Source organism: Electrona antarctica, assembly GCF_951216825.1.
Source record: "Electrona antarctica genome assembly, chromosome: 13".
NCBI lineage: Eukaryota > Metazoa > Chordata > Actinopteri > Myctophiformes > Myctophidae > Electrona > Electrona antarctica.
Window position 1 is genome coordinate 22,174,578 of NC_136794.1, and position 275,101 is coordinate 22,449,678.

Here is a 275,101-nt window from a genome sequence, read left to right on the forward strand (position 1 = left end):
CATATGCAAGTTAGCATCCGGCAGTTTCTACATGCTGGGGACCCATACTCAACATGTCCGGGTTCACAATGGTGCTCATGCCCCCCCACCACCCGCCCTGGTATGTAGTCTACTTGCCAGCCCATAGACTCTATGGGCTGGCAAGTAGACTGTATACCAGGGCGGTGGGGGGGGTCAAATGACCGTAAACCCCCAAAATGCATATCAGTTTATCTACCGTATCTACCTTCTCCTTCTTTGACCAACAGTAACCCAATTTCCATCAGTATACCCTTTCGGTTAACAGCACTGATGGCAAATTGTGTTCAGGTAGGTCTAAATTTCTCTAAAAATGCTGCCCCACCCAATCAGATCAGAAATGATAAAAGGTACAGACTACAGATATGTTGTGGTATTGGCTAAAAATAAATATTCCCCATAAGCTTTGAATTGGGTGGGCAAGACGCACCACCCAATAATATATTTTCACCTCCACCTCTATGTGGCCATTGTCACTCTATTAATTGTAGGCTACCATAATAGGGTGACATGGTCTCCTTTTAGCATGGAAGAGGACATTTACCAGGTAAGTTATGCTGCCCCATGTGCAATGACACATAACACATTGACTTTGCTACAATTATCAAATCATAAAGTACTTTATTAAAGAAAACACTACTGTATACTTGTTCATATACAAAGCTACATCAAAGGATTTCCTCCCAGATTTCTGGGCATAACCTATTATTTGTGCAAACACTCATAGTATTTAGGACCACCTAGTGGCCAAACACCTACATTACAAGATACTTCATTTTAAACCGCCCCTTCGTCAATTATTCTTGGGTGAATTAGGTTTGGCAGATCAGATCAGTGACTCTTTACAAAAGAAAAAAAATCCATACATAATAGCCCACTTTAAAAAAAAAACACACACATCCTAGGATGTTACGACGCTCAGCTGAAACAGGCTTTAGTTCTGAGCCTAGATTTCATACAGGCTTATCAATCAATAGATTTTTAGCGAGTGAAACAACTGTTAAATAATGATAAACAACAGGGGTTAATTCAGGTTGGCATTAGGAAGGAACGACATGTTTCATTCCTTGAGATGACAATGATTTAGATATCGTTTGAGAACTAATTAGACTGTCCTCAATTTGGTGTCCTCCTAACTCATCTTTTTTCTATTAAATTATGCATTGACATATATTTAGCTGTAATGTACTACAGTAAGGACCACACAAAATGAAATGAAGAATTTCTTTTTTCCTGGCCTCATATCATTAGGGTATATACACCCTTGAGATTCATAGCTGTTCAGTTGAGTCCTTGACTCAACACCCTCTTTGATAAAGGGGATTGGCACAAGCAAAGATATTGTCAAATATTGCACAGTGAAGGTCAAATGTGTTTTCATGCGGTTGTAAATATGTTACAGAAAAATAATATTTGAATCCTGTTATTTCCAGCTATAAAGGATTTGTGGCTTAGTTGGCAACACAGAACATGAATGACAAGCAAACATACACCCCCAAACAAAAGACCAGCATATTAAAGAGGTGATATTACACATGTAGAAATGTTAGGACATTTTCATCAGCATCACAATTTTAAGAAACTGTGGATGTAACTTTGTTAAAATCACAGCAGTTTATATCATTTTTCATCATGATTGTTAGAATTAATGCCATTAAAAAGCACACTGACCTACAGTAACCTCGGAAGACTATTCAGACCGAGTGCAAGGGCACAGACCTCTGACTACAGTAAACAGGGCTGTTAGTCACGGACAATGATATTCGATACCAACAGTCTATTTTACCTGTTCAATCTGCCCTCAACTCCACCTACAGCTTTGCAATATATCAAAATGATATCGTAATATTGTGATATAGTAAGTGTTATCTACTAAAAGAAATTCAAAAATAGATCACAATGAATTGCAATGTGACGGCTATTTTCGCCATTTTTGTCACAATATCGATAGAGATATTTTGTCAAAAAAAAGATATTTGACCGTGTCCATATCGCCCAGCTGTAATCACCTGTCTGCCCTCCATGACAGTGTAACTCCACCATAATGAGAAATTCCTGACACGCACATTGGCGGGACCGAGAGGAGCACCTCTTCTATGGCAAATCAGTTTCCTCAGATTCCACCAAACAGGACTGGTCAGTGCCAGGGGCCCGGAATGGTGGGTGGTACTCAAATCCGGTGAAGACAAAGGAGCCAAGGTTGTGCTTCTGGTGCAGAAACCAAATGACAGCTGAGATCCCCATTATGCCTACCACACACAGTATGACCAGGGCGGAAAGCAGCGGACTAGTGTCTTAAAAGGACAAAAAACAAAACAATGCATGGAAGGTTACTACAATAAACACAAACTCACTGAGGAATAAGTCATGCAAAGGCAAACAAACCAAGTTCACTCACTTTGATTTCCTTCCTCCACTGCCTCTGAAAAACAAACATAATTCAAGTATTAAAAGAAGTTTAAAAGAAACTAAAAACATTCATGATTGTATTGTGTGAGCGTGCATGCATTCAACATCCATTAAAATGCTCGTAAAGTAATAGCGTATTATCATCCACATACTGAGGATTATTTTCACAATGAATAATTAACTTACTCTCTGGAGCCTCACAGACAACTCCATTCTCCAAATCATCCTCACAGCTGACCTTCTCCCACTTCCTGGTTTTGGTGTGTAGTGTCCCACACGTATCCATGGGTGCCAGGTCGGACAGGCTGGAGCCGTCCTCCCAGTTTCTGTAGGTCAAAACTTGCTCACCAAGCCACCTCACTTCTTCACCTAATAAGGACACACAATCAATACTACAGACGGGCAAAACCCTACCTTAGGGAGGAGTTGTTGTGGCTCTTTGCCTTGCCTTATTTTTCCTCCTGCCTTTTGTGTTACCAAAGATTTTTCTGAATTCTGGTGTGAGACAGTTTGTAAACAACATAAGCCGGTTTAAAAAAAGTGTTACACAATGCGTGATCCCATTTCTTTTGAGCTTTTCACAGATTTCTGTGTACTATAATAAGCTTCATGAAAGCAGGATTTCCTGAACTCCGAAGAGGAACTGAGAGCAAGTCTACACTGAGGCACAGTCATTGTACTCTCTGTAACTGTCATCACATGAACAATGTGGAACAATTTCAGGAAATGTTGGAACTTGTTAGATGAGAAATGTCCTCATGTTTAGAAACAAATGCTAAACTCACTTCAATGACAATGTTATTAACAAAGTAACTACACACACGTATATCTGCATCATGTAACAAGTCGCAATTTGACTTTCATCTCAGAACATTTCTACAATCCTCAAGTCACACAGCACTTACTATTTGTGTCATAATACACGCCAAGCCATATACTGATGTTGCCTTTCCACACCTCTGGACTATAATTTACGATGAAGTCATTCTCTTCAGCACTTTGGATGGTCACAAGTTCTACAAAGAACAAAGGAAATATTGTCCCAGAAATGAAAACATGTATTACTATTAACCACTTAAATCAGTCAAAAATAGCCAATCTACAAGCTCAAAACGTTGTGAACTATTATTAATATTTTTGCTGAACGTCCCAGAATAAGGACAGGGTTCAAAGTGGATATAGCTGATTACAATTTTAAAAAATGGGTTACAAAAATCATGGGATAAAAAAAGAACAGGAAAAAATGGCTTTGATGTCATACTAAACTAATTCACATACCAAAGCCTTGGCAGAGAGACTTTGCTCTCTCAAATGTATAGCTTTTGATTTTGTCTTCTTCTCCATGGACAAAATGATAGCATCTTTGTCCAAAGGGTACCCAGGTTCGTCCATCTGCAGGGCAATCTGAAGATATAGGGATAAAATATAGTTTATCCTTTTATCCTCTTGGGGAAATTTGTCATATGCAGTTGACCCATTTCTAAAGTTAGGAGCTTTGGCCACATAGGCCTAGTGTAGCCGTAGGACGATCGAGGGACCAACTCCACTTGCCACTGCCAGTAGCTTGCCAAGGGCAAATGCAGAGTATGTAGCCATGCATGTCTTTTGGTGTACTAACTACGAATGTTTGTATTAAAAAGTTACAGATCTCCAAGTCAGATGAGCAAAGCAGCCAAGCAGGGATTGTTTACTTTGATTGAAGCATTGCTTATTCAAGGCAGGCAAACATGCAATCACCCATTAACAGGCTTACGCAACGCTTTGATTTGTAACTTCCACAAAACAATTTCAATGTAAACATTCACATGGGTACAATCAATGTTAAGAGAAGAATGAATATGACCTTATTGATAGTTACAGGCCCACAACATATAAACGTAAACAAGCTCAAATCTGCGATGTCAAACGACTTACCACCAGCTAAAGATGAATGCAGATTAACACAAAACATAACTATACACCATAAGGATAAAAAATGGTGGTATTTCCGAAGCGACTCCATGTTTACGACTCAAAACAATATAGTCGCACGAAAGTTTTCTGAGGAACTCTGTCTGACTGTTACTCTGCTACGTCAGCGTCACACCGTGAACGTGCGCGAAATGGGATAAGTCCCTCCCAGACTCCCACAGGTCAATAACACCACTACACTAGTAACACACTGGGTGTAAGCACACCTAGGATTCCATGCGCGGCCAAAAGCCGCTGTCTGACGGTGTCTCTTCCGGGTTTTTAGCAAGGAAGCTTTGAGAAGGAATGGTCACGTGACTGGGCTGCGCCATGACGCTTTCATTGGGCGCGTTCGGAAATACCGCACCGGATCGCACTCGTGACTCGCCTATTAGTTTGCATTGCACAGTATGCTCAGTGTGCTATTTCCGAATGCGCCCGCCATGGACACTTTCATGGGAGCCAACTCACACCGGAAGTTCAATGAATACATGGCAGTGAATGTAGCTGGCTGGACCAGCTCATTACAAACATTATGAGCAATTAGGACCTTTGTCATATAGGTTCAGGAATATAAAAGAAGACATATCACAGGTTGTTTTCTAATCACTTGCTTTTCGATGTGCACAGCACAGTATATAATTTTATTTGAGGATGCAGCAGGTATCGTTTCTGGCTCGGAAGTATCGCGAGATTTGACTGACAGACGGTGGGAAGTATCGCGATACTTGGTACGTTCAGAAAGGTGCTTTGTGCTCTTTAGATACCATACCTCTATAAAATTACACATTGAGTGTACACATCGAAAAGCAACACAGCAGACAATAATGTGTTGTATGTCTTCTGTTATTTTCCAGAAACGATTACTTTACAAAAGGTCTCAGTTCTTCAGAAATAGTATTTGTTCATGAGCTGGTCACTGAGCTCTCATTGACTCCAGTGCATTCTGTCGAACTTCCGGGTGCCGCGTGGGTGGAGCTTCATTTCCATCCACCAGCTGTCTAAAAACCAGGAAGAGACGCCGGCAGACAGCGGCTTTTGGCCGAGCATGGAAGCTCAGGTGTGCCTGCGCTGATAGGGTGTAAACAGTAAACACACCTAGGATTCCATGCGTGGACACTGTGCAGCTGCAGTAGCCTACCAAACTTAACTTAGACCTGCTTAAAGCTCTGTAGGCTACAGAAAACCACAAAACTATACCGTACTACAGTAAAAAATATATATGATTGAGGAAGGTTGTGGGTTCGAACACTGTCTAAAAACAAATCCATATCACAACTACAAAAAGTCTTTATATATTATGGCCTCCTGTTCTGGAATAAGCTATAGGCATATCCCAGACAAACCTCTAGATGGTGCCATACGCGTAGGCTACTAATATTGTTGTTAAACCACACCATGCCATGTGCGTTTCATCCATGTAGCGATCTGGCGTGCCATGCCAACCGAACCGATATATAGCCTACTGCCACTCCTCCAATAAAATGGACATGTATTTGTAAGAGAGCAACATTTCATGAGAATTATTTATTATATAGCCTAGCCTCTAGGCAATCACAACACTATGAAACTGTTAACCGCCAGAAATTCCAAATGAGATTTTAGGCTAATAATAATAATAATAATAATAATAATAATAATAATAATAATAATAATAATAATAATAATAATAATAATAATAATAATAATTAAAATCCACCAAGTTATTGGAACTATAACACTAGAGATGATGATCAGTTGATAAACTGGAGTGGACAATATAGCCTACTGCCTTCTTGTAGAGTTGTAACTACAGTACAGACGCAGGTGGTACAGCCATACTGCCACAGACAGCTGGAGCACGAGTCTTGCTTCTCGTCTGGAACTGGTGGCAGTGATGGCTTCCCGTAGCGTAGAGTGGCACAACACCCTGCAGGATACCGGGGGACGGTGGACCCATCTGCCATTTGCAAAGCCTATAGTTGCCGCCGGTATAGACCTGCTAACCCAACCTATGCTTCCAGATACCCTTACTGAAAGTAACCTGGTTACAAAGTTCTACGGGACAAGGTGATATAGTTTTCACTTGGTCGGACCAAGTTGGTCCTCCTCACCCTCTATAGGTTCGGAGACTTCGCAGTCGGACCTTACAGTGACCTTCAGTAATATATTCGGTGCCATATTTGTGTCCTCCTCAGGCCATCTTGTGTAAAATAAGCAAAAACACTAATTCCAAAAAGCTTATTTTATAGGCTACTATTAAAGCTTTTCTACCACAGAAAAACAACATTTGTACCTCGGAATGAAATAAATATAAAATAATCCCATCATGTTTATTCAGCTTCAGTTACAAATCCATAACCAATCAAATTCAAACAAAATCAAAAATTTGAATTCCTTCTTATTATAATATATAGACCCGAAACCCCGTTGACCTCAGGATACATCACTGAGGATACGTCCCAGGTGCATCCATATTATAGTTATTCTATTTATAGTGACTCATAGGAATAGACTATGTGACAACCGGGTATAGTCTGGTGACCACCGGAGAGACGGGTGACAGTGTAATTGGAATAATGCATTAAGCTGGACAAATGTGTTTTTCTGACAGCTGAACATGCCCTCTTTCAGAAGAATTCAAGAATAGAGGGTATGTGCATGCTTAAAGTGAATGGCACATCGAGTGGCAAATCGAGTGGTAAAGGAACATGCAAAGTGAGTTTAACATTGTTTAATGCAATCAGATAGGACTTTTCTGTTTGGATGCATGGGTTGTCAAGGCTAGAAAGTAGTTTTTATCCACTCAGTAGGCGTTCCTGCATAACTTCCTGGTTTGATGATGATGTCACGCGCATACTCTCTATATATTTTTTAAAAAGTTACTAGGCTGAAATGGCACCGAATAGTAGGAATGACCCAGGCCTACGTGTGAGTCCAACTCAACTTTCTTTCTTTAGCCATGTAGCTCATGCACTGCCAGCTGAGAACAGAACATGACCAGTCTATTCTGCAACCAACCTCTGGTTGTAGAGGATTCATGCTCTATTTGTTTTGCTAGTAGGTGGAAAATGTAATTAGAACAATTAAAGCTATAATGCATTTGTTCTCAGACAATCAAACGTTTCCTTTGCATTGGGTTTGGTGGAAGTGGAAAATCTTTGTAACCACTTAAGTCATGGTTTATACTTCACTGTGTCACGTGACGTTTCTATGCACTTGCCAGGAAACATGTTAATAGACTTACACAGACCTCTATTTAGATCTAATTATTATTGTCAATTGGCTCAAAACAAACTGGTAGGAACATTACCTACCTTTTGACCTTTGCCATCTGGTGGAGATAGAGCTCTTTGGAAGAGATAGCCTATATTCTTTTCTCACTCTTCTACATTTCCATTGTGCGAGACCAAAGCTTGTAGATTTGTAGACGATAGCAGCAGCAGCATCTTCTGATAAGGTAAAATATCGCTCACTGGAAATTTGTCATATAACTTTAAGCTTAGTTATAACTAGAAAAAGTGCTCCTCGTAGCACAGGTCTCCGCCAGGTCAGGTATAGGTTATTGTGGGCCAGCAATGTTCGGAATTCACCAATCAGGTTGGAATATGAAAAATCAGATTGATCCGTCTTGATCACTTGACTATAGATAATGTGTACCGATTTGATGTTTGGACAACATTTGTAGGAGTAATATAAAAATCACACCCGTGTGAACTGAGTGGTGTAAGGTCTTATATAGACTAATCAGCTGTGGTCTGACGTAATGTCTGACGTAATGAAATCACACCTGTGTGAACTGGGTGACCATAGCAACCATGCTCATTTTTTGGTACGAACAGACAGACAGACAAACAGACAGACACGTAAACTAACAAAGCCAGTTGTAGGAGTGGTTTACACCACTCAAAAACATATGTTCTGCAAAAATCACGCAATTCGGTACACAGTATCTCTGTAGCCATTAAACGAAAAGTGTCTTTCAGATTTTTGAGCGGTGCCTAATCGCTCCAATGAACAAGCTATGTGTGTCCCTATGTATGTATGTATCTATTTCACTGGTGACAGACAGCGACCGAGCAAAATAGACAGCGGGCGAGCGATCGCTAAATTATTAGATAGATAACTGGTTTGAAAACAATTACCAGTGCCTGTTTACCGTAATGCATTTGAAGAAAGACAAAATGACGGATCCAACATATTCCAATCAGGAATATATCAAATCGGCCTGGGCCGGCCTAGCGGCATGGGCACCTAGGCTGCTAATCCAGCCTGACAGCATGTCGCGGGTTCGACTCCTGATCTCGACGACCTTTGCTGCGTTTCACTCCCCATCTCTCTCCCCCATTTCCTGTCAGCTTACTGTACACTATCAAATAAAGAAAAGAAAAAAAAAGAATAGACTATATATGTCTATCAAATCACTTGAGGTCCATGTTCGTACAAATAAAGACCTAAAAACAGGTTTACGTGGAGGGTTTTTTTGGAAGTTTTTATTCAAAAAATGTCAAAGAAATTAACAGAAGGAAAACTTGGGTAACAATCTACCGAAAAAGGTTTTTGGCTTTTAACAAACACTACAAAACAAAAGTACAGAGGAAGGATTCCTTAAACTGGACATACAAGTTACCACTGGCAAATGTGTGGCACATGTAAAACAAAATAAAAAAATTAACTCTCATATAGATATCTCTATGAAAATCTTTTTATTTCCTCAAACGGTCTGTACAAAACTCTTCATAAATTATTACTTTTTCATATAACTTAATGACTGTTCAACATGATGGTTACTTAAATGACCTTTTTTTTTCCTTTTTTTTCTTTGATGCACCTTTTCAACTCTTGACCCAGATAGTATGGCACTTGGTTCAGACACCACTAGCAGCATAATCCTCACAAGACAACAGTATTACGTCTCCGTCTCAGGCATTACAAATTCTCAAGTATAGTCACAATGGCCCTTTACTCTGGTAACATAATATCAGCCAACTACAGAGGAAATGCTGCTGCTGCAAGTCTGTCTGGACTCTGGACAAAGCAACAAAGATGTTTGTTTTAGGAGCATAGATCCAGTGAATACCACAACTCCGCTTTATTGTCCATCTTCAAAAACTACACACAATCAGCCTCTGGAATCTTTTACCATGAAAGCAGCAGTTCGTCTTTTGAAACTATGAAAACTGAATCTCTGAACAACTAAATACATGCTCGTCTACGCACAATTGTCCTCATAATGATTACGATAATACAAAAAAGAAAACGATTTGAAAAAAGAAAGAAAAAAAGTGTTAAAAACAACCTGAAAGGAAACAGCTGTATGTGGCCAGCTCCTGAGCGTGGCATTTGGTCTGGAAGGGCGGGCTGGACCTGCTAACCCGGCCTAATACAGAGGAGAAAGGAAATTCTGAGGTAGATAACTCGTCAGTCCGACCACCAGGTCTTACACAGGCTTACTGGAACACACCTTAATCAAAAAGCCTGTTTCAATCTGCTGTGATCCAAAAAATAATTAAACTTTTAGCGATAATTCTGCACCATGTCAGAACAGACTGCTATTGTATAGCTGTGATTTCATAGTTTCAAACTTCTTTCCTACTTTAAATTGCATTTTTCCATGAATTCTGTAGTGATGAAATCCACATGTGGCACTTGTTGGATCCAAGCCTTCCTTCATGCTTGTTTGTGTCCATACTTTACTAATACCTATGATAACTGAATGTAAATGTACAAAAAAGGCACATTCTCCAAACTGCAAACTAGTGCAGAAACTGCAGAAAAAGTCAATTACATCCTGGTTAAAGAGACAAATGAACCAGCTCACAGTCTTTGGTGAAGTAAACTACAATTGAAAGTGCCAAGCTTGTTTGTTTCCTATCAAAGAGTGAGGTGCACTAAAATCCACATTACCCCCCCCCCCCCCCCCCCCCCCCCCCAACTCACTGAACCTTTGCCTAAGTTGTAATAGAAGGCTTTGATTATATATTCACAATCACAAGTCCAAGTTTTCCTGTTTCAAATAAGTGAAAAAGACACACCCTGTCAACCTGACAGAGAATATCACCCAAGAAGACAAAGCATAAAATAAACAACCAACTAACAAAAACAAGTCCACTGTCCCATGACCCCCCCGCCCCACCCTAGTACATTTATTTTCAGGTAATCTAGATTCTACAACACCAAATAATGAAGAAAAGGCAATATTCAAAATGTGATCATTCAGCAGAATTTCTACCTCTTCTGCTTACTGTATATCAACATTACATCCTATTAAAATCATAGAATTCAGAGTTCATTTGTTTCAAAACATTTTTCTTCCTAAACTTTCTATTTAGATTAGTTTTTGGAGGGGAAATTCAATAGAAACACCTAACACAGCAGATTTAATTAGCTATATCCAAAGGAAAGCCCTATATAGCTGATTTACAAGGCAATAGCTCTCACATTGTTTTTGCTCATTGCCAGCCTCCAGAGTGGCCCGTACAGCTATTGTATGGAAACTATTAAGGCAAATTGTATCAGACAGCAAGATCAATCTAGACCACTAAGAGAAATCACTTTACAAGAAAAAACACTGAACACTTCACCATAGCAACACTCACACAGCAAGCACGAAACATCATTTTCAAGATGTTTGGCTAATAAATCTTCAGAAAAGAACTATTTCAAAACAAATGAGAAAAGGAAAAGAAATCATGAAAATATTAACAAAAGACATTTTTACTGTCATGCACTTTAAACATCTAGTCACACAATTCTTGTATCCTGTGGCAACCCTTGGTAAAAAATAAACGTTTAGTATTTCCTTATCAAAATAAAACTTTTTTTCTTCTTTTTTTTTATATAATTAGCATCATTTGATGAAATCAATCATTTATTTGCACCTTCTGGAACTTATACCAAAAATAGTTTCACTTATTTTTATTACAAACATAAGGAAATAATTGCAGAACCTGTGCAAAATGGTGGAAAACCCTTAGGTCCATTGCATCTGAGGAAGCCATGATTGTTTTAGCTGTTGTCCCAATGTTACCTCAGTCTTACTTGGGTTGTTGGTAAGTGTACGGGGAATGATCACCAGATGATTCCACTTGTGACTGCCCACCATTTTCCTGGAAGAGAAGGTCAGATAACTAATAACTTTGAAAATAAGATGCCAATTGCCAATATTGAGCTCTTCTTTTAAATGAAGACACATTTATAAAAGACCCAATTAGATCCATCTACTAACCTCTACAGGAACAGTTGTTGTCTGCATATGTGTATACTGGGGGATATAAGCTCCTTGCATAGCTGAGTTGGCCATGAACTGTACAAGGAAGGAAAGTATGACACATTCAAATCAATTCTATAAGTTATAACTTATAACGTAGAAATGGAAAAGTATTTTGTGCATTATTGCTCTCAAATTTAAAGAAGTTGTTTTCTGACCCTGTGCAGTTCTCTCACCGTTCCTGCGCTGCCCAGGGAGAGGTGACTCATCTGCTGTTGAAGGGGGCTCATCATGGAAGTAGGCTGCAGTGACATAGAATGGTCCATAGAGGGTGATATCACCGCTCCCTGGGACAAGAGTGTGAGAGGATGAGAGATATGCTTTGGGTGGAGACTGGTGGAGACTGAAAAGCATTCAAGGACTATTATATTGTAAAACCAAAATGTAACTCAGACATCAGCAGCATAGGATATTGAGCAGAACGAACACAGTTGATACTAAAGACATAAGAGTTATGTTGAATAAATAGCTAAACTAATCCATAGGCTAAGCAATTCTGACACTTTCTTGACGTCGTTTATTATCAAAGTTTTCAAAGAATGGCTTAGAGAACAGCACATTTCACCCCTCAGAAGATATGAAACATTGTAAAAGAAAAAATCTTTAAAGGTTTCATGACATTCATTTTAATGATAATTAAAATTAATTAAAATTATTAAATTATTATGACCTCAATTACACCCACACAATCTAAACTTTCAGTGGATTATATGTGGTCTAGGGTTTTCTCTGTGTGTACTGAAGCCTTTTGAGCTGCAATGGAGAAAGAAAAGTCATATATGGGATGTGTGGACTCGTCTCTTACCTCACAGTCCACAGGCAAACCAGAGCACTTGTTTGAGACAGAAATCCCCAGACCACAGAAAATCTACTGAATGTTAAAAGTTCCGATTTTTTGGGTGCAATTATGTCACGATCCTTTTAAGTTTTGAGCTTTTTAAGTCTGTACTCTGCCTGTTTGCCCTCAGGCTCAAATGAGCATTTTATATTCTAATGGCTCATTTATGGCCGTTGACTCAGAGGAAGACGCTTGTTGAAATGTCGGTCAACCCCTGTAACCAGTAAGATGCCCTGAGGACGAGAAGCGACCACGCCCTAAAGGGTGAGGTCGTTTGCACGCATCCGCCTGGGTGACGGCAGACTGCTGGGCAAGCACTGGCGCTTTGGCTGGCATGGGGGGTCAGATCAACATATGGCATGAATTCTGTACTGGCCAGATATGGAGCGTGTCTTGAGTGTACATGGTTTGATGAGATCAGATCAACATATGGAATGTCAGAACAGGTCAGCTCCATATATGGAGATCTAAGGGTGGCAGTGCGGGCAGTGACTTGAGTGTACAGGGTTTGATGAGGGCCGGGCCTTAATTTTCGGGCCTGTTGAGAACTGTTTTCGCCGGCTGCCGGGCGCGGCTGCACTAATAACTTTGGTGCGGGCCCGTCTAGAGTTTTAATGGACAGGTATCAGCCAAAAGGGATCATCAGGGATCTTTATCCCTGATGATGTCACATGATGTCATGACCTGGTACAGTACAGGATGGTACAGTACAGGATGGTACAGTATGGTATAGTACAGTACGGTACAGTACAGTATGGTACAGTACGGGGGTTGCGCACACTTATCCGACACACCAACGATCGGATAAAAGAACATGCGCTGCTCCATGCTTGTGGTTATGGTTAGGTTAGGGTTTGAGGTAGGTTGTCGTTCTAATGACAGTCGGACCAATAGTATGTTGAAACTAAAGCCTGTAACCCCAGTACGGTACCGTATGGTACAGTGCTGTACAGTAAGGCACAGTACAGAATGGTACAGTACAGTACAGTAACCAATCATGTCAGTACACAACAAATGCTATCTTATTTCCAACTACTTCCTGTCTGCATTTACATCCTATTCTCCATGTGCATCAATCACACTCATACTCACACCAACACCTTCCTTGCTTACTACATGTAAACAGTTAGCAGTGCAACATCGCAAGGGTGTTATCGGAGCCAACAACGCGTGGCGACTGTTCGAAAATATTAATACGATCTGCTATTAAAAGAAGAGCTTTTCTGTGTCTCTCTAAAGCCGGCCTCCTAGTATAGCATTCTTTAGCAAAAATTGTGCACCCAAAATCCTCAATGACCCGGTTGCACCTTACTCTATACTCTGTGACCGCTCCTTTTATTTCAATTCCTTTTACTGCCATTGCAGGTGCAATGAAACCTTTCACATTTCCTTTCATATACTGTATCCTGTCTGCCGGTTCACAGAACAATGCCACAATTCAGACTTTTGCAATACAAAGAAGTGAATCAAAGGAATGAAGAGAAAAGGGGCGTGTGGATGAACAGATAGAAGAGGAGAGTATGCTCTTACTGGGTGCTGCATGATGTAGGGCTGGTGAGCCACCCAGGAGGGATTCTGGACCTGGAACATCACACATAGACACAGTAAATACGCTGGCACAGCGAGGGCACACAGGCTATTTCAGGAGCTCACATGAGAGTGTGACTGGCCCGGCAACAAGCATGAAAGGCCACGGTGTCCTTTACCAGGCAGATACACAACCAAACACCTATGAAACCCCACAGGACAGCTCTCTGATAGGTGATGACACAGGATTAACAAACACGTAGGGGCTGCTTGAGCGCTGTACACATAAATTATAAATGGGTGTTTCCGCTGAGCACTGAAGCGATGAAGAACTGAAATTGATGTATAGGTATTTCAACTGGACCACTGCATATGAAACTGGTGAATCAGCAAGCAGCACCTATTTATCCCTCATACTGAACATGCAACATTGCTCTCCTCTTTTAAGAAAAAGGTATACATCAGGACTGAAAAGCAATAAATCAAACCTGGTACGTTGAAACTGGCGAGATATAAGGAGACATGGCTGTTTGAGCTATCATCCTGTTGGCGATACTGTATGGAGATGGGTAGAATCTGTAGAGAGAGGACCAATCACTTCAAATCACAAACTGAAGTGTGAATGTATTCAAGTAAATGAGATCAAGTAACACCAACTAACCCCTACACAGCTTACCCATTTTGCATAGCAGCTGTAGTGGGGTCGTACGTGAGTGTCATTCCAGCCTGCCAGGAAGAGAAGAAAACCTATTAAAACATTCCCTGGGGTTCACGCTATTCCCGACTTTTTTCCCATTTTCTCTCCCTGCGGAACACGCCTTTTGTTTTATATGATTTATTCACCGTTTTTTGATAACATTTTAGACGTACATGGTTTCCGTCGGACAACCCGGTGACGTCACGCGTTTGGATCACGTGACCGGAAAAAAAACACTGACGCTTGATTTTCAGGGCTTCTGGGAAATCGAGGCACAATGTTTCCATTGGTTCCATTGGTCTATGGTGCGTAATGGCAGCATTACGCACATTGAGCTCTGTTCCCGTTGTTGTTTCGGATCGCGGCGGTGGAATATATTTAGACTCAAACACAAACGATGGAACTATTTTCAGGCGGATTTTCATGAAATGGAGGTACAATTGCGAGGGGGTGATTCTTCAAAGGTTAGTGAAAAACTGCAGCAGGGAAGCGATGTTTATTATCGACTCCCGTGGGAGTCAATGTCAATATGCCTTGTGTCCTCAATGTGTTAAGCAATCAACAGAATGAGGCAACTTGTAACACATGCTGCATCATTCACGAATGAACGCAGCCATCAGACCAACGCAGCCATCACATATCAACACGAGTTCGTCTCTCATTACCGTCTCTCACCTGGAGAGCCATTTGAGTTTTTAAGGGGACATCGGGCAGGAAAAAAACACCCAGACCTTCTGCGTCACTAGCTTGTGCCAATTACAGGTCTGTGAATTACACACCTTCAATGTGTTTTCAAGGCCTATTCATTGATTACATGCATCTATACTGTACATGGTAACTTATTGCCAATGAGACTGTGAGACATATGAACGCATTTTAACGTCCTCTACTGCGGACCTCTATTGCACATAATTGCTTATGGATTATCTCTCTTTACCCAGTCACAGTGGAGCAGAAGGCAGCACTCACCAGTCTAGCATCTCCTTCTCGTGGCCAGCCGCGGCCGTTCTGCACAAATTTACTCTGGCTTTGCCTCTTTTTCTGCCCACCGTCAGCAAACTTGCACAGCAAAGGCTCAGGGGGCACTGATGACCGAGCAGGGAAATGAAACAAGAGATGGAGAGAAAGAAGGAAGGGAGAGAAAGAGAAAGAATTTGATATGTCTTATGCATGATAATGTCTGTCTTGGTTACGGCACTGCAAATCTGTACATGAGCTGAAATGAGGGTGGGGAGTGGGCATTTTACTAGCCAGCCCTGGAACACAGACATCTAATTTGGCAGCTGTGGAGCGGTAATCCCCTCCCTTTCCTAAAGGCGGCAAGGGCAGCAGAGACTATTTCAGTCTAATAATCCAATTAAAAAGCTTAGAGTGGGAGAGGAGGCCACACAAGGCAGCTCTAGCACTCTCTTCCTCCCACTAACTCGCTCTTTCTCTGTGCTCTGCCACTTTAGCGCTGAGTGCATAGGAGCCCTTCACCAGCAAGACTCCTGCTGGGATATCAGCTGGCTGGCTACATTATTCAGCCATTATTCAGCACCCAATTACAATGTATGCCCTATAATGACCAATACAACCATAGAATGGATGCATTTGCAAGCCAAATGATGTAATTTCCTATTCTAAATGGCTTTTGCAGCTGCCTGATTTGCTAAATTGATAAACATAGACATGTCACTGACTGAACCACATGATTTCAGCTCTGGTATTAAAATGAAAACTTTCATACCGCTGCATACAGTAAGCTAGGAATTGATAAACGTTGGTGTATGTTACCTGGAACGCCTGGAGGCGTCTTGATAAACTTCCCATTGAACTGAGAGATCACTGCATCACATTTCTCTGTTGATTCCATCCTGGAATTATAGAAGACACAAGCAGTGTAATTAAATCAATGTATTGTTGACGTTTAGTTGTACTGTACAGAGGATTCAAGAAAGAATTTTCTTCCTATTCAGATGGATTAGTATCTTTTTATCTGAGTTTGCTGGCAGGCCCCACAGCACAGCTGAGGTCAATATGGTTTCACTCTTGTGGAACCAACATGCAATAGCTCAACCACACAGCCAAAACAGATAAGGATACAGGAGGTGGGTCAAAAGAATACAGTCAGTTAACAGCCAACTAGTTTGATAGAATATTGTTCTATTTCTTTTCTTTTTTACAGAAGATTCTTTCTGGGGTTTTTTTGAGGGGCGCTACCGCTATTCCCTCCAATTTTGAAATTACATCATATGGCCTCCAAGTCTATGGACTTTTTAATTTGTTTGTTTAGAGCACCTTAAGGCATCATACATGTACAGTACAGTTTAAGGACTTTTAAGTACTTTATTGCATCATAAGGTACAGCCATGTTTATGGACTTTTAATGTTTGTTTAGAGCACTTTAAACAAACATTACCAGGTGCCCTTCACGTCTGATTTATTTTTTTACTTAACCCTTTAGAGTAGGGTAACTACATAGATCATCAACAGTATTTTTCAAAAAAAAAAATATATTATGTCCACATATGTGACATTTCGTATGAGAGGAAACTATTTGTCACTATACAAGTACAAACATGTACGCTTAACCTGATCAGTACCTTATCAGGTGGACACTGGCCATAAGCATATCCATATCTATACAGTCTATACATATAGATTCCTTGAAATGGCTAATCGTTCAGACAACCTCTTTTCTGGCCAAAAAGTGCATTTTAGATATGCGGTGGGCGGCTATACGAGTATTCCCACTATGGAAAGTAGGCTTCTCTAAACCGTCTTTGTTTTGGTGAGTAGTGAAAGTGTATTTTTGAGGGGCGCTAGGCGCTAGCCCCTCCTATGTCCAGCTGTGAAGGTTTGTGTAAACACAAACATTGTCCTAACACAAACATTGAATGCCATTGACAATGAAAGGCCAGCTTTGAGTATTTGTGTAAACACAAACATTGCGTGAACACAACATTGAAGACGAAGATGAGGATGCAAATTGTTATTGGCCGGAACGAGATGATGTATGATATCGCATGATGATAAGAGCACCCCTTACTTCACACAGATGTGAACAGACGAGAAGCTGCTCTACCGGGAGGTGTACGCAATGGCTAGAAAGTAACATAACATTAAGGAGAACTCCTTCTAAAGCTATGAACCAGAGCTAGGTAATAATGTATATTCACAGAAATTAATTAAATGCAAAAACACTTTAAGTTAGCTATACTAATCGAGTTGTAATAAATTAAAATTAAAGTTCATGCCGAAGTATTAGTGCTTGTCAATGAATCAAGGGCATGGCCTTGCCCTTTTCCTTGTGGTTTTTTTTTCAGTCAAATGTCAGGTTATGCAAGCATGAGTCATGACTGGAGAGAACCCACGTTAGCACTATCATTTCAAAATACCAATCATTCACTGTGTAAGTAGCTTCCTCAAAAGAGTTTCAAATTATGCACACATGAATCCTTGTTGTTATCATCAAGACAAAATCTTCATGGCCTCATGGATTACGGGGCAGCAGTGGCTCAGGGGTAGAGTGACCGGATGGGAACCACAAGCTTCCCGGTTCAAACCCGGGCTCCCCCAGAGTTAGTGTCGAAGTGTCCTTGAGCAAGACTCTGAACCCCTAATTGCTTCCGATGTGCAGGTTGGTGCCTTGCATGGTTTCCTCTGGCATCGGTGTGTGTGTGTGTGTGTGTGTGTGTGTGTGTGTGTGTGTGTGTGTGTGTGTGAATGGGTGAATGTAATGCACAATCTCTGTAAAGCGCCTTGGATAAAGGCGCAATATAAATGCACCATTTACCATTAGAACGCCCTACATGTCCTGTTATAACACGTCGAAACATGTTGCCAGTCCATGGCTTTTTAATTGATTTTAATTCCTTTAATCTTAATCAGAGGTGCCTTGGAACCAGGCTGTTTGCTCTTATTTCTCCACGTTTCTCCACTTTTTGACTCATTTATTAGAGTGGACACCATAGTGTTTTTCTTCTACTTTTAGCAACGTGTACTTGAGTAGTGAGTAGAGAATAGGCATGGGTCTGCGCATTACCGTTTAGACTGGGGTTATTTCTCCACGGTGCCTCCAGCTTGGCTGGGCACTCCGACAAACACAATTAGCTGTGTTCATGGTTCATGGCAGGGGAGGGAGAGTGATCTCTGATACAGCACTAATGACTCCTACATCTTGGTCGGGGCACCTGTTGAGCAGGGAGCAGAGCTGTGAGGGATAGCGTGTTCATATGCATGTGTTATACACCCTGCAAGTGAAACTCCTCACTGTCAGGTGAAAAGAAGTATAGGTGGTGGTTGTCGACATCCTCCCCAGACAAAGAAGTTGGTGCTAGCAGTGACAGGGAATATGTACATGGAGAGAATTGGCAGTGACAAAATTGTGGGGGGAAAAAGAAGAAGAAGAAGAAAATAAACAAAAAAGAAAAAAATTTATCTATAAAAAAGAATTCAAAAGTCACTTACTGAAATGTGCGTGATTTGATATATTTAAAAAACCTGTCAATTGTTTTGTTGTTTTATTTTTCTGTCCATTGTTTCCGCACAATAAATCGTGGTAAATCAACAATGCCAAACACAGCTGACCTGGCGAAACCCACTCCTCTGCTGGCTCCGTTGGAGTCCCTCAGGACGCGGGTGGAGATGACCTGGCCGAAGGGCTTCAGCATGTTCTCCAGCTCCTGCTCGTCCATGGACAGGGGCAGGTTGGAGATGTACAGGTTGGTTGGGTCCTGCTCTTGTTGCTACGGAGGGGTGACAGAGAGGAAGACAGAGGTGTTGACAGCAATGACACAGTGTTCACTGCTCAGAACACACACGGAAACATACCAACATTCCAATGCAGTTTCACGTTCGCGTCAGCCTCTCTCTGTATAACGCAGAGTCTGAACCTATAGGAGGAACATGGTGGAGATATCACGGTGTTTCAACAACATAGTTTGGGCCCTTTTCCAATGCCAACAGGCTTTTGCCTTTTTAACTTGGTGACGCCCCCATCTGTGACGCACGCGGCTCTCTCACATGAGCGGACCGCGTTAAATAACTCCCAAAACCCCAGCAATAGCAGATGGCCTCATGCCGTGCAACATTAAGCAAAATCCCACTCCCGGTGTCTTATTTATTGTCTCCACCAGGACAAAGGCATGGGGAAGACCCACCTGTCCGTTACAGATGAGCCACAATCAGGCAGATTTTTGCAAAACACAATTTTTTACATTGCTCTTTCAAATTTTATCCATACATCACGCAAATCGGTATACAGTATCTCTATAGTCATGTGATCAACACAGATCTGTCCGATTTTCCATATTCCATCCCAATTGGCTTCCAAAGTTTACATGATTGGTTCATTTTGAACAAAATGCCTCAAATCATGAACGCAGCGTGCACTTTACATGGGAATTTGCACACACATTCCCACTAGGCCGAGGACAAAATGCCACTTGACATTATTCACATCAGCCTCATGGTAACAGGCCGATTAGCATTTTTACCTATAACTTTGCAGCACTCAAGACTCTAGAGAGGCCAAAGAAAAAACTCAATTGTTCACATCTGCCTTTTAAAGCAACACCAGGAGGTTAACTTTTGTAAAAGCCATGTTTTATGTCACTCCTACAGATTATGTCCAAAAATCATATGCTCTGTGATATTTCACATTCCTAATAGGCTAAAATTGGCTTCCAAACTTTGCAGGATTGGTCAGTTTTTAACAAAATGCCTCAAATCATGAATGCAGTGTGCGATTTTCGTAAAATGTTGCACATTGGCCTGTTATAGCTCCACCAGTAGGTCGATTTTTCCAAAACACTTTTTTTTAACAAAATGCCTTAAATCATGAATGCAGTGTCCAATTTCCGTGAAAGGTTAAAGAAGAAATGGCACCTTTTCCAGATTGGCCTATTATAGCGGCACCGGGAGGTCACAATAAACTACCGGTACCTGACCTAGCTGGCGGAGACCTGTGCTCTGTCTGAGTAGCACTTTTCTAGTCTTATGTAAAATGCATCCTCTCAAATAATTTTATTGGGATTAAGGTTAGGTTTAGGCATAGTTTTGTCGCATCCGGCAAGGCGGCCCACTTGATGAGAACAGACTACAGCCCCTACTGTTAGGAAGTACGATGGCGGAAGAGCGCCGTCTCTAGTGGCCTTGAGCAACGAGAGGCACCGCCGAGTGGGTCACCGTGCCAAGCGCTGTGAAGTCCACTAGAGACGACTCAGCGCCATTCGAGTTATAGGGACAGAATCATAAATTATAGATCAATCACAATTTTAACCATTACAGACCATCAAAATAGGAATCAGGAATAGGAATCAAATAGGAATAGGTTATCGAAATAGGCCATGAAATTGCTCAACATTGATTTCTCATTTACAACATCTAGCATTATATAAAGAGAAATAAATGCAAGAAAATGTTCGATTTATTGCTACACACAGTGAAATTATTGGCAGAAATGTGTTCAGTAGAGACGGGTAAAGGTGAGGCGAGCTGACACTACACATGGAATAAGAAATTATTTGAATAAATCATATGCCACAGGCTTCTCTGCCTTTTCTAGTATACAGTATAATTGTGACCACATGTAGAGGAAAATCTGCTAAATGGAACAAATCAGCCTGTAGCCTATTCCAGGCTCGGCATGTACGAATTGAAGACAACCAGTTGATGCCACATTACTTGATTAGAAAAATAGAGTAAAATGTATCTAAGACCAGTAAACGTTCATCTTATATCTTTTTACCAAGTATAGTGTATTCTGATTCAAATAAATATCCGCCATGTTCCTCCATGGAGTGCTCTGAGGCTGGAGTAGAGTATTTACAAGACACCATTGTACAACTGAGGAAAGGGAAAGAAGGCTGAACAAACTGTTGGAGAGACAGAAACTATTGGCAGAAAATTACTATTTAGTAAAAAATCGCCACTTTTCAATGAGATGAACACAGACCTCATTCTCCCCACTTTTACCAGTGACACTGTTTGAGTGCGGTTCAGGTTCTTGATCCGACCGGAGCTCTTTAGAGGACTTTAGGTGTGTAGGGCACCCAAGTGTTGCACAGAATGTGCTGACCTATGTTCCAGCGGACGAGGTTTCCAGCAGACAAGGTCATGTGCTGTCAATCGACCAATGATCAAAAGGTCACGCAAACGTCTGTGGCAAAAAAACAAAAACACCAAAGGAACAATTCCACCCTAGCAGTGGCTACGCTTTCATTAAGGACATCGATGAAGGGGCCTAAAGCATAAAGTATACTTCCTTGTAAGGTAGTATACATTTGACTTGCTTGCAGTAAAAAACAGATTTTCATGCAATAAGTTCTATATGATTGCTCCGTTTCCCTTTTTTCTTCCCAACCGTCTCTGCTATGTGGGGGTCACTAATACAGGGTCATCATGAATAGAGATGAGGGGAGATTTGCATGCAGCCCACGGCTCCTTGAGGCCCCACATCAGCTGATTTCTTCCTGTATTTCAATAGCATCAGCAGAAACACAAGACACGGCTACAGGTCCCCGGGGAGCGGTCGCTCGCCATTAATATTCATCAGCGTCCTGCCGCATTCTGTGCCGGCTACGGGGATGGATTGGATTACTAAAGTAATACGCTGATAGAAAAATCAACATCTCACTATTAGGGGAGAGGGGAGGGTGCCGGGGGTTGGGGACAGGGAACGAGCTCCCCAGCCCCTCGGCACGGCACCAACACAAGGTGTTCAATCAGAGGGATTGGTGCGGAGGTGACAGAGACGGAAGGAGGGATAAGGTACGGAGAGAAGGAGGGAGAAGCCTATGTGCTGCTCTGCTCGGTGGTCCTGTGCTGCTCTAATAACTCTAAAGAGCTCTGAGAGGAGGGAGGGGGAACGTCACAAGCATCACTCATTGCTTTCCGCCTATTATACAAATGTGTAGACATGCTTTTGCGTGCATAGAGGCTCACGCACAAACACACGCACAAACACACAAACACACGCACAAACACATGCACGCACGCACGCACGCACGCACGCACGCACGCACGCACGCACGCACGCACGCACGCACGCACGCACGCACGCACGCACGCACGCACGCACGCACGCACGCACGCACGCACGCACGCACGCACGCACGCACGCACGCACGCACGCACGCACGCACGCACGCACGCACGCACGCACGCACGCACGCACGCACGCACGCACACACACACACACACACACACACACACACACACACACACACACACACACACACACACACACACACACACACACACACACACACACACACACACTCACACACACAATTTATATTCCAAGGGCAAAAACGCTGCCTCCCCACTTTGGCCTTTATAGTTTTCCTCTCAGATGCTCAGGGTAACGTATTCATCCTGTTAACTGCCACTAAAATGTCGCCCCAAAGAGGCCACTGATAAATTGTTAATGACAAGGGGCTTTTCCTTCCTAGAATATTGTTATTCAATAATACAAACTTCTATAAAAAGGTAATACGAACATAGTTTATTTGTCACATGGACACTATTCCAATTTCCATGTAATCTCAATTGTCTTTTATGTTTTACTGATGAGTCAACCGGAATAGACTTTCTCCTGCTACACAACAGATTTCTTCATCTGAGAGGAATTAGACAGAGAAAAGAAATCCATTCCTGTGTGTGTGTGTGTGTGTGTGTGTGTGTGTGTGTGTGTGTGTGTGTGTGTGTGTGTGTGTGTGTGTGTGTGTGTGTGTGTGTGTGTGTGTGTGTGTGTGTGTGTGTGTGTGTGTGTGTGTGTGGAGCAGCTCTTAAAAACATAGGGACAGAAATTTGGCAGCAAGATAAGACATCTGTTTGTGCTGCTGAATGGGGTCACCAGCCAACCAGTCAGTCATTAACTGTCATGTGACTAAGGCGTGCTCTAAGATGGAGGGGGAGGTAACGCGTGTCTATCCTCAGAGAGGGGTGGATGAGATGGGCTTGTATGATCTAAAAACCCTGGCCTGTAGTGAAAAGCTGCCTTCCACAGATTACGGATGATGCTATATGCTATTGTTTACTTACTTACTTACATATTCATAAACGCAATCTGGGAAAACAATCTGAGATAAATCCCTTTAAAAAAATCTGAATACATATGGAGGCTGGTGGAGGCAGACTTTTTCACTTCCGGTTTCACTATTCATACGGTGGTGAAGAGCGCGATGAAACGTAATCAATCAAAACATCCACGTCCTTGGCACTGAATGAGGTTTAAAGGGAATACCACTTTGGCAGAGGTTTTGGTTACGGTGTAGTTACTTGATGTACTCCTAAGGTGGGAAAGAAATCAAAACAATATTTCTCAATTGACTAGAAATCAATAATTTAAAATCTGCTCCTCAATGACTTACATTGTACAGTGAAGAGGCTCAGGAGGAGCTCTTTTAACCTGTAACTGAACTCAAACAAAGCTGGTTCTGACAGTATATAGAACATCACCAAACCCAGTACTGTTTTTGGTTTTCTGAGTGGTGCAACCACTCCAAGGAACAGCAATGTCCGTGTTAACCTATGTGTTGGTTAACCTATGTGACTATGTGACTATGAGTACCAGTAGGGGCAAAAGTGGCACTGTTGTGCCAGAAACAGAGAGAGAGAGAGAGATAGTGCTGCACTGTTGCCTGCTAATGACAGAGAGAGGGGGGGAGAGGGGAGTTGCACCACTCAGTTCACACGGGTGTGATTTTTTTAAATAAGAAGTTGACGTTTGTATTAAGAAACAAATAGTACTGGGTTTGGTGATGTTCTATATACTGTCAGAATCCACTTTATTTAGGTTCATTTGCAGGCACAAACGAGCGTGTGGTCTTGCCGTACAATGTAAGTCAACAAGGAGAATATATTAAATGATTCATTCTTGCCCGCTTTTGTAGTTACATCATGGCAGCAAGGTAACTACACAACCCAAACCTCTACCAAAGTGGTCTTGCCTCTTAAATAAGAAAGGAGCAGCAGTCATCCAGGCGCAGAGAAGCCATCTTAGAATTGGAAGGTTCCGGCTTGGATCAACTGCTCCTCCTGGCTGCACGTCAAAGTGTTCTTGAGCAAGACATGTAAGTTGTAACCCTAATTGCTCCCAATAGGCAATAAATCCTCCACTGTTGGTGTGTGAATATGTGAAAGTTAACTTGTAATGCACATTGAAAAACTATGAAATACAAACTCCCCATATAAAACAATCCATCTATTCTTTAAGTATCCTTATAAGAGTTTGCCTGCGGAATATAAATGTGAATAAATGTGGATGTATATTCAAGGAAGGAAAAGACATCAAGTAGCCTACCCTACCTAAGAGGCTTGGTAGGGTTTTTTATCAAAAATAACAGTAGGTGAAAAGACAGGAAACTCTTATCTGCTTCTTTCCCGCCCACCTGCCTTTGAAATAATAACGAGTGAATGCCCATTAAATGGTGCCAAGGCACAGAGAAAACACTTCAAGGAAAAGGGACCTTTGTCAGTGGAGTCCATCAAGACCAAACAAGTCACTGCATTAATGAGAAGAAAAGGACTGCAAGACTCCCAGTCCAACTCCATAAAGGCATTTACCTCACACAATGCAAAGCTTAACCTAACCTTAGGCCTACCCCTCAAAGAAGCAGCTCCATTTTAATTAAAAAAGGTGAACAGAGGCATGTTAAGAAGTTCCAGAGATTCCCAGACAGGGAGCTGAAGCCAGAGTGTTCTTGTGTAGTGCAGTATGGGAACCAATATAATGTTACTGGTACAATTAATTCCAGTTACCCAAATACCCTTAGTTAAGTTGTATTCATTTGAGATTTTAGCCTATGGTTTTTGGAGTATGAAATTCAAAAAACTTTCACTTTACGTTATATCTGTATTGTGCATTTTAATGTAAAAGTAATAATAACTGTCAGCTATGTTGGACAGTTGCACAAGACAAACTACTCACTGTACTCTGAAAACTGTTCTAAACCAACAAAAGGTAGTTGCACTTTGTTACTGTGTTGTAATTGTATCAGACAGAATCCTCCACTTTTGTTTTTGACAGGTTTGCATGTCATGGCATTGTCTGTACTAAATCCAGATAGCAAATACTAAAGTGAAAAGCAAAATAATAATAATAATAATAATAATAATAATAATAATAATAATAATAATAATAATAATAATAATAATAATAATAATAATAATAATAATAATAATAATAATTATTATTATTATAATAATAATAATAATAATAATAATAATAATAATAATAATAATATTATGAGAGGTCCTAAATAAATGTGTTAAAGGTGCTTTGGATATGGGACGGATAGACTGGTTTCTGTTCCTGGAGATCGAGGCTTAGACACACATCCCCAGGGTGGATTCCTTCTCTAGGACGTCATCACCCTGTTGTCAGCACAGTGCATCACCGGCCTCTCTCCACCCCATAGTCTGCTAGTCGGCGCCACTCACTCCTGGAACCCGTCCAAAGCCCGCCTGGGAGCTCTCAGCTGACAGGGTGCGTTTAGGGACCATGACATATGCATATGCATTGCACGCGCACACATTACACAATGCACACTATGCATATAGGAACACAAGCAAATAGCTGCAAATGCTGTAGCTCCACACGTAAGAATATAGGCTACTAGTACAAGCCTCCAACCCACCCTAGTCTGCAACTCTGCGCCCATGGCAACACACACACACACACACACACACACACACACACACACACACACACACACACACACACACACACACACACACACACACACACACACACACACACACACACACACACACACACACACACACACACACACACACACACACACAGATTGCTTCAGCACATGCCTCAGACTTGTTTCAAGCGGTGACCTCAGAGTAACTGGGGGTGCAGTCAGTGGCACATGTGCACCACACTCAGGCGGATTCCTGTCCTGCTATGTAATACCATGAGGATCAGGTTTTAGTTGCCTGGCCAACCAGATTAGAAGAAGAAACAGCGCAACAGGGCCGTATGGGTGGGTGTTATATCAGGATTAGGCTGAAAGCGTATCCTCACCTTTGCCATCTGAGCTTGGACACCACTGGTCTTCAGGGCAGCTACGGCCTTCTGAGCTGCGGCGGGGCTATCGAAGTCCACAAAGCCATAACCTGTGGTGAAGCACAGATGTTACAGCACACTGCGAGGCAATGCTATTGACATGCTAATGTGTTGACATGACAGCTAAAAATACTTCCAGGTTCAAGGTTCATGGTGGTCTGGTCTATATTGTTGTAAAAACATATTTTTGTTCTGCACAGCAGACACTGTAGCAACATACCTAATAATAATTCAATAAAAGACGTCAATAATAACACATTCTCAAAACTAGTTATTTTGTTTTAATAAAATGTTTTGTCTTTGACTTCTTCAAAAGCGCTAAATAAATCCCATATATTATAAATATTAATACAAAAAAATATAATCAATGTATACACAACAACATATACACAACATCTATCTATTATTACATTTGAGAGAATTCCACACCCACAATGCAAATGTATTTGTGCCTATGGAGCGCACAACTTTGTGCGCGGGTTCAGGTGGCCAAGTCAGCACTGAATAGCACTTCCGCATACTCTGCATACGTCACGTATACCTACCTCTCTCTATCCTTGCTCTACTTCACACGTGTGAATCTATTCTACGTCCGAACATAGACATGGTAAGGCCCCGCCTGCCTCTGATTGGCCTACCGACACTGCCCGTCTTGCCCCCATGGTCTCGCCGAGAATGACCACTTGGCACGCACGACAGGCTGCAGCCTTGTAACTAACTTTGTAACACTAATATTGTTTATGCCGTTTGCTTTGATTGAATAATTGATTGAACACGTACGTTGTACTATGATTTGATTTGGGTGTGTTCTAAATAAAGTGTTAGTGTTGATTATTGTGTATTAATCTAATTATAGTAAACTAATACTATTATACTAAAAAAGATAAAGAATCAAGGGAAAGGAGACCTTACAGTACAATAATGTTTCAAGTTTACACATACAAATAAATTACACAATAATCAACACACTTAATTTACAACACACAATCAATTATTCCATCAAAGCAAACGGCATAAACAATATTAGTTTGCCTCTAAAATAAAAGTTACTGTCGCACGTGCCAAGCTGTCATTCTCTTGTATTATATCGTACTTGTATTATTTCCAACCACGGCACGGAGTAACCTCGCAGCAGACTATCCAGCATGTATCCTCCACCTCGGCAGTAAGCCTGGGACCGAGGCTACCACCCCGGAAAGTCTGGTGCGGCCGGCAGTGTCGGTAGGCCAATCAGAGGCAGGCGGGGCATTACCATGTCTATGCTCGGACGTAGAAAAGATTCACGCACTTCACGCACCCCTCTCTCTCTCTCACACAACCTGCCAAGCACGGAAACCACAGCTGTCTGCCTTCCTTCAGAATGTACGGTTTGTGTGTGTGTGTCTCACTCGGACATACGATATTCACAGAGAAACAACAACCCGGATGATGTGTGGCATTAGACGTAAGCACGCCGCGGCCGCGCAAGCTTCTAGTAATACGCAAAACACAACTGGACAAAACATTATATTTAATGTCTTGCAAAAAAGCTAAAATTTACATTGAGTTTTTTTGTACAGTGAATGTTGATGTCTTGATTTGCATGTCTGCTAGGAAAAGATTAGCTGCTGGACTTTTTCTGTCTCAGCTTGACTATGGTGATATACTGTTAATAGGTTTGCATGTGCCTCTACTTAGCTAATATTGGTAGATTTGTAAGCTGCCTGTGTACATAAATAAATGCTATAATTTTATTTTTGCACAGTAGCATTATTAAGGCTCTCTCAAAAGTGGTTGCATTGAACAGTACCTGCTGTCGGAACTGAGGCAGGCAAGATGAGCTTGTTCTATCAAGGTCCAGGGGTCATAGAATTGGAACGCTTTCATTACCAAATTTTAAAGGCAGATAAGTAGGCCTACAGATACTAAGTACCTGTAGTACTAATGCTCTACTGTACTGTTAGATGTTTCATTGTATTTGTAAACTTTAGTTTGTGTAATTGTTGAACACTTCTGTTGTTGTTTTGTTTTTTTCACCTGTTGACTTTTTTATACTGCGTAGCCAGGTCTCGCTTGTAAAAAGGTTTTAACCTCAGTGTGACTTCCTGGTTAAATGAAGGTTAGACAGGGTTTCACCCTCATGCTGCTACGAGATGATCCAAAATCCTTAGACACATCCGGTCGGTTGCTGGTTGGTTAATATTATTTATTATCTTTACACACACACACACACACACACACACACACACACACACACACACACACACACACAAGCACACACACACACACACACACATACACACACACACACACACACACACACACACACACACACACACGCACACACACACATAATATGTGTACGTACAGTATAAGATAGTCTGCACGCTTATTTGTGAATTACTGTGTTTGGACGTTGTCATGCATATATGCACAAATCTGAGTCTAAGGTGTGTGTGCATATACATGCCATGATATAATCATAATATCATTTTTGTATCTGTGCATGTGCGTGTGTGTGTGTGTGTGTGTGTGTGTGTGTGTGTGTGTGTGTGTGTGTGTGTGTGTGTGTGCGCGTGCGTGCGTGTGTGCGTGCATGTTTGTGTGTCGCACACACACGTGCGTGCATACGTGCGAACGTGCGTGGAGAGGCAGGAAAGTGCTGAGACTGCAGATAGCAACAGTAACGTTCAGGGCTCCGGTCAGCTCTTTGTCCTCAGGGGGGTACAAACAGGGAGGACCAGAGGTCCCATGCAGGGCCTCTACTATGGCTGCTATATTTAACCTCCCTGAGCTCATTGACGGTGAATGCACCAGCACTCCTACACAGTACATCAACAGTGAAAAGGGCCACACAATGGAATCTTAACTCTTATTAAACTTCATTCGTTTTTTTTTTATGTTTTTTTTTTTTCGCCTTTATTTTATATTTTTTATAGAGGGACAGACAGTAAGTAGGCTGACAGGAAATGGGGAGAGAGATGGGGGGGGTGACATGAAGTAAAGGCCGCCGGGATCGGGAGTCGAACCCGCGGCACACTGCCAGACTTGCCTGGTGCCTGGACCGCTGAGCCACGGCCCAGGCCTAAACTTCATTCTTAAACTAGTCTATTACTAGTATTTATTCGATCTGAGGTTTAGAAGTAAAGTAAATATCACTTAAACCTTGTGAAAAGTGGGAAAAAAAGAGGGAGCCTTCACTTAACTGGTATCTGCATAATACAGAGGGGAGGGAGTGTCAAAGCGCTCACCTATAACGTCATCATGCACTGGACAGAATCAGTAAGGCCCTCTTTGCTAAAACATGGACCAGTTGAAAGGGGCTGGATCGGAGCCAAGGACCTGTCACTCAACAGAGAGGATGGGGGGAGGGGGGCTGAGAATGTTGTCTCTTTGTGGGATACGCCCACAGCAGTGACAGGCCAAGAGTCAAGGGTTGAGGCTTAAAATAACATGAGCTGGGTGGCAGAGTTTTACCAGCATGTCTGTCTATTTCCTGATTTGACCGTCCCTTCTGAGACAACCGCATTGCTGGTGAATGACTTAAACAAGGCAAGAGTTCCATTCTTTTACAGTGCTGCCAAACCCACTGAATGAATAAGGGGCCTACAGCAAAGCGTTATTAGTCATTTCTCAACCTAGTCCATTGTCTGAAATCTAGAATTACAATTTAGAGAATTCCATGCCCACATTTATTTGTTTGTGCGCATACACAAATGAGCACAAGGCAAATGATTTTGTGCGCATTCCTGCTTTGTGCGCGGTTCGGTTGGAAAAGTCAAAGACCGTGACGTATGCGGAGTATGCGCAAGTGCCGTTTACGACAGTGCTTTGGGCCATTGCCCGTGACACGTCACTGACTTTACCTCTGCGTTTTCAACCCAGATTTGTGGGTCTTCGACTACTGGCCAATCACAGCGGGGCTTTCCGAGAACTGCGCAGAGCACGTAGTTTCCCTATCTCTCGCTATCCTTGCTCTACTTCCCCTCTCTCTCTCTCTGTGCGACAGACTGATTACACAGCGCCCACACAACCTGCCCAGCACGGAAAAAACACGGTCAGTGGTCAAAGACATCGCTGTCTGCCTTCATTCAAAATGTACATGTGTGTGTGTGTGTGTCTCACTCGGACACACGATATTCACGGAGAAACACAGATGCATGCCGTTAGATGTGAGCGGCGCATGAGCTCCTAGTATAATATAATGGCATTAGGGGCATTGTGTGTCATATCACACAGTGAAGGTTTAGAGATTTCAGCCATACAGTCTAAATAAAGGTGCCTCCAGACCAAACTTGTTCAGACTAGTCAAAGTACTACTTAAAACTGTCAGATTGCAACATACTAGCATTTTTTAATCAGCACAAACCAGTCGTGCAACAAAACATTATTATTCCCCATGCAAATTGCAAAAAGCAGCCTGCAGCGCTTGTTTGCAGTTGCACGACTGGTTCTGCTGATTATAAGCTACTTTGGGCTAGTTTTCCCTGTAACATAGCTTAATATTCATACTTTCATAGTTGCCCGTTTCTTTAGTTTGGGCTTATTTCTGAAGTGTACTGTAGTTGCTTATTTGGGCTTGCTTTCAACATTCGTTTGAAAAAGCTGTAATATGGCTCAAGTGGTGAAACTGGCTGCTTCTTTTGGGTTTGTTTTCATAGACCTGGTCGCTTGTTTCACTCACAGAATCTGACAACACGGAACTTCTCATCAAAACAAAACAGATAGCATTTTTTTCCCTAGCTTTGCTTTGGAGTTGATCTGGAGTTGATTGATTGGACTTGGTATAATTGAGAGTTGAGATTGAGAATATGGTATCTAGTTCACATAGTTCCCCGTAGTCAGCCCTGGAATATGATGAGCAGACGAGAGATTCTCTCTATATTGTAATTAACCCCCCTCATCACTACAACATGGATAGCGTCGGCTACCGAGGGTCTCCAGCCGACCGAACATGCTCGGTTCTTCATTAACGGGTTCCGACGTGTCGGTAAGACGATATGGGAGCAACGGGAGCTTGTTGTCGGGAGTCTCCTGCCGACAAACTTACAACGCTTTCAAACTGGCCAACAGACTAGACTGTCTGTGCTATCTGGAGTTACCTTAACACCCATGTTCCAGTTCAGACAGATGTTGGCAGAATCTCTTTTATGGCTGTTCATGAGAAGGGCTTTTTATGGATAGTTCGGTATTGAGGGGACATTTACTATGCATCCAGAGTCAAACAAACACATCTTTTTGGTGTGCCTGTGAAGGTTTATTTTACAGTTAATGTAGCGTACTAAGCGTAGTTTAGCTCAATTTGAAATCCAGTCTATGGAATCAAGTAGCAGCTCCTCCCAAACATAGGGAGACCTGAGGTTTAATACTCCTCCTTAGCCTAGCATTAACAACCTTTTAACAGACATGTTCAAAACAAGTACAACATATAACATTAAAGTTTGGAACTAACAAAATTTCCCAAAATAAGCATAATCATTATTTCGTAAACATTCATTGTGGCTGTTTGATATAATCTGTGAAAGTAACATAATAAATGACATAAGACATAAGTGACATAATAAATCTGAACATTACAACGTGCAGTTTTGTTATACCAGCCAGGCTTAAGTGCTTATGCCTGGAGGTATGGAAATGGCTATGACTTCTTGATTTGCGAGCATATTTAAGAGAAGATACAGAAAATGCAATGGTTGAAATGTAATTCATGTTAGAAAATGAAAGACACCCTCACACACCTTTGCATTTGTTCGTAGCCTTGTCCAGAATAGCCTTTGTTGACACAATTTTGCCATACCTAGAAAAGGAACAGAAAGGAATCTATTGTTAGCTGGATTATGCACTAGAAGGACGAAGCCAGCTAGAAACGACAAAGAGCAGAGCTTGTGCAAGAATTTATGACATCATTGAAAAAGTATGAGAAACAGGAAGTGGTTTCCATGTGGAGTTTAAACTCTCCACCACGTCAGTGCACTGCAAAGTTAGACAGACCTAGCCCTTTAGCCAAACAAAACCAATGACAGGCCTATAGAATGTAAAACTACAAAAACAACCAAGTACAACAACTAAATATTGACATTTAAACCAGTTGAAGTACACAAGGATCCAGAGCTGTATTGTATGGTCGTAAAAAAACTAAATGAAACCCGCATTCCCCAGCTACATCCTGTGTTCTCACAGCTCTGTGGTATCCTGTCTGACAAATGAATCCCATACTGACCTCCAAACACACTCCACTTTTGTTCAGTACAAAGCTCCCTATACCGAACGCAAAACACTAACTGAACACAACACAGCATATTTATGGAGTGCAAAGCAAGGCAGCCACATACACACAATTTCTCTTCCCAATACCCACACTGACACATTTAGAAACAGGCAGTCCTCAATAACGGTAAACGAGCACCCTAGTACTAGAGAGATATGCCCTGGGGAGAGATGATTAATGAGTGAATTGACTGAGGGTGGACAGCAGAGTTGTGGCCTGGCAGGGAAGTTAGCTATAGTGGGCACTGGATGACAATGAAACCTCCATCTTGAGACCCATAGGCCCAGATAGGTTACCCAGGATCCTGATTCCTGACACATTTGATGTGCGTCTGATGATAGTCCCAGGGACAGGATCACATGTTTATCTGTTCAACAACTTATAAGGATGTGGCTTGATATTTAATGAAATTGCATCATGTATGGTCAATGATAAAGAAGATACTAAACTATGAGATCCCAAAACATGAAATCCCCAAAAAGTGTTGTACTGTACTTGACAGAGGATAATACACAAAGAGAAGATATGTAGCTATAGTCGAAGTATTATTCGCAGCTAGCAATAAAAAAGATTGTGAGCAGTGGCTGAGCATTGTGGAGGAGATATTTGTAATGGAGAAAATGGGAGAAATGGACTGAATAGAACAAGATGACACCACTAACAATGATGGACATTCATGAATGGAATGCACTGTGACTGTAACTGTATGAAAATCTGTAAAAAGAAAAAATCTAATTGTAAAAAAGAAGATTGCATGTCTATGTCTATGTGAGTCATACAAATTGTGCGTAAGGCGTTTTTGTCCCTTATACTGTGTGTGTGTGTGTGTGTGTGTGTGTGTGTGTGTGTGTGTGTGTGTGTGTGTGTGTGTGTGTGTGTGTGTGTGTGTGTGTGTGTGTGTGTGTGTGTGTGTGTGTGTGCACGTGCGTGCGTGCGTGTGTGTGTTTGACTCTCTAGGCTGGTGTGACCTTACGCTGTGCTCCACTGCGTTAAGAGCTGGGTGGATGAAGGGTTTCCACTAATTGACTCCAAATTAATCAATCACTGAAATCACCTCGAGCCGACCAGGCAACCCCCAGCACCACATGCACGACCAGCACTGGCCCCACCCCACACCAATCAGTGCATTATCTGGGGTGTGTGAAACGGCAACGTTGAAAGCAGGGGGCAGGGGAATTGAAGGCAGGGGATTACAACACCCCATCTTTAAGCTGGGATAGGGAGAGTGCAAGGACACAGCTCAACTCCCAGTGCTTTGTGATTCTTTTGGCATTGCAATTCTCATACTGTCTGCAACTACTACTGCCCCGTTATGCACAGTCAGAGAGCAGCTGCAAAAACACACTTCACACTCACTGCTTTCTTCCCTTGGGAAAATATAGCTATAAAGGCCAGTCACACCAAGCATGACAACGATGACGATAACTATAAATATGTTGTTTTAAAAAGCGCTCTAACTCAAATGGATGGCAGCGTCCACGGGAGCGCATATATTGGTCCGACGTACTAACAGTCCGACAGGCATTATTCCGACAACATGCATGGCTGGTTAACACTTAGGCCGCTATCATTTATTGAAAAATTAGGATCTAATTCACGCCAGCATTTTTTTTATTTTAGCTCTTATTTTGAAAAGCCGCCATTTCCGGTCCATGAGCAGTATGTCTTAACCTAGGAAACTACATGGAGCGGACAGGCCTTGTTTACCATCTGAAGCCAGACCGGAGCTCTGCAGAGCTCCAGATCATCATATCTGTGCCGTCAAAGAAACGCTGTTTTGACCAAAATGCCATCTGGGACAAGGAATAGGAGATACAGGCGATTGAAAGAAATGGATAGAATGGATTATTATGGCGACGACAATTTAAGATGGGCGATCCAGTGCTGTGCTAACAACACAGCTAGCTAACCGGCTAACGTGAGTAGCATTATGGCTCGAGCAATCGAACGCGCCATAAAAGCGCAATTGTCGTAGGCCGTCGCCAATGGCGTTAAGCGTCAGTATCAAAATTAGGCTTCAATTGACTTTAATCGTCGGCAATGGCGCGGAAACGGTTAAGACTCACCTGTGGCTCCAGACATACATTGCCGGTTAAAACTCACCCATGGCTTGCCTGTGAGGTTAGGTAGGGTGTCGGTCGGACTAATGCCTGTCGGACTGTGTTAGTACATCGGACGATATCATTTGGATCACTTTCAGCACCATTTTATGAGCGATAGAAGCATTGACAGCCATTCAAAATCCATCAGACATCTGGGATGCAATCTGTCACTCACCCTCTGAAAGTTTTGTTAGTAATGTAGAAGAGACTATGAAGCTAATGCTAATGCTAGCTGCTAGGCTAACTGTCAGTACCTCTGGTAGGGTAAAACTATCTGACCTCCTTATAAATAATAATCAGAGTCAGATTATCCATATATCATATTGCATGCGTCTTTCAACTCCCCCTGTGTCGGCTCTGATAGAGCTGGACTGTGCAGAGCGTTTGATGTCAATGTTTACAGAACGTATCATATGTGAGCATCAGTGTGGAGGATGCTCACATAATTATTGTCAAAAACGATGTACATCCAACAAACAAACAAACCAAACAAACAAACAACTAGTTGCCATATTCCTGAGAGGATAGGTCAAGGTTATCGTAAGTTATTGTGCTCAGTGTGAATGGCGCTATACAATGGTCTGTATATGTTATATTTAAAACATGTTGGTATAATGTTATGAACTTATGATCCATCCTCTAGAAGGTTTTCTGGTCTATTAACTTCTCCTCGCAGTCTGTAACCTTGCAACTGAGCTGCTTGGTGCTGTCAGCCTAGCATCAGCAACTTGAATCGTCTAGAATGTCGTCCCTGCCGGAGTGGCAGGCTGGCAGCGAAGAGAACAATACACTCCCCATTTCACCTGCTGTCTCCTCTCAGCCTTTATCCTGTTACAGTTCCTCTGGGGGATCCTGTTACTATTCCCTTCATGTTTATTGATTCCCGGTGAAACCACTGATGATCAGTGTTTTTGGCTCAGTCTAGCAAGTCAGGCTTTGTGTCTGTCTTCTTCAGAGTCAAACACCAGTGAGGCAAAGACATTTTCATCCCAAGGCCTTAACATAACAATGCATACAGCTTCTTAGAAAGCAAATGTTGTTGGGTAGTACTGGATAGTGCCGTGTGTCCTTTCACAAAATTATAAATATAGGAAATTGGCTTTATGAAATTTTGTTCCAATCCGTTCCAGTCCAATTCAATACTTTGTTATGAAACAAAAGTGCACAACTGCACATATAATGCACTTGAGAGAATTGTTTTCCCTTTAAATATTATCTTGTAGGCTACTTAAATGAAAGCTTTAAGGAAAATATACATTTCATAACATTTTTATGGGAAATTTACAACAATTCTTGAGTGTACAAAATGGCATTTGGATCAGCCTGGATCACAGCCCAAGAAGGTTGACATGAAGGCGCAATATAATTCAAGCTATTATAAATAATTATGTGACCATCCACACTAATGTATGATACGTTCTGTAATCATTGGCATTACTCCAAGAAGCTAAATGTGGAATAAAATCATCTTAACCACTTTATTCCTGGCGTCCCTCCCTATTTCGGCCATGTCATTATAGGCAAAATTAGTCAAAGAACTTCACACAACAGGTCGTATGGTGACTTGTTATGAGCTTGTATATCAGCTATTTTTGCTATTCTATATGGCCAACAAAGTATAAGTGATTAAACATCCCCAAAGGTAAACAAAAGAAGAAGAAGAAAGAAAATACAGGGCATTTGGAAGTCATCCAGGATTCCAGGGCTTTTGGAAGTCATACGGCGGTTAGTTGTACAAGTGGGTAAAACATAACAACAGAGCATTTCTTTTCTCTTGCTAAAACATGTCCAGGAGAAGAAGAAGAATGGTTGCAGCTTTCCGGAGGATTTGTATTATTAAACACTCCGATAATCTTAGACAGATTTTGACAATACTGATTCACATTTGTTACTGTGAGGATATGAAACTAGCAGATGAAAGAAAAGCTCAGAAGACTCTGAATTTAGTTTCTATAGAAGGTGCATTATTGACTCATGTATGCTCTAATGAATGTCTGATAGACATAAAGCAGTATCACATAGACAGTTTCCGTAGAAGGTGAATTTTATGTTGCCCCTGCTTCACATTGAATGTAAGATTGTTGCAAAAAATAGTACCCATTTATAATTTATAAAAAGGGACAATTTCTAGTCCACACGTTTCACCCCAGGAAATAAAGTCAGTGAGAGCAATATGATGCAAAGGTCAAGCAGGTCAAGGACCGGAGGTCATCTCAAGCCCCTTAGGACCAGGAAGGCACGCAGGAGATATCAGCCTTCAAGGCAGCCTGTCAGACATACAGAGCCCAACCCCTTGCATCCAGCAGCCCAACCCAGTAGTCAATTGAGGTGGCAGTCGGCGCTCTTACAACATGATTTACGATTCTGTGCCTATCGCTGAGTAGGCTCAAGCAAACTTCGCAACGTTCGGCGACTCGCTCACTTAAGCTCCGTCGCAGTCTAAAACTATACTTTATCGGTAAATAAAATTGTCCGCAGTTGGGCGGAAAATAGTGTTAAGGGAGGAAAGCCACTGAGGCCGGTCCTGAGATGGGGTATTCGGTCTGTATTAGAATGTGACAACGCACAAGTCCTGTAAAACAAAAGATGTATGTGTGTGTGTGTGTGTGTGTGTGTGTGTGTGTGTGTGTGTGTGTGTGTGTGTGTGTGTGTGTGTGTGTGTGTGTGTGTGTGTGTGTGTGTGTGTGTGTGTGTGTGTGTGTGTGTGTGTGTGTGTGTGTGTGTGCGTGCGTGCGTGCGTGCGTGCGTGCGTGCGTGCGTGCGTGCGTGCGTGCGTGCGTGCGTGCGTGCGTGCGTGCGTGCGTGCGTGCGTGCGTGCGTGCGTGCGTGCGTGCGTGCGTGCGTGCGTGCGTGCGTGCGTGCGTCCGTGCGTGCGTGCGTGCGTGCGTGCGTGCGTGCGTGCGTTAGCTCTAGTACGATTAACTTATCATTATGGAAGTGTCTTGAATTGTGACAGAGCAAGTTAATAACATTAAGTCATTAGCTAACATTGTCATGTATGTTTTGCTAGATGTAAAGATGTAAATTAGGCTATTCAAATTATGACCATCTTGATTGGTATAAGCAACAATATACTATGACCTCTCATGCATTATTGATTACTTAAGGGCTAACAAGCATAGACAAATCAAAAAGCCCAATACACTTCTAAACAGTGAGGGCTATTTAACAGGATGTACATGAACCAATCAATCGTTTGGACAGAACAAATTCTTAAAGGGACACTTCACCATTTTTGCAAAAACAGTTAATGACTTTTAGAAGATTTAGAACACTTTCCTGGGGGTCTTTATGTGTGTTATATGTGGTTTTAGATATTTTAGATCGTAGCAGTGAGCACAGTGTATCTGATGTCATGGACACTGGGTTCACTTACTTCCCCCTATCCACAAGGAGGAGCAGTGCACCAAAGCTTTATGGGAATTGTAGTCCAGGAAGTAAGTGAGCCCAGTGTCCATGACATCAGAGACACTGGGCTCACTGCTAAGATCTAAAATATCTAAAACCACATATTACACACATAAAGACCCCCAGGAAAGTGTTCTAAATCTTCTAAACGTCATTAACATATATATTTTTTGCAAAAAGTGTCCCTTTAAGAAAACAAACCAGACACCTCAAGGGTAGCTCCAGTAATAGATACACAAAAAGGACATCTGTGAACAAACAAATATATTTGTTTTTACCAGCTGCTGTGTAAACACAGCTGGTCAATGTTCTCTCTGCGGTGCTTTCACGCCCACTTGCTGTAGTTAAGACCTATGTTTCTCATTGGCTGTACTGACAACCTATCGTCCTGATTGGCTGCGTCGTCTCTAGGCAACCACACACTTTTTGCCTCTAGCCGACCTCTCAGCCATGGGATATAAGGCAGTAGCTGGTAATTAATTGATGTCATCAATTCTTGTTTTTTTTTTACCACAATTCTATCAATTGACATACATACATAAAACAAATGAGTCTAACTCTAAGGTCATGAATATGGGTTCCATTTAATAACTATGTGATATTTTGTACTGCATGTCAGTCCCTATCCTTGATAAACAGTGTCCACCTACAGTATATCACCTCAAATGGTTTGTCATACCTTAGCAGGCCATATTCTTAAGCAATTTAGACCAGATGCATTATTTGTGTGGAGGGTGGAAATGCAATAGACCACAGTGTACCATACAGCAAATGAGGGGGGGGGGGGTATTTCAGGAAAGGATTATGCTAAATGCAACACAGGGTAAAAAGCATGACCTTATGACCTGCTCTTCATCTTAGCCCTAATTCCAAATCTTATATGGCATCAACGGATTTGCTCGGCCTATGGCACTAACCCTTCACAGAATACAATTCCCTTGCAAACACTAGTGTAGACCTAATATTGCTATAGCCTACAACAAATCTCTGTGTGTGATTTTAAAATGCACGCACGCACGCACGCACACCTGCACGCACGCACGCACACACGCACGCACGCACGCACGCACGCACGCACGCACGCACGCACGCACGCACGCATTCACCTGATGCACTTAAAAACAAGGAAATGTTCGCGGTGTGTAGATGTTGTACCAAGTAACAATAATTATGGGGTGATTCACAAAGGGTGAATCAAAATTAATATGCTGGGTTACACATGCTTGCTCACATACAGATTATTTTTATTTGATGATTTAGTGAATACATTTTAAAGTGTTTCCTCTTAGGCTTTACCCTGTAAGAACAGAGAAAACAAAAGGAATGGCACTTTAAGTAAGTGAAAAGTTACTTGAGTTCAACTGAGCAGATGATCACATTTGACACAATTTCTGAATTTACCCTAAGGAATCACAGACAGTGAACAGTGGCATATGTGCTGTAGTTTGACCCTTATGTTTTATCCATCTACATACATGCTTACAATAATGTCATGACTGCTATACAGATCTCTCTGAACATTGGGGGGGGGGGGGGGGGTTACTGAACGGATGGGAGCAGGGCTTTTGGGAACATATATACTGTATCATCATGTAAGGTATAAACACACATAATGTATTCGATGGCAGAAAACAATGAGAACAGTGTTGTTCGCATTGGATACAAAGCTCCACTGATGTGCCTCATCACCTTCATGTACTCTGTTTTTGGCCAGTCTTCTTGAAGGTCATAATTTCATTTTATATTCCTCCTCTTGCCAAATTTGCCGTGGCTGGTTCACTTCTGTCATAACCTCAAATGTGTAATTCCTCCCCCAGGACCAAAAACTCCACCTACCAGGCTACCATTAACGGTGTATTATTTCTAAGCAATCGTCTTGGTTTACAGAAAGAGAGGGCTTTAAGACTCAACTCGTCATTCAATCTCAGAGTATTAAAACAGAGCCCATTTTCAATAGTAATAAACTGTTACTCACATCATGTCCACAGAGCTTTTCCCATCATAAAGACATGAATTTCTGTATCTACAGTGGTAGCCAATACTAGCCATCCTGGAAACCACCCATTCTACATATTTTGCATTACTACAGGACTATCAGCTACTGCTAACTATTCATTTTGAGTTGTATAGGCTTACAAGAGGCAAGGGATGAATTGTATAAAAACACACAAATTCAATAAAAATGCTAATAAATTGCTGCACAGTAAGCCTTGCCGAGCCATGAGGCCCATAGGGATTTCTGTAGGCAGCTTGATGTACAAGAAAGTACAACACCAGGACATGATGTACAAGTACACCCCCTGGACATGATGTACACACAGCCCCTGGACATGACGCTAGTATGTCGCAGGGACTTGCCCCAATACAACCCTTGATGCTGAGTGCCAAGCAGAGAGGCACTGGGTCTCATTTTTCAGAGTCTTTGTTATGACTCGGCCGGGGATCGAACCCCAACATCCCAAGCCCCCAGTAAGGCTATCCAACGTTGAAGCTGCCACTACCTACTGGCAAAAAGAGGAACTGCAGCACTTTCATGGAGGTGGACAGACTTCCGCTCACTCGAGCCATTGAGTTATAATTGTACTTCCGGCAGTCTTCCGGGTGCTTCAAAACGCCACTGAGCAACTTCCATCGAAATGAATATCGGGGGGGGGCGGAGCTAACGCTCCGGTTCGGTCTCTATCCTTTTATTACTCTATGCAACATCCCAGTCTCAGGGCTCACTCTAACCACAAGGCCACTGAGCTGCTACAACAGTGCTACATTAAGAAAGGTGGGTCTGTTATGATGCGTAGCCCAAAGGCCTTTACACACACGTGATCAACGGATCAAATAAAAAATACTCACCATCAGTGAATATTTTGCATCAAACTATTAATAGTTGATGTCTCATTCATACATGGTGATGCCTTTAATCACTGTAAAAAACATTCCATTCGTACCAAATAAAAATTGCTTTATTGCAGCGTAATATTCATGTTCGATGTGGATGTACTCATGACACAAAACAACAATTAAAACATGTACTGTATAAAAAATAAAACTAATGGAAGGGCCTTGAATCTTATTTCTTACAACTTTTACACCAATACAGTCATGGCCAACTGCTAGTTTGAGTTCTTTAGCTTATTGGTCAAAGGACTCATCCAGAGAAACTACTATTATAGAAGTAATGTAGTACGCTGTTCTGTAGCTGAAGATATTCCAACACCAGTCCCTTGATGGGCATAGTTCAAGCAACCATTAAAATTACATTACAGTTTAAAATCTCAAAGTGTTGTAACTGATATCGTTTTGTTAAAATAAGTGTTATACAGCTCTATATTCCCCCATAACAACCATATATTGTTATATCCAATCAGGACAGTGAAAGTGAAATTGAAAGTAATGAAACAAAACAATTAGCAGATAAAATGGAAGTGGAACACTATAAAATTGAAGCTGACATCTTTGTGGGGTTCTCTCTCCTGAATGAATACAGCTGATAACCTGACAGTAAAATAATCAAAATATATGTTCTGTTTACTAAACTGCTGGAGAGATGGTGAGATCCCTGTTAATGAACAAACACCCTTGCCTTTAGTCTATAGAGTCTATAGCAATGATTACTATCAGCATTAATAGCTTTAAGTTAACAAAACAAACAAACAAAAAACAAATTCACTGAAATATCACTTACACCACCAAATGAGTGTATTACCGTAGTCAAAAACAAGAACAACCACAACAACAACAATAACCCTACAAACAGTACAAACAACTATGCATGCAACTAAACTCAAAGGGCCCCACAGATCAATAATAGCTGATCGATGGCCGATGATGACAAGAGGAAGCGTTGTACTCACGGCTGACAGAGCTTGACCAGGTCATGGTCTGTGGTCGCCGGCGGCAGGCCTCGGATGTAGAGGTTGGTTTTGCTGAGCTGCTCCCAGCCTGCAGTGCTACTGCTGCTGCTGCTGTTGTTGGTACTACTGTTGGGACTGGGGCTGGGCGGAGCCATGGGGTGTTGTGAGGAGGGGGCAACAGGTGGCTGGAGGAGAAGGGAGGGAAACGTACAAAATGGTGTTACGCGTGCGACTGTGCATAGTTCAAAGTCAAAACAACATGCTCACCGTGAACCGTCCATAATCGTGCAAACAGGCATATAGACAAAACGGTGCCAGATGAATGAATCCCACTCACACATTATAGGCTATATGCTGCTGTTCTTTTTAGACATGACCTTTATTTTATTTTGTTAAGCAAATATCAGCAAATTTAAGACAGCTAACCGTTCTACTCTTGAATTTCTTATAAAAGTTTAAATCCAATGCAGCACAAACCATCAGCCTAAGAAGATTGTTGTGTGGTTATACTGGCTAGCATATATCTCCCAGTCACTCTGACTCATGTCAAAAAAAGAAGGGGAAAAAAGGACTGTCCAGATACTCAATCATTTGTGTCAAGTTGGTGTCTGTTCAGCCCAAGGATTAATGTTTCACAGTGTAGTGACACATATCTGCAGAGCAATCTCCTTCACACCATAGCAGTCAGCACAATCACGGTCCACGGGGGCCTGTAGCTCTGACACCACTGTGACACCGAAAGCCAGCGTGTGTGAAAGGAACCGTTCCCAGCAGCCCCTGGGTGACTCTGAGCCAGATAGGTCAACATAAACAATCATATCCCCTAGCATGCCATTACGCTGCTTGACCTAAGCAGTAAGCACCTATTTTAGAATATAGCTTTGCAGAGATGCAAAGCAAAACACATATGCTGCCAAAACGGGTATCACATGATGCAACTTTGTTTCAGTTCATCATCTTCATATGGACATTGCTGACAATACTGTTCTGATCCCGTCCCTCTAAGAAAAGACCGTCAGAGGTTGCGCAATGTTGCCATGTCCTGGTCAGCTTTCCCCCTTGCAGAGCTCTTCCTCTTCTCCAATGACACTGATTAACCCCCCCCCCCCCCCCCCCCCCCCTCCCGCATGCACGCACGCACGCCACACACACACACACACACACACACACACACACACACACACACACACACACACACACACACACACACACACACACACACACACACACACACAGTGGAATCTCGAGTAAGGAAGCTGATGGAATCCCAAGCATGAGGTGGTGACAGGATTGAGCAATCCCAGTCTGGACTCGAGCCGAAGCAGATCTTCTTTGACCGACCAACTGCCTCACATGCCTTCACCAAGGAAACTGACTTGACCTGCAGTGTCCCTGGGATCAGCCTCTCTTCCTTCCGCCTTGTGTGTACATTTTAAATGCAAAACTACCACTGTGTTTCCAGTGTGCTTATGGTTGTCTACAATAAAGCAACTTGCCTCAATTGCAGTTTACGTGTAGAAGTCTTGGACTTCCAGGCTAGTGCTGGAAATTTTTGAATAGCCGATCTGCTAAGCTCACAATGCGTCGCATCCTACTATAAAACAGGATTTTTTTGTATTATTATTATTTGTAAGTAAGTAAGTAAGTAAGTAAGTAAGTAAGTAAGTAAGTAAGTACTAATAACTAAATAAGTAACTATCTGGAAGAGAAACTTATGAGGATGCAGGTAAGTAAGTAACTTACCATCCTCATAAGTTTCTCTTCCAGATAGTTACTTATTTAGTTTTTAGGAAACGGAAGGAACAGACCCTGAAGATAACACAGAACCCAGCACCAAGTATCCTATAATGGCAATTAATCCCACCCTTCTTGAATGTTGGGTTTAAGTTTCGATGAAGAAGAAGAACTGTTCCAAAACTAGTTAGAATCTTTAACACCAATGTTTAAAACAAAGCTTGTATCCAAGTTCTGACATGTTTTATACTTGAACATTCAAATTAACAAATGAAACATAATATCCATAACAATCCAGGTGAAATATTGCAAACAAACAATCATACAATAAAATGTTGAACCGGACAGTTTTATTGTATGATTGTCTGTGTCTTGTATCTCAATACAAGACACAGACATAAGCAACCTTTATGAATGGGTGAACATGCGGAAATTCCTGTCCTGTAATCAAGATAAGGAAGGCTGTCTGCCCTCTCATCTTGATTACAGGACAGGAATTCCTGAACTGTCTACCTTTCTACTAGGAATTGGGAAAAGCTTCTGTGTTTTCTGTCAACTTTGAAAAGCCATGTTCATGTCGAGCTCAGCAATGTGACGCATTTGAATGTAATCGAGGTATAGTCGTCAAAAACTAAGCCATAAATAACCAAATCATTTTTTCATTCAGCACCAGGTATGAGTTATTATTGTACGTTTTTGTTTAGTAACCAAGAGAGGTATCAGGTATGCACTTGGCTGGGCCTATTAGGCCCTATATGGTATATTTTACTAGTATAATTACTACTAATTACAAAGGATACACACACACACACACACACACACACACACACACACACACACACACACACACACACACACACACACACACTGGGTGATCATCCCATTGGAGGGCAACAGGATGTGTGCCACTACGACCTCCAGCTATAGGTTGACAAAGACAATCTTTGGAGAAGAATGCCAGCAGCATGCCATGCAAAGTCTTCGCTAAATGTCAGCGTAAACTCCCCGTTCTGATGGCCTCTGCAGTGCATCGGTTTTCATACATCTGCCTGACTACGTGAGACACTGGGATGGGGACAAGAAGGCATCTTATCAGCTAGGCCCAGACCAGCGGTTTCTGTCATATCCGAGCTGGAAATACACAAGGCTTCCAGTAACTGGCCTCGCCCATGGAGAGCTTACCACGAGCTAAAAGTGTGTGCTGTTAGTATGACAGCGCAAGCATGACTCCAACATGGTCATTAAACACTTTATGCTGAAGGGAATTAAAAAATATATATCAATATGTAACTAGGGCAAAATGAATGCATGAACGAACCATTTTAAACTGTTTATTTGTGCACAGGCAAACAGAATACAGTAGTTATACATACCACCAGGCATATGCTCTGGTCCATAGCTTTAAATCTATGGCCCATAGTGGACCAGAGCTATCTTTCTCCCAAGAAAGAACATTATGAAATCACTATCTTACATAGGCCTACATACACAGACAATACATTACATTACACACACAGACATTACACTTTTATATAGTTTTATGTTGAATAGAAGTTTATAGAAATCTACAGTGGTGCAGGCAAGAGTAGCTAATAAACAAAAAAGCATTAATATTGTTAAGAAAGTTCTCTGAAGCTGCTGTTTGAAATTATATTTTCTGGGCAAATGAATTTGATATGTAACCCATAATAGTTACAGATCAAATATAACTAGTTAACTACTATATAGTTATAGCAAAAATACTAGCCTTGGGTCAAGACTGTTATATATGATGATTTATATTAACATATCATAGATGTACGCCTATATTTGATCGATTTTGACATAATGACATTTGCATATCAAGTAAAAGTCAAACTCGATAAAATGCATAGATATCATAGATACGTGGATACCATCCAAGGTTATCAGAACGCAATAGGCTAGGTTTTGTTTTTCTAACATCAATCAACATTGATGGGTTTACATTAGCAACTCACCAAAAACACCAAAGTAAATCTCACTCATATAAGGTAGTCATAGACTACAACTCTGCCTATATTTATCCGAACATAGACGTGTAATTTAATCGACATTCAGGTTATCTCTCGCATAGGATATAGCCTACAAATATCTTACATTTGATGAAGTCCTACGACATTGTCAAAACATTTAATAACACGTAAAGAAAGCGATATAACCTGTTCGGGAGGTTATATTCATGGGTAAGTTTTTACAGATGAAGGTGACAGGCAGCAAGCTCTCTCAGACCTGTTTTGCGACTTCCCCAAGTCAGCTTTAGTGGGTATGTTGGACTTTGTAAATACAAGGTTATTTACCTGTTTGCGATACGGAGTCCTCAGGGGGTTGCCAGTATTAGCAAAAATCATCCTCGGTCCGATAGTAAAGATCGTTTTTTCTTGTTACCTTGTTTCCCCCTATAGTTAATTATTTCTAACTATTAACATATACAATTGACCACATAAATATCCGCCTTATTCGACTAAAACACACGCAAACAGAATTATATGCATAACTGTAGCATATTCAACTGGTAACTTACTACACGGTAATGTAAATCTCCGTGAATAGTCCCAACTTCAATTGCCCAACCCCGTTTGTTTGACTAGGTTCATTGATTTGCAGTCAGTCCTACGCAGAACAGCCCCTGCTACGGTGGGAGAAACCATTTTGCCATCCGGTACAGGGATTCTCTTTTTTGTCAGTCGGAATAAAATACATTCAATTGCTTATATTTTTCTATTCTAACAATATGTAATGGGGTGAACTTCACGTTATAAATAAATACCGATACTTGCGACTGCTTGCATTAAGCACGCTATCTAAATGATACAATCTTGTTACTAATGTTTCACCTTTCCTTAGCGTTAGTACAGTCGAGAATGCATACTTAACATTCCACAGTGCGGCCGGCCATCAGTGTGATATTTTGACCAGTTTAGTGTCAATCTACTTTCCTGTTTTAAGTTCTTTACAAAAATGAAAGATTACACAAATGTAACTCCATAAAGATGGAGCACCTAGTTGTTTATATTGTTCACCGTATTCAACAAGAGTAGCACCTCTATGATTCCGTTAAATGCCATGAGGATACCTGTTTATTACACAGGTTTTCAGCTTTTTAAATACTGTCCAGTAGCCCTTTGTCGCCTGCCCTTTGATCAAGCAAATTGATCGTGTAACAAAAATGTTGCTTGTTCAAAATTATTCATTCATCATTAAACAAACTCAACATAGCCTAGCCTATATGTACATTTTACATCAATATTTACAAAATAGTAAATACAAATGTAAAACTTAATAAAATGTCAGATATCCTTGTACCAATTCATACAAAAATAATCTCCAAACAGCCAATTTGGGATTTTATTAAGGGTACGCCTTTGTTTCAATATATAGGCTTAATGTAGGCATTATTTTTCTAAGCTTGATTGAAAGAGGTGGCTTCCATGATAGCAGGAACACCATAATAAGTCTACAACAGTATCTCTAAATGTGAGTGATATGGGGGAGCTCTTTATTGAAGCTGGTATAGTGACTAGAGAATATACAGGGGTCAGGCTAAGCTATAAATCAAAAGCAATTCACCCACTGCTGTCAACTGCTGATTGGAAAACCAACACTGGTGGTGGAGAATGTGAATTAATGGTGACCTTCAGAAAGGCATGAACACCATACAACCTCTTTCATTCTGCCTTTATAGTCTTTCGAACCAGATCAACCCACACAGAACTCCACCTTCTCCTGATTTAAGTTTGGACAGAGGTTATCTTTGTCTTGTATTAATGCCAGCTGTATGACAAAAAATGAATGCCCACTTGCTGCCAGGGTAAATAGGTTTGTTTCTTCAATTATCAATCCGTCACAACGTGAATCAAACATTGCCTTGTGTAAGACCAGTGTGCTCTGTCGGCGGGGAATTATTCAAGCTATGTCTGAAAGTGTCATCATCTGCATCGCAGTCTCAGACGACCATAGACATCTTGTTTGCCGGGAGTTAGGTCTTGGCGCAGCTTCTGCTGTAGCTGAGAAGACCAATAATGTGAGAGGCAGACTCGGCCGCAGATGACATGACACACATGTAGGCCGGTCCTGGGATTGTTGATGGTGTGGCGGTGTCCAGTTGTTTTTGCTTCATCTTTGTCCTCTTTGCTTCATGGTGTGTTGAGCCAGGGTGGTTCCATATGTGAACAGCCCGCTGTGGAGTGCCTGCTGCCACTGAAGGCGGTCCTGTGCTGCATCTTCCCACGTCACATGGCTGATGTTAAATGTCTTGAGGTCTTGTTTACAGACATCCTTGTAGAGTAGCTGCATGGGGACGGCCAATCTGTCAATTGCCAGATGATAGTTCCGCATATAGAGGATGTCCTTGGGATGCAACCATCGCCCATCCGTCGGACATGGCCCAGCCAGCAAAGACGTCGCTGCCTCAGGAGAGAGTATTGGTGATCATATCCCTCCAGGTGATGTATTATACGCCTAGGCAGGAAAGGTACTGTAGAAGTGTGCTGATGACAGTGTGCTGATGACACAAGCTCTGTACACCTGTACCTTTGTGTGGACAGTGAAGCTTGCTATTGTCCCACACTCTCTCTGTGAGCTTCCCAAAAGTAGAGGCAGCTTTTCCGATGCGGCCACTGAGTTCAGCATAGAATAGAGTATGGAAGTCTTAATGTCAAACTCACGCCCCCCGGTCAGACAAGTGTTTTTCCCATTCCAAATCCCATAGAGACCGTCTGTGTTGGGAGAAAATGTAACAAATTCTGAAGTAACATTGAAAATTACAGTAGGAAATCACATGCTTCACTTCACCAACCTGCACATCGGGAGAAATTAGGAGTTCAGTGTCTTGCTCAAGGACACTGAATTGACAACCTTACCAGGTTGGTTACCAGTCTCAGTCAGTGGATCACTCGGACAGTGGATCTGACTGAAACCATGATTTATACTTCATCGTATGGGAGTGTCACTCACAACAGTGAGCTTGTAGATTGGCTCTTTCCAGCGAGTGATACTGTCGTACGACACACCATTGCTCATTGCTCACCCATCCCTATGTCGTGACATTGTCACCACAGCACCCAATGCAGATAGGTAGACAGTGTCTGATTCTGAATACACAAATATAATCTGAGTACTTGCAAATTGCAATGTAGACAGTCAGTCCTAAAAAACAAAAATAAATATATCAGATTTGCCTGCAGCCTGAACAAAGACGTAGAGAGCAGCGTAGACCAGCGACCAGTTAATTCTCTCTTTGTCCTTGAGGTATAATGGAACAGCTAATAATGGGTATGGGTATCTACCTTACCAAGCCCACGGTGCAATATGTTCTAAACATGCTGAACAGTTTGTGAAAAAGAACATCTAACCTTTCTACAATTGCAAACAGGGAAATGTTGACATCAGCCAGAAACCAATACTTTACCACAAAAATGCTAAGTAATCATAGTGAAATTCCCATTGTGTGCCCACTACAAAATCAACAACCTAGTGTCCTTATTTTGAACTTCCCCTACAGCCTACACTTCTGTTTTGCAGCATTTTAAAGATTGGCACAATGAAAATCCATAGGGGTGATATGTGATATGCTAATTGGTGTCATCCTAAATGACTCCAAAGGTCACCACAAGAGCATGTAGAGAGGTACAAGTTAGGCCACCACGAGAAGTCAATAGGTCACCAGAGGGAAGAGAGGTCTGATTCAGCACTCTACTCAGGTCACTGTGTGCTAAAAGGGACCAGGGCAGACAGAGAACCAAACCCTTTTAAACAATAAAACCAAACCCTTTTAAAGGGTCATCACTCATCACTGCAGTCTTGATATTAATAAGCCATAATCTTCTTTGATTTGATAAACACCATGTAATCAAAGTGTTTCTCTGGATACAATCATATCTGGAGAAACACAGGATCTGTGTTTTGAACATACACATGACCCATAATGTATCACTTACTGCAACTGCAAGTGAACATCACGGGAATGGTATGTTTTATGCACTGATAAAGCATTAATGTATTGCATCGCTATATGTGTTGACATGACAGAGTCTGCTGAACTAACAAAAAGGCTAGTGAACACCCGTCCTCTGCAGGGAATCTCTTTCAATTTAGATTACAAACACAATCAGAAACACAAGTATACAGGTAAATGTGCATAGACATACTGTGAGAGCCACATACACACAAATTACGCATGTGTGCAGTCTGTGCACAACCAAACATAGAATCTGTATGATAATTAATTACTAAATTACACTAAGAGATGAGAGCCACATACACAACACATGCACATAAACACATGTGTGCAGTCTGTGTGTGCACACACCCAAACATAGCCTATAGGGCATTTCCAAAGGAAATAAATCTTGTTTCCGATCAAGGTGTGCTGTCAGTTCCAATATCTCTTACAAATTAAATCAGTCCATCACTCAATCCCTACCAGCGTCTCCAAGATAAAGCTGTATCAAAGCAAATAAAATCTCAGAATGACTTCAGAATCTGGAGAATCGGAGTAATTATAAACAAAGACTTCTGTAATGCACAGAGCGAGACAGATATTCCCTGCTCAACACAACAATCCTCTCCAGCGTGGGACAGAGGATCTTCAGCAGCTCCAGGAAGCTTTTAGAAGCACGCAGCTCAGTGTTTACCTTCCTGCCTTGATGGAAGGTGTGTGTCGGGGGTGGTGATGGTGTGGGGGTGGGGGTTCAAAATACCTCTGTGACACACTGGTAGAGCATTTTCGTCAACAACTCTCAAGCATTAGAACAGCCTAACCACAAAAGAAGAGCCCCGGGTGCCTATGTGTATGTGTCACACAGGAAGGAAGGCCTCAAATGTACCGTTCTGCCTTTAATCGAGGTGTGTACAGTACAACCGCTCAGCTCAGCTATGCATGACTAGTGGTCCAAACATGACTGTAGTAGCATGAGTCATATAGCTTGCTCTGATCAACAGTATTTTTCTGAATGAATGATTTCTGAATGGATGAATGAATGAATGAATGGATGGATGGATGGATGGATGGATGGATGGTCAGAATTTATTGAAAGGATAGCCCCTTGAGATGTGGCATCTCATTTTAGAGGGGGTCCCGTACACAGGTAAAAAACATTACATACAGTACAGTGCAGTTACACAAATAGACAGTGCACAATAGACAATACAGACATGTACAGATACAGTTAGCTGAATGAATGAATGAATGAATGAAGACAAAACTTGGCTTACATCTTTGAAGTGACTGTGGCAGAGTGGCTTAAAGTGTAACAGGAGACATTTATTTATTGTATTTATGTGATAGAAGACCGCATTCTACCCATCTGTCCCATGCTCTCACTTCTATCATGAAATACAAACAAGACTCTGCTCTTGTGATAGGTAATCTATAACTTCACTAGTATTAGGGGATTTTGGGTATCAAACAAACACTGTGGATTTGCTGTCAGTTGCATGTTGCATGTCAGAATACACAAGCCTTATTGCCAGCGAGTTGGTGAAGGTTATACAGATCATACAGGCATTTCTTTAGGTTGTGTTTGATTAATTTCATGATGCCTGTTTTTATAGTATATTCATCATATAAAATAAAATAATTGTTAATGACATGCATATACACTCAACTGCCCTGAAATTCTGTTGCATTCATATTTCAGATCTACATCCCTGGAAAATAATTTTAAAATACATGGTTATTGTACAGTCAGTCATGGCATATTCTCTCAACGTAACAAAAATAAGTGGTGAGGGCTTTCATGAAACATTTACGAAGGAGGAAATCGATCATCATTGGAGCCGCCTGATGTTAGAGATGTTTATCTGTAGATCTCATAAATAAGTTATTTCCTCATGACAAAATGAGCCAAGTGCGTTGGTGAGAACTGAAAATGTAATTTCATTCAACCGCAACAACATTCATATCCCCCAATAAAAGTAATTTAAGAAATAATATAGCCTTCTTTAAGAAATGATATTAAAAAGCATCATAGATCATCCTGACACATTTAAATGAATTATTTATGCGTATCTTTTTGGGAACTGATTTGATTTCACATACAGAAGACTGCAGACTAGTACCATGAATGCATTCAAATTGCTCAGACACCTTCACACAAATTAAGGCTGTTTGATCGCTTCCTCTATTGTGAAAGGAAACACTTGACATTGACTATTAGTGGCATTGAAGGTATTATTGTGAAGCTGTACCCTCATTTTGCCCGCATCAAAAGTCCTAAGAATGAGAATCATATGAGCACAAAGGGAGTTCTTTTAAGCCTGCCATGGACATAGAGAGCAGCACCACGGTGCTGTTTCATTGTGTACATTCCGCTGCCAGGCAACTCTCCAAACTTTATTGTAAACATTGTATAGGGCTTTTCAGCCTCAGCATAATGCCATTGTCCACACGCTCGCTCGCCATGTAAGTCCCATGGCAGTTAATACATTCACCTTGTCAATGATTAAAGGCTAATGTTGACAGGGAATCAAGCCAAGCAAAATATAACCATCACACATATCTCGAAATTGCACAGTTAGAGCTCAACAATCACTTCTGTTTTTGATATGGAATTGTGACCAAAGTAATTATCCTTAAAATGTAAGGCCTTTATAGGCAGTCTTTAAATGTTAACTACTTTAAATTCCCTAAAATCCAAAATGTACGTTACTGTACGCTATTTTACATTCACATGTCATGTGAAGGTAAAATAAGAACAACACTGTGTTCCAGAAAAAAAGCATATAGCAGTTTATACTCAAAATAGGATTGATTTGTATGAGAGAATCACTTCATCAAGAATGACCACTTGGCATAATGGGGCTAATCATGAGCATTGAGTGATCCCAGTATGAGATGAGCGCCACACAATGTGCCATCACATCACGTTTCCCAGTCTCTTTAAGAAGTGTTCTCTTCAGGTTTGAAAGCTACTTTTGTGTCAAAGCTATGCCACACACATCTAAGTCAAATGAATGACCTTGTCCCCGTATATTACATCCTCTTTAGCGTCCATGAATGAATAGGTCCATTCTGCACATTAATTGACTACTGTTCAACTATTTTTGTGGCTCCACATCCACTATGCTCTGTTCTTGTAGACTATAATTTCTAATCATTTGATCAAATATATCAAGAAATAGCGTCTATTTATTATACACTACTTAGAATATGATCTGCATTTACTGCTGGTTGTTAGTACCAACCTAGGAACTTAATAGGCAGCCATGTTGCTAAAACTTTCATGAGCTTTAGTAATGCAGACTGTTCTCGACTGCAGAGCATAGGATCTGCTTTATGTTAGCTGATATGCCTGTAGGTCAGGGACTTTCCTCCAAACCTCATATTCCCATATCTGTTTCATTTTCTCACACTGGTGCTTTGTATTATAATATAGTGTAGCTATAAAAGCCTTTGGTAAACCCCAAACTGAAGTGCATCAGCACACCATTACTCTGAAAATGTGCGCATGACTAGGCTATACTAAAATATAAGGACAAGCGAGAGTACTTTTATTTACAATGTGAACTGTCTGAGTGCAATTCTGCAAGAATTCGTCAAAAGGTAAATCACAATTCGCTCTTGTACGTCAGCTCTCACAAACCGTAAACGCCAATCGCACGATGAGGGAATTAAAAACATCGAGTTTAATAGTTTAGCTTTAGTTTGAAATAGGAGACGAGACACTCAGACAAGGCATAGCATTGTTCCTAGTAGACAACACGATTAGCTTCATTATTATCTGGCAGTGGCATGGCATCCAGGCATATTGTTCCAGTTCCAAACTCGAGACAGCGAATGCTACAGTACCGTAGCCGAATACACACACGCACACACACACACACACACACACACACACACACACACACACACACACACACACACACACACACACACACACACACACACAGTCACACACACACACACACACACACACACACACACACACACACACACACAGTCACACACAATCTAGCGGAGTAACCAGCCTACCTTCGTCTGCAGGTATTGAGGATAGTAGTAAGAGCACTGGGGGTACATCTGTTGATTCCACACTTTTCCCATGAAGATAGAAATGTGTTAACCTCTGGTGGGTATTAGTAGCTACTTAAATATTTCCAGCGATTACGTTTTTCAGTGTTGATTTCTGTCTCTTGGTGGAGTGTGGAGGTGGACCTCACCCTCTTACTGCGGAGCTGCCTCTTTGAGTCTTTTCCAAGGGGATTCTTAATTTCTGCGTGGAGTGCCAGTGGACACAGGACTTGTTTGAATTGTTGTATTTGGTTTGATGCTTACAAGTTTGAAATCATCTGCGTTAGAGGCAGAACTGAAATAACATTTTTCGATACGACCGTTTATAATAGCCTATATACAATCTCCAATTAGTATCATCATATAGGATTATAGGCTACCTGTTGCTTTGTGTCAGTTCAATATTTTTAATCATGTTTGATGTTTCAACATATAACCCAAGACAGCAGTTTATCGAGTCTCCAAACAAAGATTTCTAATAATAGGCCTACTCCCCGTTTGTTGTGAGCCTGTGACATGAATTAAAGGAACATGGAGAACTTCCTCTCTCAGAAACAGGAAACTCATACACCCAGCCAGGAAGGTCATTTTTGTCCATTTATTTTCTGCATTTATTTCAAAAACATCTGTAGTTAGTTATGCCCATGCAGTTCCCTAACCTAGTTGCAATGTGTAGGCTAAATATGCTATTACTATGTAAGCATAACTTATTACATGATAAATAACATTTCCCATTAAAATGCATCATAAATGAGGACTTTGATATCATTCACCTACCCTATTACAGCCTATATTTCGACCCTACTATAATGTATGCATAATACAAATGTGAAGAGTACGCTACATTAATACGTTTTACTTTTCCAGACACAACAGTATAGGCTGCACTAACAGTCAGGGCACACATGTGGAAAATTGGAAATCTCAATTAATTGAATATCACAATAATGGAAAGAAGCTGTCTGTTAACTGGCTGTTAAGTATTTAATCAATCAAAAAACAAAACTACAATACCCCGTAGCAATGGTCACATACCATACATTGAATTCTTGAGTGGAGAAATATTCTGGACTGCAAATGTGTTTCTAGTTCTACATTATTCCTCTCTTGACCACATCTTCCTCAAAGCCTACCTCTAAATGTCTGGGACCCCCCTGCGGCCAGAGCCTCAAACTAAAACAACAGTATTAAGTGCAGCTCTCCCCTCCATTACTGATTGAAACCAAACCACTAGCAATCTAGCATAGTACACTGTGGTGGAGGTTGATTTCCTGATGGCAGGCAGCCATATTTCATGCCTTGTTCATAAACAATGAAGTCCAAGTGTTTCATTTAACTCTGAAAGTGTAAAAATATAAATGACACCTCTGACTTGTACAGTGCTTCTCCTCAAATGCACCCCTAGAACAACAAGGATCGAGAGAGAGAGATGAAGAACACAACCTATACGTTGTCGAATGAATGTTGTCGAGAATGATGTATAAGAGACCAGGAAATTGCATTATCAAACTTATAACTCATTTCAAACTTGGTTTCATTTAATTTACCCCAGGGTTTCTTGCTCTCATTCTCCTCAGCCACTCTTTCTTTGGGTTCCTGGAATCTGATCTGTGAGGTCCCCCCCTCCCCCCTCCCTGCATTCCTCTTCTTCTCCTCCTCCGGGCATGCCAGAATCCTTAGCTCTGCCTTCTGTCTGATCTCACATTTCTGCAGACCTACAGCAGATTGTTTATTTTGCTGGACATGAGAGAAACATGGGAGGTGGGGGGCATTCAATGGACCAAGATTTACGGCTGAGCTCAAGCCAGGCTCCACTATGATATGCTTCCAGCCAGGACAGGAAGTTGACTGGCCTGTCACCAGACCACTGACAAACCGTAAGGAAGCACAATGATAAGCTGGTGTGTGCAGTAAATGCTAAAAGCCATTGCAATAGTTCAGCTGGCGTTGGAATGAATGAATGCATGAATGAATGAATGAATGAATGAATGAATGAATGAATGAATTAACAAACGAACGAACGAACGAACGAACGAATAAAATGTTACATGCAAAATTACCGTGGACTCCAGGAGTGAGATTGGAGCACTGGCAAAAATAGCTGTTTGCTAAAGGGGTTTGATTACCCCACATTCAAGAGGAATGCCATCCTAGCAATACCCTGATATATGTCTTGATATACAAAGGGCAAAAATCAACCCCATCTGACCTCCTGGCCTCAGATGTCCTCTCCAAGCTGAGCTGACAGATGCTGGTAAAGAGTTGAACTGCTCCCCAGAGAACCTTTCCTGCTGAGATTTATGGGGTCTCTCTAGTCTACATCATTCTATCCCTTTGTAAGTGTTGAGACTTGAGATCAGGAAAGAAAGAAAAGGCTCACCTTTTTAAAGACCCTTATACGTATATATATGAAAGCATATATGGTCTGATCACTTTTATGATCCATATCATGTTTAGATCCAGGCTATTGTAAGTGGCAACATATAACAAAATTACTGATAATAATAGATGTTAATGTAACAAAGTCCTTTTTTACTTTTCATTTATTTAAAATGTTTGTTATCAATATAACAAATTAAATGTCATTTTAATGTAGTGGTCTTGTATGTTTAAGTGCTGTTATTCTCACACTGCAAGAGACGGAAATTATGTTAACAGCAATGTCGAAATGTAAGCTTTTATTACAGGTATTTCTCTAGTTGTGGAATCAATTACAGTATTATTGTGAGTCACACACGTGACTCAAGTGAGTATACTTCATTGATATGTTGCTACTTGCCACACATTCTGTGTGTGTGTGTGTGTGTGTGTGTGTGCGTGCGTGCGTGCGTGCGTGCGTGCGTGCGTGCGTGCGTGCGTGCGTGCGTGCAGGGAAAGCGAGTCTGAAAAGGTGGGTTTTGAGTGTGGTTTTAAACGTGGCGACGGTGAGGGCAGCTTTGATGTGAGCTGGAAGTGAGTTCCAGGGTGGGGGCAGTAACTGAGAAAGCCCTGTCACCACAGGTTTGTTTCTTTGCCTTGGGGATATTAAGTTGGCATAAGCATTTGAGTGGACAATCAATTTCCTGTAGTATTACAGACGGTTGTAGACACAACATACAACTTCATCAGCATGCTCTTTGTTTACTACAGCTTAATGGCTTAACCATCATACATCAAGCTGGTCAACAAATTCCATGACTAGTCCAAGACTCCTCATCTTGGACTATAGTATTAGTGACTAGTCCTCATCAACCGCCCCCAAACTGTCAAACTGGGCAAGCACACATCCTTCACCCTCACCCTGAGCACCGAGCACAGCAGTCTTCTGTGCAGTCTTCCTTTACGCAGTCTTCACACATGACTCAAACACTATTGTTAAGTTTGCAGATGAAACAACGGCCAATGGTCTTAAATCAGACAAGGATGAAGCCGCATACAGGGAGGAGGCTCAGAACCTGACAACGTGGTGCACCAACAAAAACCCGGTCTTAAAACATCTAAAAGGCTATAGAAAGACTAGATTATCATGGATTTTAGGACTACCAAGAAGATCACAGACAGTTGGAGAGAGTCTCCAGCTTCAGGTTCCTGAGTTTCAATCACAGAGAAGCCCACCTGGGCTTGACGACCCAGGTTTGAATCCTATAGGCATCACACATCCTGCTCAGAATCGGTGCATATTCCACAGTCCCGGGACAGAAACAGACATTCATGACAGAATCAGAATCAGCTTTATTGTTTACAGAAGTGAAAAATCAGACAGACAGACGGACGGACGGACGGACGGACGGACGGACAGACAGAGATTCTGTTGAATAAATAGATAGATAGAGATTCTGTTGAATGAATAGATAGAGATAGTTGCTTATCAGTTACCTTTTTGAGGTATATACAGGTCCTATATACATGTTTAATGTTTGTCTTTAGTTCAATGTTTGTTTTAAAAACGCCATTGACAATGAAGGGAAAATGTATGTCATCTTGTCCCTAACACAAACATTAAATGCCATTAACAATAAAGATAATTGAATGTTGTTTTGTCACAGTTTGTTTTACATCACCATTACATCACCTAATCAACATGAGTTAGACTTTAATATATTAGCGCCCCTCACTTCACACAGGTGTGATTTTTTTACATGGGAAGAACTACAAGACAAAGTTGACCTCAGCCTGTCATAAATCATAAGGTCAAAGTGAACCAGACGTCCTTAGAACTTAAGATCTTAAGGCCTCTTGTCCCCTTCCTTTGAGAAACTTCCACAGCTTTTATCTGAATTGGGGATGTTTGAGACAATCTGGATGTTTAGGTCACCCTCAGCAGGGGAAGAGGTGGACGCTGGAATGTCTGTGAGGGTCATGGATGACAACCTCTGTGGGCACTGGGCACGACTCTCAGAAGAAGACTCCCTACTCCCTAGGGTCTGAGGAGCCAGACCACGGGAGCCCCACTGTTCCAGACCAGCAACACAATGACCTGCAGACCACTAACAAAAGACTAACTGGAGACAGAAAATCAGCAATGGCTTATCTAGTTATCTTGCTTTGAGCTCTCTCTTTGTTTAGTGTGCTAGAGACAACTACAGATTTAGGTTTGAGACAGCAGCTTCTAGGTCTTGTATCAGAGTTAAATTATAAACCTCATCCCAGTGCAATTTATTTGATCTTATCTTACCCTATAACTCAGCTCAGCTTAAGAAAAAACATGGTAAAAAGAGAAAAGAAAGCAAAGGCAGTGTATACATGAAATAAATACATATAGTATATGGGCCATGCATTACGTTGCATATGAATATAGGTGCTAAGCTTTGCCAAGCACAAAAGTGGGATGGGATGGGATCCAGTACCATCATCTGTTTGACTGAAAGGAAATGAATGTGTCAGTCAGGAGTTCCACCATCTCCCCCTTCTGGCCATGCAAAGGCAGCAAGAACAAATTTAAGGTTCAGAACAGGGCAGGCAGACAAGAATGCAAGGTATTTAGGGAGGACGGTGTAGAGATGTAGGGCAAGAACTGTTAACAAATAATGCCACATTTATTTGTTTAACACAATATATGATACCTTATGCTAAAATGGCATGCATTATACAGTATAATGCACATAACTTCATTTTGTAGTATAACCCCTACGATTTCAAGCTTCGTTCAGAATATCCTCCAAAAATAAATATAATTAAATTAATTGAATTGACTTGCAGAAGAATGTACTCACTGAGGAAGTTGCTTAGCTGCCATCTATTGGTCATCCATGTAGCCTAAGTACCTAATGCATTTATAATTGATTTTTATTAGAATAATTATTCTTCAGCAATACGTTCATAAAATGGCACAGTTCTACTCTATAGTTGAACACCATGATGTCATGCATTCACACATATTCATTCAACATAAGTACCTATATTTCTGAAAGCAGGTTGTACAATTTGGCACAAAGCATCATGTACTTTCCTGCCCTGATATTGTTCCCTAACAGATTGAAGAACAAGAGAGGAAAAATATTACTGCATTGTGCAATGGTATACCTTACACATACTACTACCTAAAGCTGCAATGCAGTAGCCTGGTTAATAAACCAGACCGAATCAGCCGCGACAGTGTTGTGTGATATTAGTCTGGCTTATTAGCCAGGCTAGCAATGCAGTGCAGTAGAATAGATGAATGCTGGTGCAATATGCATGTATAACAGGCAGGCTACTTTATCCTTTTGAAAGAATAGTAGGCTAAGTATAGCAAAACATACAGTAGTAGCCTATTTAATAAAGTAGGCTAAAACGACAAATATGCATAAAGATTAGGCTATAATATAAACTAATTATATTTGCCTTATTGATTCTTTTTTGCATGGGTCTGTCTGTCTGATCTATATGTTGTTTTTTATGATAACAGCAATAACAAGCCAGCCTACAAAATAAATATCAGCACATGACTTGTGACATTCTAAAAAGGCCTGATGCAGATCATGATGGCCCTTCATAGTTCTTTCTTAGATTATCATTATGTGAGATTGCAAGAGGAAATAGCATTTTTTTTAATGAAAAATATGAATTTTATAAGTAAAGATGTTTTGCAGATTAAATATAGATTAGGCCTAGTATTCATCTGTCACGTCAACTGCATAAGGGAGGCATATAATAAGGCCCATATAGTATCTAGCAAGACTATCAAAACCGTGGATTGCTGATCTCCCAGTGCCAGACTGCCAGTCCTGAAGAAGAGGAAATGTAATTATTGAATACAGGGGGAAATGTCAATCTATATTAATAGAATATTCAATATTGCACAAGCAGCAGTGCAGCACAACCTCTAAGATATTGGAATTTGGAACTTGTTTTAATAAAGTACAGACGTGTAGGCAGAAAGAAGAACCCTCAGCCACCCAATGCGAACTCTCAATCTAAAAGCTGATTGGTCAGATCGCATAAGGCGGAAGTCTACAGAACGGGGGGATTCCCCGAGGGAAGTTCCCAAACTCAACAGGACTGTAAAATGTACATTTGTACGAAACACACCATATCCTCCCCTGTGTTTCGTAACTTTGTTGGCAGTTTGAAGAATGAGAAGATGTCGTGCTATCAAGCAATATGTTGACGTTATTCGAATGAAGGTAAGGAGATACTCGCTTTGTTATAGAAGTATTCCGATATGCTCTTGAATGGGCTACCATAACCTTTTTTAGTGTTCACACTTAAAAAAATATCACGGAACTGTATCGAGTCGTTTTGGGTAAGTACTAGAAATGTGGGCATATACAATACGTGGTTCGGTACATTGTTGAAAATTAACTTTTGCAGCCCATGTATAGCCTAGTAGTAAGTAGACTAGTCTACTGTCCAGCTACGGTTGTTGCAACATGGTGGCGCTGGCGCTGGGGTGTCTGAATAGCCTACCTGTGACAGCAATCCAACTGTACAGTAGTGAGTTGGGATGAAGGCATGAAGCAATTATTCACGAACAACAGCAATGTATGTTTGTCATGTTTTGCCAACGTAGCATCTGAATATTCACATCAGTGTCCTGTCCTCCACAGCCGCCCCAAAGCACCTTTGAGAATACAGTGTGACAAGTTTCTCTATTCTCTCAGCCCCAACCTCTCCCTCTGCTCGGAACTATACAGAGGAGGGAGAGGTTCCGATTGGAGCTACCATTCTCAAAGCTTAAAAAGATATAGGCTAGACCACTTGAAATGAAATATATAAAATCACCTAGGCCTACATTGTTGTTACTTCTAAATGGACACACACTGTCAAACTTTTTTGTTTGTTGCTCCAGTCCACCTGTACATTAATTGTTACACCAGAGTGCAATAAGTTGTCTGTACTGTACAATAAGCCCCCCAAGAAAACGTGTATGGAACTTCACTTGCATCTAAAAACTCAGAATTACACAGTCAAATATATCACAATTTTGAACAAATACTGTATATAGGCTACAGTATTTAATTCTGCAAATACAATAATGCACAAGTAAAAATAACAGTTCTTCAGCAGGCAGTAGAGAAGGTTAATTGAAGCCCTACAGTAACAAGTCAACTAAATATTTGAATGTCTATAAATGGTAGGCCTATATAAATGAAACAAAATAACAAAAACCTTTTGAAGTATAAAATAAGGAAAAAAGGAAAAACAACACTTATGTCATATAGCACAACATCATAATATTAATATATATTTATTGCCAAGCCCTCCTTGAGGTAGTAACACTGGTAATAACACTGTTTTTGTCATGTCACACGTACAGGGCTCATGTCTGCTGCATCAGTAATGACTGTGGAACACAAGGCATGGAGAGGAACATGGGTGATCAGCTCAATAAAGCTTTTGAAGCTTATCGCCAGGCCTCCATTGAGAAAGACAATGCCAAAAAGGAACTACAGCAAGTGGTACAACAAATACATGTTTTTATATATGTGTAGGCCTTTATTAATTACATTAACACTGTGTTCCTCCACAATGCATGTGTGTGAGCTTGTAGATTGATTGATTGATTGATTGAACATTTTATTCACAGTTTGTAGAATGGGTACAGTTCAACGAAAGTACAGGTCAATACAAAGGATAAAATCAGAAAAAGCACTAAGACTTGTTTACATCAGGGTCCTCCATTTTCAATTCATCCGAACATTTAAAGATGTACAAATGTAGGCTACACTTCTATGCAAAAAAAGAAATCATCATATATAATTTTCAAAGCAACCAGACTCCAACCAGTAGAAATAGAGCCCCAGTTGCTCATTTCCCAACAATTGCTGTTGTCATCATCAGTCATATTTTCAGGAAACGTGTTTTTTTTATAAACAGCAAAAACATAATCATTACCTGCCAGTGCCAGGGAATTATTATGTAATAAATATGACATTTGTACTTCCTGTTCCTAGACCTGGTAGCTATGGCCATGCTTAGATCCTGTAGTGTACACTGTGCATGAAATGTAACTGAAGTATAATCTTTACAGACTGAATATTATGAGCGACACACTCAATTGCTTCAGAGGCAGATAGAGGAACAACAGGAGATGATTTCAAATCTTGAAACTCGTTTGATGTCGGCAACAAAGCAGCATTCAGGTTAGTGATACAGATGAACTGTTTCACAAAGTGAAATTGTCTGAATATGAATTTAGCTCTGAGGGTATAAACTGTGGGTGTACTGTACATATTGATCCATAATAGTGAGTGCATCATGTCCTGACATAATATTCTTAAATGCAGTACATTGTGGGTTCTGGGTGATAAATGTTTATGGCATGTGTTGTCTTGGGACCGTATGTGATTGTTGGTTAATTTACACTTTCCTTGAATTCAAAGGAGAAATGAAATGTGAACCAGCTTCAAGAAAACGGGAAGAAGAGACTTTGTTTCCTTCCAACCATCTGCTTGATTGCCCTGGCCCTTTTAGGAAAATACTGTATCTGGTATGTTTAACTTTGTAGTATAATTAGTGATGCACAAATATAATCTGTAGTTTAGTAGCATATCGAAATCGGCCATATTGGCCATAAAAATGCCATATCGGTATCGGATCGGTCTAAAAATAATCCAGATTATTTTCACAGATATTGATGACGCAATAATAATGTGACCGTCAATGGCTCTGTCGCTTTTGTTTTGTGTATTTCTAATGTTTGAAGGCAGCACAATCCGTGTAATATCGGAATCGGTCAGTATCGGTATCGGCAGATATGACCCTGCAAATAATCCGATATTGGTCATAATTTCATAGTCGTGCACCCCTAAATATAATCTCATGTGAAATCTCAAAATTCTGATACCTTCTGCAACTGCTTGCATAGTGCATACATACATGCTTGTTCATGCTTGATGATAAGAGCGCCCCTCACTTCACACAGGTGTGATATTTGTAGATCACAGCATACATTTTTAAACATCGTTCAATAGTCATCTATGTTGAAACATTGTAGACAAACACTCAAGACTTTAAAGTTGCTAGGTATGGGTAATTCACCCATTTATAAGTCACTATCTGTTTATTTTATCTAAAATTACTGTATTACTCTAATACAAGTCATTGATGTATCAATCCGCCTGAAAGAAATGTTCCCTGCATTTTGATCTTGACATGTAGCTTGAAGAGGATTTTAATGATACAGTGAGTTACAGATAACATTGGCAAACATTTTCTGGTGCATTCTGTAACATTAGACCAAAATGCAACAACAAAAAAAGTAGTTTTTTTGTAAACTATGTTGCAGATGTTGACAATGGACAATGACATTTATTGACATTGGTATGGTTCTTTAACTTAAAAATCTCTCAGATGCTTCAAAGTCAAACCGGCTCCTCCTCGTGTCTCTGTGATCTTAAACCTTATTCACACTTGTCAAAGATTCAGTGCTGCATGTCACAAGGATCAATGTGTTTTTTTTCCTTATTATCTTCTCACCTTTGGCAGCAAAACTCGACCACTATTAGATGATTATTTTATCATAAATATAATATATAATTATTTTAATGTATTACAACTATGGAAGAAAATGTTATATGGGTGTCCAGCAGCAATTATGAAATGTTATAATGCTTGTAAGTAATTACAATATGCTTTATAATGTGTTATGAGTTCTTATAACTACAATTATACTGTTGATTATAATGCCTTATAATTATGTTTTAGACATGGGATGCATTGCAAGTGTTACCAAAATGTTCCCAGTGTACACCTTCACTTGTCTGAAGTGAAGTGAACACATGATAACAGAAGGAATATGCTTCTTCTCACTAGAATTATTCAGTTGCCAAGAGTAAGTTCTGTGTTACATCAACAGATGGTGCTAGAGGATAATGTCACTGTAGGCGTCATGTTTCAACAGCTGAGCGTCAGCTTTATTGTATTGTAAAAATATTATTTTATGGAAATCAGTCGTTTTGAATGAGTGTGCACTGCAGCCAACACTTTATTGCACTTGTGAGTAATCTGAATTTGAATGTAGTTTTAAGTCAGTCCTCTTTGAGTCTCTGAATGTAATATGTCTGTTTTTTCAGACGGAGAATACAGAAACTGCTGTGGTTGCTCCAAATAAATTACCAGTAAACAGCAGTATTGACAAGTATGTCACATTTAAGTGCAGCCTCCAGTCATGCTTATATATATTACAGCTTATTTTTTCCCCTCATTCTTCTTTCTTTGTTTCTCAGTAAAGATATGCTTGAGGTATTTGAAGCAATTCAAGGGAAATTCCAGCAGATACGGTCTTTAACAAGAAGACAAAAAGACCACTTGAAAAGAATTCATGGGGGAAACGATACATCACATGGTAATGTTAAAGTTTATTTTTCTGGCAGTTGCACAAGACCTGAGTCCGAGTCCAGTTCTGTTTTTAAATGTAATTATTGAAGAGAAAATATGTTGAGTTAAGCTTCAGATGTGTCATAACAGTTGAAAAAAAAAAATAATGGCACGGTGGCACAGTTGGTAGTGCTGTCGCCTCACAGCTAGAAGGTCCTGGGTTTGATTCCCGCTGGGGATGCTGTGGGCGTGTTCCCTCCTCTGCGTCATCAATGCCCATACCCTAGGTGGGGTTGATGAAAGGGCCTTTCTGTGTGGAGTAACAGTTTGCATGCCATGTTCTCCCCTAGGGTAGGTACCCTCACAAAAAACATGCAGTAATCCTGGTCTCTAAACTACCTCCCCCTGGCCAGCTGGGGCGCCTGATGGAGGGGAAAGGATCTGGTCGGAATAACGTGTTCCTTCCACGCGCTACGTCCGGCCAGGGAAATCCCCCCCCTGTCAGGTGAAAAGAAGCAGCTTGGACTCCTCATGCATAGAAGGAAGCATGAGGTCAGTCAGTCCGAGGAAGTGTAGCGCCCAGGATTACATTAGATAATTGACACTGGGTGAAAAAAATGGGTTGCAAAATCGTGGGATAAAAATTATAGGTAAAAAAAAAATATATATATATATATATATATATATATATATATATATATATATATACATACATACATACATACATACACACACACACACACACACACACACACACACACACACACACACACACACACACACACACACACACTACCGATCTAAAGAACACTTTTTTTTAAATTGTTGAAATTTACACAGTATAATGTCTCACTATAGCCTACTCATAGACAAAATACACAGTTGGAGATGAACAATGAATCCAGACATTGTTTTCTTTAAACTAAATGCAATTAAATGTTTTGACTCATCTACTCAGCTACTTTAGCCATCTTTTGCGCATACAATATAACAGTATATGCAGATAGTTTTTCAGAAAGTTCTTCCCAGCACTGTAGCAGAAGTTCACACAAATTTGTTGCACTTCTAGGTTGCTTTGCTTTCACCAAACCAGCTTCATGGGGTTTCGCCTGGAGACTGCTATAGCCATTCCATGATTTGAGGCCTACTGACTTGTTCTTTTCTACCATGGACATTTTGACATAGCCTGGAGGTCTTTTTGGGGTCATTGTGTTGCTGTAGGTTGAACCACTGACCAACTAGACCAGGGGTTTTCAACTGATTTTGACCCAGGGACCACCATCCTGACTAAGAGCAACCTGGGGACCACCACTATTGTGTTGGGTGCGCCCATCATATTCATAGACCCACCTGACACAATGGTGGTGGGGGTTCATGCACCATTCCATGGGTTAATGTTCTTCCTTGTTACTCACTAATCACGCTATCACAGGCTACATTCATGAGCTGGACAAAATCAAATCTAGTTATTACCAGTAAAGAGCAGGGATATCATTTGGCAAGAAGCACAACATTTCTGTTGGATACAGCCACATTTGAATGCATCAAAAGTATTTTTTCCATGGATAAAACAGGACAGCCCAAATGCTCTCTCAAAATATTATAATTTTCATGCAAACAAGAAACAAAAGAAAAATATATTTTCCGAATGCATGGCCAGGGACCACCTGCAATACCTCTGCAGACCACTAGGGGTCGGTGGACCACCGGTTGAAAACCTATAGACGTGGACCAGGGGGTATTGCTGCAAAACACTGTAGTTAAAAGCCACTTTGATTCAGGATGCCAGAGAGTCACTCTGTGCAAGTCGCCAACTATGGCTTCCAGACCATCATGCTTCCTCCTCCAAGTTTGAATGTTTATATTACACACTGAGAAACCATATTTTCACCTCCGCAATTGTATACAAAAAGCCCTCCCCCACTCTCATGAACTGAAGATGTCTAATACATTTTGATTAATGGGTTCCTAAGACCTTCTAGTCTTCAGTAGTCTACTGGCAGGGCTTCCTGGACCAGGCAAGGCTCTTTTTCTTATTTTTCCATCATAGCAATGATGAAATGATGAAAAACAAAACAACAACATTATTAGGATTTTTGGTTTACAGGCATTTCAAGAATGTATATCCAGTAATTAACAGATTGAAAAAATTGCAAAAACATACAAACAAACAAACAAAACAAGAGACTTACAAAAAAGGAGACAAAACATAACCATAAAAGAAAAAGAAAAAATAACATGGCTGATGACCATACTATGAAGACGACATAAAAAAACATCACAATCAATTCTAACAAACATTTCTGATATGGAATACAATATATACATTTGTACATACATAAACACCTACATACATACACATAAACATACATATACATACGTATACATAGCAATGGCGTTCTTACTGCCACTTGACCTGTTAAACATGCAATGAATATTTTACCAGTGAGATTTACCAGTGTTACACTGCTTGAATTTATCATACAAGCTGTGGAATCCAGAATCTTGTCTTTTAAATGTTTTGTGGCTTTGGGTCTGCCAGACCTCTTCTTGTCCAAATTACCTCCAGTGATAACTCAGTGACACTTGGTTTTCTTTGCAAATTCCTATACACCTTTCTTTCTTTTTTTTAAACTCTTTCTTTTTTGAATTTTTTGAATATGCAAGACGAGACACAAAACACAAACAAACAAAAGAGGTCATGGAATGTACAGCAACAAGCAACAACAATACATATTACAGACGTTTGGATTCCTTACATTCATTGACAACCGGAAAGACACAGCCCATATTCACTCCATATCCGCCACCCCAGCTAAATACTACCACTAATCTGGTTTTTCCAACAAAAGTCTCTCCAAGTCAAGGAATTAGTGGTCGTTGATTGCGTTTTCCATGTATTCATCCATACTTCATCACTTATATCAATGCCCATCTCTTTTTCCCATCGCTCTTTCACATATATTGTAGAGTCCTTTTTCAACGACATAAGTCCATTATATAGTTTACTTACAAGACCCCTATTACTTCCTGGGCCATAAGCATTTGTAAATATAGTGATTAGGCTTGTTGTAATACCTGGAGTAGACCCTTTTACCTTTTTACCAAAATAATCCCTTACCTGCAAGTATCTATAAAAGTCCTGGTTAGCCAACCCATATCAATATCTCCATTTCTAATCATAGTACATATACCTCTATATGTACTATGATTAGAAATGGAGATATTGCCATTGTGGTGCCATTGTTTGTACCTATTGTCTAATACTGCTGGTATGAAGTCAGAGTCATATGCTGGCCAACTTAAAAGTTTTGCCTCCCTCTGAAGCTGGAAGCGTTTAACAACTTCCAGCCATATTTTGAACGATAAATTTACCCACTGACTCCTTGTCTGAAACATTCCTTTCTCTCTGTCAGTGCAACCTAATAGTGACTGTATTGGTATATCCATCAGGGATAACTCTATGCTTTTCCATTTTTCCTATACACCTTTTAAAGGAGTAGTTCAACCCCAAAAGTCGTCTCCACTCTCCAGTACGAGACTTGCGGATCTTTCCGCCGGTAATCAAATTATTATTGGCTTAGAAATGCGACAACTACTCCTTTAAGGGTTTTGCTGGACTGTCTTAATGTATTAATTGCCTCCTTCTTGCCATTATGATAGCAACATATATTAAAGCAAACAAAGAAGGTAGGAGTGCACACCAATAGTAGGGAGGTGCTGACCACGAGAGACAAACTTGAAATGGGAAGGAGAGGTCGCACAGCTCGTAGTCACGATGCAAAAAAAACTTTTTATTAGGTTACCAACGTTTCGGCAAACAAAATGCCTTCTTCAGGGTATACCCATACCCTGAAGAAGCCATTTTGTTTGCTGAAACGTTGGTAACCTAATAAAAGGTTTTGCATTGTTTTGCATTGTGACTACGAGCTGTGCGACTTCTCCTTCCTATTTCAAGCAACATATATATTGCCATATTTTGTTTCAGAGATTGTAATAACACACTGTGCAACACACTATAAAGAATTGTTTGCATCAGTTTCCAAGGCTTAATTTACTTTAATTGCTGCTGAATATTTTTTAGTTTTTAATGTTAATTACTTGTTACCTGATTTTATTTTTACAATTTCAGGTTACTCACTGCACTTGAACTGCTTACATTTAAATAAAAACTTGAAACTTTCAACCAGAACCATACATTTATGACTGATTACGCTCTTGAACCATTGGCAAAGCTACCTGTATGAAAATAGAATGAGCAGATAAACACCATTTAATTATTCCACTGATTAATGCAGGATATTCGCTCTGGTTACCAGTTGTATAATTAAGTGAAAATATATTCAAGTATTATGAGATCAACATTAAAGTCCTCAATAAGTTGTGAAAAATACATTTAAAAGTGTGAATGCCCTCATGACAATTTTCCAAAGATCATGGAATGTCAGTGTCAGTGTTTTTTATCTAATCACAAACACACCATGTTTTTTCCTCCCCCTGCCATTTGATAGACCAGCGGTTTTCCATGCCTATCCAGTGCACGGACGGTACAGTGGAGCAAGCGGAGAGGCCCTTTCCTTCGGCCCTGAGGTCAGCAGTGGACATCCCACACCCGCCCACATCCCTGGCGTCCCGGGGCGCCAGTCCTGAAGACAGGGACTTGGTTGACTCTCTTACAAAACTCAGTGTCAGGTTTCCCCCCTCCGCGGACAGTGAGTACGAGTTTCTAAATAGTGCTCCAGAGAAACACGTTGGTCTTTCCGTGCTCATGAAACGGCCTCTTGACGGGGTGCCTGCTGCCGCCACGGTGACCGAGGAAATGCCTGCAGACCTGGTTATGCCTTTCGCATACCCTGTGTCGCCCTCCTCCCGCTCCACTTCATCCCCCACCTCGCTTTCCCCAGAGAGTGTACGGGGACCCCAACAGGTGAGAATCGCAGGAGACGGTCTGAGAAATGTAGTAGCAAATTGTCCGTTTCTGAATGGTCTTCCCTAATGGATGAGAATGAGAGTGTGATAAAAATGGAAAGAAAAAGAAGGAAAAAATCCCTAGGCTTCATTCAAAATGCTAAATCTGTTAAATTATGCTGATGATTTTGCTAATGCATTATGAGAACTCTGGTTATATTATGGTGTATCTGCTGCAGAGTAAGGAACCAGAAGGAAGTTCACTACAGTGTTGAAATAATTGCGTGTGCGCGCGTGGGTGTGTGCGTGTTTTAGGGCTAATGTGTTTAAACATTTTTCTTACAAAAGTTGTTGTCTTCTACTTTTTTCTATGTTTATTTAAAACATTTTTTTTTGTATAATAATATAATTGGTATTTTAAAAAACCCAAATGTACAGTACCTTTCTTGGGTTATATAAACTTGCAATTATAGTTGCAATTATATTATATAGTGTGTTAGAAGTTTCATAGGTTGGATGAACTCATTAGCCAGTCTCTAGAAAGTGATAAATGGTAAGATAATTAATCACTTGAGAATGAGTCTCTGTGCCTTCACTGTTGAATATTTTTGTGCATGAAGTGGGTTCACAGAGGACACATCTTGTATGTATTCCTTAAAGCAACAGATACTTCAATTTAAAGGCCAAGTGGTCCGGCATACTCTTCAGTAGGTGAGTGTAAGTATTGTCAAATGTATAAATGATAAAGCACATTGTGTGTTTTGCGTCCCATTCTACAGCCTCTCTGGAGCCCTGAGCTGTGTGAGGCTGGGGCGCAGCCAGCTGACATGGGGACGGAGCTGGAGATAGCGCAGAGCAGCAGCCGTGACAAATGTGCTTTCTGCCACGCGGTGGTTCCTCAGGAGTCCATGAACAGCCATCTCTATTCCCATTTTTCTCAAAAGAGTGAAGCCAGCAATTGACACTGAAGGAGACACTCACTGGCTGGCCGATGCAACGGTGCCTCCTAATATTTACTGTATATTCATGGTTTATTCATGCCTTTGTTGTCCGCCATGAAGTACATGCGCTGTACTGGTTTTCAAACGACACTGCCTTTTTACAATAAGACTTGAAACCACTGTCAATCAATTTATTTAATTTCTAACTGTTGAATGGTACACTTTTCCGACCTTTATTTTTTTATTTTGTTTTTACATATTTCTCTGAGATTGTACTCTAAAGTGATTATCCGCAGTATGTTAAATATGTAATAGTGTAAGTGTAATAAAAAAATCATTTATTCTTGTCATGAATGTACTTTTTTGTTATATTCACCCATGAATGTACTTTTTTGTTATATTCACCCATGTCATATACAACAACAACAACAAAAAACAGTTTGTATGATCATTTTGTTTTAATCGAAGATTTTAGAATTCTAATTCTTAAGGACTCAAAATATATTAATGCATATGTTCCAGGGAGATCTTCAATCTGAGTTCTACAGGAGAATGAGCTCACTTTGGAAATGTAAGTTTTGTGATTTATATAATTTATATATTATTGTTGAGATGGGATATATACAGTATATTATATTACCTTCTCTTTTTGTTGATCTCAACATAATTCAGTAGATATATTTTACACACAGTGAAGTTGTACAAATAATCTTTTAATTTTTTAGAATAGAAGTTAGAATTTTGGTGGTATTCTAACATGTTTTACACGTGCTGATTAGTAACAAATCACAGGAATTTGCACCGGTAGAATACCAAGCTGTAGACTATTTTTGTATTCTAATTTGGATCATCTGTATGGCATTCTTAGCACAGATGAAAATAATCCCATTTAATTAAATCAATTTAAAAGTTATTATGCCATATGTTCACATGTTTCTGCACGTTTGTCCAGAAATTCTTTAAAAGCTGACTATAGTCTATGCGCTCAGTGTGTGATAGTGATACTCTGTAGCATCCGTCGCTTTTATTTGTCCAAGCCTTAGTTTTCTGAATATTAGCAACAGCTTTTGACTTCTGCAATATTTATTCACAGCTTTGCAAACAATTGCAATGATTTTCACTATCTTGTGTGATGATGTGTTAAGGACATAGGGACAATATGTGTATCGAAACACATTGCTGTGCAGAGAGGACCTTGCAGCCCCTTAGCTATGGGCTGGTAACACTTGTGCTGAGTAGATGAGCTGGTGTGAAGACTGCAAACAGGCTATGCTTTTTTTTCTCCTCTCTTCTGTTTTGCACGCGTTGGGCATTATTGGGTATTTCCGATAGAACTACAATTTATCAAATTTAAATTACATTGATCTGTTCAACTGAGCAGTTAAATTTCATCGGTTTTCTGTATTCCAAAAATAACTTTAAACTTAAAATCTGAAATGTATCCATATAAAGTTCATAAGGGTCGAGTTTTAGAGTTCAAAAGAAGAGGAATAATTAGCAAGTGTCTTTAGTATTGCACCGAATCGTATCACAACATATGAGGATGGAAAAAGATTGGAAAAATAAAATGAAAAGAAACATCTTGTTCTCTGTGCCGGCAAAGCTGAATATTAGTCTGTCCATTTCAATGTTAAGCATAATGCATTGTTTATTTTGGATAAACAAATACCAGAATTCCACATCTCACATGACATTGTGTACATTAAGGGGGAGAATTTATTCTGAATCTTGATAACACAAAACAAAAACTATCCCTAATGATTAATATGTGAAGTTGAACATTGTGCAGCCTGCATGCTTTTCTCTCTGGGATCATGAACAGCTGCTTGCACATAATTATGTTGTCATTCCTTGTTATTTGGAAAAGGAAAGTCGCACTGACAGCTAGGCCTGTGTTTTTTTTCTTTTTTTTTCCTCATCCATTTTTAAGATAATTCTTTGCTCACTTGTTAGTAAAGAAATGCAAGCAGGCCAGGAAAAGGCCACTTTAACAACTTATACCTATTTTATAGTTCACCATATATGATGGTGTCACATAAAAATAGCTGATCTACAAGCTTGCCTTATGAACTTGAAAAATAGCGATGCCAGGTTGAATGTGGTTAGAGCTGAGGAGTTGTTGCCATCTTTTAGCTTGAAGCTGGGGACATCTTATTTCAGAGTTTTGTTGGAAGTGGTAGGAATGTTACGAAATGGCTTGAGCAAAATAAAAAAATGAAAGATGGGGGGGGGGGGGGGGGGGGGGGGGGGGGGATATGGATTGAAATGGAGCAGCAGCAGGCTGATTACAAGGTGTCAAAATTGCCAGGAGCAAAAAGGTGAAAGCAATCAGGGGTGAGAAGAGTGCAGTATTCGTGTGGGGCAACTAATTATCCATCTCATTTGTGGAGAGCAGCATTTGAGGCAGCTCTAGTCCGCTGAATGGTGACAGATTGCGGAGGAGAGGAGAGGGGAGGTGTTGGAACAATGGAGCCCGGCTCACCATCATTATTGCATGCTAATCAGCAGTAGTACTGCACCACCAGTCGGTGCTGCAGAGAGTTCAGGGGCAGTATGGGAAGTCGTTGGTTTCTGGAGACCACAGTCTTCTCTAACAAGGGAAGGAAACTGACATATTTGAGCTCTTATGCCTAATTTATATGCAGTCGTATGACAGAGTATACATCAGGCTTTACAGTGCTTATTTGTCCCTCCTAGACAAGAAGCTGATCTATGTGATGGCCAACATTATTGATTATGTCTTGTAAACAAAAGATAGATGGTGTGGTGATTGAGGCTTTTATTTTCCTTTAATTTACTTATTCAACTTTTTTGATTGCTATTGCAATAATGAAATGATAATACACTATGAAACAGCTGAAAAACAAAATTTGAGTAATGGATGTGATAAGGTTGCTAACAAATTTGCCAAAAAGTTGAATATGAAAATTGGAACTCGGTCATTTGCCCAAAAGAAGAAGGAAAAGAGCACACAAATTAGTGTCAACATGCAAAGACAAATTCTATTTGCTTCAGAGAAATAGTGCCTTTGTGAACTTTCTCCTTTGTAAAGCTGGTCTCTAATCCGTCATAAACTATACTACTTGACACCGATTGGTATTCATCAAGCTGTTGCCTTCATTGTGACATCTACTGGAAGAGCATTCAATTGAAAGTGACAAACACGTGTGGTCATAATAGTCCACCAGTAATGTTCTATATTACATGGCAGGTCTGTCAGACAATAATAATGTCTCAGGAAAGAAAATGCAGATGCAGTTTATTTTGCTGATCAATACATAATATGCCATATATAACCTTGATATTTATCATTAGCAGAGCTTATACATTTTGTGCAATAGGACTAGGAGATTGTATTTACACTGATCTGAATTAATTTGTCAACAGGATGTACCATTGCATCTTTTCAAAATACACCAACATTTGAAAAGTTTACTAAATGGCTGCTCTCAAGGAACAGAACATCGTTGTATTTTTTCTTTTTGATTTCACTTTGGGAGCAGACTCAACACCTTGTGTTGGCATTCTCAGTCAAATGCAACGTTTCTAATACTTATGATGCGATAAATGCAGAGGACAAATTTAACGTATCTGCAAATCTACAGTAACGGATACCCCAATAACAAGAAACCATTCCATTGCTTAAGTTGTGATGATTACATTATAGTTAATCTTAAAACAAGATATTGTCTTTTACGGCATTATTATTTGATTATAATGCTACTTTAGACAATAGAAATGGAGGGAGACTCCACATAATTCTAAACAGCTTTTTCTTTAATCACACTGTTTCCACGGAAAAGTAAACCCAAGATAAATGTGTGTGTCAAATCGAAGTGAGAATGATTGATATCTACAGTAACTACTTACGTATAGAAATTGCATTAAGGTCACCTGGCTATAATGTCCTCTTGACATCATGTCATGTACATAATTAACAACTTAGGGGCGAAACATATTCATCCATCTCAGCTGGTCACCGTGGCATAAGGGACTGCCAGCTCTCGCAGCACAGTGAGCTGAGAGTATCACCTCACAGTTGTCATGCCATGCGTTGGGATCCGCGTGCTCTCTGTGCAGAAGTGGCAGGAGCGACTTTGTGTTCGATTAAATGTGTTGAAACCGTTGCTGCCTGTGCAAAGTCTCACAACAACCTCTTTCCATAGCATGTTTGTTTCAGTGCTGGTTTGAGAGCCCTGATTCCTGGATCAGAGATTTGGCAGTCACAGCAAGTGATGACAGAGGCAGTAGTGAGATCGCACCCAGAACCCCAGAGGAGGCTCACATTTCAGGCAGACGAGAGGTGCTCGGTCGATAGCCTACGCAGAGCACAAGAGCTCTGCAGGCGATCACTGTAATTTAAATAATGTTTTGGAACTCACTCACATTGTTCAGTTGCAATAATGTTGATTGATTGCAATATTTCCATTGGGAGATGAGAAACTTAGAAACTTCTGATGGTTTGTAAACTCCAGAACTTTCGGAAGACATTTAAGCACCAATGGCAAGAAATTGATGGCTGACAGTCCTGTCTGATAAAATGCCCTCTGTATGAAGTCAGTGTTTCTCTGATGGATCAGTGTAGGTTGTTTTTTCGATCGTGATACATGTGGGGGTGGGGCAGAGCTTGGGGATGTTTGCGGGGGAAAAAATAAGATATCTTGTGCTTCAAGGGTTAAGGCGGCATGAGAGAATCCATTCTCGGTTTAATGACCTAGCCTCGCTAGGCGAGGACGACAGGGAACATGCTCTTGACTTGTACTGAATTTGCCAATTAACACCTCCAATAACAGGCTGCCTCTGAACATCACCGATGCAGGGAGAGGAGGAGCAACTTTCATGCACTTTGTTTTTCAGCCTCTAGTCCTATAATGATGAGGTCTAGGAATGCAGCACGTATTGAAATTTGTTTTTGTTATATATGCCGCTCAGTTAATTTTGTTTCATGTAGAGATTGTAGTTGTTGTGTTATGTCCTCTGTTGATAGGATATTTCAGCCATTGACTGATCAGATTGGCAGTGATGTTAGAAATTGTTGGATTTTTTTCATGCGCTACAAGAATCCTTATATACTTCTTGGATATTCTATTTTTGCACTTGCCCATATGGCCATGTGTAGCTTCAATTAGACACAAGACTGGTATCTATCTGTAAGATGCACACAATGCTAGATTATGTGTGTCCCCCGCACCGTTTTATTCGTATTGTTTTACACAAATAACAACACTGTCCTTTCCTTGATGCTTATGTCAAGATCTACTCCTTCCAATAAGGCTCTCACTCCAGTCTACCCCTCTAGTTTCACACATGATTATCAGACTTCCAAACAACACCTTGTACGGGTGTGAATATCTTTGTCCCCGGTGAAAATCACAGTGGGTCCAATGTTCTTGTCCTCCGAGTCCTCACGTATTGCTGGTCTTGCGTTGGGGCTGGGATGCTAGAGGCTATAACGGCAAATGCACGAACACCTTTGTCTATGTGCAAGGTGGACATCCTCACACCAGCCATGCTTAATGAATGAATGAAAAAAGAAAGGTCTCCTCAATCTAATTGAAAGGGATGCCTGCATGCTGCCATAAATGTACAGTAGCTGGTTATAGCCAGTCACAATCACACCATAACACATTGGTTTCACAATTCATTAGCAGGTGCTTTAACAATATATAATAATTGAAAGACTGCTAAATAATTGATAGCAGTTCACACCATCGGAAAGGTGGAGTGATCTGTCTAATGATGTTAATAAATTGTACTGGAGGAGGACATGGGAGATAACACTTTAGGTGTGAGCTATGTACAGTTATAACGACAAAGGCCTCATCCTAACACTTTGTCAACATAACAGCTATAGGAAATGTGAGCATGTTAGTCAACTTCACGTTAGCAACAAATCTCATTTGAGATTGAGGAAACACATGTCATGGTCGCTCAAGGTTACCCACACTTATCCTTCTGCTGACCACCCTGTTTGTCCTGCATAGAGGAACATGAACCATGCTAGAAGTGCCATGTGCAAGTCCATTCATTTATTCAGTGTTAAGAAACCATCTGGTTCGGGTGGAACTGAAAGTCATCCTGGCAGGCCAGTTCCCTGACTGACACCTCATAGAATTAGTGGGAGGATGGCTTCATTATCACTCAGTCTTTTTGCTCAGCTTCAATCTTAATTTATACTTTGTAACACAGGTTTTTCAAGCTAATCCGTGCCACGCATCACTATTACTAACACTGTGATTCATTTATTTTAATTTAAGTGACACGTTTTAACAAATCTTAAATTTGTTTTTTATCTATTATGTTCAGATATGAATTGAAAACATGATCTTGCCTTACCTGGAGTCTTTGTCGCAACATAAATCTCCAACACATTTGGCTCATTGTTTATTAGTCTTAGATGGTGAGATATAACACTTTTTTGCGTTCTCTTTGTGGAAGCTGTGAAAATGGCACACCATATGTAATGCTCTTGCTTGCTGTTAGCCTCGCCAATTCCCCAAAGATCAGTCATTCCTGTGCCAATGTTCACACTCTCTCTTTGTCCTTTGATTGAGCTTGTTGGATTGGATAGATTTCTTTTTTATGCCTCGTCTAGTGTTCAGTTGTCGATTTCAGTGGTGGTGGTCCAGTGAAGATTAAAGATTTTTATCTCATATATATAAGTATGTGAGCTAAAATTAATAGGTTTTGTTTCCTCAACATAGCAATAGTAACAATAACCATGCAATAACTAGAATTAGTAAAAAGAAAAATCTCTAATTTTTGGGGGATATATGGAACGATATAACACTTATATACACTTATATAACACACAAAAACTAAATGTCAAACCTGAATCCACCTTGGAAGTAAAGTAACTTAAAAAGCAGATATGACACACAAATACTGGTATGTCGATTAATTAAAAGCATATTCAGGTTGTTTTGTTCTCGTCATCTCATTGTACATGAGACATATTTTGTTCACACCTCATTCAACCTGGGGGATAGCAAGCGCAATTCTCTCTCGTCATACCTGTGACAACAACCTGCAAAGTGCTCCCAGTGCCCTAATCTACAAGCTGGAGACCTGCTGCCACTGCATAAAGATGTTGTTTTCTTTTCCCTGTGGTTTTTACATGTAGGCACCCCCAGGACAATCACCACAAGATAAATGAAGACCACACAAGTTTAGTCACAAGTTAGCTTTTCAGTACGAATATACAGCAGCATGCAGTAGGCTACAGATTGGTGGCATTTTCATTTAGAAATGGCAGTCGGACTGATTTTTTTTTAAATTCATCAACAGATGGCCAATAGATTGGTCTAAATATGAGTAACATAACTGTCTGGTTTAGAGTTGGCTCAAATAGTGTTGTAGTGTACTACTGTCTCATCATATCTTCTGTTGTGAATGATGTCATCCTGATAGATGCTACTCAAGTGGGATCAAAGCTACTCAGTGATGTCTGTAGAGAGTGAGACTCATTGCTGCATGGGAGATCCCTGTCTGGCTGCATTATTCAATGATACGCCTTACCTCTCCCAGGAAAAAGGGACCATTGAATATTTGAGAGAGATTTTATTTTTTATTGAAAGGGCTTATATTTTCAGTGGCAGAGGGGAAAAAAACGGACACGGTGACAGTATGTCAGTATAGTGAAACAGGATTGTTTTCACTGCTTGGAGCTGTTTTGTCCCGGGATGCTATATTCTTGAAACTCCAGCCATACTCTAGCTTGTGATCATACTATTAAATTGTAGCTAATCCAATATTAACATTTGAATGCAGCATTGTAATGCTCAGATGCTCTCTGTTGTAATTTTGATGAATTGAGCAAATATTTCAGGTGAAACATGAACACACATATATGACTGTTTGATTAGTTAGCTAATTGTCTAGTCTAATTTGTTGACTGAGCAACATGGCCTTTAACTTAGCTTTAGTCAAACAGCACTGCCAGCTCTCACCAAGAGACACAAACTAAAGTGGCCCAAAGACTCAAACAAGCAGAGTGCATCTCATTATCACCTCTAACTCTATTCTGAGCATGTGATGATAATAAGTGAATTCACATTTGGAACATATCATTTATTCATTTTTTGTCTTGATATCTTATTGTGGACTTGGTTATTGTGATATTATTGTAAGCCTATATCGTGAGTTTTTGGAATTGTTACATCTCTGTTTAACAATAAACATTGTCCAAAATGACATGAGTAAACGTCACTGGCGATTTAGTCAAAATAATAATAATTATTCAACAAGATTCAATACGTTTTTATTTGTCACTGACTTACACAGGTACAAGCAGCGAAATGATGTTGGGACTTGTCTTGCAGATTGTGTTACACATATAACACGTATATCGGTCGCAATAAAGAATATATTTTAAAGCAAGAAAAATAGAATGGGACAATAACAAATGACATAGCACACAAATATACAGTGATAGGGCTATATGCTAATACTTGACAGGCACGGTAACTTTCCATAATTAGCAGCGTTTCCGTTACAGTCAATCTAATCTAAAAAACAGCAATGTTCAACCAAATGTGCAAAGTGACCATGTGCAGTCAACCCAGGGTGAACTGGGGATCGAACCGGGAACCTTCTGATTTCCAAGCAGCTGCTCTACCACTGCTGCGCCAAGAATGGCCTCTCCAAATGGCAGAAAACACGGGGTGGAGTCGTACTGCTCAGATCCTGACTATCCGAGCGGAGTATCGATCCACCTGCCTCTCAAAACACTGTCATGTCACCTCTGCATTTAAGTGTTATCTTGTCAGGCTCAAATGATCTAGCTGTCGGATCAAAAAGAAAAACGTGTCTGTGACGTTCCATTGTGCCTCCACAGCTCTCTTAGCATGTCACATCTTAATTACTTTCAACCTGGTGTCCCTATTTTGGGTAGCAAAACATTTCCCAAGATTTCCTACAAATTCTAAGAATTTCCAAAGATTTTCATAATATTTCAAAAATCCCCCCAAAAGCAGCAGATCAACAAGCTCACAGTGTGTCACCATGCAACACGTATTGAGCTTGTAGACAAGCTATTTCCGGAATTTGTTGTACATCAAAGTAGAGCTTAAGCCTGTATTTCTTCCCCTATGTACTGTATATCGTTAGAAATACTTCAACTTTTTATGATTTTTCATATATTGATTGATTGATTGAATATTGTATTAGTCAACATATAAATGCAAACAGCCCAATGTGCAGTCAGGCATTTTGTCCAAAAAGGATTTCACCGAAGAAAGACCTTGCAGTCTTGTTTCCATTCGGGTCCCATACACTCACACATGACATGAATAATAATTTAACAATGTAACAACAATTGATATAACAATAATAATTTAAAACAACATATGAATTTCCTCTAAACATGAAATATACAGTATGTACAGGTTGGGGCCGAAGTTAATCGGAAGGGGATTATCAGGATAAAGAGGTGGGGGCGATCACCTCCTCTCCCTTTGACCTACTGACAGGTGAATTTTTAGGCCTTTCTTGAAGGAAGCCAGTGATTTGTTTGTTTTGAGGGATGGGGGGAGAGCATTCCACGCCTGAGTAGCAGTGCTTTGGAAGGTAAATTTGCCCTTCATTTTTTTATAAGTGGGTGGCACCAGATCGTTGTTCTCGCTCCCTCTAGTATTATGGCTGTGGGTGTTGCTCACTTTTTTTAAGTAATTAGTCAAAGTAAGTGGGTACTGAGGGCATGAAGGGTAAAGTTGCATTTACAATTTTGAATGTCAGGCCCATCTTCAATTGCTTGCCTGAGCCAGCCTATGCTGTCAAAATGCTCTGCATATAGGTGGGTCATGGGCCCTAGGTGAAGAAGTAGGATTTGTTTGTTTTGGGAAGTTTGGAGCTTAGTTTTCTGTGCCATTGAGATGTTAGAGAACCAGGACGTACAAGCATAGTAAAAAATGGGCAGTATGAGGGCTCCAGCTAACGGCCTGAGGGCCCTTTTGTTAACAAAGGAGGAGATTCTGCCCAAAAATCTTGTCACATCCTAGATATGTGACCTCTTCTTTGCTAGTGATTAATATGTCATCGACTCGGACCTTAAAATCATTTGCATTTGTCCTACTCAGGATATTAATGCCATACTTTATCATACAAGAGTGTAGCACAAAAGTAGTGAGAATTGCCGACCTACAAGCTCACGATTAATACACAAATAATACTACTTGCAAAAGGAATGGTTTCCATCCAACAGCGACAATATTCATTTTACAGAATTTACACCATTTCCATGCATAGTGTGCATGTGAGAGTACATATAAGAGACACATAAGATATGAATGCGTATATGTACACATCTGTATATGCATGTTGCTGTCCACAAACAGCGCTTTAAGTGAATTCACATGATGTATTATGCTAGATTATGCATGAGACATTATGTATGACCAGAGATATTGCAGTCTCTGGCCATGACTTCATTTCTACAGTTCTTATCAACTTCTTAGGATTTCTTTTTGAGTGGTACAACCACTCCTATAGACAGCTATGTGTGTCCCTGGCTGGCTGGCTGTGTCGCTGGCTGGCTGTGTCCAAGCACAAAAATAGCGTTTGGTTGGTTTTCACCACCAAGTGTCACTGTTGCGCTGCCTAACACACACACACACATATTCACTGTTTTTTTTTGTGGCTTTCGCCTTTATTTTTTTTATAGAGGGACAGACAGTAGGCTGACAGGAAATGGGGGAGAGAGACGGGGGAGTGACATGCAGCAAAGGCCGTCGGGATCGGGAGTCGTACCCCGCGGCACACTGCCAGACTCGGACCACCGGCCAAGGCGCTTGGACTGCTGAGCCACAGCCCAGGCCACACATATGCACTGTTTATATGATGATTTCGGGTGTGACAGTACAGTACAGTAGAGGGACCCCCTGGGGACCCCCACACGGTAACTCTGTCATTTCTCAACCATTTCGGACACAGGGCAGCTCGCCGGAACCGGGCTGCCCCCCTGGGCGCGTTCCTGGGGGTCTGGATGTTCCAGGGACCCCCTGCGGACCCCCACATGGTAATTTTGTTATTTATGGACCGTTTCAGACGTGGGGTGGCTCGCCGGAACCGGGGCCAACACCCTGGGTGTGTTCCTGTGGGTCTGGAACTTCCGGGGACCCCCACATGGAGTTGCACCACTCACTTTACACGGGTGTGATTTTTGTGGTGAAGTGGTGCAACCACTTCCTTAAGTAGCTTTGTGTGTGCCTGCCTCGCTGGCTGCCTGGCTGGCTGGCTGGTTGGCTGGCTCCCTGTGTCTGAACACGGAAATTGCATTTGGTTGGTTTTCAAAACCAAGTGTCACTGTTGTGCAGCCTAACGCACACATACATATTAACTGTATATGATTTCAGGTGTATCAGTACAGTACAGTAGAGGGACCCCCTGAGGACCCCCACATGGACCCCCACATGGTAACTGGCTTGCCGGAACCGGGCCGGCGCCCTGGGCACGTTCCTGTGGGTCTGGAAGTTCCGAGGACCCCCCGGGGACCCCCACACGGAGTTGCACCACTTACTTCATATGGGTGTGATTTTTTTCCTATGACTGCTTTTTTAATGGAAGTGAATAAAATCCAAGCAGCAGAGTAAGCCCTGCATAAATTGCTTCATGATTGATTCTTTAGTCTCACCACAGATTTAATTGATACTTACAGGATGGGAATCCAGCTTCGTGTGCTGAAAGGGTACAAACTACCTCAGCTAAGGTGTGGTACTCGTAACAGGGTGAAAATTTTAAAGCAAGTTCTCTCACTGCTAATGCACATCGCACCTGATGTAACGCACCTACCACATTACACTTACAGCACTAATTTTCATATTTTCACATGTATATGTTGTAGATGAACTTTTCCCGAGTTTTTTTCTTTTTATTGCATTCATGAGTAGTAGTACTGCCTCCCTCTCTTAGTAAGTCATTTAAAAACAAACACCCTATATTACTTGCTGACCTCTACATCATATCTATTCACTGAAAATAGCCATTGTGAGCTATTTTCACCTATGCCAAGTATATACATTATGTATATACATATAAGAGAAACAGTGACCTAGTCGTAGACTGTAAGGTGCAAGACATTGTGTGAGAGGAATATGTCTGTCTATGTCCTCTCCTTTTGTGTACATTTCTGTACTCATTGTTGGGGAAGTTACTTAAAAATCGAATATATTACTACATTCAATTGAAATTAATCTATTATATTACTTTTGTGTTTAATATTGGTATTATTATGATATTTTAGCAGTCTACATTTCAATGAGATGATGACGAAACACACAAGTCAGAAGCTGCAGCACCCTCCATCTGTGCAGGGTATATATTTAGAAAAATCTAACAAGTCTAAACAGTGGATGCAGACAAACTGCATTGATATTTGTGTGCATGAATTTGATAGAAGTAAAAAATACTAGAATTAACTGAAATAATGTCGGCCAATAGTTAATTGACATAGTACAAGTAATGCATTGTAATTTGTAATACTTACATGATGCTCTGATGAAGGCTCATACTGAAACGTGTAAGCGTTCATTTATTGGTGTGTGCCAATAAAAAAGTGGAAATGTGATACTGTATACTTTGTTCTCCTTTTATTTGAATTTTTGGGTGTGCTGCTTTTTTTTGTATTCCTATTTTTTATGAATACTTTATGACAATTTAATAGGCTATAGTTGCATTACCCCGTACTCCACACAGTATTGTGTATATGTTAGCATCCCACTCCGTACGCCACACAGTATTCATATGTGTTACTACATATTCAGGTTGTCAATAGACTTTTACTTTGGGGCACATTTCTCATGACATAGGATCAGTTTCTCTTCATCAGCCTTTCATATTTATATAGTTTGCCAGGAAGTCTTAAGAAGGCACTGTCTGTTTCCATCTGTGTTTGTTTGTGACAGAGCGAGATGTACGTTTTGGAGACATAGATCACGTCACATTTATTTTTCCTCTCAACTTGGAACACGGTTTCCCTTCCCAGTAGAGTACTGAACTCATCATTAACCTTTCCTTTGGTTCCTTCCCTTGCCTGGTCGCATCTCCTCTATTTGGTTCCTGGCCCCATATGCCACTTTCCTATTTCCTGCCTGAAGACAGCAGGGAGTAGCTCTATTATCACCTTCCTAGAGCTGTCTTTGAATGTGAGAGGCAATTCCATTTCACTCTGCCATGGGGAGGAAGAAAGAGGCACACAGAAATTGGTTCAGGGCTACCTCTCAAACCTGAAATGAAGGCTCACTTTATTCTTCTTATGCCTTAGAATGTGGCCTTATCTGGTGTATTAGATATTGAGCGGTTGGAGATATTCATGATGTTCCAAATATGGACAAAGGTTAAGTACTGAGTATTGTGTGGTTTTTGCACTCAATTGTTAAGTTCACTTAGAGATGCCCCCCTTAAATATTGATGAATCCAAAGCAGTGATATTATGCTACTGTGAAGTTGTGCTAAACATATTGAAGATGTCTGTAATGCTTTCACTCTCGCATGTTCAGTCAGCCATTTTGTGCAGTGACTTTACTCTTAGGGTTGTGCTATTTTGGGCTTGCCATTCTGAGTCTTATTTCAGCTTTTATCAGCCACTAGTGTTTTGGAACAGTAGGGCTCTTGACAGTATTGCTCCTGGATAAATTAAACATGAGTTACGCAGAGTGATAATCTGTGGGCCTCTCTTTTCACACTGCATTCCCAATGAGCTGCGTGTTGGCCTGGTGTTGTTGCCTGCGATTCTAATGAAGATTATTCTTGTAACACGGCAATCGCCTGTTTGCTCCCATTCTCTTCCAATAGCTTCTCTCTTTCAAATGGAGAAAAACCTTTTTTTTTCAAGACCATTTCTCACACAGCTCTATCACTTATTTCTCCTAGATTCATAAAAATGTTAAGTACAAATGAGGCAGACTGTTGTTTTTGGACTGCAATGTGAAAAGGTTTCATCCTCATTCAAAAGGTCAATTAAACAATATAATGCAACTTATACAATATGCTAATTGGTACGGCAAGGCTTAGGTCACATGGCTAGGCAATATCGAATCGATGTTGTGATATGAGAATAGATATCGTATGGGATTTTGGATATTATAATACTGGTCTTTTCCTGATTTTAAAATCTGCATTGAGGTTTAGAGAGATTACAGTAAAGTGATGTCATTCTGAACTGTTGTAGTTCTATTATTAGCCAGTTATTATATATACATACATTACATACATTATATATATACTGTTCGGAAAAAGATATAGTAAAATATCCCAGTCATCCCCACAAATCTCATCACAATATTTAGTAGGCCTATTTAGTCAGAAATATTGTGATATATATGATTTTGTCCATATCATTCCTGAAGAGAGTAGCCTTTACTTTCATGAGTTTCGTCTGATTTATACTTAGTTGCTCACCAGTGTCTTCCACAAACATCACACTGCGACGCGTTGTTAGTTCATAGATCTGCTGGCTTCTGTTTAAATCAAAGTACTGTAGTAAAGTATAAATCAGGCTTTATTTATGACTGCGGTTTAGGCCTATAGTGCATGGGGAATGCCAGAGGAATCTCCAAGGAGTATCATATGCACACACATGGTATGGCTATACTCTTAAGATGGAATTGATGTTTATAAATTATTTCAAAGTCACAAACATCAAGCTCACAATCAGAGCGATTCAAAGATATCCAGTTGGCATAAGTCAGTTTCATTCGTGTGTGCTTACTGCTTTTTCATCAGAAATGGCTCAAAAAGTAGAGTTAGCCTGAATTTTTCATGCCTTGGGCTTACTGGGGACAGTGGCCAATGTTCTTCACTTGCAGACATCTGACAGTTGGATTGCAGCAGAAATAACAAAATGGTCATGAACCCCAACTGCACTCCCTATGGGTCACACAGCACTTTTAATATTTAAAGAGACGATGGCAACAAACAGTTGATAAGAGGTCAGCAGCAGGTGATAAAATAAGTTTTGGTTGGGACATTAGCCCCTCTGTACACTTTCTGATTTTTCTGACATTATATCATGATTTGTGAAACCAAATGATCCACATCACTGACTTAGCTTAGCAAAGCAGTTGTAGCGTCGCTCTCTGGGGTTTTGCTAGTCAGGGGATTGCAATTCTGCACGTGTTACTTCCCTATGAAACTGGGATGTGTAAAAAATCACACATTTCACGTTTCACATTTTAATCCATGTAATCATCTGTTCACATTTTGTTGTTTGTTAGTGTTAGTGGTAGAGCTCAAATTACAATGTGTGTGACAGTTCATTTAACCTGGTTCATTCTAAAATTCTTCTTTCTATTTTACAATGATGTAAAACGAGTCACTTAATTACCATGCTGTCATGGTCCTGTGAAGGTAGCATATTCAATGTGTGTCCATTTAATCTCCATCTAACTTCTGGGCTACATGAATGTTATACGTATACGTTAATACTTGTGTTTAATGTAATGGTATGATTGCATATACCGTTAATTGCAATATCCTTGAACCATAGCAGTACAGTGATGCGGGGGACCTTTTTGTGCCTTGTTTCTTCTGTACACCTTAATGTCTGATGAATTTGGGCATTATGTGATCAACATAATCCAAATGTTTTAAAAGTGTATTTTACCACAACACAATTAGTGCAGCAATGTCAATTAACACAACCCAAAATTAATGAAATTATAAGTGAAGGTACAATTAACATGAACACAATGTGTCGATCAACAACTACCTTTGTGTATAGTACAATGTGCAGGTTGCAAATGGACATGGCAAAAAAAAACATCCAACCTCATTTTAATTTTCCTCAGCTGTTTCTTGTGAGGTGCCATATAGATAGATAAAAATATATGTTTGTTTGTTTATATAATTATGAGGGTAGATGGTCATTAGCGGTTTCATTCAATTGTTAATAGGTGGAAAGTGATGAAATTAACCAAGGGTCAATGGTGGTTGGTGATGCTGCAAGCCTGGACAGATTTACAGCTTGTTTTTCTCCTTTCTCTTTATGAGAGTATAAAGAGAATATGAGGATTTACATGTCGAGGGTCAACTCTTACTACCCCATATCTATAGTGGTTATTATTAAGTATTGAGATGTGAATGCCCTCTGACTTGTCTGTCTAGTACTGTTCCTCATGATCACCTGTCCTGAGGTTAATTTGCTGTGAGCTTTGTGGTCAGGAATCACAGTGAGCTCTGGCTAGGCGACCTAAAAGGACATCAATAATGAGCGGGTGCAGGAGTGCACTTCTGGGTAGACACGGATGCGTGTCTCGGTGTGTCCAGGGAGGATGGCTAATAAGGGTTTAAAAGCCACAACTGTCCACGTGGCCCCTTAGCAGACCTCCAGCTGTCTTCTCTTTCAGAGAACACCCTGATTCCTTCTGACAGAGCAGAAGAGACCACAGGGGGTAATAGTTATGTTAGCATCTCACAAACAAAGCAGCACCACACGATAACAAATTAGCCCTGCTTGCTAATTAAAGTCTTATGATAATATTGGCTTCATCTTTTTTCTACCAAAAAGCCATGATTAAAATAGGGACAGAAATGTTTCAACTTGATTTATTGATGGAAATTGCAATGTGACGTCTAGCAAACAACATATAAATAACTTAAGGGCCATCTTAAATGCATTCCCATGAAATTTTTATTGCCACTGTAATATAAGCCACTACCTGTCATGAATCCCAAATAACCTTGGCTCTCTCCTCTTAGTTCAGCCCACTGTGCCTCATCCCTTATTACTGGCCTGACAGGGAAATGTTTACCCATCCGACAAGAGACAAGCCATTTCATAGTCAGAAAAAGCAATTTCATCTGACTGGGGCAGCACACATGTCCCCATATCCTTGCTGGTTATAATTTTGTTGTCATTTTGTGTGCTGTGATCACATCATTGAAGTGACAGTGCTGGGCATTAGGTAAAGTCCCTAAGCTTGTGCTCACTTTCAGGCGCTCTCTCTCCTTGTCATTCACATTGATTAGATTAGACCCAGGTGGCAAACAGATTTATTTGGCACAACAATGAAAGTGGTGTATACCTCTCCTAGAAATAATAATATTAATAACAATAACAATAACAATAACAATAACAATAACAATAACAATAACAATAACAATAACAATAACAATAATAATAATAATAATAATAATAATAATAATAATAAAAAGGGGACTTTGATTTCTGCTTGATTGAACATAAGATATAACACTTTCAGAGTTAACACTGCCATTTTTCATGTGTATGAGTTAAAGTAACATTTCTCTAGCCTGGCTAATAAGCCAGACTCAAATTCGGTCTGGCTTATTAGCACGTTTCCAACATGCCTAAAATACTGAAGGGACAAATTAATAACAGATGCTTCTTGTCTGCGTAGTTCTTGTCTTGGTTCAAAATTTGTCAGAGTTAACTTGCTGTCCACAAGGCACCCCTTGTTGGTGATTATTGGATGGCTCATGCTGCAGTTGTGGAGTCAAAGCAGCCACTGCACTGGCCAATGCAGATTTAGCATCAAGTAACAAATATCAGGTTTATGCATAACAAGATATTGTTGGAATCATCATAAATGGGGAGCTGGTTACCAGTGGTGGAAAGTAACTAAGTAAATTTACTTAAGTACTGTACTTAAGTACAATTTTGAGGTATTTGTACTTTATTTGAGTATTTCCAATTTCCAATACTTTTACTTCTACTCCAGTATACATCTCGGATCCAATTATTGTACTTTTACTCCACTACATGTATTCGAAAACTTTAGTTAGGCCTACTAGTTACTTCGTAGATTTTGATTATTACAAAACATAACATAACATTAAAGGTTTCATGACATTATTTTTCATTTTTCGTTTTTCTTTTAGGTTTTATGACCTCAATTACACCCAAAAAAATGGAACTTTGAACATTCAGTGGATTTTCTGTGGTCTGGAGTTTTCTCTGGGGTTTGGAAGCCTTTTGAGCTGCAATGAAAACAGGCAAAAAAGTGAAAACAGTGACATCTGCTGGCAAATCCCATTGACATATATGGGATGTGCAGGCTGTGACATCACAAACAAAAATCAGAGCACTTGTTTGAGCCAGAAAACCCCAGTCCACAGAAAATCTTTACTGAATGTTAAAAGTTCAGGTTTTTCGGGTGCAATTGAGCTCATAAAACCTAAAAAGAAAAATACAAAAACGTTTTTTATGTCACAATCCCTTTAACAACTTCAACCCTACATTTCGGCCATTTGAAAATAGCCGATCTACAAGCTCACAATGCAACGTATTGTGAGCTTGTAGGTCTGATTTTGATTTTGATTTTTATACATTTGAAAACTTGAAATGAGACATTCTGCATAATGAATACTTTTACTTTTGGTATTTAAGTACATTTTGATGCCAATACCTTTGTACTTTTATTCAAGTACATTTTGAATTCTGGACTTTTACTTGTAACAAAGTAGTTCTATATGGCAGTGTATTGATACATTTACTTATATTAAGTACAACATTTGAGTACTTTTTCCACATGCTGGTTACGTTGAGCTCAGCTGGTCAGTGAGGGTTTTGTGCCAGGCAGATGAAGGCAGTATGTTCTTAACCTGCACAAGATCTCCCAAGGGACAGGCTGGTCGCAGGCATACCCAATTGGTTATGGCATAACCGCTGGGCCAATAAGAGCAAAGTACTTAGGCTAATAAACAACATGCACTAGGGGGAAACAAACTAGGATAGTGCACGGTTGATTCAACAATTGGTTTGTTCAGGGAAAAAGCAAGCCCAGTTTGCTTATTAAAGATCAGTGATGGAAGTGAACCATAATCCTGTAATGAGGAGTGGAGGGTGGCCTCTCCAGCTTGGGCATAGGCAAGCCTGTGCTTGCATGTTTCACAGGAATAGATTGCTGGACCCTGTAGCCCTGCTGTAATGACCTCTCTTGTTAGCCTCACAGATGCATGGCTCTTCATTAGAGAGACAAACCCCATGAAGTAGGCTATGGTTTGACTCCTTTAAATATACCAGTTTGTTGTTTTTGAGATTTATGGGGTGGGAAAAATCCCCCAAAGCTAACAAAAGAAAAACCAACAATAAGATTATACATGTGGACTGATGATATTTTAGCAACATTGTTTTATACAGGGTATCCTCTCAGTAATTTACCCAAGCACATTTAAACTCTTAATTAACAATATACTGAGTTAAGCATAAATATGTTTTGCGTGTATATTCCAGTCCATAGCTGCGCCCAGTGTGGGGACTGATACTCACACAGCTAATTTTCCAGCTGTAACTCTACAAATATAACACAATGGACCCTTATACTTGTACACTTTGAATTAAAACACTTGATTATGTGCAACCTGCACATGACTTCTACTATAGTTTCCAATAAATTCCAAATTGATCAACTCTTGATAGTTTTTACAAATCATTCTGAAGACATTGGACATCATGTCACAATTCTTAATTTGAATTTGCTCATCTCCATCTTTGGTTCTCTTATATGAATTAAATTGCCATGCCAAAGGGAGGAATCATTGAATGAATGAGACATGAATTGAATGTTTTGGATTAATTTAAGAGTTATATCTCAGTGAGACCCACATTTATAATGATGCCAAATAAACTCAAAATAGACGTAATAGTTGTATGGGGGAAATATCAAATACTATAGTACAAATAGTCTTTTTTAGAACCATACAGTAAGTAGCTATAATTTTCACTTATTTAGCACATTTCCCCACATGATTGACATGACATGATTCATGTTGATATGGTGTGGAAAAACACGTTGATATGGTGTGGAAAAACACCTATAAAGTTGCTATAGGTATCCTGTAGGTAATTTATCTTAAACTCCCTACACAATACATTTATTTTATACAGCATGCACTAATTCAACCAGTCAAAGTTGTGCATGCAGCTTTAGGGACAGCTTGAAGGGACATTTGAAGATAGGGACAGCTTGAAGGGACATTTAAAGATACAGTGAGGTTTATATGTTACATTCTGTAAATAAGTGTAAGGGAGTGATGAAAGCATGAAAACGCAAATAAACACGGTATCTTACAAATTAAGCAATTTGGGGAAAATTGAGGATTATAGGCCTAAACAATGGCCGATGTTGACAATGGAGTGGACAATTATGACAACAACACTGCGTGGTCCTTTAATGATTCACTGTATTAATGTAAGACACTTTGAATGCTTATTCAATAGGCGAAAAGTGTGAATCCTGAATGATCCTATACAAAATGAGGATTAACATTCATTTTGTCCAAACTATAAAAACGTGGGTAGCTTTACTTGTCTGCACTGAGATAGAGCATTTTCTATTGACAATGTGCACAGGGTCATAACTTTAGGGCATGGTAATCAAATATTTACCAGGCCTGGGACTCAATAAACACATCTTCAGAGGAACGCCATGATTTCACGCTATATCACAAACATTTTAAAGCATCAAATTCACTGCCTGTCACTAGGCTGTCATTTTTAGCGTGTTAATAATATATTTTCGTTGGTAGACATACTTTGGCACTCATAGCGCATAAATAGGTAAATAACGCAGGAAACTAGGTAAATAACCAGCAGTCAGACGATGCCGTGACAATCGACTGACTGAAAATATATCTTTACAGTTAAATGTATATAGCCTGTATGTTGTTGTAGTAGGCCTCTATGTATAGATAGATATACATAACATATATATAAAATGGCTATAAAGCAATTTTATATCACACTAGCTCTGAAGATAAATCCGTTTTGCGCGTACCGTAGTCCTTCAGATTGCCCTAATTAAGAAGTGTCTAATTAAATTACCGTCGTGCGCTAACCAATGGCAGTACTTGTTTCATTAGCAATGCAGGAAGAGTGGTGTCGAGAAAATCCTTCCTGATTGCATGACGGTGTCAATTGGTTAATTTACTGCCTTCCACAAAGTAGGCTACCTCGAACGAACCATATAGGAAGGCGTTTTCGTCGCCTTTAGTCAGGCGTGTGCAAAAGCTCGTGATATATAGGTTGAGCTAATAACGGAACGGTACTTCGCCAGAACTATGCAGGTCGAGAATTGCATCTCGCCGGCAGCGAGTGATCTCTCCAAGAAATTTATGAATGTGGGCAGTGGCTACCCAAGCTCCGATGGATCATCTGAGCTCTCGTTGCAGGACCATCCTATTATATCTGCGAGCGACAACCTGGAGAGAAGTTCACCTCTGAAAAAAAACTCTAGGGAGATGACGAATCAGTCGGAGGCAGACCATTTCCCCGACTCCAAGGACGCGCCGGGGGACGTCCAGAGGGGAAAACTCTCTCCTGATCTTCACGGCGTCTCTGACATTCGTCATCATAATTTTGATGGATCTGCTGGAGAAAGGTATATCTTTTCTCAATCCAGCCAGCCGCAGTCAGTCTCCGCAGCTCCCAGTGCCATGTTCCCTTATCCGAGTCAACATGGACCAGCGCACCCGGCCTTTTCTATTGGAAGTCCCAGTCGTTACATGGCCCACCACCCGGTCATAACCAATGGAGCGTACAACAGCCTTCTGACCAACAGTTCTCCGCAGGGCTACCCGACGACAGGATACCCTTACGCGCAACAGTATGGGCACACTTATCAGGGAGCGGCATTCTACCAGTTCTCATCGGCGCAAGCTGGACTGGTCCCTGGGAAGGCGCAGGTGTATCTGTGCAACAGGGCATTGTGGCTGAAGTTTCACAGACACCAAACAGAGATGATTATCACAAAACAAGGGCGGTAAGTAATGCACAACTATGTTTCCTTTGACAAACGCGTGTGATTATAGGCCTATTTATATATTTGTCAACGGCAATGTCAAGTATAGGCCTATTACATACAAATGTAAGGAAATATCATTTTACGAATTCTAACTTTTCCAAACGGAAAGAAAAAGAAAAAAAAATTGGAAGAAATAAACGCCAGTTGTCTTCTTTCGGGTAGGCCTATGCTATAAACCGAGGTGAAATATCATCTGAGATTCGTGCGCGGCTTAAACGCGTAAAAGTTTATTATAAGTTGTTGCGAATGCGATACAGATATACATCTGTTTTCTTGTGCTCTCATTTATTCCCCCACAGACGAATGTAAACGCGTAAAAGTTTATTATAAGTTGTTGCGATACAGATATACATCTGTTTTCTTGTGCTCTCATTTATTCCCCCACAGACGAATGTTTCCCTTTTTAAGTTTCAACATTTCTGGCCTTGATCCGACTGCTCACTACAATATATTTGTGGATGTAATCCTCGCTGATCCCAACCACTGGCGATTTCAAGGAGGCAAGTGGGTGCCATGTGGAAAAGCTGACACAAATGTAACAGGTATAGAACATCACGCATTTCAAAATCGTATCAATTAATCTATTTTTTCTGTGGTGGTTATATTCGTTAACCACAAATACGGGCGCGAAACATAGTTGTGCATTACTTACCGCCCTTGTTTTGTGATAATCATCTCTGTTTGGTGTCTGTGAAACTTCAGCCCCATTTTCTTTACTTTAATTTCAAGTTCCCCTTAATTGGTGTGTGTGTGTGTGTGTGTGTGTGTGTGGGGGGGGGGGGGGGGGTGTATTGAAATATCCAGGGACAGTATATCCCTTTAAATGTAAACAATATTTTTATTTTTATTAAATTATTATGTAGGCCGTCCTAATTACATATTTTATTTATTATGTGTCCTCAGGAAATAGGGTGTACATGCACCCGGACTCGCCAAATACGGGCGCGCACTGGATGCGTCAAGAAATATCATTTGGGAAACTGAAGCTAACGAACAACAAGGGTGGTACTAACAATACGGGCCAGGTACATACACCTTTCATATATTGTCTATTTTAGAGATGGCCTATACTTTATGTTATTGGTACATGTGCAACAGTGCAATCTAAATTGGAAAATGCAGATCCGCATCATTTGCCACAATGACCTCTACATATAATAATTTGTAATAATTTCCCCCCATGAATCATGATGGCTTTCGACTTCAAATGTGATTGTGCTTGCTTGTTTTACACGTGTCCAAAACGAAAATACTTTTGATAACGGAAAAATTGACCGGTGATCAAATTAATTCAGTAATAGTCTACTTGAATTCAGCATCGCTGTGAGAACAGTGAGATTATTGAAGTATTTATTTTGTTCATGTCCCAGATGGTGGTTCTACAGTCCCTCCACAAGTACCAGCCCAGGCTGCATGTGGTGGAGGTGAACGAGGATGGAACAGAAGATAGCAGCCAGTCAGGAAGAGTGCAGACTTTCACCTTCACAGAAACACAGTTCATCGCTGTTACAGCTTATCAGAATACCGACGTAAGACAACGATTATTAAACACGAGCTCCAAGACCAATTTATTCGTTTCTAAACAAAGCACAGATAATTTTTGTTTTTTATTTTAATTTCACAGATTACGCAATTGAAAATCGACCATAATCCATTTGCCAAGGGATTTCGGGACAACTATGACACGTAAGTATATATAATGTATTGTATGCCCTATACTCGTTGCTTTTGTACAGGCCTACTCGGTATGTGCGTATTGGATCGGGATGATGTAGTCAAATTACTATTATTATTATTTTGATTAACATTTTCGATTAAAAAAAACAAAATTTCAAAATTGGAATAGCTATTTAATTAGTATTTTCTATTAGGTCAAATCAAAAAAGTTATATATCCTCATTTAACAGGAGCATATAGGCTAATATAAACCTATATAAAAATAAAAAGTAATAATCATACCTAAGTGCTCTTATAATCAAAGTAACAGAAAGAAAAACGTTGATTACACTTTATAATGGAACTACTTTCAATAGGCCTATATGATTTGGGTTTCGTTCCCATATTTGTTCTCAGTCGCTTCGTTTCGAGGTCAGTGAAATATAACACACTGCGGGTGGCCTATAGGCCTACGTTTGTAAATAGTTTTTGGCTTTCCATCTTTTCAGTGTCTACACAGGCTGCGACATCGACCGCCTAACTCCATCACCAGGTGATTCTCCGCGCTCACAGATCGGGCCTGGTGCGAGATATGCCATGACTAGCTCGTTCCTGCAGGACCAATTTGTCAGCTCGTATGCCAAGTCCCGCTTTCACCCTGGCGTGGGGAGCGCTGCTGGCACGGAGCGCTGCAGCGTCCCACTCAGCAACAGCTTGCTCTCTCAGCAACAAACCGAGGATCCCGCCGTCGCCTCCCCGCAGCGATGGTTTGTCACCCCTGCCAACAACCGACTGGACTTCGCAGCCTCGGCATACGACGCCGCTGATTTCGCCGGTAACGCGGCCACCTTGCTGTCGTACGCCGCGGCCGGAGTGAAGGCTCTCCCCCTGCCGACCGCAGCTTGCTCCAACAGACCTCTGGGTTATTACGCGGACCCGTCGGGCTGGGGCGCGCGCACGCCTCCCCAGTACTGCAGCAAGTCGGCCTCGGTCCTTTCTTGCTGGCCCACGAATTCTGTCGGGAGCAGAACGGGCACAAACTACCTAGTGGAGGACGGATCGGACGCCATTCCAACGGAGAGGTCCCCGATTAATGGCTCGGAGGAGGCGAAAGCCAAAGACTTGTCCGAGTCTAGCTGGATAGAGACGCCATCTTCGATCAAATCAATTGACTCAAGTGATTCTGGCATCTTTGAGCAAGCAAAGCGGAGACGAATTTCACCGTCTGCCACACCAGTTACAGAAACGGTGTCTCCGTTGAAATCTGAAATGTTAGCGCCAAGAGAGTGTGAGAAAAATTGCACCAAGGACATTAGCTACTACAGTTTTTATCCTCATAGCTAAATATTCCGTCCGACGCATCTATCTATCTATCTATCTATCTATCTATCTATCTATCTATCTATCTATCTATCTATCTATCTATCTATCTATCTATCTATCTATCTATCTATCTATCTATCTATCTATCTATCTATCTATCTATCTATCTATCTATCTATCTATCTATATTTCTACATCATGGAACATTGAACAAATCAAGGTGGCCAAATCACTACCGAAATGTAAACCTTTCCATCACTGACCACCACCACCAGCTCTTTTATTGGGTGGGGGTGTTTTGTTGATTAAATAATTTTTAGTCAGAGGATCACTGTAATATATGAATATAATGTACATAATATTTATCATATTGGTCATATAGTAAATTGATGTATAGCCTACTGGATTAAAACTTGATCCCTGCAGGCCTTATGCCCTCTTAGTAGGCTAGTCGAAAATGTTAAAATATATTACATTTATACATGATGTCCTTGTGTAGCATATAGCCTACTACTGGCATAATTTATTCTGCCAGTGGGGGAAAATATGTAGGCTATTTTGTATTCTATAGGCTACCGAATGTTATTGATCTAACCATAATCAGATCAAATGTAACTTCATAATAGATGTGTAGATAATGTATCAATGTTGATGACGTAATCTTAGACGTAATTTTCATTTGAAGGGTTTCTGGGACTTCATATTTTTCATAGTGTACGAGTACGATCCATGTTGTTTGTGATAAGCTTCCGTATCTGTTATGTGATTGAAACGCAATTCAATTGGAAAGATGCAACTGGGCAGTGTGGGCAGCTTGCCCTTAAGCGTCCTGTTAAGATTAGGCTACATTTGAATTGTCTGAATAAAGAAATTGGCTAATGTTTACTTTGGCGATTCCTTTACGGTCCTTTAGGATGTCTTTTCCCTAAAACAGTGATTGTGATTTAGGAGAGAGGTCACCCACATTTTGCGCACCTGACCCATTATTATACCGTTTAGGCCTAATGTGAGAATTCCAGGCATATGTTTTTTACTGATAGGCCACTACACCACTTACTATAATTAATTGTAGGCTATAGATTTATCTTTATTTATTTTCTTTATTTTCTTTTTCCCTTTTTCTTTTTTTTAATCACAACAGAGTTAATTGGACCCTGGCCCGATCCTGTCTCCATGGGGTGAATAATTCATTTTTGGGGTGAACTATCTCTTTAAGATGTCAAAATGTCGAAGTCTCAGTGTGATAATATTTATATTGTTAGATATGGCACCTGCATATTTTTGGTATCAATATTCAAGTGGATTGAATTAAATTCCCCCCTCCCCCCCCCTACCCCCCTCAATCCTCCAAGAATTCCGGACCCACTTCGAAAACCAACCATAGACAAAATATAGGCTAATCAAAATAGAATATTGTAGCTATTTATTTGTGCACGTTTGAAGTTGAATATGTATAGGCACAATGGAATAAGTGAATGATTTTAAACACAATCAATTTCACCCGGCCAGTGCGGCCACATTCTGCCATAAAATAGCCTATTGTGGATTATATGCGAGTTATCTACTCTGAATGGTTACGTGGTCACGGCTATAATAATTACAGCAACCCGGCCTATGTCGGAAAGGGCTGTTTTGTTGTGTTGTAGGCTATTGTGCTGATGCTGCCGACTGCTCAATGTTTCCCTTGGACATACTAACTACACCAGATGGCGCTAAATACTTAAGTTTTCTCTATACAAGGATTGATGTCGAGTAGGAGATACAACCAGAAAAACACATGTATTATGTTCTCCGGAAGATAAACATTTGATTTACATAGCCATATAAAAGACAGCACGTGCGCACACACACACACACACACACACACACACACACACACACACACACACACACACACACACACAAGAAGCCACCATGCACCATCATTCAACACTATTGAAGACCATTTCAGTTGCTGTCCTCTATTAATTTGAGGACAAGTTTTAGGTTTAAGTTTTAGCCTCATGTTTTTTTTTTCAGACAGCTGCATGAGCATGCAAGTCAAGTCACACTAAACATCAACATGCGCCCTCTTTGCGCGCTAACAATACTGACAGAGTAGCCTAGGTATAGGATACACTATTACGTTACATAAACGTGTGTCACGTGTTGATGTGTGTGACGCCGTGTTCGCTCAATCTCTCGTCAGTGTCGCGCGTGCTGTAGACCCGATAAACTCATCGTAGCCTTGCGCACTTTTGCACAGGCGTCAACTTGTGAAAGTGAAGATGGATAGGAATGACCAAAGTGCTCAAATGGAACCACTGCGGACGACGGTAAATATAGCTATAATTGCTTGATGCATGTCCTTCAGCTTTACTTATTTATTACTTACTATTTAACAATATTCCCTGCAAAATATTTTTGTAGTGTGGTTTTGTATTGTTTAGCACTGTTTTTGTCACACAAATTGTGTGTGTGAAAATAACAGTGATGGACAAGTATAGTCTACTCAACCTGCAGTCAAAGCTCAAAGTATCTTGGTCAAATATTATCCTAATAGTGAAAGTTGCTTTGTCAAATGTGTAGGCCTATATACTCCAGTCAGACAGTACAGGCTACAGGAGAGACTTGCTTTAAACATACTCAAGTAGGCCTATTCAAAAGTACAATAATAGTGAATAGCAGATACACCGCCCACATTGTGATCTTGTATAGATATACATTATATTTGAAACAGGACTTAAGTGGTTCATTCATATAAATATCAGAAAATACAATACTCAGATTATATACTAAAGGATTTTACTTCATTACTCGAGTAATGTACTTTGTTACTGTCCATCACTGGCAAAATAATAATACAAAAGTTTTCTAATACAAAAGTTTTCTTTTTGTTTTCGGTGACAGAGGGACGGTATATAGCTTTTCAATCCTCAATGCTCCAACTGTCATAGTTCAATTAAGTTAATTGAGTGTTAAAGCTATATGTAACTTATTGTAAAATGGTAGGCCCTATAGGACTTTTTTGTATCATTTTTTTTGTATTCTTACTACCCCTGCTCTTCTATTGAGGCATTTACAGATGTGTCTCATTTTGACACTAATTTTGGCCTAAAGTTCAAAATTACATTTCTCCCATAAAGCAAGCAGGAAGGCTAAGTTCAGTGGAAAAAATGTCCATATAGGTTAAAATTTGGGGTAGAACATGAATGTTATATGCAGCTTCATTTGAATTAACACTGATTTACTGCATATAAAGCTGCAGGTAGGCCTACTGAATGTTAATATTGTATACATATTTGCCATGGCCTGGCCAGAATTCACCTTAAATTTCTGATCGGATTATTTATTCATTTTATTGTATACTTATTCTGGAATTGGCGAAATTCTGCTGCTCACCAGTTTTATTAAAGTAATAAACTATTTCAGGTCATATTTGCCATGGCCTGGCCAGAATTCACCTTTCTGATCGGATTATCTATTGTATACTTATTCTGGAATTGGCAAAATTCTGCTGCGCACCAGTTTTATTAAAGTAATAAACTAATATATTTTTAGGTCAACCTTCCGTTCTCCTCTGCTGAATGTCAAAGTTTGGTGAGTTGCATATTATTAACAAAACAAACAAAGAGGTATAGGAGCACACACCAATAGTGGGGAGGTGCTGACCACGGGAGATAAACTTGAAAAAAGGAAGGAGAGGTCGCACAGCTCGTAGTCACGATGCAACAAACTTTTTTGACCAACGTTTCAGCAACAAAATTCCTTCTTCAGGGTATCAAATCAATACCCTGAAGTACCAGGTACCATACCCTGAAGAATGCATTTTGTTGCCGAAAAGTTTGTCATTTTTTAAATAAAATGTTTTTTTGCATCATGACTACAAGCTGAGCGACCTCTCCTTCCTTTTTTCGAGTTGCATATTATTACCTGTATTTCTAATAAAATAATTTAAACATTTGATGGATTTGATAGGATGACCAGTGCAGGATGACTTATGGCAGAGCAATCAAACCCTCACCCTCTCTGTGCTTTTATTACCCCATCAACTAGAGCAAATAATGGCTGGGATGTGATTGTATTACGGTATTACGGTTGTGTGAACAGGCTCAACAGTTTATTTCAACTCTACCTAGCAGTGTTGATGCAAGCCAATGCTCTACTATAATGATACGTATGTGCACATCCCTATAGCTGTAGTGCAGCCATTCAATATAAGTCCGTCTTTTATAAGAATCTGGTCAGCAGCGGTGATGTCACTGTCATAATCTTATGGGATTGGCGGGTGACAAAATGCTCAAACCGAGCTTTGTTCAGCCAGCAGCTCTAGTGCATATATGTCTAGGGGGTTACAGTAAAAGAGGGAAAAGGCGTCTGCTTAATATCTATCCTGAGGACAGAGGCACCTACAGCTTAACATTCACCCTCCACCAGCAGCACTAATAAACATACTATATAAACAGAGGACACCCTGTGGAGCGGTTATGGCTTCTGGACACTTGGAGGTTCCACGTCTTTATCACCCACAGGAGATTCCATGTCTCTTTAACACTAAGGTAGGACTGAACTTTGGACATCATTATGATGTTGGGTTAATTGGTTCTGCTACTGTGAATTGTCTGCTATATTAATAACCTCTTCAAAACGATGTGTGATTGAGGACAGATAGGCGTGGGACGTGGGTATGTAGGCTAGAATATGTGCACATCGTAAAAGTACGATTGCCACAATTTGAAGAGTCAATTATCTTTGTATTTGACGGAATTGACGCTAACCTGTTAACAAACCATAAAAGATGTCTAAGAAGGAAGCAGAGGTATACGCTTGCCTTTGAGGATAAACATTTCACACTGCAAAAGACAGATTGCTAATTTAATGCATTTTAGCCATAGCCTACAAAGCCTACAGTACTTTACTAATGTTTTTTTTCATCAGCACAGTTTGGATATAACTTCTATATTTCTTTGGACAGTGTTGAAAATCCAGCAGTTGTTCTGACTATACATGTCTGGCCAGTCCTTTTATGATTGCCTGAAATGACCTGGGGTGTGTCATTGTTGTCATTGCCAATAATTATGGCGTCAACTATACAGAGTGGCAATGTACAGTGTTTCATCAGTGTAACATCTCTACACTTTCTTAACACAATATTATGTAAGCTTTCAAGAGTACTACAGACGACACACACTAATTCTCCATAATGTATAAATGATGGATAAGGGGTCAAGACAACGAGGCCTTTTCGTGGAGGGGTCAGAATAAAAGTTGGACTTCAACTGTTTTTCGTCTGTAGTACTCAGTGTGGTGCTTGTTGGCTGTGAGCGTTACTTACTTTGTGCGTTCAGTCAGCTTTTAATCAATTTCCCGTTGGTTTCTGTTATTTTTGTGGCCCAGAGTGAGCATTGATGTTTGAATTGGCCTTGAGTGAGCAGTCATCAGATGTAGATCGCAAGCTGCCTTCATAGCTGCTAGACCAAACCATAATGTTTATGTTTGTAAACAAACACATAGGGAGGTATTTCCGGTTGGAATGTCTATGGATATTTACACTATATAGATATAAAGTGTCCAGTAGTTCAGTATAGCCTACTACTTTATCTCTTGCTAAAAATAAATCCAGACTCCTTTGGTAGAACTGGCAGACTCTAGCCAACAATGTCTCTAACCCTCCTAATCTAAAAACAGGAATCTGATTTAATCTGCCCTTTTCTTACAGGAAGTTTATCCTGGAAACATTTGAGGATTACTGTCCATTTCATGCAATAGTACATGAAAGCCTTAGCCTGTGCAGATAATGATATTTCTACCACTGATCCTGCCAAAATGACCATAGCCATCTGTAGGGATCAGACCCAAGTGTCTGTCACGTCAAGTTATATCACTTGGCCTGCTGTTAGTCCTTTGCTTAATTGTGATTCGATGTTGAGCAATGAGCATTTGATTTCTACTAGAATCAATTCGTATTACACGGATGCTTGACCTGGATATATAGATCTGTCCAGGGTTAAATGATGTCTTATCCCGGAGTGGCTTCTCTTTTTGTTTCACTATTCTCATGTTGTGTGATCTTCATATATCTTAGACATCACACTGATTATGTTGTGGATAATATGTTCACAACATCTCTTTGAGCTTTGATTAATCCACTTCATTAAGCACTCATGTCTTCATAACAGTTGTGTAGTATCCATGTTCATAAAGTTTACTAACTCTTAACATAGTTAACACAAATTAGGATGGCAGTAGTTCTTTCATCCTTTGAGGAAAGGGCCCTATAATGAATAATGATGCTGGTACATATTTGTATTTCATTTGCAATCCAGAGTAGGTACAGTAATAGCCACTGCCTTATGATGATAGGTGGTCAAAGTAAGGGCAGAAGCCATACACATATCACTTTTATATTGAGCTCAGAAGGCATTGCCGTTCATATTTTTAGTTTTCAGAAACAAGCACACGCAACATGAACACAGAACACATTTCATATTGGCTAATGTGGTTTATTTTAGTAACAAACAAACACATGGACAATTTAATCCGAGCAGGGACTGTGATACTTGCCCTATGTAGTACCCAGATTATAAACATCAGTGCCACAGTCTTACCACCCTGATCTAGCCCATGTGGTGTGACAGCTGTGCATCATTATGCTGGTTCAGCTTTGTATTTACTGTAACTAGCCAAAACCTGAACTCAATTGTTCAAATAGTGACCCAGAGAGTATCATGGTGATTTTACTTTACTTTCTTATACTATTATATATTCTACTCATCACTCTTCCCATCTTCATTTTTGATGGATATTACATAACATACTCACTGCAGAATAGTGTCTATTTCTCCATTTCATTGTATTTAACACTTCTAATGAATCAATCACTTCAGTTTAAACACACTTAAGCATACTACACACTCATATTTTACCTCTGTGTTGAGCTGCCAAATAGATACAATAACATTTGGTAAATGCATTGTGAATTCATTTGGACAGGAATCAGGAAGTACTTCAAAATAAATGCATGTTGCAGGTCTGTCACGGTGAGCCAAGGGGGGGTAGGACCCAAATGCAGGACAGAGAGGCCGAAGAATTCAAATGCAAACAAATTAATAACAGAGACTGGAACTGAACACTTACTATGACATTTCAATAAAGATCTCACAACGAACTGAAAAGACAGGGGAGTATAAATACACACAGGGATAACAGGGCACAGGTGAACATAACTTAAAATCAAGACAGGGATTGGCTAAGAGACTAACAGAACACAGGTGGAGCAAACTAATAATCACAGGTGGTGAGACAAGGCAGGAAAACAGTAACAAGGCATACAGGAAACAATACTACACAATAAAAGCACACAAGAACAGAAAACATTAACCAAAACTAGGAACAAGGACCACTAGGGACCACGGATTGTGACAAGGTCAGGAATAGCTATATGTTAGATTTAGACCAGAGGTTCCCAACCACTGGTACTTGTACCTACCACTAGTGGTACTTGAGCCCCCCTCCACAGGTACTGGTACCTACCACTAGTGGTACTTGAGCCCCCCTCCACAGGTACTGGTACCTACCACTAGTGGTACTTGAGCCCCCCTCCACTGGTACTGGTACCTACCACTAGTGGTACTTGAGCCCCCCTCCACTGGTACCTACCACTAGTGGTACTTGAGCCCCCCTCCACTGGTACCTACCACTAGTGGTACTTGAGCCCCCCTCCACTGGTAACTACCACTAGTGGTACTTGAGCCCCCCTCCACTGGTACATACCACTAGTGGTACTTGAGCCCCCCTCCACTGGTACATACCACTAGTGGTACTTGAGCCCCCCTCCACTGGTACCTACCACTAGTGGTACTTGAGCCCCCCTCCACTGGTACCTACCACTAGTGGTACTTGAGCCCCCCTCCACTGGTACCTACCACTAGTGGTACTTGAGCCCCCCTCCACTGGTACATACCACTAGTGGTACTTGAGCCCCCCTCCACTGGTACCTACCACTAGTGGTACTTGAGCCCCCCTCCACTGGTACTGGTACCTACCACTAGTGGTACTTGAGCCCCCCTCCACTGGTACCTACCACTAGTGGTACTTGAGCCCCCCTCCACTGGTACATACCACTAGTGGTACTTGAGCCCCCCTCCACTGGTACATACCACTAGTGGTACTTGAGCCCCCCTCCACTGGTACCTACCACTAGTGGTACTTGAGCCCCCCTCCACTGGTACCTACCACTAGTGGTACTTGAGCCCCCCTCCACTGGTACCTACCACTAGTGGTACTTGAGCCCCCCTCCACTGGTACCTACCACTAGTGGTACTTGAGCCCCCCTCCACTGGTACTGGTACCTACCACTAGTGGTACTTGAGCCCCCCTCCACTGGTACTGGTACCTACCACTAGTGGTACTTGAGCCCCCCTCCACTGGTACCTACCACTAGTGGTACTTGAGCCCCCCTCCACTGGTACCTACCACTAGTGGTACTTGAGCCCCCCTCCACTGGTACCTACCACTAGTGGTACTTGAGCCCCCCTCCACTGGTACCTACCACTAGTGGTACTTGAGCCCCCCTCCACTGGTACTGGTACCTACCACTAGTTGTACTTGAGCCCCCCTCCACTGGTACCTACCACTAGTTGTACTTGAGCCCCCCTCCACTGGTACTGGTACCTACCACTAGTGGTACTTGAGCCCCCCTCCACTGGTACTGGTACCTACCACTAGTGGTACTTGAGCCCCCCTCCCCCTCCACTGGTACACAGAGGAGTCACCCAAAAAAGGAGAAAAACGATGAAATAATTATATTACTACAGGTATAGTTCTTCTGACCGCAAGTAATTGGTTGAAATAGGCTATCCAGTCGTGCTGAAATGGGCATGATAGCACACCTATAGCCGAATGGATTAATTACATTAGAAATATCATCAGTTGTGCTGATTAGTGATTAGACTGAGTTTTGTCAGAGCAGCATCATTATTGGCTTAGGAATGGAACAAAAAGGGCAGGTATACGCTCCTGTATTTGAACTAAATGGAGAGCCAAATATTTTCTTAGGTGCACTTCAGTAAAAAGGTTGGGAACCAATGATCTAGAATAGATTCTAGACAGTACTGCTCTGATAGCCATAGTAACGTTATCTGAGGTCATGCACTACATTATAAGAGGGAACTCTTATAATCTCACAAAAGCCTTCTGCTAAGGATTATGTCTTTTTCATGTTTGCGGTCATGTCCTTGCTTGACCGAATTGGCCTGTTACAGCGACATTATGAGGCGGATTTGAGGTGTAATTTCTTCCTCGACCTAGTGGGAATGTGCTCGCAAAGTTTTCACGGAAATTGCACGCTGTGTTCATGATTTCAGGCATTTCGTTCAAATTGGACCAATCCTGCCCATTTTGGAAAGCAATGTTAGCCAATTAGGATGGAATATGAAACATTGGACAGATCCGTCTTGAACACATGACTATAGAGATACTGTGTACCAATTTGTGTCATGTTTGTTTGGACAAAAGTAAAATAAAAGTAAAATAAAAAAAATGTGTTTTGCAAAAATGGGCCTCCTGGTGGCACTATAAGAGGCCCATCTGAAAAATTAGAGGGTCTCCGCCAGGCCGAATATGACTACTGGTCGCTTTGTTGTTGTCTCCACCAGGCCGAAGGCATAGGGAGAGAGTATGTTTTGCACTCCGTCCGTGTGTGTGTGTGCGTCCGTCCGTCCTTCCTTCCTTCCTTCCGTCCGTCTGTTACCAGCTAATCTCCGGCACCGTTGGCCCGATCCATGCCAAACTTTGCACACACACTCTCTGGATGCCAACGACGAACCTCTGCCCCAAATATTCCTCAACGGCCTGTTATAGCGCCACCATGAGGCCGATTTAGGCAAAACACATTTCTGTAGATTACTCATACACATTTTATCCATACATCACACAATTCGGTATACACTATCTCCATAGTCATGAGATCAACACGGATCTGCACCATTTCCCATCTTCCTTCCTGATTGGCTAAGATTGCCTTCCAAAGTCTTCAGGAGTGGCCCGTTTTGTACAAAATGCTGCACATGTCCTGCTCATCCAGAATTCTATCCTCAGAGATGCTATGAGTGATCTGGCTCTGCATTTCCTCAACAATGTTTATATTACTCCTAAACATTTTGCCAAACATCACACACACTCCTATCCTCCTGGTGGAGACCTGTGCCCAGAAGGGCACTTTTTCTAGTTTGTTATTGCTTCTGGTGTCATGGCAGGGTGAATGGCTGAGCCACTAAGCCACCCCAATGATTCCATAATCGTTTTTTGCGTGGCTATAGTATGTAGGACAGGAATGTTCAATCTTTATAGTGGTTTCATTAGGTAAACATTTTCGTCTGGGGAAGATGATGTTTCCTTCAGATTCCTGAAGATGCATGGCCTTTCAATTAGTTTCCATGGAAATGGTGTCGTTTAGTTAGGTAATGTGTTAGACTACTGTGACTGTAATAACTGACTGATAATTGCACTAGATACAGTATATGTTTATCCTATTCCTTCCTTTTCCTTTTCTTGTCCCTTTCTGGAAAACAACAAAAGATGGAGTGGTGGTCAGAGCTTCCAAGCGGTGGGCTTTGTATCCATCTTTGAAGGGTGTGTAGCAGCTAGTGGTCGAGATTATTGTCACCGCGTTTGATGCAGGTGACGTGATGGTGGAATTTAGGAAAGACCTTTTTTAGATAATTCCGTTTGCCCAAACATACAGAGATTTGCTGTGTGTGTGTGTCCTCCACAGACCGCAGACAGACAGATACAGTTATTCATGGTTTTCCGTTCTTTGAAAGCTTCCAATAGACTACCGCATGCATGTGACTGGTGGCCGAATGAGTCAAACTTTATCAATCACAGTCCCAACAACTCTTGAGAACACAATATATAATTAAAGTGCACCGTTTAAAAGTGTGAGGTGCACATTTTTACATAGTACACAACAACATAGTACAACAACAACATAGTACAAAGACAAACTTCACAACAATCACATAGAAACACAGAAATCAAAACAAAGTAAAATATAAAATAAAACAAACGAATCATATAAATAAAATTACAAAATAAAGAAAACTCAAATAGAACCTTTGCTTGGGGGTACCTTTAACTTTTCCATTCCATTATTTTATGTTTCACCTCTTTTCCATTCCATTAATGAAAAAAGATGGGAAAAATGGTCGCTATATACATTTTATATAGCGACCATTTTTCCTTTTTTTTCATGTGAGGTGCATATTTACTGTGAAACCCAATAAAGTTGTTTGTAAGTAAGTACTGCGACTATGCCACTTTTTTCATGATTTCAGGCATTTCGTTCAAATTGGACCAATCCTGCCCATTTTGGAAAGCAATGTTAGCCAATTAGGATGGAATATGAAACATTGGACAGATCCGTCTTGAACACATGACTATAGAGATACTGTGTACCAATTTGTGTCATGTTTGTTTGGACAAAAGTAAAATAAAAGTAAAATAAAAAAAATGTGTTTTGCAAAAATGGGCCTCCTGGTGGCACTATAAGAGGCCCATCTGAAAAATTAGAGGGTCTCCGCCAGGCCGAATATGACTACTGGTCGCTTTGTTGTTGTCTCCACCAGGCCGAAGGCATAGGGAGAGAGTATGTTTTGCACTCCGTCCGTGTGTGTGTGTGCGTCCGTCCGTCCTTCCTTCCTTCCTTCCGTCCGTCTGTTACCAGCTAATCTCCGGCACCGTTGGCCCGATCCATGCCAAACTTTGCACACACACTCTCTGGATGCCAACGACGAACCTCTGCCCCAAATATTCCTCAACGGCCTGTTATAGCGCCACCATGAGGCCGATTTAGGCAAAACACATTTCTGTAGATTACTCATACACATTTTATCCATACATCACACAATTCGGTATACACTATCTCCATAGTCATGAGATCAACACGGATCTGCACCATTTCCCATCTTCCTTCCTGATTGGCTAAGATTGCCTTCCAAAGTCTTCAGGAGTGGCCCGTTTTGTACAAAATGCTGCACATGTCCTGCTCATCCAGAATTCTATCCTCAGAGATGCTATGAGTGATCTGGCTCTGCATTTCCTCAACAAACATGTTTATATTACTCCTAAACATTTTGCCAAACATCACACACACTCCTATCCTCCTGGTGGAGACCTGTGCCCAGAAGGGCACTTTTTCTAGTTTGTTATTGCTTCTGGTGTCATGGCAGGGTGAATGGCTGAGCCACTAAGCCACCCCAATGATTCCATAATCGTTTTTTGCGTGGCTATAGTATGTAGGACAGGAATGTTCAATCTTTATAGTGGTTTCATTAGGTAAACATTTTCGTCTGGGGAAGATGATGTTTCCTTCAGATTCCTGAAGATGCATGGCCTTTCAATTAGTTTCCATGGAAATGGTGTCGTTTAGTTAGGTAATGTGTTAGACTACTGTGACTGTAATAACTGACTGATAATTGCACTAGATACAGTATATGTTTATCCTATTCCTTCCTTTTCCTTTTCTTGTCCCTTTCTGGAAAACAACAAAAGATGGAGTGGTGGTCAGAGCTTCCAAGCGGTGGGCTTTGTATCCATCTTTGAAGGGTGTGTAGCAGCTAGTGGTCGAGATTATTGTCACCGCGTTTGATGCAGGTGACGTGATGGTGGAATTTAGGAAAGACCTTTTTTAGATAATTCCGTTTGCCCAAACATACAGAGATTTGCTGTGTGTGTGTGTCCTCCACAGACCGCAGACAGACAGATACAGTTATTCATGGTTTTCCGTTCTTTGAAAGCTTCCAATAGACTACCGCATGCATGTGACTGGTGGCCGAATGAGTCAAACTTTATCAATCACAGTCCCAACAACTCTTGAGAACACAATATATAATTAAAGTGCACCGTTTAAAAGTGTGAGGTGCACATTTTTACATAGTACACAACAACATAGTACAACAACAACATAGTACAAAGACAAACTTCACAACAATCACATAGAAACACAGAAATCAAAACAAAGTAAAATATAAAATAAAACAAACGAATCATATAAATAAAATTACAAAATAAAGAAAACTCAAATAGAACCTTTGCTTGGGGGTACCTTTAACTTTTCCATTCCATTATTTTATGTTTCACCTCTTTTCCATTCCATTAATGAAAAAAGATGGGAAAAATGGTCGCTATATACATTTTATATAGCGACCATTTTTCCTTTTTTTTCATGTGAGGTGCATATTTACTGTGAAACCCAATAAAGTTGTTTGTAAGTAAGTACTGCGACTATGCCACTTTTTTCATGATTTCAGGCATTTCGTTCAAATTGGACCAATCCTGCCCATTTTGGAAAGCAATGTTAGCCAATTAGGATGGAATATGAAACATTGGACAGATCCGTCTTGAACACATGACTATAGAGATACTGTGTACCAATTTGTGTCATGTTTGTTTGGACAAAAGTAAAATAAAAGTAAAATAAAAAAAATGTGTTTTGCAAAAATGGGCCTCCTGGTGGCACTATAAGAGGCCCATCTGAAAAATTAGAGGGTCTCCGCCAGGCCGAATATGACTACTGGTCGCTTTGTTGTTGTCTCCACCAGGCCGAAGGCATAGGGAGAGAGTATGTTTTGCACTCCGTCCGTGTGTGTGTGTGCGTCCGTCCGTCCTTCCTTCCTTCCTTCCGTCCGTCTGTTACCAGCTAATCTCCGGCACCGTTGGCCCGATCCATGCCAAACTTTGCACACACACTCTCTGGATGCCAACGACGAACCTCTGCCCCAAATATTCCTCAACGGCCTGTTATAGCGCCACCATGAGGCCGATTTAGGCAAAACACATTTCTGTAGATTACTCATACACATTTTATCCATACATCACACAATTCGGTATACACTATCTCCATAGTCATGAGATCAACACGGATCTGCACCATTTCCCATCTTCCTTCCTGATTGGCTAAGATTGCCTTCCAAAGTCTTCAGGAGTGGCCCGTTTTGTACAAAATGCTGCACATGTCCTGCTCATCCAGAATTCTATCCTCAGAGATGCTATGAGTGATCTGGCTCTGCATTTCCTCAACAAACATGTTTATATTACTCCTAAACATTTTGCCAAACATCACACACACTCCTATCCTCCTGGTGGAGACCTGTGCCCAGAAGGGCACTTTTTCTAGTTTGTTATTGCTTCTGGTGTCATGGCAGGGTGAATGGCTGAGCCACTAAGCCACCCCAATGATTCCATAATCGTTTTTTGCGTGGCTATAGTATGTAGGACAGGAATGTTCAATCTTTATAGTGGTTTCATTAGGTAAACATTTTCGTCTGGGGAAGATGATGTTTCCTTCAGATTCCTGAAGATGCATGGCCTTTCAATTAGTTTCCATGGAAATGGTGTCGTTTAGTTAGGTAATGTGTTAGACTACTGTGACTGTAATAACTGACTGATAATTGCACTAGATACAGTATATGTTTATCCTATTCCTTCCTTTTCCTTTTCTTGTCCCTTTCTGGAAAACAACAAAAGATGGAGTGGTGGTCAGAGCTTCCAAGCGGTGGGCTTTGTATCCATCTTTGAAGGGTGTGTAGCAGCTAGTGGTCGAGATTATTGTCACCGCGTTTGATGCAGGTGACGTGATGGTGGAATTTAGGAAAGACCTTTTTTAGATAATTCCGTTTGCCCAAACATACAGAGATTTGCTGTGTGTGTGTGTCCTCCACAGACCGCAGACAGACAGATACAGTTATTCATGGTTTTCCGTTCTTTGAAAGCTTCCAATAGACTACCGCATGCATGTGACTGGTGGACGAATGAGTCAAACTTTATCAATCACAGTCCCAACAACTCTTGAGAACACAATATATAATTAAAGTGCACCGTTTAAAAGTGTGAGGTGCACATTTTTACATAGTACACAACAACATAGTACAACAACAACATAGTACAAAGACAAACTTCACAACAATCACATAGAAACACAGAAATCAAAACAAAGTAAAATATAAAATAAAACAAACGAATCATATAAATAAAATTACAAAATAAAGAAAACTCAAATAGAACCTTTGCTTGGGGGTACCTTTAACTTTTCCATTCCATTATTTTATGTTTCACCTCTTTTCCATTCCATTAATGAAAAAAGATGGGAAAAATGGTCGCTATATACATTTTATATAGCGACAATTTTTCCTTTTTTTTCATGTGAGGTGCATATTTACTGTGAAACCCAATAAAGTTGTTTGTAAGTAAGTACTGCGACTATGCCACTTTTTTAACGAGGGAAAGTCCTCGACCAAGTAAAAGAGCAATGCAATATAAAATACCACGAGAAAGACGGAAGTGGAAGCCGATAGGTACAAAGTCACAATTTTTATTTTAATACAAGGGCGCTCTAAAATGGCCATAGAAAATTCAATGTTTATTTGAAAAATACTAAAAGCCCTAAACCTACTAAACTAAACTAAATCCTAAAAATAAACGAATTAACGAAAATTACAACAAAATTAATAACTCAATCAATAACTCAATAAAGGTACTGTGGTTTAAAGTGCTGAGACGTTCAGGGGGAAAAGCAGCCTGGGGCTTCCGGGTGCTCACATCTGCAATCACAAAGAATGGAAACCACGAAAATCTATGGCTAATGATAGATAGGTCGGCAAAGTACTGCTTAGATCAATTACTTACAGACGAAGGCAGGTATAACCCTGCCTCCAATTCTGAACACGCCGCGCAGTACTCGCTCCTCTCTCCAGCTCTCCGTCCGGGTTCATCTCCCTCCGCATTCCGGGTTCATTTGGTTCCATTCTCACTCTCAGAGTCATCTTTTCACCATGATCATGTAAGATGACCATGTGATTGGTTAGCCGATTTGCTCGTCTACATATGACGTAATTTTCCTTTCATTGTCAATGGCATTTAATGTTTGAGTTGCCACAAATGTTCGTCATATTTCAGGCACATATGACGTAAATTCGCCTTTCATTGTCAATGGCAAATGTGAGACGTGAAAGGACGAAAAGATGTATCCCCTCAAGAATCAGACTCATGTGAAGTGAGGTGACTGTGGATTGTCACAAGCGGTGCTGTGCTTTTTAGAGGGGCGCTCTATGCCCAGCTTTGTGTGTCTGTGTGTACCACGGAAATGATTTGATTGGCTGAGCATGGAATGTGATGTATGATGATGTAGAGCGCCCTTCACTTCACACAAGTGTGATCTTTTTTTCCCCAAACAACTTTTTGAGTGGTGCAACCACTCCAAGGAACAGCAATGTCCCTATGTCCCTCCCTATGCCCTAACCTATGTCCCTATGTCACTATGTCACAATGTTTAGAGTACCAGTAGGGGCAAAAGTGGCACTGTTGTGCTAGAAACAGAGAGAGAGAGAGAGAGAGAGAGATAGTGTTGCACTGTTGCCTGCTAATTACAGAGAGAGAGAGAGAGAGAGAGAGAGGTGTCTGCTAAATGTTAATTCCCCCACACAGTAACTCTGTCATTTCTCGACTGTTTCGGATGCGGAGCGGCTCGCCAGAACCGGGCTGGCAACCTGGGCGCGTTCATGTGGGTCTGGAAGTTCCGGGGACCCACCGGGGACCCCCACACGGAGTTGCACCACTCAGTTCACACGGTGTGATTTTTTCCATAGACTCGGCTGCCACATCGGCTTCCCTCAACAATCACACTTGTGTAATGTGAGGGACACCCTTTGGGGGGCACCTACTATGTCATAGCATATAGTCCATAGACTTGGTTGCCACATGACGTCACGAGGGGCACACACAAAGCCATGGCGTTGGAGAACCACTATACACTAAATTTAACAGAGCCTGAATTTGTATCATCGGTAACACAGTAAAGAAGTAGGGAAGGGGCCCGGTAGTAGGAAGAGTTATTCTGTGTGCATATAGAGCCTATTTGTTCAATGGTACACGCTTGAAGATCAGCCAATCAGTGAAGCCGATGGGTTGAATGTTAAAGTAATTGTCTGACTTTATATTTAAATCTCAAATTTCAATAAACAAAGAACATTATTTAGGAATAAAGGTCACTGCACCAGGAACGCGAACAAGCAATACACCATTGTTTATTTGTCACACTACCAGTGTGTATGAACCTTAAAGATTTTTCCAGTTTTTCATGTGTCTATGAGGTGACAGTACTTCATTAGACACCCTGGAGTCGTTTGCAATTATGTATTCCCTTTGTATTTAGGGTTTCTTCCTGGAGGCTGAACCCTTGACAGTCAAACGTGCCAATGAAAAGAACAGTAATATAGTGACATCACATTATCAGCCCCTCCCCTAACCCCTCCCCCTTTATCATACAACTACAGCTGTGGGTGCGGCTTAAGTTCAGGTGGATCACCACCCACCAGGCAAACCAGGCATACTTAATGAGCTGGTGGGGGTGCCCACATAAAAACGACATTTTAACAAATACTGTATACAACTTTTTGAAAAAATTCTTCCTCCTTATATAACAACCTGATGATCATGTTTTAGGGTGGAAAAAAATCATGACACTCCATCTTTAAGCCTGAAGGGGGGATTGAAGTGAGGACCTTCCAGTTACCAGATAGCGAGTTCTATATAAGTAACATGCTACCTACTCTGTTTGTGTGAATGTGTGTGTGTGCGTGTGCGTGTGCGTGTGCGTGTGCGTGTGCGTGTGCGTGTGTGTGTGTGTGTGTGTGTGTGTGTGTGCGCGCGCGCGTGCATGTGTGTTCAACAGAGGAACGATGATGAAGCTGTTGTGGACAGGCGTTATCAGCCAAAAACCAACTTTGAGCAGGAAGAACTTGAAGGTAAAAATATAAAAGAAGACATTGATAATTAGAATACTACAAGGGCATCTTTTTCAAATGTTCATTAATAGGGTTTTACTAAATGGAAAAAGAAGTCCACTCACTTCTTGCTTTTACAAAATATACTGTATTTAAATATAATGAAACACAAAAGTACAAAACATTCTACAGAACATAACAAGAGAAAAGAAACACAAACCCCCATTGAAACCCCACAACTCCTCCCCCATGTTTCCTTGAGGGACCTCCATGTGTCCTTGAGGGAGAGGGAGAGGGAAACAGTTTATCAACATTAACAACATATCAACTTTATTTTCAGATGTGGGTCTGTGGCCAAATTCAATTTGGGGGTCCTACTGTATGTATTCCACAGCTTTGCAACTTATTGTATGACCAACTGATTTGACAATCTTCTTACTGTATATTGCTGGTTGGCGGAGGCATACAACCGCAATATTTTGTATGGAACTGTATGTCTTTGAATCTTCAAGCCATACTACTCAATGAGTCAAGACTGAGTCACTGAATCTGTGGAACGGGAGTTGAGTTTATGTCAATGCATCAGATCTGGTCAGCCACCATATTCAGTTTGGATTAATAATATATAACATTGTGTATATTAAAATAAATCTTTATCATTTCATCACAGTTAAAAATGGCATGGGTATAGTAGCAGAAATCCATCAAATATAATGCAAAGCTTAATGGAATACATTAAGTGAATGCAGCCAGTGTTTGATTTAAAAGAAAATAATTTCCGATTGAATCCCAATAAACAGCTTACTGTACATACTGTAGATGTAAAGCTCAACTATCATAATTATGATTGTAATGCTCCTGAAACACGAAAAACGCACGCACGCACGCGCGCACACGCGCACACGCACACACACACACACACACACACACACACACACACAGTCACACACACACACACACACACACACACACACACACACACACACACACACACACACACACACACACACACACACACACACAGTTGTTGATCCTCTTTGCTCCAACAAGGCCAAATCCTCAGTGTTAATTTATCCATTTGTAACTTTGAGAGTGTATAAATGGAACCAATTGGACAATTACGTTACGGGTCCATTTGGTTCCATTTATACTCTCTCAGAGTTAGATTAACAGTCAGGATGTGACTGTCTCTGTGTGATGTCTCCCCAGGCCACCGGACCCTGTACATTGGTGTAAATGTCCCGCTAGGTAGCACCAGACGCCGTATCCATCGCAGACATCGCCAAACCCATGCACACAGGAAGAGGAACAGAGAGAGGGACCCCTTGGTGGAAGGGAGAGAGTCTCCTGTTTACGGTACTTACGGACTTCAAAGATTGTCTGATTTTCAACCGGGCGTCTATGTTTTGGCCATGTCATTATAAGAGAGCATTTTCAAAAAATGTAAAATGAAAAACAAAAAAGAATATTCATCATATACGGCTGTTCTTTATGAATATTGATCATTGCTTTTTATCCTCTCATTGTCATAAAGCTGCATTGTGCAATATTGTATCTACAATATCGTGCGCGCGCGCGTGTGTGACGTGTGTGTGTGACGTGTGTGTGTGTGACATGCGTGTGTGACGTGCGTGTGTGCGTGTGTGCGTGCGTGCGTGCGTGATGTGTGTGTGTGTGTGTGTGTGTGTGTGTGTGTGTTAGACCTAAACTTTTTTTTTTTCTCCCTGAAAAGAAAAACGTCTGGGTTTCCGAGGCTAGACCTAAACCTCCGCTTCCCTATGCCCACAGACACACCCTCTCACAGAGTGCAGTTGTTGCTCGGAACAGATGATGATGATGAGGAGCACCTTCCTCATGACCTCTTCACTGAGCTGGACGAGATCTGCCTGAGGGAGGGAGAGGACTCTGAGTGGAGGGAAAGTGCCAGGTATGCCAGTCAATTTAAACAGCCGTGGAATAAGTCCAACTTTTCCCATTTGCTGAAAGCTTTTAGTTGGTGAATGGGCCTGTGTCACGCTGTAATCCCTCTCATTGTGATGAAAGATGTCAATTAAGCTAAGTGGTGTCATCATTACAACTGATGGAATGTTAACTACACTGCCTGTACAAGGTACCTACTACCTACCTCTACCTCTCTGTGACAACTGGGAATATTTATGCACAGCCACTGTTTCGGTGTGTCCTAAACAAATTGTTTTTTTTCCAAAAATGTTACATAGAAATGGTACATAGTTACCCATCTTTACTTGACACCTGGTAAGAAGTACTTTTTATAATGAGAGATAACCAAAAGTGTAAAAGGAGAGTAATGTGTAAGAGATAGAAAGAGAGAATTCAAAGAGAAACACAGAAAGGCAATGAGAGAAAGAGTATGGAAGATCATACACTGTTACAATGTAACCAAATGGACCCTTGCTGTTGCAGGTCCATTTGGGTACATTTGCACACTCTCAGATTCAATGTAACACTCAGGACTTTAAAGCTTAGTACAGATGGCAGCTCACAGGAAGATTAGCTGCTGCTATGCACCAGCTAATGGGGATCCTAATAAAACTCTAAACTTGCCTGTCACTGAGACCCACTAACCAATGTGACATGAATGCCGGCTGCAGATGGTTGAAGTTTGAAGAGGATGTGGAGGATGGAGGAGAGAGGTGGAGTAAGCCATACGTGGCCACGTTGTCTCTACACAGCCTGTTTGAGCTGCGCAGCTGCATTATCCATGGCACCGTGGTGCTGGACATGAGGGCCAACACCCTAGAGGAGGTCGTAGGTATGCAGCTATTTTACACTGAAAAATCCCCAGTGTTAATACTAGCTCTTGCATCAGGATTAATATTATACAGAGCAATTTTGCGTTGCAATTACTAAGTGATGAAATGAGGTGTAATTTTGTAATTTTGTAACTGAGACTGTCCTTCAGGCAAGCGGCCGGCTCGCCTGAATTTCACCCACTCTTTTTGCATCTGTAATTGAGTGATATGAAAATAAAGTTAAGTCTGTATACTGTATATGGTGGATGATCTGATGCTTGGATTTCTTGCTATTCTTTTGTATTGTTGGTGATATATTAATTATGCAATGTTCTTCCCTCTCTGGATAAGAGGAGTCTAAACTCCATATAAATCTGTGCATTCCATAGATATGGTTCTAGACCACCAGGAGCTGTACTCTCCACTAGGGGTTGCGATCAGGAAGAAGGTGCGTGAGACACTGCTGAAGCAGCACCATCACCAGAATCAGAAGAAGCTGGCTAACCGCCTACCCATCGTGCGTACCTTCGCTGACATGAGCCGGCGGGCATCCGAACAGCACCTGGACAAGCACAGTGAGGCCTCTCATACAGCACTGCCTTAACATTCTTTCACAGAATTGAAAGCAATCGGTTGAAGCGGAGACATGAGTGCAGCTAGTACACAACATCTGAGCACTGTTGCAACATCAGTGGATTTTACTGTTAATAATGTAACCCATTTTATAGCACTTTTTCAGAAACACCTTGCACACTTACAGTAAAGCCTGATTCATACTTAAATGTGTGTTGGTGTTGCACACAGAAAATTGATGATCTACTGTACAAGCTCACGACGTGTCACACTGCAGACTGTTTTGAGCTTGTAGAGCTATTTCTGATTTGTTACACAAACACAATGCGGAACATTATAGTATCTTATAGTATGTTTGATAATGATAAATGAGATGGCTGTATAGTAGCAGCATTTCTGAAAGACATAAATACATATTTACACGTTGGATTCCCCTTTGTCATTGATGCCAGGTGTGTTCAGTGATAAGCTCCATGAAATTAGAAAAATCCCTTCAATCCTGTCAGGCAGCTTGATTTTATTATCGTGTTTGCATCTGTCTGGGTTTTTAGAGGTAGAAACATGGTGGTTATCCAAATGGGAAATCCTCATTCACTTTCACAATGTTCCTGTTTGCCAACTGCATGCAAAACATTCAGAAATGTATTCAACAATTTCTTGTCTGAATTTATCCTATAGGTCCACTAGCCTCATCCCAGTCTCATTTAGCAGGACATGATGGGAAAAATGGTGTCAGTCGAGAGAATAGTGCTGTGGACTTCAGCAAGGTACAGCAAAGTCAAAATATTATATTTTAAAATATACCCCAAATTTCATGAAATAGAGATTTTGACAATCTGATAAAGGAGATCATATAATTTGGGTGTCAAATATAATATCTTCAAAAAACAAAAATAATTTCTGCACAATTCAGGTCTTTGGTTGCTCTTTTTGCAAAATCATAATAAAGGGAAGGGCTCGCAACTCAGATTCAATGCTTTCAATGCTGTTACAACGCATTTACTATATGAAAACATGCATTTCCCATCAGCCCGTCCGTCCGTTCGTCCACCCGTCACCCCACGCCTCCATATATGGTCATGTGTGCGTGCATCCATATGTGTCCATCCTTCCTCTTCGATGTCTCCCTTTTGACTGATGCCTGTCCATTCAGAATCTAGATGAATTAGTTATTAGTGCAGCCGTGCCCGGGTTAGGGTTGGGTGAGAGTTCTCAAAATTAAGGCCCGGCCCTACCTGGGCCCTGATCAAACCCTGTACACTCAAGACACTGCCCCCGGAAGTGTCTTGAATGCTGTCGCCTCACAGCTAGAAGGTCCTGGGTTCGATTCCCGGTTGGGACACTGTGGGCGTGTTCTCTCTTTGGCGAAAGGGCCTTTCTGTGTGGAGTTCGCATGTTCTCCCCGTGTCCCCTAGGGTAGGTACCTTCACAAAAAACATGCAGTAATCCTGGTCTCTAAACTACCTCCCCTTGGCCAGCCGGGGCGCCTGATGGAGGGGAAAGGAACTGGTCCTTACACCACCTATGTCCGGCCGGGGAAACTCCCCCGTCAGGTGAAAAGAAGCAGCTTAGACTCCTCATGCATAGAAGGAAGCATGAGGTCAGTCCACTGCCCCCCCCCCCCCCCCCCCCCCCCCCAGGTTGGCAGAGGTAGTGTAGTGTAGCGCCCAGGATTACATTTGATAATTGACACTGGGTGAAAAAATGGGTTGCAAAATCATGGGACCTGTTCTGACATTCCATATGTTGATCTGACCTCATCAAACCCTGTACACTCAAGACACGCTCCATATATGGCCAGTACAGAATTAATTACAGATGTTGCTCTGGCCCCCCATGCCAAAGCGCCAGCACTCGCCCAGCAGTCTGTCGTCACCCAGGCGGATGCGTGCACGCGACCTTCCTTTCTCGCCCTGGGCGTCTTACTGGTAAACAGAAAAAAACCCTGAAGACCGCAAGGTTGAAACGATGTTTTGCTGCCGTTTACACTTTTGAAGCATTTCAAGCGAGTTGCAATCCCTTCCTTTTACTAAATATAATATATCTAACATATATTTTTGAAATGTTTTCTATAATTTGAAATATGAAGATATATATTTTTGTATGTGTTAAATGTTGAAGCTTATTTTACATATTCCCAAATAGTGATTCCATAATAGCAAATAGGAAAAAAGTATTAATCATTGTTTTGGGGAACAAAATAAACTCTGGTATTAGGTTTGATATAAATCAGTTTTATTGGTGTTACTGCAAGCAAAAAAATAATTCCTTGTATTCTTTGTTACAGTCATCTATCTATTAATGAGTTAGGATTAGACCCATGCTAAGTATAAAGAGCTGTAGAGTGGCCGGTAGAGCAGCCGGATGGGAACCGCAAGGTTCCCAATTCGATCCCAGGCTCCCCCAGAGTTAGTGTTAAAGTGTCCTGAACTGAACCCCTAATTGCCAATGTGCAGGTTGGTGCCTTGCATGGTTGGTTTCCTCCGCCATCGGGTGTGTGTGTGTGTGTGTGTGTGTGTGTGTGTGTGTGTGTGTGTGTGTGTGTGTGTGTGTGTTGTGGCAACCCATGGGAGAATAGGCAAGATTCACAATAACATTTCAGAGTCAACATGTAACTTAAATTGTCTTTTATTAACTAGTTATGGCAAGGGGAAAACAGGGCAAAACTTCAACTTAGGGTTCCTCCTGTCTGGGGCCTGGGCTTCTATGCACAGTCCTGTGGGCAGAGCAGAGAGAGAGCTAGTGACTAATGTATTCAGGTGGGGGAGAGTGCTGCATGCTCTCCCTTGTGGAGTTCAGTCGGCCTAGGAGGGAGGGAGAGAGAACAAGACCAGGTGAGCCACAATACACGCACAGCACATCCAAGTGGGTCCAAGGTTAATATTGTACTCACTTGTGAGATATCCATCATACCAGCCTCCTCATGAACAAAGTGATTCCTGCTTCCTCACTCATCCATTAGTCCAAACTGACTCACCAGGCAGCTTGGGCGTCGGCTATTTAAAAGCTTCTGTTGAATACCTTACTGGCTGCAGGTGCGTCCATGTCCAGGGCAGGCTCCCATTGGCTGCAATACCTGTACAGGGTAATATACTCTCTATATCACCTCCCCCAGCCTCCTTCTGTGGGGAATAGGATGGCTGTTTCCCCTGGTTTGCCACAGTGTGTGTGTGTGTGTGTGTGTGTGTGTGTGTGTGTGTGTTTGTGTGTGTGTGTGTGTGTGTGTGTGTGTGTGTGTGTGTGTGTGTGTGTGTGTGTGTGTGTGTGTGTGTGTGTGTGTGTGTGTGTGTGTGTGTGTGTGTGTGTGTGTGTGTGTGTGTGAGTGATGCACAATCTATGTAAAGCACTTGGATAAAAGCGCTATATAAATGTATTCAACTTCATTCACCATTAACTCTGAAGAACATGGCTACATTTAAATCTAAAATCCTAGCAGGAAATCATATTTAAAAATAATTCCCAGTCCTATATGTGTATACTATGCATTGAATGTGTTTTGTTCAGTTCACTGATGCATTTATGAAATGTACACTGCACTGTACAATGCACTCAGCCCTTAAACAGAATGAAACCATCTAGGAAAGAGGATTAATTCAGATTATTAAATTAAACTCAGATGGATCATATCAACCTGTGTACACATCCCAAATCTGTACACATTTGAAGATGTGTCAAGAAGACATGTCAACATTTTCATTTAGCCGAAAAATTAAATAGGGCTTTAGTGTTTGATGTAGTTGGACCCCACTTTGAGAACCATGTATTATCTTTGTAAATATTCTATATTATGCCCTTTTTCTAGATAGACCTCCATTTCATGAAGAAGATCCCCCCTGGGGCAGAGGCATGTAACGTGTTGGTGGGGGAACTGGAGTTTCTAAATACGCCGGTGGTGGCATTTGTTCGTCTCTTACCTGCGATCCAGCTCAACGGTTTGACTGAGGTCCCCATTGCCACAAGGTTTATGCAGATCACATTTGGTTCAAGGACTATACCACTGGTCTAGCATGCATGTTCTGCCCACCGACAACAACTCACACTGTATACTTGACATTACTGATGATCATTTTCTAAAGTATAGGTTTGTTTGATTTTTGAGGAAGCAATTGGATTCTATGCATTTCAGTATGGTATGAAAGTCAACTCGCAGAGACTTTAAACGTGCTACGGATTGGTATTCCAACACGCACGCACACAGGCACACACACACACACACACACACACACACACACGCACACAGGCACGCGCACACACACAAACATTGTCTCGTCATTATGTTTCGTCAAAGTTATCTTTGACAAAATACTTTATTTCAGGTTAAAACAACTGGTTGTATGCTTTGGAATGGTTTGCAGTATATCCAAACTCATTATATTAACTCAGCCACATTTCCCTGTAATTTAATATAATTCAACATTGAATGTGCCCTTCTCACATTCTTCTACAATATATCATATGAAAGGAGACTGCCTTTTTTATATAACATTAACACTTCACTTTTATGGGGCATGTCAAGCCGGATAGTGTGTTGACCACATAAGTTCCAGGCTATAAACTGAAGTATATCTCGGAGACACTTACAACAATTACATATTCAATATTTCTGTTTACTCTTCTAGGTTTTTATTTATACTCTTGGGGCCTCTGGGAACAGCGCCTCAGTATCATGAGATTGGCAGATCCATCGCAACGCTTATGACAGATGAGGTAAGAATCCTCTCACTAATAAGCACTCTTAGCCAAAAATGTATTTATTAGCTAATCTTGGAATTGAGAAAAAATGTTAAGGGGAGTACTTTGCTTTGACAATCCAAAACAACTTGTCATATTTGGTTTCTTCAAATATGGAACATCTTGGAGCCGAGACAGTAGAGCTCATCAAATTGAAGTGATGAAACACTTCCTACATTATAGTCATCAGCATGATTTGTCAGCCCTCGCAACCCCACTTTTTCCCTCAGGCACTCAGACTTCACTGTGATAAAAACTTACTACTGGACTTTACAAATCCAAAATTGTTAACACTGCAAAAGCCAGTCAATGGTGTATGTTCATTCACTGTTCTATTCAAAGATATTTTTGGGCCTTTATTGATAGGTTGAAAGTAATCTGACAGGAAATGGGGAGAGAGATGGGGAGGAAGACACGCGGCAAAGGCCGTTGGGATCGGGAGTCGAACCCACGGCACGCCGTCAGGCTGGATCAGCAGCCTAGGTGCCCAGACGGTTGAACTAACCGTCCGGGCCTTCATTCACTGTTCTGATTAATCACATGAACCCTAGCATCCCTATTCTGAGGGGAACAAGATTAACCTACAAGCCTGCAAAGCACCCTGACGTGTTGCAAGCTTGTATATCAGCTATTACATGTGAAGAAATAAGTGTAGAGCATGAATATCAAATATCTAAATACTAAATCGAGCAACTTAAAAACGGTCTGGGGTGTTCACAAAAGCCTGAGTGGACAATAAAAGAGAGGGTTTCATGTAATTTCCAGATTTTCCACGATGTCGCTTACAAAGCTAAAGACAGGAATGACCTAGTAGCTGGGATTGATGAGTTCCTTGACCAGGTGACAGTCCTTCCTCCAGGTGAATGGGACCCATCCATACGGATAGAGCCACCAAAAAGCGTACCTTCTCAGGTACGTTTGGATGCTACGACATTTTGGCAGTTTTTCAGATCACATGAATCACAGTTTTAACCATGAACTTTAGCTCTATTCTGGTAGCCTGGCTAATAAGCCAGACTCAAATCAATTTTTGTTTTGCCAACGGCTGATTCGGTCTGGCTTATTAGCCAGGCTACTATTCTGGGGCAACATTCGGCTATTGTTGGCGAAGACATTTAGTGAAGAAGGAAAACAGGAAGGGGCCTAATATAGAGCTCTTGGGTATCCGGTCATCTAAGTATAGGGTTCAAGTGGTTAAACATACTTTATCTTGTCTGATGTGCATTTGTTTGTTTGTTTTGGACAGGACAAGAGGAAGAAATCAAGCTGTTTACAAAACGGTTTAGCACATGGCATTGAGGAAGAGGGCAATGAAGGACACGGGGGGCCAGAGCTGCAGCGCACCGGAAGGTGGGCATTCATTCAGGGAGAGAAGAACAGTGTATTGATTTCTGACTGCAGCAGTGGTCTGCTGTAACGGAACTATGGTGCCTTTTAAGCAGCTGTGGGATGTGGATGTATATTTTAGAGTTGTTTGTTGCACTACATGAAATGGTGTCATTGTTTGGTTTGGTCTTACAACATGTTCTCCTTTTAAATTCTGCTCTACCTTGCGATATTTGACAATAAAACTACAGCGGATAGATACCCTGTAAATCTGCCGCGGGAAGAGGAAATGACAGGCTGGCTGTAGTTGTAATGATAAAGTAGTTTCCATAGCAACCCTCTGCCATGAGGTGTCTATTTGCAGCTAGATTCATTTTTTCATCAGAGCAACATATCATGCCAAGTCATAGAGAGTGAATGCAAAGTAAGTCAGCAAAATGAAAAGCAGAAAATGTTAGATTTCCAATGCTGAATCCACACACACACACACACACACACACACACACACACACACACACACACACACACACACACACACACACACACACACACACACACACACACACACACACACACACACACACACACACACACACACACACACACACACACACACAGAATTTTGCTACTTATGCATATAAATATTAAAGTCTTATTCTCTATTCCCAGGCTGTTCGGTGGTCTCATCCAAGATATCAAACGCAAGGTGCCTCACTACCTGTCCGACTACATTGATGCTATTAACTTGCAGTGTCTCGCCTCTATCCTGTTCCTGTACTGTGCCTGCATGTCCCCGGTCATCACCTTTGGGGGACTGCTGGGTGAAGCAACAGAAGGACGCATAGTAAGACACCAGCCTCATTTGGCTTCTGAGCTTTTCTTTTTCTTTTTTTAGCTAACCCTCCCTTAATCATTCTTTCCTCTGTCATCCTCCAGAGTGCAATTGAGTCACTGTTTGGAGCCTCAATGACAGGAGTAGCCTACTCTCTGTTTTCTGGACAGCCACTTACGATCCTGGGCAGCACAGGGCCAGTGCTCGTGTTTGAAAAGATATTGTACAAATTCTGCAAGTATGTTTCCCTTGAACTGTATTCTCACTGTATGCAATTCATAGCTTCACAAACACACATGCCATTTGAAAACAGTAATGTGATGATGATCTCAATGTAATACAGTTTGGTATAGCCGAGACTGCTGTGGTCATATGGTAAATTCAATTTGTATATTGCATACGTGTCTGATAATCTGTGATTAGATTGTCTGATACTGTATGCCTGACATTGTGGAAGTTCGGTGGAAATGTGTGGATCATCTTTACAACATCCAACGTCATATAATTGAATGCAGTACTCGCAAAAAAGGCTGTTGCATATCCATTGTGATGACATGTCTTTCTTACAGATGTGCAGCAGAAATTACACAATCCACAGAAACAGATGTTGTTTTTTCACTTTCAAACAGGGAGTATGGATTGTCCTATCTGTCGCTGAGAACCTGCATTGGATTGTGGACAGCGTTTCTTTGCATCTTGCTTGTGGCCACTGAAGCCAGCTCACTCGTTTGCTATATCACACGTTTTACAGAGGAGGCCTTCGCCTCACTCATCTGCGTCATCTTCATCTACGAAGCCTTGGAGAAGCTTAGCAAACTGGGGGTGCAATATCCCTTCAACAAGAACAACAACCTGGACAAACTCTCCCTGTACTCGTATGTAGTTGATTCATATAATCCAATAAATGTCATACAAAAGAAAATGGCTAATTTTCAACTGATTAAAGGTTAGGCACCTCAACTTGTCGTTCAGCACTTTTGTCAGCTGATAATCCATCATTTCTAAGCAATTGATTTAATGTAAAAATTCAAAGAATAGGGAAACTTTCTGGTTGCGATAAGTAGGCTTTCTGTGTGGACTAATGAAAAGATGAATAATTGCTAAGTACAAGTTCTTGGAAGTTGATCCTGACAGATTTGACTTTGACCCAGATATTGTCTTCCACAGATGTTCGTGTGTTGAGCCACCTGACCCCAGCAATGCCACCCGGAGATTCTGGGAAATCAATAACATCACTGCCTCTGAGATCTACTGGGAGGCGCTGGGGGTCAAGGTACCACAAGCATTCGATTGTATTGTTCAATCGGTCATACTCTTAGTGGTGAAAATCATCTATGCGAAGGCCGGCAGACAGAAAAGAGCAAATTTATGTTGGGCCCCTTGAAATGGCACATTAAATTATTCCAGATGGAGTAGGCCCAATGGAGGAGATTAAGGATATGCGGACTGGATTACATTGGATTACAAATGCCAAATCACGATAAAAGCGAAGGGGGGAAAAAAAGTTTTTTGTGTACACTACAGGGATGATCTTAAATCCTGTCTGTGATAACTTAATCTCTAAAAAGATGCTGCTAACACCAGAATCTGTTCACACCATGCACTGCCCTAAATCTGCAATGTTGTTATTAGTAGGAATACACACAAGCACCTGAGAGGAAGTGGACGAAGAAAGAGGAGGAGTCAAACCTAGAAATTACTAAACTTTAAAAACGGGGGTTGGGGCCCCCATTTCTACCGAATGGGTTCCCAGATTGGTGATAACTTAACGTCTGTTGGCCTGTTGCACTGCTTAACTCATAGGTTGTCAAAGTGGGGGCTGTGGCCCCCATGGGGACCACCAGGGAGTCGAAATCAATTCATAAGATTATTATTCTGCCAGTTTAACCACATTCAAACTCTCTTACCATCTATTTTTAGCATTCTAAATATAAGCTATCAATGGAATACAGATCACAACACGTTGCCATTGTGATCATATAGATCAGCTATGTTCTATATTTTCATTAAAAAATGTACAAAAAAAAGAAAAACATCTGCTGCAGCCAGTCCTTGGCATGGGGAACTCCTGTTGGTTAGGGTCACTTTTCTTAATCCAGCCATTCTGCCGTATGTTTCAGGACTGCATTGGGAAGCGAGGGCAGTTTGAGGGCAACGCCTGCAGCCCTCGTGGACCATACGTACCAGACGTTCTGTTCTGGTGCGTTATTCTCTTCTTCTCCACTGTCCTCATGGCTGCATTCCTCAAGGACTTCAAGTTTAGCAATTACTTTCCCACAAAGGTAAATACTGTATCGTGCAATGGTTTTTCAATATTTTTAAGATTTGTTTTTGGCTTTTGTGCCTTTATTGATAGTTACAGTGAAGACAGACAGGAAAGAGGGAGAGAGAGAGAGAGAGAGAGAGAGAGAAGGGGAGAGACACGCAGCAAAGGTCGTCATGAATGGGACTCGAACATGCAACGCGCTGTCAGGCCAGAGCCTATATGTGGCATGCTTTTTCAATATTACAATGGTGTGCTAGCTCTGGTCCATAGCCTTAAGGACTTCTCCTTATATTAATTATTATTTAGGCTATGGGATCCTCCATTTTCTGCAGAAAAAATACTTTTTGTTACTCCACTGCGCCCTCTACAGATATTGCCAAGAGAAAATCAAGATACAAGAACAAAGAAAATATTTTTCTGGCCAAAAAGTGCATTTTACATGTGTGATGGGGGGGGGGGGGGGGGGGAGAGTGTGTCCACGCTGTCCACTAGGGAAAGTAGGCATTCTTCATCACAAAACAGTCTTTGTAGTGGTGAGTAGCGAAATAATTTGTTTATTTTGGCAGGTCCAGGTGACCTAAGGAGAAGTCGTTAAGGCTATGGACCAGAGCTAACGGTGGGTGTGTTATGATGATGGCCACCTGCATACAAAGTTACTGTTGTTCTGGGGTTGTATAAGACAGTGCTGTGGTGCTCTCTAGTGGCCATAGGTAGGTACTGAGGGGCATTATGGGGGGAAAAGATGAAGAACCCCTATTAATTTCTTCTCCCAATACCTTACATGTTTGTGTATGTTTATTAGGGCATATTTATGACAAATCTTTATATTTCAGAGATTAGTTTTTCATGCTTTTCTCTTTATCAGGTGAGATCTATCATCAGCGACTTTGCTGTTTTCATCACCATCTTCACCATGGTCGGTGTGGACTATGCTTTAGGCGTGCCCTCTCCAAAACTAAAGGTCCCCAACGTGTTTAAGGTGAGAAGTCATCAAAAAAAACTCACAAAAGGTTTTGAAACAAATTATTGAACCGTTTTGAGCAAACTTCTACAAAATGATCAATAATTCCCCTGAACAGCCAACCAGGGATGACCGTGGTTGGTTCATTAGCCCCCTGGGCCCCAACCCCTGGTGGACAGCGGTGGTATCTGTGGTCCCCGCTCTGCTGTGCACCATCCTGATCTTCATGGACCAACAGATCACTGCTGTCATCATCAACAGGAAGGAACATAAACTCAAGGTACTTTCCGGGCTCATGTTGGGACTGGTTGAGCATGCTTTGTGTTTCTCACATGAACCCTTTCGTCACTCTCATCCCTTCACAAAATCGTGCATTTCGCATCAGAGTACAGTTTACAGTTTGACATGATACGATTGTATTGTTTTAACGTTAATTTAATTTGTGTACATTTTATTTCACAGATCAAATCTGTTCTTAAAATGCTCAATGATAAATTATCTGCTTGTAACTATTGAGAGTGTACAAATGTAACCAAACCTGTAATTACCACCGACGCGTATAAGGTTTCCAATTAACGTATCCTAATGATTATTGAATGATGGAGTGGCGTGATTTTTGTACTTTTTCGGATCTATGGAGTTAACATTACTCTAATTATTAGAGTAGAGTAATGTTAACTCCATAGATCTGACATATATTATTATTATATATACACATATTTCAATATTCCAACCACACACGAGTCTAGAGCGTCGCAGTCCCGCCCCCTTTCATGACGACGCCAGGCCCAGGAAATGAATCACAATGCATTTTTCCCATAGACATTTCAAAAAGTATTTCTTTAAAGACCTTTTAAGTGTTGTACGAAGCCAACTCGAGTCGTGACAAATCATGACAACACACACAATATTTTGGACCAAACAAATAATTACATAGAAGAAAAACTACAAAAAAAGTGTTGTAACCTGCCGTTGTTTTCTACTTTCTAATTCTTTGTTTGGCCCGAAAAATTGTGTTTGTTGTCATGATTTGTCACGACAAGAGTTGGCTTTGTCAGCGGCGTAAACGTCTTTAAATAAATACTTTCTGAAATGTCTATGAGGAAAATGAACGAGAATCATTTCCTGGGCCCTGGTAGGGGGCGGGACTGCGACGCTCTATTAGAGTCGAATAGACCCATGTGTGGTTGGAATATTGAAATATGTCTTCCCTGTATATTTTTCTTCCTGAAAGCTGAAAGCCTTTGAGTCAAAAGGCTTAATCGAAATACACCAGATATAGTGACATCACAATATCATCACCCCCTAACCCCTCCCCCTTTATCATACAACAGCTTGGGTGCGGCTTCAGTTCAGGTGGATCATCACCCACCTGAAAACCAGGCATATTTAATGAACTGGTGGGGTGTGGCCACATAAAACATAATTTTAACACTTTCTGTGCACATTTAAAAAAAAAACTTTCTCCTAGTATAATTTGTATACCTGATGATCATGTTTTAGGGGGGACAAAAAAATCATGGCATTCCATCTTTAAACTTACCGCTGGGGTGTCTTCCTTTTAGAAAGGCTGCGGATATCACCTGGATCTGTTCATAGTGGGCGTGATGCTTGGCGTGTGCTCCCTGATGGGCCTGCCGTGGTTCGTGGCGGCCACCGTGCTCTCCATCTCGCACGTCAACAGCCTGAAGCTGGAGTCGGAGTGCTCGGCTCCGGGAGTGCAGCCCGAGTTCCTCGGCATCAGGGAGCAGCGTTTTACCGGCCTCATGATCTTCACCATGATGGGCTCCTCTGTCTTCATGACCTCTGCACTCAAGGTCTGGGGCTGTTTAATCACTTTAATACCTTGAGAACCTGATTCTACAAATGTCTTCTAAATCCTAACGTTTTCGGAAAAACCCTTGTTTCTGTCAGTGGTTCTCAAACGTTGTCATCAAGGACCCCAGAATGATATGTATTTGGCCACCGACCCCATATGAAAATATGTTGTTCCAACTTCCAGGGACGCCCCAGAAGCAAATATTTGAGTTAAAAATGTTCACTGTGAAAGAATATGGTTTATCAGCAATTAGAAGAAAGATTCACCCACACTTTTAATCATACTTATGTTGCTGATTATTACAACAGAGAATATAATGCATTCAAATGGGAAGTTCCAATTCTACCGTTACACATTTCTTCCTCACACTTCTTCCTCCCTACTGGGAATGTGCGTGCAGTTTCATGACGATCGGTGCAGCGATGCTGAAGATGAGCTGTTCACAGACGGACACACACGAATGGGCAGGGTCGAAAACATAATCTCCGGCCTTCGGCTGGCGGAGATAATACTAAATTCATTACAAGAACAATTATGACAACAAAGTAGTCTTTGACTGAAACAAAGCTGTTGCTATGCACGTATCTATGTTTAGAATCAGTCTGTCAGTCTCCATTTTTGTTGGACAGTGTAGGTGAAATAGAATAGTTTCCAGACAAGCCAAGACTGTATGCTGCAACCTGGCGCCTGCCGTCTCATGCCTGCTGTGGCATGACATCAAATTGTACAAAGGCAGATGTCATGGCCATGATATGGTTCTTATTCCACACCTATCAACCAATCAGCGTGATTGGACTAACCTGTTTCATAAACAATGTTATGGTACAGTATGTGAGAGTGTATCCCAGTTACATACAGTTCTTTCTGTGCTAGCATATTATACATTCCCCTTGTTTGTTTGTTTGTTTGTTTGTTTGTTTGTTTGTTTCTTTTTTGTTTGTTTTTTACACAGAGAAGGTTACTCATCTTGCATTGCAACCTGTTCTACTGGTCTTCTTTGATTTCCCGAAATATATATTGTGTTATTGAATAACATCTGTTGTCATTTTTAGTTAATTCCCATGCCTGTTTTGTATGGAGTGTTCCTGTACATGGGAGCATCTTCTCTCAGAGGAATACAGGTAAATTGATTCAGTAAGATTTTTTATGAAGCCACAACTTTGGTTTTATATATCCTAGGATATGATGTCTATGTCCTCATATTCCATCCTACAAGTCTCGTGCTGAAAATTGTCGATCTGATGCAACGAGTGAGCTTGTAGGTCAACTATTTTTGGTGCACAACAGTGTTGTAGTGTCGTATGTGGATGGAGCTCCTTAATTGTTATTGATAACGAGCACCTTATCGATCAGGCTTATCGATCCGGGTTCTTATCGAGCCCACTATCAAGCATTTTCTATTTTGTGGAAAGACGGGAGACAATAAATTCTGAACAGAACCAGTATCTTTTACTAGGGCCTTCAAATACAGTACTTTTCTAACAGACGGAAGGCAATTGACCTTTTTTTTTACCAATAAACTAATATTAAAGAAACTGTTCACTGGTTAATATGTGTACCGTCACTTTAAAAGCGTCATTTTGTTTACCCGGACAGCACTGGTTGGCAGGTATCAATACACTTTTAAACCGACATGTTTGTGCCAGCATGGATGATTACATGTATTTCTTAATCGCATCTTGTCTTGATTGTTTAAACATGATGTCATGGGCTGCTATGCTCGATAACAGCTTTATAAGCCCAAAACGGGTACTCAATAAGCTTGTTACCTGATTTCTTCGGGTATCGGTTATCGAGCTCCATTCCTACGTATGACAAAGTGAAAATCTCATATTTAACCCTATGGTATTTTGCCATGTTGTTCAGAGGCAAATTTCAGGTTATTTTATCAATCCATATATATATATATACATTTTGCTATTTAGTTTTTTTAAAGTGCAATAGAAATGTATTTAATTCAGCAAAACGTCAGTACCATTCTGGAAAAGGATATACCGTAGTCATGCAACTTCACTAAAATGTATAGGCCTACAGTAGTTTTCACTATGTGTTATCCAAGGGCTTATGTTTCATTTTCACCATCACCAAATAGTACGTTCATCTTAAATTTGTTTGTGGAATTCACAGTTTTATATATTTCCTATAATATTAGCATTTGTTTTCAGAATAAGATTTTGTTTTGCTGGATATCTCATGCAGTATGCCTTTGATTGCAGTTGTTCAACAGTGTATTGCATTCATTATTTTCTGCAGTTATTTGACCGTCTGAAGCTGTTTGGCATGCCAGGAAAGCACCAGCCAGACTTTATCTACCTGCGTTATGTCCCTCTGCGGAAGGTCCATCTCTTCACTATCGTCCAGCTCTCTTGTCTGGTCATGCTGTGGGTCATTAAAACGTCCAGATATGCCATTGTCTTCCCCATGATGGTATGAAATGAAAAACAGCTTCCTCCTCTCTTCTCACTGTACTGTACATGATGCTGATGCTGATTTGGGACAGTTCCACAAAAGTAAAACAGAGATTAAGTTTATAATCCTACATGAAAGTGTCTTCAAAATACCATTACAAAATTCAGTAAAAGTCATTACTGCTTAGTGCTTATTCTGGCACATCTTCCCAAAAATAATTCAAATAGCTTACACTATAAATGTTGAACACGTGAAATCTTGTAAGCAGGCTTGAATCATACACTGATCGTTGAAGACTGATGAAACCGAAGCCCTGCCATGCTACTGTCTCAAGATGAGTGGACTAATTTGTCCACTCATCTTGAGACAGTAGCATAGTTCTTACACTGTATAGAGTCTATACAGTGTAAGAACTATGCTATATGTTTGGGAAACAGTGGTCTATACTATAGACCACTGTTTCCCAAACAGTGAGTCAGGACCCACTTTTGTGGGTCGCGAGTAAATGTCCCTTAATATATTTTGTTTCCTACATTTTTTCCCTTTTTTTAAACCAAAAACTAAAGGAAAAAAAGGACAAAATTCATTGAGTTGAAAACGTTTTTAATTAGTTTTTAAATAATTTGATAAATATATAAAAATAAATCTATGAAATTCCATTAATTAGAAAACAAATATTTAAGAAATTGTGAAAATAGCCGATCTGCAAGCTCAGAACACGGTGCGAAGCGTCAATTCCTGCTGGGGATGCTGTGGGTGTGTTCTCTCCAGTGCCCATAACCTAGGTGGGATTGACGAAAGGGCCTTTCTGTGTGAATGTTCTCCTCGTGTCCCCTAGGGTAGTACCCTTACAAAAAACATGCAGAAATCCTGGTCTCTATACTGCCTCCCCCTGGTCAGACGGGGTGGCTGATGGAGGGGAAAGGAACTGGTTGGAACAACGCGTTCCTTCCATGCACTACGTCCTACCGGGGAAACTCCCCCCTGTCAGGTGATAAGAAGCGGCCTGCTCACACCTCATGTTCGGGGCTCATGTTCGACGCTCTCCCCAGGTTGGCAGAGGGCGAGTAGCGCCCATGGACTACAGTTTAGGCAATTGGCACTGGATGTTGCCACACACAGGAATTGCTATTGTTCTAATGTCTTGGTGTGTCTGATGGCCCTGCAGGTGTTGGCTCTGGTCTTCATTAGGAAGCTGTTGGACTGTTTCTTCACCAAAAGAGACATGAGTTGGCTGGATGACCTCATGCCAGAAAGCAAGAAGAAGAAGAAGCTGGAGGATGCTGTTGAAGAGGTGCCTTTATCCTTGTTACAGTTCAAAATAGACATGATAATTGAAACACTACACTGTTCTCTTTGCACTTTAATTACTATTTACCCTGTTTGTTTATTAGAGTTCATACTATTTACTCTGATGATCGCGCACTTTTAAATCATTCTGATTGTTATTGTAAAATTGTCTATTGGTTCACATTGGATTCTGCTGCCACTTGAAGTCGTCATAAAATTGCTAACGAGCTGCTGTTATGCTTTAGTAATACAAAGTCATTCATTCTTGCTATTTTACAGTTAGCTTACAGTGGACACAGCCTCATACAAATGTTAACAACAAAGGGGGGGGGGGGGGGGGGGGGGGGGGGGTTCTGACATCGAAACAAATGTTCTATAAGTACCTGGATTAGACTCTGAGTGCACACCGGCCAGGAACATCTTTTTCCTGTTCATCTCGGCATGTCCTTGTGTATCTGTATAGGGGCTTTCACAAGAGTGTGCGTACAGTATTATCTCCTGAACGATTCATCAGTGTTCTCATTAGCTCTGACTGTGTTTGCTACATTCTTAAGGAGGAGACACAGAGCATTCTGGAAGAGGATGATGGCAGAGAGCAAATGCCACTCCAAGGGTACACGTAAGCTACTATCCGTCATACAAGTGAAATGTTTACAGTATGTTATGTCTTTTGCCCATTGGAGCAGTACACAGAACAGAATGTGCTATGGGCATAGAATGAGGTTTCGATCCTTTCATTTTCTGTTTGTTAAAACCATTTAGTATGAATTAGATTTAGTTGTGCACCGGTGTCGCATGTCAAAAATAGCAGCTCTAGATGATGTCACTGGTAGGCAGGACTCTGAACTGTCACAGTCCTCTGAGTAGAGTAGACAGAAATGGTATCTGATCTGGAATACCATTTGAATATTATTTTTGATGGACCAATATACTGTATGAAGATGGGTTGAAAATGGGGGTCCCTTTAAGGTGAAAGTGTAAATAGAACTTCAGAACTTATTGTAAAATAACTTATCAATACTGAACTTACTGAAAAAACAAAAAAATATAACATGACAATGAAATGTCACAGAAAGCTTGTGAAGATGCAAACAACAGGTGGTGTGTATGTTAAAGTTAACAGTATATGTATTATATACATACAGTACATTATGAGAAACGATAATGTTCTCGATAATGAAAAAAATCTCCCCTCTACAGTCAAATATGTTCTTGTTCTGTTAACAGGGGTACAACCCCCATCATCAACATCACAGACGAAATGTCCAAAAGTGCTTTTGGGAATGCTTGGTACAACACTAGCTATGAGTATGCCGTAAATCAACAAGACCCCTCAAAATTGTGGTAAGGATGTGAGATGAGATGAGATGAGATATACTGAGATATACTGTCCCACAAGGGGAAATTTGTCTTGGGCAAAAGTGCAGTAGTACATCAACGTTTTTAAAACACACACAGACAATACACAATAGCAGCATTGTACAAGGTCACAAGAAAGAACAGTGCAAAATTGCAATCAGAAAAAGTATATGAATATAAAAAGTACAAGAGAGTATTCACAATGTATAGTATCACAAGAGTATCACATGATAAGAACAATAAGTAACAGACGAGAGGTCAATGTATCAATGTATCAATGTATCAATGTATCAATGTATCAATGTATCAATGTATCAATGTATCAATGTATCAATGTCAATGTATTCACATTCTATTCCGTATCTATGTATCTTGATTATTGAACCTCCCAACCTTTTATCCTTCTTGACATGAACCAGACCTCATTGCTTAAAACGGATTAAGAGCAGACACTCTTAATCAAGAGCAATTTACAGAAAGCAAGAACAACACGTGGTAATACATCAAATAGATTAAAACAATTGTCATCAAGAATCATAAGTAAGCTAATAATAAGTAAGCTATAAGAACGTGCTATAGTACACGTATGTCCATTGTCCACAGACAACCAGGATGGATCATTGAAAACCGATTACTGTTGTGGAGTGATTGATCTGGGCATTCTTCATCATTATGTTGGCCTGTTGTTATCTGAATGGCTGAACATGAAATATGCTGTGCATTTTTCTGATTCTGTTCACAGTTACCCCTCTCAACATTGATTGGTATGAGGAGGCCATGGACAGTTTGAGATTGCCAGGGAGTCTTGGATGTTCTCCCTTCAGTGTGTTCTTCAAGGAACCAGTGTTGTGTGCTTCAATTCCACAATCCTTTGAGGTGTTTCTTTGTGTGTAAGTGAATAATCATACAGTATTTATTTGATCTGTGAATTATTGTTCTGCTCCTTCTTGTTTAATTCAGATGCCATATTTTCTTTTCTTTTGCTTTCAATGTTAAATCTGTAATACTTGCTCTGTTCAATGTGTTAATTTATAAACGTGTTAGATTTACTGGCAGTCAAGCAATGAAACTATTTTTAAGCTATTTTGTTTTTAAATCTATTTATATGTATTTTATATATTCTGTTTTAAACCATTGTACAATTATGCATTTTGGATGTATTATGTTAGTCAATACCATGGTTGATCAATATTATAGGAAATATACGAAATAATTGATTGTTTTTTTTTGGCTTTTTCTGCCTTTATTGATAGGTTGAAAGTAGACTGACAGGAAATGGGGAGAGGGATGGGGGGGAAGACACGCGGCAAAGGCCGTCGGGATCGGGAGTCGAACCCGCGGCACGCCATCAGGCTGGCTCAGCAGCCTGGTGCCCGGACGGTTGAGCTAACCAGGCTAGGCCAGGCCAATAATTGATTGATTGATTGATTGATTGATTGATTGATTGATTGATTAACACACTGCATAGGCAATAGGCAGTGATTATTATGAGAAAGATCCTCATGTTAGAAATAATAATTTTAGACTCTGTTACCAAATTGGAACTGGAACACTATCAAATTAAAGCTGATAAATACTTACTTGATAAATGGGTACTCTCTCGGGTACTCTCTCCTGATTGGATGAAATTGGTTAGACACCTGAAAAACTATTGTCTGTTTATTAAAGATCTGGAGAGACAGCTAGGAAGACATCTGCTACTGAATAAACACTTTAGTGTGCAATACTGTGGCTGTCTTGGTTTGCTTTCCTTTTTGCTTGCTTTTCTTTTTGTTTTGCTTCTTACGGTATGGTGTGGATGATGGCATGAACTGGAGGAACCCCCCCCCTGTCCCCCTGTCCCCCGTCCCAATGTTTTTTTTTGTTTATTTGTTTTGTTTGCCTGTCAGTTTGGTAAAGTATGTCTTTTGTAAAGCTTTGTATGTAACTGTACGTGAGAAAAATTTAAAAACCAATAAAAAATATTAAAATGAACATTTTACGGAATACAAATATATTATGTTACTATCTCTATATACAATTATCTTCATACATATCTGAGTACTCTTATGTACCCTGTCATGATCATTTCAATAAAGCACACATCACGAGTGATTAAGTATGTTTTTACAGTGTCCATAAGGCCTATACATTTACTTAAGAACAATTCACAACTCAGAGGTGCCGATAAATTATTAGATGAATGTTCACAGTTCACACACACGCACACTGTTTAATGTGGGACTAAAGAGACTAGATTTGCTGAGGATAAATGCCCATCATATGACCCTCTGAGATTTAGCCTATAAATAGATTTGAGTGGGCAGGGTTTTTTGTAATCAACAGATGGTTTGATGCACTATGGATGACAGCTCGGAGAGGTAGTGTGTCCCAAGGCATGTCAAGTAGCTGGCTCATGTGAATTATTGTTTTGTCTCTATGCCAGGAAGACCTGAACAGCGTTGACCTAATCAGTGATCCCAACAAATCCATGTTGATTGACATGATTTCTTTCTCCCTCTCCGTTAACTAATGTCTCCTCAGCTGGGCTGTCAGTGCTGCTTCATTGGAAATCTTTCTGTAATAGCCTACAGTTGACAGGTGAGACACACCATGCCGTTACCTGACTTAAATCCCAAACGTTTTATTTTATTTATTTTTTTGTCCCTGGAGAGTGACGTGGCCTCTTCAAACAGAGTTATTCTATTAATTCGTCATGTGGCGGTGGTCTGGTCTGTTGTTGAGGTAGCCTATATACGCTCTGTTGCAGCAGTTAACGGCGGTGATTAATTGGGCTGATTGTCTGTCATGACAGATGGGCTATCCCTGAAAATTACTTTCTTAAGACCTAACGCTAATGGATTGAACCATCCAAGTGGTAATATGCCAGTTTAGTTTGATTCATTTGAAAGGACAATAATACCCTGTGTGTGGTGTAGGCTACTGTCAGCCCCTGGTCTTGAGTCACCCATTTTCAAGGTCTTAAGTTGCTATTACATGCTATTACAGCTCATGTGGAAGCACCATGTATCGTGTACACAGTAAAATGTAGGCAGTGATTTTGCACACCAGTATTTAATTATCATGTAGTAGGAATTTCAACTACACACCATAGTGTTTTGCAGCATAATGTATGCTATTTTAACCCCAACCATTAATGCAGCTACTGTATTTGCTGTCTATCCAGTATTCACATGCACAAATAGGTAAAAACACTACTGTATGCACTATGCATGCTGCTATTTAAATATCCACATGTACTCTCTAGTCATCATTTACCTCAATGTAAGCATTCCATTCTTGCTTCATGGCTGCATCCTATTGTATTTTCATATCATGTTTAACAAGTGCTCTCTGAGATTGCAGGTACTCTTTTCTTTATTGAAAAGAAGAAGTCTGCAAACCTGAAACAAATTTGTGTCTGCAAGTGTATAGCATGCAGCGATGAAGGTACTACATTTATTTTAATTTTTGTATAACTGTTACAATAGCTCTATAGTAATCATTGCTATAGTGTTTCCTCCGTAACAGGTGTTGCCCTGTCTCTCCAGCTCTTTGGTAAGAAAATACATTTTCAGGTCAGGATACCAATTTTATCCAATCAGGGGAGAGGGCTCATACAGCACACTACAGACAGAATTGGGACTCAAACACTATAAAACTGAAGCTGATGAATTATCTTTGTGGGGTTATCTCTCCTGATTGGAAGAAATTGGCATCCCACCTGAAAATGTATTTTCTCTTCACTAAAAGAGATGAAAAGCCAAGGAGACCGCCTTTGCTAAACAAACACTAGCAATGATTGCTATCAGCATAAGAAAATAAAAATGTAATATATACTTTGTATGAAGAATAAAAATCATTTACACAATCCAGTAATGATGTAAGTTGGATTCTTATTCACACAGTGTCGATAGGTGCTGCTACACGATTTAAATTATTCCATTTTAGTGGACAATACTTCCTTCAGTGAGGACTAACAAAGACCTTATTATTAATAGCATGACCAGAGGAAAGGACATGTCATGATTGTGTGTGAGTGTATGGGTCCCGAATGGAAACAAGACCACAAGGTCTTTCTTCGGTGAAATCCTTTTGGACAGGATGCTTGACTGTACATTGTGTTGTTTGCATTTATATGTTGTCTAATAAAATATTCAATCAATCAATCAATCAATCAATCAATCAATCAATCAATCAATCAATCAATCAATCAATCAAACAAACAGTAGTACAGATTGTAAAACATAGAATGGCACAGACTGGGTGTAAAATGATTTGTTTTATTCTTTTGGACGTGTCAGGAAGGAGACAGTGAGTGGCGGTTCATTGTTGAATCTCGTGGATTCTACTCTCGTCTGCCCCGGCCGGTCTTCAGCCAGGACACAAACTCCCTGGCTGCCTGATCCTGCAGGTAAGAGCTGACATCACTGGTGTAGGTTCCATCTGCGTGGCGTCTAGTGGGACCACTGTGAAAGCAGCCGAGACAGAGATATACGTTTACAGTACAATGTTACTCTTTATTCTAGTAACACACACAAAACAAGAGAAACAAGTTATTAAGCAACGCAACAGTGTTAATGGTGTTACGTTCATAATATTGAAGATGCTTTACAGTGCAGCACAATCCTCATTGTCATTTTTTCTGCTGGAACCTTAGCAGTCCATATTTTTTACTTTAGTTAAATGAACACTGAGGATTTTGTTTTCTAGAAGGCTAAACAAGTCCCGTCAGAACAAAAAAGAATGCACACCTACTGTACCCGTTTCTTTTTGAGTTTTTAAGCCACTGTACAAAGTCTTGTGCTCGCCTCGTCTCCAGGTATTTACTGTAATCATTGGAGAACGTTCCCTCTGAATGTCTCTTCATGTTTGTCTCTGGGTCTCTGGGATCGCTGAGCATAGAGTCATCTGTCAATAGGCTACAAATGAACAAACACACACACACACACACACACACACACACACACACACACACACACACACACACACACACACACACACCACTGAATAGGTGAATGTTTTAATGTAACATCCTTTTCACTTTGACTTATGTGCATTCTCTTTGTTTTATTCTCTCACAGAGACTTCAACCAAATTGTTTTTAAGCACTTATAATTATTTTCTGTTACATTCTGATTAATTAAACAAATCAGATCATATGAAGTAACTCTGTGCTTGAGTTATCTTTTCACAAAATACTTTCTTACTCTTACTCAAGTAATTATTATATTCTACTTTTACAGTACATCTACTTGATTTTGTATCATTTTACAGTAGGTAACCTCTGAGAATAAGACTTAAGTTCCAGAGTTCCAGGTCTACAGTGTGAATGTGAATGGCAGAAAGCTGCCTGGAAGGTCTTACCTGGAGTTCTCGTCTGTGTCCTGGTCTGGGACTTGCCAGCTGCTCTGGATGATGATGAGCAGCAAGAGTCCCGCCAAAGAGTGAGCGCTTGTCATTGTCTGGGCTTCTGAAGAACCAACAAACGGAAGAGAGGGCAGGTGACAATCCAGGCATATTAACTGCTTGAATCCCAGCATCCATGTTCTGGGTGAGGAACACTATCCAAAAATAGCAGATCTACAAGCTCACAACGCACCACGTTGTCTGCAACGTGTTGTGAGCTTTGTATATCGGCTATTTTGGGAGATTTGGTGTAGACAGAAAAAAGCGGTCCAAGTAACAGAGTTTAAAGTGTTTAAATTGTACCCAGATGCGGCTGAACGATGGTGAGGAAAAGGCGTTTGAAGATTCTCACCTGGGGCTCCGTTGTAGTAAAGCTTGCAGGAAAATGGGATGCCAAGGTGCGTATACGGAGATCTTGGTGCGCTTGTCGTCCCTGGCGTTTCTGGAGCCTTATCATGGTCCCTTCTTGGTCTGGTGAGCCTTATATAGTTGAGCTGGGTGGCAGAATCCCAAGTGGTACCCCCCATCCTACCCCCCCCCCCCCCCCCCCCCCCCCCCTTCCACTCTACATATCATCTGTTACTCTCAATCCATTAGTCAGCTTCCACCTCAGTCCACTTCATGCATTTGACTTTGTTAAAAAAAGGTCTGAAAGGTAAAAGCTGTTACTTGAGGTGACAAAATCAAACATGACCTCTACCCTGACAAATAAATCCAAGTAATTTGCTTGCTTTGCTTGACGGTTAAGCCTACTGTCTTCAGATTAACAGTCTCTCAGAGATAGAAAATGTACTAGCTTGCACTTTAATCCCAGTTACCTCTATTCACAATTTACTTGAAATTGGAAGATAATACTACCTTTAAAGAAATTAAGAAAACAACTTTTCTTCTCTCTATAGGAGTGTCCTTACTTTATTTAAAACTCCAAATGACCACTTATATGTAGCCATGTATAATTACACTATAATTCATTGTAAATTATTATGCATTATACAATTATTATCTATGAGAATTATATGCTGCATGCCATGAGGTAATAATATGATTATTTATTAACCACTCTCAATGCAACACATTCTATACTTGTAGATCTCCTATTTGACCTATTTTGACAAGAATAGTGACGCTAGTGTTCACTGTTATCATATGGTTACTCCATACATTGCCACCAACAGTCTGCACTAGTACTGTATGTTTATGCAGTAAATAAGAGACAATTTCATTTGCATAAAAAAAACAATTTATTTTACTTGTAAAACACAACACCTTTTTGTGTTTATAGACACTTCTTTGTCTGTAAACGTTTTAATTATACATATATTTCATTATACTGTAGTTTAATTTGACCACAATTGATATCCTCTAACATCTAATTCAGTGCCATATAATTCCACAAACAGTATGCTCAAACTATTTCACACAGGCCATGTTCACTTAAAATGTTTACAGACATAAATGTATGCAATGGTGTTGAATATATACTGTACACCAGGGGTAACCAACCAGGGGTTTGCGATCTACCAGTAGCTTGCACGAGCCATTCAAGTAGATCCCGGAGTGAGCGGGTGTCAGACTGACAGGCAGCCATCACTACCATTACACAGAACGTGGATTTAGAATAGCTCGCAGTGATGGTCCCACATGTGTGTATTGGGCCATCAACTGCAGAGTTTGTTTGTTCTATTGTTTGACCGCTATCTCCGGTAACCCCCGTGTTGTGATGCACAACATTGTGCATAATAGTCATGCATATCAGAACAGAACAGACTTGTGAATACTTTTCACTTCAGTTTGACGAGTCCACTGATGTCACGGACACTGCCCAGCTAATTGTGTTTGTCCGAATGTTTTTTTCCTGATTTTACCACCAAAGAGGCCTTTTTTGCCCTTATTCCATTGAAAAAAAGGACCCAGGGTGAGAATGTGTACAATGCATTCAAGGGTTACGTGCATGAGTACAAGCTTCCTCTTCATAAAATCCTATCAATGACAACAGACGGTGTCTGACGGTGCTCTGAATGAACTCCCCGGCGATGCTAGGAGTTCATTCAGGATTTGTGTTTGCATTAACTTCGGATGAAACTTATTATGTGAAATGGCCTTTTCACAAATGAAAATAATAAAATCCAAGTTTAGAACGTATGAATGACTCACATCTTAATGACACCCTCAGACTGGCAATCACTAACTATGAACCAGATTTCAAAACGCTTGCAGATAATGTCACAGCAGTCTCATTAAGGTGTGCTGACCCTGACGCCAGGGCTCCACCGGACGCGTTGCGTCTCCGTCGCGTGCGTCAAAAAACGCACCGGTTCAATTTGAATGCACGTGTCACGCCGGGGCTCCACCGGGCGCGTCAGCGTCGCGTCTCCGCCACCGTCAGGGAATGTTCCCTTTTTAATCAATGAAGGGTGGCTCCACTGCCCTCGTTGCGTTGCGTTGACGGAGACGCGACGCGTGCATTAAAATTGAACCGGTGCGTTTTTTGACGCACGCGACGCAACGCGTCCGGTGGAGCCCTGGCGTCACGCGTCACGCAACGCGGGCAGTGGAGCCACCCTTCATTGATTAAAAAGGGAACATTCCCTGACGGTGACGGAGACGCGACGCTGACGCGACGCTGACGCGACGCTGACGCGCCCGGTGGAGCCCTGGTGTGAGAGTATTGTATCTGTTCAAATATATGGTCATGTATGCATTTGTCATTTGGACATCTGTAAATGTGAATATTCATCGAACTGAGAAACTAAATATTGTGCTGTATAAGCAATTAATTTCATGTCCTTTGCGTTTTCTTTTATTTGTATTTTTGTCCTAATGTGTATATTTATAATACATTTGTCTTAATATTTAGGCATTAATTAAATATCAGAATGTATTCTTATTTCTTAGTCTTTGTCTGGATGTGTGCACATGCATTGAGCCTGTCAGAAATCGCAAAAAACAAGTGGTTTTTTAAAACATATTTTAGTGGTAGATCATGGCTTACAATTGGGAATAAAATGGGCTCTTGGGCTTGAAAAGGTTGGTTACCACTGCTGTACACACACACACACACACACACACACACACACACACACACACACACACACACACACACACACACACACACACACACACACACACACACACACACACACACACACACACACACATATTTGATCGAATATTCCACATAAAGTACAAATATTCACTTTATACAGACTAGTACAATCAATTTGAATATACATAACCTCTACAAGAAATGTACAGACTGAAGTCTAATGGACCCCTGCACTCAAAAAGATATATAAAAAAGAACAAAACTAGTATAGAGGCAGTGCACAGTACGGTATAAATGCTATCGCTGTCTTCACATCTACTTGGGATTGACGAGGCATTTCTGCAGGAAGTGACTCATGTGGGTGTAGACGTGCTTTAAGGCTGATCCCCCAAGACCATGGTCCTTGTCAGCATACCACTGCAATGAGACAAACATTTCTTTAGATTAGAGATTCTTACAAAATGCTGTACAGTATCACCCCTATACATTTAAACATGTTTTCTCTAACTGATAAACTGATTCACTGATTCGGAAAAGATTTGATTTGGGGCCTTTATTTATAGGACAGTAGACTAACAGGAAACGGGGAGAGAGATGTGGACTGACACGCAGCAAAGGCCATCAGAATCGGGATTCAAACCTGCGACACGCTGTCAGCAGTGTCGTGCACAGATAGACACACCCCCTGCCCTTTTGGCAATGTGCCCTTTAGGAAAAAAAAGAGAAACCCCCCCCTTTCTTTTTTTTCAGTGTACAGTGTACAGTACAGTATGTGGACCATGGTGCCATTGATCAATTCTTGATAAAAAAAAGCTTCTAATATATTATTTAGGCCCCAAAATCTATAAATCTCACACTATTAAGGCAACCGGCCGGTTCCACGCGCTGCACAAGGTGCCCTTTTTTCACTTGAGCACCTGCCCCTCTAAATGTATGTGCACGCCACTAGCTGTCAGGCTGCATTTCAGCCTAGGTGCCCAGACCGCTATGCCAGCAGCGGCCCGGGCCAATATCATCTTATCTTATCTCTTAATGACTATAGAGTGTCGCAGTCCCACCCCCTTTCATGACGACGACAGTCGCCATTCATTTTTCCCATAGACATTTAAAAAAGTATTTATTTAAAGACCTTGGACAAAGCCAACTCTTGTTGTGACAAATCATGACAATGAACACAATGTTTTGTGCCGATCAAATAATTAGAAAAAAAAAGTGTTGTACCCTGCCCTTTGTTTCTTCTTTCTAATTATTTGAGTTTGTCAGAGGGTTAAATGTCTTTAAATAAATACTTTTTGAAACATCTATGGGAAAAATGAATGGGGAATTCTCTTCCGGGCCTGTCGTCAGGGACTGCGACGCTCTATACCTGAAGTGACCTTTAAAAGGTAATCGATATTATACAGTGCACTGAATGTGGAGTATTATGCACAGTAGATTCATTGCTGGAAGAGTGCTGTTTTGTCCATTTCACTGTTTTTCCAATAAACACCTTCAAGGCCAATATGAGTGCATCTCGCTGAGCCAATATTTACCATTGCCTCAAAGTCCACTTGCTGCTCAACCAGAGCTTTGGAGATTTGTGCTGCTTGCTGGAAATGCACATTGTCTACAGGAAAGAAAGTGTTTTTCGATGATGTGGTTAGAACATGAAAGCTCATCCATTTGTCAAAATGTTAATGTTTCCAGGAACTAGGAAGGACTAGTACATCAAATATTTCAACATACCATCAGCAGTTCCATGAATCAACAGATAATCCACTGACTTGAAATTCTTTGCTCTGCTCGTCACTGTGGAGTTCTGTTGAATGAAAAATTACAAAGAAAAATGTAGCTGTGTTTCTAAAATGAACATTTAGTTGCTTACTTTGACATTTTATGACATTTTACCATGTTATTTGTGATCAAGTACAGTGTTTCTCGTCGTTCTCTACCTTGTAAGCATCGGGATTCTCTGCGGGCGTACCCATGTATCGTTCGGTATAAACTGCATCTGCAAAAGAAAATACAGTTTGTCTTTTTTTTACAATGATAACAAGACAACGATGTAGTTCAAAAGTTGAATTAAACCACATGTTGAGAATCACTGGGTTTTTAAGCATTTATACTATAGATGGTGATACTGTATGGCATGACTTCCCACCTACCATAGTACTCCCACTTGGATACTGGAGCTACTGCTATCCCACACTTAAAAAGTCCAGTTCCTGCTCCCAAGGCCATGGACGCAACATAGCCACCATATGACTGGAAATCATATGATTCAATCAATTCATGCTTTAATCAACATTGTTAAACAAGTTGACAACAGAGTATTGTCGCTGTCAGGCAATTTGTGTCTTTGTGTTTTTTAACAAATTAATACCCTATTACACAACGTGTTGCTGGCTTGTGCACTTACTATTCTATAAATAGTACTGAGGTACGTTTTTTAACAATTTAAAAGGGTTTTATATAATGATATGGCCAAAATAGGGACACCAACTTAGTTATGAAAAATGTTAGTCGAGTCTGTCTGTGGATTTTATACATATTTAATGAGCTCATAATTGAGTCCGCACACTAAATGTTTATTGGACAGAATTTCCTGAAAAGTCATATTTTGGAGATAAAAGGTTTCTGCCAACAGCGACAATATATATTGAGTAATACAGACCGCAATGGGACAGTATTGTGAGTATTCAACAGTGAGTATTCAACTTACCCAGCCCCATATAGCTATTCTGTTTTGGTCTATAAAACCCATATCGATGAATTTCCTAGTGGTGAAACAACACAGGAATATAATGAAATTACTGTAATAAACCGTTGTGACAACACCTATGCTTCCATCCTCTCTAATGTCTTATGACAAGCAGGTGTTTGACATGGACGTTCAAATGCCTGTTACCTCACAGCTGTTATTTGATCCTCCACTTCGTACGTGCCAAGGCGCTGGTAGATAGAGTGCATGATCTTGTCACCTTGGTAACCGCTCCCTCTACCGTCAAAACTGGCAACAATGATGCCCTCTGTACTGGAGAGGTAGGAACCCCAATTCAGCCTATAACGAAAGTCCACCCTCTGACTACAAGGACCACCATACCTACACATGATGAAAGCAGTGCGTTATCCAGAATGCATGGTCAATGAATGGTCAATTGAATTGAATTGTGACATGGTGTTGAGAAGCAACTAAAATGGGGTCTCTCAATATTATAAATGTTTACTTACACATAAATCAGAAGGGGGTACTTTTTAGTTTTTTTGAAATTCGGAGGCAACATCATCTGATACCAGAGGTCTGTTGGGATGCAGGATAGGAATTGTTGAACAACAACCAGTTGGATATTTCCAGTAACTTAAAATTCATCTTGATTCAAACAGTAAAAAATTGTTTGTCTCACCAAAACCTGCAATCCTTAAGGTTCCGCGTTGCATAGTTGGCATATGAAACTGACTCAGAACACTTTCCAGCTCTTTGTTGTCTTGGAGAACTGTGAGATCTGAAATGTTTAAGAAAAACACCTGAGTTACCGTGTATTTTAGAATGGCTGAGAGGCGTGGTGAGACACGACGCGCTGCAGAGTGTCTCCAACCCTCTCAGATATTATAAAATACAAGGTACCCATGGACCTCGTGTGGCTTATTGCTTTTCTTAAGCAGTTAGAAACAATTGGCAATACAATATTAAACTCATACAAATTCCTAATGGAGAAAGTAGTTACACTTTACGGCCACCAGATAGAGGCAGTCAGGCCAGTCAGGCTTTGTTACGTTGTCAACTTTTGCTAAAGGAACAACATTGACACACAACATTTATGGTATAGGTCAATCTCATAGTAACTAACATGATAATTTATGTGAACATCACGTCAAAAACGCTAGCATGGCTACTTAGCCACATTACGAGGGTAGTCAGCTGTTCACGGGGGAATAGGAGGCGTTTGCTGTCTTTACAAGCCCTGTCCGGAGTCACTCATTCACAGTCCTATGAGTGCGGGTGGTGCTTAGAAGCCTGCACGGCCATGGTTTGTAAGGAAATCAAGCACGTGGAAAGAAATAACGCATCTGCGTCTCGCGACCCCTGCCCTGCCCCCCATGAAAAAAAGAAAAGAAAAAAAATACACTTTCAGAAAATAATCTGGGGACCCCCGAAATAAATGTTCAACCTCCCGAGGGGTTGCGACCCACAGGTTGAGAATCCCTGGATGAAATGATTGGTAAATATGGTAGAAGCTATCAGTGCTTGCTTGTACTGTATATTTCTGTTATAGCATAAAGTATATCAATAAAATGTAAAAGAAAAAAGGAGGGGAAAAGAAGAAAAGAGAAAAAAGACTGATCTATATGAGATAGCACAGATAGCAAGAAATCGAGTAGATTAGTGTTTCTCTACCGAGAAGTTTCGGGTGGAGCTAGAAGCAATATGTATTTATGAGGTGTCAGTGTCATGTCAGTACCATGTTTAGTATCATGGTCAGTATCATGGTAAGTATCATGGTTAGTTTCATGGTCAGTAACCTGTCAGAATCATGTTCAGTATCATGGTTAGTTTCATGGTCAGTAACCTGTCAGAATCATGTTCAGTATCATGGTTAGTAATTTAGAGTAAATGATGTTTAATATGAAATGAATGTCACATTTGTGTACCTGCACCTGATCCTCTGTTGTCACGGAGGGTAAAGAGGGGCCTTCCAGGTCCTATTGAGAACAGAAACCGAGAATACGCAAACAGTTGATCACAGATTAATGTATCTAGGCAGTGAGCAAAGAGACAAGTTTGGACAGGTATCACTCATACCTCTCATTGCCCACCACACAGCTCTCCTTGTACACTGGCCATGGATGATTCAGTGTTTACTGGAGGGGTAACTTACCATAGCAGTCCATTCGGTAGTAGGAGGCATCATAGCTGAAATAAGCGTTGTAGAACTGACACCTGTCCTCATGCAGGTCACAGGTAAGGCACTGAGGGGTTGAAGGGATGTTTCCAATCATAACCCTGATAAGCAAGCAAACAGCATGTCTTGTCAGTGTTTCGCATCACTAGGAAAAAGTCAGACCCGTCTAAAGTGAGTGGTGCTGTTGGTAGTGTACTGTACTGTTCTTCATAGTGCTGTACTGTACTTTGTAGTACTGTACTGTACTGTACTGTACTGTACTGTACTGTACTGTACTGTACTGTACTGTACTGTACTGTACTGTACTGTACTGTACTGTACTGTTCTTTGTAGTACTGTACTGTACTTCGTAGTACTTGCCGTGCTTAGACATACAGACACAGAGACAGACATACACACATTGTTGCGTATAGGAGTGGTTAGCACCACTCAAAAACATTACCCTACATACCTTGACATCACACAGATGTAAGGTTTCCTTACTTGTAAAGGTGTCTCTGTCCTGGTATTCCTTTGTACTCGTTGCTTACATAATATCTGTGAAGAGGTCAAGATGTCTTTAGAAGATATTAGTGTGACATGTAACAAATAGGATTTGATACAATCACTGCATCTGTGTACTTACATGGAGTCTTCGGTTAGTTTGGATATGTAGATGACTTCCCATTTGCCTGAGGTGATGGGCATCGCTGTACCCTTTAAAAAACAGACCCTCTGTGTAATAATAATGTATAGAAATACCTGAAATTATGATACAAGCTACAGTATTTCTTGTTTGAGGCTGCTTGTAAATACTCACATCCTTCACATAATGAATGTGTTTGTAGCCATGTGTGTCACTCATAACCTTGTAGAAGCTGAATTTATCCTCCGCAAAGAAAAGGGGCAGTGGAACGTACTGAAAACAACATACATTTTACGGATAACAAATAGGAACAATCTTGTACTTTAATAATGTCCATGTCTTAGTCTTATTGTAGTAGAACTTACATGGCCGACCCAGCCCGTCTCGCTTGTCTGCTCAAATTTCTGTAACAAATAAATTAATTTGTGTTGACACTCATTTCCATTCCATCTACAGTATTGAGAATATTTTGGTTTCTAAACACTTTCATCTCAGTTCAAATAGGCCTATCTCACAGCCCGCTTTCCACGCCCACTTCCGGTAAATAGTGGTGTCTTTAACATGAGCATTTACACGTTTTTTTCTCTGGAGAATCTAAGTACATTTTCTAATGTAAAAATGTGACAATGTTATTATGAAGCAAACAAGATGGTAAATCAGGTCGAACAGATAGAACAAACCTTACCTTGAGAAAACAAAAGTTGTAGACTTCTTAAATTACCTCTGTTAACATGTAGCGTCTATGGAGTGACGTCACGCTATCACCACTAACCCCGAAAGGGGGCGTATTTAGGGGGGCGGGGAAATTCTGTGAGATAGGCTTATTATCTCTGCCTGAGGAACATCAGAGGTGACATGTACCTGCTTTTCTGTCCAGCTGTTGCCGTCAAAGTCATAAATCTGTACAATCACATAATTCTGTTTCCTTGTGAGCCACTGCACAGCAAGGCGCTGGTCTGTCACCCAGGTCACTGAGCACAAATAATAATCACTGAGGAGAAAAAAACAACAAAACAACAGAAAGCGACATATCAGTGACTTATTTTTGTGTGTTCACTGGAGTATAATGTAAGTAAATGATGGCAGAGAAATAAAACAATGTACAGACCCAGCAGTAATGGACTTTGGTGCAAACACCTGTGCGCGTTGTGACGGGTTTGTTGTATCAACGACCAAGAGTTTCACCTTAGGAATAGTTGATCCAGCCTAGATCACACATAGTACATTTTAAACACTATGAATTTTATTTAAGTGCATGTATACTTATAGTTACTTTCCACCTTGTTAACCTTGACTTCTAGAGAGCACAGTGTGACCTCAGTCACCTCTGGGACTCCACTAGAGATATGACTGAAACAGAACAAACACACACACACTGTGACTGTACTAGATGAGATAGTGGCTTCATTCACATGCCAACCCGTGTGTGTACGTTTGTGTGATTAAACCACTTAGTGCAGTGGTTTTCAACCCTTTTCATATGTCAAGGTCCATTATTATTTCTTTGGCATTTGAGCCACGGACCACCATTTGATGACATTTAGCCTCTCAGACCCATTTGAGCCACGGACCACCATTTGATGACATTTAGCCCCTCAGACCCATCTGAGCCACGGACCACCATCTGATGACATTTAGCCTCTCAGAGAAAACAGGCTTGAAAGGTTCACTTCTGTACATGTTTAAGCCTTTATTTCATATTTACATGTCGATTTCAGCTCTGACATTTATTTCAGAAATGCTCTAGTATGTGAAGAGTCTGCCCGTGCTATTACTATAATTTTGGATAAATAAATTCAGTTTTTCTCCTCTGGTGAAAAGCTGGAGGTTGCACGATAGCAGGCTCTCAGTCAAATCTGGTCACGTGACTTAACCCATTCTGGGCGGGAACCCTTTTTGTTTTAAGCATTATGTTATACTTTAGCTATTGAAAAATAGCAGATCTACAAGCTCATAGCTTGTATATGTCTGCTATTTTTGAAAAGTCGTGAAAATGTGGCGCAAATCTTTGAATATATATTTTTTCAGAGCGAACGCTTTTAACTCAAATCTTTGCTCAAATCTTTGCTCAAATCTTTGCTCTCCCTCGGGAGAGCAAAAACTAACTTTTCATTGATTGTAATTATCTAATCAAAAACTAATCAAAAACAATATATCTATGTAATCTATACTTTTATACAGATTAGGCTTCAAGGAATTCATATTGTAAAACATACAAAAAACATCACTTTGAAATGATATACAAGTGATTTTTGCCCTTTGCTCTCTCCCTGTGAAGAACTAAACAATACATACATTTCAGGTCAATCAAAGATTGAATTATGTGGCACAGGTAATAAATTAACAAACAAACGGACACACAATATTTCATGTGAATTCCTGAGTATAATAAAGTAAAATATTGCACAGCACAATCCTGTGTAATTTAATTTAAGATGAATGTTTGCATTTGATGTCATGTTCCTAAGTTATGGCTGATATACTGTACAGTACAATATTCTATGGATGAGACTGAAATAAGTGAAAGCACCTTTGGGTATGGAACAGCCTCGGTTGTAGGGTACTGCCCTGAACCATACAAGGAGTACTCCACAGTCTGGACGTCTGTATCATTGAACTCTGCATAAGCCAAGAACGTCCCATTTGTTGACCACCATATTGCCTCAGATGATGCGAACACCTCCTCTGAAATTGGTTGAAGAAAAAAAATACATTTTCAGAACCAATCCTTGGAATGGTCCCCTATGTAGCATTACATTACAAACAGGATGTTACTCACCCTCATATACCCAGTCAGGGATGCCATTTTGAATTTGATTTTGTTTTCCATTGTGGGTCAGTTGTATGGGTTCAGCAGTAACACTGGTTTTCAAATAAATGTTGAAATTCCAAATGTAAGCCTAGAAAAGATATTCCAGTTACAGACTGAATTTGATTATTTTTTTTCACAATTGTTACATTAATAATATATTAAAATATGTATCCACTTTGCTACCACTATACACTATATAACTACAGTAGTGTATATTACCAGATTATAGGGAATGTTCTTTCTTTTGTGTCTTGTAATGCGATGTTATCAATTCAATTGTAACCTATTCGAATGTTTCAGTACCTGCATGTAATTGTTGCAACTGCTAAGAGTATCAAAGCCCTACTAGTAATGGTTCAGTACCAAAAGGCTATAGATATGTTTGAAGAGATTATAAAGAATTTCACTCACAAATTTGCTTCCTGTTGATGCCCATGAAAAGTACTGTACAACTTCTGGAATGTTCAAAGGCGTAACAAATGTTCTAGGATAAAAAATTAATTGGAAATGCGTCATGCCCATATCTATAATAGCCTCCCAAACAAGAGTATCAACTTATCAGAGAGTAAATGTTTTTAAAGGCCTACTCACGAACGTTCCAGATCATAGATGGTGTAAGATGCTGTGTACGAATGTCTCCATTTCTGTTAGATTGCCACCAAATATTGTAATTCAGAAGTTGTATGCAAATATTGTACAAGCTGTTATTTTGCTTTTATATTTCATCAGATCAGAACTAATATAACATATTCAGTTCATCCAATATGAAAACTTTCACTAATGTGAAAATAGGTATACTGGAATATGTTGAGTGGCTTTTTGGTCTGTCTCACCTTTGTGTAGTTGCTTTCTAAGCAGGCATACTTTTGATCATCTGAAAGGATATAGTCTGTGGCGTCCACTTGGTCCTAATGCAAACATTCATAAAATAACAGTAGCATACAGTTGTTTACCTGATTGTGCTTAACAAGATGCAACATTTAGGAACTATCCCAAGAGCGGAGCAATAAGCAGTTGAGACGAATAACCATCTAAGTCCATAATTTATTCTGACCACTCCCCGAAAAGGCATATCTGTCCTGACCCTTTTCTAAAATGTATACATTATGGATAATTAGTATGGACTTAGATGGTTCTTCGTTGTTCTGCTTGATTAAATGTACTTTGACGTGAGTGTTCGTGACTATAATGTTTATATTTGAAAAATATCTTACAAATGTAGTGTTGCTCAAAAATAAGGAATCCTCCTTAGTTTCAACATTGTAGCGGAAGAAGGATCCTTCTTCTGTTTTATGCAGGTATTCATTATCTGTGGAGACAAAGACCAATAGTCAGACCATCGTTCAGGTTTTTGGCATCCAGGAGGAAGACAGCGGTTTAATATGGCTGGCAGTTTAATATGGCCTGACAGACAGCCCTGTCTGTCACAGGCTGTCATGGTAACATTGTAATGCTACCTTGTTAACACAGTGACAGGGCTATCAGACCCCTCTCACAAAGCACGTACTGTGTGACAGTATCATGGTCAGCATCATGTTAGAACTTGATGAAGCCCTACATGGGCAAAACCTTCAATTCTGGTTCACATTTTAAAAAAAGACGGTAGAGCATCATGTCAGTATCATTTGTTGCATGTTTGAGCCTGACCACAATACTGACATGACCTTGTCCTTGACCATGATATTGACCATGATACTGAAATGATGCCCAGCTGCACAGGAAATGGAGTGCTGAGGGCACTTCAGCACCCCCTGGTGTGTGTGTGTGTGTGTGTGTGTGTGTGTGTGTGTGTGTGTGTGTGTGTGTGTGTGTGTGTGTGTGTGTGTGTGTGTGTGTGTGTGTCTGTTACCAGCTAATCTCCGGCACCGTTAACCCGGTCGATGTCAAATTTTTCACACACACTCCCTGGATACCAACGATGAACCTCTGTTAAATAGTGGGGGGGGCGGGGCTATCGGGGCTATACTGACCATGATACTGACATGATACTGACCATGATACTGACCATGATACTGACCATGATACTGACATGATACAGACATGATACTGACCATGATACAGACATGATACTGACCATGATACTGATATGATACTGACCATGATACTGACATGATACTGACCATGATACTGACATGATACTGACATGATACTGACCATGATACTGATATGATACTGACCATGATACTGATATGATACTGATCGTGATACTGTTCATGATACTGATCATGATACTGACATGATACTGACCATGATACTGACATGATACTGACCCTTTTATCATCATTTTACTCTTAGCCTACTGCCTGTTTACTCCGGGTTGTTCTCCTTATCCTATTTATGTCATGTCACCATCCACGTGCCTAATCATCTCAGCCCTATATTATCCTTTATATTATTTTGTCATACTTATATTATGGATTTCCTGACGCCACATTCAGATTTAATATCTTATATCTTGTTGACTCCTTATTCGGTCTCCATACTGTCTGTCCCCAGTCAAGTTAACTCGCATACTGAGAGGCCTATTTTGATATGAGACTACATGTATTTGACCTTGGTGCCTAGTGAGAAAGTAGATAGGAGTATTTCTCTCTGTCGAAAGTTTACAGCTAGCAGGGAAAGAAATGTTATCTTCAGGTTGCCATAGCAACGCCAGCCTCTGTGCTTTCCCGGTCTATGTATGTAAATACTATTATCTCTACCATGTAGTACATTTTCCTCTGTAAATTGACTTTATTACCTACTAAAAAATATAGTTAAAACCTTAAACTTCCTCTCAGAACTTTATTTCGTCTGTCTCCAAATCATTTTTAAGGTCTTTCTATTTTTATGGTACAGTGACTGTCATTCAAGATTTAAAGGGCTAATCACTCATTTTTAAGGTAAATACAGCACGGTATTTGGTCTCCCTGCTGGGTTATTGAAGGTATATATTTACAGTCCTTTCTAATTAGCATTACAGAATAGATATAATTTATATCTATTAATACTGACATGATACTGGTCATGATACTGATCATGATACTGACCATGATACTGATATGATACTGATCATGATACTGACATGAACTTAAATGCAAATATATTGGACATAAAAAAGACAAACATTTTTATACTATAGTCATTAAGCTACTAATATAGATTGAAGTAATTAAAGCAGGTCATGTTTGCATTGTTTGGAATTATAACAAATCAATAATACTGCATGTATAGCCATTAGCCTATCAGTATTTTTCGATATTAACCATTAAGTGAAGGTGAGGGCCGCATGTGGTCCCCAGGCCGCCAGTTGCCCATATATGGCCTATATTATAGGCTATATTAATTTGGGGGTAGAAATGTTTGAGAACCAAAAACAGATAATTGATTGGATTGAAAATGTACCTGATATCCATCGCAAGTTGTAGGCTCTCCACCGAATGGTGTAGTTGAAATAATCTGTAAGGTTGAAAGACCTTTTGTCTCCACCAGCACCAGCTCCTGAAATATAAACATATAATAATAACATAATAATCTGTAAGGTTGAAAGACCTTTTGTCTCCACCAGCACCAGCTCCTGAAATATAAACATATAATAATAACATAATAATCTGTAAGGTTGAAAGACCTTTTGTCTCCACCAGCACCAGCTCCTGAAATATAAACATATGCAGCATGTGTTGTTTTACTTCATACCACCTTTCACAAGCATAGTTAGGTTTATTATTATATCATATCTATTTTTAATCCAAATTTAGAAAAAGTGCAAATAGAATAGACCATGATGAGATAATGCTGTCCCCCATATAATCACATGGTGGCGCCACTTGAATAATCTACCTATTGAAGTTTATCGTAACATACTGAAATGCTTATTACATCTAGATTAAAATAATAAAAATAGGCTAATATTGTGACCAATGGCCAACTTCTTTATTTCTACTTATAGGTTAGCTATTGATAAAACATGAAAAGTGGCCTATATCATGCCTAGGCTAGATATAAAGACATTTAGACTTGCAAACTCAACAAAGTAGGTAATTGTGCAGGAAATTAGCCTATAACGACGGATTAATCAAACTCCATCCAAAATAACACATGTGTCCTCCTATTAAAAGTGCGAAGATTAAAACTAATAAGTAGTGTAAAACTTACTGTTGAGATGAACTGCTATTGGGACAGCTATTAACGTGATGACGACAGCCACCCCGACCACCCCCCAAAGCACCTTGCCGCCCTGTGAAAGGTGAGGGTGACACATCAATAGCCTAAGATAATTAGACCGGACCAGCACAGACACAGTGGCCTATATTAGACTAGGCTATGAATTAAAATTCCTTTCCAAATTGCATAAGCATATTGCAAGGTATAAGTTTTCTTTTCTCCCCCCTCCCCCATTACATAACTTATTTGTGGTTTTAGTTATAACATTATAACTTAACACAGTTCGGACTGTTAGTTTGATTACTGACCATAATTCTTATGAAGTGGCCGACATTCAACGTCGATGGATGTGAAGGTCGCAGTCTTTTAAAATCCTTTACGATCGCTGACGCGTAGTTGAAGTTGTAATCTTGAGCAAACAGCCTAATTTACATAGCCTACTCGTATAGCCTACTATAAGTCTATAACTAAATTATGCTAATTTAAGAGCCATCAATCTGGATCAAACTGAACTCCAAGTTGAAACGGACTTCTCACGAGTCACGACATGATTGCAAGATGCATGCAGGAGCTGAACTTCTTTATACCAGTCCGAGATGCGTGCCTCCTCGGAGTTGAGTCTGCCGCCCGCATGCAACTTTCCAGGGAGCTGAACTTGCTATGATTTAGGAAGTGGCTTTCCCCACTGGCAACCTATACAGTAGGCTAACGTCCGAGGAATTCCAGTCCGAGGAATGCCTATGGACCAGAGGCTGAGCTACCTGAGGACCACTGCTGTGCTGGTGGGGATATGGCTCAAATTTGTGCTTTTGTAACACTAATTGCTATGCATCCCATGTGTATACCATGCACTGTTTCTCAACCAATGGTCTATTGACTACTAATAATTTCCTAATAATAATGACTCAACCAGGCAATCACTTCCCCCTCTTGAGATTCTAACTCCCTTTTTCTGTTGAATTGCTTGACCTCCAACTTGTCAGTACATGGACGGTCATCAGGTCATTCAGTTCATTGTTTCTCAACTAGTGGAAAGATTTGTTTTTTAAATCAACAAATCCTACATTACCAGATGAATGGTCAGGGACCACATGCAATACTTCCACAGACCACCTGTTGAAAACCCTTGATATAGGCCTATTGTAGTGGTCATAATATAATGTTATAAGCTCAGTGACTATACAGTAGCGAGTATTCTATCTATGTGTACCATGGACTGTAAAAAGAAAGAAAAGAAAAAGCTATGCACAGAAGCCACCCAAAATTAAACATATATCATATACTGGTAGTCTGGCACTGTATTCTGACAGGTGCATATTTCTGGATTTCTGAGTCAAACATAAATTAGAAAATATAATTAATAATCACGACCAATTCCCAAATACATTTGCTTTTAATGGAAAACTACCAGCAGACGTTTGTCAGCAAGCTGACAGGTGCACTCTGGCGAACAGCAACACCAGGCTCAGAGGTACCTCTCATCAGATGAGTGACACAGGGGAGTGGTGCGATGTCATTTATGATCACAGTCATTTTGATGTATAGCATTATTCTTACCAGTGTATTTCCTAATTGTTATTGCTATTCATTAAATCAGCACGTAGCATTTGACACATTTTGTTGACAGGTTCCCAAAGACACAAAAAAAGGAAAAAAAGAAATGAAAAACCGCATCAATCTATAAACACCACTTTTTGCGCACCACAGAGGATGCATTGTCTTTATTATTCTATATATCCGGTAACTAAATTATTCTCACTCACAATATAAGACTTCTCTTTTCTTAACCTGTACTATATTATTTGATAGTGTTCGCATGTGTGTGTGTATATGAAATCCAGTATTATCTTGTTGTTTCATTTCTATTAGCAACAAAGTCTGCAGTGCATGCTACATCAACATTTCACTGTTTGTACTTGTAAGAGTGAGTGACAAATAAACACTCTTGAATATCTTGAATCTTGAAACGGTTCATATTGCAGAAAGTGTGAGAATAAAAATTTGGATAATGCACTTCATTCCTAAGAGAATAAATGGCAAAGAGACAATTTTTACAGTTAAATTAACACTCAGGATATTGCAACGTATACTATAAGTCACAGCCTTCTGATTCAGAATTAGTGATCTGAAAGACCCAAAGAAAAAAACAATGTCATGTGCTAGCGCTACATAACTGAACCTCTGCAAACCATCTGTAATCCTTCTACTCTGTTTCATCGTCTGAGCTTTGCACCATTTGGCTGGCATGTGTAATGTAGTCGAAGGCAGGAAACTGGATAGCAAGTTCACTCCACTTGGTACATTTGCTTGGTACATTTGCTTTCTTCTTGCCATTGTATGTCACCACAAAATTCTTGACATGGAGACTCGGACACTTGAGCCCACGGTACAGTTGCATTGACCCCCACCTCTGCAACATAAGATTTGAGATTAGTCACGAATGGACACATCACTTTGCAAATACAGTAAGCAGACCACTCCTTAACAGCTGGCAGGTTCTAGTTCAATATCATATCATACATACTAAAATATGAACTTAATTTCAATTGTGATATCTAATTGTGCGTGGAAGGAACACGTTATTCCAACTAGTACCTTTCCCCTCCATCAGGCGCCCGGCTGGCCAGGGGGAGGCAGTTAATGTTTTTTGTGAGGCTACCTACCCTAGGGGACACGGGGAGAACATGCAAACTTCACACAGAAAGGCCCTTTTGCCAACCCCAACCAGGGGAATGGGCACCGACCACAGCTTCCCCCGCGGGAATCGAACCCAGGACCTTCTAGCTGTGAGCCGACAGCACTACTGACTGCACCACCAAGACCCCATGAAAGAAACCTTTCCTAATGAGGAGCAACCCCATGGATGGATGGATGGATGGTGTGTGTGTGTGTGTGTGTGTGCGTGTGTGTGCATGTGGACTTAACCATGAGGTCAACAGTTATGCTGAAATCTGATTGTCTAGCTGTAGTATAAATAACTTTAAATAACAGAATCTATAGCCAATATCTTGTGGTAATTGCAATCTACAATCTTGTGATTTTAGGGAATGTATTATTTTTAATCAATTGACTTTTTCTGTTCCCCAAGTTTTGACCACACTGCAGGTCAAGAAGACCTCACTATGGTCAGTATAGGGATGTGCCGATGAGACATTTTGGCCGATATCGTTATCCGATATAATTAATTGCCGTTATGGCCGATAACCGATATTACCGATGTCGATATGATCTCATTCTGTATTAAAAAAATATAATAATTTTGTCCATTCTGAAAAATACATGTAACAGGGTGTCTGCACTGCAGGCTTAGGCAAGTCAGATTTAACTTTAATACCTTTATATTTAATATTGTGAGCTTGTAGATCTGTTCAAGCTGTTACTTTGGGCTTGTTTATCTGTAAAGACAGACCGATTAATCGGACCGATTAATGAATCGGTCTGATTGATTAATCGAACGGATGCCGATAAATCTAAAAACAACTAGAATCGGCCGATACCGATGTTTGCCTATTAATCTCCCATCATATGTACTGTGTATATATATATATAAAAAAATCATAGTACCTGTCCACAGTCCTTGCATGCTATGAATTCATTGGCTTCGTAGTCCAGACACCTCTCTTGAAGGGTTGTGTTTTCTCTTTGAATGAAAAGTTCACTGTAAAAGAATGATTGTTATTATGCCATTTGATTTGGTGATTGCTGTCATCGATTTTCTTTTCAAATGTTAAATATTATATTACATTAAATTGGACTGGATCCTGATACTGACATGTTATCAGGGTCTAACCATGATATTGGCATGATACTGACATACCAACCATGATAGTGACATGATACTAAACTAGAAAAAGTGCCCCTCGGGGCACAGGTCTCCACCAGGGCAGGTCAGGTTGTGGCCTCCTGGTGGCGCTATAATAGGCCAATGTGAAAAGGGTGCCATTTCTTCATACGCCTTTGATGGCAATTGGATGATTTGAGGCATTTTGTTCCAAAAATGTGTTTTGCAAAAATCAACCTGTTGGTGGCGCTATAATAGGCCAATGTGAAAAGGGTGGGATATATTCCTCAGCCTAGTAAGAAAATGTGTGAAAGATTTCACGTAAATTGCATGCTGCGTTCATGATTTGAGGCTTTTGTTCAAAACGGGGCAATCTTGCAAACTGTGAAAGCCAATTATAGCCAATTAGGATGGAATATGAAATATCGGACAGATCCGACTTGAGCACATGACCATAGAGATACTGTGTAACGATTTGTGAGATTTTTGGACAGAATCTGGAGGAGTAATATCAAAAAATGTGTTTTACAAAAGTCGGCCTCCTGGTGGCGCTATAAAAGGCAGATGCGGAAAATGCAGGTCAAAGGTTTACCCTTGGCCTCTAGGGAGTGTGCATGGAACGTTTCACGCAGATCGGTGCAGTTTTAGGTAAAAATTGTGAACAGCTGCCTCATGGTGGCGCTATAACAGGCCGTTCTGGAAAATGTGGGGCAGAGGTTCATCGTTGGCATCCAGGGAGTGTGTGTGCAAAGTTTGGCATCGACCAGGTTAACGGTGCCGGAGATTAGCTGTTCACAGACGGACGGAAGGACGGAAGGACGGACGGACACACACACGGACGGAGTGCAAAACATACTCTCTCCCCATGCCTTCGGCCTGGTGGAGACAATAATCACGATACTATAGGTCTCCACCAGGGCAGGTCAGGTTGTGGCCTCCTGGTGGTGCTATAATAGGCCAATGTGTAAAGGGTGCCATTTGTTCTTATGCCTTTGATGACAATTGGATGATTTGAGGCATTTTGTTCCAAAAATGTGTTTTGCTAAAATCCACCTGTTGGTGGCGCTATAACAGGCCAATGTAAAAAGGGTGGGATATATTCCTCAGTCTAGTAGGAAAGTGCGTGAAAGATTTCACGTAAATTGCACGCTGCGTTCACGATTTTGAAAAAATCACAAATTTTGAAAGCCAATGTTAGCCAATTAGGATGGAATATGAAATATCGGACAGATCCAATATTGTATCTCTACGACTATAGAGATACTGTGTGTAACGATTTGCGGGATTTTTGGACAAAATCTGGAGGAGTAATAGCAAAAAAAGTGTTTGACAAAAGTCGGCTTCCTGGTGGCGCTATAACAGGCCGTTCAGGAAAATTCGGGGCATCAGGTTCATCGTTGGTATCTAGGGAGTGTGTGTGCAAAGTTTGGCATGGATCGGGCCAACGGTGCTGGAGATCAGCTGGTAACGGACGGACGGACACACAGACGGAGTGCAAAACATACTCTCTCCCCATGCCCCATTATGTATGTATATGTATATATATGTATGTATATATATATATATATACGTTACTATATATTAATTTATTTTTCTTTCTTTCCTTGATGTGATGTAATGCTTTGTTATTCTGATGTTCTTGATGTTTATGATTGTTGTTTTTAACCTGTCTGTAGAGCACTTTGTGACTATATGTTTGGAAAGGTGCTATATAAATAAAATTCATTCATTCATTCAGTCATGCCTTCAGCCTGGTGGAGACAAATATCAGCTGAGAATTGCAATTTGTACCGAAACTGTGCCGTAACATTGACTCTATGCATGTTGTCAATGATCTCAATGTCTTCTCCAGTGCAGACATGTTTGTTGCAGCCTCTGCAACTAAACGCCACTTTAGATGGACTCTCCTTCTTCATATGCTTCTTCGTCTTCACCTGAGCTTGCAGTGTTTTCTCCATTATAGCCTGAATCTGAAAGTCCATGATCTAACAAAAGAAACAAAAATAACACTTAAAAATCATTTTTAACTTCAAAATAATTGAAATTATGAAAGCATAACCGACAGAAGAACATACCCGTTTGTCATAATCTTCTTGATTCAAGTTCTTGATTTTGTCAATGGCTTTTAACATCATTTTCTCACGATACTCATTGACACTCTCCTTTTCAGCAACCCCAGAGCCCTCCACCTCAACCACAGTATAACTGCTGTCCTCCGCCCTTGCTCGACCTTGGGCCTACAAAAGTTAATGACATTGTAAATGGTAAGATAATTGTGTAATATTTTAATACAGTTTATTATATATTGGACAAGTATATTTTAAGATAGGCCAACAATCATCACAGACCTGAATCATAGCTATCTCATTGGTCACTAGGCCATATCGGATAACAAAGTTGCACTGTGGAATGTCCAAGCCTTCCTCTGCCACTGTGGTAGCAATCAACACGTTGATTTCTCCACTCCCGAATTTGTTCAAAACATCCTTTTGTTCTGCCTAATTAAAACAAACATTAAGGAGAGAATTTAAGCATGTTGCACATGGAGCAAGGCACAAAGGGAATGTTTAATCAAAGTGGCTTTCACAAAGGCACACTCACAGAAGTCATTGGTTTGACAACACTTTGGTCCCCTCCTCCGATGACATAGCAGGCTTTGACGTCAATCTCCTCAAATTTGGGGTTTTCCTGAATCCACTGACTTAATGCAATGGCACTACGACGTGTCTTGGTGAAAATGATCCCTCTGGCGTTCTCTCTGCTGGTAAACTCGTGCAAAATCTTGCTTTTCAGTTCTGACAGGCTTTTATTCTCATAAGCTGGAATCTTTGCCAGAGCCTGCATCTCCTCCTTGTTCTCTGCAGGACACAAAAGAGACAAGTTAAAATGTCCCATCTTACCATATTGAGAACAACCAACATAACCATTTTATTTGTATCTTACTGGTATAGAAATATCTATTGGGATAGGGGCAATATTCCAGTACCTTTGAATAAATTAAAGAGGAATCTCTCAGTGTCTGTGATGTGTATGGGAACCTCTTCCTCTGGTGCCACTTTTCTCTTCATCTCCCCCTCCTGATATTTGTTCAGGAAACTGAGTGCATCACACATGCGTATGGTGTTGCGCAGTTGAAGGCCCTCGTTGTACTGCCGAAGATGCTCAGCACAAACACGCACTTTCTGTTTTTTTTCTTTTGCGGCTGTAAAAGGAAGATTATATATTAAAATGAGGGATGTCCCGATCACGTTTCTTTTGCTCCCGATCCGATTCCGATCATTTGATTTTGAGACATACCGATCCGATCTTTATATTTTTACATAACACTTATGCCATATCACAATAGCAAATATCCTAATGTATGTCACTCTAGTCTAGCCTGTTGTGTTGCCTTTCAATTATTGAAAGGCAAAATGTGACTATACCTTTATTAGAATGACTGTCATTGTGTTTTTTTTTCTTGAAAGCATGAAATCATAGCAAAATAATGATGTATTGGTTAATTAGAGCAGGGGTTTTCAACTGATTGTGAACCATGGGGACCACCACCCTGACTTAGATGCTATGCTATGCATCCCATGTGTATACATCCCACTGTTTCTCAACCGTTGACTACTACTGCCTACTGGTATGTCCTAAATGTCCTAATAATAATGACTCAACCCGACACTCCTTCTTGAGATTCTAATTCCCTTTTTCTGTGAACTCCCTTTTCCTTGAACTCCAACTTGTCAGTACATGGATGGACTCCTCATAGGTCACCAGGTCGTTCAGTTCACGGTTTCTCAACTAGTGGAAAGAACATTTAAAACTGTATGCCATCATGCATAGCGGGAGTTGCTTTTCCTTTGTTTTCATAATAGGTGTCTTTCACGCCTCTGAGTGTGACTAGTCTTTGTTTGATGATCTCTGACTGGGAGTCTGGGACCAGAAGGAAAACAACTAGCATAAACACAACAGTTTTTTATAAACTGACAATTAAAAATCCGAACTTTTCTCCCCGATTCCGATCTTTTGAAAATCATCGGAGCCGATTTCCGATCACCCGATCCGATCGGGACAACCCTAATTAAAATAATTTATGCCAGATTACACTATGCCAAATTCAATCACTACTTTACAGACCATCTTGCGATGGGATCACACCAGCGGCAACATACAATCTGTGTGTAGTGTGTGGTGCAATAGAGGGAAGTTAGTTTGGTGAAACAGGTGAACGATGCCAAATGTATTCATATTACTTGGTCAACGTTTAACACCCCAATCGGCAATCGCCCAGGACGAAGTTCACCATCCTTTCTATTGGTAACACCAAGCGCCCAGGACGAAGTTTTATCCAAAAGACGAAGTTTATTGATATGAAAACCGATCACATCGCTCTACAGCCTAGGAGCGCCTGTTGCGCAATCCTCGATGTTGCACAACAGTGGGACGTCATCGAAAAATGTCCCCCCGTTTAGCCGACGGCAACGGAAATCTTATAACGTTAATAACTCGCGATCTAAATCATCCTGTCCAATTCTAAGAAAAGATCCTGTGTTAGACGGCCCCCCGCTGTCCAGTCGCTAGTCGCGTTAGATTTAATCATGCCTCCCGTTGTCGATCGCCTTTAGAGTGTTTTGGCTACATTTAGCTGCTCCAGCCACATCCGGTATAACTTCCGGTCTGTCGGTAAAAGTGCTCCGTTGCTGTAAATCGATTGGGCTGATTGAATGGATTCAATAACCCGGGCAATCGGCGTGTTAACCTATGTTAGTAGTATTGATTATACATACTGTAACAACAAGTATCCTCAAAATAGTTTTTTATGAAGTACTGGAACGTTTTAGCAACTAACGGCCACAACTAGCCAGTATCTGTTGACGTGTGAATTCCGTTTGTGTCGGAGCATAGGCATGGCTGAGGCATGGTAACGCCCCGCCTGCCTGTGATTGGTCTGACACTGCCCGTCTTGACTGTCCTCCGAGATGCAGGTTACTCCGTGGTGAGATTGAGAAATAAATAATATGCTACAAGAGAACAGCTTGACACGCGCGACACGAGCCTTGTAACTAACTTGTACATTGTATTTTTGTAGAAGAGGCAAACTTATTGTTTATGCCGTTTGCTTTGATACTGTTGATTATCGTGTATTAATCTAATTATAGTAAACTAATACTATTACACTAAAAAGGATAAATATGAAGGGAAAATAGACCTTTTTATAGTACAATAATGTTTCAAGTTTACACATACAAACAAATTACACAACACAAACACTTTATTTTAGAACACACCCAAATCAAATCATATTATGGCGTGCATGTTCAATCAATTATTCCATCAAAGCAAACGGCATAAACATACTATCCCACCACCCTCGCATCAGACTATCCAGGCATCCAGCATATCCACCTCGGAGGACAGTGTCGGTAGGCCAATCACAGGCAGGCGGGGCGTTACCATGCCTATGCTCGGACACAAACGGAATTCACGCTCTGTTGACCCCCTACTTATGGCATCCTTGCTCTGAGCACACCCATCTTCGAACTTGGCCTTCATTATACACCTGTGTGTCAAAATCTCTCTAGACATAAACACCACACACTCAGACTCACTATTTGACTCACTAAAACAACACAAGCCACACTGTCACGGCTGGTATCAAGATGTGAAGCTAATCTAAACTAATCCCAGCTGTAATACAGCTCTGAGACTTGCATGTTCCAAGTTGCTGCTTACCATTTTGTTCTTTTTGGACCACCCACTGCTCATACATCTGAGAGCCGAGGTCACAGGTAGGCTGTAGTTCTGCATGTGTGTGAATGGCATGCATCATTCTTTTGATTACATCCCCAAAAGGATCCTAAACAAAACAAAACAAAACAACATTGTCAACATTGTAATTTGTAAATCTGAGTAGAAAAGCTCCTTGATGATGCTCATGTAACAGTTACTGTAAATTAGTGTACCTGTTTTCTCTCTTCCACAGTTGCAATCTTCTTAAATGGTTTATTTGTGTTCTCTGCATGGGTCCTTGTCATGATTTTACAGGCATCCAAGTTTGCACAAATCTACCAAAAGAGAGACAAAGAGAGACACATTCCTATTGGGGAGAGATTGCTATTTGTACACTAACTTCATTGTGTCAGGCTGAGAGTTGAACCTAAAAGCTGTTTTCAATTTTTCCCTTTGTGGTAAGAGTATGACAGGCATAGTAAGCTTTATGGCTGCCCAGTGTGCAGGGGCCATGTGGAACATTGGAAACAGCTTGGCAGGGCAATCAGGGTGCCAAGGAAGGCGTGGCAGAGCTTCAGAAGCAAGGCATTCAAATGACTCAAATGAAGGGATGAGATCGGGGATGCTTGTCGTGGTAAAGAGAATTTACACGCAGAATGTGCTCCTCAGCTTTCTCCAGTTTGGTGGCCCCTCCAACCCCTGGTGAAGCAGTCAGACCCAGGATCTGAGGGATGGGCACGGGCTCCTTCTGAAGCTTCTTCAGCTTGGAATTCTTGTGCTTCTGCTTCAGGTAGCGCATCATTATGTGGTTGTAGACTTCTCCTTTCGTAGTGTGGTGACACTCATCTATCACAAGCAGCGTCAAATCTGCAGGAGAGAAACGTTACACTCTGATGGGGTAACACCACTTTTTCCACAAAAACCCTCTAAGATTGCATAAGATGCTTTATAAATCAAAGCAGAACAGAGGCACCACAATACTTATGATGAATACAGACTATAGAGTATACAGTAGTTAATAATAGTACTGTGTGTACAGTGGCACTCTGGTAGTTTATTTACCTGCACCCAGAAACCCCTTTCTTTTCTTGAATGTTTTTAAAGTAAATATAGAGGTGGTTCATTTTCACTCACAAATTACAGCATCCCAATGCCTGAGAGATCCTCCCACACAAACCACCTCTTTTCTAGGAACTAAACGCTGCACTTTAAGCCACACTACCACATTTACCAGAGACCGTTCCTTCAAAAATAACTCAGTGCAAGGTGACGAAGTGTACAAATTTGTGACTACGACTTTAACCAGAATGGTACAAATGCATCCCCAGAGAGGGAGTATGTTGGGTTTGGAATGCGTCCGTGTGATGCGGTGATCGAGGCTCTCATGTGAATATGATCAGACGTACACTGATGGCTTGAACAGACATGTGGTCTGGAAGCTAGCAGATAGGAAAAAAAGAGGGGGAAAAAAAGCCTTCAGGCGTTTCAACAAACAGCATATGTTCCACTGAGATGGCTATTCCACCTCGGACTGTTGAGTGCCAGCGAGAACGACCAGAAGATGCCGGAAGAGTTTGACAAGAGCCTGTCAGATTTATTGTCAGGGGAGATGTTGTGAGTCCTCCTGTTTGTCTCCTACTCCAAAACCTGGCAATGCCTCTGGCAAAGGCCCGATAGGCTTCAACTAACGCCACTGAAGAATGTCCTCTACACGCCACAGAGGATTCAAATAATATATTTACCATGGCATCCCTGTTGGGCATGAAATAGATATGCCCAAAAATATGTTTAAAATAATATATTTGGTATTACCTGATTTATTCACATGTATTAATGCTAATCCAAAATGAAAGATGATTATGTAATGTAGGCTATAGAACACTTTGAATACATGAGAATTCCAGATGGACCTCTTTGTGTATGTTTTGGATTGCCTCCGAGATCGCCTATTTTTTCTCTCTCTCATGTGTATAGTGCATATTGTGTGATTAACTAAATTCAAGCCACACGGAAATATCCCACCTGCAACGTATAATCCTGAGTGTTAATGTAAGCTTGAATGGAACCAAATGGAGCCTTGTGGGTCCATTTGTACGCTCTAAGAGTTGAATGAACCCACAGTATTTGATAGTGTAGCCGTGAATGGATAAGCTGTCATATCATTCCATGCTGTGCTTGACGCTCGTCGTATCATGAGGCAAACTGAAAGGAAGAAATCGTAGTGCAACGTCTCACCTCTTAACCGAACCCCTTCGTCCTCCCCACTCTTGGCTCTCTCCAAGTAGTTCTCTAGGATCTGGGCCGTGCATATGATGACATCATGCTTCTTCACGATCTCTGTGAAAGAGATTTTGCGGGTGGAGTCTCCACTGACTCTCTCCACCTTGTAGCTGTGCTTCAGAAAGGGCCAGAATTCTGCGTTATAATGCTGGTCAACAAGGGGCACCTGTGGGAGATCAACATCCTCAGTGTTAGTTTATCCACATTAACCCTGACATTATTATTATTATTATTATTAATAATAATAATAATTAAAACAAATCTATTTTCAATATTTGTCGTACATATATAGAGGCTTAAGTAGTTTAACTAACACAAAAGTGGCAACAAAAACAAAATTGCAGTATTACTGTACCTCCGAGGGCAGTGACGGTTAAGAATAATTTGCAGCGATGTGAGTTAACTCACATTGCAAAATTGAGTACAACAGCTGTATATAAAGTCTAAAGTTCATTGATGCCTGAAAACAGTTCATGATCATAATAAATAATGAATTGTTTAGACTCTACTGAAACATTGCAGCGCAGCAGCACAGATGTGTATCTAATGAGACATTTTGTTTGAGGCAGGAATTCAAATTGGCCGTACAATAATTTGTAATATTTACAATTTCAGGAGGTTCAGCGGGAGAGCACTCCCGTTTCTGCCAAAAACAATACTACAAATGTGTTCTTTTCTAATGTTTCCAGCAAGCAATAAGCTATAAATCCACATAACGTTTTTTTAAGGATTTTTGTCAAGTTGGTCCCTCCAAAGCAGTATTCTAGGGCACAGTCACACATTACAGTGCAGTGCCTGGGAAAACTATTTAATATGAATTGGGATAAGTAATGACAGTGATTTTCCAAAGCTGAACAAAAGGGAACAGGATACAGTATCTAAACCTTAAGGCATGTAATTTGTGGTTAGCCGGACCACTGGTTTAAATTCACTGAGAAGCACAGAAATGACTTGGGATCTTCAAAGGAACATAAATAGGGCAGGCCAGTGTAGTATAGTATATAAAGAGTCATCTGTGAAAGACGTTCTGTTGTACCTTGTTCACCAGGACAACCACTTTCCCTGATTGTCCCGCCTTTCTCCTGCCATCAAGATGTTCTTTGGTAATATAGACGGCAACTCTGGTTTTACCACTTCCTGTAGGCAGGCATACGATGATGTTTTTTCCCTCCAAGGCAGGTGTAGCAACGTCCATCTGATAATCTCGAAGAACAATGTCTGCTTTTTTGGGGCTTCCAGCAATGGCTGCGGTGCTGGTTTCTTCTTCAAGAAAGCAAGGCAAAGCAGAGGTTTCAGACCAATGTCCACGTCGGCAACCAGCAATTACTTTATAGGCTACAACATTTTACAAGCACAGGAAAAGCTGTTCTTTTTGGGCGCAAACATGCTCTCAGTAAAGTAAATGGAAAAAAGATGTTCCAAGACTTTCAAAATTCTCAATCAAACACACCAAATGCCTCTCCTCCGCGTCATCAGTGCCCATACCCAAGGCGGGTTGGCGAAAGGGCCTTTCTGTGTGGAGTTTGCATGTTCTCCCCGTGTCCCCTAGGGTAGGTACCCTCACAAAAAAAATGCAGTAATCCTGGTCTCTAAACTACCTCCACTTGGCCAGCCAGGGCGCCTGATGGAGGGGAAAGGAACTGGTCGGAATAACGTGTTCCTTCCACGCACTACGTCCGGCCGGGGAATGTGAAAAGAAGCAGCTTGGACTCTCACAAAGTGTCCCAAATCTGCAATTTGTGCTATTTTTGTGTGACATTAAAGTATGACAAATAAGAGCATACATTTACGGGGGGGGGGTACAGTTTGGTGTCCGACGGCTACAATTAGTACACAGGACTAAAGTTTCAAAAGAGGTCATATGTAACTATTCTAATTGCCACTAAATGTCTCTTTAGCACAGCCCCATGCATGCATTCACTCAGGTACAAATTCCGTTCAGAGCACAAATATGTTGTTTTTCAGTGCACAAAGCTTCTAAAGCTCTGCCTCACTTGGTATGCCAGAGGTTAAAGAGCTGTCTCACGTAGCTGTATGAAACTACACTTCAGTAATACAGTACAAAGGCTATGGAGGTGGAGATGTATGTGTTTCTATTATTCCAAATTCAATAGGAAGTAGAGAGTGAGCTTTATGGACCCTTCATATTTTATTGCCAGATTCCAAACTTATCAACAATTTGACTGCAGGATTAATTCATCGTAATCCTCATTTGACTGCCGTTGTTTTTCACTAACCTTTGAAGAACCACTCAGCCGCGATCGTTGTTCAATTTCATGAAAATCCGCCAAAAAATAGTGTGATCGTTACATATATATTTATATATATAACGTAATAACTGTAATAACAACAGCAGCTGGGAACTGGGAGACATGGGCGCCGCCATTGTGCTCCAATACTTTGCATTGCGCCTCAATTTCCCAGAAGCCCTGAGAAGCCAGTGTGACTGATTCTTCAAGTGGTTTTCTCTTTTAGAGAAATTTCTGTTCAAGTTATTTACACGACCGCGCACCCGGTAAGAATGCTCAAGAAGTTTGAGACTGTGTGGAGTTGTGCGGGCTATACCTTGATAATATGTGAGAGCATGACAGACACGTGCATGCAGCATGACAGACACGTGCATGCACACAAGCGCACGTGCACGCACGCACGCACGCACGCACGCATGCACGCACACACACACACACAGAGTGAATGTAGATTTCCTGAGCTTTCCCTGGCTGTCTCCTGTTTGTTTTCATATCCCTGGTGTCATTACTACTTGTAAGTTACACTTACAAGTAGGTCATCTTAACAATGGAATCTTAACAATGGAAGAGTTTGGCAGCAGGACGTTAACTATGAAACAAAGGATATTTGCATGAATTAGTTCTTACAAGCTGTACTGTTAAAGTGCATTATAAAGTACACACTTATTGAAACACTTGTGTGGGGATAAACGAGGCAGAGAGTCGTCAGAGTTCAATGCAAAATGTTGCTGTGAAGCACATAATTGTCTATATTGGCATTAAACATTCCGTTTAGATTAGTTTACAACCCAGCGCCATGGAGTTACTGTAGCATATGTTTGCAATTGAAAGGCCTGGCTATGCTCCGTACTCTTTAACCCCTAGTCTGTGGCTGTCATGTTACACACATGGAACATATTCAGGAGATTAACACGGCAGACTGGAGGAACGCTCCTATTGAAAATCCATTCTCATGTGACGTTTTCTAACACTGTACACTTCTATAACTCTGAGGTCTAAATCAAAATCTATGCACCCAAAATACAGTGGGAAAACTAGGTCGAATGAAACATTATTGTTATACGGTATACAATGTTTGTTACAAGCTGGTAAATATGATGCTTTTTATGTCAACATAAGTTTAAATGAGTAAATAATCTATTTCTTTATATGAAATAAATAGACATAGATAGACAAGATAATACTCAAAACAATGAGAAAGACATCCAAACAAGAGTACAACTAGGAGTGTGCTAGTGGCCCCTAGAGGCTGTGCTGCTCCTTACACCCAACTGGACCAATGGTCTCACTAGTATTAGGCAGAATGGTGGTGGTCGGGGCACATTTTAAATTCTCTGAATGAGGTGCTAGAGCTGGGGTCTTTAACATTGACCATCTGCATACTCCAGAACCTTTTTTTTTTTTTTACATTACTGGATAAAGGCAATTGTCAGCACGCTGCAAAATCAATGTGCACAAGAAGAAAGTCTATGATCAAAGTCATAATGACACAGTGAACTGAGTGAAGCCATGGCAGCCATATACCCATAGAGTACATACCCCAAGCCCCCAGGATGGCTGGGCAACGTTGAAGTAGTCTCCCTACTGGTCAAAACCTGGTACTGCAGGCTGGCTGGGCCCATGTTAAATGTATGAATGAATCATGACGTAGGACGTGACGTAGATGTACCACAAGAAAAGTGCGAGGGGTACTATGATAGGAGCCAACCAATCATATCAACACTAGAGGGGTACTACCCGGGAGACTTTGTCAGTGTGCTTCAAACACCACTGAGCAACTTCCATTGAAGTGAATAGCGGGGGGCGGGGCTGTCGCTCCTCAATCCGTTCTCTAGATATATTATAGCTCTATGACATACCCTCAGACCACCATAACTGTCTGTGTTTTCCCTTCTTACACATCCTTCTCGCCTTTCTTTTGTGTGTGTATGTGTGTCTATTAGTCAGTACTAGCAGCACGGTTACGGTGGTTACTGCACCTATACATCATCATCATGATAAAAGGAACCGTTCAATTCACACAAGTGTGTTGTCTTTTTACTGGTTTGCATATTGAATATTATTGAGCAGTGAATATTTTAAATTAATCACAGTCTCACCTGGTTCTGAAAGACGGAAGCCATTTACCAGTTGCCTGGTTTCAACAGATTCTTCATTGTATAGGTCTGAAAAGAGATGAGAGATATAACTATACTACACCATTATACAAAACATTTACATCCTGATACCATAGAGAGCATCGCAGTCCCGCCCCCTTTCATGATGACGAGCAGCCCGGAAGAGAATTCCCCATTCATTTTCCCATAGACGTTTCAGAAAGTATTTATTTAAAGACCTGTAAGCCTCGGACAAAGCCAACTCGGATGGTGACAAATCATGACAATAAACACATTTTTTGGGCCGAACAAATAATTAGAAAGAAGAAAAAGAACAAAAATGTTTTTATTGTCATGAGCTGTCACCATCCAAGTTGGCAAGAGTGATGCTCTATTGTTGACTGTTGACTGGATAAAAGATTTAAAACATCTGTTAATAAACAATGATCTTCTAAAGTCGATTCCATGACATTCAGTTCATGTAAGATTGAAGAAGGTTGACTCAAATGCCCCATCCTCTGGTTTCTTTTACACATCGATATTTTTCATGATTTTTAGTAATAAATATTAATGCCGCTGCCATTACTACTTACTAGTGCTAGAATCTTGCTTTACTGTTGTCAGGGAGTCACAATTACATTTGACATATTATTCAAATATAGCCTACAGAATACTGTGTTGTCCTTGTTGTGGCTGTTGGGCAGAAACCTTTTATCTTCATATTTTAACATTTCACTTTTTTTTGAGTGGTGCAAACCACTCCAACAACCAGCTTTGTCTGTGTCTATGTATGTGTGTACCTGTACGTGTGTGTACCTGTACGTGGGACCCAAAGAAATGAGCATGGTTACTATGGTCACTGACATTACGTCAGACCACAGCTGATCAGGCTATATAAGACCTTGCACCACTCAGTTCACACGGGTGTGATTCTTTTATAAATGCCCTACTTTGTCATACTACAGACTGTCACAAATAATTGGCAAACAAGCTTACGTGTCACGATGATGTGACAAGTGAGCTTCTAGATTCTACTTTTGAAAATATGGCAGGTGAAAGTGAAAGTGTTAAGTCTGTCTGTGGATTTGTATACATATGAGGTTAATTTTTCCATTTTCTGAAATGTAAGAGTGTCAGGTCCACCTGACAGCCATGATATGTAACAACAGTGAGCTTCTTCCCTCAGAGCCCACCCTCATCCACCCTCAGGGCCCCTGCCTTCCCTCATATTGCATATAGGGAAGGCAGGGGCGTTCAGGATGCAACTGCCACTCTACTTAACCTACTTTATAAACATCTGGAAGGAAATAAAAATCATGCCAGGCTGCTTTTTATTGATTTTTCATGAGCGTTCGATACGATCCAGCCCCACCTTCTGGTAGATAAACTAACTAACACCTTCGTTCTAGAGTCTAGACATGCTGTGCAAAAAGGGCCAGCAACACCTGTCTACGAAAATTGGCTAGATTTAATGTTGACAAAAGCCTGATGAAACTGTTACTATAGTGCCTACATACATTCCGTCATTTCTTTCTCCTGTATCTGTTGGTACGGTAACCTCGTTATCAAGGATAAAACTTCGCTAAAATTACTGGCATCCAATTGGAGAGCCTTGATTTATTTTATAATAGACAGCTGCTCAAAAAAGCCACTCAGTTCAGAGTATATGCTGCTGTGGCCTTCACTTGTGTGTCCCTAGGACCACAGGTCCATACTCCTTTGTCCCTGCCTTGATCCAAGCAGTCAATGCTGCCGGAAGAAGGTAAAATAAATCACACCCGTGTGAACTGAGTGGTGTAAGGTCTTATATAGACTGATCAGCTGTGGTCTGACGTAATGTCTGACGTAATGAAATCACACCCGTGTGAACTGGGTGACCATAGCAACCATGCTCATTTTTTGTACGAACAGACAGACAGACAGACACGTAAACTAACAAAGCCAGTTGTAGGAGTGGTTTACACCACTCAAAAACTGTGATGATGATGATGATGATGATGATGATGACGATGAAGATGATATTTAGTAGGCTACCTAGCACTTATGACTTATCACTTGGCTCTTGGCACTTTATGATGATGTCACTTTATGATGATGACACTTGCTGCTATGATGCCTCACTTTGTACTGTACTTGGTTGGCTACTCTTTTTTTTTCTTACCTTTTTTTAGCATGAGCACAGATGTACGTGCTCATGCCATGTTTGTCCTATGCTATGTTGTCACTTGTCTGTTGCTGTTCTGTACTGTCTTTATGTTACAAACCTTTATGAACTGCTGCAAATCAAATTGCCCTCCGGGGACATTAATAAAGAACTTGAACTCAACAGTACCTTCTGTAGTGTTACTGACACTGTCCAGTGACTCCTCCTGTGGGATAGAACAGCCTTCTCCGCCCTCTGTTGCAGCATCACTTCTTGCAAGTTCACCCTCATCTGTCAGTGGAGACGGGCTATCAGTCTCACCTGAGACATGCAAGCACGAACGCACGCACACACATATCAAATCCTCTTATTTATATCATTTATTGTATTCGTATGTCCTATTTAAAACAGCTTGGTCGATGGCTGTGTTCAATGTACAGTGAATTGAAGGAAAAATTATAAAGAACTTGAACTCAACAGTACCTTCTGTAGTGTTACTGACACTGTCCAGTGACTCCTCCTGTGGGATAGAACAGCCTTCTCCCTCTGTTGCAGCATCACTTCTTGCAAGTTCACCCTCATCTGTCAGTGGAGACGGGCTATCAGTCTCACCTGAGACATGCAAGCACGAACGCACGCACACACATATCAAATCCTCTTATTTATATATAATTTATTGTATTCGTATGTCCTATTTAAAACAGCTTGGTCGATGGCTGTGTTCAATGTACAGTGAATTGAAGGAAAAATGATGTGCAAAGTAAACTACAATACTGTACTGTGTGAAATCAAATTGAATACATTTAAAGTTTACAATTGTAACGATTCGTATGCATAAATAAAATATGAACTTTTATGGATGGCATTCCTCAGGGTGATTTTGATCTCTACTTATACCTTGTATGTCATTGGAAGGACTCCCTCCTGTTAGTTCCTGATATAGGAGTAGGTGCTCTGTTTCATGCAGAACATTCAGGAATTTGGAGAACCATCCTGGCCGACATCTCACAATTCTTCTCAGAAGTTCACGAGCTCCATTCATATTTCCATTGTTCGTTGTTAAAGCAAGTATCTAGAACATGAACATATAAGTTAGTTTGAGTATACATGCAATCAGATTCAGTACAGAGCAAGTTGCTCATTCTAAACACGAGTGCAATGTTAGGCTGCCATCTTCTGGTCAATGCCTGCAAAGACGAATGACCCACTATCCATTTGAGCCAATTTAAGCAAAGCCAAGATCAGCCAGATGTTTCTGCATGTAGAAAGACATTTTCACATTTAATCACATTTGTTTTTTTTAGATATTAAAAGTATGAAACGTTTTATTCATTCATTCATTAATTTGATATCAACGCTTTTTGGAAGATTGATACATAATGGATGGATATCCTAGCTACTATACTATATCCAGATCACTGATCTCGTTCAAACCTTGGCTTTTAGTCTATGGTTCAAACCAGATTCGGCAGTTCTGCCTACTTCCGGTCCAGGACCCATTTGTTGTTCCCATTCTATGTAGATTAGAAGAAGAGCCTCCGTTGGAAGGACTGGCCCTATGAAGTGAACGGAGTTTTCGTAACTGTCTTTACTCTATCTATATGGCTCTGCAGTGCTTGACCCAGACTTGATAAAAGCTGCTGCTGACAAAAGCGATATCCTAGTCACAAGGCCCAAGGCAAGTTCTCACAACTTACAATTTCGCTGTCCTCTTGGGTGAGAATTTCTTCAGAAAGGCAGGCGAGGCATACATCATTCGTTTTCATGTCCAAAAGATTTGTACAGAGAAGTTCAATAAGTCGAACGCAGTAGTCATTATTTGCCTCCACTTTGGGGCTTGAAAGATTTGCCTCCACATGATCAGCTGCATATTGACAACCTCCGGCAGACAGAGCGTCAACAAATTCCCTGAACCAGCCGTCTCCATGTGGCTCCTTTATGACAATATTTATGAGGGAATCCGCGGCATTTATGTTGCACTCAGCTCTTGCCTGGTTCCTAATGCGCTCCTTCTGCTCACTGCCAATAGAATGCATAAGATCCAAAACAGGGTCGACTTGGATGAGTCTTCGTAACCTTGGTCTGACGCTTTCAATGAGATTTGTTAATCTCACTGTGTTATCATCATCCGATTCCATCGTGAATTAATTTATAATAAACACGTACAATAAACTGGACAGGATTTACAGAGTAGACTACGAATACCGTACCGACCCCCGGACCCGTACGCAATACACCGCGGCGCTCTTTGCTGTGAGTAAGGCTGGGACCGACCGAGGCTATTAAATACACCGTGACTCGAGAGTTTTCGAATAGTTTCAGTTTCGTTTCTCTCGACATGGCTCTCGTTTCTAGTACACACCTCTACAAATAGAAGTGAATTTAGTGAAATAACCTACTCGGACACTAGATGTCAGCAGAGCCATATGGCTCTGGAATTTGTCAGTTTTGCGATTTGAACATGGATATAAGTTCTATACAAGGCAGGTTAACTCTGAATCAATTCAGATATATCTAATTATTATTTTTTCAGTAGGACAGAGATTAAAAAACAGATTTAACAGACTTTAATTTAGCCTACTGCAGTAGGCTGTCGTACTAGGCTCGTCCTTTCCCTAGCATGGGGGCAGGTTTATTAAAGGGACATTTCACCGCTGGAAGATGTTAATGTCAATGTTAATAGTATTTGTAGTAGATAACACTCATAACAGTAGCACAATTTTTTGCACCTTATGGCCAGGAAAAAGAATGAAGTCTGTGTGTTCGACTAGGGTTTGACTGGATTGCTGAAATGCCCATAATGCTTTAGTGCACTTCCCCTCCTTGTGGAGAGGGGGAGGCTGCATGGAGGTGTGACTTTGTACAGTAGTCCAGGAAGGAATAAGACCATATTTTCATGACAGGTTTTTGGTCATGAACATGGCGTCATGACTAAAATATCTTAAAAAAAAAAAGTGTTTCTTGTGTCCTAAACATCATTAAAATAAGCTCTTGTTGCAAAAGGGGTGAAGTGGCCCTTTAATATATAAAACTGCACAATTTTCTTCATTTCTCCCTATAGACTTTTTCATTAATTGCCTAGATTTGCAATTGTAAGTGTTGAACAGGGGTTGTAAAGGTGGAAGCATGTCAAGGCTACTATAGTCTAATTTGTTGCTTGCCAAGAAGAACACATCTACAAGCAAACAACTTGTCACGATGCAACATGTTGTAGATTACTGACATGATACTGAGTGACCATGATACTGACAGAGATACTGACCAGTGACCATGATACTGACCAGTGACCATATACTGCTGCATGACCATGATGCCAGACTCAGACTTTTTTTGCCAACGGCTGATTTGGTCTGGCTTATTAGCCAGGCTAGGATGTCATGCCCTCACACCAGGCTCCTCTCACAGCACTGTGGAACACTGAAATCCCAGTGACAGGGTAACATGACAGCCCTGCCATTCACTGTGAGAGGAGCCTTGTATGACATCCGAAATGTATATGGATATATGCTGTATTTATAACCACTCCCTGGGAAGTAGGCTAATACTTTCATAATAATCATATTGTAACAGTCCAGTTTAATGTCAAATTTGATATTTGGAAATGTATAAGGTGTTTTCTAAATTATATAATTTACTGTATATTCTATAATACACATTAAAAGTAAAGATTACATTTGAATTGGTGTTATAGGATAGGGTGCACTGGCCAAAAAAATGTTTGAGAAACACTATCACTATCTAACACTATCTATCTATCACATCTATCTAGATGCCACGGAAGCAACTACTGTATACACTTGTCATCATATAAATATCAAATCTTGATAATACAGGTACAATTGTGTTTTATTTTTTATTGTTCCCACGGCTACAGAACCAACTTATGTGCTATGTTGCATGACACACCCATGTTCTAATATAATTCATGATAAAAAACAACAACAACACATTTACAACTTTTTACACCTGGCTATATTACAAGATTGTAATCTAACAATGTGTATCTTCAATGAAAACATTAGAGGAAAACAACATGTTCATGTTATGGTTACCTCTACCTGGACATATGACATGGTTATAGGCACAAGACCCATGGGTCGGTCTGCTCATGTGCTAATGTTAAGTTTCCATGTGGTGAATTATGATACCCCTCTAACGAATGCATCCTATAACTAAAAAAGGATTGGGCAAAACTAATTCATTTATTTTAATGTTGCTACATTTTGGGCCCCAACAAGCAGTGCAAAATAGAAACTTTCAAATATAAAACTACTGCCTTAGAAAGGCCATCATCACACTTGCTTGCCAGAGGCCTATAACACAGGGATAACATGCAAGAGAAAATGCTCAAACATGCATGTTAGCCTATATGTCCTGACAAGGAGGTATGATGTCCTGTTGGCTGTAACATCAAGGGTGCATGAATAATGCAATTATTAATGCACATAGTTTAAGGAATAAACTACAGTAATATATGTATGTATTGCAGTGCAATAGTCCATAACCCCTGAGTCATACTTCAGAGAAGACAGGCAAAACATCAGCAAATTGTTCACGTCTGCATAATAATGCTGTTGTTACATCGATACCTGCAGACAACAGTCCTTATTCCATATGTCATTACAAAAAAAATACTTAAATCTATTATCAAGCAAATCATCAATAATTATGTCTGTGAGCATGCTGATAAAATAATGCAGCTACACAGTAAAATCCTCAGTGTTTATTTAACTCTTGAGAGTTATTTGGACTTAATGTCAAAAGATGTCAAAACAATTTCAAAAGTAGCAAACATAGCTAATCTACGAACACATGGATTGGCTATTTTTGAATTTATCTTTTTCATATGACAAAGCATAGGGCTTAAATGTTAAATGATTCCTGAGGATTTTACTGTGCACCGTAATTACAGCAAGACAACACAGATATAAGAACACTTCAACATGTGCACGCTGAGGGACTTATGGCCTTGGTAGTCCCGGGTCTGAGACAGGTCTATGGAGACCCATGGTGTTAGCGTTGGAGTCTGATGGGGAAGAGGGAGAGACTGACGATGATTCAACTGGAAGAAGGATCAATTCAGAATGTGGATGTTGTTGTTGTTGTTGTTGCAGATGTTGTCTCTGTACAAGCAGTGTTGTAAGGCTGTCATCTACGGCTGCATTCATGGGAGGTTGAAAGTCTTTGGATTCCTGATGGATCTGGGTCCTCCTCTCCGGTTTAAGGTCAGGACCCTGAGGAAGACCGGGACATAAGGTACATTTCACAGGTGAGAAGCCAACTTTAGCATCAGAAACTTAAAGCCAACTTTACCATCAGCAACTTAAAGCCAACTTTACCATCAGCAACTTAAACAAACGTTTAAAGACGTTATACAAAATAGCAGAACTACAAGCTCATAATTGCATTGAACCGCTATGCATTCATGATTACTGCTGAGCTTCATTATAAAGTTAGACATATGATCCCTAATGTTAACCATTTTAAGTAAGAATACATAATACAGATGAGACACTTTGCTTCATTAGTATTAAAGAAAAAAGAAGAAGAAAAAAGGCACTATCCAATGTACCTTTCGATGAACAAAAAAGGCAATTCTTAATGTTTTTATTACTGCATGGTGTAACAGACACCATGAGAACAATAATTAGGTTGTCTGCCATAGAAAAGTAAATCACGGTGACCTGTAGATAAATATGTTGTCCTTTGTGGACATCTGTCTGATAAAAAAAACATCAGCCGGGGTTCATCTCTGCTAAAAGGAGTGAGTGAGCAATCAGTCTGTCTAGGTCGATGCCTCAATTTCCTATCCATGCTTTACTTCCTGTAGAATGCCACAAGGGAGTTGCCTCCGACCTTAAAGACGTAGGGAAATTTAAAATACATTTTTGATACTTTTAGAGCATATCCGTGGTCATCATATGGGCATTCCTTTTTATTTTTTTTCCATATGGGCATTCCTAACAGTCCATGCCAAAACAATGGGAAGATTTCCATCTTTGTATATTTTTATATCAAAAGTCCATAAAAATCTAATTTGAATTACTTCCTTGATGCGTGATGACGTGTCGAGGCCCGCATGAATAAATTGAATGAAAATGTCATTCACCTGGTTGATTCCCATCGCCATTCAAGATGACATCTAGACAGTGTATTATATGTTTGCTGATGACACAACCATGACTGCAGTAACTCATTTATAAACTCAGTTGTGCAAATGAACAAGGTTTCAGAAGTTACATTGTTGGGAGTTAAAATACAAAACTATCCCTAATGGACAGCCCATACTATGGTCTTTCTAAAAGGAGTGATCAAAATGGTCGGAATGGTTGGGGAAATTGCAGGGCTATCTATCTTTGAATAGTGGGCTCTGATTGGTCACCCACACCTCTGGGGTGAGTGAAATGTAATTCAAACTGACGAGTTCCAGACCAATCTCCCCAGGTGGTGGCAGTGATGTAGAAGGAACATTTTCAATTTACCCCTGTTTGTTTTTTGTTCTGCACCAGCTAATAGGGATCCTAATAAACTCAATAAACAGGGACGCCTCTCCCGGGACGTCCGTTAATTGATTCCTTTGAAACTGTCTTGATTGATTGGGCCAAAAGTAAACTAGTTCCGTGCTTGTTAGTTAGTGGTCTCTCGTGGTCTAATCAATTGATTGATGTCTGTCAGAGGGGGCGAGGGGGGTGTAACAACATACTTTCCCTGTTTTGTCATCAACACACACTTGCAGTCTACCGTTAAAATTGATTCATTAATTTTGTTTATATAGGCCTACATATTTGTATAACACTTGCTATTTGTATAACACTAGTAGCTACTATAGCTACTAGTTTTTAACCTTTTAACTGTAAAGTGACTTTTGGTACCTTGAAAAGCGCTATATAAATTGTATGTATTATTATTATTATTATTATTATTATGCATCCCATGTTTATAATACATTATGAACACACTTATAAGACTGTATTATATATAAACATGTATAATTACATTTATAAGCGCTTATAAATAATCATAATACTTTATAACCTTAATCATAACACATTATAAACTTTATTATAATGACCTATACTATCAAATATTATAATATTTAATAACTTGTTATGTATTCCATGTTTATAACGCATTATAACATTTCTTATAAGACAATATCATTTTCTCATAAACATTTATAATTACGGTATCTATATTATTATAAATATATAAATGTTTGAGAAAATGTTTTTTTTTAATAATGCGTTATAAACATGGAATACATAGCAAGTTATGAAGTATTGTAAGTAGTATAATTATTAAATAGTATTATAAGTCATTATAATAAAGTTTATAATGTATTATGATTAAGGTTATAAAGTATTATGATTATTTATGAGCGCTTATAAATATATAAATTATGAATGTTTATGAGAAGATTATGAGAAGTGTGTTCATAATGCGTTGTAAACATGGGATGCATAATTAGCAAGTGTTACCGTTATGTCTTTAATGTGGACTTAGCCAAGATTAGCCAATGGGCTAAAGGGATCAAAATAAAAATCTAATCAAACCTCTTACTTGTGTTGCTGTATGGCTGAAATAATGGCTGGTTGTCAGAGCAGTGACAGGCTGCACCTTCACGGCAGGTCTCTGGTAGTCTGGACTGGAAGTCACAGTGCTGTAGGCCGGAGGGCCCACGGTCAACTGTCTCTGCAACAGCTGGAGAATAGTCTGAATGTCTGACGTCATCTGAGATTCCAGCCTAGACAGAGAGAGAGACAGAGACAGAGACAGAGACAGAGAGAATGGAAATAGATGAGTGGAATAATGGAAAACCTAGAAAAAGTCAAAAGGGTGAAAAGGGTGGGAGTTATTCCTCAGCTTAGTAGGAAAGTGTGTGAAAAATGTCACGTAAATTGCACGCTGCGTTTATGATTGAGGCTTTTTGTTCAAAACGGGCCAATCCTGCAAACTTTGGAAGCCAATGTTAGCCAATTAGGTTGGAATATGAAATATCGGACAGATCAGTCTTGATCACATGACTATAGAGATAGTGTTCCGATTTGTGGGATGTTTGGACAGAATCTGGAGGAGTAATATAAAAGTATGTGTTTTACAAAGGTCGGCCTCCTGATAGCGCTATAAAAGGCAGATGTGAAAAATGCAGGTCAAAGGTTTTTCCTTGGCCTCTAGGGAGTGTGCATGCAAAGTTTCACGCAGATCAGTGCAGTTATAGGTAAAAATGTGAAAATCTGCCTCATGGTGGGCGCTATAACAGGCCATTCTGGAAAAGTTGAGGCAGAGCTTGTAGATTGGCTATTTTTGAATAGCCAAAGTATAGGTATAGTTACAGTATTAAACTGTACCTGATTTAGCTGGGGACCCCATGGAACCCCCACAATGACCCATGGGGTTCCCTGGACCCCAGTTTGAGAACCACTGACATAGTCATCTTTACGGAGTGTAACAATGACCAAATTCAATTATTTTCTGCATCCTTTCCTTTCTGTATCCATTCTTTTTTATATCTGTGTGCTCTATTGAGCACTAGGTGGAGCTTATGTTCCTTGACATAATACAACTGAAGATGTATAAGCCCCGCTATGGGAAGACTATTGCTTTGATTGATTGATTGATTGATTGAAAAATGTATTAACAGTTTGCAGAATTACAGTACATTTCAAGCACAAACTCAATACAAAGGCTGTTAACTGTGAGTGGACGACCCAATTAAGCATTACACTTGTTTCCAATAGGGTCCACAATGTTCAATTCATCTTGCTCTTGCAAGGAGCAATAATGAACAGTGGGTGGTGTGAATTCAGCATTTATTGTGGCGTGTTTCTCGTTCTAATTATGGCTAGATTTCCTCCAAATACTATATTTAGGGCATCAGGCAGAATGTGTTAATCAAAAATAATATTTGAATTACCCTGACTGCAATGTTTGCTTATTGAGTCATGATTATTGACCCACACAGCACATTTAGACATTATAGTAGGCATTGAGTGCAGGTAGAAGACAATTTCTGAAACTGGCAAGTGGACAGAACCACGCTGTAAATACAGTCGGAGATACATTAACGGCCAATGCTCTTCATTTGGCTGGAGTGGCAGAGAATCACTGCTGATCCTCTATCTACACAAGTAGCCAGCTTCTGATAGTGTGAACGACCAGGGTCAGGTGACCTGACTCAGGTGAGTGCAGTGGATACAGTGGGCACCCTATTTTGTGTCCAAGTCGCGTTACCCACTATTTTGGGATTTAGCATGGTGCAAGGGGTGTTCCCGTGGCCAAGTTTCTATCTTCTGACACCAGCCTTATCAGTAAGGTGTCTATGTATCTATGTAGGCGTCGGCCATCTTCCCAATTGGGTGTATTGGGAGCACCTGGCCAGTGCCTAAATAGATCTGTGGGGGGAAAGACATAGACAGGGGAGTACAGGTACACTAGAAATAGACACAGACAACACAGACCCTGCAGGTCAGGCTAAAGGGGATGTGACAAACCAATCAGCGTGCCAGATGCCATTGCCTTTAAGAGAAGGTTGCGCAAGCCATTATCCCCAGTGCAATCTCCCTCACCTCTCTGCACATGGAAGATCAACGTTGCCTTGGGATACATTTATAATTGATACACAGAATTATTACTCACACATTGCTGGTTATGGAGAACTGGTCTGGTATGGTTATAGCAAACGCAGATCAAACAACATTTTATTTGTCTCTGAACTAGAACTGCTGATTGACGTGATGCTGTTTAGTTCTTTGATTGGCTTAAAAAAAAAAAAAGAATTATAGAGAATGTTATATTATTTTTTGTGTAATCATTATTTACCAATTATTTAATTCCTGGATGATTAAATGATTCATGTATTTTGGAGTGAATGGCATATCGCAGCACAAATCAGGGTCTTTGGCCTACAAACAATTGACACAACACAAGGAATTGACACTCCCACTTCTGCTGATAATAGGAACATTTGAATCACAGTGACCTTTCCATTGAAGGCTTGCTCTACCAAACAGATTTGAGTGGGCAAGATATATAGAAATATTAGGGATAGCGCAACAACACGCGCATGACCACACGTCTACAAGTCACCTCCACACCTATTTGCATTTTGTGATTGGACCGCATTTAGCCAGAATGTGTGATAGGTTGTTGTTTCTTTTGTGGACTTAATTGCACCCTTTCTTCAGGGTATGTTTCAGAGACAATGTGCATGCATTGGTGACTTTAATAGTGATACAGGTCTTTACCCTAATAGTTTGACAGCTCCATATTCAATATATACTGTATACCAGTAAGACGCCTGAGGGCGAGAAGCGACCTCACCCAAATCCGCCTGGGTGACCGCAGACTGCTGGGCGAGCGCTGGCACTTTGGAATGGGGGGTCAGATCAACAAATTCAACATATCTGCCTGGGTGACAGCACACTGCTGGGCGAGCGCTGGTTCTTTGGCATGGGTGGGTAAGATCTTAATTGTCGGGCCTGTTGAGAACTCTGCTGCCGGGTGCGGCTGCATTAATAACTTTTTGTAATAACTGTAATAACTACAGTTTAAATGGAAAGCTATCTAAGGGTTTGAGGTCAGATGTAGAGTTGCTGGCCAATATTGATGACATCAGGGATCTCCATATATGGGCTTAATATTGATTACATCAGGGATCTCCATCCCTGATGATGCCACGACGTGATGTCACATATACTCCATCCCTGATGAAGCCACTTGATGTCACATCCTCGACCAACCAACCAACCAACCAACCAACCAACACACACACACTGAAGGGAAATGCCCGATTCCATAGTTAACTGCGACCTTCGGTCTAAGTGACCCCTACTTTACAGGGACTGATCCCAATATACAGACATTTCGCTTTTAAGTTGTAGGTCTATACAGATACAGATTTAAAAAAAATCACGTGCTCCTATGCAGAGGTTATATTTAGGATCTATCAAGGATGAAGTTGGTTATGACAATGAATTGAGCATTAAATCTGCTGGTTCAAAAGGAAGTTGACACATGCTGTGGAAACAGCCACTTGAAAACTTTACAGCAGCTTCCATCCATACAGTAAATAACATTACTGGGGAGAAGCAGGAGAAAAGGATTTGTACCTGTTCAAGTGCTCTTGGAGTTGATCTAATCGCTGTTCCACCTCTCCATATGTGAGTTCACTTGCAGAATTGTCCTCCCCTCCCAGTTCCTGCAACTGTGCTGACTCATCCAGGTAGTCTGCAGGCTTTTCACAAGCCCATTTATCACCGCAGAGATCTGGTGAGCGAAGCAAACATACGTTCTTTACAACCTCACATGTGGGTCATAGCAAGGTAATCACTAAACCAACCAAGGACTGAAATAGAATGCAATTAATCTTTACAGGAAAGCTGTGTGTTGGTTCTTTGTTTGTAATTTATCAACCCCTTGTTGCAGGAGAATTGTTAACAGTGTTTTTTCTGCCAGGCTAGCAAGCTAGCTCAGCTGTTATCTCTACTGGGCACCTGTTAGTAGTCATGCTCCCTGTCCACTGATTGGTATTGAGTGAGTCTTTTGTGATTTTCACCAGAGTGATAGTTACCAGTGTGTGATTACATTATCTGCCACAGCAGTATGTGCAGGTGGTTTTGTACAACTCAGCAAGGCTGCTGTGACGTCCTGTGCAGATGTGGGGATCTTTGACTGTGTAGTGCGTGTGGCATCACATGTTTATTTTTACCCCCCTGTAAAAAGGACACCAACAAGGGGTATGCCGGTATACCATGCCTATCAGCAAACATGTCCAGGGGTGTGGAATCAGTTATTATTATAAGAATGAATTACTGATGCAGTTACCAAATACAGCATCCTGAGATGACCAGGTATCGGGTATATATATAGGGCTGAATTTATATAGGTTTGTGGATCTGATGTAAAATGTAATGGCAGATTTTTTTCTCCAATCTGACTCTGCTCCATGGTAGACGCTTATAGAGTTTTTATCAGGGTTCACTGTGAAATTGATTTGATTGATAATTACTGATTTTTGGCCTCGGTACAGCTGTCTGTCTGAGTTCTCTGCTAAGAGGTTGTGTTGGACACTTTGATAGGTCCTTTCAGCTGTAAATACTGCATATATTATCAACATCTGAATGATGCATGTGGACCTATTTTCCAGCTACTGTGTACTGTATAGTGAGATGAATATGATGCTGGCATAATTGGATGATATTCGCCATGATCCTCTTATGGGATGGCATTTCCAGCAGCGGCCTTTTTTCATGTTCTATTTTGACGGTAGAGTTGAGGGATTCAAGGCTATACCCAGTCTGTTAGCAAACAGGATAACCTGTCCAGACAGACAGGTCTGAAAGTGAGGATTAGTTTGGGCCGTGGATGTGATTTAACTGGACGAGCAATAGCTTTTAAGAGCTTCTGTCCAAGCGGTTAACGATTATATACATGTTTCAGAATAGAATAACAAAGCATGCTACCGTAGTACCTTCAAAAGATGGGCTCCTCTCCAAGCTGTCACCGACCTGGATGTGTCCTGTGGGATTCGAGTCAACACCCATGGTTGGCGCGTCAATGGTGGAATAACCAAGGACTGTTGAGCCAAGAGACCTTAGCTCATCTTTTCCCGAGTTCTTGTCTTCTGAACCTCTTTTTAGGCACAAGTAGGAATCTCTCTTCCTCTCTGAGTCATTATCCACTTCCTTGTTGCTTTCCCCTGTAGGATGGTAATGAACAGAAGTCAGTGGAACTCATTGTGGCCTTAAGGGATTGACATACTTTGTTTGTAGCTTGTACAGTAGATCTACCATTTTCGTTACATGTGTCACTGGCACGTGATTTGGGAACACACAGAAATGGTGGGCAAGCCACGCCGCCCAACAAGCTGCTAGAGTGTAAACCGTGCCCGACTGTCTCCATGGCTGTTTCCAGAATATATAATAATAATATGCAATATCCGTTAAAACTGCTTTATAAATAAGAGTTTATAAATAGCTCGATAGATGTGTTTGAGTTAAGCGTCTTGTGACATTATTACATTTTCTTACACGAATGGGGAAGTTCATTCACGTGTCTAACTCACTGTTCTCTATCTCTCTCTCCCTCCCTCTCCCTCTCTCTCTCTCTCTCTCTCTCTCGCTTTAATATCTCGCTGGTAATTTTTTTAAAGTACGTTCTCCTCTCTGAAAGGGAGGGAGAGAGAGAAGAACGGTGAGTTAGACATGCGAATGAACTTCTCCATTTGTGTAAACAACTTAAATAGTGCCACAAGACGGCCATCTATCCAGCTATTTATAAACTATTATTTATAAAGCAGTTTTAACGGTTATTATTATCACCAGCTCAGTGGCCTTGTGGTTAGAGTGTCCGCCCTGAGACTGGGAGGTCGGGGTTCAATCCCCGGCCGGGTCATACCAAAGACTCTAAAAAATGGGACCCAGTGCCTCCCTGCTTGACACTCAGCATCAAGGGTTTGGATTGGGGGTAAGTCCCTGCGACATACTAGCGTCATGTCCAGGGGGTGTACTTGTACATCAAGCTGCCTCACGCTACAGAAACAGGAGATAGGCTCCTGCCCTATGGGCCTCATGGCTCGGCAAGGCTACTTACTACGTTATTATTATACATTATGGAAACAAACGGTTGGGGCACGGTTTACACGCGTCAGGGGGTGTGGCTTGCCAACCGTTCCTGTGCGCTCCCAAATTGCGTGTTACTGGCGTGCAATTAAGAATAAATCAGGCTTTATTCCTTAGTGAGTAGTCTTCCTTGGGGAGTGCCACTCAGTTAACAATAACAAAGAACAATTTTGTATCTGCAAAATATGAAAGAAGAGGATGTACTGAACTTGGACTCATTTCTATTTACCTTTAGATAGATGTGGTGTGAAGGAAATCCTTCTCTTGACCTTAGTGCCCTCGCCATCTGAATCACAGCCTTGAGAATTGACCTGTTACAATGAAAAATTAATTAAATAGAAATGTTGGGAAATGCTTGTAAAAAGCATTTTTCAGTAATGTGAGAAGCATTTGAAAGGGGGAAAACAATCAGAAATGTGAACATTGTGAAACAATAATCGTGTACAGAGGCTCAATAACACTGTTGTGATCTACCTTAATGTTATCATCTCTGAGGTTGAAGGTAAGCTCCAGGTTGTTGAAGAAGTAGTCATTAAACTCTGGGTACATGTCCAAGACTTCCAACAACTCCTCCCGCTGAATGGTATGCAGGTCACAGTAACTCAGAGCTCGCACATCAGCATTGGATTTGCCAGGTTTGGCCGCTAGATGAATCATCTCTCCAAAGATGTCATTTTTCCCTGGCGAGGACACAGATACGGTCCATCTCATTAGCTTATCATTCACTGACAAGTTGAAGAACAGCCACATTGTACTTGCAAGTTGAGTCTTGCACAACCTGGGGACAATGTGCCCTGCCTGCTACAGTATGTAGACACATTTTACAGTCAGAGATCCACATTGAAGCCATGCCATTCCAGAGATCCACATGATTCAATTATTATTTTGTGTAGGCCTATTTGAAAAACAGATATTTCTGTAGATAAATCATACAATTTAAGCAAGATCTTCACGAAACTACCTTTCAGAAAAGGATACAGTCTATGCCTTTGAGAATCCTCTTCTTGTTGTTATGAGAGTCCATTTAGCAAGGACTAGAAGTATAATTTAAAGGGCATCATGAAAAAGCATTTTGTTTGAGCCAGGGTTCACTAAATGCCAACGCTGCCACCAGGGTTCCATGTGACCCATGAATTGTGGCCTGAAGCCGTACTGTTCACTGCAACCTCAGCGGGTGCTGGACACCTATCTAGCACGCAAGACAGGATCACACAGAGTGGCGCACCATGTCCCCCACATACAAGTCTGACTACAAGGACTCGGAAGGTCATTTGCTCAGATGGTGGCCTAACTAATTCCTCACCTCACCTCTGAAACCATACATACTGTGCCCTTTCTGGCACAGGATGGTAGCCTGACAGGGCAATCTCTCCTGTATGGTATCACCTCTGAAATTACCCTGATAGACATCCTGAGTTTTGAATCAGGAAAACCACAATGAACTGGCCATTCACGTCTTGACATACTGTAGACACTGTAGACTCAAACAATCTCAAACAATGGCTCTCAACCATTCTTGAGCTCTGTACCAGTAGCAGTGATGTAAATAGGGTTTCAATGTAATGAATCCCGGGATGCAGGGATGGTCTTTTAGATGAGCCCCAGGGACATTTTATGAGTCCCACTTCAACAACGTTAAGCAGTCTCATTTTGCCATTTTCTTCCTCCAAATTGCAGCATTTAACTCCCCTTTAATTTGATAGGGTTATAATTCATTGGTTATATTCATGTAGAAAACAGAAGAAGAAATTATTATTATAACTAAAGCTAGCAAAATAAACTAGAATTAAAAAACAGTACAGTACAGTAGTCTATCCCGTGGATGCAGAGGTCGTTGTTTTATTGCGTCCCTTAACTATAAACTGTGTTTTGGGATGCAAAATGCACCCTATTTTAATCTCTACAGTAGTATATTTCAAATCCTCAAAGGCCACCCCACCTCCCCACAATATACTGTATATATTAATATAAGACACACGTTTATCTATTGATCTATGAGTGATCTTAAAATGTATACTTTTTTGTGCACCAAAAATAGACGATCTACAAGTTCACAATGTGTCGCAGACGCAGAGCAGCACGTCATGAGCTTGTGGATTGGCTATTTCCAGTGCAACAAACACATTTCAAACTTTTCCCCCCCAAAATGGAACTATTGGTTCAAAAAAGCTCTTAAATGTGATGGACTGATATATTGTTTAAACATATTTTTGAAAAGTATTTTCCCATGGACCAACTGCAATTATGCCATCACTGCTTAAGAACCGGTGATCTAAAACAATTGTTTGCTAAATGGTTCTGATGGAATGCTATATCAAAGAGCTGGTCTTCGAGATCAGTGACTTTTGCAGTATATTTGCTATTAATGGATTTTGTGCAATGCTGCTGTTTTGCTAAGCTCAGACCCCATTCTGTCAGGTGTGGGTTTGGAGAGCATTCATTGCTTGAATAATGACCAGTTTAATCCAGGCTTGGCCTGTAACACCTGTTTGCGGTTTACCAGTGAGGGAAAACATTATCACTAATAAGACTAATGGGTTTTCAGTGTGAGTATATGACTGACATTATAGCCAAAATAGTGTGTTGACATTAATTTTACACTGAGCTTTCTCTCTTATCCTTTCCCCCCATCCACTTTAACTCATCTGCTTTTCATATTGTGGCACTGTGGCAGAGCTCAGCACTCAGCACAAAACAAAAAGGCAAACAAGCAAACAAACAAACAAACAAAAAAAAGTTAAACAAATCCACTTAATACAAATGTCTACTGTACCTGTCACATGAACAGCTATACTGCTTAAAATAGAGGGGTGGCATTTAAAGGAGCATTCAGTGATTTGGGTGATTTGGAAAACCACCCAGTCCGCCCCGGTAACAAAATGTGCACATGCACGCTCTACAGTGGGGGGAAGTGCAACAGGCCAACAGCATGTGCACCAAGGCCCGCCCCCACTCAATCATGATTGGAGGAAGGCCCCTCTCATCATGATTGGATGAAGGCTTTGCCACCCGCCACCAAAACTGAAACTAGGATTTTTTTTACCCCAGGGGCTCACTGGGGACAGGGAAGAACTCCTTATATGGTCAGCACACTCTATAGTAGGGAGAATTATCCAGAAAAAAATAAAAAATAAGTGATATTTGAATTAAGTCAAATCACTGAATATACCTTTAAACATGGGTACATCTGCACAACGTTATATTCAAAGAGCTTTTTGTTAATATGGAAAAAAAAAACACTAAATCACTGTAGGTCAGTAATCTTCCAAACCAAGTATAAATGAGGTAAAAGAGGTATTTGTAGTAATGGTTGCATCCCTGATGTCCCACTCAATGTCTTTGCCATTGTTTAAACAGTGAAGGTTAATTTATACTTTGTCAAGTGATCAATATCGTTTGAGCATAAATAAGCCATGTCTCTCCAGTGGGAAATTGTTCTGCCAATCCTTCCCTGAGCTATACTGACTACTCAATAAATAACATATTATAAAGAAAACAACTGAGTAGGAAGTTGTGAAATGAAGTCGAAAACATTCAATCCAATGGTGAAAATAATGTTTACCTAACTGAACCGTTATACTGTATTTCATTAGCCTACTACAGAGACAAAAGATTTGCCTGGTCATACCTTAAAATGTTTTTCAAGGTAGTACGTTACCTCAACACAATCCAGGTCGCGGGCATGTGCACGAAACGAGCACACGTGCGACAATTTCACGGGACCCACGTAAATATGCTTGCCCCTCAAGCCTCAACTTCTCCACGTGTCCAAAATAAACGCACGCCTCTCATTGAAAATGAAAAAAAAAGGCCTTAACATTATAATACTACACACAGTCAATTCCTCAGTGTTCATTTACCCATTTCTAACTCTTAAAATGTATTGGTCCAATGAAATGAACACTGGCATTTGTACTGTGTATAGGCTAGCCAGGGGTTGTATTTACCAAGGATTGCCACCACGATGTCATCTTTCAGGATCTCAATAGAACCACGGGACACGAAGTAGAGAGCAGTGATGACATCGCCACTGTGGACCAGGGTGTCACCTGGAGGGGCGTGGGTGGACTGAAAGCGCATGGCCAAGGCCCTCAGACAGCCCTTGGTAGCTCCGTGGAAAGCTGTGCAGCTCTCCAGAAGATTCTTATTGAGGTGGAGGCAAATATCTGCCTGGAGACACTCAGGAAATCCTTTCAACACCTGAGGTGTAGAGAGACAGTTTATGAGTAAGATACACAAATATTATACACAGTAAAATACTCAGTGTTCATTTAGCCATTTCTAACTCTCAAGAGTTTTAACACTGAGAATTTTACTGTGTACAAAGGAGTTCCTTTATCACAACTCGGGATGGGAAGCACTATACTGTACAGGTATATGCCAAAACGCTCGTTGAAAACCACCAGTATGCCACTGGCCTCAAGCTGAGAGCACTGCCACAATGAGATGGCATAATGTAATGCACAGTATAACAGAATGGTACACAGAAATGAAACACAGTTACAATCCAGTGTTAAATTAATATTCTGGACTTTGCTTGGGAATGCTTCACCCAATAGGATATTCTCCACTACGAAGAGAGTTAGTCAATATAAAGTAAATTCATATATTACTTTACTTTCCACATAAACAGTAGTGTCCAAGTAACTCTACATTACTTATTTTATTCTTTCACAAAATCTCTGTGAGTGAGTGTTACCAGGGTAGCTCAAGAACCGCCCAACCGATTGACTTGAAACTATTAGGTCTATAAGGTCAGCATTATATGCAGCCTGCCAAGTGTTTACCCTGTTGTAGATTTTAACTTGAACAAGAGAGCTTATTACAATTCCTGAGTAACTTGCCCAAAGTATGAAAAGGATTCAATGTAAGAGTGGACATAAACTAAAATGTTCAGCTAATCAAGCATTATATTTTCACTTTTGTTCAATTCATTGATATTTGGTTGTTTAAACTTTGCTCCTGATATTCCACATGCAAAGATGGTTGAATTCTGGTTCTTGCCAGTTCAATAAATACAGTACACACACAGGCTTGAACTCCTTTTCTTTGTCTTAAATACAAAAGACACTCTCCAACGGGTAGAAACAATTATGATGAATAATGAAAGCACAAGGCCCGCTTTTTATGTATCTAGTCCATTTGTGGGGTCCGGCCTGATGGCCTCAATTTACCCAAATTCTCCTAGTTGGTATCCAACCTTACAGAATGAGAGACTGCAGTAAAATAAGGAAAAAGGAAAACAAAATGTAAAAATGTCAAATAAAACATTTGAGCAAATATTAGGGATGTCCCGATCAATTTCTTTTGCTCCCGATCCGATTTTGATTTTGAGCATCTGCCGATAACGATTTTCCGATATTTATATTTTATAGAACACGTTTATGCCATATCACAATAGATCAATCACCAAATCACAGACAATTTCCAGTTTGATATCATGATATGGATATAATATTGATACTAGGGATGTCCCGATCCGATTTTAAAATGACGTGATCGCCCCCGATTTCCGATCGGGACAACCCTAGCAATAGTTCAATAGTATACTAGTCTGTTAAAAAGCATGCCTTAAACAATTCATGAATTATGTACACTTGTTAAAATCTCATATGTATACAGTAAATAGTTACAGCTTGCCATAAACAATTCATAAATTATGTAAACTTGTTTGAACCTCTTATGTATACAGTAATTAGTTGTAGCACGACATAAACAATTCATCATTTATGCCCCTGGGAGTAACAGTCCCTAGGTGGATTTTCCTTTTAATCCAACGGTCGACCTGTATCTCCTCATTGCTTTAATATATCATCACATCAAAGCGTGTGCATAGTATAAATTACATAGATCACGTCTCTGGCTTGTGGAATGCCTGCTTAGATATTTTTTTCTCCACAGTTTCATATAGAATATGCATTGTAAGCTCTTTGACCTGAATGTATTTTGCAAGAAGAACAATTACAGATCTACTATCCGGCATTGTGTGCCATTCTACTATACTTTACGTAAGAGCATGAAGTCCCTCCTGATCACAGAATAAATGTTCATATAGCTTACATAGAATTACTAATGATAATTTTATACCATATGTTGAAGGACGCACTAAAATACCTGAAACAAGTTTGCAATAAAAAACAAATGCAATTTTCATGCATTTCTTTTAAATTCAAATTAATTTGTACAGTACCAGCATAGTCATATACAAATTTAAAATGCACTGTGCCAACACAAATTTGGTTCGAATCAGAATCTGCTCAATATAATACTAAAATACATTTCTCATATTGATATACTGCAATGATAATGATGGGGATGGCACTGGAAAAGAAATGACATGTTAAAACACACAAATGGCTATGAATTAAAATGTGTACCTCCTGCTCTTACCAATATCGAGATGTTAATCCGGGCGAAAAGCAGACAAGAGGAGAAAAACAAAATAATTCTTTTCAGCATTTCGCTAAACACTGCAATGTTAAGCTTTAGCCAGCTAAAAATGAACTTGGCTGTAGTATAACCTTTTTCACAGCAGCCATATTGACATAAGTAGTTGCGTAGTGTTATTTACTATACAGATGTTATCAAGGATGCAAATTAAGGCTCTGTTAGTCAATGACAATGACATATCTACGTATGTGAGGTGGATGTGGGCCAGAAGCACAGATACTATCGGCTAGAGCTCATCATGGATAGAGAAATGAGGTGATGGGGCCGGGAGAGACAACCACAGCCACTTAGGAGAACAATAATTGTGTACCACCAATTTCGTACCTTGTGGCGAGACGCGGAATATTATGACTTAATCCATCAACCTGTATGTATAATTTCATGAAATCTCTGTGTCCGCCTGTCCCCGGCACAACTTGGGTGCGCCACGGTCCGACCGATTGACCTCAAACTGGGCTTGTGTGTCCCAGATGACCCGGGGGTGTGAGCGGAAAACCATGAATGTCTGCATCTGTCTGTCGGCAGGTCTGTCGGACACATTTAGCCATGTGTTTGAGGGGTCAAGGCAACAGCTTACCTGATTGGCCAACCTGACCCGTCAGCTTCACGGATAGCTGGAGTTTTGTGTCACGTTTGTGCAGCAAAGCCGTATTAACGTCATTTGCATATCACCATGTACAGTATGTCATCAACACGACGTCAGCAGTTTATGCCGATATCAGGGATCCCTGTAGCAAGGCCTTACGTGTTGGATCAACTATTTCCGCTATTTTGGATGGTACAAATGATTAAATGTGCCAGTGATTTATTTGTATACTTAACTTATTTGTCATATCTGTCCTGTGCAATTTGTGAAGTCTAAAAGGCAAACAGAAATGTATTTAATAAACAGATGTTTATTTGTGTGACAATCGTCAAGCAAAATTTCCTAGGTGACAGCTCTATGGCTACCTGTAGCTCCATTTTAGTCGATCGGTCGTATGTTACTGGTTACCGCATACTCTAAGACAGAATTCCTGTTTCTGGCTCACTAACCCAAGACAAAAACTGGCAACAAGCCGGCACTAACCACAACCTGTCCTGCAAGACTACATGGGAAATTGATCTGTCCGACATTGCAGCATGTGCTGCTGGCCACAACACTTCTGAAGTGCATGTGTGACTATGCTTTTACAGAACTATTTGTGTAAATATGGCTGTGAAAAAGGCCTGTTACAGTCATGCTTAATATATACTCCATCGTACTGTTGACTAACAGTGTTAATTTTGACAGAAAATTCAGATTTAGTCTTTTGGTCTTTTGAATAACCAGCATTTAGTTTTAGTCCTATTTTAATCATCTGAAATTGTCTTAGTCTAGTCTTAGTCGACTAAAATGTCAATCATATTTTTAGTCTAAGTGTGTGTAGTGACCTAGTCTTAGTAGACAAAATTAACACTGGTGTCCAAAATGGGGCGCATACGTTGGTCCGACATACTAACAGTACGACATGCGTGGCCGGTTAAGACACATGCGTGGCCGGTTAAGACACATGTTTGGCCGGTTAAGACACATGCGTGTCCGGTTAAGACACATGCGTGGCCGGTTAAGACACATGCGTGTCTGGTTAAGACACATGCGTGGCCGGTTAAGACACATGCGTGGCCGGTTAAGACACATGCGTGTCCGGTTAAGACACATGCGTGGCCGGTTAAGACACATGCGTGGCCGGTTAAGACACATGCGTGTCCGGTTAAGACACATGCGTGGCCGGTTAAGACACATGCGTGGCCGGTTAAGACACATGCGTGGCCGGTTAAGACACACCCTTGGCTCCCAACATGCACGGCCTGTAAAGACACATGCGTGGCCGGTTAAGACACATGTGTGGCCAGTTAAGACACATGCGTGGCCGGTTAAGCCTCACCCGTAGCTCCGACATTCGTTGCCGGTTAAGACACATGCGTGGCCGGTGAGGACTCATCCGGCTAGGGTTAGGTTAGTGTTTGGGGTAGGGTGTCGGACTATCGTGTGTCGGACTGTTAGTACGTCGGACCAAAGATATGCACCCGTCTAAAATAGCCAAACTACAAGCAACAAAGTATGAATCATGCTTTAAGTTCTGCTGACCGTGTTCATGTCGATGCCATTGGTGTAGGTCCATGAATGTTGGAAGTACTCCTCCAGCCTCTGCCTCAGTGGGTTGGGGATCTGATGGAAGCGGATGAACTCCTTGACCCGGAGCATCTGAGCGTGATACCGGGCCGTACCTGAGTACAACCTCTGGATGATGGCAGAGACGTTGCCAAAGATACTGGCATACATGAGGGCTGAAATGCAGACCACGACCAAGACATGAGCCACAATTTACCAGTAGTACTCACATTTGTTACTTAAGTAAAGCTGTAAAAGTATCAATACTGCAATGTAGAACTACTCCATTGCAAGTAAAAGTCGGGAAATCTAAATTTACTTGAGTATTGGTGTCAAAAGGTACTTAAAGTACCAAAGGTTTACAGTTTGAAAGTTTTCAAATAGCAGATCTACAAACTCACAATGCGACACATTGTGAGGTTGTAGATCGGTGGTTGTATGTATGTATGTTTTGTAATAATAATCCAAATCTTCAAAGTAACTAGTAACTAAAGTTTTAAAAGAATTGTAGTGGATTAAAAGTACAATATTTGTTTCTGAGATGTAATGGAGTAGAAGTAAAAGTATTGGAAATTGGAATGACTCAAGTAAAGTACAAATACCTTAAGTATTATTAGTAATACCTTTACGTAATTAAGTACAGTACTTAAGAAAATGTACTTAGTTGCTTTACACCACTGCAACTTTACAGCACTGCACCACTGACGACTTTTTTTCCCCAATGGACCCGACTGCCAAGGACGACTTTTAACGACTTTTGGTCTGTTGTATTGATTCAGTGAGATCGCTGTTCAGACCATCGTCTGAATAGGTCTCAGTTGCTAATCGATAAACAAGGAATGGTCCACCCGTCAGTGAAAAGGTTCCCCTCTGTCTGCTTCAACGTTAACAGAAAATTTAAAATCCTTTTATATCGGATTCTTTTCCCTAGATTGAGTTTTTGATTAAAACGGCGATGTTCAACGCTTATAGTTAAAGTGTCACTAGTCGCAGTTACAAAATTGACGTTTCGGGTGACTTATTAAAAGATTGCGGCTAACTCTACAAAGGAAGCCGTTGCTAACTTTCGGTTCTCGCCCCGGGAGTTAATGGTCTTCAAAATAAGATATCCAGCTGAAAATACCTTGGCAGGGAAGGGACACAGACTGAAACAATTCTGGCAGTAGATGAGTTCATATAAGCGTTTAGCATGATTTACACAGTAGGCCTAAACTCCCCAGTGTTAAGTTAAAACACTGTGGAGGACAATACCTTTAGTACCACAGACGAAAAACAGTCTAAAGTCCAAATTTCATTCTGACTCCTCCACGAAAAGGCCTCGTTGTCCTGAACCCTTATCTATCATTTATACATTATGGATCAATAGTGTGGACTTAGACTGTTTTTCGTCTGTGGCATTCAATTATGCTATGTATACTGAAGCATTTACAGTGTAAATGTACTGTACACAAGTGTAAACGGCATGATATTAAATGCCGAAAGTAAATTGGTGAAAGGTGTACTGTAGCACAACACCATGTCCATGACATACTCACAGCCTATCAGCATGACACAGATGGAAAAGATCTTCTCTGAGTTGGTGTTGGGGGAGACATTTCCAAAGCCCACGCTGGTCAAACTGCTGAAGGTGAAGTAAAGTGCTGTGACGTACTTGTCCTTGATGGAGGGTCCAGAGTTTGGATCACTGTAGTTGTACCTCTTCCCAATGGACACGCCCAGATTGTCCAGCCAGCCAATCTTGTGGTCCAGGTAAGGTTTCTCCACATTGCCTATGGCATACCATATACAGGCCAGCCAGTGTGCGATGAGCGCAAAGATGCACATAAGCAACATGAGGACTGCAGCTCCATACTCAGAGTACCGGTCCAACTTCCTGGCTACGCGCACCAATCGCAGGAGTCTAGCTGTCTTCAACAGGCCAATCAGAGTGGTGGTCTAGGCAAAATGTACAGTAAGGCATTTTATTAGTGATAAATACCTGTACCTGTTCATAATACTACATTCCAACATGCACAAAATCTAATTCTTAGGTTGAAGCTGCTCTAAAACACAAAATGCATGTTCCTTCTGCGGTATGCTTTGATTGATTGATTGAAGAATTTATTAACAGTTTGCAGAATTACAGTACATTTAAAGCACAAACTCAATACAAAGGCTGTTAACTGTGAGTGGACGACCCAATTAAGCATTACACTTGTTTCCAATAGGGTCCACCATGTTCAAATCATCAAAACATTTAGAGACGTACAAATAGACACTTCTATAGACAGAACAGGAATTCATCATAAAGGAGGTAAAAAGGGAAAAGAAACATATACAGTGAGGGAAAAAAAGGGGTGGGCGGTGGGGGGGGTTCACGTTCAGCTCCGTTAATTTGTTTGTTTTCCTTGGAGGAGCTACTGTAGTATGTATAATAGTATATTTATTCTAAGCATTACATTACATCCAGTGTTTTCATTTAACTCTGAAAGTGTACAAATATCACCAAATGGCCCCATAATGGATTTTACTGTGTAGTACTTTATCCACAATACATGTCCTTTTCAAGGAAACAACCTATATGTTTTTCCAAAGTCATACTTGCTAACATGGCTTTGTTATCTCGCTCCTGTATGCATGAATGACAAAACAGGAGGTCATCATTCTATAAGCCAAGGTAATGACCTTTCTGCAGCCGTAAGCTAAACTCGCTAAGGTCTATATCCAGGCAACTCCCCATGGCTTTTTGTCCAAGGCCAAATTAACGCGGAACTGAAGACGCTAGGGGCCTACAGATAAATCCTCATTTATTGAAAACCTAACAGGCGGTAACAAACACTGAATGAATCCCAGGGAGTTCACTGCTTGTTCTGTCTCACAGAGAATGGCTTCGGCAGAACCTACCAGTGTCCCCCTTAATGACATCATTTGTTTACCTGACAATTATAGTAGGGAATGGCTTTGGAATGTGGCATTGAGAAACAAGCAAAGAAAATCCCCTCTGAAAATATGTTTTAAAATCTTGTTTCCAGTGTTCTCTTTTCATTTAAATAAAGCCATCTTTCTATTAAGATTAAAACATTAATTTGTTTAACCTTTATTTATGTTAAATACTGCATCTCTGGTTCACGATACTATCACATGTGGTAAAATGGTACAGAAGCACACAAATGTGATTCTATTTCACTATCATAAAGATATTTGTACACTTTCCATGATTGACGAGATTATGCAACATTCAAATTCCTTAAAGAGTTAAGATGGACATTCTTTTTTTAGTTTTAGTTTGATATTCTTAGAAGCAACCTACCCTACTAGAGAAAATGAACATTAATTTGTGTGCATGGATCATAGATTTCATGCATAGAGGATGATGACTTGCTAGATGACCAGGCTCCAGTGAGGCATGCTCTTTATATGTGAAACTATGAGTTAATGGAATGAGACATCTAGTGGATTTTTTTTCTCTCCCTAGAATTTATATTTAGCACATGGCTCCTCTGTGCTGTATATGTCATCATCTGCAAACTCAACAAAATCTACAACTAAATGTACATGTAGGCTACTATCCAGTCTACAAGCCTAAACACACCATGTACCTGCTGTCTCTAGTTTGAGCATGCCATTTTATTTATATTCAAACATTTTCAAGAGTTTTAATTTACTAAAATAATGAAAATAGCAGACCTACAAGTACAGATCTACAAGTACTTGTAGATTGGATACTTTAGCTATTTGTCATACGATGAAGTATACCATATAGATAACTCTTTATGGGGTGCATGTGAGAACAAAACACTAGGCTCCAATTTCGTCGCCGCCATTACCCGAGACGTGGCCCGCAATTCAGCCGCTGCCCGAAAATTACGAATATAGGAACGTGCTCTGTCCCTTAATGGTATTTTGGTCAAGCGTCACCCGCTATCTTTTTTTGCCGACACCGGTATTTGCGCCTAGAGGTGTGGCCATGGGCGTGTTGGCACGCTTTCCCCTAAATTGCTATTTTGGTCACACACATTTGGGAAAGCGACAGTGGAGTTTAAAACCACCCGTAACTTATACCCGTAAGCCATGCCAAATTAGTTTGGTAGAGCGGCGCGCGCCTGCATGAGATGTCCTTGGAGTAAGGCTGCGTCATCTCTCCTTATTCTCCTATACGCATCTCTTTGCTATAATCAGCAGAAGTGAGTGCCTGCATGCCACTTCCTTGTGTCCATTGTGTTTATAATTGTATAGTCAAAGACGTTATTTGGTTTGTGCCATTGGCATTGTGCGGCGTGCGCGATTCCACGCATTTGTTCGTTCAGTTTAATCCAATTGACCGACCTTTCCTTTTCGCTTGATACCGTTATCGTAGTTTACATAGTACTTTGAATTTAAAAAAATGAGCAAGATTTGAGCGAGCTGTGACTCAATGAAAAGACGAGTGTTCTTGGCTCTGTGAAAAAAAAGAACGGAACGAGGGGGGGGGGGGGGGGGGGGGGGGGGGGGATGGTGCAGCACAAGTGAGACTTCAAGGTAGAAACGCAACACTCTTCCATGGGCTATAGACCATAAGGCTATGAAACAATATAGCACTAACGGGCAACGGATAAGGGATCTCTTAAAGGCAATGGCACGTGGACTGGTGATTGGTTTAATTATTGTAACGCCCAAACCACACCTATGCATAATATAATGGGTAACGGAGGTGTTTTAGGGATTTAGACCAAAATACCAACTTTAGTGGGGGAACACCCCTCTTCCCCACTGCTAAATCCCAAAACAGTGTATTCATTGTATTTATGAATGCATTCCAACACAATTTTCAAGTCTGTGCTGCTTTGAAAGCAACAAGACAATGATTAAAATATATTGCTTACTCTAATCAAAAGCTCTTTGATTAGAAGCCTCCTTATCACAACTGTGACTCAAATGAGCCTTGAGAATACCATCTGCCATTGGCTCGGTTGCTTTTACTTCCTAAACAGAATGCAACTAAGAGGGGACCTTGATTTTCAGCTACTTTACACCACCTGTATCAGCATATGTTGTCCTGGTTTTTGAAAAAATATGTAATTTTGTACTAAAGAAAGATGTATGGTAATTGAGTTATACCTTCAAGTGTAATTCAGCCAAGATTTTGTAAGGAAAGGGAAATTACTTTTTGCGGTCACTGCACTCACCCGGCAACGAAAAAAGATTATTATGAATTATAAGCTTTTATGGTGTAATGGAGCGCCTATAAAGCATGATAAAGAACCAGAGTGGATCCAGTGCCCGCAGGCACATACTTTATACTGAACAAACAAGCCAACGAGCCTGGCGGCCAGCCTAGTACCAATGGCCATCTCACATCTGCATGTGATGTAAGCTGCACGCACAGCCCCTTTGACTTGCTCCTCACATAAATGCATCATTGATTGCCATTTGGTAAGCCATTAATCCGCGTAAATGGATTCTAGAATGAGGACCATTCAGAAAAAAAGGGAGAGATTCATACAGGAAACGCAACATTATGCAATTTAAAGTAATCCTTTCAGAGCAGAGACAGAAAGACTCAGGCTTTAAGCAGTGGCCATGGGGTACAAGTCTGGGCTTAGCAGACAGGTTATACTTAGTTGTGCGCCGGTGTTGCATAACGAAAGTAGCTGATCTAAACTCTCAATATGTATTTTTGGTAAATGACAACAGCGTGCAATTATATATCAGGTATAGGGCTGTCACGATTACAAATTTAAGTCGACGATTAATTATCACACAAATAATTGCGATTAAGGATTTAATTGTCTTTGGCATTGAACATTGTAACGTTACAACTTGTATTTCTGTTTGCCTTTTAGGCTTCGTATTCACAAATTGCACAGGACAGATATGACAAATAACTTAAATATACAAAGAAATCACTGACACATTCATAATTTGAATACTTTTTTCTTTCCAACGAATTTACAAAATGTGTTGTGTAAGGTTGTAGATCTGCTATTTCTGCTATTTTTGATTTTTTTCTTTAAATGTATGGACATTTTTTTAACATCGATAACATTCGACAACGATTATGCAAAAAATAATTGCGATTATCTAAAATAATTGTGATTCGGCGATTATATAACAAGTGTGACAGGCCTAATCAGGTACGGTATAGGCATGGCATGAGTGGCATGCATCAAATATCCCTGGGAGAGGGAAAAAAAACAAAAAACAAGACGGGTTGGAGATAAACAATACCTCATCTGATCCAGAGCCAAAGATGAGGAGGTCGAAAGGGATGGCCGCCACCATGTCTATAAGGAACCAGCCTTTGAAATAGTGAATTGCTATCTTCGCTGGGAGACTGACCACCTCCTCGTTCTGGTTGACGTAGGTGGTCCTGAAGTTTATGAGGATATCGATGATGAACATGATGTCCACCATTAGGTCCACCACATTCAGTGGGCTGCATGAGTATCCGCATTCGCGCCGCTTCTGCTCCTCGCGGTCGTTGAGGAGGAAGGCCGCCGAGTACGGCGTGAGGATGGCTGTGTAGATGACCAGCAGGAGAATCAGCCAGTCCCACACGGCTTTGAATGGGCTGTAGTGGAGGATGGTGAACTTGTCAATACCGGGCGTCTGGAGTTTATACTCCGGTAGGACATCAGCCCCAAGCGACAGCACCTGGAGAACGGCAGAGCGCGTCATTCACAAACTGCACCACAATGCATCGCATTAAACTGAGCTAATGCCCACAGATTATGTCAGTGTTTCAAGGCAATTAACCGTCAGTCCCAAGGAGCCATTGACAATGCTTATTACCTTGATGAGATTTATTACCAGTTACTTAATTGAATTGATTCGGTTGTTGTTTTTTTAATCTGAATGAGAAGTTTGATCAGAGACAGCTTCAATTTAACTCTGAGCTGAGCTGCAGGTTATTGCTGGAGGCTCCAGGTTATGTAGTTGGTTCAAGGAGCTGACTGTGGAGCTGACTTCCCAAACTTGTCAGGCATGCCTGCAGGGCAGTGGCCTGGTCCAGAGCCCGGGCAGAGGCCTTTTTGGGGCGGTTCTGGACAACCGTGGGTCCGACCGACTCGACACAGGGCACTGCACTCCCTGTGGTGGTGTGGAACGCATGTGTCGAATTTGAAGTTGGTGGGGCGAACGGTTCTCGAGTTACGTGGATTACAACAGTACATGCACACACACAGACAGAGACTTAAACCCTAACCACACCAAAGGGTCAAGGCGGTTTTAGCGTTGTCCCTGCAGTGTGATATGTCTTGTTGCACGTTGACCCACGTTGAACCTAATGATTCAACGCATGGAATTCAATGGCCCAAACCACACCAAAGGGTCAAGACGGTTTTAGCGTTAACTCCTTGCAACCGTTTGGACCCAAGGAGTTGCATGGTGACCCTTTGGTGTGGTTATAGGGCTTTATGGAGTTTAGGCATGCCCAAATATGGAGTGTTGTGAGGTCAGAACAGGCCAGCTCCATATATGGACCATGGGCAGGGGCCCTGTCCAGAGCCCGGGCAGAGGCCTTTTTGGGGCGGTTCTGGATAACCGTGGGTCTGACCGACTCGACATCGAACACTGCACCCCCTGTGGTAGTGTGGAATGCACGTGTAGAATTTGGGGCGAGCGGTTCTCGAGTTACGTGAATTACACACAGACAGACAGACTGCATTTATAGACAGATATCATTTAATCATTTTAACATAACATTTATTAGGCTTTGGAATTCAATCAAGAATAAGTTACCAATAAAAATACGTTATTATTGGTAACTTATTATTCCCAGGAAGTTGAAGCATTGGTATTTTTTGGTTTAATAACTCATGATATGGGCTGAGAAGAAAGAAATAGCACAGCAGGGGTGATGGGGGCAGAGGGTATTTATTTTGTGTTATTTCAGCATTCCTGTGGTCCTGCACCATATGAATTATAGATGCCATCATGCTAGCAGTCAGGCAGTGGATGCACCTCACGTCTGAGAGGTGTCTCCGATCCACCGACAGCCAGTGGGGAGGCAGTGCATTTAATTATGATGATGGTGGGTCTTCATTTATGAATGAGAGCTTTATCTTTCATTTGCATTGCTAATTTCAAGATGACATGTCTCACTGACAGAACTTTTGAGTATAAGCTTTCCCACAGGCTGCTTCGTAGCACTTGTTTTGTTGCTGACATCGCCTAGAGAGGGTACTGACTCCACTGTTTCACTGTTGAGATGAGACCCACTCACCCACACACATGCAGAGCTTTCAGAATTGCAGCTCAGGCAGGGTCATATGCATTCACTGAACCCAATTCACACTGTCAGGCACAAATTCTTTGGATAAATTTGTACTTTTTCACCATCAGTTGATGCTTCGAAATAATATTAGTAAAATCTTTGTAGCACAGCGTGTCACGAGGCGTGATGGACTGACGGCCATATATGGTGGTGTGACGTATCACAAGGCGTGATGTCACGAGGCGTAATGGACTGACAACCATATATGGAGGTGCGTGATGTCACGAGGCGTAATGGACTGACAACCATATATGGAGGTGTGACGGACGGACAGGTTTTGCAGGTTTTCATAGTAATCTTCGACCTACGGTCGCAATTAATTAAATCATAAATCAGCCAACCGTCTTAATAACAACCGATACACACCACACATAGACATGTTGCTCCTTATGTGAAACGTTCTATTAACCACAACAACCTTGTTTCAATTCAGTCACATCATCATCGCGAAAACTCCCACTAGGTTTGGGCAGCTGAATGTCAGATCCCTAAATAATGAATCCTTCACGTATTGTGAGTTAATCAAAGATAATTACTTTGATTAAATGATTCAATTTGATTAAATGATTTTTTTATCTTGGTCTTGGTTAAACAGCTCAGACACCGTACTCCTAGTTCAGACCACCCCTCCAAATTATTATTACGTAGGATGTTCGTCCGTGTAGGTGGTGGAATAGCTGTAATTAACAAAGATCATTTTAGATACTCCGCTGTAAATTCCCTTGGTACTTTTTTTTTCTTCTTTTTAATATGAAGGGACAGACAGTAGGCTGACAGGAAATGCTGGAGAGAGAGATGGGGGAAGAAATGCAGTAAAGGCCGTCGGGATCGGGAGTCGAACCCGCGGCACACTGCCAGACGCTGGGCTGAGCTGTGTAATCAACTGAGCTGAGCTGTGTAATCAACGGAAAGGTTCCCTTGTTATGTATTGTCATCTATAGACCACCAAAAATATATTCTTCTCAGAGCTCTTATCCTTGATAACTCCCAAATATGACCAAATCGCCATCCTATGTGACTTTAACATCCACGTCTACTCCCCCTCACACACTCTTGTGAAGGATGTTATCACAATTATGGAGTAATTTAACCTAGTCCAGACTGTCTGTCAAGTGTCAACCCACTTATATAACAGGGGACACACACTAGAGTAGACCCCAACACACACCCTGCATGTGTTTGGTTGGGACATACAGTACCAACAGATCTACAGTCATGTATCCGACACCTTACCCAAAACCCTAAGCTGACGATAAGCGCACGCGGACGCCACGGGTGATTTTTAACCCGCAGCCACGGGTGATTTTTAAATGTCTGTCTCCCAGTCTCAGACATCAATAATCCCCAATCCCCTCCAAAACCTAGACGAGCTTATCCACAAATGTTGTAATGCCTCCATAGCCATCCTGGATTTCATAGCACCCCTCAAAACAGTCAAGCCCCCTAAACAATCTACACCTTGGTTAAATGACCAGACCAGACTCATAAAGAGACGGTGCAGACAAGCTAAGTGCAAATAGAAAGCTAACTATCTCCAAATCGCATTAGATCTCCTGAAGACCCTCATCGCAGATTATCAAAGTGCAGTCAAGGTTGCAAAATCAAATTACCAAATTTTCCAATATTATTTCAAATAATAGCCATAATCCCATTGCTTTTTCAATCTGACTGGTTTTCCAATCATACTGTAAAATATATATCACAGCCAATGCTGTGTTGCTTTACATTAACCTTTGTCAGGGTATAAGTTCAAGTTGATTTTCTTATACCCTGACAAAGGTTTCTGACAAGTGACAACATTGTTTTCAGCCATGATCTAATAAAGGATTTTAACATTTATCACACCAGAACTGCCCAAGAGTGTCATGGACTCTTCTTCCCTGTGTGGGCCTTTCTGTATTTTCATTTTCCTAATCAGTAAAATCTCATTCGTCAAGAGATTTATTCTTTCTGACGTTTCAAGGACTGGGCAATCTGTATTTTAACATTTTCCATTTTGGAAAATTTCCAATTGTGCATTGGCAATTTTCCACTGAGGAAGGGTGACTTGCCTGAAATGTCCGTGTGGCAATAAATTGTTATTTTGAAGTGCTGTCCTTTCCTCTTAATCACAATTTACCCTATTGTGCTGAATATAATACTACATTTTATCCAGTGGAAATATCTTAAAAATCTGGGTCGTAGCCAATCGGGGACTAGACTATTTGACATGACATGAAATGTTCTATGAGCAGGGTCTGGCTGTAAACAAGCATCTCGAGCTTAGTCCATTCACCCTGGGTAAACAAAGAACTTTGCTTTGCTTTGCTTTGACATTCAATGTTCTTTTTCCACAAATGAGTCTTGAAAAATGGGGGTCGTCTTATAATCAGAGTCATCTTATATTCGGCACAATACGGTACTTCTTTAATGATTCAGCACCATGTTTTAATCGTGAGTTGAGTGCATTGTATATTACTTTCACCATTGTCCATTAGCAATCTCAATATAGATCTATAGATCTATAGAAACACAGCCACACAGGAGGGTTCACTCCATAACAGATGCTGCAATATCAGTTCAAGGGGAGGGCATTGGCATACCTGCGTAACTTTCTCCGTGACGTTGTGAGTTCTGTCTTTAACCTTTGGTGCGATGATGGTTTTCTCTGACGTCGGCGGAGAATGGCTCTTTTTCTCTGCCTCTGAGAAGTTGAGCGCGATCAGAGGGATCTTATTGATGGTGCTGTATCTGTTGATGTGTGAGTCAGAGGTAGAGCCAAGTAAACTGGACTTCAGGTGATTAAAAGGGCCTGGCGAAGAAGAAAATATCAGTCACTGGCAGGATCAATGCACCTTCAGTAAGTACTGATTTGTACTAGGTTATGAATTATTTATGTCACACGTCAGAAATACAGTAGCAGATATACAAGCTCACATCCATTTGCAGTACTTCATTCTGTTATTGATCATGCACGGTACAGGTGCAGCCAAAGCTGTATTAGCACTACAGTACTAAATATTATATAAATACTTTAATGAAGTATACAAAGCAAGTTAGTGAGTATGGATTATGATATAAGAGTATACAATCATAAAAAAATGATTATGTGATAAACTTCATCATGTTATCTAATTTCATTATAAAGAATCCTAGAAACTTTATTCTGCAGTAGGCCTCCATAAAAAAAAACAGACATACAGAACAGAACAGCATAACATAAACCGGCAAATGCTTAAAAGCAATATGCCCATCCCTCATGCGCTACAACAATGATGACGGTGGTTATTGCATTATTATATTCATTCAAATGCATTCTGTTTCTATATTCATTGAAACGCATTCCGTTTCTTTCGGAATTATTTCAAATAGAAACATTTCATTCATGCAGGAAAGCAATTGATGAACACATACAGGCAATAAGCTTTAATTTAGGGATGTTATTATCCACACACTGGGTTAGGGTAAAGTACATATGTCATTGACACAGTATTTTAGGTGCAGGCTCAGGTATCCTACTCTGCCAAAAGTAGATCTCTGGTGAGCATTTTGTGCGGATTGCCCTGCTTGAAAGACATGCTTCAAAGCAGTTGCTGAGCACTGAAACCACTGACAGAGAACACATGGTTACCTCTCATATGACGACCATTGTCTAACAGCAGCATTTTGTGGCCGGAGCAAAAAAAAGACAAAAATGAAACACTGTGTGCAGAGCCTGTAGATTGCCTCAACAACAGGAACCCTAGCATCCCTAATCTGAGCAGATGAGGATCTACAAGCTGTGAAACCTTGTGGGCTTGTTGATTTTCTGCAAAGATACACTTTAATTAAGCTAAAGCCCCTCTAGATGAGAAGGCATCGATTCTACAAATGCTGAGTTAACAGCTAAGCACCCAAACCAGCGAGCATTCATCTACGTTTCCCCCGCCGTTCGGGCGGCGAGGCGTGTCGTCAGGGGGAAAGGCTTGCTAATGTGTTAAAGGAGACAGTAAGGGTCACGTCACTGCATAACAAAATAATGCGCAGGTAGAAGTAACGGCTGAGTAGAGCAGTGAGGGTGGTGATCGTGGTTGTAAGGGGGAGGCCCTTTTTAGTAAGTTCTTGAAGAATGAGGTCCAAAAAAGGACCAAAGTACCAACTATAGACCCCAGGGGGATCCAGTCAAAAGGGTTTAAGTGGTTAAATGTGCAATACATCAGCAATCATAGAGACAGTACAGTACATTACACAGAAATGCTTTGGTATTGCGAAATACAGTACATACTTTCTGTTAAGATCATTAGGACACTAACACCCATACCATTTTTGTACACTCAGCCGTACCTTCACTTGCATGGCGGCCCCTGAACATGCTCTTGGAGTTGGAGCTGCTCTCCATGTCGTGCACGGAGGAGGCTCGCCTCATGCTGCAGATGCTGCCTCTGGGGAAGGCGTCGGACAGGGAGTTGGTGGAGGCCGGGTGCTGCTCCGTCTGGTACAGCTTATCCCACTGGTGCCCGGGGGACAAGCGGTCCTCCGGTTCTGGGCAAACGCTGGCCTGGGAAGAGTGGCGGCTGGAGCCGATGAGGGCGCGTGTGTCGTTGGCATCGGTGGGAGTAGGGGTGGGGGTCGGACTGCAGCCGCAGCCGCCCTTGGTGGGCGAGGGGAAGCTCCGCAGGGGAACGGAGTCCTCGTTGTCGTTGTCTTTGGGCGAGTCCACCATCACGGCGTCTGGGTCCTCTTGTGGAAGCGACTGCTTGCTGGTACCCATGAGGCTCAGCGCGGCCTGGCGGAAGCGGGTGAATCTGCTCCTCCCTGAACCACAGCATTGAAAACATTATTGTCAGCATGCTGTGCTGTATAGACCGACAGACAGACAGATAGTAATTTATTTGATTGATTGATTGATTGAATATTTTATTAGTCAAACGTAAACAGCACATGGTATAGTAAGACATTAAGGCTAACATGATAACTTCTGTGCAGGCTGTGGGTGTCACTCACGTTGGAGAAGTATTGAGACAGGTGAACGTATGAACGTATGAGCCGGTGAGGGTATTGAGGTCACTGTCATCTTAAATGTCATCTTAAATACCAATCCCATTAATATTTGATTAACCCTGTCTTCTACCCTGACTACCCAAACTACTGTAGCAAAGTGTGTTGGATTTAGGTGGATCATGGGCTTAAGGCCGAGAAGTAGTCGTATCAGTTACTTTTAGGAGGTCTGACGCTTAGTCTTTGGTAACATTGAAATGTTGAAGAACAAAGGGGTGCAAGCATAATCAAAATGATATTGTTAACTAAAGAGCCTTTAGCCTGCCCTGTTCTTTGATTGACAGACATTAATGAAAAGGTCATCGCTATCCAGCTGGTGGAAGGGCCTTACTCTCATCTGCCTGATTAACATGAGAAATTCTATTATTGGATTTCCTCATACTATACATGCTTGTGATCAAATAGAACGAGAAGAATCGAGCACCTCTGGTCGGTGGAATGAAAGTGTCACAAATCATCTTCACTTGAGAAGTATAGTAATATTGAACCGTTTGATTGAAATGAGGGTCAAGCAGACATTGTACGTTGTTCTGTAGTGTTCATGAATTGATTTTCAATTTCAAGATCGATGCACATACTTTGCTAAGTGTGTGACAGGGTGCCTATGATGACATTCTATCTTGACAGCGGATAATGGTGGCTATTTATTCCCTCCATTGAATTTGGACAGCAGGAGCCTTATTTGTGCTCACAGTTACATCTTCAGACAGATTTGTTTATGTGAACGGCCCCTTGGGACAACACGATAGTTTTGGCTCATTAACAATAGAAAGCGAGTGAAACTGAGCCCAGACTCACTCATAAATACGAGTCAGCCATCCTTCTGCACCCTCCTTACATCAGGTCATTGCCATCTGTTTCCATTCCCCTGGCCATGTGTGCTGATGTTACAACAACAACAACAACCACCGTATAGGTTCGGCACATCCTTCAATATATCACAGCCATCACTCTCAGCAGGACTCCTGGACAGGCACATAATGATATCCTGGACTGGCGGGTGGTCTGTGAGCTACCCTAGGTATCCATTCTGCAGAGAGACATACAGAAGTTCTATACTGTCTGTACATGTATATGTCTTTGGTTCTCAGCTTGCCTGTACAGTATTGAAGAGATATTTTACTGTGGGAAGTTCTGGCTCCTACTGTATATCGAATCCATATTCCAGTACGTATATATATCTTTTTACAGACCTACCAGAGGGCCAGAAGATAGATCATCCCGAACGTGTGGAAAAGGAAGCGATTATTAATGCAATGGATCAGCCGGATAAAACTTCTCATCTATAATGAGATGCAAAATGACACCTTACCTGAATTTCAAATATGCACAATACAGACATTCTTAGAAAACACAAGCTTAGAAGCTCCTGGGCTCATACTGTCAACCATTTGATGCTAAGGATTTAATATCCTCAAAGTCTTTGACAGTATAACCCCATGAGCTTCTAAGCCTCTTTTGCTTTATTGAAGTTCTACAGTACAGTAAATTGCCAAGTTGAGACTAAACAATAGCCAGAATGTTTTTCAGTGCACAGAAAGTGAATCGTTCTATATATTGTACACTCAAGGTACTGTAATTAATGCAGGTATTCTGCACTGTTTTAAGAGGTGTTAATCCACTCTTAGCACTTTTAGTGCTAAGAAAATAACTTTGTGATAATGGGTAAAGGACCCTATAGAACATAGATTTTAAAGCATTTTCAGGACAACCATAGTTTTCTATATTTGCTCTGCAGCTGTGCCATGTTTCTGGAAAAAAAAAAAAAAAAAAGAAGCTGCTGGGCCATGCCTGATTCATACCATTAAGCCCTCCGGGGGTCATTGACTCTAAACACATTCATTTTCCATCCCATGCAGCAGCTATTAATCCGTTGGAATAACTCTGTATGAAATTGGAATTAAATGGTTCAAAGAGAGGAAACATAATGAGAAGGAAGCCTTTTGGCTACACACTGTTAATATAGCTGACAACAGAAGCTCCTAAATTAAAGTAATTGATTGTAATGTCCCGACCCGTGCCTGACTATGATACACGCTCAATTCAGTATAAATAAACTAGCAAGGAGATGCATCCTGGTACAGAACAGTACATCATCCTGTCTGGTCATTTTTTTTAACTGTTCCATCTGTTTTGGTTCGGTGGCATGTTAAAATTGCTGAATGCTGTGTTTTGTTCTGGGTGCTACTGCTGGCTGAGAGAAAGAGGGATTATTCTCTCCAGACTCCCTCTATTGTGCTAGTTGCTATGATACCTGTGTAGGCTTATGCCCTACTGTCAGCATGGGATTATAATTAGTCTCCCATTGCCCCCAAAAATCACATTGCAATGGAATCACATTGTACATGCAGCCAGTGCAGAGGAGGAACTACACATTTGTACCCCATGTCACTATTGTTGTCCATGAGCTATATGTGTCTCACGTGTAAAACACGATGATATGGTCATGTTGTACAGAATCTACAGTATGGGTGATGTGTGCATGAGGTCACGTCTCTGTTTCTCTGTCACATCATGTGTGTATCTGCTTCACCCACAGGTCCCCTCTCTGAGACATGGACCAAAGCAAAACAGCTTATAGTAATGTGGCAACAAACACGCGGATACATTTGCGGTGCATGTATGATACTCTCACAAAATGTGAAGTAACTTTCTTTTTTTTGAAAATGCGAATGCACCGTTTACTCTGTTTTTCAGAGACCAAGACCAGTGAGGCATTGAACCCACATTTCAATATTGTTACTCTGGTACCCAACCTGGCTTGGGACCAGTAACACATGCACATATGTATGTGGGCACGCACGCACGCACGCACGCACGCACGCACGCACGCACGCACGCACGCACGCACGCACGCACGCACACACTGCAATATAAACAAAGCCCCCAGCACCTTGAGTACCATGGAGGAATTCATGCTGAGTGGAGTGGAAAGCTGTGCTTTGCTCTGTACTTCCACTCAGAACAGAGCAGGGATGTGTCATTGACATTTATAATATCGCACATCCTGACTCGCACTGGGAGCAAGCTCACAATAATAAAGGATGCTATAAAAGGAACATCATGATGGTGACCCAGTGTTCATTCGCTTATTTTGAATGGAAAGAATGTCAGGTAATAAATAGCAAATACGATATATCCCAATTATGCACACAGATAGTTTTTCTGTTGTTTACACAGGACAGTGACTATACATACAGTAGGAAGGTTAGACCAGGCAGCAGGCGAGGAGATAAAGCACAGGTCCTGAGGTGCCAAACGACATACTTATGTGGTTGGTGCGGCCAGCATATGATGTGCTGGCATGGGGGTGCACACACTGTATACACCATGCCTCTGCTTTAGATACCACCCACCCAACCCACCCAGGGGTCATTCTTTTTTTATAGCCGGTTTTGTCTCTTCTGGTTTGTCTGATATGTTGCTATTATTTATGTTTGATAGTATCACAATTGAACAATTTGTTTCTCAATTTCTTTATTTTGGAATTTTCTAAATGTCAATTTTTTATTAAAAAAATGTATTCAAAAATAGCGACAAATTCCGACAATAGTAGATTTACATCACATTAGATTGTAGATTAGATAGATTTTTACTATTTGTCACTATTTGTCTATAGAATACACTGAAAACATGTATACCCCCTTCAGTATTTTTATTTTATATATATATATATATATATATATATGTATCTTTTTATATATTTATATATATATTTTAATCAAAACTTGGGTACAATATCTCAGTGTGTCAGTCACCAGGGATTTGTTTTAATACTATACAAGCTATTCTTTTATTATTATTATTATTATTTTTTTGACAGGACAATGTTCATTAATCAACATGTCAGTTTTCACATCCATGTAAATGAGCCAGAGTTAGCCATAAGCTAATTTACATCTGTAGTCCCTGAGCATGGACTCTTAAAAATGATAGTAAAACTATACATATACAAAAACACATACAGTACAGTACAATACAATACAATACAATACAAGCCATACGCACACATTGTGCTATCCCTCCAAATAATTAGATTTTTGTGGAGAAATCACAATCTGGCCTGTGTGGAAATCACACCTGGTTCATTAGAGGGATTAGATCTGAATCTCTTGCGCTTTCTTAATTGGCTATCTCCACCAGATGTAGACGAGAATGTGCTTGAAAAAAAGTGCCAACCACTTATATCTTATGTAATTGCCCTTATTTTGAGGAGGTGGTTCTCTTTAAGAAGCGATTGCCATTTCCATTAGCTACATCTCACACCCTCCCAAAAAAACAAAACATGCACAAGGAACTAAAATTAATCTAATCTATACACACAACAACAGATGCAAGCTTGAGGCTGTCATTTCCCTGGGGATGGAGGCTCTACCCCAGATAATTATTCTCCTTGCCTTTATTATGCATGTTAAGCATGTTTGAGTACTTAAAAGTACTCTAAATTAGGGTCTATGCTGCTTCTACACCTAACTGGAAATTGGCCAGTGGGTGATGCCAAAATCAGTAGGGTTCATCCTGGTATTAGACTTGACTGAGATATCTTGTGTAAAAAGTTGATAATTTGGCCTGAGGGTCATGGGGTCACTTCTTGTTCATCTTCTAGTGTGCATGGAGTCATGCAGTCAGAAAGTTTCATGTCAATCTTTGCATTATATTGTGTACTATCTTGTGGGCAAGTTAAACGTTTGGCCTAAGATTGGCACTAAACGGAAGGCCAGGGGGTCACCAATCAGTTGGGTGCATGATGCATCCTTGCCAAGCACATTAGTTTCATGTCAATCTAGCCATTATTATTTTTAGATAACTTGTGTGCAACTGGGAAATTTGGCGTAATGGTGGTGGCGCTATAATAAATGCAATGATGCCACTAAAATCAGTTGGGGCTCTGGTTTTCCTGAATGTGCAGAAAATACAGCCATTAGTTTCCGAAATATATTTATTTGGAACAATGTCCGAATGTCCGAATTTCATTGTTATAGGCTGGTAAAAAATAAATACATTTGGAAGTCAGTCATAACGAATCGGAATGGAATATGAAATATCGAACAGATACATCTTGATCACATCCAGAGATAATGTGTACCGATTTGTGTGAGTTTTTGACAAAATCTGTAGAAGTTGTAGTAAAGAATTGAAGCAGCCTGTTATAGTGCCACCATGAGTCTGATTAGAAAAAGGAGTGTATGTGCAAGGTTTCTTGGCCGATCGGTCCAGAACATTAGCTGTTCACAGACAGATACACAGACACACATGGACGGACAGGGGGCCAAAACTGGCATTTGGCCATCTGGCCTTTGGTTATCCGGCCTGGCGGAGATAATACAAATAAAATAAAATGCAATAAATGGAGTCAGTGTAATGAGGAATGAATGATGTAATTGTAAGGTAACACCAACAATACATTCAAAAAATGAAAACAAACAAAAGACAGATCGATATTAAATGTATACAGGCCCTGTACTCACTTTGGTCAGACTTTGTAGGGGAGGTGTGGTTGATCTTCTCTGTGGAGTCGTCGCTTCCTTCGTCAAGGACGTAATCAAAGTTTAAGATGAACATCATTACTATGCCCTCCTCATTCTTTACTGGGATGACGTGAATGGTGCACTGGAAGTCTGAGCCTGAAACAGAAACAAGGGTATATCTTTATATTATGGTCAGGTCTATAATGTGTTATATAACCACATTTATAACAAGGCATTATAATACACTTATAAGGCATTATAACACTTATCTAATAATTCTAGAGATTGCGTCCTCAAAATGTGTCCTAACATTTACCGGTAATTGTTGCTGCCTCACTGAAAGCTGTATGAACCAGCTGGCCTATTGAAAGATTTGGGAAAAATAACCACTTAACATTAAATGAAACAACCTTTAATCCCTATAATCAAGCTAGTTTTAGTTATGCATGGTTTCCAGTTCCACTATATTGAACCATTTTTTGTAATTATGTATGCATGTATTTTTGTGTATATAGATATTTATTTATTTATTTGTATTTCCTCCAGACTGTTTTTCCGACTATCCTTGGGATTGTGGGTGGGGGGAGGGTGGGAGAGGGGATTGAGTTTTATTTTTATAATTAATACTTGCCCCTGGGCTTCTGTTACAAACCTGAATAAAAATATTTTGAAAAGAAAGAAAAAGAAGATGTAACCAACACCCCCCCCTGACTTGGGATTGCTCCCATATGGATGTGTGGAGGTGAGAAATGAAGTTGATGCGTTTTGTTGGCCAGTGCCTGGAATCTGTGAAGTGGTCACCACTTACTGAAAAAAGGCATGTGGCCAGAGGTTAAGCCTAAAAACTAGTGTGTGTGTATGTGTGCGCGCGCGCAATTGCACGTGCGTGTGAGTCTGTACAGTACAGTGACAGTGTGCGACGTGCGTGTTTGTACATGTGCATGCACATGTGCGTGCGCACACGACATGTTTGTCTAAGTGCACAAACGAGTGAAAAACACTGAAATAGCTCACACAGGTTGGGGAGATGTGATGCAAGAACTGCAGGAGATTACTGTATAGCCCAAAGTAGGTTTTTGCAGAGTGGATAGACCTTGCAGGCCAGACAACAGCAAGCTTGCATATAAGTATCACTGGAACCAAGCTGCCTATGAAGCAATGGAGCCGCAAAGAAATCCATGACGTAAACTTTATCTGGAGTTCATAATATAGCAATATCCGGAGTGCACAGCTAAACTGGTTTAAGGAAGGCCTGTATGCCTTATGCCTTAAGTCACAACTGGCCAACAATAAAACGGTCTAATGGCCAGAGACTCCCTTGGAAAGGAAACCTTATCGAGACATATCAACAGATAATTTCAGATGTACAGTGACATTTCACAATAACTGTGCCAGGGAAAGTAATGGTAGATGCTTGCATCAGCATACGATAAGTGAACTTCACAGTGCTGTTACCTTTGAATATAACCCAAAGTCTGGCCGTATTACAGACTACTATCTAATCAAAAGCAAGACTCCATTATTAAAAACAATAGAAATAAAGTCATTTGAACAACTCAGAAACGAGTTTAATCTGCCCAGAACTGATTTTTATAGATACCTCCAACTAAGACACTATTTACAAAGACACGATGACTGGGACAAAATTCGAACCCCTTCGAGTTTGGAATCTCTTTCTATGGACATACAAAAGCATGGTTCATTCACCAAAGTAATTTCTATCTTATATCATACTCTGCTAGAAATGGTTCCCAATAATTCTCTTTATATAAAAGCCAAGTGGGAGGCAGAAATACAACAAGAGATTTCACAAGAAGAATGGCTAGACGCCTGCACTGAAGTGCATAAAGTAACAAACTCTAATTCTTGGAGAGAATATCAATGGAAAATTGTAAGCAGATTTTTTAAGACTCCATTATTGACTGGTAGAGCAGGCACTACTCCTACAACTGCGTGCTGGCGGGAATGTGGTGAACAGATCGGTAATCATACGCATATCTTTTGGATGTGTCCTAAATTACAGCAATTCTGGAATAATGTTTTTAATGACATTAACAGAGTGTTTGACACTCAGATACCACAAGATTTCAAGACAGCTATTCTAGTAGTAGTAGTTGAGTAGTGCCGACTGGGTTTGAAGGTAGGAAAAAGGTATACCTCCTCCAGATATTGTTAGCAGCGGCCAAAAAGACTATCACAATACATTGGCTAGGAAAACACCCTCCAACCCACGAACAATGGCTAAATAAAGTAAAAGAAATTAGAGACATGGAAGAAATTACTTATTTGGTGAGGCTACAAAATGAGCAATTTGTTAAGAAATGGACAGAAATAACCTATTACCTAATGATAGTGCACAATCAATGACATAATTTGTCTCAACATTTTCTTGGAAAGGCAAGACTACAAGACATACCATCCATCCATCCCTTCAATTCAATAATGGTTGGCTTGAGAATTTGTAGCTTTGGGTGCTGATTGATAGGCCTACACATTAGCTTAACACATTGTATATATTTTCCAAGGTTCATATTCCCATAGCAATCATTCCCCGTTGCTAACGGTGTCTCACCGTCTCTCCAGCTCTTTAGTAAACAGAAAATACATTCTCAGGTCGGGAATTTATCCAATCAGGGCAGAGAGAAAACTCATACAGGACACAAATTGGAAGCGATGAAGGGCGCTCTGTAGTGCAGTGGTAAAATACTTCCCCACCACCGCAGAGTCTTGGGTTTAAATTGGAACAATATCAAATTTAAGCTGATAAATAATCTGCATAGGGTTCTTTCTGCTGATTGGATGAAATTGGTATCCCACCTGAAAACATCTATAGCAATGATTACTATCGGAATATAAGCTTTAACTTAAGAATATCACTTACAGGTAGTAACAGTCCCTTTAAAGTGATTCCAGTTTGATCGTGTTTGTCTGGTTTCTGTACAGTGTTTTTCAATGCTTTTTTGCTTGCTTGCTTGCTATGGTAGCTCGTTTTTAATGAATACAGAAAAGAATGGAGTAGAATAAATGGAACTGCCTGCCTGCCTGCCTGCCTGCCTGCCTGCCTGCCTGCCTGCCTGCCTGCCTGCCTGCCTGACTGACTGACTGACTGACTGACTGACTGACTCTGTCTGTCTGTCTGTCTGGTTTGCTGCATTCACAGAGGACACATATGACCAGTAATCTCCTCGGGGCTCACTGACACGTTGCCAGCACCATTCATTAGCAGTAGGCTTGCTGTCTTACTAAATATAACAATCCTCACTCGTCTAGCTCAACATGCCAGGATTTTATTTGGGAGATATTTGTGTCAAAACTTGATCTGGACTTTCTTTTGTATTTTTTTTGTATTTTTTTTTTACTGCAGAAAGAAAAAGTCAATTTTCAGGAGAATAAAGACTTAACTGGGGCAATTAATACTTTGTGTGGTGGTGTCAAACAGTCAATGTCAGTTAAATACAAAAAGCAGTGATAAAAATTGCTATCTACATGTTACAGCTGTTTTACACCAGCTTCCATAAAGGGGAGACATGTCTAATTAAGTCTAATTAAAAAAGGGAGGTGGGGGTTCAGATCAAAAACCAGATATACTGGCTAGCTCATACCGTTCCTGGACATTTCACAGTAAGGTCCGCAGTGCTGATTAAATAAGGGTTTTCAATTATTTGACCACTACCATAGGAAGTGTGATATGAAATCAAAATATAAAAAAAACTGAACTGTCCATTTAAATTCAACTACTGTCACGTTCCAGATGTTGTAGACTCATGTCTGGGGGTGATGCTATCAAGTTTACCAACTTAATTGCAAAATTCAATTATGATTACAAAGAAGAGGTTTAAAATTGTTATTTTAGTAACTTCTGTTTACCTTTACCTGAAAGGTCAGTTTAGGTGGCTTCCAACGGTCACTGCTGTATAGTGACCAATCATAGATTAGAAGAACAGGATCCCTCAACGAATGCCAGGATATGTGCTCTGTACAAGTCAGCTGGCAGCTTTTTTCTTCTACAAAATATCTTGCTGATGGGTATTAACACTTAACCCTATAGGGCATAGCAGTAGCGGCCATTTTGTGGTTCACCGTGACCATATAACATTTGAATTTACATTTACATTTGATATATATATATTTAATATTTAATTATACCAGTAAGACACCTGAGCGACCTCGTGTGCACGCATCCGCCTCGTTGGCGGCAGACTGCTGGGCGAGCGCTGGCGCTTTGGCATGGGGGGTCAGATCAACATGGAATGAATTTTGTACTGGCCATATAAGGAGCATGTCTTGAGTGTACAGGGTTTGATGAGGTCAGATCAACATATGGAATGTCAGAACAGGTCAGCTCCATACAGTATAATGTCAGAACAGGTTCTGACATAATCCATATACTGTATGGAGATCTAAGGGTTTGAGGTTTGAGGTCAGATGTAGAGTTGCTGGCCAATATTGATGACATCAGGGATCTCCATATGGGCTTGACTGCGACAGCAGGTCGCAGTTACTATGACATCAGGGTCTCCACATCTCCATCCCTGATGATGTCACATGATGTCGAAATGCACGATTCCATGACTGTGACCTTCGGTTGCAATTATATACTATATTTAATAATTAAATACCCTTTATTTTGCGTGTTTCAATTTATTTATTTATTTTCCACAGCATCAAATGTTTAATGGTCATGATTCTGGATGTAAATATTTTTGGACGGCTCTATAGGAAAAATCAATGGGGTCTGGAACGATGGAACCAGGAAATGGCCGCCACTGCTATGCCCTTTGTTGACTGGAGTCACCAGATGTCTTTACTTGGCCCTCTCAAAATACTACAAGGTTGTAGATCTGCTATTAGATGTGCTATTTTCGGGGAATGATAGCCCCAGCATAAGGGTTGTGTGTTGATGTGTTTAATTGAACTAAGAAATGTGCACGCAGGGAATCATTTAAAATGTGCGTCACCCCTTTCTGAATGAGCCATGCATTTGTGTTGGTGTGTAATGTCATGAGAGGTTATAACAACTTATTTTCTCTAATAATAATAATACCGGTTATAATAATTTGAAAAAATTGTCACTGTACAAGTATATTTGCACAGTATACACTATGTGAAATTTGTCCTCTGCATTTAACCATCCCAACTCTAAGGAGCTAACTAATTTATTAATACAGCACTGCAGTTAGGGGTCTTGCTCAGGGACACATAAACCAGGTCTGGGGCGTGAACCGAGGACCTTAGCTACAGCATGGCTGCCCAGTGCCCACCAGTTATGTATTGTTGAATAACGAGATGCAATGGAAACAGAAGATATACTGATAGAACATAGAAGATGGCAGTAACTGATGTCGTCATTAAAATGCTATGTCTTGCCTCGCACATGTAACTTCCAGGTCAGCTAGCATGACATGACATGTCATCTCTCTGAATCATTGCTTTCACTTGAGGGGAGTAGAAGTGAAAGTGGTCCGTATGCAGAAATGAAAAGTGGGGGTGTGTGAAAATACAACTTGTAACTTGTCTTTGATTATTAGTACTGTACGTACATGGGACAAACTTTGCACCACCTCTCAGGCATGCATGTTTGGTATCAGTTGTCCTTGCTGTCAGGGCTTTTTTGAATAAAGCAATAAGCATCTGCATTAAATATTTACTGTCTTTTTTTTCAAGGGCATTGGGGTTCTCCACCATTACACGGAGAAACAATCTCTATTCATCTCTTTTTCACCTCTGAATTATTCAGCGGATTCAAGGATACGGTGTCTTCTAACCACATTATGTACAGGGAGTTACAATGATTAATGTACTGTAATTGAATCATGTAATTGAAATCAAGCGACACCGAACTACAGTAGAATGTTTGGGATGGATGGAAGCAGAACTCATTACAAGTCAACATGTCAACATGAAATGCATTTTCACATATAGCCGGGTAGTACCATAGAGCAGAAACGGCCCCTGATTTCCAGCCAAAACAGTCATTTCAGCAGAAATGGCTTTGGGTTGGAGTTCACCTTAGCAGATGGAAAAACAATACCATGCTTAAAGGGTGAGCCTCACCCTGTCCCCTGCTGAATGTCACCCCTACCAACATGGATCAAAGAAAACACTCCTCAAGTCTCCTCGCTAATTCAGCAGAATTTGGATCGTTAAGAAGTTGATTAGCCCATATCTGACCTCAGTGCTCCTCATTAGCTTGTAAGCCAATTTTGCCCTCAATGTTGTTTACTTGTCCTTGCAAACACAAATAACTGTAAGAGAAGAGAATATAAAGTCAGTCACCTAGAACAGCGATTCCCAATCTGTGCACCGCGGCCCACTGGTAGGCCGTGAGGATATGACAAGTGGGCCCCCGGCCCCGAATCATTGGCAAAACACTACGATTTTAATGATAACAGAACAGAACATTTTAATATCAAAATACTATGCTGTACATGCAAAGAAATATAATTAAAAGAAAAGAAAATGTCATGGTATTTTTTTCCTTTAAAACCTTGAAAAATATGTTTTAATTGTGATAAATAGGAACGTTAAAGGTTACTTTAGTAACCACGGTTGTATATATAAATTGAACGAAATACCTTTCGTTTATGGGTAGGTTTCCTTCAAAACCTAGCTGCAGAACATTATTTTATGTACTCCCAGGACAGAAAATTCTAGAATTTTCGCTGTCCTGGGCTCTAAGGGTGACGTAGGAAGCCACGCCTATCCCGTATAGATACCTGCGTGGCTACGTCAGCCCTCATTCGGAACTTTTCTTCTGCTTTAGAGAACAGAAGGGCGTTCCACGAAAGGTATTTCGTTCAATTTATATATACAACCGTGGTTACTAAAGTAACCTTTAACGTTGTATTATATAGAAATTTCACGAAATACCTTTCGTTTATGGGACTTTATGAACTCCCGTGACCTGAACTTCCAGTGGGTCCCAGGTAAACCTTTTGGGAGGGGCTCGGACCCTTTTGGGTCCAGAACCTAGTCCTTGTGGAGGGCAGGAGGCAGCGCTATGCTGCCCTGATGCCTTACTGAGCAGCGGCCCCCAAGACCGCGTGCGCTAGCGAAGGCGCTGCCACATCTAGGTTATAGTATGTGGCGAAAGTCGAGGGTGTAGACCAGCTTGCTGCTGTGCAGACTTCCTGAATGGAGACACCCTTGTAGAGTGCCCAGGAAGCTGCCACACCTCTTGTGGAGTGGGCCCTCAGGGCTTGAGGGGAATCCACGCCTTGGCTAGTGTAGGCCAGACGGATGGCTTCCACTATCCAGTTAGAGATAGTGACCTTCGTGACGGGCTTTCCTTTGGTCCTGGCACCCCAGGACACAAAGAGTTGGCTTCCTTGTCTGAAGGGAGCCAGTCTATCCGCGTATATGCGTAAAGCTCTGACTGGGCAGAGGCAATTAAGCCTGCTGTCTTCGTCAGAGGAGAACGGCGGGGGATGGAAAGCCTGTAGGTTCACTGGCACACACACTGAGAGAGCATTTTTGGGAATGAAGGCGGGGTTTGCCTTTAGGGTGACCTTGGTCGACCCCTCATCGAACCTCATGCAGTCTGGAGAGATCGAGAGCGCATGTAGGTCGCTGACCCTTTTTGCTGTCGTGAGTGCGATCAGGAGAGCCACCTTCAGGGTTAGGAGCTTGAGGCTCACGGTTTGTAGTGGTTCAAAGGGTGCTGTAGCCAGCGCCTTTAGAACCAGGGACAAATCCCACGAGGGAACGAGGGATCTGCATGTCCTATGTTCCCTGCGTACACCCTTCATGAATTGTTTTACCAGCGGGTGCTTCCACACCGTCTGGTTATCAAAGCCTGGGTGGCAGGCAGAGATTGCCGCCAAATGGACCTTGACTGAGGAGAGGCCTAGACCGTTGTCTAGGAGCTCCTGCAGGAATGACAGGACGTCGATCACTGAGGCCTGGTAGGGGACTGTTTGGTCTGGTCTTCGTGAGCACCAATGCTCGAAGACGCGCCAGGCTGTGTCGTAACGGTCCCTTGTTGACTGGGCTCTGCCTTTCTGAATCGTTTCGATTACGTTCGGAGGTAGACCCACGGCAGTCAACATCACCCTTTGACGGGCCAGACCCATAGGTCTAGGTCCTGGGGGTGAGGGTGGAAGATCTCCCCCCTCGCTTGAGAGAGGAGATCCGCTCGAAGGGGAATTCTCCACGGCTGGTCGTAGAGGAGAGGGGTTATTTCCGACCTCCAGACCCCCCACGACGGGGCTATTAGGAGCACCTTCAGACCCTGAGTCCTCACTCTGTCCAGAGTGGGGCTGATGAGGGATAGCGGGGGAAAGGCGTAGAGAAGGGTTTTGGGCCATTGGTGTGACAGAGCGTCTAGCCCCAACGTTGATGGTCCCCTGATTGCGAAGAAGAGGGGACACTTCGTGTTCTCCTCTGTGGCAAAGAGATCCACCTTGGATTTCCCAAACCTGCTCCAGACCTGGGCCACTGCATGAGGGTGTAGTGACCAGTCTGAGTAGCGGAGAGGTCCTCTGGACAGCAGGTCTGCCCCTGTGTTCAGAAGACCTGGGACGTGACATGCTACTATTGAGAGGACGCGTGTGTTGCACCACAGGATCAGTTTCTGAGCCAGTTGATGAAGACGAGGGGACCTGAGTCCACCTTGTCTGTTGATGTAGCACATGGCCGTGGTGTTGTCTGTCCTGACTAGGACATGGCAACCCAGGATGCGCTGCTCGAAGTATTTCAGGGCGAGGAAGACTGCCATGAGCTCTAAGTAATTTATGTGAAGGGCACGTAGTGGCCCCAACCATAAACCTCTGGCTGTGAGTCCTTCCATCGTGGCTCCCCAGCCTGTCATGCTGGCGTCTGTAGTGATGACTTTCCTGATCAGAGGCTTTCCCATGGGGACGCCCTCTGAGAGGGTTTTCCTGTCTGACCACCATTGAAGGGCTAGTATGCATTGTGATGTTACTGTTACCTTCTGGTGCCGACGGTGCATTGGTACATGTAGAGAGCCTATCCATCGTTGGAAAGGTCTCATATGTAGCCTTGCTAGGCGGATTAAATAGACCGCAGAGGCCATTAACCCCGCCATCCGGAGGCATGCATGAAAAGGAATCGAGCGTCCCCTTTTGAATGACGCCACGCACTGCAGTGTTGCGTCTATTCTCTCTTGGCTCAGGCGGGCCGTGTAAGAGATTGAGTTCAGTGTTATGCCTATAAAGTCTATTGACTGTGTTGGCATAAGCATGCTCTTCTCGTGGTTTATTATAAACCCAAGCGAGTCGAGGTGGCTGAGCACACGATGTGTGTGCGACAGTGCTTCTCGTGGAGAGTCTGCAAGTAGGATCCAGTCGTCTACGTATGTAGCGAGACGGATCCCTTGCTGTCGGAGCGGAGCGATAGCTGCCGCGGTGCACTTTATGAAGACTCTGGGACTCAGTGACATTCCGAAGGGAAGGACTGTGTACTCGTACACTTTTCCTCTGAACCCGAAGCGCAGAAATTTTCTGTGCGGCGGGTAAATCGGAATGTGGAAATATGCGTCTTGCAGGTCTATCGACGTAAACCAGTCCCCTTCGCGAATTAGGCGTAGGAGGACTGGTGGAGTAAGCATTTTGAATCGCAGCTTTTTTAAGTGACGATTCAATGCCCTCAGGTCTAGAATGGGACGGAGTCCGCCCCCCTTTTTCTTTACCAAGAAATAGCGGGAGTAAAAACCGTTCATTGATTGGTCGAGGGCCACCTCTGTGATGGCGCCTTTCTGCATTAATGAATTGATTTCCTCTTGCAGAATGGCGGCCTTTTGCCCGCTCGCTTCTGAGAAAATAATTTTCCTGGAAGTGGGCGGTTTGGAGGCGAACTGTAGCCTGTATCCTGTCTGAATTGTACGGATTATCCACGGGGAAGCCCCGGATATCCGCCATTGTGACAGATGACGTGACAAAGGGTTCCCTGTGCTTGTCAGCGTGGTGCATTGCCTGCCTAGGGGAAGACTTACTTTGTGTGAAATGTCTCCCTCTAGTGAATTTTTTCGGTATTGAGTTTGGAAAAAATTGGCGTGGAGTTCTCGGCCTGTGACAGCTAAAGCTGTCACAGTGTGGGTTATCTTTCCCACTGGGCCTATGCCCTTCAGAGTTGGTTTTATTGTTTTTTGTGTTTTTTGTTTTTTTGTTTTCTTTATTGAACAACGTGGAAAAACATACACATGTGAATTGCACATAACAATTTTGGGGGTCTGTACAACGGTGCTCACAGCACTGTGTACAGGCCCCCTTAAGCGCTTCAGCGCAGGCTCTGAGGTGAGATCTGTGATCCCCACCTCTGGCCTTGAACTCTGAGTGTGGTGGGGAAGATGACCCGGCCCGGGCAGGTCATTTGCGCTTCCCCTGGCCTCGGCCTCTGGGAGCGCTCCTGGCCTTGTAGGGCGGCGGAGAGGTGCGGCGGTCTGCTCTGCCTCGGCCTGCAGGCTGTCGCTGTCTATCTCCGCTCCGGTCCTGGGACCTGGGTTTGTCATCGGTCTTGGCCTTCCAGGGTGCCTTCTTGGCCTTGGGGCGGCCTACCGGGGCGGCCTGGTTGGCCAGCGGTTCGAGCGCCTTCATCGTCTTGGTGGAGGACTCGAGCTGTTGGATGGTCTCTGACATCTTGGCCAGAGCGTCCTTAAACATACTGTCTGGGTGGATATTTCCAGCCACAAACTCTTTCTTTGTCTCCAGGGAGATGGCGCTGGTCTGATCGACCCAACGCCATCTCTCCTGGAGGATGGAACATGCCATTGCCTTGGCGTTGTGGAGAGTGGAGTCCCTCTGGAGGGTGGCCATCTCGTGATTCAGGCGGCGTAACTCGGCCAGGTCTTCTGGCAGTTCCGCTAGCTGGACTTTAATGGACTTCTGTCCCATCTCAATGAGGAGGCTCTTCATGGAACCCTGGAGAAGTGCTCCTGCATTGAGGGCCTTCGCCACGAAGGACATGTGTGCATACTGCCACTTGTTCAGTTTTGAGGCTTCCCTCACGCTGCTGGACAGGAGCTGCGGTTCCTTTACGTGGTGATCCACTCTAGGAGCTGCAGGGTTGGCCAGGTAGGCCGCTATAGCCTTGTCCATAGCTGGCATGAAGTCTATGGCGAGGGTTTGTTTATCTGGTATGTCGTTGGGCCCCTTGGCGCTGGCCTTGGGAAAATCCACCTTCAGGAGGGGTTCGTCCCAGGCGTGCATCATGGCCTCCTCGAAGCCCTGTGCCATAGGGAGCTTCTGTCTTCTAGGTGCAGGGGGGGGGGCGGACTCATCAGTCCTGCCTTCCCATGGTAGTACCTTGACAGTTGACTTAGGCCATGTGTGGTTACAACGTGCACTAGCCTTCCTGTATATCTCGTAAATATTGGAGTCATCCATGGGGGGTACAGGAGGCGGGGGGACAGGAGCCCTGGCTTGCTGGTGCTCCTGTATGTCCATGGCATCCAGGTCGTCGAAGGGGCGACGAGTGGTGCTGACGTAGTCCCCGGGGGAGAGGTCATCATGGCCATCTCGTTCGTCCGCGTAGGCCTCGTCCAGGACGTGGTAGTCCTGGAGTTGCTCCTGGAAGGAAGGGAGCTCGTCATCACGAAGCTCCCCTTCCTCCCTGGTAGTCCAATGCTCCCGACCGGGAGACATTGCGCGGTCTGGGGAAAGGTCCAGGCGGTCCACCATATAGCTGGGTGCAACGGCAGGCTGTCTGCGTCTAGCTGTATGTCTGGGCGGGCACTCAATGGTGGCCTGCACGACGTGTTGTCGAGCACGTGGAGCTGGGGAAGAGCGGCGCGGTGCGAAGGTATCCCTTGGCCTCGCGCCATGAGCCTCGTAATCAGTGGCCTCGTGAGCCCTGGTTGCAGAGGCTGAAGTAGCGTACCTGTCTCGGCTAGCGCCGGCAGGTGCTGCTCTTGAAGAAGAGGCTCCGGTTGGGGCTCTGTTGCCCGAGTAGTCGAGCCTCTGTCTCGGGGTAGCTCGTTGTATGCGAGCTCGTCGCGGGGGAGGAGTGGGGCTCCTCTCTCGGAGTCCGTGGGCGGCAAAGTTGTCATAATACCTTTGGACACGTCCGAGCCTGTTGTTTAGGACGTCGTCGTCCATTTTCTCACAATGGAGGCAAACGGGACCGATTTCCTCCATGGACTCACGGGTGTGGGTGAGGCCGAGACAATACATGCACTCGGCATGCCCGTCTTTGCCCGACATCGTGTTCCCGCATCCCCAGGTGGAGCACGTCTTTTGTTTGGGGCCTTCTTGACAGTCGGCGGGCACCGGCTGTCCTCGATGGCGTCTTTCCCCGGGCTGGGTCTCCCTCGTCAGCGACATGGTTGCTTGTAGAGAGAGGAGTCCGAGTGCTTAACAGCCACAGGTTTATCTTCCTCGTGGCGTGTAATAGTAGACCACAGGCGTATCTGCCTAGTAGCGCTAAGCTAACTATCGATAGCTTTAAGCTAACAAACGCTAGCTTTAGCGAGAGAGAAAAAGAGGCGCGAGCTGTTTTTTCCGACAAGCTAGCGTAGCAACAAGTTGCCTAGAACTCACTTGTGTCGAAGTTCGGCTTTTTTTCTCGAGAAGTATCCTTCTGTTTGCTTCGAGAGTGTGCCAGAGATCTCACGGTCCTAAAGAATTAATCTCTCGGCCGAGTTTGCGAGATATATTACCCTGCACACACTGGAATGTTAAAGTTCGTTCTCGCAGCTTAGCAGAAGAAAAGTTGAATGAGGGCTGACGTAGCCACGCAGGTATCTATACGGGATAGGCGTGGCTTCCTACGTCACCCTTAGAGCCCAGGACAGCGAAAATTCTAGAATTTTCTGTCCTGGGAGTACATAAAATAATGTTCTGCAGCTAGGTTTTGAAGGAAACCTACCCATAAACGAAAGGTATTTCGTGAAATTTCTATATAATACAACTTAAAGTATAGGCTATAGTTATAGTTCCATTAATCCAAGCCGGAACACAATCGATTGATTGACCATTGAAATAAACATGATCTGAAAATGCACGTGGTCCAACCATAATGACCACTTAACACGGTTGCTGTGTGAAGTGGTCAGATGGGTGTGCCAAGAACGCCTTTGAGATTTGCAAGTATAGGCGCTGATCCAGAAAATGTTGCTTTGACCTAGAATCAGCAGCAAGGTTGGGGCTATGTGTGATCAGCAGAACTATTCACTGCCCCGTCTGCCCGCCATGGTGATTAGAAGGGCTTGCTGCAAAAGACAGCCCTGTGACGTTGATTGAGTACAGCTGTGAAGTTCATTTCCTGCCTGACTTCCAATGAGGGCCAAGTCGTCTGCTTAAGGTACAGTGGTGGGTTATGAATGACAAGCTTTTTTTTGGCTCACTGTAGATATGTTTGGGACTTTAGAAGCATGGATTTTGGTATACATGTTTGAAATCATGATGTTACATAAATGACGTGTTTCATGACAGGTGCTAAAAATATGATGGCGTCTCAGTGAAGTATTTTTATATCACAGCACAGCTGTGGCTGAAAACTTGTGTGATGTGTACTTTGCACCATCATTTGTTTCCATTTTTGTACTTTTAACGCTTCTGTATTTATGTGTCATTTGTATATTTGGTTCGTTATTTCAGTTTCCAGCCATTTCCCTACCTACAGTATGTGTCAATCCACCCACTGTTGGCCTGGTGTAGACCAGGGGTTCTCAACCCGTGGGTCGCGACCCCTCGGGGGGGGTCGCCAGATTATTTTAGGGGGTCCCCAAATTATTTCCCCCCAAAAAATGGCAACTTAATGGCTGGAAAGTGGAAATTAAGAGTTTACATATAGTACATGCATACACCTTCCCTAATGATTATATCTGGTTTCAGTATTTATTTATGGTGTATTGTCTCTATTATTAAGGTTATTGTAGCAGTTAATTTATATTGGAGGTTCGGGAGGGGGCGGGGCGGGGGTCCCGAGACATTGCCAAAGCATTTCCGGGGGTCCCCGGCCAAAAATGTTGAGAACCCCTGGTGTAAACTACTGTATGTGTCTCCTTCCTTTTTAAATATACTTTATTTAAATTATTCATGGTACAATTTATAATTTATGTAATATGACAATTAATGTCATATTACATTGAAGTTGGCATTTTAAAAACAAGTACGCACATGGCATTGCCAGCTGCTTCTTTTCACCTGACAGCAAGGGGTTTCACCGGGGCAGCAAAACTCCACGAGTTTCCTACTAGATCCCTTCCCTGCTGAAATGACACCCCGGCCAGCCAGCAGGAGTTGCTAGTGCCACGGCGAGGACATGATTCTTTCCTACCTTCCTAGCCTTTAAAAATGGAAATTGTGTTCATTTGAGCGAACGCTCAAGCCGGAGGCACAGCTGCTGGGAACTGTACGGGTCTCCGCTTTTTTCCGGTGGTGGCCGGGTGAGCGTTTTTAACCTCTGCGCTACCCGCCCATCCACCCTGCCACTAAAAGATACTCTGCCTATTAACCCACGCCTCAACCCTGTTTTGTTGTGGTTGGCATGTTATTTGCTCCATGTAGAAAGGAGACAGGGTGGACATGTGAGCCATGACAGGAGCTGGATTCAAACTAGGGTCCTCGTGAGTTCAGTTCATGGTCAGTGCACTAACTGGCTGAACCTGTTAGGCACCCCATGCATCTCTCCATCTTTGCTGCTTCATAGCTGCCAGACTGTTGGGCTCATTGTACTGTATGTCTGTAGTGTACAAGTACAATAGAGCTATAGAGTACAATAGAGCTTCATTGTCAAGGAGTCAAGGACAAACCTTCAATCATAATTGCATTTAACACGATTGCAATCTTTTAAAGTTGTCAAATGTAAATTGTTAATAGGCCTATGGCAAAAATTAGGCAATATGAATAGCTTTCAATTTGTCTGATGGCTTCACTTAGCATTCTGTTGTTTATTTACTTGCTCTCTCTTAAATGCCTGCAAATATATGTTGGCAAATACACAAAAAACCTATTCATATAATTACACACATGGCCTCAGTGAACACAACACATCTCTCTGCATATCTCTCTAGGCATATGCAGCAGCATAAACAGTACTGTATATGCTTTCATACTGATTCAACAGCACATAATATGTGCTGTAAAGAGGAGACCCATATTATGGGTCTCCTCTTTACAGCTATACTTCTTGTGTTGGTGCTATTTGGTTTCCCATGAATTTTCCTAAGGTCCACCTCAGCTCCTCTTCTGTACTACTGTATGAGCATATTATTAACGCAGCATATCACAACTGTCAGGAGGAATCATGGAGAGAGGAGGAGAATACGCCACTACTGCTTTTATGTGTGTTGTAATAGCCCTCCATACATACAGTAGTATGAGCTTCACTGTTCTCTGTCATCATTTCAGGGTCTGCTCTTTCTGTCCGCACCCCTCTTTTCCTAGCAGGATATCTTTAGACCCTGCGCGCGTGTGTTTTTGTGTGCTTGTGCTTGTGCTTGTGCTTGTGCTTGTGCTTGTGTGTGTGTGTGTGTGTGTGTGTGTGTGTGTGTGTGTGTGTGTGTGTGTGCGTGTGTGCGTGCGTGCGTGCGTGCGTGCGTGCGTGCGTGCGTGCGTGCGTGCGTGCGTGCGTGCGTGCGTGCGTGCTTGCGTGTGCTTGTGTTTGCACGCACTCACACACAGCCTCACCTCATTTCTCTCTATATCCAGCAAATTGAATATTGTTGCTGTCAGGCAGAAACCTTGTATCTCCATTTAGTTTCTTTCGTAAATGAATGGCCTACTTCCTCATACTACGTCACCTAAAAGTAGGAAAATAGCCGATGTAGAAGCACACGGCGTGTCACAATGCTATATATTTTTTAAACATTTACATTTTAGTACTTGAAAGTCCATCTGGTGGTTTTATAGATGTTGAACCTCTATAAAAGTATTAACAAGAGCTTGTGACTAAATTATAACTACATTGGATCCATCGGAACACACGGCCCTTTATCCATTTACTGAAAATTAGTAACCGTTTTGGACATACAAGGTTTCCGTGCAACAGCGACAATAGCTATTAGGCTCTGGCAAACACAAGTGAAATGTAGTAAGCCATGTGCAGGAGAATGCCAGCCTTTCTAAGCTGAGGATGTTTATTCATACATTTTCTTCACCTCCCACACCCCATTATGTTATTTCGGTACGCCATAATACATCTAGCAGTTCATGATCATCATCATTGACTGATCATATTTACCCATAGGACTATATAATGTACACAATATTTATACCTGTTAATACTACCGTTAATAGTGTTGATATAGTGTTAGTGCACCTTGACTACATTTTTGACTAACCTGTTAATAGCTCATACAACATGCAAATCCCAGCAGTCCAAGTACAAAGGGCCAAGCAAGAGATCTCCATTGGTTTTGGGTACTATTATGCTCCTAATCCCTGTTTGTTACTAAGCGGTGTAACGAGACGCCAGTATGCCCCGAAGCGGGGTTCATGGTCACCACGGCATCTCGCCTCTTCTGACTTCCTTCTGACGTTATTAGACTAACTAACCCTCCGCAAAACTTTGGGCAACTCAACCGTCATTGCATCTCTTTATGTATTTATTTTATTTTACCGACGGCACGGGTGGGCGGCTGTGGGCACCAAATGACTCTGTCGGCGTCACAGTATTTACGCCCCTGGCGTTACTACCTTTTACCTTTTAATAAAACTACCGTTTTATTTTATTATCCACGCCAGGACTTTTATCGTTTTCGCTCCTGTCTGTCCACCAGTCAGTTACTATCAGTATCTGTCAGATTTTTCAAATTCCATTCCGACTGGTAATGATTGGCCTCCACAATTTACGGGAGTGGCCCGTTTTGAACAAAATGCCACAAATCATGAACGCTGCTGTGAAACCTTGTACACACATCCCCACCAGCCGGCCAAGGAAGAATCTGCTTTTCTTTTTTATCTGAATGTCTGAATCTGTCCTGTGTTTCATAATTGTGGTACTGCCATGTCAACATCTATACAAAAGTCGTAGCAAAATGTATTGTGGTATTGTCGCTCAGAAAACACCACCCAACAGGTAAGTCAGAGTCTGGGACGTATCATAGAAGGACCGTACGTACCTAATCAAACCACTAAACAGAGCAAATGGAGGGGGGGGGGGGCTTGAAAAATTAAGTGCCCCCTTTGAAAAAAAAGTATGCCCCCCTGCTGATTTGTGCCTGGAGACGGCACTGGAAACACCTACGCTACCCTTCGAGTACAAATACTCTACTCGAGTATCAGGCTGAGTAGAAATACTTACCAAGGATAAATCCTATATCCTATTCACTTAATTATTAATTAATTCATTAACTGACAGTTTCACTTACCTCGTTTGAACTGCTTTGTCTGAAGGCCTAGAAGCAAGCCTAAGTTATCGTTTACTTGCCTATGGATTCTTTTCAGTTACTTACCTCTGAAGATTCTGTTGATATTATAATGACCTACGTACCTGTGATGTACCTCGATGACTCCATCCAGTGACGACTCCTGCCCAGTCCTCGATCCCTGTAAAAAGAACTTTGAGTTGCCTACCATTGAACTGCTTTTCCCCTAAAAAAAGAAAGAGAAGAAGTGACTGTCTGTATTTCATTTTCTGTAATAAATTGCCCTGGTTTAACACCTTGTGAACGTGACTGAGTTTTGGTGTATCAGTCCCCATAGTATGGTTATGCATGCTACGCAGTAAAATCCATTCTGTAAAATGATTAATTAATCATTCTGAGAGTGTACGAATGGAACAAAATTGACCTACAAGGTCCACTTCTTCTTCGTGTCTGGCCATCCTCTCTACTGTATTTCTTTTTTCAGTGGTTGGCGCAGGAAAGTGCAGCGGCATTTGGTTCGGCCATCGAGTACATTGTGGAGCAGAGATACATCTCATGATGTGGTCCATTGTTTGTGGTTCACCGCACACACATGCATCAGAGATATAAGACAAAGAAACCCAGCTCACTATCCGTCTCTCGTTCCAATTATTTGTATCCTACACTTACAAGGTAAGACTAGCTATAAATCTCACAACTCGGTCAAGAAAGAGTAGGTATATTAGAGTCCTAAACAGAAGCAGATGTGCTATTTGTCTTCATTATATTGTCCAATTTATCCTGCTGCTGCAGAAATGGGGAGCTGTGATCGAAGTCAGTCCAATGTTGACTCTAAATGGTCTGTCTGTCAAATGTTCTCGTGCTTGCACCGGTATAGTAGATGATCAGATCTAGCACTGAGGCTGATGGCAGCAGGAATGCAGATTAATTCTTAATCCATTGAGACCTGGAACGCATCCATGTCACGTTAGCGTTTAACCACATTAACCATTAACATTTTGGGCGGGAACCCCTTTTGGTGTTTTAAACATTGTTATAATTTAGCTATTGAAAAATAGCAGATCTACAAGCTCATAGCGCGCCACCGAGTGGCGCGCTATGAACTTGTAGGTCTGCTATTTTTGAAAAATCGTTAAAATGTGCCTCAAATCTTTCAGAAAATTGTCATGATTTAGAAAACATTTTTTTTAAATTTCGACGTCAGGCCTAAATGGGTTAAAACATGCCGTATATGCCCAACACACTGATAAGCTGAGAGGCTTAACTGTGGGCAGTGAGGGAAAAAATGCATGACATGACTATAGCATCCCCCCACTGTGCAGTAGTTTATGTCAATGAAAGAGGGATGCCTCCATTCATTCCCTCACATCAAGAGACCACAAGCGAATGCTTCCCCGTGCTGGCCGCGAGCTGCGCCTTTTGCACCTGTGGTGGGAATGAATAGTCATTGTGTGCAGATCAGCACGCTTGTTCATGATGGAAATTTCATTACAGTAGATTCTATTTCCATCATGAATTATTAATAAAAACCCTGCCACTTAATCATGGAATCTTTTATACTCTGTGCTCTAATGAGGATTCAAAGATCAAACGTCATGTTCAGACAAGTCTGTAATTTATCCTAAAAATGCATGCAGCATAAAAGTAATAAGTACAGTAAGTAACTATGCACTTTAATTTAGCAGCATTTTAAAAAAAATTACAAAACAACAGAAGCTTCACATTAATCTGAATCGGCTGCAGTGGAAAGAAACAAGCTCTAATTTATTTATTTGCATTTTGTTACAAATGCATCCAGCAGTAGGCTACAGCTTTTAAAAATGAGCCTACAGCCCCAGACTATTGCCTGGTAGGACTCGCGTCTAATGAATACTGACATGTTTATTGTTTAGGGCTATTTTGCTTAAGCCAATACTCAACTTCACTGGGGCATAGTCAATCGGGACTGGGGCATGTTGAGAGAGGGCATGCAAGCTAACCCTTTGTTTACTCTTTTTTGCCTTAAGTGGCAATATCTCGCCTCAGTGATACTGCTGTAAGCCACACAGCCTGGTCTAATTTCATCTTCAATCAGTGTCTTCCAAGCCATCAAGGCTAACTAGCAACTCTAGATGTAAGTGCATAGCATTTGTGTCTGCACTCTGCAGTTCTCAGTTCTATATTCTGTGCACCATGGTTTTTCACCTCAGTTCAGCATGAACACTGTCAGAAACTCTAAATGCAATGGATGTTAAAATGTGTCATTGTCTTAAAGTAACTGATTAAGAGGGAAAAACCCAGATGGATTTGGCACGACTATTAGATGACTTCCTACAACCTACGGTATCAGCATCCCGTGAGATGAAAATATGAATTCGTATCGTGAGGCTTGTTCCGTGGTGACGTTCAAAGCTCCATCTGCTCCCCCTCATAACTAATACACTTTGTTTCACATCCTAATTAGGGACAGCCATGCTTGCAAATCACCCCTTTGTAAAATAAATTATGCACATCTTGCTATAATTAACATCATAATTATCAGCACTCTGTTTTCTCTTTATGACAAGGTAAAGTTACACTGTGTAATCTGGAAATTTCCATGCCGAAAAGATGGAATGATTTAACTCTGCTGTGACCTCATTCCCTATTAAATCTGATCTTTTAAGGGTTTTTTTATAGATTTTTTACATCTTCTCATCATAACTTGGAAGGATTGACTTCAACTCCAATTAAACGTCCCTGAACATGATAAAGGAAAGCTTCTGGATGTGTTTCAGCATGTGCAGTCAGAAACCAAAGAGGACCGAGAATGATGAAAAATGCATGTGCTTTCTTTTTGAGAGCAGCCATCCAAGTCTCTCTGAGGCCACTCCTCGTGCTCAATGGGCACCCAGTGTCCCCTGGACCCTCCACCTGCACCGCTACCAGACCCCCCTCAGCAGGGGCAGGGGGTCCTTCACTGCGCTCGGAGGGGAGTCTCCTATGAAACCCTGCACCCACGCGTAGCACATGGCCCTGATCATTCAGCGTGGTTAAGCTGCGGCTGTTATGTTAGCCATTATCCATTTAACTTCCCTGCTGCGGTGTCAGCTTCCTTTCATTCAGTTACAAAGTATTATTACACCCGGAGGAATAGGATAGTTTTACAAAGGCAGTAAAGGAAAGCATTTATCTCATTGATTATGCATAGTCTTTTGGGGAGGTTGAGAGGAGGCACGTCTTCTCTTGCCTTTCCAGACGTTCCAGTATATGGCAGGCCACTAAATTAGTGTTGAATTTGCTGGGGGATGGAGAGGGAAATCTATGCGTCTGTTTTTGATATGATCCCACCCATCCTATCCAATATATATTAGAATTGCACCCATCCACCCATTAAGGTTGAGTGGGTCAGTCAGTCAGTCAGTGGACCCTTGGAGTGACCATTGTGGGGCCCAACAGGGCCATAATATAGAGTCATGGGGCATATATTATGGAGTCAAATGCACATAAACCCCATCAAATGCACATAATACATTATGGATATCAACATGCACTGATGTAAAAAAAAAAGCATTCAACATGAACTGATGTCAGACACAACAGAAGGGCCCCTTTTATTCGCTACTCTCCCTCTGCCAACCTGGGGAGAGCCGGTCGCTTCTTATCACCCGGTAGAACGTAGCATGTGGAAGGAACACGTTATTCCAACCAACCAGTTCCTTTCCCCTCCATCAGGCACCCCGGCTGGCCAGGGGGAGGCAGTAGAGACCAGGATTAGGGTACCTACCTACACGGACATGGTGGAACATGCAAGAAAGGCCCTTTCGTCATCCCTATTATCCCATGTCTCCTGCTCTCTGAAACCCCAATAACAACAATAAAGTGGAAATGCCCTTATGACTTTCTGTGCCAGCACTGTTTATGTGCTCCGCATTGTGCCGCTAATTATATATAGTGGATATAGTGCCCTGCACAATTTTTGCTAAATGTTGCTTACATTTTGAGAACCCTGCTACAGATGTGTTACATTTCTATTCCTTTTAAATCTACCGGTGTATTGCTGCTTGTTCATGGCAGAATTTTTATTGGGAGACTGGGGTGTCAGCCAACTTATGGAGAACAAGAGGGGTGGGACGAAATGAGGAAACCGAGAGGTGTTTTGAGAGAAAGGAGAAGGAGTGGACAAACAGGGACAATAAGTGTTTAAATAAGTTCTGCAAATTGTAAAGTCCTGTTTGCATCTCAGTTGGGAGACACAGGCTTTGTGTTCAGTGTGGTGTTATATTAGTTTAGCCCTGTGAGTTTGTATGTTTCAGTAAGCTGTCTATCACCAGCAGTGCAAATGAACGCTAGGCTAACGCTAAAAACAAGCAGAACTGTCCTCAAACACTGGTGACTGCAGGAGGACAAGTGTGTGGAGGATATGTTTTTGCACCAAGTTTCAAGTGAGTATGATCACTACAGTAGGCTACTTACTGTATGTGAGAACTAAAAAAAAACATTTGTTGTAAAGGATAGAAAGTTCATTAGTGTGTGGGTTTTCCTTTGAATATAGTGTGCTTCAGGACATTGCTGCACCATTGCTGACAAATAGAAGTGCTCTACAGCACCTGGAACTAGAAGTTTTGGACACTGCAACTAAGTGTGAGTACAGACCATCCATCTAACTGTGAGAATTCTCCTATGAGCTCCAACAGCGCCTGGTACCACAAACCACAGGGTATTTTTCTTTATTTTGTTTGGGAAGTTATTGTTGTTCAATTTTTTATTTATTTTTATTTTATCAGGGTCAGTTTAGCTGTACAATAAGCTAACCAGGCCTCTTTGCACCTGATTTAAGTTATATGTAACATTCGACTAATCACAGTAGTGCACACATCCCGATGTTGTATTTTGTGGCCATTACCAATTTAGTGAGTGGGCTACAGATATTTCACTTTCAAAAAAACTTTCATCGTCTACTCTGGCTTTTGTGAACACCCCAGACAGTTTTTAAGTTGCTTGATTCAGTCTTTAGATCAGATATTCATTTTAGCTACAAAATAAAGGCGCTAGATTGCCAGCAGATATGGCCGATTTTAGTCTGAAAAGCCCCTCCCTTCCGATCCCCCCCAAAAACCGGGAAGCATAATCTTCCATTCTTACCTCATGCTGGTCACGCTAAAGTCTCTCTAGAAGCGTTAATATTCCAAACGAGATGCATGCTGAAGTCAGAAATGAAGACAGAACATTGTCCCTTTGGTCAAAACCATGGAGGGATCCCTTAGATTATGAGTTAATTACGAGCCATTCTTTTGGAGCCGTAAACAAGGAAGTGAACGACAGAGCGCATGCGCGAAACACAAGGTTTGATTAGAAAGGATGTGTATTGTCTTCAATTGGGTGCATGGGAGGTTTTGTGCCTTCAAGGCTAGACGCTGGGTTCCAGGGGTGGAGTTTGCTACGCCTGAGGTTTGTCCACCAGTTATTTTCCTCCAATCAGTTAAAGTCATTTGAACAACTCAGAAACGAGTTTAATCTGCCCAGAACTGATTTTTATAGATACCTCCAACTAAGACACTATTTACAAAGACACGATGACTGGGACAAAATTCAAACCCCTTCGAGTTTGGAATCTCTTTTTATGGACATACAAAAACATGGTTCATTCGCCAAAGTAATTTCTATCTTATATCATACTCTGCTAGAAATGGTTCCCAATAATTCTCTTTATATAAAAGCCAAGTGGGAGGCAGAAATACAACAAGAGATTTCACAAGAAGAATGGCTAGACGCCTGCACTGAAGTGCATAAAGTAACAAACTCTAATTCTTGGAGAGAATATCAATGGAAAATTGTAAGCAGATTTTTTAAGACTCCATTATTGACTGGTAGAGCAGGCACTACTCCTACAACTGAGTGCTGGCGGGAATGTGGTGAACAGATCGGTAATCATACGCATATCTTTTGGACGTGTCCTAAATTACAGCAATTCTGGAATAATGTTTTTAATGACATTAACAGAGTGTTTGACACTCAGATACCACAAGATTTCAAGACAGCTATTCTAGGAGTAGTGCCGACTGGGTTTGAAGGTAGGAAAAAGGTGTACCTCCTCCAGATATTGTTAGCAGCGGCCAAAAAGACTATCACAATAAATTGGCTAGGAAAACACCCTCCAACCCACGAACAATGGCTAAATAAAGTAAAAGAAATTAGAGACATGGAAGAAATTACTTATTTGGTGAGGCTACAAAATGAGCAATTTGTTAAGAAATGGACGCCCTTCGCGCGCATCGAGATTTAACATTACAAAGATTGATGGACACCCCCCCCCCCTTCCCCCTCTTTCCTTTTATTTACTTTATTATTCTTATTCTATTTTATTTTATTTCATGTCTGTTGAATTACTCGATCAAGATGTTGTCTTTCATGTTTACATTTCTTCATTATTATTGTTGTTAGTATTATTTATGATTATTATTTTTCAAATGTGTTACTTTCTATGTTGCTGCTGTCTCCTTGGGGAGACAATTTTGTATTGAAGAACTGAATGATGATATATGATGCATATGTATAAAATGTATTGTCTACCCCGGCAATGACAATAAAAAACAATAAGTTGAAAAAAAAATAAAGGATGTGTATACACGTCCAAGGCTTAATTAGTGTTAAGAGGCGGCTGTTCATAGCTACTGTGGAGTCAGTCAGTTGTATGGGGCAGAGACATGGACCCTCACAGTACAACAGGAAAGAGCCCTGGATGGAGTCTACACAAGAATGCTACGAATGGCACTAGGTGCCACATGGACGGACCGCATCAGAAATGTGGACCTATGGGGACCTACCACGGGTCACAGACAAAGTCAGAGAGCGAAGGATGAGGCTGACAGGGCACTGCGTCAGTCACCCAGAACTTGAGGCAAGTAAATGAACTCTATGGGAGCCAACCCAGCGTACCACCTACGTAGACGTACTGCGGCGCGACAGTTTAGCTAACAACACTACAGAGCTCAAGAACCTGATGTTAGATAGGAAATGGTGGAGGGTAGGGATCCAGGAATCCCAAGTTAGTGTTGGCTAGACCTCACTCTCACAACAATCTGGGAACACATCGACAAAAATAAACCCTCGGCTGTTTGTTTCCTTTGAATTTGCCTCTGGGGGCAGGCCCCAGTAGAATGTGTATAACAGGATGTTGGCCTGTTTGGCCCGGCCTCAGCCCTCCACTTCCTGTGGTGTGCCTGTGTTTTCATTCCCACTATCAACAGTGTATACACATTCTGAATGGCCTTGCTGACAGATTCAGTAGCGCAGCACAGAATCTGTTCTTGAGAGATTACTCTCGCAATAACCAACTACTTAGCTGCCCCAGCCCCTTTATATACAAACCCATTGTAACTTCAAACTCTGTTTGGGGTGTTCACAAAAGCCTGAGTAGTTGATAGAATTACCAAAAGTTAAGTGAAATATCCCTTTAATGTAAGTATTTGTTGTATGCGTAAAGCTTAACATTTTTTACCAAAACTTCATTGTCCCTGATGTCAGCCAGGACGGTGGGGTGTGTGTATGTGTGTGCATGAAATTGTGCGTGCATGTGTGTTTGTGTGTAAAAGTGAAAAAGTGTGGAGTGGAGTGCAACCGAGAACACACTTATCAGGCTGAGTCATACTTGATGTAATGCTAGTTAATATCATCACCTTTCAAAGTTAATTCTCTCTCTCTGAAAATCCTCCCCATGTTGATTCATTTTCTGTTCTCTTTTCAACATGAATGCTGTGTGGTTTGTGACGGAAGGTGCATGGAATATAGAGGGTTTAGTTAAATGACCTGTTAATATGACGGATTAACTCATTTGTATGGGCACTGATAGCTTAGAATGGGGTCAAGAGAGGAGACATGGTGGCACACAGCTACTTTCCGCCCCATCAGCTTCAGTTTGTAGCGAATCCAACTTGAATCAATAGCACTATATGGCTCTAAAGGATGCCATGAATGTTTCATTTGCATTCCCCTATAGCTGTGGGAGCATGTGGATTGTGTCCTCTGTACGCATTTAATGCATTTACTCTGTAAGCTGCTCATTCTCAGTCACCACACTGTCAGCACTGACATCTTTATTCATGAGCACAGCCGCTCACTGTAGCTTCCTCTGAGGAGTATTAAGAGTCATGTCCTGAAGCCTCGATGCACACCAGGGAGGATTGGGAAGAGAAGGGGGTAAGGATTATGTCGGAATGCTTCTGTGGATCCTTGCGCTGCCACGCATTACAGACAGATGAAGTGCAGACGGCGTAGCGTTCAGTGTACGGGAGGCTAAACCTGATTTGCACTTTTGGGGACATGCTGTCACACGACAGCATGAAAAAAAAAAGGTGAAAAAAGTTGACATAATTTTTTGCCAAGCATATGTCACGTGATCAGTGAGGCATAAAGGCTTAACTGAAGTTGCCTTGAAATCCTACTTGTCAAGAGCTGAGCGGGTAGAGTCGTCGCCGGCGGTCCCTGGAGTACTTTGTGTAATTGTCTTGCAGGTTCCTGAAACCATCTATTCAAGCGTAGTAGCAGCATCTGGCTCAGGTTTTTCCCCCTGATTAGGTAGCCGAAACAATGCTTGGACCGATGGCTTCTGATGCTAGATTAAACATGCATCTACCAGTATAGCCTAGAATTTCATTTCATCTAGCTAACGATGAAAATTTCATTTCTTTCCCATTTTAGTTTATGATTATATTAAATCAAATGCAGAAAATATGCCCATGATTCCAACTATAAAAACCTCTCATCTTGTTTCATCCTGAAAGAGATGATTTTGCACTGACTTTAAAGGGCTATAATCATGATGACCACAAAGAACCCTGCTCAAGGATGGCAGGAGGAGGACAGCAGGTTTGCTGCCTCTGCATAAAAACCCATTTATGCAAGGGCTAGGATTTGTCTGAAAATTAATGGCAACCCCGTTACAAACAGCAAGGGTGTCCAGGTGCAACACCAAAGACCAAAATAGTTACCCTACAGTATAACATGGGGGACTTTTGGTTTTGCAAATCTGCTATGAGTATGAAACATATATCCCATCTGAATGTTGACCTGTATGACGGAGCGTTGTACAGTTCAATATTATTTGCATATAGTTATACCTATACTGCATGGGAGCTAAATGCACAATGACGTGACATGAGCACATACTGAACTCATTCTACATACTGGACAAGTGGCAAGCAAATCTATTCAAGTATTTCTTCATTAAAGCAGTCTGGAATTTACAGGGAAACAGGTGCACGTTGGACTCAAATGAACTTGCTGTCTTTCTCGTTCACTCTCACTCTTCCTCCGCCTCTCTAACTTGCTCCTCCGCTGCCTGCCTGTCACTGTTTTGGCCTGTCACAGCAGACAAAACGGCACCATGTCATCATCATGGCACTTCACCAAGCCCCTCCTTATCGTGTCAGCTGCGATCTGGTCCCTGCTGTATGCGTCGTAGCCACGAGGCTAACTGGAGCTACAAATCACACGTTTGGCAACCAGTAGCCTACTTAATTGAGGCACCCGTCCCTGTTATGCTGTGTGAAATGTGAACGCCAAATATAACAGCACATGTACAGGTAATTCCACTCCTGTGTGGTCTTAATGTAATACACTGTTGAGACCAGTTGTGTTAATGTCGTGGTACCTGTCATGCTAATTATTACAGACCTCTTTCATAATGTGGTGGGTATTTAATTCTCACTCGCCCTCTTTGCCATATAGTAAAACGAACGTGCACACACAGCACCACACCAGTCAATAAACCTGAAGTTGAGCATTACATGAGTAACGTTATTATCCGAATAAATACAGCAATGTGAAACATTGTTAAAGGCAAAGCCACACCGGTTTTTTAACCATTTGTAAGTCAGAGAGTGTACAAACATTTGTACACTCTCTTTTACTGTGTAGCAGAATATCCTTGCTGTTTTTGCCTGTCAAGGGCAAAGTCTTCTTCCGCTCCTGTAATGCTGTGTTCACACGGGCAGACGCAAAGATGCAAAGCTACACAGTGTATTTGTAGCTGTTGTAGCTTTTACAGCAGCTACAAACGTTGGATTTGCTTTGTAGCTTCACGTTGCTGGCTTCCATTGACAATGAATGGTAGACTGCGTGGTTGCGTCTGTCCGTGTGTCCGGCAACATGACAGACCAGGGCCAGTGCTCAGAATGCCAGGTTACATTATGGGATGCAGAAAATATGCCCATGATGGCATTATTCCAACTATAAAAACCTCTCATCTTGTTTCATCCTGAAAGAGTGGTAGTAGAGTATTGAGGAGGTGAACTCATCATCATTGTGGGAAGAAGATATATATGAACCCAAATACTTGTAGTCATCACCCTCTGTTTCAAAGGAGTGTTTTGATAACGTGGTTATTGTTGTATTTGCATATATTTACGTATTCAGTTTTTGTTTCGTTGAGATAAAGACCAACACAGTTGGAGGCCTGCTCAGGAGGTCAACTCTCAGGGGCAACACGGACATGTCTCTGCGTCAGAGTACACACTGTCAAATCTGGAGCATTAATTTAACACCATGTATAAAAAAGTGACCCATAGCAGGGTAGTACTTAACTTGAGTATTTCTAATTTCCAATACATTTACTTCTACTCCACTACAGCTCAGATCCAAATATTGTACTTTTACTCCACTACAATTATTTGAAAGCTTGAGTTATTAGTTACTTTGTAGATTTTGATTATTATTACAAAACAAGAAAACATACATTAACCACTTCAGCCCTATACATTTTGGGCCATTTGAAAATAGCCGATCTACAAGCTCGCAATGTGACTTCAAAATATTTGTATACATTTGAAAACCTGAAATGGTACATTCTCCATATTGAGCACTTTCTACTTTTGGAACTTTAAGTGCATTTTGATGCCAAAACCTTTGTACTTTTACTCAAGTACATTTGGAATTCCGGACATTTACCTGTAACAGAGTAGTTCTACATTACAGTATTGATACTTTTACTTAAGTAAAAACTTTGCGTACATATTTTCCACCACTGCTGCTGTGACACAGCCACCCTGCAGCATCAGCGAGTTACTGACTCACCATCCTTGCGGTGGTAGGTGATCTCCACCTTGCGCTCATCGGATCCGAGCAGAGCCTGGGCGACCTCGCTGATGGCATGGCTCTCGGTCAGCTGGCCATGGAGGAAGTCACAGGTGCACGGCCTCTGCATGATGTCCGGCCTGGAGAAGCCGGTCATCTCGCAGAAGCCGTCGTTGCAGTAGATGATCGCACAGTTCTCCACCCTGGCATTGGCTATCACAAATTTACGATCTGCAGGAACAAAATGGCAATTGTCTGTGAAGGTGCTGTATAGGCTATATAGGCTGCTGTGGAACATATCATACATACATAACCTCTTAACCTTCATATTGGTGCTATATCATCAAGTACAAATATTAAATGAATGTCTAATCATATAAAAAGTGGCTAGATTAAGCCATCACACACTGTGTGTGTGTGTGTGTGTGTGTGTGTGTGTGTGTGTGTGTGTGTGTGTGTGTGTGTGTGTGTGTGTGTGTGTGTGTGTGTGTGTGTGTATTCCAAATTCAATGCAAGTATGTACAGCAATAGCACACAATAGCTTTACCTTACTTAAAACAATAACCATTGACACTTTCTGACACTATAAACCTCACTTTATTTGCTGTGGAAATGTTCTTACAATTTCTCCAAAGCACACACTAAGCATTGCCCATAGTATAAGGCATTCAACCAGAATATTTGGTATAAAGCTAAATAAAGACATTCATATACTGTACAATTAAACTTTGTTACATTGGCCTATCTATGGCCATCAAATATAATATTTATCAAATACTTACTTTGTCCTTCGAATTTCTTTATTATTATTCCAAGAAATGTGTTTTGTGGCGCAACGTGACCTCTTCGCACAGGCATGTTTGGACACGGAATATCCCAAGATCGTTGAGTAAAAGTTATAGATGCTGGCTAATATTTCCCTTTCCACGAGTCATACTCGGAACAAGTAGGCTACTCTACGTCCAATTACCTTTCCTAGTTCTCATCGAAGAGTTCTTCAGCCTGCATGCGTACCAGAGCATTTAAATGCCTCCTCACCGAAACGCACGGAATCGGGGAGGATAGCTTGGGTCAGATCCAGTTCGCAAACCATTTCTCGTTGGATGCGATCTTCACGTCCTCTGTAGCGGTGTGTTGGGCGAATGCAGCGGACAAGGCTTCATAATATGCCAAGGGGTGTGACGTTGCTCCCTGGGGGCTTAGTTTCCTCCACCATCCAGTAAGGTTAATTCCCAGCGTTGTGTAGCGAGACATAATCGGAAACGTAGCCTACCGTGTTTTGCTAGTATAGTTGCCATTAGGCTACTGCACATTTGGGGGAAAGAATTGTTTCCCCGTTGTTATTTCAGTAGCATTAGAATTGTTTAACTGTTTACGAGGTCTGTGAGCTGTGAATGAAATTAACAACGATTCTGTGACTGCTCCGCTGTCCAGGGTGCTGAAGTTTCCGTGTAACACAGCAACATTTCCCCTTGGGAATGTAAATGCAATACAGTATTTTACTGATACGTTTGTTGCGCAATATTTTCCTGTCTTGGATCATTTTGATTTAGGCTTCAGCCATGATTTAGGCTTCAGCAATGCAGTATTATTATTATTTTTTGAATAATGTCTGCATTCATACCAGAGAAATACTTTCAAGTTCAGCCAATCTCTGCAAGCTATAGTAACCCAAAGCCAGGCAGGGTAAAAAAAAAAAGAAAAGCAAATGTGTGCATAATGCAAAGCCCCTCTCACAGGGCTGAAACATCTGTCCCAGTATTTCAGCAGGACTCCATATTCCATCTGGCCCATTGAGAAAACAGGCTGAATGGAAGGAAAAGACGCCAACACATCACATCAGAGAGCATGTATTTGCTATGTATTGGCCATCACTGAACACTGTGCTTCAGTAAAACTGCTGCAGTAGCTTATACAGTGGTGAAAGAAGTACTCAGATTATTTTACTTTTACTTGTAATGTACAACTACAAGTCCTGCATTCATATATATATACTTTTACTTTCATTTCAAAAGGTTTTGGCATCAAAATATACTTACAGTACCAAATGCAAAAGTACTTATTATGCAGAATGTTCTATTAAACAATCATATTTTGGATTGTAATTAGTAACGCATTAATGTGTTCACTTTGCAGCTTGTACAGGTGAAAATGATATGCTTTACTTTAAAGATGCTGATAGCTAATATATCGATCCTAATGTTTCAGTTAATGTATGTTTTGTATTTATGTTCTAAATCTGCAAAATAACTAACTGCAGATGCTTAGCTATTCTATTATAGCTGTACTGAGAAAAGTGTATTCAGATAAATAATGTTCCCATGCAGCATTTAAAGTGGTGACGGTATCTTGGTTGCAATGTTTCAACAATATACTGACACTGAATATTGAACTCTTCTTTTGCCTGGCGGAAAGCACATTTTCAGACTCGGTTGTTTTGTTGGATACCGGAGAACTCGCCAGTTTACCGGCTCGCCGCGGTTTAGTGCATTTTAGTTTTACTTCACCTTCATTGAATTGAGAGAGAGAGAGGATAGTTGTTTAGAGTTTACACTAGATGAAGTGGGAATGCTAAAGTGTAAACACCAAAGTACCGAAACAATGTAATTCATTAGTAAACAATATCCTGACTTGGTAGGCCTACTATCATTGGTATTCACATACTCAACCTTCTATCATTGAATATCTGACCATTTAATTGCACAAAATAATTTGATCACTTTGGAAATGAACTATAACATCTGTATGGGTTTGACATACTACACTGATGAAGACAACATTTTAGCATAACGATGAAGACATTGATGAAGACTTTTCGCTGCAGCGAGTTGGTAAACTGGCGAGTTCTCCGGATACCGCTTTGCTGTGCTATACATTTATAATTATTCATTTAGACATGTTGCCACACATCTCTCAAATCTCAATATAACTTTAAGGCTGGCGGCAACAATGTATTATTAGCATGGTTTGGCCCTCAGCTGGTGTGATATTTGCAGCCTCAATATTGCCTCTTGAGTTTGTGCTGAATCGCTAGTGAAAACACAGGATTTATTGCCAAGAACTTGAGCTAAATATAGGAATCACGGGTGAAAAGTTCCTTTTAAAATATGTTTTCGTCAAAATTCTCTCATCTTCCAGGAGAAAATGTTTTCTTCCGAAGCCAGTCGGGATGGCGAATTTGGTGCTTAAAAGGAAATATGCAAGAAATTGTGTTTTCCCTCCTCCTGTACTCATAAACACAAACCTCCCCAGGCCATGGTGCTTTGTCTGCTGGATTTTATTAAATCACTGTTGCATTAAGCCAATCTAGAGCCCCCATCCATTACTCACAACACAGCTACAGTAGAACCCTCTCAGAGGACAGCCATTACTCACTAACAATCCAGTTAGAGGGAAAATCATGACATGTGTTCTCTTTTGTCTGTCTCGTTTAGTGCCGTCCAATGGAAATCAGTGGATTAATTGTGGATAGTGGATTCAAGTGAAAAGAATATCATACAGTATGGTGGCTGGGGTGGGAGTGAAAAATATTGACACTGTGGACACAACGCGTCCTGGAACACGATTTACAGTATATATAGGCATACTGCTGTGTGCATAAAGTAGAGAGAGGCATTGGAAGGGTGAGGGGTGATTTTTACTGACCCCATTCAAGAGCTCTGCACAAGGAAGGCAACAGTCACCTATGGAGGCCTACTGTATGTGCCCCTGGGTAGACATATATCCACCCTAGCATGTTTGTTCATCTCAAAAAGCATCTGCCACCCCAGTGTGATACAGTATGTAAGTATTAGTAGTAAAGTATATGGCTCTGTACGGCAACGTCTGTGGCCGTGTCTGCTTCCTTTAACAAGCGAAGGAAGCAGACACTTTATTTAAATATACATATTGCATTTTATTCTCTCAATGCATTGCTGCATTGAAAATTTGAACACACACATTCTAAATACCGTATTTTTCAGAACTAATCTAAACAAATATAGTGAGAATGGCAGATCTACAAGCTCACAACACATCACAAAGCGACAAAATTGGAACTGGAACACTATAATTGAAGATGATAATTGGGTGCTCTCTCTTCTGATTGGATGAAATGTGCAACCCACATGGGTCATTTTATAATGGCTAGTGACCCTCCGACCCTGTCAGCTGGGGCCTTGCGTGTCTTATTGCTTTTCTAAAACGGTTATAAAGATATAGCAATTAATATTAACCTAATAAAACTATTACATTCACAAAAGTAGCTATGCTTTGTGCCCACCAGAGCGAGCCACACTTCCTTGTTTTTACTCGGCCAAATCAGGGGGAAGGCGCTTGATGTCTTTACGAGGCCGCCCGGAGCCACACATTCACAGTCATCTGAGCGCGGGCGCTCTATGGGGTATTCCAGCGCGAGCGCTCTATGGGGTATTCTAATTCTAACGGCTTGCAGTGTAGCTGTCTATCTGGAAGATAACAGCACAATCACAAGTTGCTATGGTATTAGAACATTGACAGACATATCAAATACCTTGTTTTGTGATCCCACAATAAAAAGGCTTTCAGTATAATATACACTAAAACCCTGAAAATATAAATTGATCCAGGAATACATATATCTTCTTAATGCAACATGTATTATTGATTTACAGTGCAATGCACAGTGAGTTAAGAACTATGCAATGCCGGGTTCAAGGTCCAAACAGAACACAACACAGTCTACATTTTTAAACATGTTCTCTTATTGCATGGCAGTTATGAAAATCATGTTAATGTTCATTCACTTCCCTTAATCTCTGAGAATTTAGAGCCAGTGTCCAGTGGCCTAATCCAGGTCTCACGGCAGTAGCTATATTTCTGACTACACACACACACACACACACACACACACACACACACACACACACACACACACACACACACACACACACACACACGGTTACGATTATGGCCATCCTTGGGAAATAGTCGTAGGGCTTATTCATTGTCCGTATAAACCATTATTGGTCTCCCTGTCGAGTATGTAATCCACTAGTCGAAAACGCTAAATAAAAGTGGCTGTTTCATCTATTGTGCTCTCCCCACATGCCACAGCGTGCTGCTCAGACCATCTGCCCTTAATGACACAAAGGGAGAAACAGAACAAACTTAAGGAGCTGACTGAACACCTTTGACCTTTTTTGTGTGACTTAAATAACAACCTAATATGTTAGAGATAAGGGCCATGTCCTCCACCTCTGTTACAGATGTAAGCTCACATTAGTGTGAAAATTCATTTCCAGAAAGCCAGGGGGAAGCCCAAACTAATCAATGGCTGTGGTGACAGTGATATTTCCGAAGGTACTGTGGCTGATAGATTACAATATTGTATTACGTACTGTACTGAAGACAAACCCTTCCAATCATTTCCCACGGCTTGTTCTAAACAGCTTGTTTTGAATCCTTCCCAATTCCCCTTTTTCCATTCATTTGAAAGGTGAGAAATAATGCACTGACTGTCCCCTGTGTCACCATTTTCACAGAGGTTGTTAGGTCCTGGGTGAATACACTAAACATGAGCGCCAGATGTTGCCACCCACAAATACAGTAAGCTAGAAAGTCTTTTAAGTCTCAAATGCTCTCTGGCTTTTGTTGTCATCTGCCATTTTCAAAGTTGTAATTGCAGATTCATCAAAAAGAGTCTTCAACACTACATGAGATTTTCATTGTTGCCTGCAGGCTAGCTAATATTTTTATGTACAGTAAGCTTCTATTGCTGTCTAAAACTATGTTTTTCAGTTTGAAAGCAGTGAGCCACACAGTTGTACAACAAAGTAAAGTTCAAACCATAATTTTCTAATGCTGGGATACATGAAAGATTGTTTCACGGTAAAATTGTGTTTATCATCATCATTATTATCACTTTCTTTCTTTTCAAAATCTTTTTATTCAGGTTTTTGACAGTAGCCCAGGGGCAAGTATTAAACAGACATAAAATATAAAAATAAAACTCAATCCCCTATCCCACCCTCCCCCCACCCACAATCCCAAGGATAGTCGGAAAAACAGTCTGGAGGAAATAAAATAAATATATATATACACACATACACAAAATACATGCATACATAATTACAAAAATAAAAAATATAATAAAATAAAATGCAGATTTTTCCATTATTATCACTTTAAATGTTTCAGTGGATTTCTTCAATTGCTTCTGTGAAATCAGGGCACCGCTAAAAATCCGGAACTGACATTCACTTTAGGCATGGGGAGAGAGTAGGTTTTGCACTGTGTGTGTGTGTGTGTGTGTGTGTGTGTGTGTGTGTGTGTGTGTGTGTGTGTGTGTGTGTGTGTGTGTGTGTGTGTGTGTGTGTGTGTGTGTGTGTGTGTGTGTGTGTGTGTGTGTGTGTGTGTGTGTGTGTCCATCCGTCAGTCTGTTACCAGCTAATTGCCGGCACCGTTAACCCGGTCGGTGCACGCACTCCCTGGATACCAACGATGAACCTCTGCCCCAAATTTTCCACGAGTATAGGCAATCTAAGGTTAAAGTGTTGTGCCTGAGCTGTTTTTCTTTTCTTTTGTTGTTTGTTATTATGTTCTTGTTGTGTAATGTCTGTGTTTGTTGTCCTTAAATTTGTTAAAACCAATAAATATACTTTATATAAAATAAAATAAAATAAAAAAAAGTCCTAAGAAATACAAGTAGGGGAACATAATTAATTTCCACACAAAGAACTTCAGAACTGTCCACAATCAACCAGAAACTGTGTTGGAAGCAGCTTGTGAAAAAAAGAAGAAAAATAACTTAACCATTCAAGTGCCATTTCTGTAGGCTATTATGTTTACAGTATGCACTCTGTTTGTATGTTCATTTCACATGCATTATTATTTGAAGTACTGTTCATGTGATTTTGTTGATGGAATGCACTGCATTTTCTGTATGAAGGAATAATTATGTTTATCATCATCATCATCATTATCATCAGACCATTTATTTGTTGTATTACTAAACCCCAAAATAGGAACTTAACTTTAACTGTGTGGTATAAATGTACTGTGGACCACATCCAATATGTCCAATAGTGGTACCATCACTCAAGCTACTCAAGAGGATCTGATGTATTGTCAGATATAGCCATACCCTCATCTCTGGTCCTATTCGTCGAAGAGGCAGGCTTATGCAGATGTTTGCCAAGCCCCACTTCATTGATGATTTGAAGCATTCAACCCAGTTGGTAGGTGGTTCAGGAGGGTCCATTGCCTTCAACTGTGATGGCATCCCCTGCAGGGTACCGTATGTACTGATGGATTTGTGTGGGTCCGGTCGTCTCCCACTCCTCCAAGATCTCGTCAGCCATGCATTGATAGGCTATGTCGTCCACGTAACCATATTGTCTAGATGTTAAATGTTATATCAGGTAGGTCATGTAGCCTACATGTTAAATGTTATATCGGGTAGGTCATGTAGCCTACATGTTAAACAGATCATTGGGGACAGAAGGGAAGACTTCTGAGCCTGCTGTGCTGGCCAGCGCTGATTTGTAGAGTGAAGCTGCAATTTGACAGCATCTCCACGATGAAGATCAGCATAATGCAGATCAGGGATTGTGCTCAGCAACTTAAGGTGGATTCCATGGTGCCAGACGGTGTCGTGGTCCAACAAGTACCAGACAGTGGCCTTGTGGTTAGAGTGTCGGCCCTATAACTGGGAGGTCGGGGTTCGATCCCCGGCCGGGTCATACAATACAGTATATGTTCCCCTACTTGGATTTCTTAGGACTTTTGATATGTTAGTAGTACTAACATATTTATGAAACAAAAAAAGTTGAACGAGTTTGTGTTGCAATTTGTTTGAGGTTGACCCCCTTTTTTTCTTAGATTGCCTATACTAAACGGCCTGTTATAGCGCCACCAGGAGGCCAACTTTTGAAAAACATTTTTTTAATATTACTCCTCCAGATTCTGTCCAAACATCCCACAATTCTCTATAGTCATGTGTTCAAGACAGATCTTTTTGATATTTCATATTCCATCCTAATTGGCTAACATTGGCTTTCAAAGTTTGCTTTACCCAGGGGCAAGGCACTGCCATTTCAGATGTAATGTTGAGGGCATCATCTCATCTGTTCTTTAGTAACAAGTTTCCTTGTGAATTATTTAGCTGTTATGGAAAACAACTGGAACTAAGAACAAATAACTTAAACTGCTCATAATATATAGCATTACAATCAGTTTAAACCCTTTCAACCTTATTTATACTTCAGCTATTCAAAAATAGACCTCACCATTGCACCGCAACACGTTGTGAGATTGTACAGTAGATCTGCTATTTTTTCATGTAGAATTGCAAATCTTGAAAAGTTTTCAGAAATGTTTAATCATTTTGAAAACATTTAACACAAATCTTCTCTTATGGGGGTCCCTGGCACAAAATAATTTCAATTGGAGTCTTTGACATGAACATGTTTGAGAACCACTGCTGACCTATACAGTATGAGCTGCATTTATTCATAGTGTAGCTATTAATAGCTCTCTGCTTGTGCATATGCAAGGCCCGACATAGCATGATTCATGAGTCAGCTCCACTCATCAACTGCAGTGAATTACACAGGAATGACAGAGAGATGTCTCTTCTCACCATGTATACAGTGCACTGAGATGTGTACTCAGACTACTCACTGGCCCATAGTAGTCACTGTCACATATGAAAGAGAACAATAACCTCGGATCTGACCTGATGGTAACACAGAAAGCTATGGTTCTGTGCTATCCCTCTCAGAGTCTTAAATTCCATGACAAATGTTTTGTCAGAATGTCCATAGAGGTTGAACAAGTAGCCTGTCTCTCTTTAATGGAGACTCAGTCTCAATACAGATGTCATAGAGCAGGGGTAGGCAACCTTAGGCACCAGTGCCAACATTGGCACAAAGGAGGGTGATCACTGGCACACTGGCAAGTGTGTGAGAGAGTATTTTTGGTTTTAAATATTATTATACTATTTTAAAAATGCAGTCAAATAATCCCTCACATCTGTGTGTAAATTACATCCTGCATTCTACATTCATTAAAACTCTGTTATTGCCCTGAGTCTAATGATCATTATAACAACGTGAAAGAAAATATTTAAAAAGAAGGAAAAACTTTATATTTGTGGACAAGCAAAATATGTTGGAATTGTTCACGTGGTGTCATTAAAATTAATTAATGTTGATATGGCACACTGACGATCTAGAAAATAAAAACATGGCACTTCATTTAAAAAAGGTCGCAGACCCCTGTCATAGAGGTGTAGAATAGCCCTATAACTGGTTCTTGAGAAGTTTTGGGAGGAAAGTCATTACCACCATTATCAAACTCCTGCCCAGTCAGGCTCAGTGGAGTGATGACCTCATTCCAGGTATCCTGTCTGTGTGGCCAGAGGTTACCATGGAAACTGATGTGCCCCAGTGGATCCTTTACTGCCCCCCCCCCCCCCCCCCCCCCTATAAGATTCTAATGAACACTGTCATATAAAACATTATTGACCTGTTGACCATAAATAAAATATTTCCAGTGTCGTTTTACACAAGGCCGTCATCACGCCTTGTGTTCATCAGAAATGAACACTGGCGCAATATGAGACCCATTACATTTTTGTGAAGAGAACATTAATTGTTTTTTGTATATTTTGGGGTAAATTATGAATTTTCCCAAATGTGTGTGTCTGGAAAGTACATCTACTTAAGTACTGTACTTCCAATTTCCAATACTTACTTTTACACATTGTGAGCTTGTAGATCTATATCTGCAACATTTGTATACATTTGAAAACTTGAAATTAGACATTCATGCATAGTACTGTCTACCTTTGGTGCTTAAAGTACATTTTGATAGTGATACCAATGCTTTTGTACTAATTTTGAATTCCGGACTTTTACTTGTAACAGAGTATTTCTATATTGCAGCATTGATACTTTTACTTAAGTACTTTTTTCCCACCACTGATAGTTTTCCAGGCTTTCACAGCCGACACAGGGGACTCTCACAGTGGGTTATCTGACTGACACACACACACACACACACACACACACACACACACACACACACACACACACACACACACACACACACACACACACACACACACACACACACACACACACACACACCTTTCACAAACCTCAGTGGTTTAGGAACATGAAACTTCATTATCCTCCAGATCAAGGGCTATCTGTTGAACACTGGAATTAGAGCAGAAAGAAATTTGTATAAAAATGTGTACTGGGGACGATGACTGGTGACCGTACATCATATGATGTCTCATATTGTTTTATTGGTGACCATTGGAAGCATGGTGTTGCCTCTGTACTCTATCTTGCTGATTAAGGGCAAAGGTTCGTAATTGTACAGTAATACTGACTGCCTAAGCATCTTTCATTGAATACCCTGTTGGAAATATGAGTACACTGTACTGTATTTCTTGTTAACCTTTATCCACAGCCAGTGTTCCATCAGTTACACAAAGGTCATCTGTAATGATCTGAAATCTACGGTCCATGATTTCAGATGCCGTAGGAATGACGGGGGAACTACATGATAATTTGACAATCGCACACGCTAGTTACCCTTTATTAAAACATTAGGATCTTAAGAATGAATTAGGTAATCATGTCTTAAAATAAGACACAATACTAGTTCATTAGTTGCACTGAGGCCTGTAAAAGACTTGTCAGAACAAGGTCAATTGAAGAAATAAGCTGCCTTTTAGATTCTGGATGCAGAAGTGTCTTATCATATATGACTTAGTGATACAATCTTATTATTAACAGAGTCACTCACTCAGACCTACTGCACAAGTGATTCACGTTAAATGGCTCCATGCTGACACCAAGTGGTGTGTAAGCCAATGTACATCAAATAGGGTTGCTTAGGGCATTGAAATGTTTGAAAATCTAATACAAAGAAGGGTTGCTACTGTAGGCTATTATAAGAAAAAAAAGGGCACTCACCTTCCCACCTTGATGTTGCCACACTGCCGCCATCTATAATCATGCAATCATTTTCATCATTCATGGCATCCGCCATCTGTAATCTTCACGCACTGTTCGCTGTTTATGACCTATTTGACCTATTTGACCTATTTTCATTATACCAGTCCAGCAGCACTATACTTTGATATGCTTGATTATACATATACATACATTTTGGGTTTCAAAACATTTTGTTTTCATGTCCTGTATCATTTTGTTATACTGCATATTTTGAGACAGAACACATCACACAAATGGATGTTCAAAATAATGTCTTGTTTTCTCAGCTTTTCATATCTACTGTATATGTATGAGACTATGAGTCATCATGACTCAAACATTTTTCATACATGAACAGAAAATGAATCATCAGACTCACTCATATTTGGCGATGATATTTGAGTCATGATGATATTTGCACAAGCCACATGTGGGCTGGTTCAAATATCTCTATGTTTAATACACTTAAGAACATGTGTGACACTGCCTTGATGTAATCTCGTTCCCCAAGCTCGCTCTTGTATGCTGAAGGGTAATCCAATCGACTGATCAGTCACCAACTAGAGAAGAGCGATTCTGAATCACAACAAGCAGCAAGCAACATCAGCACCTGATCTCTATGTAAAAGGAGATTAGCATTGCACATCAAACATACTGTAAGCTCATTGTCTTTGAAGCTTTAGTAGTCGATTTTTATGGTTTTCAACGATAAAAAGCTTCATTCCACTAAAATATGGTTCGCCGTGGGGAGCGCCTCCTCCCTGCATGGCGCGATCACAGAAAAACTCTAAGCCCTATATCTTGTGCCACCCCTTACCCGGGCCCTTATCCCTAAGCTTATTTGCCATTTTTTAAAACATAGTACAAATAGCCGATCTACAAGCTAACAACGTGTCGATGTAGATTGGCTAGTTGAACTATTTTTAAATGTTTTAAAATAGTAAAAAATGTCAAATAAGTTTAGGGGTAAGGGGTGGCGCAAGATGGAGCCCTAAATATATTCATGTAGGCCTATATGTGTTGTGACATAGAACGCAGCCCCTCCACTAGGGGTACAAAAGTGCCACTGGCACTGACGCTTTTTCTTCTGCCGATGTTCATAGTCAAGCTCATATCTAGTGTATACTCCGAAATAGCATTTCTTTACAGTTGTAGGCTACTCAAGAACCGCAAAATTCTGGTGCACTTTGCTGACTTGCCTTAAGATAACTATAACGAAGTACATTGTTGGCAGATTATTATATGAGGGTTATTATTTGGGGGATATGTGTATGATTCCTGCGTCTCATTCGTTTTTTATGCTACCCTTATAGAATATATATTAGTTACTCATAATGTATATAGTATAATATACATGGTATAATATATGTTATGGTTTACTGTAATATGGTATAGTAGGTATAATAGGTAATATGGTTTTACTATAGTATAGTATATAATATATATGATACATGGTATGGTTTACTATACTTATATAGTACACAACATGCATTATGGTTCACTACTACTACTACTACTAATAATAATAATAATAATAATAATAATAATACATGATATGGTTTACTACACCTATATAGTACATAATATGTCTTATGGTTTACTTATAGTTTGCATGCTTTTTTGAGAACAACATTTGTAACATTAGAGCTGATATTATGAATGGTGTTGCTGCTAGCACAAACCCTCAAACAGCAGCTAATGGTGCCAGGGTAGATCTCTCCAGGGGGAGCCTATTGTCATTCTGCGCAATTCGCAAAACCATATCACAGATGACTTCATCCTCCTGTTCATTGGATACAATTCCCACCACCTTTCTCAAAGAGGTTTTAGACAGTGTGATTGGAGATATCCTAAAAATTGTAAACAGCTATCTACAATCAGGCGTCTTTCCAGACTCACTGAAGACGGCTGTAGTTAGGCCCTTACTCAAGAAACATGATCCCTCTCTGTTGGGTAACTATCGACCCATTTCTAACCTGCCCTTTCTGGGCAAGGTTTTAGAAAAATGCATCTTTCATCAATAGGATGTGTTTCTACAGAACAATAATGTGCATAACAAATTCCAATCTGGCTTTAGGAAAGGTCACAGCACAGAAAAAGCACTTGTAAAAGTAATTAATGATCTTAGGGTGTCTGCTGACAAGAAAAATGTATCCTTCTCTTACTTCTAGATCTAACGGCTGCATTCGACACGATTGATCATTCAATTTTAATACAGCGTCTGGAGCACTGGATAGGCTTGTCTGGTACGGCCCTGTCCCGGTTTTCCTCCTACCTATCAAACAGAAGTTATTTTGTCAATCTAGCTGAGTTTGACTCATACAAACATTTCTCCATTGCTCTGTAAAACACTTTGAGCTGCATTTCATGTCATGAAAGGTGCTATACAAATAAAGTTTTATTATTATTATTATTATAATGGTCTACTAATAATACATGGCATTGTTCACCATACATGGTATGGTTTACTATAATTAAGTACAGTGCGTCATGGTTTCCCCCCTGCAATGCCACTAGTACTCTTCTTCATTTCTGTATCTACACTATCAAAAATTGTTCTCTTCACTCTAGTTTTGAATTGGTTTATGTTTCCACAGCGCTTTAATTCATCCTCCAGCTCATTCCAGAGTGACTCCGTAAGAGGAGATGCTCCTCGTTTTCAAGTTTGTACGCATCACGTTTTTTGAAGTTCAGTGGTCCTCTAAGATTGTATCCTTATCCAGTATCCAGAAATTTGTCTTGTACATTTACCGGTAATTGGTTATGTCTTGCTCTGTACATTTGTAGAATTTTAACATTGACCATGTGAGCTTCAGAAGGTGTGATTGTAAAAACAGGGGGTGTGTGTGTGGTCCCGGTATCCTACATTGTTTATTACTCTTAATGCTCTCTTTTGTAGTATAATCAGTGGATTTATGGTAGATTGCTGAGTAATGTATCTGGAACTTATCATGTAATTACCAGGTAATTAATGGGTAAATACTTATAATTAGCTGGAAGTTGTTGTTGTTGTTGTTGTAATTACCAGGTAATTACCTGGTAGTTACCTGGTATCGTAAAATGAAGGGTTACCCACCTGACTTATTTGTCAGGTGCAGCATTGAAAACTAAAACTAACGCTAAAACTAATACAAATTAAAGTAAGTCAAAACTAAAATTATAAAGAAGACCACGAGCTTCTCCTCTCCCCCATGTTGGCTCATACATCTCCCATTAAAGCTATGGGCACTTGGGACCCCAGGACCAGTGCTCAAGTCATTACATCATTCTACAGTTCAATCTGGTTGAATACCCCTGCTGTAGGTTACAACAACAAACAGCTGCATATCAATGGTAAGGTGAATACTGTGCATGTCAACCAGTGACCATACTGTATCTGCTGCATGCTTGGACAAACCTGCTTATGAGTGGGCCTCATGCGCCAACCATTCTTAAGACGTTCTTAAGAGGAAATTTGTTCTTAGACCCACTTAGGAAGTTTTTAAGAAGGTTTTGGGATCCCTCAATGTTTTCTTAGCTGTGATTTGTTCATAGGTAAGAACAGAATCTACGCACACTGTGGAGCACTCTTAGGGTGCCTTTTTTGTTCTTAAATGCAATCTAAAAACATAAAGGAAAAACAGCGCCCTCTGCATGACCCCTTGAGGTCTGAGGACCTCAAGGGGTCCTTGAGGAAGTTCCAGGCAGTCCACAGCAAAATATGGAACATTTTACCACTTTAATACCATTTTATACTTTGAAAATAGCCAATCTACAAGCTCACAAATGCACCCCCCCCACCCCATATACCGACAGCCACCACCTCCATTTTCCTGTAAGCTTCCTACCAAGCCCCCCTATCCCACCCCTTGCACCACCATATGCACCCTCAACACCCCTATTTCCTCACCATTACATACCAAGCAGTTGCTGCCTTAAAGCCCCTCCATATCCACCCTCCAGTGCTAAAATGTTTTATATCTACTACTATCCACTACTTCTGAACATGACATATGGATAATATGCTAATTTCAGCAAATTTACATTGATTGTCTAGTGGTGAAAGTTGATTGTGAGATAAATAATAAAATACATTCATGAATATTGAAATATTGAAAATATTGAAATTTCTGTTCACTTCAGTACCTCCACAGTACTATTGCTTTGTAATGTTTGGAGTCTGGTGTTCCACCATATTTAGACTTTAGTTTAGGTATTCTTGACTTCAATCACTCAACTTTATGTCTTCCTACCGTGTTCACCCACTTGGGTGAACACGGGTAGGAAAGTGAATTCCCAATGCCTTATATGGGATTGGTGGGGCGGTTCCCTATGGTAATTAGGATGAAGGTAATGGGTTGATTGACAGATGAGGTGGTTGGTGACTTCAGACCTGCAGGGAATGATAGAGGGAAGGAGAGACAGGGGGACGAATATAGAAACCTACGTTTCATGATTTTCATAATTTCTTTATGGTCGGAAACCATGAAAAATGACACGACGCAGTCGCCTCTAGAAGGTCCTGGGTTCGATTCCCGCTGGTGACGCTGTGGGCGTGTTCTCTCCTCCGCGTCATCAGTGCCCACACTGCCCATACACTGGGTGGGGTTGGTATTTGGTAAAGGGCCTTTCTGTTTTGTGTCCCCTAGGCTAGGGTAGGTAGTCGGTACCCTCACAAAAAACATACAGTAATCCTGGTCTCTAAAACTGCCTCCCCCTGGACAGCGCCTGATGGAGGGGAAAGGAACTCGTTGGAATAATGTGATCCTTGCTTGGACTTGCTTGGACTTCTCATGCATATAAGAAGCATGATGAGGTCAGACCGTTGCTCTCCCCAGGTTGGCAGAGAGAGTCTAGCGCCCAGGATTACATTTAGGGATGTGCTGATGAGACATTTTGGCCGATATCGATATCTGATATAATTAATTGCTGTTATGGCCAATAACCGATATTACAGATGTCGATATGATCTCATTGATTCTGTAATAAAAATATATAATTTTGTCCATTCTGAAAAATACATACATGTAATAGGGTATCTGCACAGAGCTTGTAGATCTGTTCAAGCTGTTACTTTGGGCTTGTTTATCTGTAAAGACAATCAGACCGATTAATTAATCGGTCCGGACCGATGCCGATTAATCAAAAAACAACTAGAATCGGCCAATACCGATGTGTTTGCCGATTAATCTAAATAAAGGGTAGTGGGTTGCACACACCAAGACTGTAGTTCAAATAGTTTATTTCATATTTGAAACCAAGGACAAACGTTTCGGCTATCCAGCCTTCATCAGTGTGGAGTGTGACTGAATGTAGGTTCCTTTTAAAGGAGTGGTGACATGGTGCAGGTGCACAAAATCACCGCTAATCACCTCATATCACACCCGGTGGGTAAACACAGATTGGGGCTGTGTAATAAAGTCTCTGTTAGCAGTCAATAATGTGACTAGCAATTACATCTCAAAATATACATATATATATACAAAGCAAAACAATTATAGGATTGTTTAAACATAGCTAATGTAGGTCGCTGGGGACATCAGGCTTTTTTTGCCGTTCATAGATCAGTTACATACATTAGAGTAAAGCATCATTCTTTTTTTCTACCGTCAATAGCATCCATCCAATTTTTGGCCGATTTGCCGATTAATCTCCCACACATGATGTACTGCATATTTGCTAATGTTCCATCCCAAACCTTATACAGTGTGCAAAATAATTACTGTACCACATTTGTAGAAAATCTAAGACACAGGGATGCATTTGTATCAGCTTTTATTCTATGAGTTTACCATGAATACATTACACAATGTAAACTATAAAGTTTATTTCTGACGATTATTTCTCCCCTTCAATTATACCAATTGGTAATGTATTTCATGTTGTTGGAAATCCTGATTGGTCACCTTTAAACGAGGTACAACTTATAAGGATTGTACCCTTGTGGAATGAGCAATACAGCTAACTCTGTGGGTAGCACTCCCCAAAAATGTGCCCAAATCCCCTGCAATATTCTTCTGTTGGTATTCACTCTCGTTTTGAGCTTCAAATGCTGGCAGGTGTGTGTCAATCACAGGTGTGTGACTGGCACCTGAGATTGGGTCCTGCAACTTTGTTGAGTTTCTGTATGGCTGTATGTGTGCCAAGCATCAACACTGCCCCCATGGACAAATGGCATGTTTGTCCCTTCAGTAGGGCATCTGGAAGCTGGTGTTCCGGGAAGCAGAGTGGCATTTTATTTAGTGTCAGTCCTGGTTGGTACCATTTCCAACGTTTGTGTCTCATTATTACATAGCATCGATGTTAGGTGGAAACTTTGTATGTCCGGCCAATGGATCCAATGTAGTCATTAGTCACAAGCTCTTGGTTAATACTTAATACTTATATATTCCTATATGGGAGGACCGGTATTGGCATATACAGATGACAACAGGGATCTACATATATGGGAATAAAAGGTGGTCACTCTTACAGACTGTCGATCATATCTGCAGTGCGACGTACTGTACTGTAGGTGGCCGGTGGCGGGCGGCCAGACCACTGACGTCAGTCACGCTCTCATGTCACCATGACTCTAGCCTGGTCCAGCCAGCGTGATTTCTGGTATAGAGGGGCGGGTGGCGCATGGATCAATGCGCTGGATAATATTGGTTCACCAATCTGAGCGCCCGCCCCCGCCCCTCCCCTCTCGGGTAGAAAACAGCGGAGAAAAACTGACGTCACCAAATTTCAAGCGACGCCCCTTTGCACTGTAGTTCACTCCCACTCCTAGACCAGGAAATGTGTCTCGTTCTCCAGGTTTTCATTTTTGAGCCGAATGCGAACTAAAATAAAAGCCTGGGTACCTACTACCGAGGCTACTATGACTCAGCCATAGCTAAAACACATTTGTGTGACACTGCAGTACGATGACGTAGGCAGTAGGGCATAAGTAGCCTTGCCGAGCCATGAGGCCCATAGGGCAGGAGCCTATCTCCTGTTTCTGTAGCGTGAGGCAGCTTGAAGTAAGTCCAGGAAGTACACCCCCTGGACATGACGCTAGTATGTCGCAGGGACTTACCCCCAATCCAACCCTTGATGCTGAGTGTCAAGCAGGGAGGCACTGGGTCCCATTTTTTAGAGTCTTTGGTATGACCCGGCCGGGGATTGAACCCCGACCTCCCAGTCTCAGGGCGGACACTCTAACCACAAGGCCACTGAGCTGGTAGGGCATTAACTTACAAAAAATAAATAAAACATAACACAGACTTAACCACTTTCAATAAAAAATCGTATTAAATAGAAAAAAAATTGTGTGACACTGTATTACGATGACGTAGGCAGTAGGGCATTAACTTACAAAAAATAAATAAAACATAACGTTGAAATATGGAGATACAAGGTTTCTGCCCGACAGCAAACCAGAATCAGTATCAGAATCAAAACAAACAAAGACAGTTGAGTTACATACTGGATGATTTGGAGTGGTGCCTTTTATACAGAAGAGGGCAGTGTTGGCCATGACATAAGAAAAATGCTCAGACACTACCTTGAAAGAATCTAAGTCATGTCAAATTGCTGTTGTCTGCTGAAGTACTAGTAGTAGATACTAATTGTAATGGTTGAATCAAGAGTAATGGCATTCATGAATGAATACAGTTTTTATTCCATAGATAAAAAGTTTTAGGATCCCTAGATTATGTGAGTGTACCAAAACCTTCAATAGCTGCATCAGCATTAGAATTTAATCTGAACATGCATACAACACAGGCTTGCTTAATGCGTATGTGCATGGGAAGGGCTAGTGGACATGTGAATGATTGTATTACTTGATGCCCATTACTCAGCAGAAGACTTAATGGCATCAGACTCCAGACAGATGCACCTGGAGTGTTGTGTCTGATTGATTGATTGATTGATTGATTGATTGATTGATTGATTGATTGATTGATTGATTGATTGATTGATTGATTGAAAATGTTATACCGTTTGTAGAGTAAGTACATCGAGGAAAGCACAGGTCAATACAAGGTCTGCTAAGAGGATTGAAATTCCCAGAAAAGCACAATCATGGCTTGTTTACTTTGGGGTCCTCTATTTTCAATTCATCAGAAGATTTAATTAGTACAAATATAGAGTACTATGTAAAATAAATATCATATCATGGGGGACTTTGACTTTGTCTGGGATGGACCAAACTGGGACTTGAATGGTTACATTGCAGGATATTGTCAGATTGCCATACTGTGAGAAAAGAGAACAGGGCGGTATGTTTAGTTAAAGGTGGCAGCGGAAGACAGGTAATAGGAATAGGTAATAATTATACAGTACCACATACAGTGCATTCATCTAGACTTTTATTTTTTAATATTTTCAGTTGTGAATAGGTAATATACATATACAGTACCACATACAGTGCATTCATCTAGACTTTTCCAGAGAACGAGAGAGAGAAAGACAGAGAGAGACTAGACTTTTATTTTTGAATATTTTCAGTTGTGAATAGGTAATATACATATACAGTACCACATACAGTGCATTCATCTAGACTTTTTCAGAGAACGAGAGAGAGAAAGACAGAGAGAAAGACTAGACTTTGATTTTTGATTTTTTTCAGTTGTGAATAGGTAATATACATATACAATACCACATACTGTACAGTGCATTCATCTAGACTTTTATTTTTGAATATCTTCAGCTGTGAATAGGTAATATACCACATACAGTGCATTCATCTATACTTTATTATTGACAGGTTTTAATTGTTATATATCTTGTGCCTCTCTTTCAATTCTTCAGGAGCATCAGGTAAAATTGTCTTACGCTATACACATTTGCTATTCAGTTTGATTGATCATAAAGATGGTCTATTAGCAGAGCAAGTAATAAGTATACTTTGATGTTCTCTCCCCGGCGAAGACCGGGGCCAATGTGTTAAAAGTCATTCAGAGGTGTGGCAGCGATGACAGTAAGTTGTTCTCAAGTAGGAGGAAATTGTGCGATAACTATGTAACATTCATATCATTTGAATTATAAATCACAGTAAGGAGTAAGGAGTAAGGAGTTGATGAATATTTAAAGGATTGAGTATACAGATCATCATGTTGACAAAGGGAGAATACTAATGTCCTCCTCTCTTAGTCTGATTAGAGGTTAAGCAGAATGCCAACTGCATAATTTTTGGCTTTTCTTTGCAGGTTTGAAAACTTCTTTGTGTAGAATTCTTCCTTGTTTTTTCAGGAGAATATATATACAGACAGGCGCTGCATGCTAATAAGAGAGGGCAGTGGTGTCATCTGTGCTTTGCATGTCAAAAAATACAAATAATGATGATTTATTTCACCTTTTATCATGCAAACAGTTAGCTATTAAAACTATTCCTTCTCCTTTGGTGTAATAGACGTACATTGGGGCAGCAGATGATAAGTATGCACCTTTATATTGAAGGCCTTTTTCCACACCAATTGACACTCACAGAGTGTCCATTGTCCCGATTGACACACACATTGTCCACAGTCTGTTAAATTGAATGTTATATTTAACTAGTTTGAAACTGGGGCAGAGTTATACATGCTTTTTCTTTTGTATGATTCTAACTCCTTCCTCTGGTGGAATGGGCTTATTTCACAGAGAGAGAGAGAGAGAGAGAGAGAGAGAGAGAGAGAGAGAGTGGGAGTGAAAGGCCTATGCAGCTGAGAGTGTCTAACAGTGAGGAAATCAATATGATGTAAATTATTAAGAGCTCAGGAATGCGTCTGACCCCTACTGTCTTGCAGCAGGCTGGGCTCTGAAGGCTGCCAGGTGGACGCGGGCCTGGACTCTCCCTCTAACACTCATTAGTGGCTGGGAGCCGGGGCTCCTTGTGAGTGGGAAGGCAGGGATCACAGCGGGGAAGTGATGGCCCAGGCCTCTCACATCCCGGCTCAGCCTCTGCTCCAGCTCCGCCAGCCTCTCCCTGGAAGCTCATTAGTAAGTGCACTGATGCATAAGAGCTAGTCATTAGCTGTTTTTTTCCCCCCTCGTCTTCCCCCCCACCCCCCGTTAGCCCCCCCAACACCATGTCTGATCCTGAAGACCAGTGGCAGCAGCAGTTTAAAAGACAGGAGAGGTCCACTTTACCGCAGGTACTATAACCAGATGAGCTGTGAGATTCTCTGACAGACAGTGGTAGCCAGAACGCTTGCTTGCTTTCTTTCTTTCTTTCTTTCTTTCTTTCTTTCTTTCTTTCTTCCTTCCTTCCTGTATTTTTCTTTTCTTTTTGTGTAGTCAATTTGGAGTGGTCTCTTCAAATGGAGTCCATCCATAGCCCTTCAAACCGAAGAGTAAACATTAGCACTTGACCAGGACTTTGGCTGAACGCCCCTTTCTTCCTCCATGGTTGGTTTTGATCTGGGGTATTTGCTTTGCTGCTGGCCAGATCCCCATAGCACCTGACGGCTACCCAGGCTCTGAGTAAATAAGATCTGCAGCCCAGGTCTCTTCAGGGCTGCTGGGTAAATAAGGTCTCTGGTGTGTATAGCGTGCCTGGCAGCAGGGTGAGCATTGGTCCAGAGGCCTCCAGAGGCACGCCATCCCCCTTTTCCTATATCTAGCTGTTTAATTCTCTCATCCTCTCTCTCCTCTAACTTACTATGTCTTCCATCCCTTGCTCTCCGTCCCCCTCCTGCCTCCCCTCTGCCTTTGTACGCACACACGCACGCACGCACACACGCACATGCTAGTACTGTATGCATACAGGGCTCCTTCTCAGCAGGCGTGCTGATTAATGTTAGGCAGTTGTACTCATGAACATTTATGGCTTCTAAAGCCCTTATAACAGGACCCATGTGTGTCTAACATCACAGAATTGATTTGATCACTTATTCACAATATTATCGGCAGATTGGTGAAATAGAAAGGAGCAAAATAAAGCTATTTAGACTTGTGCCACGCTAAATTGCCCCTAATCTTTCTGTCAATACCCTACCAGAGATTATTCCCTTGCTTTATTCTTTTCTTTTTTTTTCATAAGCTGCGTTCGGATACGCCTGAAGTATGTGGCTGGACATTAACCGCCATTACAATTTAAGAACCGTTAATTAAAAGTGTTTGAACATCAAGCTCCTCTCTCAGAGGAACAGTTTGGCATTTAGTGAGACATAAAATGTCATAAAGATAAATGATGATGATAGCACCTGCAATAATGTAATTACTTTCACAATGGTAATCTTCCAAGCCACAAACAAATGGATTTCATATACCACAAAAAGATTAAACAATTTAACACGTTGTGTCTCTTTGAGACTTATTAAAAAAAAACTCATGGGGGACCTGCAAAATGCTGAACTCTGGATCTCATTGAACTTACATCATGTGTAGTGTAGCTTCATGCTTTCATTTGGTCTTAACAATCGGTCATAGTGCTTGTGATTAGTAGTGGGCTGTGCTGTCTTTGCCCTCAGTTTAATAGCAGTCCTTGTTCGGTAGCAACAATAATAGTAGAATAGTAGAGCAGAGTAAGAGATAACTAGGTAAGTTTATGTGCTATGTTATGGTGTCATTCAGTCAGCATAACGAGGAATTCGCCTTTGTGGAAGTTTACTGAGTCAAATCTCATCAGCTTAATGTGATCTGGCGCTGACCATGCTGGATCCCCTTATGCCAATTAATCCAGGTTGTAACTCGCACAGACTCCTGCTGACCAATTCACATCCATTGTTGATCGTTTTTGGCTGCAGGAGCCCCACAACCTCCTTGTTAGAGCCAAAAACCACAAGAAGCCCACCACCTCTTTCAGCCACATCATATTGTGTGTTGATTGCCAGCAATTACTAAAGCCAGGCGGGCTGAGAAATGACAGGATGGGGCATGGCGATTGCAATGCATGGATGGTGCTGGCTCACACACCAGCTGAAAGGCTCTACAATGTTTGTTAACCCTTGGGGTCACGACTGATTCACTGGCACAGCTAGACAACAAGATTTATGTAACACAAATCAATACCCAGTCAGACTTCTACCATTGTGGGCCGCCAATCCAGGCACCCCTCTCTATCAGTCGTACATGACTCTAATGTGTTTTTATTCCTGTTTAACCCAGCCTGTGATGAATCTCTTGGCAGGGTGAGACGGAGACGGTGAGTAGCATGCTGCCCTTGATTAGTAAGGGGATGCACAAGGCAACATGCAGGGGTTGATGCAGTGGTGTGTCACGGAGGCAATAGACTATCAGTTTTTTTGCATCCTGGTCAAGGCTCCTTTGTCACATCTGCCATTGTGAGGAAAATCTGCAATTTACATCCCCGAGTCTGATAGTGTATCAAAAGGACTAATGATAGTGTGTTTGGGTGTTGATCCCACTCAGCGCTGTCTGAAGTAAATTAGAATGAATGCCATATCTACTGCTACTCCACACAGGGAGTGTTCACTGGCCAATCTCACGGGCCCTCTTTATTCTCAAAGCCATCAGGCCTGATTTCATTAACGCTGCTTGTCAGCCACGCACAATGGGAGACACACCTGGCATAACATTCAAGCAAACACACACATGCGACATGCGTACACACACACACACACACACACACACACACACACACACACACACACACACACACACACACACACACACACACACACACAGACACACACACACACACACACACACACACACACACACACACACACACACACACACACACTAGACACACACACTTGCTGTACTATAGATTATTGTACAGTAGTAGGAATACCTCTCTCACAAGCTGGCAGTCCAATAATGTACAATTTGCTTAATGTCCTCTCTGCTTATGCCATTTAAGTGGTAAATTGAAAAGGGCCATTGAGTGACGTGTGCTATTCTCTGAGCATTGAGCAGTGGGCACAATAGGGGGATGCAGCAGGGTGCCAAGTTCTATTCCAGGGGCCGCATTCCAATTGATTACGAGGCTTGTGAAACAAACGCCGGTGACAGAAGAGAGCACAGCCCTGGGAACAGTTTGGCATCACGCCAGGCTTACAGTCGGATCTATACTTCGTCGCACTACGGTGTCGCTTGCCGGAAATAAAACATTTTCAAGCCAACAACTTGTTTGCTTGAAAATCTGTAATTTCTATCAAGAGACACCGTCATTGTGACAACGTATAATTTGCGCTTTATGGTTGAGTCCCTGAAACTGCCCTGTGTCTATCTTTCCCCCTCTATCTACCTCCCGCTCACACACATGACACCCACAATTTGAGCATTGGGCCAACTGTCTCTGTGCCTGTGATGATAATAAACAATAAACATGTAAGATATGTTATAAGATATGTATAGGCTATATATTTTTGCCTGTTTTCTTGAATTCTATTGATATGATGTAATGGATATGAGCTAGCTATCTTCACTGTTTTAAGACTTTGGGGAAATAAAGCCATCATATGCTACTTTATGATGTCAATTCTAAAGAGGAATAAAAGGAGAAATGATCAGGTTTGTTTATCCTGCACTAGTATTAAACCTTATCCTGCACCAGTATTAGTATTAAACCTTATCCTTCACTTTACACTTATTGCGACCATAGGTCGCAGTTTACTATGAAAACTTGCATTTCCCGTCAGTCGTTTGGACGGTCACACCTGTATATCGTCACGCCTCGTCACATCACGCCTGCATATTATGGTCATGCCTCGTGACATCACGCCTCCATATATGGTCACGCCCTGTGACATCACGCCTCCATATATGGTCACGCCAAGTGGCATCACGCCTTGTGAAGTCACGCCACCATATATGGCCGTCTCCATATACTGTAATAAGATCACGACACTGACCTCATCAAACCCTGGCTAGCCATACATAGAGAAGACTCACCTAGATCTGCATATATGGAGCCAGCCAGCAACTCTACATCTGACCTCAAACCTCAAACCCTTAGATCTCCATATATGGAGCTGACCTGTCCTTCCTCTTCGATGTCTCCCTTTTGACTGATACCTGTCCATTCAAACTCTAGGCGGGCCCACACCAAAGTTATTAGTGCAGCCGTGCCCAGCAACCGGCAAAAACTAAGTTCTCAACAGGCCTGAAAATTAAGGCCCGGCCCTACCTGGGCCCTCATCAAACCCTGTACACTCAAGACACTGGCCCCGCTGCCACCCTTAGATCACCCTTAGATCTCCGTATGGAACTGACCTGTTCTGACATTCCATATGTTGATCTGACCTCATCAAACCCTGTACACTCAAGACACGCTCCTTATACGGCCAGCTGTCTGCCGCCACCCAGGCGGATGCGTGCACGGCTGCACGCGACTTTGCTTCTCGCCCTTAGGGTGTCTTACTGGTATACATTTGAGATAGAGCAAGAGGTTTGTGTACAGTAAAATCATTAGTGTTAAATTAACTCTTTTGAGTGTGTAAAAAGCAACCCAAACAGACCCTTAAAGTTAAATTAACAATGAGGATTTTACTATGTGCGTGCGTGCGTGCATGTGCGTGTGTGCATGCGTGTGTGGTCTTAGCAGCAGGACCCTGTAAACACCCCATTCTCTTTGTTGTTAAAGAGAGTGAAGTTGATGATTGGATAAACTGGGACCGGATTATTGCACTGGAAAATGAAAGCATATGCACAATTTGCATTTTAATGAGCTAGTGAGCATTATAAAACAAATTGTCCTGGCAACGGCAACACTTGTGGAAGCTGTGGCTCAAATAAACATTTATTAACGTATATATATTCCACTTTATTTGTTAGATCACTTATCTGTGTAATAACAATGTAAAAAAGTGTGATCAGGGTGCATTTAGTGTTGATTCAAGCATCACCAGAATTACTTTTATTTTCGTTTTAACATTGTTCAGACTGTCGTTCATACACAAGTGTGTGTCATATCATGTGTTGCATCTTGCTCCTTCCAAATCCACTTTGATTGTGACAAGAATGAGGAAGCCATGCATGAAATTTATGCATGGCAGATGAGAAGTTCAGTAGGCCTGTGCCTAACAAAACGCTGTTCAATTAAAAGCGAAGTAATGGCATCCTATATAATAAGGAATATCTGTGCATACATAAACTGACAGAAAAGCATGATGGCTCATTCGCTTCATGCTATGTAATTTAGCTAATGCATTTCTCCTTGCTCTTTAAAACACTTGCACATTCAAATTTGCCATCATAATCTCTATGACAGAGGACATTAATTATGGTCGTCGGCTGATCGTTGTTTCTTCACAACATCTCTGATTAAAATTTCACACATTGTAATGATGTGCTTCAGTGCTAGAAGCTGTGAAATTTACTAAGCAGTCAATGAGTTTGAATTCTTATTCTTGGGAGATTTGTTCAGCATAAAAAAAAAGATGACTTATAATCCATGGCAGCCAAATCAAAGCTGTTAAGTGCTTGAGGAAAAGCTTTATTTACACGCAAATGGTAATATATCTTAGCAACTTGTTCATTAGAATATTGTGCAAATGAGGGAACAACAAAGCAGTAACTTCTCTCCTGATATGTGGGTTCAAATTTCATATTTGGGAAGTTTAATTAAGCAATAGATTATGTTTTGAAGGGAGTGTTCAGTTTAATGAATCCCCAGAGACCAGAGATAAACACTGCAGTGGTATCAAAGCATTCATCTCTTTAATGGATGCGAAAATTAGGAATGTAAATGGTCTTGAGCCTTTATTTTCAGTGCTCGTGGGAATGTTTACCGGATAAAGATGACACTTACATAACCCACATTATACATATACTTTCTCTTTTGGAAACCGTATGAATACTACATTCTCTTAATGTTTTCAAGGACACATACCAAGGCTTTTTAAAGCTGTGCTTTCCACATTATTTGTAGGGAAGGGTTCTTCTACGAGCTATATTTGCAGGGCAGCGATTTTCAGGTCATTGACCCCCAAATTCACTTTCATTAGGCCAGTGTTTCTCAAACTTTTTCATGTCAATGACCCCTAAATTCATATTTATATTTGGAGCCCCATCAGAAAATATTTTGTGCCAGGGACCCAAGGACTGAAAATAGCAGATCTACAAGCTCACAACGCGCTGCAACTTAAATACGGTACATTTTTGTGATGAAATAATTTCAAGTGTACTGAATTACAGTGACAATAAACTACACATAATTTGGTTCAGACCCTCTGAAACCCCACTGTGTTAGGGAATAAACATATTTACCTTTCACATCAACATACAGACACTGCAGAGTATACCCACAATGAATCCTCACTTCTCTTGTTTTCGCGCGTGGAGAGAATCTGGAGAGAACCACTGGTCATTTTAGCCGTTGCTTTTTCAATAAGCTGTTTGCCTCTGTGAGGCTCTATATGCTGCAATCCCCGAAACAGTGCAGAGTCAGTGAACCCTGGTACATTGTGTGATGGAGGAGTGCTACGTGCCCAACATTCACCTCTGCGAGGCTGGCTGTTGTTTATCCCTGTAATGTCCATTTTATTGGGAATCTCAGCGAGCCTTCACACTGCCTGCTGTGCTCAGCAGTGTGGAGAAGCCGGGGCCAGTTGAGTGGTGGTCAGTGGCTGTCAATCACTATCACAGGGATCAGTTAGCAGCCATCAGTCTGAGGAAACATACCTAGGTGTTGCCTGTGTCCCTTCTCCTCATATACCACAGTGAAATCCTCAGTGTTCATCTTTTAACTCTTAACCAAAATGACGTGTAAGGGGCCTGGTTATATTTGTATTACTCTCAGAATTACAAATGGATCAATTATTGTTTACATTAAGTTATTGGAGCAAGAATTGACAGACGTCTGCAATTGTCGCATTTGAGTTTTCATTGGTTTCATCTGTATCACCCAGAATAGAAATACCAGAAAAAGTATTATTTTGGTTTAACCAGAGGCAAAACAAAAATGGTTGTTCTCAAGCATAGAGGAGGATGTTTGTTTCTTTATTTGGAGCAGGGTAGAGGGAGATGGTTAGAAGTTGGAGAAGTGAGCAGTCAAAGGTGATGCGAAGGAAACACTGTTGTGTCCCCCAGCTACTGCTAAACAAACACAAAACATTGATTATATCATCTTTACAGACACCCAAAGCTCCCTTTGTCTGCTGTTTACCTGACATGGAGTAAACACCACGCTGGTTCCATAGACTTCCACTCTGCATTCTCATTTGCCGCCGTGGCCCTGTACATCTCCGACCGTGACCTGTTCCTGCCCCTAATTTCCCCCATCACATTCAGAGCAGACCTGCCAGCGGTCAGCTTCATTACAGCCAATATCTTAAATCACCTCTTGTGTGTTCCTCGCCAGTTTGGAGCAGAGTCTCTTCTGAATCACAGTCATTTAAATGTTCCTTGCGCTGATTTGAGGGTGCAGGTGGTAATACATTAAGGGACTGAGACAGCCAGCGGCACGGCGCTGGAAGACCTTTATCCATTTACGCTAAGTTTCCACACACATTCTGAGGCATGTCGTTCTAATTAGGCCAATGGTTTTGACTGTGGACACATTCATATGGGACAGCTCACTTTAAGTTGTACAACAAGGTGATTCTAGATTTTTATATATACTGTCGGGCCAATAGATTATGTCGCGGTCTGGGGAATTTCAAGTAGAAATTGTACATTAATGAAAGCAGAGAATGACTGCAGAGAATAATCAGAACAGGGTTATTGCTCATTTCATCTTACATGTAGACCTCAGCCTTGGGCCTCTTAAAATATGTATTTTTGTTACAGATTTTAAGTTTGATTTAAAAATGTGTGCCCATGCCCTATAATAGATAAACGGGCATTGGACAATGCTCTATCTATCCCAAATCAAAGTGATAGGTTCAATGCTATATATATATATTTATATATATATATACAGCTTAGTTCTACGTTTGAACCGGAGAGAATTCCCACTGTGTCTCCTCTCAGTGATGAGCTCTCCTAGCAGGTAGAAGCTTCAGAAAGCCCTCGGTCCATTTCCATTCTAGCTTCCAGCAGTGTGAGTGGTGTGACAGCCTCTTGGGGCAGGAGGATTATTGAGATCAGGCCTCCCCTAGCTCGATGCCTCTGGCCCAGCCAGCCCAGCCAGCTCTCCTAGCCCCCCAGTGCCTCACAGAGCAGCCCACCAGGCGCACAGAGAGCAAAGAGGCACCAGGGACCCCTCTAATTGTCCATGCTTTGGGCGGCTCTCTGGCAAGCTAGCATGAAGAAGGCCCTCGGTCCCAAGGCTGTCCCACTGCTCGCCACTCAGCTCTTTACTCAGAGATTCTGAGGACTCCGCTTTGAGCGTCTAAAATTCTCAGGCTGTCCTATAGTACACTGAAAAGAGAAGTGAGAATTTCTCCAAAGAAATATACTTTCAATACTCTGGTCTGCCAGTGTCAGATTATAACAGGTTCACCACATTCATTACTCTAACAAGAATAACTGGTATCAATGTGTTTTTGCCAGGATAGATGGTGATTAAATCTGATCCTTTGGATTTTCAAGGATTTTAATTTTACACCTGCTGGATATTTCACTTCAAGTGTAATCATTAGTGGTGGAAAAAGTACTCAATTGTTTTACTTTACTAAAAGTATAAATACTGCACTGTAGATCTACTACGTTTCAAGTAAGGGGCGACTCACACCTTCGCATCTAGCATACAACATTGATGCATGCTAGATGTATGAAAGGGTTTGTTTACATCTTGCCCCAATGCATTTCCAATGGAAGTCACATGGTTTGACACAACATTTGTGTTGTACGGCTTTCGGCTGTGTTTCGACTGCCCCCCACCCCCTCATACAACAAAAATGTTGTGTCAAACCATGTGACTCCCATTGGAAATGAATTGCGAGCTTGCATCAGTAAATAAGTCTCATGCATCAGCTATACATCAGTCTGTTGTAAAGGTGTGAGTCAGGCCTAAGAATCCGGAAAAGTACAAAAGTATTTGCATCAAAATGTATTTAAAGTACCAAAAGTAGAAAGGACTCACTATGCAGTATATGCATGTATAAAAGTATTTTGAAAATAGCAGATCTTGTAGATCGGCTATTTTCAAATGGCCGAAATGTGTATAGGGCTGAAGTGGATAATATATGTTTTATTATAATAATCAAAATCTACAAAGTAACTAGTAACAAAATGTTCTAATAAATGTATTGGAGTAAAAGTACAATATTTAGATCTGAGATGTAGTGTAGTAGAAGTAAAAGTATTGGAAATTGGAAATACAAATACCTCAAAATTGTACTTAAGTACAGTACTTAAGTAAATGTAGTTAGTTACTTTCCACCACTGGTAATCATGTTGTTATTTTTGCAGTCATATTCACTAGAAGTGTGGTGAGAAGAAAAGATAGGGCATTCTGCAGAGACACGGCCAGCCTTGATGGCAAATTTACTGATAGCTACAAAATATTTGGAGGAAAAAAACATTATTGTGTGTGTGTGTGTGCGTGCGTGCGTGCGTGCGTGCGTGCGCGCGCGCGCGTGCGTGCGTGGCAATGAATATTGAATGAATCTGAACCCAAGGTGGTTTGAAGCACATTGTTCTGTGAGCGGCATGTTGCTCTAATATGCAAAACAGGGCCTTGATTACATCCAATGCTTAGTCATGCTAGTATATACAGTACCCACGTATTCCCTGCTGTTACAAACAGAAGGCTAAGCCAGTGCATTTTAGTGTTGTGCCTAGGAGGTATACACTTCTTCAAAAGATCCTACAGGAGCTGTTGTTAACTATAGACTGGTGAGAGCCTGAGGAACTGAGAGGAGGCCATGGCTGCTGGGAATTCAATGAGGACTGACAAGGCCACCCGCACAAAGACAGGGGCAGAATCATCCAGTGGGGGGAAGGGAGGCAAATAAATTCATGCATGTGCAATTGTAAACACACACGCTCGCTCGCTTGCACGCATGCAGGCACGCACGCACGCACGCACGCACGCACTCACTCACGCACACACTGTTTTGTGTGTATGTACAGTATTGTAGACATGCTTGTGCACAAGCGTGCACATATATCCGCATTGACTAACAACTTCTTTGATGCTTCCTGTTTGTTACATCCCCTTCATACTGTGCTCCACAGAGATGTATGAATCTTTGATACCTGTGACCCCTATATCTTTTTTTTTTTTCTTCTTTTTCATCTGGCTGCATTTTTACAGGACACAATGATGTGACTGTATATCGTAGTGGTGGGGGGGGGGGGGGGCGTTGGTGCTGTTTGCACCATGTCCAAAGTGCTTAGTGTACCTTTGAGATATTATTACACAGTAAAATCCTGAGAGTTAATTTAACTCTTTAACTCTGAGAGAGTTAGAAATGGTTAAATTAACACAGAGTTAATTTAATGTGTAGTTGAAGCAAGCTGCCTTTTCAGAAAAGGGAAGCACAGAGTGATCATGGATCATGGAACAGTGGCCGTGACAGTGACAAGGCAGCAATCAAAATATGTTGAAATCAGTTATAGGTTATATCAATTATTTGCACGCCTTCTAATTGCATGATCAACCAAATGGAACTAAAATTAATTATGAACCACACAATAACATTTAGGTATGCATGCCATTTTGAAGAGTGACAAATCTGCACAATTAATCTATGTTTATTAGCAACATACATATTGCACAATTTCCTTGGCCACATAATTAATGTGATTTAATCTTGTTCATTCTAATCTCCCAGCTTTTTTTTTTAATGAACAGAAAATGACCTGGTAAATTAACTGAAAAACCCTCCATCATAAAGTGTGTTTGTGTGTGTGTGTGTGTGTGTGTGTGTGTTAGCGGCTGTGCGCGCGCGCGCGTGTGTGTGTGTGTGTGTGTGTGTGTGTGTGTGTGTGTGTGTGTGTGTGTGTGTGTGTGTGTGTGTGTGTGTGTGTGTGTGTGTGTGTGTGTGTGTGTGTGTGTGTGTGTGTGTGTGTGTGTGTGTGTGTATGTGTGTGTGTGTGTAAAAACCATTGCCATTGTCGACAGTATACCACTGATAATCACCATTTAATTCTATTTTTATCAACCATTACCTCAGAAATGTTTCATTAGACAAAAATAATATGCCAATTGCATTGTCTATAAAATAATAGTTAAAATACATGTGGGCTTCAGTTTGGACTTCTGTTTTTGATTTTATTCTCCTCTCCTGAATAGCTGGCACAAAACAAAACCGTCTAAACGTGCTTGTACTCTGCATATTGTGCAACTATAGGAAAAAGTTACGAGCTCAATAAATAAGCAGTTAGGAATGGTGGTCATGCCAGTAATGGCTATGAAAGGGATAGCTAGACAATAGTCCCTAACTGGACTGTGACAGGCTAATTATTGTGTGTGCGTAATAAAATTCTCTTTACATAGGTCAATCGGAAAGTGTAATTAAAAATGCGTTATAGATTATTTTTATTGAAGCAATTAAACCAAAAAAGCAAGAAAAGTAATTAAGTGTGGAGGTAATAATAACGTTCGTCAACAGCATTTGTTTTAGAAAAAAATATTATAATTTATAAAACTGGCATTTACTGTGAAACAATTCAGTTTATAATGCCAAATCATATGCAGGAATTTAACTAAATTATTATCATGAGTGATGATTTCCAACAAATGCTAGATCTGAATTACCATCTTCCTCCATGTATTGAATGTCTGAAGATCCCTACCATTCATGCTACTGGTTTATAATTATGTTAAATTGGCTGTCTTATCAGCCCTTAAAGACTTGGGATTATCAACGTCTTTACTGTGTGGACTGTTCCAAATTCCTTGTGGATGTATGCCTGTTCCCACACAAAGAGGGAAAAGGACAGATAATATTGGGAGGTTAAACTCCACAATTTCCTCTTAAAAGAGGTAAGGGGAGCCATTGCACAAATGTGCTCCCGCTTTATGAGGGAAATCAGACTCAGGGGTCTGTGGGGCATTAACATCCACTTGACTTTGAGTGCAGCAGATTTTCCAAGCCAACACATACATGCAGCTGACACATCAACTGTGTTGATCTCTGCAATTGTGTCAGGTAACTGAATTCAGATGATATGTTAATATGAAGGGGAGATATGTTGCCCTAGTTAGCATATGGAGCAATTGCATTCCAGGAGCTTATTATCATTCCGCTTGCACATTTCTGAACAGCACAATAATAATCTAATTGTCAGGTAGGAAAATTTGCATCATTTTATAAGGTCAAAGATAGTGTGGTGAAAAAGCGAGGAGGGGAAAAAAATACTTCAGCCAAAGGTGTCAGTTCTCAAAAGAAGCATGAATTAAGTTGTTCGGGTTTTCTTTGTAATCTAAAATGTCCAGTTGATGTTTTGTCTGCATTTAAATGTTGAAAAATCATAGAGGAAAGAAATAGAAAATATTATAATGACTAAAGGAATACAA

At 41.0% G+C, this 275,101-nt stretch overlaps 9 protein-coding genes across 15 annotated transcripts; 3 read left to right on the forward strand and 6 right to left on the reverse strand.

The window, feature by feature from the left end:
• Window positions 1–619: 619 nt before the first annotated feature.
• Window positions 620–4,564, reverse strand: cd302 (CD302 molecule). Its single transcript, XM_079518507.1, has 6 exons — window positions 4,342–4,564; window positions 3,706–3,831; window positions 3,333–3,443; window positions 2,614–2,796; window positions 2,417–2,440; window positions 620–2,312 (listed from the first exon to the last, which is right to left on the reverse strand). Exons 1-6 carry the CDS (start codon window positions 4,427–4,429, stop codon window positions 2,113–2,115), a joined length of 732 nt encoding a protein of 243 aa, XP_079374633.1. The 5' UTR covers window positions 4,430–4,564; the 3' UTR covers window positions 620–2,112.
• Window positions 4,565–10,489: 5,925 nt separating this feature from the next.
• rbms1b (RNA binding motif, single stranded interacting protein 1b) lies at window positions 10,490–46,696 on the reverse strand. The gene is made up of 13 exons (XM_079518915.1): window positions 46,413–46,696; window positions 42,361–42,545; window positions 32,473–32,531; window positions 26,714–26,805; window positions 19,261–19,418; window positions 16,465–16,544; window positions 15,658–15,773; window positions 14,668–14,717; window positions 14,480–14,567; window positions 13,995–14,045; window positions 11,785–11,913; window positions 11,585–11,662; window positions 10,490–11,465 (listed from the first exon to the last, which is right to left on the reverse strand). The coding sequence occupies exons 1-13, from the start codon at window positions 46,461–46,463 to the stop codon at window positions 11,394–11,396; spliced, it is 1,209 nt and encodes a 402-aa protein (XP_079375041.1). The 5' UTR covers window positions 46,464–46,696; the 3' UTR covers window positions 10,490–11,393.
• Window positions 46,697–60,563: 13,867 nt separating this feature from the next.
• tank (TRAF family member-associated NFKB activator) lies at window positions 60,564–71,042 on the forward strand. Of its 2 annotated transcripts, none has more exons than XM_079518363.1 (8): window positions 60,564–60,708; window positions 61,842–61,983; window positions 62,556–62,667; window positions 62,908–63,014; window positions 64,600–64,664; window positions 64,753–64,871; window positions 69,355–69,770; window positions 70,531–71,042. In XM_079518363.1, the coding sequence occupies exons 2-8, from the start codon at window positions 61,885–61,887 to the stop codon at window positions 70,711–70,713; spliced, it is 1,101 nt and encodes a 366-aa protein (XP_079374489.1). In that variant the 5' UTR covers window positions 60,564–60,708; window positions 61,842–61,884; the 3' UTR covers window positions 70,714–71,042. The 2 variants fall into 2 exon arrangements, with proteins under 2 accessions (XP_079374489.1, XP_079374490.1); XM_079518364.1 differs by having other exon boundaries at window positions 62,911–63,014.
• A 20,665-nt stretch (window positions 71,043–91,707) lies between these two features.
• Window positions 91,708–95,450, forward strand: tbr1b (T-box brain transcription factor 1b; the record flags this gene model as incomplete). The annotated part of the gene is made up of 6 exons (XM_079518183.1): window positions 91,708–92,408; window positions 92,838–92,992; window positions 93,354–93,475; window positions 93,821–93,979; window positions 94,075–94,136; window positions 94,616–95,450. The coding sequence occupies 6 exons, from the start codon at window positions 91,708–91,710 to the stop codon at window positions 95,448–95,450; spliced, it is 2,034 nt and encodes a 677-aa protein (XP_079374309.1).
• A 2,246-nt stretch (window positions 95,451–97,696) lies between these two features.
• Window positions 97,697–134,776, forward strand: slc4a10b (solute carrier family 4 member 10b; the record flags this gene model as incomplete). The annotated part of the gene is made up of 25 exons (XM_079518942.1): window positions 97,697–97,744; window positions 113,137–113,209; window positions 114,398–114,544; window positions 114,977–115,115; window positions 115,801–115,961; window positions 116,331–116,516; window positions 117,193–117,281; window positions 120,317–120,474; window positions 121,134–121,221; window positions 122,011–122,157; window positions 122,492–122,595; window positions 123,241–123,415; window positions 123,508–123,641; window positions 124,033–124,278; window positions 124,571–124,676; window positions 125,524–125,685; window positions 126,535–126,648; window positions 126,749–126,910; window positions 128,196–128,447; window positions 129,502–129,570; window positions 130,703–130,876; window positions 132,027–132,152; window positions 132,703–132,767; window positions 133,376–133,492; window positions 134,250–134,776. 25 exons carry the CDS (start codon window positions 97,697–97,699, stop codon window positions 134,266–134,268), a joined length of 3,261 nt encoding a protein of 1,086 aa, XP_079375068.1. The 3' UTR covers window positions 134,269–134,776.
• Window positions 134,777–137,834: 3,058 nt separating this feature from the next.
• Window positions 137,835–139,327, reverse strand: gcgb (glucagon b; the record flags this gene model as incomplete). Its single annotated transcript, XM_079517934.1, has 4 exons — window positions 139,248–139,327; window positions 138,854–138,959; window positions 138,250–138,408; window positions 137,835–137,955 (listed from the first exon to the last, which is right to left on the reverse strand). The coding sequence occupies exons 2-4, from the start codon at window positions 138,946–138,948 to the stop codon at window positions 137,835–137,837; spliced, it is 375 nt and encodes a 124-aa protein (XP_079374060.1). The 5' UTR covers window positions 138,949–138,959; window positions 139,248–139,327.
• A 2,652-nt stretch (window positions 139,328–141,979) lies between these two features.
• On the reverse strand, window positions 141,980–155,022 carry fap (fibroblast activation protein, alpha). Of its 2 annotated transcripts, XM_079517450.1 has the most exons (26): window positions 154,710–155,022; window positions 154,393–154,474; window positions 153,643–153,738; window positions 151,473–151,567; window positions 151,092–151,166; window positions 150,850–150,902; window positions 150,670–150,742; window positions 150,226–150,346; window positions 149,977–150,131; window positions 148,555–148,652; window positions 148,308–148,437; window positions 147,812–147,850; window positions 147,621–147,719; window positions 147,447–147,517; window positions 147,305–147,358; window positions 146,798–146,922; window positions 146,571–146,621; window positions 145,325–145,423; window positions 145,152–145,221; window positions 144,829–145,023; window positions 144,643–144,697; window positions 144,086–144,185; window positions 143,873–143,931; window positions 143,667–143,739; window positions 143,474–143,547; window positions 141,980–142,358 (listed from the first exon to the last, which is right to left on the reverse strand). In XM_079517450.1, the coding sequence occupies exons 1-26, from the start codon at window positions 154,710–154,712 to the stop codon at window positions 142,257–142,259; spliced, it is 2,247 nt and encodes a 748-aa protein (XP_079373576.1). In that variant the 5' UTR covers window positions 154,713–155,022; the 3' UTR covers window positions 141,980–142,256. The 2 variants fall into 2 exon arrangements, 1 of the variants encoding a protein (XP_079373576.1); XR_013791333.1 differs by lacking the exon at window positions 141,980–142,358 and having other exon boundaries at window positions 143,503–143,547; window positions 143,829–143,931.
• Window positions 155,023–155,775: 753 nt separating this feature from the next.
• ifih1 (interferon induced with helicase C domain 1) lies at window positions 155,776–174,884 on the reverse strand. Of its 5 annotated transcripts, none has more exons than XM_079519231.1 (17): window positions 174,366–174,884; window positions 173,566–173,740; window positions 173,152–173,280; window positions 172,858–172,959; window positions 170,529–170,594; window positions 167,217–167,443; window positions 166,136–166,346; window positions 164,550–164,767; window positions 164,134–164,235; window positions 163,904–164,027; window positions 161,169–161,384; window positions 160,784–161,040; window positions 160,531–160,680; window positions 160,258–160,419; window positions 159,974–160,167; window positions 157,966–158,059; window positions 155,776–156,811 (listed from the first exon to the last, which is right to left on the reverse strand). In XM_079519231.1, exons 1-17 carry the CDS (start codon window positions 174,804–174,806, stop codon window positions 156,605–156,607), a joined length of 3,075 nt encoding a protein of 1,024 aa, XP_079375357.1. In that variant the 5' UTR covers window positions 174,807–174,884; the 3' UTR covers window positions 155,776–156,604. The 5 variants fall into 5 exon arrangements, with proteins under 5 accessions (XP_079375357.1, XP_079375356.1, XP_079375355.1 ...); XM_079519230.1 differs by having other exon boundaries at window positions 167,217–167,440; window positions 172,858–172,989; XM_079519229.1 differs by having other exon boundaries at window positions 172,858–172,989.
• Window positions 174,885–177,629: 2,745 nt separating this feature from the next.
• kcnh7 (potassium voltage-gated channel subfamily H member 7) lies at window positions 177,630–242,743 on the reverse strand (the record flags this gene model as incomplete). The annotated part of the gene is made up of 16 exons (XM_079517695.1): window positions 177,630–177,902; window positions 180,229–180,412; window positions 183,777–183,933; window positions 185,138–185,365; window positions 186,517–186,598; window positions 186,762–186,967; window positions 190,235–190,487; window positions 194,848–195,047; window positions 196,407–196,806; window positions 201,058–201,483; window positions 205,687–205,895; window positions 206,715–206,735; window positions 207,407–207,877; window positions 213,589–213,744; window positions 241,886–242,116; window positions 242,668–242,743. 16 exons carry the CDS (start codon window positions 242,741–242,743, stop codon window positions 177,630–177,632), a joined length of 3,573 nt encoding a protein of 1,190 aa, XP_079373821.1.
• Between the last annotated feature and the right edge of the window lie 32,358 nt (window positions 242,744–275,101).

What these genes read in the sequence shown, in the direction of transcription:
- cd302 (XM_079518507.1), bottom strand. Translation starts at nt 4,429, where the DNA reads ATGGAGTCGCTTCGGAAATACCACCATTTTTTATCCTTATGGTGTATA. An exon ending in GCATTCATCTTTAGCTGGTG is followed by an intron (nt 3,832 to 4,341) that starts GTAAGTCGTTTG and finishes CTATATCTTCAG; the next exon opens with ATTGCCCTGCAGATGGACGA. An exon ending in GTCTCTCTGCCAAGGCTTTG is followed by an intron (nt 3,444 to 3,705) that starts GTATGTGAATTA and finishes TGTTCTTTGTAG; the next exon opens with AACTTGTGACCATCCAAAGT.
- rbms1b (XM_079518915.1), bottom strand. Translation starts at nt 46,463, where the DNA reads ATGATTTTTGCTAATACTGGCAACCCCCTGAGGACTCCGTATCGCAAA. An exon ending in GGACTCCGTATCGCAAACAG is followed by an intron (nt 42,546 to 46,412) that starts GTAAATAACCTT and finishes CTTCTCCTCCAG; the next exon opens with CCACCTGTTGCCCCCTCCTC. An exon ending in AGAGGAGTGGGTTTCGCCAG is followed by an intron (nt 16,545 to 19,260) that starts GTCAGCTGTGTT and finishes CTATAATTCCAG; the next exon opens with GATGGAATCAACAGAGAAAT.
- tank (XM_079518363.1), top strand. Translation starts at nt 61,885, where the DNA reads ATGGAGAGGAACATGGGTGATCAGCTCAATAAAGCTTTTGAAGCTTAT. An exon ending in GGCAACAAAGCAGCATTCAG is followed by an intron (nt 62,668 to 62,907) that starts GTTAGTGATACA and finishes TTGAATTCAAAG; the next exon opens with GAGAAATGAAATGTGAACCA. An exon ending in GGGAAACGATACATCACATG is followed by an intron (nt 64,872 to 69,354) that starts GTAATGTTAAAG and finishes GCCATTTGATAG; the next exon opens with ACCAGCGGTTTTCCATGCCT.
- fap (XM_079517450.1), bottom strand. An exon ending in CATCAACAGGAAGCAAATTT is followed by an intron (nt 150,347 to 150,669) that starts GTGAGTGAAATT and finishes TATCTTTTCTAG; the next exon opens with GCTTACATTTGGAATTTCAA. An exon ending in AGAATCCCGATGCTTACAAG is followed by an intron (nt 143,740 to 143,872) that starts GTAGAGAACGAC and finishes TTCATTCAACAG; the next exon opens with AACTCCACAGTGACGAGCAG.
- ifih1 (XM_079519229.1), bottom strand. Translation starts at nt 174,806, where the DNA reads ATGGAATCGGATGATGATAACACAGTGAGATTAACAAATCTCATTGAA. An exon ending in CGAAGGGGTTCGGTTAAGAG is followed by an intron (nt 164,768 to 166,135) that starts GTGAGACGTTGC and finishes TCTCTCCTGCAG; the next exon opens with ATTTGACGCTGCTTGTGATA. An exon ending in GGTCCAAAAAGAACAAAATG is followed by an intron (nt 161,385 to 163,903) that starts GTAAGCAGCAAC and finishes TTCCTTTTACAG; the next exon opens with CCGCAAAAGAAAAAAAACAG.